At 43.1% G+C, this 272,509-nt stretch overlaps 16 protein-coding genes across 19 annotated transcripts; 8 read left to right on the top strand and 8 right to left on the bottom strand.

The window, feature by feature from the left end:
* Positions 1-26,734: 26,734 nt before the first annotated feature.
* Positions 26,735-36,632, bottom strand: rab6bb (RAB6B, member RAS oncogene family b; the record flags this gene model as incomplete). The annotated part of the gene is made up of 8 exons (XM_080777397.1): positions 26,735-26,828; positions 27,696-27,762; positions 28,708-28,801; positions 29,668-29,779; positions 31,229-31,334; positions 31,892-31,945; positions 33,004-33,062; positions 36,563-36,632. The coding sequence occupies 8 exons, from the start codon at positions 36,630-36,632 to the stop codon at positions 26,764-26,766; spliced, it is 627 nt and encodes a 208-aa protein (XP_080633523.1). The 3' UTR covers positions 26,735-26,763.
* Positions 36,633-46,037: 9,405 nt separating this feature from the next.
* On the bottom strand, positions 46,038-50,241 carry LOC308326222 (espin-like protein; the record flags this gene model as incomplete). Its single annotated transcript, XM_080779030.1, has 4 exons — positions 46,038-47,750; positions 48,512-48,691; positions 49,450-49,562; positions 50,172-50,241. The coding sequence occupies 4 exons, from the start codon at positions 50,239-50,241 to the stop codon at positions 46,038-46,040; spliced, it is 2,076 nt and encodes a 691-aa protein (XP_080635156.1).
* An 8,519-nt stretch (positions 50,242-58,760) lies between these two features.
* kif1ab (kinesin family member 1Ab) lies at positions 58,761-104,725 on the bottom strand. Its single transcript, XM_080778666.1, has 48 exons — positions 104,564-104,725; positions 102,859-103,028; positions 99,295-99,368; positions 99,009-99,188; positions 98,802-98,870; positions 98,472-98,650; positions 97,519-97,630; positions 95,988-96,065; positions 91,476-91,541; positions 91,331-91,351; positions 91,130-91,208; positions 90,762-90,840; positions 90,154-90,305; positions 88,032-88,231; positions 87,283-87,362; positions 86,268-86,343; positions 86,076-86,155; positions 85,805-85,911; positions 85,547-85,630; positions 84,485-84,665; positions 83,653-83,725; positions 83,387-83,477; positions 82,907-83,055; positions 82,363-82,541; positions 81,601-81,738; positions 77,168-77,286; positions 76,298-76,383; positions 76,015-76,144; positions 75,272-75,452; positions 74,491-74,581; positions 73,603-73,721; positions 73,451-73,506; positions 73,146-73,260; positions 72,557-72,623; positions 72,004-72,088; positions 71,694-71,799; positions 71,320-71,343; positions 71,076-71,190; positions 70,147-70,280; positions 69,316-69,377; positions 68,662-68,807; positions 68,057-68,254; positions 64,555-64,626; positions 62,740-62,837; positions 62,123-62,242; positions 61,638-61,830; positions 59,932-60,050; positions 58,761-58,949 (listed from the first exon to the last, which is right to left on the bottom strand). The coding sequence occupies exons 2-48, from the start codon at positions 102,962-102,964 to the stop codon at positions 58,901-58,903; spliced, it is 5,118 nt and encodes a 1,705-aa protein (XP_080634792.1). The 5' UTR covers positions 102,965-103,028; positions 104,564-104,725; the 3' UTR covers positions 58,761-58,900.
* A 4,939-nt stretch (positions 104,726-109,664) lies between these two features.
* On the top strand, positions 109,665-114,224 carry agxtb (alanine--glyoxylate and serine--pyruvate aminotransferase b; the record flags this gene model as incomplete). The annotated part of the gene is made up of 11 exons (XM_080777367.1): positions 109,665-109,937; positions 110,189-110,381; positions 110,523-110,587; positions 111,013-111,113; positions 111,197-111,267; positions 111,478-111,562; positions 111,697-111,795; positions 112,678-112,747; positions 113,412-113,507; positions 113,689-113,817; positions 114,046-114,224. The coding sequence occupies 11 exons, from the start codon at positions 109,665-109,667 to the stop codon at positions 114,151-114,153; spliced, it is 1,290 nt and encodes a 429-aa protein (XP_080633493.1). The 3' UTR covers positions 114,154-114,224.
* Positions 114,225-114,998: 774 nt separating this feature from the next.
* thap4 (THAP domain containing 4) lies at positions 114,999-118,419 on the top strand. The gene is made up of 5 exons (XM_080777808.1): positions 114,999-115,135; positions 116,171-116,324; positions 116,420-116,529; positions 117,895-117,998; positions 118,182-118,419. Exons 1-5 carry the CDS (start codon positions 115,111-115,113, stop codon positions 118,296-118,298), a joined length of 510 nt encoding a protein of 169 aa, XP_080633934.1. The 5' UTR covers positions 114,999-115,110; the 3' UTR covers positions 118,299-118,419.
* A 58-nt stretch (positions 118,420-118,477) lies between these two features.
* On the bottom strand, positions 118,478-129,379 carry LOC308324948 (bcl-2-related ovarian killer protein homolog B-like). Of its 2 annotated transcripts, none has more exons than XM_080777298.1 (5): positions 129,174-129,379; positions 128,170-128,527; positions 126,884-127,012; positions 121,060-121,223; positions 118,478-120,283 (listed from the first exon to the last, which is right to left on the bottom strand). In XM_080777298.1, the coding sequence occupies exons 2-5, from the start codon at positions 128,396-128,398 to the stop codon at positions 120,158-120,160; spliced, it is 648 nt and encodes a 215-aa protein (XP_080633424.1). In that variant the 5' UTR covers positions 128,399-128,527; positions 129,174-129,379; the 3' UTR covers positions 118,478-120,157. The 2 variants fall into 2 exon arrangements, with proteins under 2 accessions (XP_080633424.1, XP_080633425.1); XM_080777299.1 differs by having other exon boundaries at positions 128,170-128,549.
* A 2,011-nt stretch (positions 129,380-131,390) lies between these two features.
* stk25b (serine/threonine kinase 25b) lies at positions 131,391-138,102 on the top strand. The gene is made up of 11 exons (XM_080777476.1): positions 131,391-131,799; positions 132,917-133,147; positions 133,365-133,421; positions 133,638-133,746; positions 134,862-135,019; positions 135,339-135,524; positions 135,963-136,108; positions 136,844-136,949; positions 137,106-137,180; positions 137,632-137,768; positions 138,044-138,102. Exons 1-11 carry the CDS (start codon positions 131,770-131,772, stop codon positions 138,081-138,083), a joined length of 1,275 nt encoding a protein of 424 aa, XP_080633602.1. The 5' UTR covers positions 131,391-131,769; the 3' UTR covers positions 138,084-138,102.
* Positions 138,103-141,080: 2,978 nt separating this feature from the next.
* septin2 (septin 2) lies at positions 141,081-154,166 on the bottom strand. Of its 2 annotated transcripts, none has more exons than XM_080778022.1 (13): positions 154,012-154,166; positions 152,676-152,716; positions 151,244-151,358; positions 148,313-148,399; positions 148,004-148,127; positions 147,355-147,489; positions 146,935-147,052; positions 146,642-146,743; positions 145,923-146,068; positions 144,992-145,075; positions 143,409-143,469; positions 142,902-142,988; positions 141,081-142,635 (listed from the first exon to the last, which is right to left on the bottom strand). In XM_080778022.1, the coding sequence occupies exons 2-12, from the start codon at positions 152,697-152,699 to the stop codon at positions 142,911-142,913; spliced, it is 1,074 nt and encodes a 357-aa protein (XP_080634148.1). In that variant the 5' UTR covers positions 152,700-152,716; positions 154,012-154,166; the 3' UTR covers positions 141,081-142,635; positions 142,902-142,910. The 2 variants fall into 2 exon arrangements, with proteins under 2 accessions (XP_080634148.1, XP_080634147.1); XM_080778021.1 differs by having other exon boundaries at positions 152,661-152,716.
* A 10,314-nt stretch (positions 154,167-164,480) lies between these two features.
* LOC308325505 (transcription factor Sox-14-like) lies at positions 164,481-165,215 on the top strand (the record flags this gene model as incomplete). The annotated part of the gene is made up of 1 exon (XM_080778023.1): positions 164,481-165,215. One exon carries the CDS (start codon positions 164,481-164,483, stop codon positions 165,213-165,215), a length of 735 nt encoding a protein of 244 aa, XP_080634149.1.
* A 2,132-nt stretch (positions 165,216-167,347) lies between these two features.
* On the top strand, positions 167,348-171,623 carry cldn18 (claudin 18; the record flags this gene model as incomplete). Its single annotated transcript, XM_080779031.1, has 5 exons — positions 167,348-167,567; positions 169,203-169,367; positions 169,829-169,997; positions 170,370-170,483; positions 171,518-171,623. 5 exons carry the CDS (start codon positions 167,348-167,350, stop codon positions 171,621-171,623), a joined length of 774 nt encoding a protein of 257 aa, XP_080635157.1.
* Positions 171,624-172,582: 959 nt separating this feature from the next.
* selenof (selenoprotein F) lies at positions 172,583-180,102 on the bottom strand. Its single transcript, XM_080777289.1, has 5 exons — positions 180,021-180,102; positions 178,733-178,900; positions 174,014-174,077; positions 173,513-173,562; positions 172,583-173,323 (listed from the first exon to the last, which is right to left on the bottom strand). The coding sequence occupies exons 1-5, from the start codon at positions 180,066-180,068 to the stop codon at positions 173,192-173,194; spliced, it is 462 nt and encodes a 153-aa protein (XP_080633415.1). The 5' UTR covers positions 180,069-180,102; the 3' UTR covers positions 172,583-173,191.
* A 446-nt stretch (positions 180,103-180,548) lies between these two features.
* On the top strand, positions 180,549-216,668 carry hs2st1a (heparan sulfate 2-O-sulfotransferase 1a). Its single transcript, XM_080777962.1, has 7 exons — positions 180,549-181,033; positions 206,575-206,852; positions 207,643-207,728; positions 208,585-208,723; positions 210,047-210,144; positions 212,838-212,995; positions 213,694-216,668. Exons 1-7 carry the CDS (start codon positions 180,910-180,912, stop codon positions 213,918-213,920), a joined length of 1,110 nt encoding a protein of 369 aa, XP_080634088.1. The 5' UTR covers positions 180,549-180,909; the 3' UTR covers positions 213,921-216,668.
* On the bottom strand, positions 196,734-198,311 carry LOC308325351 (1-aminocyclopropane-1-carboxylate synthase-like protein 1; the record flags this gene model as incomplete). The annotated part of the gene is made up of 1 exon (XM_080777836.1): positions 196,734-198,311. One exon carries the CDS (start codon positions 198,309-198,311, stop codon positions 196,734-196,736), a length of 1,578 nt encoding a protein of 525 aa, XP_080633962.1.
* On the top strand, positions 198,702-202,310 carry LOC308325352 (leucine--tRNA ligase, cytoplasmic-like; the record flags this gene model as incomplete). Its single annotated transcript, XM_080777837.1, has 1 exon — positions 198,702-202,310. The coding sequence occupies one exon, from the start codon at positions 198,702-198,704 to the stop codon at positions 202,308-202,310; it is 3,609 nt and encodes a 1,202-aa protein (XP_080633963.1).
* A 1,585-nt stretch (positions 216,669-218,253) lies between the features above and the next one.
* Positions 218,254-260,697, top strand: pkn2a (protein kinase N2a). Of its 2 annotated transcripts, none has more exons than XM_080778680.1 (23): positions 218,254-218,569; positions 228,490-228,651; positions 232,777-232,912; positions 239,354-239,505; positions 243,290-243,419; positions 245,111-245,256; positions 246,362-246,578; positions 247,637-247,822; positions 248,454-248,563; positions 248,701-248,844; positions 249,715-249,790; positions 250,800-250,956; positions 251,651-251,780; positions 252,432-252,568; positions 254,360-254,435; positions 254,521-254,612; positions 254,960-255,136; positions 255,797-255,859; positions 256,015-256,091; positions 256,507-256,649; positions 257,005-257,112; positions 258,024-258,104; positions 258,380-260,697. In XM_080778680.1, the coding sequence occupies exons 1-23, from the start codon at positions 218,549-218,551 to the stop codon at positions 258,581-258,583; spliced, it is 2,925 nt and encodes a 974-aa protein (XP_080634806.1). In that variant the 5' UTR covers positions 218,254-218,548; the 3' UTR covers positions 258,584-260,697. The 2 variants fall into 2 exon arrangements, with proteins under 2 accessions (XP_080634806.1, XP_080634805.1); XM_080778679.1 differs by lacking the exon at positions 218,254-218,569 and adding an exon at positions 222,660-222,791.
* Positions 260,698-261,556: 859 nt separating this feature from the next.
* On the bottom strand, positions 261,557-268,429 carry gtf2b (general transcription factor IIB). Its single transcript, XM_080777373.1, has 7 exons — positions 268,374-268,429; positions 266,786-266,898; positions 264,423-264,556; positions 263,924-264,070; positions 263,284-263,413; positions 262,633-262,914; positions 261,557-262,245 (listed from the first exon to the last, which is right to left on the bottom strand). The coding sequence occupies exons 1-7, from the start codon at positions 268,388-268,390 to the stop codon at positions 262,112-262,114; spliced, it is 957 nt and encodes a 318-aa protein (XP_080633499.1). The 5' UTR covers positions 268,391-268,429; the 3' UTR covers positions 261,557-262,111.
* Positions 268,430-272,509: the final 4,080 nt, after the last annotated feature.

Raw genomic sequence — 272,509 nt, forward strand, 5'->3', positions numbered from 1 at the left:
GCACACGCCTATCAACACAACAATTTGTATTGAGTCAATTTGAGTGTACAGGGTTTGATGAGGTCAGATCAACATATGGAATGATGAAAACCCCTTAACTCCATTGGACCCTCAAACTGTCTGCTAAACAAAGCAGCTAACTCCACCACATCTCCCCCTCTCGTGGAAGTAATTCACAATATATAAAGTCACAACACCAACATTGATGAATTTGAGTATTGCTTTGATTTCAAAATAAAAGGTTTTCCTAATTTCCTAAAATATATATATATATTTTAATTTCCTGATAAACAAACATTTTGGAGTTAGGTGGTTTCTTCCCGACAGCAGAGAATGCCGATATGGGTGTCCATTATGTCACGTGATGTTACGAGGCATGACCATATAGGAGGTAACTAACTAACGGACAGACGGACGGGAGATACAGGTTTTCATAGTAAATGTGACCGAAGAGCTTGGTTGAACTTGAAGTGTTTTGCTGGGTCTGAGATTGGGAAGAGAACATCTTTGAAAAGGCCATATTTGCCTTGAATGACATGACATAAAAGACACCTGCAATGTCAGGAGGATGTACGCTGCCATTAAAGCCTCTTCAGTTAAGACAACTTCATCACATTCTTCTGCTTGGCTTGTTGTACCGTGCAAATCAACCCTTTGCTGACAGTGTGGTGGGGGGAAAAAATCCTTTATCTGTGGCTGATGAATTCCTACCTTGGTGTTACTACCAATGACTGATGATTCAGCCTGTGAGATATGTTAATGGTTGTAACCCAAGGCCTGGATCTGTCTGCTGACACACAAAGGATTTGTTGTGTTGACTCAAAGACGGCCATTGTTAATTTTTATACAGACCGTCTATTTTTAAGGCTGCGTGGGGGACGCAAGCCAGGGGAAAAACATCTATTCTGAGATGAATAGAATCCAAATGATGTGTGACGCTGTATGGGAGAAATTCGTTTGAGCTGCTTTTAAGACAGAGAGAGATGAACAGTCATATTGTTCATTAACCTAGATAAACGACGGAGGTCAAGTAGGCAGTGGCACAACTGTGTCTATCCAATGGAGTTTATGTTGTCAGAGAACAGACAGAACACAAATACAAAGTCAATTCAATCAATTGAATGAATTGCATATCTTTTTTCAAAAATGTCTGTCTTGGATGAGTCAGATCTTCCAATATTTCACCTTTCTGTTGTCAAGAGATATTCAGAGGTGGGATATCAATATAGCTGCCTCATCAGCCAATAGCCTATATTAGCCAAACAAAATATTTTAGTTAAAGAATAGCCTATCTTACATTTAAAGCACTCATAGGAAGGGGTTTTGTCCCAAACTGCAGTCCCTATTCCCTATTTGAATATTTTAAGAGTTGATGTCCCATTCAATTGCTCTGATCTGATTTGTCCTGTTCAAAATGTATGACAAATACAATCAACCCACTGTAGACGTGACTATAACTATTGTGGAGTCTGTCAGGTCTCACCTCAGGGGGAGGGGCGAGTTACCATGACAACCAGGCACGCCCACGGCCGTGTCATAGACTCAGTGTATTATCCCAGAGCAATTCTAAATCAGCTGCGCCTCATTCCGGCCGCCGCCCTGGTTAGCAATTAAGGACAGCCGCAGCCTGTCAGCCGCGCCCTTTATAAACAGCCTGCGCACCTAGCAGTATCAGATCCCTGCTACACACAGACGCTCGCGCAGCATATGCCGTCCACTCGGCGTTGGATGGTAAGTCCACACTCCTCTCACTTATGGACTCTCACGTATGGACTATGTTTATTGTTTGATCGTTTGTATCACCACTCAATTGCTCTCTTATATTCTCACATCACCAGGCTTGTAGGAGTGGGGCTGGAAGCACACGCAGGAGCGTGTGCCCCCCATAGACAAGTATACACGGAGAGCCGCATGCATACTGGAGACCCACCTGGCTCGTATCGGGGACGAGTGCGGAAGACGGGACCCCCGTATGGAAACGGCAGCCCCACAGCTCCATAAGGTCGCAGTAAGACAAACCGTTCACTATCTATCACCCGTGTTATTACGAAGAGGCACTCATAGTGGCAAATGAGCAGCTAAGGATAATAACGAAGATTGTGAATGAAGGAAGTCACCCTGTCGATGCTAAATGAAGACTGTGAATGAAGAGTGTCACCGTGGTGTTGTACACTGAAGATTGTTGAATGAAGATAACCCCGTAGAGACTAATGGAAGCTAGCAGGCTCTAGATAAAGTGTCACGTACACCCTGTGAAAGAAGACAGGCCCGTGTTATGTTTATTTCACCCTTGAAGAGACTTTAAGTTGGCTTGCGCCGCCAGGCCCGGTGAAAGAAGACCGTTAGAAACTAGAGCGCTTACTTTGTGTTAACCCCCTGACTGCCGTTGTCGTACCGACACGGCCACCCAGTAGATAGAGAGAAATAAGAATATAAATGCTTGTGTATCTTCCTGTTGGCCGAGCCTAAGGGGCCCTCCGTACCATCCCCGCCCGGTACCATACCAAGTACTTTTACTCTAATTACTCACCACCCCGTATCCGAGTACTTCTACTCTAAAGTACTCTTCTGTGCCTTGTGGATAGAGAAAGATACGCACCCCCTTACCTACCTCCGGGGGAGCCTCCTGGCCTCCTCTGGAACCTGGAAAAGAAGAAGGGAAAGAGTTATACAAAGGTCCAGTTGGTAGACTGCCTAGACCGGGTGTCTCAGGCCCCAACTTTGTACTTACCTTGTGCTCTGACCGTATGCTAACATCCCCTCTCATCCTCTGCAGTGACGACTCCCGCCTCGGAACCGGGACCTCATGCAAAGAATATTACTGTCTGAGTTCTGTTTGTGAAAACTGACTTTGTTTGAACCTGTTGGAGAAATAAAGCAAGGGGCGCCATCGTGTGTCTAACCCCTGAAACTGCACTCTGAGTTGTATTTCCCACCCGACCTCCCACATATGGTGGAGAATGTGGGTATTCATCTGATCTCAACCACCGCCTAAACATGGCCAGCCCCGAATTGGCCGCCCTTCTCCGAAGTCAGACTGAACTACAGAACGCTGTGCGTGAAGTTGTCCGCAGGCTAGACCGACACGGTGATGTCCCTAGGACCCCCAACGCCGTCCTCTCCAAGCAGACCCCCGAGGATGACATCGAGGCGTACCTCGAACTCTTCGAACGCACCGCCGACCGCGAGCAGTGGCCCGCCGCCGACTGGGCCGGCATACTGGCGCCCTACCTCTCGGGAGAGGCTCAACGCGCATGTCGGGACCTTCCCGCCAGAGACGCTCGAGACTACGAGACGCTGAAGGCCGCCATCTTGTCCACCCTCGGCTACAGCCTGCCCGCCCGGGCCCAGCGGTACCACATGTGGGCCTATCAGCAGGCCCAGCCCCCTCGCGCTCAGGTCGCCGACCTCTACCGCCTGACGCAGAGCTGGCTGACCACGGGCGGAGAGACCCCGTGGGTTGAGAGATTAGTCATAGACCGGTGTGTCCGTGCCCTGCCATCCGACGCCAAGAAATATGTTGCCCGAGTCAGCCCCACATCCGTGGACGCCCTGATCGCCCTCCTGGAGAACCACCACGTCTGCTCGGATATGCTCCGCCAGACCAAGAGCGACGCCGTCCCCAAGACAGACGACCGCCGAGACCGACGCCGACCAGCCCCGCCGACCCCGCCGGCCCCGGTCCGGCCCCGTGCCTCCGGCCCCCCCGACCGCAGCCCGCGGATCCGCAGGTGCTACGTCTGTAATCGGGAGGACCACCTGTCCTGGGCCTGCCCAGAGCGGCCCCCCGGCCCCGATGTCTCCATGCCCTCCGCGGACAGCATGAGAGGGCCCCGCCCCTGCCTCCACACCGGAAGTGAGAGCCGACGACAGACCACCCTCCCCGCCCGGGTTGATGGGACCGACACCCATGCCTTGCTGGACTCAGGCAGCGTGGTGACGCTGGTCCGGGGTGACCTCGCCTCCGCCACCAATGGACCCACCATCCCGGTCACGTGTGTCCACGGAGATGTCCGGCGGTACCCCGTCGCCCACGTGACCGTACAGACCCCCCGTGGCTCCGCGTTGGTCGCCGCCGGAGTGGTCCCCGAACTCCCCGTCCCCCTCTTGATCGGAACGGACTGTCCGCTGTTCGAGAAATACTGGAACCCGGGACGACGAGGGCCCCCCAGGACGCGGCGCCGCCGACGCCGCCGAAGTAGCGTACCCCTCGTCGCCTGCCCCGCCCTCCGCGAAGACGGGACCTCGTCCACCAGCAGCGGCCGAGGAAGTCCCCAGCCAGAACCCGGGCCGGAAGAAGCGGAGGCCTCCGACGCCGACGACACGCCGGCCCTCGGTGAAGACCCCTTCCTAGAGTTCCCCAGAATAGACGCGCCGCCCCCCCGGCGGCAAGGATCGTTCGCCACCGCTCAGTGGGCCGACCCCAACCTGGCTGGCGCCAGGCGGAACGTCGTGGCCGTCGACGGGAAGCTGAACCCGGGGGTGAGTGAGAAACCTTTCCCACACTTCTTCGTCCAACACGACCTGCTGTACCGCGCTTGCAAGGACCCCGCTGGGGAGGTCGTCGAACAATTACTCGTCCCCAAACCGTATGTGTCCCGAGTAATGTATCTCGCCCACTCCCACCAGTTAGGGGCCCACCTGGCCGTACAAAAGACTTACGACCGGGTCGCCGCCCGCTTCTATTGGCCAGGCGTTAAGAAGGCCATTGAGGAGTTTTGCCGCTCCTGTGCTGAGTGTCAGCTAACCGCCCCCCGCGGCGTGCCCCATAGCCCCCTAATTCCAATGCCAATTATCGATGTACCGTTCTCTCGTATCGCCATGGATATTGTCGGACCCCTCCCTAAGTCCGCCCGGGGCCACCGGTACATCCTAGTCATCATGGATTATGCGACGCGCTATCCGGAGGCCATCCCCCTCCGCACCGCCAACGCCCGGGCCATCGCCCACGAGCTGCTGATGCTATTCAGCCACGTCGGCATAGCGGACGAAATCCTGACCGACCAGGGCACGTGCTTCATGTCCAGAGTCCTAGCATCCCTGTATAAATGGCTGAAGGTCAAGCGTATACGGACCTCCGCCTACCACCCTGAGACGGATGGTTTGGTCGAACGGTTCAACCAAACTCTAAAGAAAATGTTAAAACGCGTCACGGAAGAGGACGCCAAAGACTGGGACCGCCTCATCCCGTTTGTACTCTTCGCCATTCGCGAAGTACCCCAAGCGTCAACCGGGTTTTCGCCCTTTGAGCTCCTGTACGGGAGGAAACCGCGTGGCCTCCTCGACCTGGCTAAAGAAGCCTGGGAGAGCCAGCCGTCCCCCCTCCGCAGCGTCATCGAACACGTCGACGCGCTCCAGGAGCGCGCCAAACGCATCTGGCCCATCGTAAGAGAGCACATGGCCGCAGCCCAGACGGCCCAGGCGCGCACCTACAATAAGGGTGCCAAGATCCGAGAGTTCGCCCCCGGCGATAAAGTGCTGGTGTTGGTCCCCACCAGCGAATGTAAGTTCCTGGCCCGATGGAAGGGCCCATATGAAGTCGTAGAGAGGAAAGGAGACGTGAACTACCGGGTGAGTCAGCCAGGTAGAAGACGCGGACACCAGATCTACCACGTGAACATACTGAAACGGTGGCATACGCCGGAGGAAGTGCCCCTACCCGCTTTAGTAACCTTTGTCTCCCCGCAGGCCCCGGCCGTGGCCCTTGGTGAGGATCTGACGCCCCAGCAGACACAGGACTTGCGGGAGCTACTCGATCGGAACCGCGACGTATTCTCAGAGTTACCGGGCCACACCTCCGTGCTAAAGCATGACATCGACACCCCTAACGGCCAGGTAGTGAGACTACGGCCGTACCGGATCCCGGAGGCACGAAGGAAGGCAATCAGAGAAGAGGTCCAGAAGATGCTCGAGCTGGGGGTCATCGAGGAGTCCCACAGTGCCTGGTCGAGCCCGATCGTGATTGTCCCCAAACCCGACGGCACACTCCGCTTCTGCAATGATTTCCGGAAGTTAAATGAGATCTCCGTGTTCGACGCGTATCCCATGGCCCGCGTCGATGAGCTGATTGACCGGCTGGGGCCCGCCCGGTTCATCAGTACCCTCGACCTGACGAAAGGGTACTGGCAGGTTCCCCTCACGGAGAGAGCCAAGCAGAAGACGGCCTTCATCACTCCCGATGGACTCTTCCAGTACCGAGTGATGCCCTTCGGAGTACACGGGGCCCCCGCCACGTTCCAACGGCTGATGGACCGGATACTGCGACCCCACCAGGCCTTCGCGGCGGCCTACCTGGACGATGTAATCATCCACAGCGCCACCTGGGGACAGCACCTGGAGCGGGTCGACACAGTCCTAGCCACCCTACGGGCGGCCGGCCTGACCGCCAACGCAAAGAAGTGCCGCATTGGTTGGACCGAGACGGACTACCTCGGCTACACCATCGGCCGAGGGTGCATCCGACCACAGACGAGGAAGGTGGAGAAGATCCAGACCTGGCCACGCCCGGTGACCAAGAAGCAGGTCAAGTCCTTCCTCGGCCTGATCGCCTATTACCAGAAGTTCGTCCAGAACTTCGCCACGATCGCGGCCCCCCTCCACGACTTGACCAAGAAGAACCTTCCCCACCACGTCCAGTGGACGGACGAGGCGGACGAAGCCTTCCGCACGTTGAAGACCGCCCTGTGCAGCGAGCCGGTGCTCGTGGCGCCGGACTTCACAAGGCCCTTCATCCTCGCCACGGATGCGTCCAACACCGGGGTCGGCGCTGTCCTGTCCCAGCCGCTAGACGGAGATGAGCATCCCGTACTGTACATCAGCAGGAAGCTGCTGAAGCACGAGCGTAACTACTCCACTGTCGAGAAGGAGTGCCTGGCCGTGAAATGGGCCATCCATCACCTCCGGTACTACTTATGGGGCAGACAGTTCACCCTCGTGACCGACCACACGCCACTCAAGTGGATGGCGGCGAACAAAGACCGCAACGACCGTGTCACCCGCTGGTTCGTCGAGCTCCAGAGCTACAAGTTCGAGATAGAGCACCGGCCCGGGACCAAGATGAAACACGCGGACGCGCTCTCAAGACTGTACGAAGACGAGGGAAGTAGTCAAGCTCCTTGCGGTAGCAAGAAACTTAGGGGGGGAGTGTGTGGAGTCTGTCAGGTCTCACCTCAGGGGGAGGGGCGAGTTACCATGACAACCAGGCACGCCCACGGCCGTGTCATAGACTCAGTGTATTATCCCAGAGCAATTCTAAATCAGCTGCGCCTCATTCCGGCCGCCGCCCTGGTTAGCAATTAAGGACAGCCGCAGCCTGTCAGCCGCGCCCTTTATAAACAGCCTGCGCACCTAGCAGTATCAGATCCCTGCTACACACAGACGCTCGCGCAGCATATGCCGTCCACTCGGCGTTGGATGGTAAGTCCACACTCCTCTCACTTATGGACTCTCACGTATGGACTATGTTTATTGTTTGATCGTTTGTATCACCACTCAATTGCTCTCTTATATTCTCACATCACCAGGCTTGTAGGAGTGGGGCTGGAAGCACACGCAGGAGCGTGTGCCCCCCATAGACAAGTATACACGGAGAGCCGCATGCATACTGGAGACCCACCTGGCTCGTATCGGGGACGAGTGCGGAAGACGGGACCCCCGTATGGAAACGGCAGCCCCACAGCTCCATAAGGTCGCAGTAAGACAAACCGTTCACTATCTATCACCCGTGTTATTACGAAGAGGCACTCATAGTGGCAAATGAGCAGCTAAGGATAATAACGAAGATTGTGAATGAAGGAAGTCACCCTGTCGATGCTAAATGAAGACTGTGAATGAAGAGTGTCACCGTGGTGTTGTACACTGAAGATTGTTGAATGAAGATAACCCCGTAGAGACTAATGGAAGCTAGCAGGCTCTAGATAAAGTGTCACGTACACCCTGTGAAAGAAGACAGGCCCGTGTTATGTTTATTTCACCCTTGAAGAGACTTTAAGTTGGCTTGCGCCGCCAGGCCCGGTGAAAGAAGACCGTTAGAAACTAGAGCGCTTACTTTGTGTTAACCCCCTGACTGCCGTTGTCGTACCGACACGGCCACCCAGTAGATAGAGAGAAATAAGAATATAAATGCTTGTGTATCTTCCTGTTGGCCGAGCCTAAGGGGCCCTCCGTACCATCCCCGCCCGGTACCATACCAAGTACTTTTACTCTAATTACTCACCACCCCGTATCCGAGTACTTCTACTCTAAAGTACTCTTCTGTGCCTTGTGGATAGAGAAAGATACGCACCCCCTTACCTACCTCCGGGGGAGCCTCCTGGCCTCCTCTGGAACCTGGAAAAGAAGAAGGGAAAGAGTTATACAAAGGTCCAGTTGGTAGACTGCCTAGACCGGGTGTCTCAGGCCCCAACTTTGTACTTACCTTGTGCTCTGACCGTATGCTAACATCCCCTCTCATCCTCTGCAGTGACGACTCCCGCCTCGGAACCGGGACCTCATGCAAAGAATATTACTGTCTGAGTTCTGTTTGTGAAAACTGACTTTGTTTGAACCTGTTGGAGAAATAAAGCAAGGGGCGCCATCGTGTGTCTAACCCCTGAAACTGCACTCTGAGTTGTATTTCCCACCCGACCTCCCACACTATGCTAATCAATACCAGGTCCATGAAACAGCAGCGGAATGTCATTACACGTAATTATGATGGTGTACCTTTTAAAAGGAAATAAAATGACAGGTAAAAAAAAAAAACTCATTCCCAGATTATCGATTGGCTCAGGCATACCTGCAATGCCACTGGCCAGTTCCAAAGAGGGGAGGTGAAATTCACATCATCTACTAGCCTTTCATTTACCCCTCATATAATTCTCATGGGACAAGGTAGGGATCACAGGCAGTTCCATTAGCACAGCAGTCCCAAAGAAAGAATGCAAACAGCCGAGAAGCCCTTCCAAGAATCTTCAGTTGAGGACATTTCTGGAATGTCCAAACGAGCCTCCTCTGCTCTGTTTACAGTTCCACACCGATGGCAACCCTGCAATCTGCCTTGCCAGCATATCATTATCGGGCCTCCTCGGGGGACAGAGAGAGAGAGAGGGAGAGATGGAGAGAGAGAGAGAGAGAGAGAGAGAGGGAGAGAGAGATGGAGAGAGAGAGAGAGAGAGAGAGAGAGAGAGAGAGAGAGAGAGAGAGAGAGACAGGGTCATTTTGTTCCTCCTGGTTAAAGGTTTGGACGTCTAGCTGACCATATATAATCCTCCAGAAAAACACTATACCACATGGGAAGTTTTGTGGAAGCCATCAAACGTAGCAGCCAGGCATCTGCAAAATATCAGGAAGATGTCTGCACGACGAATGCCTATATATGCATGGGTGTCGTCTTGTCAAATGAGTGTTTTCGAACTGTAGTTACATGCTGTTGACCACACTGGTCAAGAACAGTTTAGTTGAGTGTCACGGCAAACACATAGCCTACAGGAGTGGTGCTCAACCTGTGGGTCGGGACCCCCGGGAGGACACCCACGTGATTCTGTGGGGGTCCCGAGATGAAAGTGACAATTGAAGGATCTTTAAAATACCTCAAAAAAAGAAAACAGATCATTACGGCATAATACGTAACCAATAAAGCTAACAGCGCGAGGACGTTTGAGCTATATTGATCTGTGGAATCGAGTCAAACTATATGGCTCAATTCCTACATTCCAATTGCTTGTCAGGGTTGGAGGTCCCAGGGTAAAATATGGTGGGGGTCACGGCCTGAAAATGTTGAGAACCACTGGCCTACAGTACAGTATGCAAAGTCCCACAAAACGATGAAAGGGAGGTGAACTCACTTGTTTGAAGGCAGAAATGTTGTCAGGAGGAGGACAGAGAGGAAAGTGAAAGTTTTCTGGGAAAAGGAAAGGCACGCAATGTTGTACTGTAGGCCTGTGTGTGTGTGTGTGTGTGTGTGTGTGTGTGTGTGTGTGTGTGTGTGTGTGTGTGTGTGTGTGTTAGTTTACATGTGTGCGTGTATGTGTTGTTTGTGCATGTGTTCACCCTCAGCCCACAGCATGCATTGACCAACTTCAGTGAGATCAGAAATACAAATAAGAACTTCTCAGGCCTAATTGACTTTGGACCAGCTCTTACATAAACAATGCCTTGTTGGAATTGAGCCGTATATTGCTGTATCAAACAGAGAAAACAATTATAGTGGGTTTCAAAGGGATTTCAATGAAGCTGCATCAGACGACGGCTTTAGTTACATACGGTACACATGCTTGCTTTATGGATGGATTTTATGATAACAAGCACAGGCTGACAGCCAAGCCATCAAAGCAAAAAAAGGCAATGGAATGCAGCGGTGTGTCTTTCACACATAACATGGAAGTCAGATTTTCTTTTTTCCTACGGAGTTGGTTCACTGTTAGAAAATAACCAAGCAATAACTAAACAAACTCCTAACAAACAAGATAGGAGAAAAGGGGAAACCAAATATTACAAAACCACCCACCCTTGCCAAAAACCACCCTTTTTCAGTCATTCAGATGACTTCAACATGTTTGCTGGCAGCCCAGGTGGAAGCAGAGAGAGAAACCCACAGGAGCTGAGAATAACTGGCCTTATTTTATCCTCCTCCACACAGCCTGGAAACAATCACCTCCTACTGGTCACCAACTCCGATCACCACCTATTCACTCACTCACTGTCTCACTCACTGTATTAATCACTGTCTCACTCACTCACTGTCTCACTCACTCACCAGATTTCTTTTCACAGATAAGTAAGCCTGGGACCGAGGCTACTCACTCACTCACTATCACTCACTCACTCGCTCACCTGCCGCGCAACAGGAGCACAGAGGGATACATGTATAAACATTATGGCGCGCATGAAGACCCGAGGGTCTTAACGATATACACAGCCTTCCTCATTTTGCACAGGTTTGCGTTGGGTACCTGGATTTCAAAGTAGAAGCACCAATGCAAAGGTAGATGGATATTTGTTGAGATATCAAACAAAGGGTGGAAAAAATATATATATTATAAATAATGTGATCATTCACATTCACGAATATGACAGTTATAGAGCATTTAGAAGAACTTGAGAATATATTCTGCTATTATGTAAAGTCTATAACTCTATATGCTATGAGACGCACAGCATATCAATGTTACAAGAATAACACAGATTAGTATAAAGTATTACTGCAGGCTAGAAACAATTCAATAAGTTGTTCGCATTCTTTTTATTTAAGGCCTATACAATAATGAATTTAGAATATTTAGTCAGTGGAACAAGCAGCGAACTAAACAGCAGAACTGAGAAAAAGCAGTGTTGCTGCTATACCATTTCCTGTCTACAACAATAGCACAAAGGGAGAAAGGTTCCTGACTGGAAGTGCGTCCTTCAGCCCCGAAAATCCCCCCCGTTCTCCTCCCCCCCCTCCCCCCCCCCAGTGGTGGCCAAACAGGGACACATGTGAAGGCTGCCCACAAATATGATCATTTTGAATGCCAACAGCAATGAAGAGACTAAGAGAGGATGGTCAAACCGTGGGAATTTCACTTATCACTTTTTTCCAAAGAATTCCACACATCTGAGCAAGCCGATAACATTGTAACAGGATGTGTGTGTGTGTGTGTGTGTGTGTGTGTGTGTGTGTGTGTGTGTAGGTGGAAGCCCTGAGACCTTGTTTAAAAAGAGACAAAATGTGTTGTGTATATACACACACACACACACACACACACACACACACACACACACACACACACACACACACACAGTATAAACACGTATATTTATGCATCACTGCTTTTTGTTATCTCTCACATAACTAAAACATGGAACTATCATCTAAGAAACATCCCAGGCTTCCAAAATAAACTGTGCATGATGCGCCGCTGTGAAGTCTACAGGAGTCACAGCAGAGATTGAAGAGGGACTGTACATCCTTGAGGCCTTGAACCCAAATCAAAACATGCACCACCACCACGACTTGATGTATGCCGTGAGTCCGTGACCCTCTGAACCACTGCACAATCAGATATGACCATGGTTTTATAAATGTGTGAAATCATCACGCTTTACGTGTCTATATAGGGCGATGTTTTCACATTTGCATTAATTAGATTTTGAGGTACTTTGGAATCACAATTCAAAATAAAATGTTGCAAAAATGGCTACATAATGACTCTTACCATGCACCTGCCAGTTCACACACGGATAAGATCATTAGACTGACATATTGTACTACTGTATCTAGATAAAGAAATTATATTATCACATAATCATGTGAATGACTATTTGCATATCAGTGGAACGGTGTGGAGCACAAAGGAAACGATGAGCTGGTGACATGTCACTATGTATGTAAAAAGGTGGTTTGTGACCCTGTTAGCCTGAAGAACACATACTGTACAGTAAATGAACATCATTCATGGGCAACTGGCGGCCCGGGGGCCACATACAGCTCCCACCTTCACTAAATCTGGCCCTCAGGGTAATATCAGAATGCTGATATATTATTGATTTGCAAACATGACCTGCTTTAATTATACTTGAATTGCTTCAAATGTATTCAAATGTTATTGTCTTTTTTATGTCCAATTATTTGTATTTAGTTCATAAAGTTATTTAAACACTACTATAATTAAAGGCATTTGGAATGATTTCAATTCAAATAGCAAAACATATAGCTGATCTACAAGCTCAAACCGCGTAGCACTGCACGACACGTTTTAAGCTTACAGATGAGCTATTTTTGCTATGACAGTAATATGCAATGTGGCCCTCTGGAGTCAGTGGAAATACAGTGGCCCTCTCCATCGTCAAAGTTGCCCATCCCTCCAGTACATCACAGTATCCCGTTTCGTTTTCACCATAGAGAAGCATTAACCCATTTTGGGCGGGAACCCATTTTGATGTTAGCATTATGTTATGCTTTAGCTATTGAAAAATAGCAGATCTACAAGCTCGTAGCGCGCCACTTGGTGGCGCGCTATGAGCTTGTAGATCTGCTATTTTTGAAAAATCGAAGAATGACTGACATAGAAACATAGCTTTTTCAGAAAACATTTTTAGAATCTGATCTCAGTTAAGGCAATGCAAGATGCCAGAGTGAGAGGCACCAGAGATGGAGGTCTTACATAAGGAGAGAGCAGTGCCAGTATAGGTCTGGCGACTCGGGCCTTGTCGAAATGCCACGGTAAACATGAAATACATTCTGCTCATGCTGTTCATATTCAATGTTTGTTTTGGAAGTAGAGTGCCGATTTCACTCTGGTAAACTCCCCCCCCCCCCCCCCCCCCACCGCCCCTTTCCATCTTTTTTTGGTGTGTTTTCATCCTACAATCCCACTGAGAGTGCAAACAATTCAAAGCAGCTTTGTCTGCATACACAAATATTCTTCTGTGAAAGGAAACCATGTTCCTGTTATCATAATGGTACCATTTATTTGGGAATTCATCAGTGAAAGCAAGCTGTGAATGACAGCGTTCCACAACACGATCAAGCTGGGCTGTCTGATGAGTGCCACCTAGAGGTAGGTAGTTTTTATTAAAAATACTTTATTAAAGTGAGTTAGTTTTCACCAGGGTTTAAATTGTGCACTTCGACATCAGTTGTGACACAGATTTGTAAACTCTAAAATGATTCATGCACTTTTTTTTCCCCTCGTCTAATTTGGGGGATTCCAACCAAACTAAACAGCTATTTCCGAGTGAAGCAATCAAGACTATAGAGCAGTGTGAGAGTTGAAATGAAGTATAGCCTGTTTTAGCCACCACTACATTGACGTTTTGAAAACCAAAATCACTGGTGTTTGGTTCCATTTGTAAACCTTCAGAGTTAAATTAGCACTGAGAATTTTATAGATTGGGCTCTCCCCCCCCCCCCCCCCCAAACAAATGAAAAAACGGCGTCCACTTGTACCCTCTCAAGAGTTACAGATTCCCTAAGGGTCCATTTGGTGACTCCACCGGACCAGATGTTGAGAAAGGGTGAAACTTAAAAAAAAAAAACATCACATTTCTCATCCCTTGTTTTAAAGGGGTGGGCTGGAGGAGCCGGTCGCCACGGCAACCAAATAACTGTTGTCAGGAAGAAGAATGTTTGTGCTAGCCTGGCGGAGCTCCATCATCCCTCTGGCAGCAGCAGCTCTAGCGCTGTGCTAAAACCCCCTGACAAAAACAACATTCCACATCTAAGTGATAGTCTTCAAGGAATTCCTGTTAAATGGAGGCATTTTTCTCAGCGTGCATAACTCGTCCAACTGAAACCATCTGGCGCATTGTGTGTGTGAATAATGCGCATTGTTCCACAGGTTTCCCCCCCCCCCCCCTCACACGTTTTGAATTTTGAAGGACCCCCCAATTTGGCATGGATTTGGTCCACAGACAACCATAACGTTGAGATCGCTAGGGTCCATTTGGTTCCTAATTTAGCTGCATGGGGACCCCGTGGTCCAAGGATCCCCTGGGGGTCCCTGAACCTCACTTTGAGAACAAATAGAGTGAGAGACAGACAAACAGAGAGCCACAGAGACAGACAGTGAGAGAAAGCATGTGTAGGCCTACCGTACGTACAATATGTGTCATTTAGCTTTTGTGCAGTATGTCTAGTCTACTGATGTCTTGTCTTTTCTTCTCATGGGTGGTATGTCTGATTATCATTCAAGAGATTCATTCAACTTAATTTAATGCAGCTCATATACTGGTACACAAGAGTAGCATATTCTTTACGTCTGCAAGTGTGTTTTCATAATCTGTGCTGTACAGGTGTATAATGTGTGCATTTATGTATCTGCATATGTATTCATGCATGCATGCATGCAAATGAGTACACATGTTCACACAAGCATGATGTGAGCAGAAATGCTTGTTTTTATTTTTCCATCACTGGAAGTACCCCTGGGATTCAGGGAGAGGCCTGGCTATGTTGTGGAAAGCCCACTTCAAGATCCCATCTATCGCCCATGCAGTGGTGGGAAAAGTACTCATTTATTTTACTCTGTTACAAGTAAAAGTCCAGTAATTAGAATTCAAAATGTAATTAAGTAAAGGTACAAAAGTATTGGCATCAAAATGTACTTAAAGTACCAAAAGTAGAAAGTATAGTCATTGTGCAGAATGTTCCATTTCAAGTGTCATGTATAAAAATAGCAGATCTACAACGGCCATGAGCAAATGGCCGTTTTGTAATCAAAGTAACTAGTAACTAAACTTCCTTCTGAGATGTAGTGGAGTAGAAGTAAAAGTATTGGTAATTGGAAATACTCAAGTAAAGTACAAATACCTCCAAATTGTACTTAAGTACAGTAGTAAATGTACTTACTTTACACCACTGCATCTATGGAGCTCGGCTGGAATTGAAATACTTAAATTGGTGGTCTGCCTAACATGGTCGGACACATGTTGACTGAAGGCTTAACTTTGACAGTACTGTATATCAAGCACCTGCACTTCTATGAACAGTAAAGTCCTTGGTGTTGATTTAATTCTAAAGAGTGCACACATAGAACCTTAAAGTTCAACTATGTCAAAGATTTAGTGAATCAAATGAGATTTTGAGATCTGTATTGTTACAGTATACAATATAATTAACTCAACTGCGGGGGTCTCCTGTAGGGTACTACTGGGTTGCAAATGTACGGTACACCAGCCATGTTGACAATGTTTCAATTTGTCTGAACAGTCTGATTGGGGTAACTAATTAATTTGTGTGCAACACCTGTTTGGTCCCCAACATGGCTGGTGTAGGACTACATTTGCGACCCATGCTCTATTAGGTTAGTGCAAAAAGATGGCAGCACTTGCATGGGAGATGCATGCAGGCAGGTTCGAATCTCAGGTAGGACATGAGTGCAGCTTTGAATGACTCTGAAAGCTCGCTATGTTGAGATAAATACTGTAGGTGTTGAGAATAATGTAAGTAACTGGGAAGACTACTGTAGGTAACGATCGGAATACAGTAGAGTACAGGTACTGGGAGGAATATACTTTAATTACTCTGAGGAATACTGTACAGTAGATATATAGATAAATAGTTAAATACTGTAGTAGGTACTGAGACGAATATGATGCTATCCACCGGCACTCAGAAGCATTGTCCTGCTTGCCAAATTTCTTACATTACTACTGGGCAGAGAATTTAGCTAAATTCTCATATTGGACTAATGCCTTCGCTAATAAAGAGGGCCCAATTTGGCCACACACGCATTTCAATCTCAAACAAGCAGAAATGTTTCTTCCACTAACCCACAACCACCTTTTTTACCATCACAAATCGACCCGGCCTTTAAGTTCTGGCACCGAAATGGTCTCATCTTTTTTGTGGACTTATTTATAGCTAATAATTTTGTAACGTTCAATCAATCAATAACATTCCAAGGTCACATTTCTTCAGATATCTACAAGCACGCAGCTTCGCCAACAGACACTTCCCGTCCTTCCCTATTACCCCTCCAAAAGACCCATTACTCTACATCAGTACATCCTGAAATTAAATCCGCTTGACCAAGGGCTAATATCCAAAACATATTCGGCAATCCATCAGATCAACAGGACAAAAAATAAAGTGGCCTGGGAAAAGGATATTGGGGAAGGGACCAGATATGGGTAGATAGTATAGCACGCATTCATTCTTCATCATTCTGTATAAGACACTGTCTAATACAGTTTAAAGTGTTTAATTGTCTACATTTTTCTAATGCCAGGTTGACTATATAGAAGTGTCTATTTGTACGTCTCTAATTGTTTTGATGAATTGAACATGGTGGACCCTCTTGTAAACAAGTGTAATGCTTAATTGGGTCGTCCACTCACAGTTAACAGTCTTTGTATCGAGTTTGTGCTTGAAATGTACTGTAATTCTGCAAACTGTTAATAAATATTTCAATCAATCAAACAAGCTAAAATATACCCAACAGCTACTTCTATCTGTCCCAGATGTTCTCAAACTCCTGCAACCTTAGGTCATATGTTTTGGAGTAGTCAATCAAAATACGTTTTGGAAGCAGATCTTTGCAACCTTTTCAGCTATGTGTGGGGAAAACACTTGAACCTAACCCTATAACGGCAATATTTGGAGTGGTAAAGCCGGAGGAGAGACTAGCTGTACAGCAAAAGAACGCCTTTGCCTCACTGTTGGCCCGTCGTCTCATAATGGTGAATTGGAAAGCAATAAACCCACCGTCATTCAAACAATGGATCAATGAAGTGGTGAGCGCATTAAAGTTAGAAAAGATTAGATACTCCGTAACCGGAGCAAGAGAGAAGTACATGGGCTCCATTCATAAGATATGTAGAGAACCGGGCTGTCATATAATAACAATATAAACTAAGCTGCCATCATGCCGATTCTCTTCTCTCTCCTTCCCCCTTCCGATACACTGTGCAGACTGCATCCCTGTTCATTCAGGGCGGCAGGCGGCACTGTGGTGAGGATGGGGGGGGGGGGGGTTAGAAAACAGAAGACAAAAATCAGTATAGGAGACATCTAATGACTCTCTCGGAGGCCTGGCCATGCCTATTTTGTTTCTGGTCTTTTATTTTTATTTATACATTACTATCTTATATCCAGGGAACTGGTGTAATCAGGGACCTCTTTATGCATACTACAGCGATTAATACTATTACAGTATTGTTACTATCATCACTATGTCTCATGTTTATATCAACAGGTTCTATTTTTTGTCTTTTTATTTATACTCTCATACAATTGTCATCACGCAGACAATTTTTCTGTGTACTGTACATGAAACAGACCCTGGTACGGGAGGGGGGAGGGGGGGTTATATATGTATGTATACACAGGCATATAAAAAAAATGGGGAAAGAAATGGCACATGATCTACTGTAAAAAAAAAATGGAACACTGAGAGGGGAGAGTTAAATGTATAAAACAAAAGTACAATAATGCTGTAAATGTTTGTTGATCACTCTCCTCCCAGTTCTGTTGTATAATTGTTTGAATAAGTGTGCTTATCAATAAACAGAATAACAAATAAATAAAAGAAGCATTGTCCTGCTTTCAACATCTATCATTTCAAACTTGCTAAATTGGCTTCTTGAAATGTAGTAGTAGGCCTAATTTAGACAATTTTGGTGGCTATAATCGCATTAACAAAATCCTATCGATACAGGCATGCTCACTAAAGAGTTCTGTCCAACAACAAAATGCACAAGCATTTTCTTGTGCATAATAGGCTGGCTACTGCCGATAGTATCACCTTTAGGATAGCAGGCATGATAGAGGTCATTCCATTGGCAGCATCATACCATTCTGATTCTGATACAATGTCTGTTGCACTGTAAAGATCCTAAATGTTGGCCTGGGCCGTGGCTCAGCGGTCCAGGCGCCTTGGCCGGTGGCCCAGGTCTGGCAGTGTGCTGTGGGTTTGATCCCGATGGCCTTTGGTGCATGTCACCCCCCCATCTCTCTCCCCATTTCCTGTCAGACTACTGTCTGTCCCTCTGTAAAACGTGTAAAATAAAGGCGGAAGCCACAAAAAAACAATACAAAAAATCCTAAATGTAAATTTAACTCTGTGTGTGAGATGATATCAATAATAATATCTGGGATTTATATAAGTACTCAAAGACGCTTTACATGTGTGTGGGGGCCAGGGAAGATGCTCACCTCACCCAGCATAGAGTCTAGTTCATACTTGTGGAGGACAGGCTCTGGAAGCGAAACGCTCTGCTCTTGACTGAACAGTGCGCACACACAAACGCAAACACGCACGCACAAACTAGAGAGACAGAAAGAAATGCCGAGTCTGCAGACAGGTCAGAAGGAGGCGGGAGCTCATACATTCTGTCACACCCATTCATTGTAGTGTGTTGATGCATTGATTTATGACTTGCACGCATTCATGCACAACATAAACACATGCACTTACAGGCTATATAGCTTACACACGCACAAATAGAAAAAAAAGAAACACACCTGCAGGCTTCTGGTTTCAGCCTCCGTCTCTGCACAGCTGCTCCAGTGCAACAAGACTCCCACTGGAGAACACACAGGATCACTGAATTACAGCACTATTTTACATCAAAACATTTTAGAAAAGCACTTTTGCTACATACTGACTGGAGGTCTTAAAAAACATTTATGGTTTGGCCCTAAATGGAGGCACTTTGCTCTTGCCCTGGGATGGAGGCTCATTATATAGTTTCAACGAAAGGAGAGATCAAGTTGTTGCAAATGAATAGTTTTATTACATGAAAGATAACATTTTGACAATTAGACTCCAATTGCATTCAATGTATAAGATTATCTTATAGGCCGGGAGAACTGGTGGTGGCAGTGCAGATGAACCTCCTTCCTTCTCAATGCTAGAGGGACAAGGTGGAGGTGGGTTGCTTGTTGCAAACTGAAAAGGGAATGACAGAGGCCCCCCTTACCCTACCCCCTGTCTAGTGTAAGTGGAAGTAACATAAGTTTTCGAAAATAACTTTAAGTTTAATTATTGCTCTTTTTATTGTCAGCAGAGGCAATTGATTCAATTATTTGTTCTTTTTTGTTTCAACGAGAGTATTGGCTTCAGGGTGCGGTTTACATCTTAGCAAAAATAATCTATCTAGAAAATAGGTTAATTAACCCCTAACTTAATCCCTAACCTAACCAAAGAACAAAAATACAATACTAAACCCTAACTAAAATAACAGAATTACAATAAAGTAAGAACAAAAAGGGACCCCCTACAAGGTGGCAAAGGCAGGGAGTTACATTAAGTGAAAGTACAAACAGAATATAGGAATAACTAACACTGAGGGTTTACTCAAAGTTAATAAACTGAAAGACTGACGTTGGCTGGGGAAAAAACCAAAAACTAAGGCATAACTTAACTTACTAGTAGAAACAGAAGGGAATGGAATTCAAAGGCACAAATTAAGGCAAACAAAAAGGGCGGAGGACTAGAGGGACTGCATCTCTGCTGCAAACTGCTGTCGTCTCGAGGCACCAGAGCACAAGTTCAACTGAGCATTTATAGGCAACAGGATGATAGCCCAGCCAACTGGGATTAGGGTGTGGGCGAGGACACCCAATCAGGAAGGAGGGGCAGGTCCGAGCAGGGACCTGTCAATCTCACAGCCAAGTCTGCATTCAATCATTCACTTATCACTGCCAGCCATCAGCCTCTCTCACTCTCCAAAACATACTCAATTCATCTCCATTCAATACCTTACATGAAACACAAATGAAAGAAGCAAATCACAACTTACCCTGGGGGTGGTGACTCCGCCCTGAATACGCGTTGTCGTGTCAGTGTATGGTAATGCAAGTGCTGAACAGCCTTACTGAAGAAGTACCTGTTGAAATGTCCCAAAATGGTGTCACACAATATGATTTTGGTTTGGGGGACAAAATCTTTTTGATCAGAAATGACTGAAAACATTATGCTTGTACTTTGAAAAGATTAGGCTCACAAATAGACATCTATATTATATTTAACAAGGCCGGGACAGTCGCACCATATGAGTTTTGCTGTGTTTGGTTGACAATTCTGAAGAAATGAGGAATGAAATGTTTTAATCTTGAGTATGTTCACATGAAGCATAATGTCCTGCACAATATTCAGAAGGTTTTTGACAAATATATTTTGTATTTATACATGAGTGACACGTGAGGACAGCCAGGGACACCATGTCACGTCACCCACCCATATCCCAACCCGTGCATATCCACGGCTTCCCAAGCCGTGCATGCCTATTCCCACTATAGGCTGAGGAAGAAATGCCACTTGACAGTGTTCAAATCAGCCTCATGGTGGCGCTACAACAGGCCAAGTTGCGTCTCACACACAACACACACACACACACACACACACACACACACACACACACACACACACACACACACACACACACACACACACACACACACACACACACACACACACACACTTTTTCTAGTTAATTTCTGCATCTCTTAGGGCCCACTTAACCATATATTGCATCTGGATGGCAAAAATGGCAGATCTGCAAGTTCAGTGTCTTGAATGAGATGTGCTGTGAGTTTGCATATCTGCAATTTTCCAGCATAGGACCACAGTGAAGTATAAACAAGGCTTTAGGATTTATACGTCGTTTTTAGAATCCTCCTCCTCAGGAGCATATCCACGGAGAGCCGTGCATATCCAGATTACATATAGCATGTTCTGATGGTCCATTATTATTATTATCCATTATCCAGTTAACATTAGTTAGATATTGATCACTGTAAACAGATACCCTTAATGCACTCACTGTGTGCCGCATTAAGTGACAGTGGGGGCCGCATGTGGCCCCGGGCCCGCCCCCCCGGGCCGCCAGTATAGTATGGGCCTATGGGGTAAGGTATTGACACAGGGTCCAGGCCTTATGTGGGGTGACTCAACTGGTAGGCTACTATCATTGTGAAACGGTGGATCCAATGACCTCCATCATAGTGTTTGTCTCCCCTTTGTGGTGAAATGTAGTCCTAGCAGCTTCTCTAATGAGACTTTGGTGCTTTTTTTTGGCGTCCGAATGACGAATTTATTTATGCTATATAGGTATAGCACGATCCATATTGTTTTTACAGTGGTGTAAAGTAACTAAATACATTTACTCAAGTAATGTGTACTTTTACTCCACTACAATTGTTTGAAAACATTAGTTACTATAGTTACTTTGGAGATTTTAATTTTGATTAGAAAACATACATTAACCACTTCAACCCTATATTTCGGCCATTTGAAAATAGCAGACCTAGAAGCTCAATGCGTTGCATGGCGACTCAGGCAAAGCACTTCTAAGTATTCAAAAGTGCAGGTGAAAGACAAAAAGGAGATCAGGCTTTTGCTACACTTTGGAATGCCTACCCCTGGAGATCAGGCTCACTGAGTCAGTCGTCAGTCCCTTGTTATACAGTGGCCGGGTCCAGAGAGTGGCCTTGTGGTTAGAGTGTCCGCCCTTAAACTGGGAAGTCACGCTCAAGTCAGACTGAAGTTACTGAACTGCCTTCACCTGCAGCAATCCTAGCCTACAGCAATCCTGCTCTTATATAACAGGTGGGGCAAACCATCCTCTAATTAGTAAGTGGTCATTAATTAACTCACCACATGGCATAAGCCTACATCTTCCACATACCTTAAAGGAATATAATAAAAAAAGCTATGTACAGGTTGGGGAAAATGAAGATTAGCCTACTTGAAAGACGTAGGCTGGTGAGCACAGTCTGCAGCTTGGGGTATAGCTGTCCCGGTTGTAATCCCCGGGCAGACATCCCCAGAATGCCTGGATGGTGGGTCTGCTCTGCTCCAACAACACCCATGGGACAGCAGGAATTCGTACATGGCCTTATGGACTCCTTCATTGGCCTCCCTCTCCAAAGTGTCTTAGATTCATCACACATGCATGGCGAAATGGTGAAGCAATATTGTCGTTAAGTTAGTGAGTGCACAAAAAACTGTTAATAACAAAGGAGGTATAGTAAAAATCATAAGACAGGCAACAGGCGAGGTGATTTACCACAATCATGGAATATAATACATTCATCAATATGACGATGTATGGCAACTATCATCATTTAAACACTTGTGGTTGATCGTTCGTATTCTAAGTCTAGGGGGAAAGGGTCGTCTACAGCCATGGCAATGTCAGTACGCAACTCTCTGAGCTGAGGAGAAGCTGCCGTCGGGAAGAAACCACCTAACTCCAAAATGTTCATTTTTCAGGAAATGAAATAAATGTTCTTTTGAGGAAATGAAGAAAACCTTATATTTTGAAAACAAAGCAATACTGCCTCATCTAAGTTGGTGTCAATTACTTCTATGAGAGGGAGAGAGGTGGTGAAGTTAGCTGCTTTAGCAGACAGTTTGAGGGTCCACTGGAGTTAAGAGGTTTTGTGTTAGCTGGTTTCCTCCCGACAGCAACGATATGTACTGAATTGAATGGTATTGCTGTAAGCATGTGTGTGCAGTCCATGACAACTTGCTCAAAGATGCTCTCGCTTGTCATAAATGACAAAAATGACCCTCTGACCTTGTGTGGTTTAATTAAGTAGAGGATATGGCGTGCCATGGATATAAAGATATTTACAGGTATAGTGTTTCATTCACGTCTTATTCGGGCTGAACTGCAGAGGTTAAATGGTGGAGAGGCATGTGGAAAATTTAGCAAAGAAATGTGTGTTACATTCACAATCGTGCTCAACCACACCATTTCTCAAATACCTTTGTGAGACCAATGAATGGCCGTGGGAACTTAGAAAGTCTGCTGTTGAGATAAGACTGCAAGTTTCACCCTCAGGGCTGCAAGAGTCCATCCTTCAACCCGCTCAGTCTCCTCAGTGGTCATCTGTCCAGTAAAGTCTGATTTATACTCAATTACCTGATGGTGTCGCACACCAAAAATACTTTGTCTTCAAGCTCACAACGTGCCGCATGATCCATGACATGAGCTTGTAGAGCTGATATTTTCGGCACGGGACACTGACCATTGTACAATGTATCATAAATTAGGCATAACTGTCTTAACTGCCCCAGTCTTTCTGACTACCCTCAGGGCAATCAACCCTATGCTGTCTCGTCTGTCTATCTAGGATTCTAGGGGAATACCTCCTCCTTCCTGCCGCATGGGGACTGCCACAGGTAAGTGAGCTGGCATGTCACAGTGACAGTTTTCATTTTAGAAGGTCCTTTCCACTTCAACGTCCCCCCGCAAAACTATCCGGTTTGTCTGTGAGAAAGACATGCTGTGGTGGTTGGCAGGATTCCACAGTATACCGAAAATAATTCTAGTAGGCTACTGAACATTGGCATTGTAAAAGCTAAATTGTTTGCTGGTTTGAGTGAATTCATGATATATACTATATAGTCTCTCAGTTCCTTTCACTTGCTTATTTGCTTCACCCCAAATTACATCATGATGATGTTATGATGAAGTCCTCCGGTGACTCCAGTGACGTTCAGGACTAGGCCAGATCACAGCCCATATGGTGATGATCTTTACGTCATTTCCAGGACGTCTTCACAGTTGAAATAATATAGCTTATTCTGGGCCAGATCTGACTAGTTATGATATGACTTAAGTTGATCTGGCCACGATCGGACTCTTTCTGACTAATCCAGGGTCGTCCGTCATAGTGAGCAGAAATGTTGTTGGTTGAAATCAGGTGGCCAGATCTGACTAGTCTTGTTTTGACTTGATTTGGCCCCAATCGAGACGTCACTAATTCGTCCAGGTCCTGACCGTGCTTGCTGGGTAATCTTAAGGTTGGGTCTATGATGCATTTTAAACACTTTTATATTGCAATATAATGCACTTAAGGCATTATGACACTTGTTATAAATGTTTAAAATTATGCATAACAACTTATAACGGCTCCTACAAGATCTATGAAATATTATAATAATATAATTTATAAGTGCTGCTGGTCATAGTTAATGCATTATAAACTGAGAGGAACAGCACATTAGTTCTACATGTACCAGGTAACACTTTACTTAAAGGTCAGGTCTACAATCCTATAATGTGTTTGCCTTTAAGTAAAGTGTTAATGAATATCCTTATACATCATCATCATATCATATATCTTGTGAGTTATGTAAAATATAAATGTCATCCCTTTCTCCTGTGTCTCTCTTACTGTCACTCCACACCTCTTCTGCAGACTCAAAGAAAAAGCTATAGCGTTCAGAATCATTCCACATATTTACAAACAACAATCACATTGGGGCAGTAATAGTAGCCTAGGTTCCAGCCTGAATCGCTGCATTCCGTGCATTTGTTTTGTCACTCGCTGCTCAGTCTGGCCAGCAGGCAGCAGACTCTCATTTCATTACATAACGTCACCCGTTACGTAGCCACGTTGTTGCTGATCCATTAGAGTAAAACCTAAATGTAAAAAGTAAACACTAATTTGATTCAGTAGTCCACTGTCAGATTCAGTAGTATACAAAACAACGGCTATATGGGGTGACTTTAGTCAGTGAATGATGCATGCGTTGCAGGGTGCACAGTGCGCATTGATACGACGTCAAACTGGTGTTTTTTCCCCAACCCGCACCACAGAACAATCACTTCAAGCCACGGGTCGATTTCACCCGTTTACATGTCCCGCCTACCTTGGAGATAGGACCCTGTCCAGACTGAGTAGCGGAAACTCACGGATTCACGGAGCGCAGCGAAGCAGGCTGGAACCCAGGCTAGGGGCAGTAGGCCTGGGTTCGAATCCGACTCCAGGCTCTTTGCTGTATGTCATCGCCACTCTCTATCTGTTCACCATCTCTAGCAAAATGAAAGTACATGCCAAATAATAAAAAAATACGATAATCCCAAAATAATAATACTAACAATCACTGTGTACAAGTGATAACGTTTGAGAGAACTTCAACAGTGTTATAGGCCTCACTCACACCTAAGACACACCTGTGTCTTCTGTGTGTCATGGCCGCCTCAATGCATTTCCAATGGGAGTCACATGGTTGGAAGACACAACCTTGTTGCATGGCTGTCTTCTGCCCTCCCCCTCCCATGCAACAAGGTTGTGTCTTCAAACCATGTGACTCTCATTGGAAATGCATTGAGGCGGCCATGACACACAGAAGACACAGGACACAAGTGTGTCTTAGGTGTGAGTGAAACCACGTGATACTCAACAGAGGAAACTATAGTCTCACTACCAGGTGAATGTTGATGGTTAGGAGAGTGAAGCCCTTTAATCTGTAATTTATTCATCATTACACATTATTACATTATTCATACTGGTGAACAAGGACCACTTCTACAGAGGGACGTTCACAACATACATATTACATTATTTGTATATACAGTGCAGTGCATTACAGTGGATCTTTATAATGTGTATTACCTGGATGAAGGGAGGGAGGGAGGGAGGGAGAGACCTGGGGGGTGGGGGTGTGGGATGGGTTGCAGGGAATTAATCGAGTGGATATGTGGGGGTTGTGATATTCAGTTGTCTTTTTTCATTTCATCTTTTTTTTTGTTTTCTTTCTTTGATTTTTTTTTTTTTTACCACAGTACAGTTTGTTCTATAAAAGTTAAACCATAGAGAGATAGAGTGCCACGTTTTTAACAGCTACTGTCAGGTGAACCTACTGTAAATTGACTTGAATTGTGGGATTATCAAAGGAGATGTGTTTCTAAGTTTGTTTTTCTTTAGTTCATGAGATGCTATAGAGAAAGAGAGAGATAGAGCGAGAGAGAGAGAGAGAGAGAGAGAGAGAGAGAGAGAGAGAGATGCTATAAAACATTCTAAGATAGTCGACCTCCCCCCAGGGTGTATGATGACCCTGCAGGGCAGGCCGAAAAGGTCAAAGGTCAGATCAGCGTGCATGCGTGCTGCAGACATTCAGACGTGGTGTGGTCAGCCATCTTGGGGAAAAGATGACAAACCCCACTATTTCTCCTCTTATGGTTAGGCATCATTTTTGGTGCTTTCCCTTTTTATATATAAAAAATACAAAACATAACAGCGAAAAGAATTCAATTTTTACTCCAGTTTACTCCCTTTTTCATTTTCTAAAACTCTTTTTGTTGTTCTTTTTTTTTGGTTCTTTTTTGTTCATTTAGATTTAGTTGTGTCTTTTTATTTCCCTTTTATCTTCCCGGCACTTACATATTGACAAAGTATACAATATTTTACAACTGAACAAGACTGAAAGGTAACATTTGATTTATCCAATCAGATACAAGGCCCAGATCCCATATTCAATTAGAGAAGTCAACTGGAAGCTAACCAGTAGGAAGCAACACAACAAGCCTATGGTGTGAAAGGAGCTGTCCAATAGCAGCTCTGCATTAACATGAGCACCCGCCCTCAGGGACAGTAGGTTCCGCTGGTTTGTCCAGCTTGATGTCAATCACTGAAATGATAGATGTAAGGAAAACACAGATGCCTGAGGAAGAGCATGACTACCCTAATGGCCTCACTACTGTTATTCGAATCGCATTGAAAAACAAACTTGAATGGGTCTCTCTTGTCTCTCTCTCTAATTCACTCACTGTCAGTGACTGTCAAGTACTCACATGTTTTACTTGTACTAGTAAAAGTATCAATACTGCAATATAGAAATACCCTGTTACAAGTAAAAGTCCTGAATTCAAAGTGTACAACAATCGTTTGAAAAGTGGAATTCTACAAGCTCACAATGCATTGCTTTTCGTACAGCTGCAATGTTGGTGAGTTTGACATTGTTTAATACTATTAGATACTGTAGGACTTTTCTGTTTGGATGAATAGGCTGTCTATGGGAAGTTGCACCTAGTTAGCACCAATGCAGACAGAGACAGAGCATGACTACCTAATGGCCTCACTATACTATTTTCAAATCGCATTGAAAAACAAACTTGAATCGGTCTCTCTTGTCTCTCTCTCTCTCTCTCTCTCTCTCTCTCTCTCTCTCTCTCTCTCTCTCTCTCTCTCTCTCTCTCTCTAATTCACTCACTTTCAGACCACCTTGCCACCACCACAACAGCTCCACGGCACTTATTGTAAGTTCCTAGACAACCAGTAGGTGGTACCACGCAAGGCTGCTTATCGACGCCACCATTCAGACCCAATTCATGTTTTCCGTTTCGAGCACAAAAGGTCTAATGGCCACCGCCTCAGTAGACAGTGAGTCTTGATGCCAAGCCTTTGTGCTAGAGGCAACAGCCGGAACTGCCTTTTTCTCTGTTGTTTGGCAGCCGAGGCTGTCGACACAGTGAGTCATTGTGGTTGTAAAGGATACTGCCTTCTGGGTTGGCATCGTCCAGGCTCTCCATACCAGGTAGGGCCGCTGCAACACGACGAAACAACTAGAGGAGGGACAGTGAGGGAGTTAGAGGCAGATGGAAAGAGGGGGATAGAGAGAGGGAGGGAGGGAGGGAGGGAGGGAGGGAGGGAGGGAGGGAGGGAGGGAAAGGGAGGAAGTGGGGGATGGAAAGTGAAGGATGGCAGGATACAGATGAAAACAGAAAGATAGATAGACAGAGGAAAGAATGGGTTGTTGGATCATGGAACTCTGTTTACTGTATAACAGACACTGAGAACAAAAAGATGGAATGGTTTTCCAATTATAACTAGAAATGGGTGCTCTGGTGAGCGCATATCTCCGCCTGGTTGGGTTGCCTAGCCCAGGCAGTGTAAGCTGTCAGAGCAAGTTTGAGTGAAATCACTATTGGCTCTGCTTTGTTTAGCCCCTCGGTGTGTGATTCAAGTTTGGGGTCGATCGGGAAGATCTATTCATGATATTTGCAATTTTCTGTAAAATAGGCCCCTATAGAAGGCAATCTGAGCGGAATATGAAACATCTGAACTCCGGAGATAATGTTGCAATTTGCGTGAGTTTCGGACAAAATCTGTAGGAGTAGTAGCACAAAGTGTGTTTTGAAGAAATTGGAAAATGGGGTTAGGCAGCAATGTATAGGCATATTAGGAGTCGTGTCATGGTCCAAGGAATCCAGGGAAAAGTAAAGTTTGATTGTATGATAAACGGTCCAAGAGTTATAGGCCAACACGTAAAGCCTGGTACCATATATTGCCACCATGAGTCCGGTTTGAAACGCGCGCACACGCGCACACGCACACACACACACACACACACACACACACACACACACACACACACACACACACACACACACACACACACACACACACAATCAATCAATCGATAACATAATCGTCAAAGATGATACATCTTTTTAATGATGGCTGTACGGGCTGATTCAAATGAAATGTAATGATAGTGTAAGAATGACCTGTTTAACATTGCAGCCTGTCTTGGCACTGGTCTCAATGAACATGACGTTGAGTTCTTTGGCTCTCTGCTCTCCCTCCTCGATAGTGATTTGCCTTTAAGAAAATCAGACCACACTTACAAGTAATACGTATTAATTAATAATACCGGTAATTCAATACTGTATACTAATTTTATTAGAATATACTCTTTAAATGGGAATGCCACCCATATTCAACTATGTAATTAATATATCTTAGAGTTGTTGTGTGGAAATAATAATATTTAAAAAATCCCTCCGTTCTGTGTAGCCTAGAACTGCAGGTCTAGAAATTGGGGTCATGTGATTAGTGACATCACAAAAGTGTACTTTTTGGCATGCAGATTACACATTCGTGATGTCACTGATCACATGATCCCAAGTTCTAGACCTCCAGTTCTAGGCTAAGCAGAACAGAGGGATTTTGTTTTTATTATTTCCACACAATAACTCTAAGGTATATTAATGACATAGTTCAATGTTGAAAATGTGTGGTATTCCCCTTTAATTTGTTGTTTTGCAGAGATGGACCACATTGCCTGTACTTTTGGATTATTGTAAAAAGCAGCGCATATGTGTAAATTGTGTAATATACAGTACATGTACAAATATTTATTAGGATTTTAAATGTGTAAATATTGACGAACAAAATCATTATCCAGGATCCTATAGTGACGTATTGCAGAGGTCATACAACAATTGTATTAAATCAAAAGTGCCCATTTACAGAGCACATCTGTCTACATACTAACTAAACTATGTATATTGTATAGCTTATGATGTACCTCATGACAGTCGCTAACAAAGTGGGGACGAAATGGACCCTTACAGGTACAGTACACTCTCAGAGTTACTGTATGGTGGTCCTTTAAATGAAAACATTTGAGAACCACTGTCATACACCAGTCAACCACTAATTAACAATCTTTCACAGCTGCTCACCTCTTCTCCTCCAGATCTGTCTTGTTGCCCACTAGCATGATGATGACATCACTTCCTCTCTCCGTCCTGACGTCATCAATCCACTTGCAGGTCTGCTGGAATGAGTTGACATCTGTGGATGCCAGAGATGTAGATTTATTATAAAATATTGTTCTCAGGCCACATTATCTGCATTGCTATATGGGGGCTGTGTGCTGTGCTTGTGTTATTCAACAAAGCTGAATAACACTTCTTTTTACCCCTGCCAACCCTACACATGGCACTCAGTTTACACACACATTTGCACCCAAAGGATCACAATGGATGCTTTTTGTATTTATTTAATCCTGATGGATGTGTACAACTACAAATATATCTCTGCTGTCGGAAACAAGCCACCTAACTCCAAAAATGTTCAGGAAATGAAGAAAACCTTATATTTAGAAAACAAAGCAATACTGCCTCATCAAAGTTGATGCTATGACTTTAATATATTGTCAATTACTTCCATGAGACGGGGAGAGGCGATGGAGTTAGTTGCTTTAGTTGCTTTTAGTTAAAAGGTTTTGTCTGAAGGACTTTTTACTACTTTTCATTGGTTCAATATTTTCAAAACAAACAGGTGTAAAAGGTGTTCAATAGCACTGGTTTCAGTCAGATAACTCACTGGGGTGGTGGTGGTGGGGTCAAACAGTGCATAACAACCAGGAACCAGAAGGAAGGCAGGAAGAATGCATGCAGTCTAGAGCCAAGTAAGTGTGAGTGAGCGAGTGGCCGAGATTTGGGGTATTGGAATTTGGCTTATAGGTGAGCTTAAATACCCCGCCCAATTGGTCAGCTGACTGCCGCATCAGCGGCCACATGACATGTGGGTCTTGCAAACACTGTATACACCCACACATACACTTAGTAATGCAGCGCATTAACCCCTCGAATATATGTATGTGCCCTTGAGCACAGCATGAAGCCGCTCAAGTATATCTGACTGAACGAACTCCACAAGCTACGTATCATTAATATGCTAAAACAAATCTAAAACCTCACAAATGGAGTTAGGTCACGGTTTCCTCCTGACAGCAAAGATATGTTCATGTTATGCAGAAGAAAAAAACATCATTGGTTTGCTGCAATTGAGAAGATTCCTTTTTGTAATCTGTTTGAAAGTAACTATCATGCTTTATTCCATCAGTGGAATGTCAATGTATCAATCAATAAGTGCGTGCAGAGAAAACACAATGCCTTTCATAACAAGTAACACCACTTTGCTTGTGTGTCAGACATGGAAGAGGAAGTAATCAATCCATAGGGGCTGCGTGCTGTGATGTATACCGTATACTTTATCGATATGGAGATGCATTATGATATGCTAGCCATAATAATAAGAAAGGTCACCGGTTCCCCCTGCAAAGTAGATGTGGCTGTTTTATGGTTGACATTTATGCCCTATATTATGCTTTATTATATCTATGGCATCAAATAGAATGAAAGGCAGGCTAATAGACAAAACAATAAAACGACAGACAGACAGACAGACAGACAGACAGACAGACAGACAGACAGACAGACAGACAGAGGTACTAACTTGTGATATCATAGACAACCACAGCTACTGTAGAGTCTCGTATGTAGCTGGGGATGAGGCTCCTGAATCGTTCCTGACCGGCAGTGTCCCACAGCTGCAGTCTTACCTACACACAAAGCCATGTACGCACACGCACACACACACACACACACACACACACACACACACACACACACACACACACACACGCACACGCACACGCACACGCACACGCACACGCACACGCGCACACACACACACACACACACACACACACACACACACAGTACATAACAATGCAACAGGGGATTATCCATGCTCCCCAAACCCCATAAGAATACATGGATACAAACAGATCCACACAGATACATACTATTTAGGCCAAACACAACCTAAAGCTCATGATCGAAAGGTCATGACTTCTTATATCTTCTCTATATCTCTGGCATATTAACCACCCCAGGATAATCTTGGTAATCAATGAAGAGAACAGTACAGTAATTAGACACATTAAATCGAAGAGTATAGTCAAAGCAGGGGAGAAGTAGGTCACTGAAACGAAACGCACTGATGGCAGTGCCAATAAAAGCATGTGTAATATGTTCTCGTGATGAGTAATATGAGTCAGTGTGTATAATGTGCGTGTATGCAGGTGAATTTCCTAGAAAAATCAAGGTTCCATACTGTTCGGTCCTCCAGGTACATGGTTTTAGAAAGGAAGTCAATCCCAATGGTTGCCTATGGTGCAAAAAAACAACAACAACACAAGACAGAGTGATCAGCAACACACACCAGACCTCCCAAACAAAATGTCTTCCTGCACGGCTGGTCACGATAGTGGCCAGTGCGAAAGAGCAGGAGAACACAGAAAGCTTTTTTTCCCTTTTTTTTGGGGGGGGGGGGGGGGGCAATAAGTGCTGTAAATTGAATCATGGTGTAAAGATAATTTCATTTGGATTGCCCTAAGGAGTCAATCATTCAGACCTGTGCATGTACCTCGATTCAAAGAAAAGCCCTATAGCAAGAAAAAACTGAATCCTCTTTCGAAGAGCATATATCAATTGCTGCAATTTCCTTAGGTTGATTTCATACAGTTCTTGTATTGGAAATCCACTGTTGTTGCACATGCAGAACTGTATATATGAACTCTTTATCAATGGCGATCAACGCTAAATACAGAATACTTAAGTTCTCCATCTCTGCCTCATCATAACTAGTTTCTAAAACCTTAGCCTCATATAGGTACATCTCCCTGCGCTCATAGCTCCGAGATGAGGTCCCCGGATTGTGCCATTACATTTTCCAACTGACCAGGGGAGGCGCTAATGCTGCCTCCCCTGCCACAACTTCCTTGAAAAACATGGAAGCCGTTGACTAAATAAGCGATTTAAATACTCGCTGCAACCCGTCACAATTACTCTTTGGATGTGATGTGCGGTAAAAGGCTAACTTTATTGTAAAGTGGAAAACGTGCGGTGGTTATGAAACGCGGCGGAATGAGACCTCATCTCGGATCGAGGTACAGTATGAGTGGAGGGAGAGGTACATACGGGGCTATAAAAACCAGAGTAATCTAGTAAGAGAGTGGCGACACTAGCGTTGACTCCCATTGTAACAATGGAATGCGGAAGTGCTCATTCTATCTCAATGGGATAGTTCCAATGTTTGCAACTATAGCCCATAGGCGCTCGCTTTGCGGCGAGATCAAAGCGTGTCGCCACCCTCTTACTATTCCACTCTGATAAAAACCTGAACTCTGAGCTGGTTCTGGCTGTGGTTCTGGTATAGAGTCTCACCTGGTACGTGTTGTCAAAGCTGTCATACATGAACCTGGTAATTAGAGACGTCTTCCCCACTGTAAGATAAGATAAGATAAGATAAGATAAGATAAGACAAGACAAGACAAGATGAAATGTGTATAACAACATATGACTGAAGTGAGCTTGCTTTAAAGTATTGCTTTAAAGTAAAGCAAGTATTGGGATAAACAAGTGCAAATTGATTCATCATGAGGATGCTAAAACAGAGATTAATTTACATTTTAATGTGTCAAAATACAATGAAAACCAATAATAATAAAAAAAAGAATCACACCCGTGACTCTTATCATCATACATCATCTCATTCCGGCCAATCACAATTTGCGTCCTCACCTTCGTTATCAATGCTTGTGTTTACACAGACACTCAAAGCTGGCCATTCATTGTCAATGGCATTTAATGTTTGTGTTGGGACAAAACTTGGTTACATACACCAAAAGCTGGACATAGGAGGGGCCCCTCAAAAATAGTATAGCTAATCCTGCATCAACAATGAATCCTAAACGATTCCTTGTCCAGCACTTTAAACCAATATGTCAGAGCTTTTTTGAGGGGCGCTAGCCCCTCTTATGCCCAGCTTTGCCTGTGCGTGTGGATTTTAGCAATGACTTGATTGGCTGATCACCCCATAGCGATGATTTCATTGTACATATTGAGGATAAAAATCACACCCGTGTGAAGTGAAGGGCGCCCTTATCATCGTACATCATCATTGACGATGAAGGGAAACTTCACGTTATATGTAGACGAGCAAATCGGCGAACCAATCACATTAATTCAGTTGTTCATGAGATGATGTATGATGATGTATAACGATGGGAGCGCCCCTCACTTCACACGGGTGTGATTTTTGATAGATTGAATACTTTATTAACAGTTTGCAAAAAGTACAGAGGTACAGTTACAATAATGCTATAACCCCAGGGGGCTTGTTTTTTTGCGTTTCTTTAAGATTTTGTTTTGCGGCTTATGCCTTTTATTGGTTTTTTGAAGGGACAGACAGTAGGCTGACAGGAAACGGGAGAGAGATGGGGGAAGACATGCAGTAAAGGAGTCGAACCTGCGGCACACTGCGACTGGATTACCAGTCGGGTGCCCAGACGGTTACGCCACCGCCTGGGCGCCAGGGGGCTTGTTGTTTCCATTGTGATCCTATATGTAACTGTTGCAGTGCAACCTAATAGCCATAAGGCATTAACTAAATGGCATTAGAGGACACATCTATGACACAATAAGACTGAAATGTTTGACAGATATTTAAAACAAACCACATCACTTGCGCATGTATGTATGTACGTATGTATGTGTAAGAATGGTGGTCCCTTACTGGCTGTTGATGGTGACGTAACTAAGGTACGTTTCAAGGTTGGTATACGGTCAATAACGGGTCTAAAGGATTTAAAATTTGCTTGTTGTAATAGACATTAGTTAGTAGCAGTACTTGCGCTCTCTGCTTGTGCACAAGTAGGCCATGTATGGCCTACTTGTGTGCAAGGTGCAAGTTGGCACCTCGACAGAGTGCATTTCTAGTTAGTTAGGACTGAGTAAGGCCATAGATTCTGATCATCATATACACACACAGATATGTAATGACACCATTTTGTTGTGAGTTTAAGATCGTGATCTCTCCACCTGAACCTCAAGGTGAACCAATCCAGCCCCATTTTGTTGACATGCATGTCTGCTATATTTGAACTCACTATAGTCTTACACACAGACACGTCTTTACATTATATGTAGGCCTATAAATGCAGCCTTCCCAACAGGCCAACCACGGTGCCAAGCTATGCCCCCCAGTCACGCTCAGCATAAAGAACAGGGGTCATAGCCATGTTGGTGGACATTTTTGTCACAATTCACAACATGAGTACAGAAACACATAAGGAGATAGCCCTGAATGACTACAGCAGGTCTGTAACTCTGAGAGAGTACAAATGGAGCCAAATGGACCCGTACAGGTCCATTTGGCAGATACAATCTCAGAGTTAAGGGGGTCCTTGCAAATAAAACCAGTGTCATAAATATTGTGAAGAAAAACCTGTAAACTGACATTCCGTATATTGGGTCTCAAAGAACATTATAATGATGTGTAAAACAGAAAATCTAATATTTGCCATGGACAAGGGCAAGTCTTTGCCACGGACAAATATATCCGTGTACGGACATGTTGATGACCCCTAAGTAAAGAGCAATTGTTTGGAAGTGTTGCTTTGCCAAAGGGGCAGTGGCAGTGCTACACAGGCCCAGCTTCAGCACCATGGAGAGCACCATTGCATGCAGCATCCTATTGTATGACAGGCTGAAGAACTACACAAGGCCTATATACGCCAGCAAAACATAGCCTGCCCTATACCCTATTACTGTACAATAATGCTCAATCAACTATACCCCCCACACACACACACACACACACACACACACACACACACACACACACACACACACACGTCACACGTTAGTTTATTCCATAGGCCTCCAAGTTGCATTTATAGACATGCAGTGACCAGCAAAATGTTATTATTCTTTTACTATTTATGTTAACTTTGGCGTTCGTATACAGGGGGGGCTCGTATAGGAAGGAGCAGAGCCACTGAACATGTCTGATGTCTGAACACGTATTCAGGCAGAGCTTGATAGCGCTAAACCATTATCGATCAGTCCCCTTTGAATCTGTGCCATCACATCAAACCTCGCACACAGTTATTGTCACCCGAATAGATGGATTATTGAATATGAATATAATGTTATGGCACTGACACGGTGTTTTTTTTTGTTTTTTTCACTCTTTATGATAGTGAAGTGCCAAACGACGGAGGCGGGATGAGAGTATATGAGCTTTTAGGAATGCTACACACAGACAGCATCGCCAACCTAGGGTGTGTCCCGACCCGAACTGACACACGGGAGATGTTTGTTGTGCTCTCCAAAATATATGTATAAAAATGAAAATAAAACCAATAAACGCATGAAAACAATCATATATATGAAGGAAATCTTAATAAATGTTCTAGCCGAGGCAAATGTGTATATGAAACTAATCGGTTATCTCGAAACAGAGCTGATATTTTTGTCGGTCACTGCAGTATAGGACCTATATACTACATCAAAACACCCGAATTCATTTTGTCGATATAAATTATGACACGTTTCCATAAATAGATCTTGCTCTACGTAATTCAATGAAAATAAGTTTAATTCATGATATAGCTCGGTAGATGTACACTTAAAGTCGGTTGGGCTTGCATTGTATGTGCGTGCGTTTTTTTTCCACGACCTAATCACATTTTTTATAGGCACATATATAGGAGCTGCCAAGAACCGGTGAATCAACCACAAAGATCATGTAAAATATACGAAAGACAGATGGTGCCGGTGGTCCACACATAGGACCTTTACAACTTCAATATCAGCAACGACTATAAAGACATGATCGCTTCGCTTCCAAGATACGCTGTAACAACGCCTGCGATGAATGATGAATGATAACCAAACATTCACAGCTGATCACTCGCGAAGAGACGTATACGGGACTCACCGCTTTGCTCTCCTAAAAACACGAGTTTAAATTTCCTCAGAGGGTTCCCCAAATCTCCTCCGGCGGACATGGCTACGGCGATGGAGCGCTGCTGGGATTATTTCACAGTTCTTCTAAATACTCTGCTGCGGTTCTTCGGTCGTGTGTGTGCGTGTGTGTGTGCGGGGGATCCTCCTCTCGTCACAGTATGATGGGAATGCAGCTGAGCATCGTCCTGTCAATGTTTGCGCCTGCGCGACCTCACCTATTTTAATTCCCTCACCTTTGCACAATAAAGATTTCATCTCAGATTCCAGTGTCTTTATATACATTTGACTATTATTCAAAGTGAACTTGCAGGTTTATGTGGCAATAGGCTATATATTTATATATACAGTATATAGGCTATACAAAAGGTCATCATAAAATCATTTAATAATATAAATCAGACTTTGATTTGATTTGAGTACGACAATACATATATAGGCTTACCCCCCCCCCGCCCCAAATACAAAGGTGAGTTTTGTTTTCTTAAGCACTTATATGACAAAAGCAAAAATAGCCTCTAAGCTTGCAACATGCATGAGCTTGTAGGACAGGCCAAATGGTAAATGGTAAATGTTCGGACGTTTGGACCAATAAAACATTGGTCCAAACAATAATCGAAGACCCATGAATAAAAACTTTAAAAAGGCAAGTACAATACATTAAAATACAATGCAAAATCCATTTAATCATACAACAGGAGCTTTCTGATGCTCCAAAAGTGACAGGCAGGCATGTAGCATAATATGCAAAGTATCTCTGTTATAGTGCCCACAAAGAGTGAGCTCAAATCATCAAACTCATGAGTCATGGCCACACATCGTTACAAACGGATAACAAGGATTACTATGTTTACAGCATCTTTCTTTCTTCTCCTCAAAACATGATATGGGATGTTCATCCTCCATATGGATGTCATAGCCCTAAGCCAGGTGTTCTTAACAAAGACATTGTGTAAAGCCTAATTTGTGCTTCATCACAGTAAATCTATATACAGTATATGGTATTGTATTTCAATGCAGGATTTCACTTCTGGGGTCATTTTAACATCCCCAGACAGTTTTTAAGTTGCTTGATTCAATATATATTTATTACTGTACCCCCCCCCCCCCCCCCTCCCCCCCCCCTCTCCTATATAAACCTATTGTAATTTCAAACTCCATTTTAACCATGTTACGACTCCTTGAAAACACCCGCCCCTACTTCTGGTGACCGTTATTGTCCTTCCTTCTAATGCCTGAGGTGGCCGTGTTCTTTCAATTGCTTTTTTCATTTATTTCAGGATGGCAGCTTCAAGAGACAAACGAGAGGGAGAGAGAGTGGGAGTGTGACAAAGAAAGGGGTGAGGGAAAGAGAGAGAGTGGACACAGAAAGACAAATCGAATGAGAGAGAGAGAGAGAGAGAGAGAGAGACTCTTTACTTGGACTCTGTGGGGGATGTGCAGTGCAGGTCAATGGTGACATTAGAACAGTCAGAATGACATGCAGGCTGAGTTGAATTCAATTCCATTCTCTCCACACACCGGGTTGAACACTTTGCTCATGCAGGAGCAGTATATGAGTTGCACACGTCACATACTGACCTGTGGAAAAAAACAGCACAATCACATGTGGGCAGCACGGTGCCTCTTCTCTCGAGGTCAGACGTAGAGTTGCTGGCCAGCTCCACATATGCATGCAGATCTAGGTGAGGTTCCAGTCTGCTCCATGTATGGCTATCCAGGGTTTGATGAGGTCAGTGTCGTGATCTTCATATAATGATGTCACAGCGTGATGGACTGATAACCATAAATGGAGGAGTGATACGACTGACGGACGAGTTTTGCAGGTTTTCATAGTAATCTGCGACCTATATGGTCGCAACTAGAAAAATAATTACCTTACTACCGGCCTGCTTCTGCTCTCCAATAAGAAGCATTATCAATATTACCAGATATTAGCTATGAAGGATAACAGAGCCCAAGATGGAACAGCAGGCAGTCTTTAAAAAGGGCATGACGTTGGTAGAGCATCATATAGGACATGAATTATTGAGCGCAAAGGTTTGTGCCTCCACAGTATACAGAAACTGTCGCATAGACGTGACAGTATAATAGACAAGGAATTGCGAGCGCACACACACACACACACACACACACACAGGCTGTGTGTCACCATAGCTGACACTGAGAAGTAGAGAGATAACTGTGGTTGTAAACACAGTCTAATTAACACCCCACCCAGCAGCACCACAGTGGACCATTGGTCGGGGGGGTAGGACCAAGGGATTTGGGATTCGTTTATAAACATTTTGGTATTTGTTTATAAACATTTGTGATTTGTTTATAAACATTTGTGATTTGTTTATAAACATTTTGGGATTTGTTTATAAACATTTGGGATTTGTTTACAAACATTTGGGATTTGTTTATAAACATTTGGGATTTGTAAGTCTCATGGGGGGGGTAGGACCACTACCAGTTTACCTGTAGTAAGTCTCATGGTCGGGGGGGTAGGACCAAGGGATTTGGGATTTGTTTATAAACATTTTGGTATTTGTTTATAAACATTTGTGATTTGTTTATAAACATTTGTGATTTGTTTATAAACATTTGTGATTTGTTTATAAACATTTTGGGCTCTGTATAATATGTTGCCTAGGGCCTCAAAAGGCCTAGAACCGGCACTGGCACCACTGCTGCAGCCAGCGGCATCAGAATGCTCCCTAAAACACAGCCAAGTTGAGGGTCAAATGCAGAATAATGCCATGCTGCCCATTATGTGTAGACAATATGATTACGATGCATTATGTGCACACATGCGCCACTATACAACTCCATATTGGAATGCATGCCAGGCCGGTGTGCTTCTGCTCACGGTGGCCGCGGGCCACCCCTGGAGCCTGACTGACCACTCTGCGTCTGCAGGTGCCACCCCATTGCTCAGTTTTGGGATTCGGAAATACGCAAGAGTTCACACTGCCTGCTAGAGTGAAAACGGAAAATGCCTATACGTTTTCGAAGCCTCTCCCATTTGTGACAACAGATCGGATAAAGTTATTGCAATAGTCGATGGATATGGCTTTGGCTCTCTGGATGAGAGTAATCAGCACACGTGTGATAAAACAAAACTAATAGGTTAGAAGAATCATCAGAAGGGAAGAGCTGGAGCCCACTGCACGGATCATCTTAAACATTTAAATTATAAATAGATAAATGAACACTTTTTACTGTGTAAAAGCCACTGTGACTCGGATAATGCACTCAGTAAAGTATACTTCCACTGAGGCTTAAGAAGAATCTCTACCAGTTTTCTCAGTTTAAAATCTGGCCTAATAACAGACAGTGACAGTAGAGGACAGGTCCCAGCAGGGTCACCAAAATCAATGGTGAGAAGGATGGAGATTCACAACACACCTGTTACAGGCTGATGATTGACCCTTGGCCTTTCACCGTTTATACTTTTGGGGGTTGTGGCGGGGCAGGACAAAGTTTGGCCTGTTGGTGGCAGTTGAGGAAAGTCAATGGGGTTGCCAAAATCAATAGGTTTCTTCCCCATGGGAGCAGGAACGTGCAAAGCAATTTGTGTTTGTATATGTTCAGATATATGCTTATTTCAAGAATGTAAAGTTTGGCCTGATGGTGGCAGTAAAGGGCAGGTCATGGGGTCACCTCCTAAATCAATAGCTCCTTTCCTCTTGGGAGCATAAATGTGCATGTGACAATCCAGCCATTACTTTTCCAGATATGTTGGTCACACTCCCAACAAAAACAAAAACAGTCAGACTGGGGGAATGCAGAGTTCAGGCAGAGACAGTGCCCTATAGCATATCCCATTCAAATATTTAATGACATTTCACAGAAGTAAAATAATGTATTACAAATATGTGTAGATGATCTATAAAATTGTAGATGATTGTTTTGAGGTGTGGTAGAGTACAATAGTATAATATTCTAATCTACGATTTTAAAGGTGGCCTTGCGTGGCCAGACTATATCACTATAGGTGATAGGTGATATGAGGGCATTTTTATAAAAATTATTCGGCACCGGAAGATTCGTGTCTGATGTTCAAAGTCAAAGTCGTAAGATTTGTCGCACACGTTACCGCAGTGGAATTTGTTCTCCGCATTTGACCCATCTCTTGGAGCGGTGAGCCGCAGCCAAGGAGCGGTGAACTGCAGCGTTGCTGCTCCTTGGCACGTGCCGTGCTTTAAAAGGTTTAACCCATTTCGGGCAGGAACCCCTTTTGGTGTTTTAAGCACTATGTTATACTTTAGCTATTGAAAAATAGTGAAAATGTGGTGCAAATCTTTGAATATATATTCTTTCAGAGCGAACGTTTTTAACTCAAATCTTTGCTTCATTCCCAGGAACTACATATTTACAGCTTTAATACATTTGATCTCTATTGTTTTACATTGTTGACAACTTCATGTAAATTTAAAGGAAGAAAGACGGATGGATGGATGGATGGATGGATGGATAGATAAGGATAAAATAAATCTTAGCAGAACAGGGGGCAGAACTTTGCCAGAAATAATCTACCAAAGCTGTATCACACCATACCGGCGTATAGAAAGTGCTGAATTTCCTGGCTCTGCAAGGTCCACTATAAGAGATGCCACAGGACAGGATGGGCATGGTGCCCATGCCAGATAAAATCTGAATGCCTGCCAGGATCAGAAACTGGCCGTAGCTTGCCAGAGAGGAGGGCACACTATTTTAAAACCGATATTTAGAACTAATAATTTTGCTCATGTAGGCTAATCGAATAATCGATATATATCAACAAATTGACAAAAATTATTGACTAAATCAATTAGTCTGATCTTATACTTTGCTGCAAAAAAAAATGAAAATGTATATTGTGATTTTTTTAAATTATGCATGTCTAGGTTTATAATATATATATATGTAAAAAAAAAAAGAGTAAATCATACATGTTTTGTTTACGACTTAGTAGTAAAATGACAAAGATTGGTGTGTTTAAGGGGACAGTCATTTTATTTCCATGAGGGAGAAAAGGTGGGGTGGTAAGACAGACTCTTATCTGAATCTTTCGCGGTGTCTCTGTAGCTAATTTTGGGCAGTGGCCGTTGGGTGGCGCTGTACTAAACCTCAGGTAGGGAGCTGATGCTGCTGCATGGTCATGCTGTCGAAGCCGCCACTCCATGGTTGTGATGCGATGCAGCTGACGAGTTAATGATCTTAATGGAGCAGCTGGGCGAACGTGAGCACACCATGACACAGCATAAATCAGGAGGAAGCGATGAACAGAAAGAGAGCAGGATGCATGTGAATACATGTGGGAGAGAGTCAAATATAGGAGAGAGACAAATATACGGACAAAATGGGTCAGTGCAATGAAGAAAGGGGGAGAACACAATTACAAAGTGTGACAGGATAACACACACACACACACACACATTATTCCTGATTTGCCAGTTAACTTCTGAACACTGCTGCTGTTCAAACCGTGTAAAATACTGTAAAGCTACTGTGACACAGCTAAGGAAGTGTCTACACCACCCTCACATCATGTCACATAAGGTTATTAAGGTTTTATGGTCATGAATCACAGTAGCCATGGTTCATGACGCTCGTATACTCGTATCATGACAGTCATGTTTCAGGGCTAGAATCACAGGAACCTGGATGGCTTGATTCTAGGCTTAAAATAATTTGTCAATATTTTGTAAATCTCTACCACGCCCACTGGCCACTGCTATGCCGTATAACAGTGAGTGATCCTACCAAACCATTAACCATAATCTTACAGTATAATTGAGAAACCAGTAAAATCGAGAAAAACCGAACGGAGGAGCGTCTGTTTTTTCCGACGCGGGAGGCCACATCCGGGTCGGATGCCCCCAACGCAACGTTGGGGGCAGTAGGGCGTCGGTCTAATGTTCGCTGTCTTTTTTGTCCAGTCCAAGAGTCAATCAGCGCCTAGACTCAGGGGGAGAGGTGGGCACCTAGAAGAGTGGGCACTTTGGGAGTAGTAGAAGAGTGGGCACTAGAGAAGAGTAGGTACCAATCCCAATTGCCTCCCTCAAGCCCTGAGCCCTGGACCCTCATTGACTTTAATGACGTCAGCTGTAAGTGCTTGAGGGTGAGAGGCTGCAAGGGCTCCAAATTGTTGTGCATACTTAATAATTTGCATACTTAAATGATTGACGTTCGAAGGATCCCTCTCATTCCCCTGGTAACGGTGGGTAATTTCTTTGCTAAAGTCAGCCAAAGTCAGCATCGATGCTGTTTTTGGCAAAGGGCACATAAAGGGGCGGTGCTGAGCACTCACTGACTTACCGATTTCAAATGGGACATCCCTCAAGCCCTCGCAGACTTCACATGAACGCGCAGCTAAATCAGTGAGGGCTCATTGAGTCAGCAAGGGAGTGGATTTGGGATTGGGCCTATAGGTACCAGGAAGAATGGGCACTTCATGGGGAAGACTGGGCACCTTTTAGTAAAACTTTGACTAACTCCACGAAGTCCACACCCACAACACCAGAGGTAGTGCAACAAACCATGTACAACCCAGATTCGGCACAAACAAGGGACTAAATTATTTTCGCTCCTATGCCACCAAAATGTGGAACGCCCTACCAACAGTCATTAAGACATGTGAATCCCTTGACTCCTTCAAAACCGCTCTCAAAGGGCACCTACGGATGGCTGCAATTCGAAACTGGCCTCTGTAAAATCTGATTCCTCCCCCACCCCCCACCTCCCTTTTCCCCTCACTGTATATGTATCTTTTCCCTTTTTGCTTATATATGATGAATTCCTGTTCTGTTCTTTAACTACATAGAAGTGTCTATTTGTATGTCTCTATATGTTTTGATGAATTGAACAATGTGGACCCTGTTGTAAACAAGTGTAATGCTTAATTGGGTCGTCCACTAACAGTTAACAGTCTCTGTATTGAGTTTGTGCTTGAAATGTACTGTAATTCTACAAACTGTTAATAAATATTTCAATCAATCAATCAATCAAAACTCTAGCGTGATTGACTAAAAGCTGGATGGGGGGAATTAAAGCCTTCAGGGCCTACTAAAGGCTACAGCCTTAATTGGTTGTAGCCTTACCATTGCACATGACATGACGCAACATACAATCATTGAAACATGCAACCAAGTCTCTAAAAACAGTGAAAAAGGCATGTCCTCCTTCTTACAATAAACCACATAAAACAAGTTACCTTTCAACACTGACCCAGACATTACAAAATATAACAATATAAAAAATGCCAACATACCATTTAACATAATACTGTACTGTAGACTATCCCACCGATAACAATAACTGCCAACAGGATTCTAAGGAAATACAGAAAATAGATTAGCCTAAGCAGGCCAAACAAAACCTTGATAAAAACCCTACCCTTTAACGATTCCGGTAGTGTCCCAGGTCCCCCTCATAAACTGCAACACTTTCTGAACTCTGTAAAGGGAACAGAATATACCACTTGCAAGTCATTATAGTCGTTATATTGGCTAAATGAATTACAAAAGCATTTGGTTTACAAATTTCCTTGCCCGCCAGTAGGCTGAATGTGAATGACTTGCCTCCAAGTCTTTCCCCAAACACTCAAATGCAGGCTTTGGGCCAAGAACCAGAGCACCTGGCTGGTTCACAGCATCAAATTGCACCTTTCTAAACTAAATTTGCTGTATGGAACATAGCCTCAATTTCACCTTCTTAAAGGAGCTAGCATTCAGTGATTTGGGTGATTTGGAGAAAAAAAACGTCCGCCCTGGTAACAAGATGTGCACATGCGGGGACACGCAACAGGGCAATACAACGCTCCAACTGATATCTCAACTTCTCAAGGCAATTTATTTAGACAACATGAAAAACTGCAAAACAAAACAAACAAATATCCTTTTTAACACAATGAATTCTAAACATGAATGTCCTTGTTGTCAATCAATCAGTATCCACAATCCATCAATCAAAGTATCCACAATCATGAATGTCCATTGCCCATGCACAATGAAATGTCCACATTCACATAAACACAATGAAATGTGAAACGTGTCATTCACATGTTCAAACACAAATTACACAATCGATGACATGGCAATTTTCTCGCCCCCCTAGTGGCGAAAAACACAACTTCTGGGAACTCAGATTACAAACAAAATAACAACAGCTAGGTAACGTACCGTGTGCGCCTTCTGCCGATTATTTTAGGAGAGTCACGTTTTATTTTATAGTCTTTATTTAAAGGACACTCTTTTTTGACGTGGAAAGAGCTCCTTTCACCTCTGAAACTCTGTTTGTTCTGACTGAGTTTAGCTCACCCAGGTGCAATTGACTCAACACTAATCACATGAGTCTAATCACCTGGGCTTACAAGTTACAAGTTACAACAGGTCATAATTAACTGAGCAGTAGAAGGCACTACACCATACAAATACAATACCCCAAAACAAAAATACATGCACAATGTTCACATATTACACATTTTTTTAAAGGTAAGCAATAAAATAAAATATTACAAAATACCCATTGCTGGGACAGCTACACTTTATATGTTTCAAATATATAAAATCTGCATGACTGCATCAACACAAACTGAGCTTATTTGTTTGGTATTGAGTCATGAGTCAATTCTGTCATAGATTGTAGACATCTTAACATGCACAGGTTTTATAATAGGTATTCTACCACCAAAACCAACAGCTCCAGCTGTTAGAATTGGTGGAGACCGTTCCAGTTCCTTGTCATGCTTAAAATGTTTCATCTTTTACCTGCACAAATTCATACATACCTTGATGTTAAAAAGACAATGAGTTCTTGCTGCTGTATCGTCACATGTTTGGCTCCTCTGAATTTTAGACATTACTACAAAAAAATAAGCCAAGCAATAGTGTCTTAAACTTGTGTTAAGCGTGTTTGTTTCCAGACTCGACCATAAATGTATAGTAGGCCTACCTCTGAGTCATAAATGTAAAAGCAAGTATAGTACTGTACATGTGCATTCAAAATAAATATTTGACACTAGTCATTAGGGGAGAGATTAAAGTTATCTCTTTATACCACATGCATCTAAACAAAGAATACGGTTAATGTTATGTTTCATGAATTTATTTGGAATAATCTCTCTAATCAGTTTAGCTACAAACACAAATAAGCTAGCCTGGGCACCATTCCATTTCGGGTTCATGAACTGGTCGGGAGCGGATGATATCGCTACGTCATGTTGTAGTATTGTTTTGTAGTCACCAATCTTCCGGAATTAACTTCCTTTTCCCTCAAACCGATTTTTCTCAATAAAAGCTACAGGCTACGAGAGCTTTTAATGTTATTCTTCCGGTTTGAGGGAAAAGGAAGTTCCGTTTGATTGTTCCTGCCTGATGACTAGAAAACAATAAATAAGCAAAACCTACCTCTGATCAATTTCAGTTTGATGCAAAAAACATTCAAACAAAACAAAACACACATTTATACAACAGACTAATTTAATGCTCAAAATCAAACATCTCCGCCTCCTTCTCCTTCCAGAAAGCAAAGCTGCGATCAATGTATTGACAGATCTCATCATTGTTAAAAGAGGAGAAAGAGTCCGTACCGCTCCCACTGTCCTCCGGAGAAGCAGACTGAACTATGACCATGGGTACTTGTCTAGTATCAGGGGATAATGACGGAGATAACGATAGCGGGCACAGGGTTTCTCCGGCTCCACCTCTGTGGCACACCCTGGCCTTGCCGGAATTCCCAAAGAAGCACGCTTTGACTTCCTCAAAGCCATCGCTCCACTGCTGCTTTCCGGCCCGGATGTCTTGAATGACGGCCTTGTGGAAATCCCTGACGGTCTTCCAGGGGAAACTGCCCACGTGGTCAAAGACCTCGAAGCACAGGAGGTGCCTCATCTTCCTCTCCTCGGGTGACAGGTCCTGCTCCAGGATGCGGAAGTATCCCAGCATGAAGAGGTCAAGGGTCAAGGTGTCGTGGCTTGCCGCGACGCCGTCCTCACCCTCCGGCAGGAACTGCTCGGGGGAGTAGGTGGGCCGAGGGGGCGCGGCCAGTGAGTGGGTGGAGCAACGGACAGTGGGCGTGTCTCGCTGGCCCCATTTCACATTCCTCCAGGAGTGGAGCATCCTATCGACGGCGGTCCTTTGGCGGCAGAACTCAAACATGGAGGTGACTCTCTGCCGAGGCTGCGGTGACGTCGCTGTAACGACAACATCGGTTTTCCCCGATGGGGCCTCGTGTCCCTGTTTGAGCCTGGCTGCTCTCATTGTAATGGCATAGGCAGACTTCTTCCAGTGGCTGAGGAACAACACCACTATACGTTCTTTCCTCAAGCTGACGGTCTCCATCACGGGCCCAACCGGTTTAGGTTCACCGTGGTTGTTCAGTTTGCAGCCCGCATCCGTATGAGCAGTGTGGTTGTTTATTTCCGGTACTCCAACCACTATCCCAGTCTTCATTCCCTGGCCCCCGCTAGTGTCCTGTTTGTGAGAGTTGTTCACAAAACCGGCGAACGGATAAATGGCCCCAATCTGGCCTTCAAAGTTAGACCGGAGGTTTTTAACGGACACTCCAGACTGTTGAATCTCCCGCTGCACCCTCTCCCTCTGTGTCCTGCCGTAGCTGTTGCTCTCGAGCCGGTGGCTAAAGGCTGACGCCATCCCAATATGGGGTATCCTGCAGCCTGCCGCAGACGCCCCCGAGCCTAGCCCCTGGTCCTGCCACTTGACCTGGCCCGGCTGGTTGAGTCCTAAACCGCCCCTCACGCCCTGCAGCTCCCTCACCCCCTCCATCAACCCGTCCACCGTGCTCCTCTGCCCCGACGCGTCGCTGCTGCCGCCGCCGGTGAGATTGTTCAGCAGCAGCGACATGTTCCTGACGATCTCGGAGACGCGGCTGCACCATACCGGCAGGGGCAGCCGCTGTCCCTCGTCCGTGTCCGTCTGCCGCAAGATGTCCCTGTTGAGGGAGATGCTGACGATGGGATCGGGGAAGATGGCCCTCAGCTCTTCCGTCAGCCGGGTGAGCTCCAGCTCGTAGGCCTGGCAGCGCTTCTGGAGGGACACGTTCTCCATCTGTCGGTGGAGGTACGTCAGGTCGTCCTCGTTCAGCAGCTCTCCAAACGGCCCCAGGACAGCGTTGTGGACCTGCGAGTACTTCCAGCCGTCGTCCACCACCGGTATGTTGCTATTAGCCATGTCCTGGTGTGTGTGTGTGTGTGTGGGGGGGGGGGGGGGAGGTGGAGAGTAGTGAAGTTAGTAACTTAGTTAGTACCCACACATGATCCTTCTGAGGAACTCTTCTTTGGCAAGATTGTTGTCTTGGAAAATAATAATTGCTACTTAGTTAAAATCAACACTTGTAAGTGTATCTATCTTTGTTGTATGCCACACACTGAAAATAGAAAAAATACAAGCTCACAACAAATTGCAAATTTGTAGATCTGCTATTTTCCTGCGTATAAACGCTACTTTGTCATACAGCGGATATGTACAAATTAAGCGTTTATACAGACAATCTTCCAGAGTGAGATTCCACTACAATTTTACTCCACTACATTTATTTGAAAACTTAGTTAGTTACTTTGTAGATTTTGATTATTATTAAAAAACATGTATTTCGCACTTCAACCCTATATACATTTCGGCCATTTGAAAATAGCCGATCTACAAGCCCACAATCCGTCGCATTGTGACTGTGAGCTTGTATTGGCTATCTTCAAAAGATTATTATACATTTGAAAACTTGAAATGGGACATTTCTGCACAATGAGTACTTTCTACTTTAAGTATATTTTGATGTCAATACTTTGGTAGCCTACTTTTAGTCACCAGTCACGTACATTTTGAATTCTGGACATCTACTTGGTTCTATATTGCAGTATTGATACTTTTACTTGAGTAAAAAATTTGAGTAGTTTTTCCCACCACTGAGTAAACGTCACACACACACACACCAGTACCTGTCTCCTCTGCTCCTCTTCATCCTGTAGTCTGACCTGGAGTTGTCGTACCATCACCTGCCTCTTCCACTCGGCTATTGGCCGGCCGTTCTCATCGTGCGTGGGCACCAGCGAATCAATGTCAGCCATGATTATGTCCACGACGGGTACCTCGGCAAGCTTCTCCTCGTTCTCCAGTCTCTGGTGACGGCATGGAGAGAGAATACTGTCACTGCCTTAAGTTTCACCAAATGTAACCAAGCAATAAAAAAAGAAATACAAGGAACAAGGAACACTGACAAATCATACTCTGGGTAAATGCCCAGGTTGAAAACATTGAATATAAAAATGTCCCATACTGTTGGGCGGGCTGTTCATAAAACAATTCAGGTATGAAGCTACAGGCAAATTCACCCCAGGGCCACATTTGGCCTGCGGGCCGCACTTTGGTCACAGCTGGCCTATGAAAATAGTGCTGACAGAGCCACTATAATAACTGCTGCTGACGCAAAGATGCAAAGCTACACAGTGTATTTGTAGCCGTTAATTGTAGCTTTTTCGCTGGCTTCCATTGACAATGTATGGCCAGACAAATACTACATGCACTGTTGCGTCTGCCCGTGTGAATGCAACATAAAAGCAAAACTCGACCCTCATGGTGGGTTCACATGGGCAGACACAAAGACGCAAAGACGTGTTGATTTTGAGCAGCTATACATGCATCATTGCGTCTTTGCAACGTCATGCCGCTGGCGTCCATTGACAATGAATGGTAGACTGCATCTTTTACATCTGCCCGTGTGAACGCACCATAACATTTTGTTATGGTGTTTTGTTATGGATTCAAACCTGGTCTGCCAAATGGAAAACCAAACCAAGCATCTAGCACTCAGTCAAAGGGGAGTATTATATCCAGTATATGCTGTTGTAGCCAGCTATACCCAGCTACTGTAGCTCACCGACGGTCCAGTAAACACAGCAGCATGTCTCAGGGACTTCATTGACTTCATCTGAGTCAACAGGTTGTTGTGCTCCCTCTCTGGAGGCTTCAGGTGGCTGAATGACGTCACCACTGTAAACACACACATCAGCTGATAAGACTCACACGGGTAGGCCTGTCACAAATATTACATCATCGATCATCTCAATAATTGTTGAAAAAGGTTTCATACATTTTCAAAGAAATTCACAAATATTGTAGTATTTACATATTTTTTTAAACAAATGTTGAATGTAAAATGATTAAATATGGCCTATTTTGGCATAGTAGGCCTACATTATTTATTGTCAGTCATTTCTTTGTATATTTAAGTTATTTCAATTTGTCATATCCGTGCAATTTCTGTTTATTAAGCCTAACAGGCTTTTATTTATGTTCCAATGTTTAATGCCAAAATCAATAAAAAAATTCCTGAGAATGCAACAGGAACTTGTGCCTGTTGCATTCTCAGGAATGGGAATATAATGTTTTCAGCAAATAACAGAGTGAAAATTGCCCATAGCCTTAATAATACTCTCATGAGGACTGATAATGATGCATCTTTTTAAAAATATTGCCGGATGGTTAATACAAAGCATCATACTTGAATCTGTAGTGTATAATTGAAATCAACATTGAATTATTATATCCAATATATATTAATCGTACCCACTCAGTAATGTATACATTATCATGGCTCACCTGAGGAGGCCACCTGTACATGCTGAATGGAACCCACATTGTACCTCATAGAGGCAATGTTGGGGGCCATTAGTGAAGGCGCGGTCATGGGGGGAGGGGTGGTATCCCGAGGTAAGGGCTGCACTTCCTTCACTGGCTGCTGGTGGCATATATACACACACAGTACATACAACAGGACTAACGAAAAGTAGCTACGGTAACAAAATGATATGCATTTCATGTCTAATTTGTTAAAACACGGAGAGACATAAATCTTCATAGTGTCGTCATCACGGTGGAAATGCTAAGTCAGAACCTTTACTCATAATTCTTTGTTTAATTATTAGTGTAATTAGTTTAATGAAAGACAAATGTGAAACCTTGGCGTGTTTTCCTCTCTCTTAAAAAAAAAAAGTATCTATAGAGGATGAAAAAGTTTCCCAAAGGGTTATTCACTGTATTGATGGCTGGTCACCTTACTGTTCTCCATGCTGGTTGGTTGTGCTGGATCACTGCCTAATGTCTCCCACTTACTGGACAGTCAGCTCCTCTCTCTGCATGGACATCCTGAAAGCAACACACATGATACAATCACTGGTACACAACCTGTCGTGCCAATAGGGCTGAGCCCGATTGGCAGGGTTGTTTTTGCAGGTCGCATCTTGGCTGGGTGCTACACATGCATACAGTAATAAGGTACTGTAGACTAGAGTCAACAGCCTAAAAGAAGAGAAAGTTGAATGGTGAAAGCTCTGATGTCTATTTAGTGGTTTCTTCCGATTCATTGATTCATTCGTGTTTGAATCATTTAATAATTTCCTAATTTGCTCAATCACATATTCATGCTATATGCCTATTTTAAGAGAATGAAAGGAAATACAGGATTAGCAGGGAACCCAGAGAGAAATATGACACAGAATATCACCTGTGGCTCAATAAGAGGCCCCAAAGTAATCTTCTAAGAGTCTCCCGTGAAGACACATAAACATGCGTGTTCAATGTACAGTACAGAGCACCATGCTCACAGCATAGCCTATAAGGCAGATAGGATAGGAATAACAGGTGAAACAGGAGCTCGTTAGCGTACCCCCTGTGAGTTCAGGAGAAAGTGTATGGTGTGTTAGAGAGCACAGAGATGTGATATCCTGAGTCGGGTAACCATCCTGATTCACAGGATTTCTCGAGTAAGCCCATTGCCATTGTTGCAGTAAGCCTACAATAGGCATGATTGGTGCAATTATTACTAAGCCGTGCCACTCAAGTAGAAAATTGGGTTTCACCATTTTTGAGAACTGTAGCTATAGTTCTTAATCGAATAATGATTAGAATAGAAGATTGAAGTCTTAAAATGGTAGCTTATTTTATTTTTTACAAGCACGTGCACACGCATGCACGCACGCCAGTGTTGTTTTTGGCAGCACATTTCGATTTTAGTTTTAGTCATAGTCTCTTCAATAGCTTTAATTTAGTTTTAGTCACATTTTAGTCACCTGGAATGTTTTAGTGTTTAGTCTAGTTTTAGTTGACTAAATGTCATAAGATTTTAGTCGACTAAATCTGCAGTTGATTTAGTCGACTAAAATGTTCACACTTGCTGAAAATAGCCGACCTACGACCTTGTAGATCGGCTATTTCCAGCATGCAACCAAGTGTAAAATGACTTATACTGCTACTGGATCTCTTGTCCACTTGTACCTTCCTAACATTTTAGTCTAGTTTGCATTTGTTGACAATATTGTCAGTATATTTAGTCTTAGTTTTAGTCATCATAGCTTAGTTTTCATTTAGTTTTCCTCAGTGAAAAAAGGTAGTCGACAAACATTTTTTGTCATAGTTTTAGTCGACGAAAACAACACTGACGCACACATGCACGCACGCACACACGCACACGCACACGCACACGCGCACACACACACACACACACACACACACACACACACACACACACACACACACACACACACACACACACACACACACACACACACGCACACACACACACACTTAGGATAATCTAGTGTATTGACCCACTACAATTCAGGGTTGATTTAGCTTAACCTGTGGTAAAAGTCCTAGTTTGTCTCAGGCATGAATCATGAATGATGACTAATATAATTGTACACCATTATGTACGATAAACCTATTTCCCCCCCATTTGCCATATTCCAAATTGTACATTCATCCATTCCAGCCAATCCATTCTCATGAGAAATTAATACAATATCACTTACAATTCCAATCCCGAAGCTGCCAGATGTCAAATGTAAGTCTGGTGGAACGACGAGGAGATAGAAGAAGATCCCCCGTCGGTCCATACGTTTGCTTTTCGCCCCTTTGAGCAACAAATACAAGACGAAGGAAGAGCAACACATGGACCCAAACCTCAGATGGGGGTCCTTCTTAGTGTGCATAATTAACAAGAAGGATAGGGTGGCCACTGACCGGAAACATAGACCTACTGTAACATGGTATGGAATGGATGTACAGTACACTACAGTGTGTAAAGGGACCGGCCGTCACAGTCTGGTGGGTATTGGGAGTGCATACGGACACATGCATGGCCTTGTGAGTGTCAGTGTGACTTTTTTTTTGCATAGTATTACATATTTTAAAAAAAGGGCATGGTTGTCTGACTACTCTTGTAATGTCCTAGATACATATTTAAATATCATAGTGTGTGTGCGTGTCTGTGCGCGCGTGCGTGTTTCACCTTTATTTAACCTAAGGTTATACTCAAGAGAGACCTGATAGTTAGACCTGATGTCACTGATGGCTATCAGTGATACACAATAGTGTGGGGAAAGGATACAGATGTGCCATTCTAACGTCACACTTTCCTCATCTTTTCCTGAAGACTTTCTGAAAATGCATGTCTTCCCTGCATGTTTTATTCACTGATTAGCCTTGCTAACTCGCTACTGCTTTGCTACTGAAAAGTGTCCAGCGTGGGCGCCCGCTGGCCTAGCGGTCAAGGCGCATGCCACATATATATAGGCTGTGGCCTGACTGCGCGTCGCGGGTTCGAGACTTCGAGTCTCGTTCATGATCCTGCATGTCTCCCCCCGTCTCTCTCTCCCTTCCCTGTCTCTCTTCAAATATACTATCAATAAAGGCAGAAAAGCAAAAAAAAATATTTAAAAAAAAATAGAAAAGTGTCCGGAGGAACTCTATCTACACTTTGACTCCCAAACAAGACCTCTTTCCCTGCCAAACACGACTTTCCCGAGTTATGTTTTATTTGTTTTATTCGCCGATTTTGATTATTTTTAAGACATACAAGGTTTTCTTTCTGCTGACACTTTTTCTGATACGTCACACGTTTGGAACACGCGACCGCCGGGGAAAAAATGTACGCTATAGCTTTTCAGGGCTTCTGGGTAATCGAGTCTCAATGCAATCTTATGGACAATGGCGGCACGGACCGAGGCGCTATTTCTCTGTGTTGTTATTGATGGCTATCGAGGGATATTATACGACACTAGGAAAAGCGACCACGTTATTTTAAGGCAGACTTTCGTGAAATGGAGTTACCTTCATGATCGGGTGATTCTTCAAAGGTTAGTGAAAAACACGGCAGGGAAACGATGTTTGTTGTTATCAATTCCCTTGGGAGTCTTAAAATAACATATAACACCTTGGCAAATGCTCCCATTTCTCACCAACGTTCTGTTTGTGACAATGCACTGACATTGTACTGAACTGCCCAGCGGCAGGACAAGCTCTCAAACGGCACATCTGTAGGTCCGCCAAAGGAACCCATGGATGAAACAAATACTGAGAGGAAAAATGAGAACGAGAGACCGAGAGGGGGCAGCTAGGAAGGCAGACAGACATGCACAGACGCGCACTTAATGCACAGTAAAATATTCATAACGCCGCTCACATATAGCCGACCTTCTGTACAGTATCTCACCAGACAACACAATCACAAAGACACTCTAAAAGCCCTGACTTGTCTGCAGGCCAGGGACCTCCTCTGTGGCCCTCCTCACTCCATAAAGCACCTTTGTATTTGTAACAGTAACACTTTATGCCTCTCTTATAAGCGGATTAGTGTAACGGCTCCTGGGTTGAGTACATTGTGAGTGCTTTATCAATAATAGAGAGCTCACAACCACAGCAACCAATCACACACACACACACACACACACACACACACACGTATCACAATGTCCTGAAAGTGAAAGTACTGCACAAAGTGTTGTGCAACTGAGCTGTATTTGCACAGTGTTACGCAACTGAGGTGTAATTTCGTAGTGAGAGATTAATTAGTTTATCATCTGGCATGGAACTGCATGCTTGCTCTTTATACAGGCTAAAAAAAAATAGGTTATATAGAAAGGCTGGGTCAACATGTTTCATTTTGCATCGGGTGAAATGATGAGAGATGTGCAGCTGTTTATCTGTTCTGAACAGCGTTCCCTGTGAACTCAGCCAAACTTGAACTTTAAAACCACTACCACGCATTACCAAGAACCAGAGATTGTGTCATACAAAGGTCATAGGCTAAAATGGCCATAACAACCAAGCCATCAACTGCCAAAGTCAATGCAATAAACTAAAATGAACGGAAATGACCGAATGAATGAATAATGAATACAAATCCACATACGCAAAACAAAAAGAGTTCCAACATTTATTTTATTTATTTCACTTTTTTTTTCTCAACAACTTTTTATTACGTGTCCACAGACATAAGAAGACACCAGCAGAAACTCCAGAACACTCAAAGATAAACGTGAGCACTGAGATTAAGACGTCATCATCAGACTTCATGTTGTTGACCCGGTCCTTATCAAGCAGCTCAGAGAACAGGAGTGCTGACCCAAGTCCTTTTTGTCCGACTGTCTTGCTCCCGCATTTTGACATCAAAAGTGCAAAACTTGTACCCCGTGTTAGCACTATCGCTGCTTCTGAGAGGACACTTAACCAAGCACCGGGTCTGATTATATATTTTTCAATTCTTACTCATCATGGTATAAAGTGGAGGAGCGATAAAGAGAGTTAATATGATCTGTGTGTTGTGTGATAGGATCCAACACAGCAGTCTGGTTTTATATACATGACAAGAACCAAGAAGGTAATCCAGTTAGTCGATACAAGGGGTCATGGGTAGCGATAGTTTACAAGCAGCATTTAGGAGAGGAGGGGGGAGGCTGGCATCAATTAGCAAGCAGTAAGGCAAGGGACAGAGGCAAGGAGAGGAAGATAAAGGATCCACATGCTTAGATCCTGAACTATGCCACTTAAATAAGCAGCCAAATCCATGAAGTTAACAACGTATCATTTTATCTTTACAGGTTGTCTCAAGCAGCCTGCATGAAACTGCCTTAAAAGTGCCACTGATTTGCTTTCGTTTTGTTGTAGACAACGTAATCTAGACTTGAAATAATATTTATAGGATTAGATCTGATGCAATTTGATCCAGTGGTGGAGGACTGATTGATAAGAAGACAAGAACACAATTTCGATACAAAAACTGTCTTCTTCCGTCAAGCGGGGGCATGGCGAATTTAATTCCTTCTGTTTTTATCCATACATTCTTACCAATAAAAATCATAATAATTATGATTCATGCATGATTATTCATTTCATTCTACATTGGAAACCCACAAATCCATGTCCCACGTGATTTGATAAATAAAGCTTTCTACTATACTTCTCCACTGTTCCAGCAGGCAACATAAATATCTATTGGCATTCTAAGAAAAACTAAAACGGACATAAATACAAAAGGACAAAACAAATCTCTATGTCCAAAAGATGACCCAAAACATCATTCAGAATGTACAGTAAAAGGATTTAGGCCTTCCTTGAAAATCACACTCAATATTTATACTTATGTGCTGCCAAGAAAAAGTGATCCACAAGGTGGTGCAATTGTGAACTAAAATATACAGCACTACAATTCAAGATGGTTTGAATTAGTCTGTTTATCTCATCCTGTAACATCATGTGAGTCAGATCTTGCTAGAATTCTCTGAGTATTAAGTGGTGTTGCTCAACAGGTTGGCTGGCCTGAGGCATACAGAGTATACTGTACTTAATACGCTTTGTCCTTCAGTTAAGTGAGACAACGCGGCAAGACGAAGACCAAATGGCTGGCAGACCATGTGGTTCAGACTCAAAATGGAGCGTTGCAAGACAATATAGAGTGCTGACAAGATTATACACCGACACAACAGCATCATTTAAATCACACGATGGATTTGAATGGTCTCGGGGTCATTCTAAGCTTTGACAGGTTGCACGGTTATCAATTGAAATGACCTGTGGATTTGTGATGGCGATGTCCATGTAGCAAACAAACATTTGGGGTCACCTTGGTATATAGCGTGGTACCAGAGACACATGAAAGCAACTAGGAACTAATCCCTGGATGTACAATGTGTAATAACATCAAGATAATCATATACTGTATTGGTTTTTCTAATACAAGCACCAGGCTGTATAATATTTAGATACAGTACAAAAGCTCAGCACTTTTTTTTCCTTAAATGCAACATTTACAGTAAACGACTTTGAAGATATGCGCTGTGCTGTATGCATTGTTACAGGCTACCGTTACTGCATGTTCTATTATGATGTTATATTCAGTCACTGCCATAGATCAACAATAGAAAAAGATCCAGAATATCTAACAGACAGCAGATGAAGGCCTGCTCAGAATACACCGTTAATGTCAAGCAGTGGTGTACTAAAGTAACTAAACTTACTGTACTTTTACTCCACTACATTTATTTGAGAATTTTAGTTACTTGTTACTTTGGGAATTTTAAGTTTGATTAGAAAACATACATTAACCACTTCAACCCTACATTTCAGCCATTTGAAAATAGCCGATCTACAAGCTCACAATGCACATTGTGAGCTTGTAGATTTTCAAAAGATTTTGTACACACTTTGTACTGAAATATGCGTACCTTTACTTTTAGTACTTTAATTACGGTACATCTTGATACCAGTACTTTTGTTACTTTCACTCCAGTAAATTCTGAATTCTGAACTCTTAACTTGTAACGGAGTATGTCTATATTGCAGCCAGTATTGATACTTTTGCGTGAGTAAAACATTTGAGTACTTGTTCCACCACTGATGTTAAGCTAATCAATGAAACAGAATGATAATGAGGTGCAGGAGGGGACGAGACACTATGAGAGAGAAAGAACAAGGGCTAAACAATGGGAGGCACTACCTGGTGCATGAATAATGCACTTGTACACACAAACATAATATCCAAACTGTTCTGAACTTTTGGTAACATCAGGGCTCACACACAGCAAAGTCCTCATGGTTAATTTAACATTTTACAAATTCAATTATGCAACCAAATAAACTGTGTCGGTCCTTTGGTCCACATACCGAATGTCACAATAAAATATCAAGATCTCAGCTACTTCGCTGCTTCCCGTTTCATGTACCTCTAGACTGTCTATAATAGTCTTATTTAAAATATAGAACAGATTTTTAAGGGTGAGCATAACTTTGTAAGAAAATCTGTCAATAAAAAATGGTAAAAGAAAATAAGAAAAAAGAAATTAAAAAAAAGAAACCAAAAACAACTATGGGAACATGGTGGAAAGGCTTTGTAACGTTTCAGACAAGATGCTTTGGTTAAAACAACAGAGCTTAATGACACGAAACATTAACTCAAGATTTTAAAGTGCAATGCAAAAAATAGCGGTCCGTTGTCTCAACATGAACAAAATACAGTACAGGAAATGTTAATTAAGAGCAATAAATAAAAACTGTACACTAAATTATTACACAACCGCACAACAACAACAACAACAAGCCAAGGGCGCTTTCACGGGCAGTGGGCAAATTTGCATTTGTTTACTCATGTAAAAAAAATTGACTAAAAGAAAAGAAAATATGCACATTGCAATTGGAAAAACGTCCCCTTTAGTGGAATCAAATCCCTTCCCTTACTGGCCATTGCCTGTAGCAATAACCTGTTCCTCTGTATGCTTATGTGAAGCCTCGGTTACTAAAATAGTGGCGTGCGGTACTACTTTACGGGACGATAGAGCACCCGGCCATTCCATACTGAGGTAATGTAAATGCTGCTTACAGTAAGAAGAATGAGCGGCTGGCCTGTAAGAAGTGCCATTGTTCCTGCACTCAACATACACACCTACACAGGGAAACACCTCTGGCATGACAAAGACCACAAAACAGATAGTACTGTCTCACAATTATTTTCAGCCCTCGTTTGACTGTTTTAAGGAGAAATACGATGCAAGGTTGAAGACAGGGGGTGTATATGTTGTACGACGAAGATGCATGACAGAGGGATTGAGCATGACACCGTTATTTAGAGAAGCAAAACAACTTCTATCTTTCTATAGACACCTGTTTTCCTAGGTAATGACAGTGTCCTACTGTACTAGTCGCAATGCCCTGCAGAGATAAGCTCCTAAATAGGACTATGGGTCAATTCGTTAGTCTGGTCTGGTTCTTCTATCCATCAGGCGGACAAACACCATGCAGGGTTTTTTGGGGAGGGGGGGGCGCGGGGGATCTATTGAAAGAGACTGCAAAAGTGAGGAAAGATGGTCAGGGAGTTCTCAGGGTGAGCAATGTACCGTTGTGTAGGACAGGGGAAGGGTCATTGTACAGGAGTTTGTTTTATATGGACTATGTATAAGGTTGGTTTATATGGTTTATGTACATTAGAGCAGGAGGGTGGGCCGAGCATAGGTTTAGATTAAGCTTGTTTCCACCTGGCAGCTTCACTGACTTCTCACTCACATCCTCTGGGCCGACTGGGCCGACTTTCTCCTGGACAGTTTTGACCTGAAGGGAGGAGAGCCGGGACGGGGGGAAAAAAGAAGACAGGAACAAATGATCTCTTTTTCGACTATACATGAACTGAACGTGGTGCTGTGCTGTGGCCAGTGAAACATACTGGATGTCACAGGTTCTGGATTTGTTTCCCTGCGCTAACGGTTTGGTTTCAGATAAGGTTCTCAGAACCAGGGACGTGCAGAGAGTGTCAGAGAGGCGGGGGCTGAAATCCCGTGAGAGGAGTTAAAATAGCGACGCAGATCTGCGACGCGTTGAGACCTTGTAGAGCAGCTATTTTCGAGGCGCAACCCAGCACTCTTTAGCTACTGTAGATGCGGTGTACGACATGGATTTCTAAACAAATCTGTTCAACGCAAAATGCTGTGTTCAAGTTCAGGAGACTTCGGGAAAAAAAGGAATACTCCTGAATACTTCCGGCGTGGCATGGAAAGGAGTGGCATTTGCATTTCTTTCACCATAGTAAATGCTGCATTCATAGTCTGGAAAGGGCAATTGTTTTACAGACGGGTAAAAGGGCAGGGGCTGAAGCCCCCTTTGATGTCTATGTGTGCACGTCCCTGCTCAGAACCTAATTTGGACCCTGCTCAGGAGCTAGTACTAACTGCAGGTTTTGGGAACCAACTTCTAAAATAGCTAAAACAGAAGATCTGGCTGGGGTGGTTCTGGTTATAATAGAAACAAAAACAATCATCACAGATTCTGGAAAGTTTCAAGTTGTGGAAGGTTCTGGGTTTACCCTTCATAGTCGAAAAGATCCATTAGAGTCTATCTAAAGGAACAAATCTCTTAATTTTTTTTACTAACGTCTTGTTTACTAAATAGCAACTTCACTGCAAGATTCTTAAATCTACACACGCACAATGCGAATAAGCTCTAGAAAACCTGGAGAATGTCTGTTATTAGCAAACCCAGCAGAATTTCTTCCATCAACGGAAGAGTTCACAAAGAGCAGAGCGCTTCCACCACTCACCTGATGGTGCCAGCCAGCAGAGGGTTAAAAGCATACAGCCAATCGTGCATCTCTTTGTCATTGGTGGCCTGGAGCAGTATCCCACGGTGCTCGGTGCACACTGCAAACGTGTTGGGAGTCTGGAGGCACAGGGGGGGCATCGACAAGTCACTTTGATCAATCAGGTCCAAATCAGTGTATCCAAGTAGGGACATCACACCAGTTACTGTATGATTGATATGTGGCATTTGAGTATTGTGTTTATTCCAATTCAACTCGGATGAAAAAGATTTCTCATTTAATTTGATATCATAATAATGATGATAATGATGATGATAATAATAACTTAAAGGACCACTTCACCACTTTTCAACCTACTGTATCTTCATATAATAGGTCCTCACTAATAATCATGATAAAATGGCACAGTTTTTTTCTACTCTGTGTCTCATAGGAGGGCTGTGGGCAGTTCAGAAACCCGTCCACCAATGACATCATCGATGGGGAATCCAAGCTAATAGAAACTGCAGGCTTTCTAGTCCTGAAAAGTTGCAATGCGAAAATGGAAGCCATCGTTCTCACGATACAAATCTAAACATTTTTGTAAAGAAATCTTCTGCCTGGGGGCACGGTGGCACAGTTGGTAGTGCTGTCGCCTCACAGCTAGAAGGTCCTGGGTTCGATTCCCGCTCGGGGCACTGTGGGTGCTGGCGGCGTGTTTCCTCCTCCGTGTCATCAGTGCCCATACCCGAAGGCGGGGTTGGCGAAGGGGCCTTTCTGTGTGGAGTCTGCATGTTCTCCCCGTGTCGGCCTAGGGTAGGTACCCTCACAAAGACATGCAGTAATCCTGGTCTCTAAACTGCCTCCCCCTGGCCGGCCGGGGCGCCTGATGGAGGGGAAAGGAACTGGTTGGAATAACGTGTTCCTTCCACGCGCTACGTCCAACCAGGTTGTCAGGTGTAAAGGAGCAACTTGGACACTCAAGCATGAAGGAAGCATGAGTTAAGTCCGTTGCTCTCCCCAGGGTGTGGCGGAGGGTGTGTAGAGCCCAGGATCACAGTAGATGATTGACACAGGGGTGAAAAATGGGTTACAAAATCGTGGGATAAAAAATATAATTAAAAAAAAAAAAAATCTTCTGCCTAATGATGATGTCACTGCTGGACGGGTTGCTAAACTGCCCACAGCTCTCTTATGAGACACAGACTGAGTAGATAAAAATTGTGCCATTTTATCATGATTATTAGTGAGGACCTATTATATGAAGATAGGTTGAAAAGTGGTCCTTTAAATCTATATCTCTGCTGTCCGGAGGAAACCTCAAAAATGTAAATCTTTCAGGAAATTAATAAAACCTTATATTTTTTAAACAATGCAATACTGCCTCATCAAAGTTGATGTTGTGACATTAGCTATTGTCAATTACTTGCATGAGAAGGAGAGAGGTGGTGGTGAAAGGGTGTTCAATAGCACTGATTTATGGGGGGAAAAAATCTAAAACCTAAAAAATTGAGTTACTGTATGAGGTTTCCTCTGGATAGCAACGATATAGCACCTTTCATGAAACCCAATGACTCTGTCATGACATGTCATTTCATACCGTACCATGTACTGTCAAGCCATGTAAACTCATGTCATTTCATAACATGTACTGTCTCAGTCATGAAACGCATGGCAAGTCATCTCATCGCCTCGGTATCTTCAACTTAAAAAGTCAAGTCACTTACCCGCAGTAAGGTCTGTTTGTCCTCGCTATATTCCACCTGTGCAGACGACAGGTTGATGACAGCCCTCTCCACGGTGTCCCTCTCAGTGCGGTACAGGTAGACGTATGGCCGCCGCACCACCACGTAGCGCTTCAGCCAGCCGCTGGTGTGGGGCTCCAGGAAGTGCAGGTATCCCTTCTTCGACACAATGGGGCTGCATGTCAGGAAAAAAGGGTCATGTATGTCTGCTATGTCAGTGTTTGGTGCCATGGACATTTTAAAACAAATTAAAACATGTAAACAGGTGAACACAAAATAAATCAATCAATAAATGAAAGCCATTGTATACAGGTGAGTTTTTTAGCTGTGATTTAAAAGAACACAGTACGCTTATTATGTCTTAGGGCCTCTGGCAGGGCATTCCAAAGCTCAGGTGCCCGGGCCGAGAACACAAGAGCTATAATTTTTGTAACGTTTGATATAATTGAAAATTCATTGTCCCTAACCTGACACGGATCTCCTGGATGTCTGGTACAAAGGTACATCCCCTGAAGGCCTTCTTCCTGTCCACTGGGCTGTAGGGGTCCAGATCTGGTGTGGAAGCCCCTGAACTTGGCTCAGTGTGTCTACAGAAGACAGAAGAATAATTACATCAATATTATTTAAAACAAAAACAAAACACAAGCAGGATTGTGGCATAAACGTGTGTCCAAAATGCATTTGCACTTTGCACATTTTACATACCGTAATTACTGTTAAATGTTTACAGTTTGGATACAGGAAAACATGTTATACAATAATGTCAATTAAACCACAGGTCTATGCATTTTATTTTGCATTAAACACGTAACCCGTACATTATAAACTTTGTTGACCAGGGTCCCCAGGCATTCTTTTTCTCCCCTCTACATCAAACATCTTTGCCGAAAACAGCCGATCTACAAGCTCACAATAAATTGCACTGCAACGTGCTGTGAGCGTGTAGATCAGTTAATGTTCCGAGCAATTTCGGTGAATGCTCTCCTGCTGTGACATATGGACGTTAGGGTCAAATATAGACTGACATCTCTCTAATTGTGACAACTCTCGTTATTGTGACCGTGTCTTTGAGCTGTCGTCATACCTGATGTCATAGTGTCCCTCCACCAATGAGGGGCAGGTTGATGATGGAGTGAGAGTGCTCAGTCCAGAAGAGGAGAATGATGCAGACATCTCAGAAAGCTGAAACGCACGCACGCACGCACGCGCACACACACACACACACACACACACACACACACACACACACACACACACACACACACACACACACACACACACACACACGTGCAAACGCACACGCACGCACACAAAAATGTGCAGGAAAACAAACACAAAACAGAGAGAAACACAGACAGAACACACACAAGAACAATTGCAGTAAACACAAAAAAAACATACACATGCTTTGAGAAAATGCTTTAATCAGACAATTTGTAAAAGGCTAGTGGGCATGTATGTGCTGAAGACCATTTCAATGAGCCCCTTGCTGGTTAACAGACATTAACAGACATGCTGGAGTTAACATTAGGAACACACAAGCCTGCCTTTTTCTAACAAGGGGAGAGTGGGGAAGGCATCGAATCATTGAGTTATCGAACAGGGTGAAAGGAGTCGGGGCAGAACAAGATCATTTTGAAAGACAACATAAAGTGGTAGGATGAACACATGGGTTTTAATTCTTTGTTTGGAGAGATGTAAAATTAAGTAAAGCAAGTCATGTCTTGTTTGATAGGTGTGTTTTTAATTCTGAGATTCCTTGTGAATGAAAAGGGCAACACAAAAACTAAATGCATTATTTATTATAATTATTATTATTGTTATTTATCTAGGTCTGGTAAACAGTTGAACTGATGCAAATATTAGGATAGACGGACTCTGATACACGAGAATATGATGGAAATAAGAGTCAATTAAAATGGAGGGAATAGATACAAAATGTAATGAATGAACTAAGTAATGAATGAGCAAAGCATAACAAAACAGGGCTATGTCAAGAAACAGGGAGTGAAAGGTTTTCGAGGAGTTTCACTGTAAAATCTGGAGAGTAATAAATGTAGCCTTTTACAGATCCAGTTTGACCATTTGGGGGTTACATTAACACTCCAGATTTGACTGTGTGGATGGGAGAGAGTGGGGCTGAGACTAGGAGGACAGCTGGGGGGGGTTATCTAGTCCAGTGGTTCTCAAAGTGGGGGTCCGGGGACGCCCTCTGGCATCCTCGAGGGGGATCCAACGGGGTCCCCGGCTGAGTTATTGATAGGAACCAAATGGATCCTTACAGGTCTGTATAACTCTGAACACCATAATCAGTGGTGGGGGAAACGTACTCCATTTTCAACACTGCAATGTAGAAATACTCAATGTGCAGAATGTCCAATTTCACAAAAATCTTTTGAAAATAGCAAATCTACAAGCTGTACAGGGTTGATGTATAGGGCTGAAGTGGTTAATGTTTTGTAATAATAATAATAAAAATCTACAAAGTAACTAGTAGCTAAAGGGGGTGCGCACACGACACAACAAAGGTGTGTTGGTTGTGTCGTGCTTGCAGTTAGGGTTAGGTTAGTGTAGGTTGTCGGTCAGACTGACAGGTGTGTCGGAAATAAAGCCTGTACAGCTAAAGTTTTCAAATAATTGTAGTGAAGCAAAACGTATAATATTTGCCACTGAGGTGTAGTGAAATAGAAGTAAAAGTACAGAAATTTGGAGAAAAAAAAGGAGAGAAAAAAGTAGAGAAAAAAAAAGAAAAACCCTGAAAGTCTTTGAAATGAAACAGTTTGAGAAGCACTGGTCTAGTGTTTGCGGTGCGGGGCAGGGCAGGGCGGGGTGGGGCGGGGCGGGGCGGGGTGGGGCGGGGCAGGGTGGGGGGGTTAAGAGGACCTAAGCTGGGGCTCACCTTGCTCTCACTGGCACTGCTGCTCACCTGGCTGTACTCCCTGTTGAAGGTGTGCATCAGCAGGCGCAGACACTGCAGCAGCAGGACAAACACACACACGCATACACACACACACACACACACACACACACACACACACACACACACACACACACACACACACACACACACACAATGTACACAACAGTTTTACTCTGAGAGTATTTCAAACATTTATACATTCTCAGAGTTACAAACGGTAAATTATCTGGGTTTTATGGTCTACTTTAAAATATAAATAGAGTATTAGAGTACTAGAATTTCGCCGGCCTTCGGCCGGCGAATCCTAGTTACATTGCAGCGCAATATGGGAAGAAGGAAATTGCGTTGACAGAGTTGACAGACTCCACTTCATGTTTCAGCTGTGTTTTTAAACTCAGTAGTGTGCCCTGCACATGTAGTAACGGATGGGTTATAAATTATTATAATAACAGAAAGTGTTTTTTATTTCTCATAAATACGCAAACATGGTGAAACAACTACAGTCACAGAGAGCAGTGCCAAGGTAGCTGCTGCCTGCTAACGATGCAAACAACAGCCTTGCCTGTCGTGTGTGTGTGTGTGTGTGGGGGGGGGGGGGATAGCACTAATTTTCGACATTTTACTGTGTCATAAATATTTACATCTGTAGCCTATATTGTGATTACATTTGACCGTACATTTGACTCTTGTGTTATATTCTTGTGAAATATTCAGTAAAGTATTGTGGTGAAATATTCACCCCAAGTTGATAAGATATGCAGAGAATATAATACCAAGAAGCCCCAGTTTGAAATGTATTAGGCCACAGACCCCCATTTGATACCATTTGCTCTCTGGGAAAATCAGGGTCCATTTGGTTCCATTTGTATGCTCTTGGAGTATGATGACTGTGCTAACAGTATTATCATAAAATATGTCTCAGTTTGAAGATTCAAAAAAACATATTTCATATGTGTGAGCTTGGAAAGTAGAACGTTCAACCTAGAGACAGTGTTGCCAAGTCTGATCATTATAAGCTACTTTGGACTTGTTTATCTATTGGTAGTCCTTGACATGGAAATGTTTGAGTTCCACTGCTCTGAAACAACATTAGACAACAAAGTTTGACAGTCAACACTATAATTGATTATTTTAAGACTAATTTCCGGACCATTTCTGATTTACCTACTTTGAACTGGCCTATTAACATTTTTATAGACCTGGTTGCTTGTTTCACTCTCACATCCACGATATGTGGCAACCCTGGTCCCTGGTTTGTTTTGCGTGTGGATGTTTTTTTGTGTTGCTTTAGCATCTTTAGCACAGTAGCTATCAGAGGCTGCAGTCATGTGGAAGCAGGAGGGAAAAAGGAAAAAAGACGAAAACACACAGCATTGCGCGCCCGCAGATCTGCCCTCAAACGGCAGATCTGTCGTTTTATGGATCATAGAACGAACGTACGTTAGCTTGTTGCCCCCCCCCCCCCCCCCCCCCTCTCTCTCTCTCTCTCTCTCTCTCTCTCTGACGTTCTCTCTCTCTCGCTCGCGCGCGTTACTCTAACACGTCTTTCTGTCTTTCTCTCTCTCTCTCTCTCTGTCAGAAAGCGTTGTCAGTTTACTCACAGCACCGTCACTCCTGTCAGTTATTTCGTCGTGATATGCTGTTAGCTTGTTGCCCCCCCCCTCCCTCTCTCTCTCTCTCTCTCTCTCTCTCTCTCTCTCTCTGACGTTCTCTCTCTCTCGCTCGCGCGCGTTACTCTAACACGTCTTTCTCTCTCTCTCTCTCTCTCTCTCTCTCTCTCTCTCTCTCTGTCAGAAAGCGTTGTCAGTTTACTCACAGCACCGTCACTCCTGTCAGTTATTTCGTCGTGTATTGGTAGCCTATATGAGCCCAATATTGGCGTTACGCATTTCACTTGAATAATGTTGTGTGCGCACGTGCGCACGCTGAGAAAGACAGTTATTTAATGAAACTGAAAATTTTAACGTGCTGCACTGCTGTCTCGCCGCCGTATAGCCATTCCTGTGTGTGTGTGTGTGTGTGTGTGTGTGTGTGTGTGTGTGTGTGTGCAGGCGTGTGTAGTCGGCGGTGGGCTGGCAGGCGAAAATAGCAAAAGCTATACGTGTAATGTAAATTTTTCGGCACAATCCAAGTAGTGACAATGAACAATGTTGATTTAACTAAGGGATTCGCTGAGTGTTTTATTTTGTAAATACAGGGATTTAGAAGGGATAAGCAAAATAGTGAGCCAATAATTTCTCCCCTTCCTTCTGTCTGTTATCCTGCGAGGGCCCTAAAAAGCAAGATGGCTGATTGTGAGACTGAAAGAAGTAGTGTGGGGGCGGGCCTGGTGGGCCTATGAGAACACAGAGCAGTGTTGCCAGGTTTGCGAATTGTAAGCGAGTTGTAGTGTGTGCAAGTAGCCTGGTTAAAAGGCCTTGTTTCTGCCCCTGTGGGGCAACAGCAGTTTCTGTCGACCAGTTTCTGTCCACCGCTTTTGGCACGTGACCAACTTAAGAATTGTTAAATTAGATATACACTGAGCTATAGGGCATTCACTTCTAGTCATTTTTACTAGTTGATTAGTTGCCTAGTCGACTACTAAAAACGTTTTTTGTGGGGGAAATACATATTTGTACATTTAAAAACTGTGTACATTGGTGACTATAACTATAATCTACCTGATCTTGAGGCCTACAAAATCGGGGAAAAAACAAAAACAAAACCCCCCTTTTTTTTCTTATCAACTAGTCAACTAGTACCAACAAGGTCGACTAGGGGATTTACTAGTCGACTAGTTGCTTAATGCCCGGCCTACACTGAGCCTATACAAGGTACACAGTGAAATCCATTCTGGTCTGTCATGTTTAGCCCATGTCATGGACAGTGACTCACACGCAAAATAGTGTGATGGAACATGGAATACTTTCAAAGCATACTGTACATACTGTAGCATACTGTACATACTGTACTGTTGGGTTGATTTCTGAGGATGGCATTGGATTAAATTCTGTTTTAAAAAACCTGCAGACTTAAAAGTGTGGAGATACACTAAATATCATCATTGTCAAAGGTTGTCAAAGGTTATCATTCGGTTGTTCTTTTGTGTACAGATTGATTCGTAAAGTCTACTGTAGTGTACATCAGTAGTTCATGGGAAAAAGTTAGATTTACTAACTCAATTTAAATGACTTATTAACCCACGCAATGATGTTTAGCCAACATTGACTCAACTATTTAGGGAAGTTTGGTAACGTTGTTATGACTTTGGAGAAAATGTATGGGGAAATACTATAGGCCTATACTATACAGGATACACTATACATAATAAATTAACAGTATAGTCAAAATTGTGAATAAACAAAGGACACGTATCGACATGGCACGGTCTCTGAGAGAGAAAGAAATACATTTTTTGATTTCACTGTGCACCGAAACAAAAACAAACGGGACTCCAGAGTTATGAGCAGGCCTCAGCCTGAAGCCGGGGCCTGGTAGTCACCTTGGCAGCCAGCTCCCTCTGCCTCTGGTTGGGGCTGTGGAGGAGGGCGGGGCTGCCTCCTCCTCCGGGGCTGTGGCTGAGGACAGGGCTCCTGGCAAACTCACTGATGTCACTGCTCTTATAGAGAGCATCCTGCCCCGCCTGCAGGGTCGCCTCCAGCTTCTCTCTCAGCAGCAAGTAATGCCTGGTCTTCTCCACCTGAGGACGCACACACACGCACGCACACACACGCACGCACACGCACACGCACACACACACACACGCACACACACACACACACACACACACACACACACACACACACACACACACACACACAGTCACACACACGCACCTGTTATGGTCATTCAGGGCTAGCTCTTTATGTGTTTCTGCCTGGTAACTAGACTGGTGCGTGCATGTCGAATTTGAAGTCGGTGGGGCGAACGGTTTCTCGAGTTACGTACGTGCATTACAGACGTACAGACAGACAGACAGACAGACAGACAGACAGAGACATGGATATTATTGTCCACTCATTTTTGTATGTCCGCGGGCCAAAATAATAATTTTGACAACCATGGTCGATGATAGCCCTGTCCTGTCCCTGACCAATGAGCTCTCACCTCCTGCAGCAGGCTGAGTTTCTCCAGCTCCCACTGGTGGTCCAGGATGAGACTGTCGCTGCGAGGCCTCCAGCCCGCCAGGTTCTCCTCCCCTCGGACGTACGCCACCGAGGTGTCCAGGACGCGCCTGCGACGCCGCTGCATACCTGGGAGGAGGAGGAGGAGTGGGGAGGAGTGAGGAGAAACAAGTCAAATTGGTGAATTCGTGTGCACTAAAGCATAGGCGCCTGTCTTCGTCTCAGGTTAACTGTCTGCAGGTGCGGTGGTCTCAAAAACAACGAGGGAAAACTGGCAGAAAGACACTCGCTCGCTGCATGGAAAATGAAGGAAGACTCCTTGGACCGAGACTTAAGAAAATATAATTCATTTTATTTTGTATATATGCGCATGATAAAGTGCTCTGTGCTCAGTGAGTTAAAATTTGCAATTGAATGCATGTGCAATTTGTGCATACACCATAAAAGTGTTCATTCAACTCTAATGGATTGCATTTTTATAGCGCTTTTTTCTATGCACTACTTGCTTCTCAAAGTGCTTATACAATGGTCTATTCATTCATACATTGGGAAATAAATGAACACACATTTTACTGTGTATACTGCAGCTGTAGATGGACAGCAAAAATCATGTTCCGTTAATCATGTGGTTGTTTACCTGGACTCCCATTGTCTGCCACGTGGCATAGACTGACCTCGTAGACTCCCGTGACGCGGTTACTGAAGGAGCAAGAGAGACAAAAAGTTACTTTCTGCTTTAGTATACGTGTACTTTGTAATATTTACAAGCAGTACATTTCGTGGAAATGGTTTGAGTGATCTAGAAAGAATGTTTGGCAAATTCATGCTGATCGATTACATGGAAGGTTGGCAAGAACGATCGATACACACGAGTACAGACGTCCTGAGGTCACAGACTATTTCCCCATAGAAATTCCCCATAGAGAAATCTTAGATTTTGTCATAAAAGAATAGAGTTTCAAAAATAAACGTATCACCCCGGAGATTCTGTCAGGTATGTGACTCTATGTCGTTTATGATATGGTGTTACATTTGATAACGTCTGTGTTTTATTTGGATATTTTTGAGGGGCGCTAGCCCCTCCTATATTCAGATTTTCGTCTTACACAAACATTAAATTCCCACTGACATTGAATGGAGAATTTACGTCATACGTGTCTGAGCAATTAGACATGTTACGTCATGATGATGTAGGATGATAAGAGCGCCCCTCACTTCACACTGGTGTGATTTTTTTAATACCCGTACGTTTTCATCGCCCGTTGATGCTTCATATCCATATGAGTAAAATCGCCGGGGGTGATAATTATTTTCTGGAACACAGTTCTTATATGACGCAATGTACGATTTCTCTATGGGGAATTTCTGTGGGGAGAATAATCGGTGACCCAGGGGGACAGTGCCCTATAGCGGCAGTGATGTCAGACTTCGGTGCTCTATAGGCCCTTAGTTTAATGCACATGTTTACCTCTCAGAGGGCCTGAGGCAGCCCGTGCTAAACAGGTTCCTGATGGAGCGAGATGCTGGCAGCTTAGCGTCTCGGGAGTAGAACACCATACAGAAGTCTTTGGTGATCACCGTCGGCTGGGTGCAGTTCTCCATCTGAAGAACGGCAACAGGTGTTTTAAATGAGAAGAAGGTTGTATGTGCACCACCAGATGTGTTTTCACTGTCCAGGTGTGTGTCACTGTCTTCTATAAAATATTTTATTGTATATATCTATTTTATTAACCAATTTCAACCATTTCATTTTCCAGATCTACAAGCTGTGAGTCTAAAATATGGCTTAAGAAGTTCTTCTCTGATACAGTGGCATCATTTCAGGATATACAATGTTCACAACGCGCAGCGCACGTGCATGCGTCGTGCCTGTGAACGTTTTGCGGTTACGTGCGGTTATTTGCCCATTTCTTTTGGCATATATTCCCTCCATTCTTCCCTTCATTTTATTATTTTATTCTCCCCCCCCATGGAGCCAAGGTATGGCAGCTGTCTATAGCTTGCCATACCCAATTGATGCCACTGCTCTGATAATGGACTACACAGCTTTGTTATAATACAAAGTAGTGTCAGCAACGCATCTTGAGATAATAACGTACGTAAGTAAGTAGCCTTGCCGAGCCATGAGGCCCATAGGGCAAGAGCCTATCTCCTGTTTCTGTAGCGTGAGGCAGCTTGATGTACAAGTACACCCCCTGGACATGACATGCTAGTATGTCACAGGGACTAACCCCCAATCCAACCCTTGATTCTGAGTGTCAAGCAGGGAGGCATTGGGTCCAATTTTTACAGTCTTTGGTATGACCCGGCCGGGGATTGAACCCCAACCTCCCAGTCTCAGGGCGGACACTCTAACCACAAGGCCACTGAGCTGGTACAATAATAACGTATACGTACCTCCAGGTAAGCAGAGAGGGTGATGTAGATCTTCTCCCCATAGGGAGTGACTCTGTTGAGGAGGAGGGAGTTGTGCATGGAGCTGTCCCATGCTGCCTCGAAGCGGTAGAAAGTCCTGAGAGCGGAGGTTCAAAGGACATTTCATCAGACCATCCATTCACATTCATACATAACAAAGAGAAAAGCCAAGTAAAAAAGTGCTCATGAACACAAAGAAAAGACGTAAAAGTAATGATCAGAATACCTATGATCAACTCCCAGTGAGACACTGTCGTTGGAATAAGGATAAAGATAAAGACAGCAGAAGTTAGACATTCTTCATTGGTTCAAATGCAAATGCAAAAAAATGAACACATGCATAGTCTACATAACACTGTAATGAGGGAAGACATCGATATACATGAAAACAATTAAAATCTTATTACGGTAGGTGGGCACAGTTTTAAAATGCTATTGTCAGAATATCGCTGATCTCTGATCTGACAACTATGTCTAGTTAAATTACAAATAATTTAAACAAATGCAACTCTAATCCTGCACAAAGCACAAAGTGAAAAAAGCGAAGAGATAGACACCATGGCAATGTTATTTACAATCTGGTGCACAAACAGCACATACTTGTCGTCATGTTTGGGCCAGAAGTATCCTGAAGACAGAATGTTGAGAGACAGAATGTTGGGGTCGATGATGGTCTCATCAGCCTCTGGAGTGTTCCGAATACGCCCTGGAGTCAAATAGGCGAAATGTTACACGGTATCAAACAACATGGTGAAACGAACCAAAAATGAATAGCATTTGACAAGAGAGTCTATAGACTTTGTAAAGAGTGTATTCATGTTTCACTGTACCTCTTCAATATTACCACTTAATAATACCGACAAGCCGGTAGTTTGACACCCCAGTATCTAGGATGTTCCCCAGTACTCACCCACAACCAACTCCTTCACCTCCTTCCACTCTACATCATTTCCTGTTTCGTGCGCTATGGTAACGGTGATCCTCCTCTGGATGCCCTATGGGATGAAGAGAAGGCAGGCAATTCATTAAAAATGAAATGCAAAAGAAAAAAGCTACTAGTTATTTCCGTTTCGTCGTCCTCGTCTTTTACGTTTCCCTGCCAATGACGTCTTTTACGTGTTTTTAGGATTTGTATTAATTCAGAATGCTATCACTGATAGCCATAAGTGTTTTCTGGAAGGCCATGGTGTAAAAAAAATCACACCTGTGTGAACTGAGTGGTGCAACTCAGTTAAAAACTCAACTTAAAAATAACTTAACTTAAAAAAATAATAACTTAAAAAGAAATCTTAAAAAAACCCAAATATGTACGAGCTGCGTTCGCTTCCCGCGTTTGCGTGTCTTACTGGTAGTCATACTGGTGCTCATTAACGTCACATAGGTGAACCAACACATAGGTGAACACGGACATTGCTGTTCCTTGGAGTGGTTGCACCACTCAAAAAAAAGATATGGGACATTACCTGATGTAGGAGGAAGAGTCCATGGCAGGGCATGCCACCTCTGTGGTCCACCACAGCTGGGATGTAGCTAGAGATATGTAAATGACAAACGTTATCAACCTGAGTACTTAACATACGGTAATAACATCACATCTTTCTACATCTCTTACCAGAAACCATGGACGTTACACATTATGTTTTTACCTTGACTCACATGCTCGTACTGAGCTGGTTAAGCTTTCAAATACGCTGCGCCCTTTTTATGAAGTAGCTTTCAGAAGAGACTATCATTCAGAACTGATCACTTACGATACTTTTGTCTCAATTTTAAAGGACGTTAAAGGAGTTTGAAAGGCACTGTTGTTTCGTTACTACAGCCAAAATAAATATTTACTGCGGCTGTGCGCGGCAGTGGCTAAGGGGTAGAGTGACCGGATGGGAACTGCAAGGTTCCCAGTTCGAACCCGCGGGCTCCCCCAGAGTTATTGTCGAAGTGTCGTTGAACAAGACCATTTACCATTTACAGCAGAAAGATAAGCTGTCCCATGACGAACAGTATGCATGGTGTAGAACTCGCACCACAAAGCCCAGGTATAAGGTTGCCACTTACTCTCCATTGGCCTCCAGCTCGCAGATCTCAAAGAAGGACATCAGGTCGTACTTGGAGTGACACGGGCCTGGTCCTGCTGTGGAACGAGTCAGGGTGCTCAGTTTGGTGGCAGGCACTGCGACGGTACGAGAAATGAGGACATAGTTAAGGTACGGAACGGAATACGGTGATATGCAGTAATAACACAGTGTTCCTTGGGTTCCTGGAAACACACGTAAGAATAAAAATCTATCAATGTTATGAATACAAGAATATCATATGCAGTATCCACTTGCAGGTTGCGTCAAGAGTGACCGGTGGCTCACCTGGCTTGGACAAGGGCATCACCCTGGGAAACTGTCTCCTGGAAGGCCTCAACGGACTACAGGGAGACAAAAACAAAAATATATCGTAAAATATTCCTGAAATGTTATTTTGGCCATAATGAGTAATGAGAGGAGATGGGGGTGGTCCTCACCTGATGAGGTCCTTGCAGAGTGGTGGGAAAGGCTGTTTCTGATAGTGGCCAAACACCTCGAAGACAATGGGCTGGGTCTTGATATACTCCACAAACGACTTGGTCACCTCCACAGTGATCTGAAAGATATTTAAAGGTTGTTTTTTAAACAACTGTACTCTAAGGAGGACCAGTTCATATACCATATTATTGTAATGGCTGTGGTAAGAATGGCCCGACAAATACCATTATCAGATGCTTTCCCAAATTATCTGATTATTAATCATTATTGTATCACAGCCATTATAGCCTTATATATAGTCCTCAAAATAACAATACAGTCATCGGGGGGAAAACATAGTAATATAATGCAAGCGGCTAATGTATACATCATTGACCATATTCACACAGCAGCCATTTTGCTATTACTAATACACACATAGTAGTAGTACTTTAGAACATTAGTATCCCAATACTTACCATTAGTTACGCATGACTTAGTTGCCCAAGCCGTGCTACTATAGTACTAACGCACTGAGTTGATCCCGGATGAAATCAAGGACCTTGTGGTCCGAAGGCGAGTGCTCTACCGTCTGAGCTACCCAGACACATGATTACATACTCGCGAGGGAGTAAATTAAGTAGGAAGGAGCTTATAGAGTAAGACTTAACCCATTTAGACCTGACGTCAAAACAAAAAAAAACTTCTTCTGAAATATCTTTTTTTTTCAAAGATTTGTGACACATTTTCACGATTTTTCTAAAAATATTTTTCAATAGCTAAATTATAACATAATGTTTAAAACACCAAAAGGGGTTCCCGCCCCAAAATGGAAGAGCAAAATGGCCACCATGTGAACATGGTCAATTGCATGTTGACAGGACTCAAAATAAATGCATTTGTCTTACATTCTGTACGTGGTAGAAGCCGAGAGGTGGACCTCTGCCTGTGTTCTTCAAAGGTTCGGTGGAGAAAGCCTCATCATGGCGGTGGATGAAACTAAGACAAGGTAAAGCCATCACAGTCATGAATGATGTCCAACCATTTTGTCTCATTCACAACATCCGTGTCAGTGATATTATGCTACCACCTGCAGTACAACTTCCAATTGCAACTAGAAATATTTCATTCAATAGAGAGAAGGCTGTGTGCTGTATGCTTTGACATCTTTTACTCAAATGCTAATCATCTCAGACTTCTGTATCCCATCATGCCTCTACCTCTACACAGTAGTGTTAGCTCTCTTAGACACAGAATGGTGATAATACTCAGTTTAGAAATGAGTCATTTCTTTAAGTCATATCTTTTTTGGCTCATTGGTTGGTTTAAAATATTAACCGATATGGTATGTAAGAAGAAAACCCTCATTCTCATTTCTGGTTCTGGCTGCCACAATAGAACAAGGGCGATTCTCCATAACTAATTAGGAATCAAAATGTAATGCGGCTAGGTTACACACTGTTGTGTTTGCCGACTAAAATGATGCAGTTGTCTATGACTATCTATGACATACAGTATATTTGTAACTCCCAATTTGGGCATTATTTCAGCCCAAAATGTGGCTCTAATCAGTCCAATGGTTTGTGAGATTAGCTCCGGACACACAGACAGACACAGACAGACACACAGAGCCTTCTATCTAGAAGGCCTCTGAGGAACCACAGCGTAGAGAAAAAGGTGTTCACTCACTTGAACTGGCAGAAGATGTCAGCGTACTCCGCCGAGATGCTGGAAGCCTGCAGGACGGTGACTCTGAAGGTGAACGTGCTGCCGACCCTCAGGTGGGACAGAACCTTGTCCTGTGACAGGTCCAGGGGCAGGTCCAGACCCAGGCCCAGACCCAGACCCTTCAATGGGCTGTTTGGAGCCTCTGGGGTGGCTGCGTGAACCACACAGGAAGGGAAACATAAAGAAATACAAAATGAGGTGCAGATACTCTCAGGTACAGACAGACAGAGAAGAACCCATTAAGACCTGAGACCAGATTCTAGACAGTTTTCTGAAAAACTTACGTTTCTATGTCAGTGATTCTCAAAATATTTCATGTCAAGGACCCCCAAAAATTATCTGTATTTGGCCGCCTACCCCCATCTGAAAATATGTTGTTCCAGGGACTCCCCAGAACCAAAGATATGAGTTAAAAAAACGTTTGCTGTGAAAGCATATAATATTCAAAGATTTGCACACATTTTCACGATTTTTCAAAAATAGCAGATCTACAAGCTCGTATCGCGGAACTCGGGTGCCGGACTATGAGCTTGTAGATCTGCTATTTTCAGCAGCTAATAAAGTTTCAAATAATGGTTAATGTGGTCAAAAGCTAAGACGACACAAATGCGTCCTCAATCAACACACGGGGATGCTAGCCACTAGCTACTGTAGAAAGAAAGAATGCAACTTAAAACGTTCATGACTCCCCCCCCCCCCCGCACCTGCACAGTTGTTGTTGTTGACCTCATCAGCGGAGTCAGAGCTCTGTCCTTCCCCCTCCACGATACGCAATTCCTCCTGGGATGTATTGGAATGAGACATAACGGCGGCAGGACACGACTCGGTCTGAAACTGGAGCGAGCGAGAAACACATCTCAGATCATAGAGTAATAAAAGGATAGAGACTGAACCGAACCGAACCGAACATAATTGTTGGGGTCAACACGAAAGTTCAGTCCCCCAACAAATGTGGCTATCGGGACATGATGAATGGGTCAGTAGTACCTTTTCAAATTGTTGGTCTTCAAAGGAGATCTTGGCCGTGCCCGACTGCCTCACACCAGAGCCATAGTCTGGAGCCTCCTCATCAGCTGGAGTGACAGAGAGACGTGATGTTTATTTAAGGCTTAATACAAAAGAGATCAATGTTGCCCCCTTTCCAAATGCACTCTCAGCCACGCATCAACAGACCACCCTTTACAAGTACCAAATTGTTATGCACATTTTTCAGCGGAGCAGAAAAGTGTATGAACAAAAGTGAACCACTCATTCTTAAAGGCAATTATACAGGTACCAAACTTGAACATACAATAATACTGCACTCGCAAACTCGCAAGCCTTTCATGTGATGTATCACATTATTTAAAGTGTGCACTTTCATTTAATCATGCAGATTGTTGTTTGTATCTGCAGTCTGCACTTTGGAGTTGAGTGCAATGTTTATTTTATTGGGCCTGTCTTTTTAAACATTAACAAATTTTAAACATTAAACGCCAGTGCTACACACATAAACAGCCAAAGAAGCATTTATGTTTTTTTATTCTCCAGGTGACTCAACATACCGGTATGAGAATATATTACTATTTGGAAAGACGGTAGGATGTCCGCACACCGTTTCTTAAGCTCCCAGTACGTTTATTTAGAAGAAGAATCAACGTTTCTACCCTTCCGGGACTTCGTCAGGAAACTAGTAGTAAACTTACTGGGAGCTTAAGAAACGGTGTGCAGACATCCTACCTTGTTTCTGTATATGTTTTTTTCAGCACGTCCGTCAAATCCTTCGGACATGGACATGTGCGTGCTTCCCTTTTGGATTTTATCAATATATTACTATTTCCCATCAACAATTTCCAAAAGTCATGTTATGTTCTGTACCTGAGATGGCTTGTACGGCCACTCTGAGGAAGCCCTTCACCTCTCCCTTCTCACTGACGATGGCCACTCTGTGAACCAGCGGCACGGGGTACAGCAGGTTACTCAGGTACACAAACGCCCTGGAGGAAGGAAGCAGAGTTTTATTATTATTCATTAAACTTTAAAAAGCAAGGCAAGGGTGACAAAGTTGAAGAGAAATGGGCTTGCGGCTCTACTTCCCTTCACAGGTGTTACAGATGATACTAATGAAGGCTCTGTTGTTCCATTCTGGTCAAACAGAGTCAGGGTGCTGCTATTGTGCATGTTGGCTCACTGGGAAACACTCTGCTACACCAGTGGGTGTTCAAATGGCCCCGCGTACGGGTGTGTAACTCTGAGAGTGTACAAATGGAATCCATTTGTGGTTCCATTTGTACACTCTCAGAGTTATGGGGGTCCTTAAAATTAAAAGGAAGTAGGAAGAGTTCTTCTGTGTGCTTATAGCCCATTAGCGTTCACTTTTGTATTGGTTAATATTTTAAAGGCATGGCTTTATAGGCCTTGTCAGTTAAAGCGCAACCTTTTGGTTTTAACATGTTATTGCTTTTTTGAGTGGTGCAACCACTCCAAGGAACAGCAATGTCTGTGTTGTTCACCTACTGTATGTACGTGTGACGTTCACCTATGTATGAGCACGAGTATGACTACTAGTACCAGTAGGGGCGCTGTTGTGCCAAACAGAGAGAGATAATGCTGTACTGTTGCCTGCTAATGAGAGAGAGAGAGAGAGAGAGAGAGAGAGAGAGAGAGAGGAGGGGGGAGAGAGATTGGAGTTGCACCACTCAGTTCACACAGGTGTGATTTTTTATTCTATTCAATATGGTAGGGTGGAAGTAGCCTAGGATCAACTTTTGTTGCAGTTTTCCCTCAAAATGATTCCCCTCGACCAGAGTAGGATATTTCTTGGAATACTTGTTTTATTGCAACTCGAAGTGTGACTGGTGAGACGAGATTTGATTTGGCATTCATGTGGAGGAACAAAAAATAAAGCGGCGCCGACCAGAAATCACTTTCTAGAATTCTAGAGCAGGATCACACTGGTCAGTTGGGAAAGAAAACCTAGCTAGGCTATTCGTTGTGTGGAGAACCTGTTACACTTGGAATAACACATCTGAGGATTGGTGGTTTAGTCATCACTAATCTCTAAAGAGTCTAGACACATTCTGCTAACAGCCGAATCTATACTGTTGTTGTTAGTAGGAATAGAGGGAGGGTATGCGCATGCATAAAGTGAATAGCAAATCGAGTGGCAAAGTCAGTGGAAAAAGACCTGAGGCCGATTCTACAAATGTCTTCTAAATCCTGACAGTTTTCTGAAAAACCCTATGGTTGTGGTCAACCTTATTCATGGCAAAGAGCCCCAGAATTATCTGTATTTGGCAGCGGACCACAATCTCAAATTATGTTGTTCCAGGGACACCCCAGAAGCAAAGATTTTAGTTAAAAATGTTCGCTCTGAAAGGATATATATTCCAAATTCGCGCCACATGATGTCATGCGCATATCCTCTATAAACACAGTAGCACCCGGGACTAAGAAAGGGGAGGAGCCAGCCTCCAAATAAATCGAGGAGCGCTCTTATCATCATACGTCATCATACATCAGCCAATGAAATCATCATATTCCGTGCTACAAACACACAAGACACACAAAGCTGTGCATAGGAGAGGCTAGCGCCCCTCAAAACAGCACAGAAGTCTTCTAAACCTCCAGGGCTGAGCGGTGCAGGTGGTGTGAAATAAGAACATGCAGAAACTGCAATGTTCCTGCACAAATAGACATCGTTAGACAGGCATTCCAATGGTTTGTCTTGTGTTTGATGTCAGAACAGAGGTCTGGTCAGCCGATATAATATACATATACATAACGACTCCCAACTTTGTTAAGAGTGTGTTTTCTTTGAGCGTTGGGAAGTCAGCGAGAGACAGGGAATTAGCACAGGGTTTATCTTCTGGACGGAACGGTTGTCCTTTTACTCAGAAAACGTGTAGCAGAAGTGACGGTGAACCAACACTCCTGGAAGGAGTGAGGTCAAAGCCTTCCCAGACCCAGGCTTCCTGTTCCGAGTGTCCATACGCCTTCATGTGTCAGGACTTCCTCCATGAACACACGAAGACAAGCCACAACGACCTGTACTGCCCGACGAGGAACGGTGGACGGGTCACGTCGACAGCCTGTCAGCCAATAACAATGTCTGTAAACAGCCAGAAACAACAAGGAGCCACGGATGAACCCGGATCCTCCAACAACCGTCGACCGTTTACCGAGACTTCAGCTCAAACAGGAGAAATGAAGACATATCGTCCGAATTACACAAGGCCGAAACCTTACGCCTGTCAACAGTGCGATAAGACCTTCAGGGACATTAGCAGTCTGAAGAGACACCGGCCTACCCACACTGGAGAAAAACCATTCTACTGCGACCAGTGTGGCAGGACCTTCGGTCAGTCGGGTCCTCTCAGGAGACACCAGCTCGTCCACACCGGAGAAAAGGCGTTTCCCTGCAGTCACTGTGACAAGAGTTTCTATACTGCGATCGAGGCGCGTATCCATCTGCGTGTCCACTCCGGGGAACGGCCCTACCGCTGCACACAGTGTGCCAAGGCCTTCAGTCAGGTGGGCCACCTGAAGTCACACCAACGCATCCACACCGGAGAGAGACCCTTCCACTGTAAACAATGTCAAAGGGCCTTCACCGAGCTGGGGCATCTGAAGAGGCACCTGCGTGTTCACACCGGGGAGCGACCCCACTGCTGCAAACGGTGTGACAAGAGTTTCACTCGTTTCAGTCACCTGAGGAGACACCAGCGTGTCCACACTGGAGAAACACCTTCAATTCCACTGTGAATGGGTGTGACGGACGGGGGCCTTCAGTGATTCAAGGTCAGTGATTCTCGACCTGTGGTATACGTGTACGGTTTTCTGAGGTGGTACTGAGGTGGTACTTTGGTATAAAATGTTTGAGAACGACTGAGTTAGGTAATCTGAGGAGACACCAGCGTATAAGCACACTGGAGAACAACGTCCCAGTGTAACAAACTGACGATTGAGCCTACGAGAACACAGTATGGCAGCCTCCTAGTACCTCCCCCTTCACATTCAATAGATCCTACTACACACAGTATGGCAGCCTCCTAGTACTGTACCTCCCCCTTCACATTCAATAGATCCTACTACACACAGTAGATCCCGTGATATTTTGTGGCCAGTTGTTGTTCCTGGGGTCTAGTAGACCCTAATAGAAAAATAGTAAAGAAATCAGCGGAAATTTCAGTAAAACAAAATCACACCCGTGTGAAGTGAGGGGCGCTCTTATCATCACACATCATCTTACATCATCTCAATCCGTCCAATCACAATTGGACGCAATGTTTGTGTTTACACACTTTTGTCGTCAATGTTTGCGTTCACACAAACGCGGAAAGCTGGGCATAGGAGGGGCTAGCGCCCTTCAAAAAGAAGGTGGTGCTTCTTTGAGGGGTGCTGGCGCCTCCAATGCATGGCTTTCCGAAATTACGGATGTTTGTTGAGACCCAAATTATTAATTTCCCGTCCCAGCCAGTTTGTTTAGGGTAAATTACGATGTAATTCGTGACACTGAAGTCTATGGACTTTAATGTTTATTTAGGGTAACTAATCAGAAACGTCATCTCGCTGATAGAACTACATCTTGTAATAATAGATGTATCACATTTTTCACAGACTTGAGAACATTAACAACATGCCCCCAAAACCATATATGGGATGTGTGGAGCGTTGTCCCGGCGTTTTTAGTGAAGGTACTTCCAGCTACAATAGTCAAGTTTTGACATGACTGTAGTCTGGATAAGGAGTGACCCCTGGGTGAGGAACGGTCTAATTCGTCGTAATTATTAGGGGTCAAGCCCGAAGGGGCGAAGACCCCTTATTGTTTTTGTTCGGATACTACCATTTCTCACAGTTTTGGTAGTTCTGTGCAGTCGTTTTCCACGAAATTCGGCAATATGGTAGAGGGTCGTGAGAATCGCCCAAGAACTGAATTCATCAAAGGACCTCTGACCTTTAGATCTCCCAATGAATTATATGATCTGCTCTATCCACTCTTGACGTCCAAAAGCGATTTCCGTAGCCTGGTTAACCACTCGCACTCAAAATCGCATTTCCATTCATTTGTGTGGAGTCTGGACCCGGCTAATGCAACCCTTCAGCATAATTTGAGATGATTTGATTGGCCAGCTTTGTTGTGTGTACCCAATTTGAGATGATTTGGATTGGCCAAGCACGGAATGTGATGTACAGTATGATGATGTACGACCGAGTGGCGCGCTATGAGCATTTTTAGAATCTGATCTCAGGTCAGAATGGGTTCTTTTCATGGGGGTTCCCCAGATTGAGTAAGCGGCGCACTGACTGACCTCCCGACCAGGCGGAACCATGGGAAGCGGTCGTAGAAGGGGTCTCCTCCTGTCATGGCGTGGTCACAGTCCTCCACTGCACTGCTGGGGACCTCCGCTGCACGGTCGTACATCTCCCTCATCAGGTCCAGCCTCAGCCTGCAGAGGGGGGGGGGGGGGGACGACAGAATATTGAAGAGCAGTGTGTCAGGGGGATGGACATCAACATCACACACAATGTTATCAACTCCTGCCCTGTCGCCACTAAGATGGTGCTGTTAGCTCAAATCGCCACAGTTTTCAAGCCGCACCAGCGGAATTTGAGTATACTTCCGGTAACACGGAATCATTTCCCCGGGGCACACGGCAGAGGGGTCCGCATGTAATTCCGACGAAGTATTATATTAGTCCGACATGCGGGACTAATGCTCCCGTGCTTGCGGTTATGGTTAGGTTAGGGACCAGGGTTTGAGGTAGGTTGTCGTTTGACTAGTCTGAACTAAGTACTGCGCCCCACTATCAGATACTATCGTTTTCATCATAAGTGCTGAAACGTGAAACGATTTTTTCGTTGACCTCCAAAAACATGGATGCTTTGTATGGTCACCTCAATCTGAGCTCAATTCCAATACAAAAAAAACATTTGGATCGGCGCTATAGCTCTGGGCTGGATGAAGGAAAAATAATTAATGACGTCACCAACGGCGGAAGCGAAGCGTTGCCTGGCGACGATGATGCCAATTAAGAGCCGGTAAAAATGGCTAATTGCCAATTGGTTTGTACCTGAGTTTCTCCAGAGTCCAGTAATGGGTGGCTCCGTTCTTCTGGTCCTGAACCTCGACAGCGACGATGGTCCTGGGGAACGGTCGTCTCTCTCTCTCCTTGGCTACGCTGGGAGGCAGCAGGTCCGGAGGCAGCGGGGAGTACAGGGTGTCTGTTAGCAGAACAAACTGGAACTGGACCTGTAGAAATGACATGAGAAGAACATAGTGGGAATTAGTGGATAGCGAGAGAACCCTTGGTAACATTTCTGGCATCACTAATGTGATGTCTAGAGTAGACCAAATGGTTTCATGAAGATTTAGCTGACTCAGACACTCAATGCAAGAGCTGCGATGTCCTTGACCCAGTACTTAATACTGACTGGCCATTTCACAATCATCTTGGATGGAAAACAACTTTACAGTGTGCCGGCAGTGATGCAATGAGAAAACCTGGATATGCCAATATTGCAAGCATGCGAATAGAAGCATCATTTACAGCCCAGAACGATTCTGTACATAAAAGAAAAATAAAATGAAGTGAAACCAAAGAAAGAAAGTCTTGCCTTCTTCTTGAGTTCTACGCTAATAGCATTTGCTTCCTTAAGGAATATTGCGTTGCCCCACAGCAGGTCTCTGAGGGAGGTGAACTGGTAGAAACGCCATTTCCTGAACGCCCACAGAGCTAGCTCAGTCTCGCGCTTGGTCCACGGCACTGGGGGTGAAAACAATGTATGGTTTAATCCAAATCCAAATCAAACGTTTAGGAACGTACAAAAGTAGGAATAACTTGTAAATTAATAAATAAAGCCGATCACAACGTGTTGATGCAGCACGCTGTGAGCTTCTAGTTAAACTATTCTTGCTGACACAGCGGTACAGGAAACATATCCAGAGCAGCTTAAGAGCAGCAGTACTCTTAAGCTTCAACATCCACACTCACAGTATTCAAACACAAACTCAGCAATAGACAAACGCTGTAAACGACTGTTGAATATAATAGCTGTGCCATGTACTGTACATTATACAGGTCAGCTCAGTCTCACCTTCCTCCTCAGGCTCCTCCTCTTCCTCGGGGGACTCAAGGTAGCGAGAGTCCACTTGTTTCTGAAGGGCCTCCAGCTTACTCTCATAGTCCTGGATGAGAACAGGGAACCATGCAATTAGTCAACAGACAACAGTACGTCTATCGCTGTCATGGTTTGCTCTTGTTTACATAAAGTATAGAGACATGTAGCCAGAACACGCATGCACGCATGCACGCACACTATATACTGTATGCACAGTATAACATGCACAAAATGAATCTCACCAGTCTCTGTTGCTCGAGCAGATTGCTGGCCTCTTCCCTCTCTTTGCGGTACTGATCCTCCAGCTCCTGAAGCCTGCAAGGAATTCAAATGCTTTAAATAATTAATTTGACTCCGGTCGATAATGAGCTGAGCTGCATAATCTCTGCAGTGAGTGATTAACTATTTACACATTAAATACAAGGATCAATCAATCGACAAACCTACTGTAACTAACTAACTAACTGTCTGTTTCACAGGTTTATAACCTATCAATGTACAGTACTACTATAAGCTTGTTCTATTCTATATCCATTCAATGTGTGCTTGCCAGTTCATTGTGTATCTGTCCTCGTCAGGTCATCGCCATGTTGTTTTGCGGTGGACATTTTTGTGAACATTCCATTTTTGCCGCGGACATACAAAATGAGTGGACAATAATATCACCAGAAACACATGACCATAACCGGTCTGTAACACGTCTGTAACTCTGAGAGCGTACAAATGGAACCAAATAGACCCTGACGGCTCCATTTGGTTTCATTTGAGAATCACCAGTACTAGCTGGACTGTGTCGTAGTAAATCAGTGTCATATATATTCTGGAGAAAACCTGGAGACTTGGCATTCAGTAATTGAATCTTATGATTAAAACAAATCACACGCGTGTGAAGTGAGGGTCGCTCTTATCATCGTACATCGTCATACATCATCTCATTCCGGCCAATCAGAATTTGCGTCTTCGATGTTTGTGTTAAGACAATGTTTGTGTTTGCACAAACCCTCAAAGCTGGACATAGGCGCCCCTCAATAAGAACATTATAGTGGTGTGTAAAAAAAACACTGGTCCTCGTACCTCTGTTCCATCTCCTGTTTCATGTCGATACCCTGTTTCTCCAGCAGCTCTCTTTGGGCGAAGGCCCAGTCCACCGGCTCCATGGGGGTCTCGGCACACGGCGTCCTCTCCCGCTCCAGGCGGGCCTGCTCTGGGTCCGTGAAGCGGAACACGTGGCTCTTGCCCATGATAATGCGGTTCCCTGGGAAGAGGCAAGAGAGGCAGGGGCGTGCAGAGGACATGAACTCTCATGCTCACACCATACATACATTAGCATGTCATGGCTTATGGCTTGTGTGGGTGGGTGGGTGTGTGTATATATATGCATACTCATACTTTATACTTCATTGCTTATTTTTCTATTTATTTTCTATTTATTATATACTACTGTACATACTGTACATTCTGTACATTCAACAACAAGTGTATTTATTCCCATTACTGCATTACTGTATTGCACTCTGGCTAGACGCCACTATTAATTTCATTGTCAAAGTATTTGTATACTATGTGCAGTGACAATAAATTGAATCTAATCTAATCAAATCTAATCTAGAGAGGCAGGGGCTTTCATAATGCGGTGGCATGTCAGATGGCGGATCGACTGATATTCATATAGCTTTTACCAGTAGTTTATTATAATTCTGGGTGCCTGCCATGCAATGGCAGAAACACAGGTTGAAATCCACAACACATACTTTAATTTGGAAACTAAATGGAAATGGAATTAGTTTCCATTTAGTTTCCAAATTAGTTTCCATTTAGTTTCCAAATTAGTTTCCATTTAGTTTCCAAATTAGTTTTTTTGTTTTTTTGTATTTCTTTCACACTACATTCATGGACTGGAGGGGGCAGTTTTTTTTACAGGCGGGTAAAAGGGCAGGGGCTGAAGCCCCCTTTGGTGTCTATGTGTGCATGTGCCTGGCGAGAGGGAGAAGGGGGAAAGATCAATCTTCTTTTTTGGAAACAGAAGCCCATGAGACCATATTAGATTAGAGAGGAATAGATATAGATTACACATGGGTGAGATTGCACATTGTTTGTTTTCTGATTCTTTCCATTTATTTCGATAATAAAACTTACCAGAGCGTAGAACAGTGGGTGTAGTCACTCGCTTTCCATTGACGTAAATCTCAGCTCCCTCACAGGGATCCAGAATAACATTTCCTATTGGAGAAATGGAGAGGTGGCAGCATTAGAAGTGACATGGTAATGATGTCTAAAAAAAAAGTAAACATATACTGTACCGTATATATATGACTTAAATCTTATAAAATGTTTAGCTTTACAGTGTTTGTGGAACAGACTAAAAGATACATTTATTTTCATGCAAGCCTTTACCTTCTCCCAGGGGGCCTGTAGTGCTGCTGAAGGTGCAGTGTTCATCTTCGATAAAATGGCCACTTAGGACAATGTCCTGTCTTGACTTAGCGTCGTCACGGCCAACTCTGGGGGGAAATAAATTAACCACTGTATCAGGTTAAGCCTATAAAAGATATCTTCATATAAAACTTCAAATACTGTTTGCCTAATAAACAAACTATTCAAATATAATGCACTTTTTACACATTATGTACAGAGAGAGAGAGAGAGAGAGTATAGTAAGTCTTACTTGGTGATGCCTTCTTTTATGTAGTATAGAAGACACTCAGACATCAGTGGGTCTTCATTTAGATTCACTAGATGAGGGGTCTAAGACAGACAACAGAAACCTTCACTTTGCTACTTTGTGTGAGACAGCAATAACTACAGTATTTCAGTAACATTCCAGTGTTACCAGGGTGTACAGTACAGTGTATCTGACCTTTTTGGGAGAGAAAACGCCTACAGTGCCTCCATCTTCTCTCATGGCCACGCCCATCTCTGCCAGAAGAGCCTCTCTGCAGTGAGCAGAGAACAACTGTCAGTGGAACTAATAATAATAATAATAATAATAACTAGAACTGCACTCTGTCCAGTGCCTACTTGCGCGCGCATTCCGCGCAAGTACTGTCGACTGTCAACTGCCTGTCAATGGTGACGTAATTAGTAATTACGATACGCAGTTCTAGTTAAATACTAAAGTCGGGTTATAACTGACGTGATGTGACGTAATTACAAAATGTTTCAATATTGGTTAGCTAACAGGTAACGTATGTCATGTATATGTAAGTTGTATGAATAATGTAAGTTGTAAGTTGAAAAGTAGTATATTGTGGTCACACTTGGGTTGTTTTAAATGCGTATGCCGTGGTATATAGACTGGTTTTGAGTGTGTGACGTAATTGTTGCCACGGATACGGGAAGCTGCGGGGCGTCACCCCATTGATGTCGCAGCGATGTCACCATAGGAGTAGAACTATAGGAAGAAGGCGCCTAGAAGGATACAACGCAGATTAAGATCGATACTGGTGATACTACTAACCCCGTTACTAAGATCATTCTTCAAGAGCTTGCTATTTCTACTGAACCCACGTAACCAGGCCCCAGATTCTACTGCGAACCTTGGTCATAGTAATGAAGCTATGTATGACGGGATATAACTGGCTTTCGATGGTGACGTAATAAAAGGTAGTTTTCAGATTACATACATGTATACATAGAGGCATTACCTTTAATCCACCCGGCCGACACTGAAACATATCTTTATCCCCCAGATGTCTTGACTGTCTGAACTAATTTGGAAAGCCCTACCTAGTTAAATAAAAATTCAATGAAGAAAAGTAACTACTATCACCATCTATGTGCACTGGCAAGTGGGTACAACAATGAACGATTCGGGTAGAAGAGCTTGCTGCACCTTAAGGTATGTGCCTGGTGTGTTGACATTTCAGACCTACCTCTCCATGCGAATGGACTCAGTACGTCTCAGCTTCTCTTCCCAGGTCTCGTTAAGTTCAGCAATGATTTTCTCTGTTTCCTGTTGGCGAGGCGAAGACAGTTTAAGTTGAAACTTGAAAGCATGCACGCCAATCTGCTTTCTCTCTTCTGCGATGCAGGGAATCCAACAATCCAATGCCTGCGCACAGTGCATACTGCGCTGGAAACGTCACACACTAGTGCAACCGAGTTTAACCAATTAAGCCCATGTACTTAGCTGTCCAGAGTCCCCCAGGGGTCTATAGTACGCTCTTTTTTCCATCTATACTGAATATCATGTCAAGGTGCAACAACTTCTGAGCTGGTAGATCTGCTATTTTTGCTGAATGCTTGCCTATTATGACTTCCTGTCGCTAAGTTTTATGTGGTTAAATAAGAATGAAAATTGAATTTTTCTGTTCGACCCAGCTGCATCTGATTTGTATTAAACACTCCTCATGTTAGTCTTGTTCCCTAGTCAGTCCTCCTTGTCAAGTCATTGTTTGGCATCACTTCGTGTGAGTTTGTGGTTTCTGTACACCAATTTCAAAACACCAAACCATGGGGTTTGATCACTACCTGCCCGGCTGTCCTGCTTTTGGGTCCTCATCTCACTAGAATGTGAAACTTACTTGTTCTCTGGTCTACTCTACCCATCGTCTTCACCCACCTCTCCTTCTTTGGGCCTCTCCAACCAAAACCAGTGTTTTTATCCTACCGTCCTGCCTACCTTGAGCCTCTCGATGGCCTCCTCGCTGGCCGGGCTGAAGATGCGGTCGTGCAGGTTGCTGATGGAGCCGGCCCGGCTGGACAGTGCCGAGAGAGAGGGGGAGGGACTCATCCCTGTCATGGCATTGGTCACTGTGGAGAGATCACCACCTTGAATGGCAGCGTGGCGATTATTCACAAAGTTCTTGTAATCGCACAGGTCTGCCAGAGAAGAGAGGCGATGCATGGACGAGGATGAAAAGAGAAGGGAGGACGCACAGACAAACGAACGGAAGGAAGGAAGGAGAGAGCAAAAAAGGCCAGGAAAGTAAGGAGAAACATTTGGTAGGGGGTGCAGAGAAGAACACGCGGAGAGACGAATAAAAGGGGGACAAAGGAGGGTGGGGAGGAGTACAAAAAGAAGAAGAAAACAGCTCAAATAATGGATCATAGAAGCGCAGGTAGATTGCTTACCAAAGCCAATGCAGAGAGAGAGAGAATAGAGCAATTGAGCAAATCAAATTGGTGGGGCAAACAATGCAATGTAGACTAAAGAAATTAAATCAAAAAATGTCCTTTGACATCGAAATGCAATGTACAATTACATACACATACATTCATCAAGCATTGTTACACCTGATCACAAGCAGAAACAAACAAACCAAAATAATTTACATGAATCTGTTACACACGGAGAGAATTTAGTTTAGTATATATTCATTTTAAAGAATGTGACCCCGGATGGGAGTCACATCAATGCATTGGAAGGGAGGGGAGCACCAAGCTATTGGCAGTAGAGTTGCATTTGAAAAAGCCTGACTCATGGCTGCTTCTACAGGACTAGTGGAGCGCTATGGACTTCCAATTAGCTACCCTACACACAGAACCAGAGCACAGGAGAGAAGAGAGCTTCAGGGAGATCTAAAATGGCGTCCTCCTGTTGAAACTTGAAATAAACATATTTCTCCAGGCACGTGAAACTGGACTGAACACCACTGCTGCCTTGCTTATAGTAGACTTAACCTTTTTGCTATTCCGACAATTGACTGGAATATTAAGAATTAGGTGTTACAGATTTGGTACAGAAGTATGATCAGGAAGATTAAGATTATAAATTCCCAGCTTGTTGGATTTGTGTTTACTGTACACAGTACTATAGCAATAATAATCAAATCATTTTAACATGACTGACTATAAAACATAAAATGACATAAATTAGTATTACCATGATAACTAGAACAGTAATTTTAGCACATTGTGATTTTCAAAAATGTAAAGTGCGTTATAAATCAAATGCATTACCGTATTATCATTATTATTATTATTCCAATCATGGAATACAGCATACAGTTTGATCGTGATCGATCAGATTTGACGTAGCCCTACATGTTTAGGAATGGATTTATATTTTGTTTGTTCATTGTTTGCTCTGCAGCCCAGTGGTTCTGGGTGTGGGTTGTTAGTTAGGCAGGTCTCTGTGGTGTGGTGCAAGCTGGCTGCAGATTCATTTTTACAGTATTATAGTTGCAAAGCGCAGGCTTGCCCGGCTTATACACACATTTCAAACCAGTGATGACAGGGCCGGTGCCTCGATATGCTGATAGGATAGAGGAGAGATAATAAGAATGGGTGTGAGATTCACTCACACAAATAAACCTCATCCTCTCGTTTGTGTCTTTAGGGGACGCGTTCACACATCGGACACAGCTGTCTCCTCAGTGTGTCCTGTGTCTTCTGTGTGTCGCAAGCTCGCAATTCATTTTCAATGGGAGTCACATGGTTTGATGACACAACCGTGTTGTGTCATTGCGAGCTTGCGACACACAGAAGACACAGGACACACTGAGGAGACAGCTGTGTCTCAGGTGGGAACGGCCCCTATAAGCAAAGGTGTGTGTGTGTGTGTGTGTGTGTGTGTGTGTGTGTGTGTGTGTGTGTGTGTGTGTGTGTGTGTGTGTGTGTGTGTGTGTGTGTGTGTGTGTGTGTGTGTGTGCGTGCATGCGTGCGTGCAGTGCTTCCATGTGCGTACAGTGCCTGTGTGGCATGCATATATACACGTATCTGTAGTCTGTACGTGTGTATGTGTGCACAAATGTGTGTTCACATATGCCTGTGGGTGTACAGAACAATGTATGCGTTAGTACAGCGCTTACTCTCTATGATGTCACCCAGGCCTTGAGCGTACAGCAGGTCTCTGAGTCGAGACACCTCCTCCTTCAGTTCGCGCACCAGACGGTTGTTAGGGTCTTCATTGATCACTGCATTACAGCGGATCTGCTTGGCACGGTCAGCATACCTGCACAGCAATCAACATTTAACAGACCGCAGATGCCGAGGAGCTTAACATGGCTGCTTTCAATTTACAATTTAGGCATTTAGCAGACGCTCTTAATCCAGAGCGATTTATTTATCTTTATTGGGCAAGAACAAAAATCATCCTTCATCATATTATATTATATAAAGTCACAACACCAAATTTGATGAGGCTTTTTTTTTTTAAATATAAGGTTTTCTTAATTTCCTGAAAAATATATATTTTTAATTTCCTGAACAATGAACATTTTGGAGTTACGTGCAGGTTTCTTCCCGAGAGAAGAGCTACAGTATACTTTATTTTAGTAATAAGAAAGTACGTTAATGTTGCTGGATTAAATACAATTAAAAAAATACACGTTTTTGGTTGACAGCAAACGAAATGTGGTTTTCCAGAGAAAAGCTGGAAGTTGAGAGAGTTAAAGAGGTGTTTTCTCACCTCAGGGTACTGAGGGTCTCGTCGTAGTTGATGTCAGCAGGGCTGAGGGCAGCTATCATAGCTGTACGAGAGTTCCCTCCTAGCACACAGGAAGTAAGACCACAAATTATTATTAGAACTATTATAACAAATATAAAAATTTATTAAGAAAAATATATATTACTAATTTAGAAAGAACATCTGATTCCAACAAAAGACAATATTGAGCTTAGAATGAAGAGGAGACAAGACTCCAGTGATAAAGAAAATGTCATTGTTGAGCTATTATCCACAGTGAGAGAAGAGGAATAAACAGAATGGACCCTTATGGGTTTTTGTCTCTGACTTAAATGAACACTCCGGTTTTACTGCGTGCACGACGTGCGTACCTAGGTTCTCCCTCAGCAGCCAGGTCAGAACTGAGTCTCTGTAGGGAACGAAAGTTTCCACCTTCTTTTTCTTCTTGTTCTGAACACATTAACACAATCATTTCACAAAGAATGAATTACCGGTAGTTCAAAATGAGGTACAATTCTGTCTGTCTGAATTGAGTGGTTATACTGTACACAGTACTATGTAGTATAGCTTACCTTGTTCGGCGGAGCAGAGTCCTGCATATGTGTTGGTGGGAATAAAGGTTGTAAAATGAAGCTTGTTACTTGAACCAAAGCAAGTATAGGCCTACCAATGTAAAGGAAGAATGTTTTGAAAAAGACTGTAAGGGACGTCTCTCACCACTTCAGCCAAAGCAGAGATTACTTTCCCAAGCGTAGTCAGAGATTTGTTAATATTTGCTCCTTCCTGGAAATTAGAAGGGGAAAAAAAGATTTAGAGGACAATGAAACCAGCTAGACTGATTGCGACCGCATTTACTATGAAAACCTGCATCTCCCGTCACTTAGTCACACCTCCATATATGGTCATGCCTCGTGACACCATGCCTCCATATATAGTCACGCCTCGTGACATCACGCCTCCATATATGGTCACGCCTCGTGACATCACGTCTCGTGACACGTCGCACCACCATATATGGCCGTCTCCATATATGAAGACATACGACACTGACCATCATCATCATTATCCCTTTCATGCCCATATATGGAGATTCCTGATGCCATGATGACACATTGAGGTTAGACAGCACACTCTATGTTGCATTGGAAACTCCTTATGTTATGGCTGAGTCATGGTGACATGAGTGTGATATCAGAGGCCTCCCTTTGGAAGATGTGTGCGCGGATATGAATGGCTGCGCAAATCGGCGTCGTTAGGCAACACTAATAATTGTGTTGTGTGTGATGTTACACCGTGGCTTATATAAGGCGCAGATAAATTGAAAAGTTAGTTAAGGACGGAACGAGACTTCGTGGCCCCTCACTGCCAGAGAAGAGACAAGAGAAGAGAGATGTTGCATTGGACGGTGACCAAAGTCAAAAGCCCAAATGGTCTTTCTGCCGCTGTAGCGGTAGGAGACATCATGTACTGCTTTGGGGGAAAGGGTGTCCATGGCCAATGCAGTGATCATCACATTGACGTGAATGTCTTCAACATGTTGTCTTTAATCTGGACGAGGTTGACCCCAGTGACACCTGGAAAAGGAGACCATCCCCTTGAAGTTCCCTCCCGGCGCTCTGGCCATACTGCTGTGCTGGTAGGAGGTATCGTCTACATCTGGGGAGGATATGACTACACACGCGGCCAGTACTGCAACAAGCTTTACGCGTTTGATGTCGAAGGCCACAGGTGGTTGAAGCCCGAGGTTTCCGGGACCGTTCCAATGGGGAGGTTACACCACTCAGCCTGTGTCTTGGGGGGAGGTTACACCACTCAGCCTGTGTCTTGGGGACCGTTCCAATGGGGAGGTTACACCACTCAGCCTGTGTCTTGGGGGGAGGTTACACCACTCAGCCTGTGTCTTGGGGACCGTTCCAATGGGGAGGTTACACCACTCAGCCTGTGTCTTGGACCGTTCCAATGGGGAGGTTACACCACTCAGCCTGTGTCTTGGACCGTTCCAATGGGGAGGTTACACCACTCAGCCTGTGTCTTGGGGACCGTTCCAATGGGGAGGTTACACCACTCAGCCTGTGTCTTGGGGGGAGGTTACACCACTCAGCCTGTGTCTTGGACCGTTCCAATGGGGAGGTTACACCACTCAGCCTGTGTCTTGGACCGTTCCAATGGGGAGGTTACACCACTCAGCCTGTGTCTTGGGGACCGTTCCAATGGGGAGGTTACACCACTCAGCCTGTGTCTTGGGGGGAGGTTACACCACTCAGCCTGTGTCTTGGACCGTTCCAATGGGGAGGTTACACCACTCAGCCTGTGTCTTGGGGGGAGGTTACACCACTCAGCCTGTGTCTTGGACCGTTCCAATGGGGAGGTTACACCACTCAGCCTGTGTCTTGGACCGTTCCAATGGGGAGGTTACACCACTCAGCCTGTGTCTTGGGGACCGTTCCAATGGGGAGGTTACACCACTCAGCCTGTGTCTTGGGGGGAGGTTACACCACTCAGCCTGTGTCTTGGACCGTTCCAATGGGGAGGTTACACCACTCAGCCTGTGTCTTGGGGGGAGGTTACACCACTCAGCCTGTGTCTTGGACCGTTCCAATGGGGAGGTTACACCACTCAGCCTGTGTCTTGGACCGTTCCAATGGGGAGGTTACACCACTCAGCCTGTGTCTTGGACCGTTCCAATGGGGAGGTTACACCACTCAGCCTGTGTCTTGGGGACCGTTCCAATGGGGAGGTTACACCACTCAGCCTGTGTCTTGGGGGGAGGTTACACCACTCAGCCTGTGTCTTGGACCGTTCCAATGGGGAGGTTACACCACTCAGCCTGTGTCTTGGGGGGAGGTTACACCACTCAGCCTGTGTCTTGGACCGTTCCAATGGGGAGGTTACACCACTCAGCCTGTGTCTTGGACCGTTCCAATGGGGAGGTTACACCACTCAGCCTGTGTCTTGGGGACCGTTCCAATGGGGAGGTTACACCACTCAGCCTGTGTCTTGGGGGGAGGTTACACCACTCAGCCTGTGTCTTGGACCGTTCCAATGGGGAGGTTACACCACTCAGCCTGTGTCTTGGACCGTTCCAATGGGGAGGTTACACCACTCAGCCTGTGTCTTGGGGACCGTTCCAATGGGGAGGTTACACCACTCAGCCTGTGTCTTGGGGACCGTTCCAATGGGGAGGTTACACCACTCAGCCTGTGTCTTGGGGGGAGGTTACACCACTCAGCCTGTGTCTTGGACCGTTCCAATGGGGAGGTTACACCACTCAGCCTGTGTCTTGGACCGTTCCAATGGGGAGGTTACACCACTCAGCCTGTGTCTTGGGGACCGTTCCAATGGGGAGGTTACACCACTCAGCCTGTGTCTTGGGGAGGTTACACCACTCAGCCTGTGTCTTGGGGAAGGTCATGTATGTCCACGGAGGATTGAACCAGCTGACTACTAGTCTCACTAATGACATCCACACGTTGGACACCACCACAATGGTCTGGTCTTCGATAAACACCCACGGCACCCCACCACCTGATTCGTACTGTCACTCTGCCTCCATCATCGGGACCAAGATGTTTGTATTTGGGGGCATGGGTGATCACGGCCACTACAGCGCCATCAGAGTGTTTGATACAGAGACCAACTCCTGGCTGAGTAGCGCACCTTCTGCACAGGTTCTTCCGGAAGCACGCTGTGATCATTCATCCTTTACTTACAACGGAGAGCTGTACATCTATGGTGGCAAGGCCTCTTCTTGGCAGGCCTTCGATGATCTGTGGAAATTCAAACCTGAGACCTTCTCATGGAAGTTGGTTGAGCTCAAAGAGAGATGTCCAATGTGCTGTAGCGTGGTGGAAGATCGTATCACGGGCTTTGGACACATGGCACCCGAACACGTGTACATGTTGGATTTGTCCTCGTCAGAGGATGTTTGCGAGCCATTGGATTTGTCCTCGTCAGAGGATGTTTGCGAGCCATTGGATTTGTCCTCGTCAGAGGATGTTATGGAGCCAGTCGTCAGAGAGAGGCCCAAGGGGGAGGTGGTAGAGCCGTCTGGGAGCCGGTGTGTGTTGAGTTAATTCAAAAGATTCAAAGAAAATTACAAAAGAATCACAACTTTGTCTATGTGAACACAATTGGCTCGTGTTCGGGGGAGGGAAGCCGGGCGGGGGAGGGTGATGTTGGTCATTGCACATCCTACGGGCTGGGGGGGGGTGAGAGTGTTGGGCGGGAGGAGTAGGATGACAGCAGTGACAACACAGAAATGTGTGTGGGGAATAACGACTAAAATGGGGAGAAAAGGGGGGAGGGGTACAATTGATTGCCCTACTCTAAATAAAAAAATAAAAAATCACATTGAAAACAATTCCAATATATATATTATTGTGACCGAAGGTTGCGTTTACTATATGAAAACCAGCATCTCCCGTCCGTTAGTTAGTTGGTTACCCATGTTTCCATTATGGTATCGCGCCTCGTGACATCTCGTGACATCATGGAGACCCTTGGATCTCCTGCTGGGTCACAACGTACCTCAGAGACACTGATGGGGCTGCGTTCGAAAGCGTCTTTCAAAAGGTAACCTCTACCAGTCATGTCTTTATAAACAGAGAGACACAACGGTAACGATCAAGTGGACACCACAGCAATGGAAATCCGACCCGTGTCTAACAGTGACGGCGAAGAATAGAGTTCTCAACAGGGCCGACAATTAAGGTCTGGCCCTACCTGGGCCCGAACTGGGGTGGCCCGAAGCCCCATCTGGCCACACATTTTACGCCCTACCCGGCCCGAAAACGTGAAAAATAATCCATATATGTGAACACGTGAATTAAAAAAAGACAAGAAAAGAAGAAAAACATAAATATGGGATGCCCTAATACAACACCTGTTATGCCCATATATGGAGGTCCCTGATGTCATCAATATTTTGCCCATACATGGGAATGTTAATATATGACCATATACGTCAATTAAAAAAGAGAAAAAAGGGTCTGGGCCGTGGCTCAGAGGTCCAGACGGTCAGCGGTCCATAGTCAGCTGATAGTCATGCCAAAGCGCCAGAGCTTGCCCAGCACTCTGCCGTCACCCAGGCAGATACGTGCACGCGACCTCGCCCTCAGGGCGTCTTACTGGTTATTATTATTATTGCTATAGAAAGATTCAGATGTTCTATGACCCAAAACTGCAGAAATACAATACACATATATATCTTTAAAATGAGAATTCTCTCACCTTGAGTCTGGTTCCTTTGGCTCCTGTTGAGTCAGCTCTCTCACTGCCAGCGAGGTCCACGAGACTGATTTTACTGACCTGTGATCCAACATAACAGCAGGAGAATTCATTAACTTGTAAAAACAATCAATATAACAACTGGCCTCGAGACAGTACTACAAGACATAATGTGATTATGCATTCATTTAAAAACACCCTCATGCATGCAGGTAACAACACACAGATGGCCTCAAACAGCTTATTAAAAGTGATAAAAACCATCATAGCAATCTGCGTCAGAGACGCTATAGTTAATCAGATTTTATGCAATAGTATTTAGTTGCTATTCAGACCTCCACTGATTCATGACAGGAATATAAATGGATCAGTTATATCATTTCGACTTCATTTTTCTGTACAAAGCAGACTGCGGCACTGCACTAGTTTATTTTGTTTTTATTTATTTTTATGTGATAGGGAGCAATGCTACAGTACAATTATCTCATAGGCTTCTGGTTTCAGAGCTTTCTGCTGTTTATGGAGCTATCTCTGTGTATTTCCAGGTTTCTGGGTAGAAAATAAATACGATATTTGGCGTTTACTCATTACATTATTATTAGCTCAATGTGTTCGACTTCTGCGACGTGAGGTAGCCATGTCTAATTAATATTTATGTTTGTTTCATATTTGTATTAGTGAGACGTGGTTTCCTCAGCTGTTCTTTCATTGCTGACGAGTAGAGAGACAGGCTCCACCGCTTCCGTGTTTTCCTCGGTTTTACTGGTTCTCTTCGTCTCGAAACAGACATTTCTCCGCCAAAAGCAACGTGCATGTGAGCGTGTGTGTGTATGTGACCGTGTGTGTCCATGTGTGTGTATACACCGCACACACCACACACACACACTCCGGACAGGCGGACACACACACACACACACACACACACACACACAGACACACACAGCTGATAGCTCCCAGCGCCGTGTGTCCCCAGCAGATCAAACACAGCAGTCTTTGATCTGCTGGGGGACACACGGCGCTGTGGGAACCTCTTGAAATACTCTCTAAAACCTTGAAATGTTTTTTACTTCAGCTCTCTGTGGCGTTGACTCAGAATATAATGATATGCGCGCTGCACTCTGCCCCCTCCCACAACAACGGATAACCACGCCTACTACGGTACATTTTATGTTTCTTTTCATTTCTCAATTCTGATCAAATAAATGATGAGGGGGGGGGGTCCATTTGAGGTGTGACACAGTTTTGCTTACGCCGTATTTTATACTTCGTCGAATATTAACGGCGTCACTCCAAAAACGTGAAAATAGCTAACCTAAAATCTCACAGTGCATCCCAAAGCAACACCCTGTGAGCTGATACTGATCTTTTTTTGCTATTTGTGAAAATAATGTTTGACTATAGTGGCAAAATAGGGACTCTGAAAGTGGTTACTGCCATCTTTGCCACTGAGAATCACAAGTGAAAAACACATTTCAATGTTTTAGACTAGAGAGTATTTTAAGAAGCTCCCATTGGACTTGCAGTCTCACTGTACCTTTTCTGAAGTGTTGTCACTATCCATGTCATGTTTCTTTTGGGTGAAGATAATGTTGAAGACGGCATGGGATCTGCTGCTTGTCTCGTTCATGTTGGTGGCTGCCACCGTCCTGGGGGAGAGCGGAAACGTATTGCGTTGTACACATTGCACGAAATCTGTTTCACTAACGGTTAGCAGCCAGGGGTGCCCAAAAGGTAGATTGCTGTGCAGGTAGGCTGTGCAGGTAGATCACATGGCATGGTCCTAAAATTTTATTTAAATGTTTTTGCATCTGCCACTTGAATTAAGGTGACTTGATTGATTGACATCTAAAAGGGCCTGTCAGCTCAAACACGCAATGCAATACTTTGTTTTCAAGAGTGTTGTACACAAACATCAGCATACAAAAAAACGTACCAATTAATTTTTTCCCTCTATTTCCAAAGCCCCCTCATGTACATTTTTAAACAAATATCAGCGATGGGATCATCATTTCTTTGGTGGTAGATCTCGCTGAGCCTGTCATTTTGAAAGTGGCTCTCAAGTCAAAAAAGTGTGGTCATCCCTCTATCCATTCATTTAAAACCCATCTTTTGTCATCCACCCATCCCAGCAATGATCAATCAATCAATCAATCAATCAACCAATCAATCAATCAGCAATTTCATATAATCATGCCACTATTACTGTAAATCACACAACTTTCCCTAAACACAGCTTATCAGACCAATTATGACATCATGGCTTTGATTTCTGCTCATGATGTACAACTGAGTATACCAGATCTCTCTTGGTGGTGTCCACTGGTATTAATATAAAAGAATATATATGATATTAAACAATTCAATGGAAAAACAACTCTCTATCCCTTTCTCTGTACTAGGTATTAACAACGGTCTCCCTTTTCCTTTTTTCCATAATGTTATATAATGGTCAAAAACAGTTAAAGAGATGCAGCCATCCACTGTTACCTGGCCTTGTTTCCTGACTCCATCAGGTACTGGATGTCAACGTAGGATGTGACGGCTAGCTTGGACAAATCCTCTACGTACGGTCCCATCAGGGGATGTTCTCTCACACGTAGGTTCCCTTTGTTTTTGGGGTTCAGCAGGTCCCGCACACGCTCACAATAGATCTCCATGTAGCTCACCTAGTGGGTGAAAGAGTCATTAGGAACATGGACGACTACTCACAGGAAGAAATAGGCATTATGTCCTAGTCGGTGACTTAGAAACCCCACCAGAAGTATGAAGCAAAATGCACACAATGTGAATATGGATGAAGAGGTTGACACCACTCACCTCCACAGAATAGGACTTGGAGTTGTCATTGCAGCTATTATTAATCTTGGTAAAAAGGTCCTCGCACAGCTGAAAAACAAGTGAACATTATGGTGCTGTAGCTATTTCCATCTTGTTTTGTTTTTTATCCTTTTCATTTGCACAATTATCAGATATAATCTTCAGTGACATAAGGTGATTATAAAAAGAATATGCTTTGTGTTATACCAGAGGGATGATTCCTTCCTGGTCCTTTTCCTGTCGTCCCATCATAGTGTAGCTCTTTCCAGATCCGGTCTGGCCGTAAGCAAAAATACACACATTGTATCCTTCAAAGGCATGGAGAAGCATCTCTTCTCCGATGTCCTTGTACACCTGCACCTGGGATGCATAATTGATGTCCTCAGGCTGCAGGGAGAGAAAATAGATACAAGATTAAAGATGTTAGGTACAGTCTGAAAAAAAGATCAATGCAAACCAAAAAGCATTACAAGAACACCTAAATTCAACTCACCGTTGTGTGTGACCAGTAGGAGTAATCAAAGTTGAAACTCTTGTTCTCTTTTGGCTGTTTGGGGTTCAGGATTGCTAAAATGACACAAAGAAAGGCAAGCACATATTAGAGGCATCAGCAAAATGATTGCCTTTCATGGCTATAATTTAAACAACACTAGGTTTATGGCTAATTTAATATGATGAGGTGAGGTAGCCTACTATATGCATTTATTAGCCTTTTATGTGGGGTCCACATAAAACACAATATTCTCTGCAGAATATTGTGACATCTTGGCACCCACTTTTGGGTCCTGACCCACTAGTTGAGAAACACAATTAAAGAGCCTAGTTAATTTGCTGGTGGCCAGAAATATGCTGTTATACAGCCTGTAAATTCTTCATTAAATATTAAGAACCCAGTAAAGTCAAATTACACATTTCTAACTCAGAGAGTGATTGATATAGGCACAAATGGACCCTTATGGGTGTACCTGACTACATCATTACATTCTCATAGTTATATGAACACTGTTTGTGGTAGCAGAGAAAGCAAACTACCGCTAACAGCATAACAGCATGAATCCTCCAATCTCATTTCGACAAACAATCTTTCTTTTATGCCAGAGGTGAAGGTAGGAATGAATAGGGCCACTACAGAGGTTCACACACACATACAGTATGCACACACACACACACACACACACACACACGCACACACACACACACACACACACACACACACACACACACACACACACACACACACACACACACACACACACACACACACACACACACACACACACACACACACACACAGCCTCAGGGTAGAAGCTCATTTGGGTTCAAGCTGACTGCAATGCAATGCATCATCATGTGGAAAATTAAAGTACAGTAGTGGTGGGCTGGATCATTTCAGACAAGATTGATAAACTCTGTACACTGCTGGGAAAGATATAGTTTGAACACAACGCAGCAAGAAGAATGAAGATGAATTGTTAACCACTGGAAATTATGCACCTTGTCCTTATGTTGATCAAGTCACAAGATGAAACAATTGAAGCCTTAACTACAAGAACCCTATTATCAATCCTAGCGTCCCCACTGTGAGATTGTGAGCTTGGTATTTTTGCATTTACATGGTTAAATTGCAGCTTCTTCGACACAAGAATGAGGTCATCAAAACACAGGCTCAGAGCTTCCGGAGTGGCACAAGAAATATGCCATGAGTCTTTATCTCTCCCCCTCATTTCTCACACATGCATGCATACTCCCGTCAGCTGACCCGTGTCTGGGCGCATCAGGCAGAAACAAGGAGGCCTTTTGCTCGCTGCAGCTTGAGAGATGAGAGGCAAACGCTTAGAGGTCACTACATCACGCACGCACGCACACACGCACACTGACAGGCTACAGAAGCCAGCCCTGACAGAAGCCCTTGTTTGTTTTCTCTGGCTGACTGATACATGGTGGCTGCATGCCCCACTGTCTGTTTCTGTGAGGCAAGCTTCCCAACACAAGTAAGACAAGACAAGTAAATGTGGTGGAACATTGAAGGGGCTTCAATATAAATCAGTGATATGTACAAAATTGAACATGACTGTGAACTTGTCAACGATTTGATTTTACCTTCGTAATGCTCTCATCTCTCACACTAATGGCTGCTTTATCAAATTCTATCAATAATTAAGATGAACCTGCGTGAAGGGTGGTACAGGTTAGCATACTGGAGTCTTACATGTACAGTAAATGCTCCCACCACGACAAGGAGTCATCAATATAGATGTTGTTGTTTGTGGTATATTTACGTCCCATCAAATCCAATGCTTCCCTGTATATTTACATCTTTAGGTCTTTATAGTGGTTTATGATACATCGTGGCTGTAATGCAACATGCATTATAGGTTGCTAGCAGTAAACAGGCCCTGTTGCCTTGACCAAGATGGCTGCTCCATAAACTTCTGTGTAAACAGCGATCGTAAAACGCTTTTTTCTCTGAATCCTTTTAACTTGTTTAACTTAATTTGTTTAACTTGTTTAAGTAGAATTGACTGACTGCATATTGACTACAATAATGTCAATAAATTAAAACAAATGAAAACAAATCTCCACAGTTAAATAGCTAGGTACATTTACAGTTATATAATCTAATATTAACTGTATGTATGGTGCTTGACTTCAGCAAAAGGATAAATAATAATAGACATTATGATAGTTTCTTTCCTGCAACAAAAGTGAATGTTTATGCTATTGATTTGTGATTTAGTTTTCTGCAGTTGGCCCACTTTTATTTTGTTGTTATTGGCGTGAATGACGAAGCCCTTTGACCATAAATGCAAAGTTAACTATAAAAAGTGCCCTTCTGGGCACAAGTCTCCACCAGGAGGATAGGAGTGTGTGTGATGTTTGGCAAAATGCGTCTCGATTACAGACATCATATGACTTATATAAACAATGTGTTTTGCAGAAATTGGCCTCATGGTGGCGCTATAACTGGCAGATGTGGCGTGATGCAGGGAAGGGATGTTTTTTCCATGGCCTCTAGCCTCTAGGGAGTGTGCATGCAAAGTTGTATACACAGATCGATGCAGTTATAGGTAAAAACAGGAATTGCCCTGTTATAGTGCCACCGTGAGGCTGATTTGGGGGAAAAATGAGTGGCATGTCATCCTCTGCCTTGTGGAAATGTGCGTATAATTTCACGGAAATTACACACTGTGTTTGTGATTTGTGGCATTTTGTTCAAAATGGACCAATCATGTGAGCTTTGGAAGCCAATCTTAGCCAATCAGGATGGAAGATGGGAAATGGTGCAGATCCGTGTTGATCATATGACTATGGAGATAGTGTATACCGAATTTTGTGATGTATGGATAAAATGTGTATGAGTAATCTACAGAAATGTGTCTTGCCAAAATCTGCCTCATGGTGGCGCTATAACAGGCCGTTGGGGAATATTTGGGGCAGAGGTTCGTCGTTGGCATCCAGGGAGTGTGTGTGCACAGTTTGGCATGGATCGGGCCAACGGTGCCGGAGATTAGCTGGGAACGGACGGACGGACGGACGGACGGACGGACGGACGGACGGACGGAAGGACGGACGGAGTGCAAAACATACTCTCTCCTCATGCCTTCGTCCTGGTGGAGACAATAAAGGCTCATACATACTCCAGTTTTTGGTGATAGGTTATCACCGTTTTACGTGATAGCTTATCACCTAAAACGGTGATAAGAGTTTGGGGCCATCATACTCGCGGTGATGTCATTAAGGATTGACACCGCCTCCCTGTGGTTTACCCAACTTCTAGACCAATCAGTGAACGGGGAGTGAAAAGACTTACTCTGATAGTAAAAACAGAGAGATGGGTCTGTGTCCGCGGTGATAGCTAATCATCACCGCGACTGACGTAATGGTGTAGTTTTCCAACCCTTTAAAAACTACACCGCGGTGGTGATAAGCGATCACCAAAAACTGGAGTATGTATAGCCTTTAATTGTGCCAATAATTCACACAAAGCCTCTGGCTAGGGGCCCCTAAGGGCCTTCTAGGTCTGTGTAGTAATCTATCCCCTGATCATCATACTTACTTGTTGTGTTCCCTGTCATCTGAATGATGCACTTGCTGTCCTTGCCCGTCTCTCTGGAGTTGAAGGGCCTGACCCTCACCGCCACCTTGACCGAAGCCCCCGACATACTGCTGCTGGGAGGGGGACGCTGTCACTAACAATGGGGAGCTGCTTTACTCTGGCACACACACCTGGAGAAATATAGACACATGGAATGTTAGACTGGTGGTCAACTGTCCACCGGTCTAATCTCATACCGTCACCAGTAATGGACTATTGGTATTGGGTCATATAGCCTATAGACTGATATACAGTATATATAAGAGAAGAGACATGCTTTGTATTGCACTATAGCCATACATAATTCATCATTCTGTGCTACTCTTATTATGCACAAAACTGAAGGTGGTAGTCTTTACTGTAGGTCTAATCAGTTTCACAATAGGCCTATAGTTTTTTTAGCTGGTAGGCCTATAAATCTGCATTGTGTTTTAGCCCAGCAGTCTATAGGCTACTTGTCTTTCAGTTTATTCTCAGCCTCCACGGGCACAGACCACAGTTTTGCTGCGACAGAAATAGGCAAATATTTTTGTTTATAGACCTGATTATTTCAAACGAGTATAGCCTACCTCAACTGTTGGATTCACCAGCTTTAATCTCCATTATTATCTTTTTTTAAAACATAATATAATTGAGCTAAAACAGAAGAGCCGAAAGATGCGGTGTTGTTGCTATTAGCCTTATATATAACTACTGAAATGGCCGCTTATTCTAGTATTCGCACGGTCCCTTTCCTCATATGGCGGCGGATGGATGAGGCTATGCGATGTAATGCAATCTCTGCTGCACCTTCACGGAGGCTGCGAGTCTGTGACGTCGCTACTCCTCTTTTCATAAACAACGATTTGTGTGCGTTTGTCGTGACTCGTGACAAATGAATAACGTCGACTTTCAACGCCGTACAGCTTTATAGATAAGGTGCGAAAAGCTAAATTTTACAGCCGGTGAAAAACAAACGCTAAATCAAAACCACTATCACTGTATGCGATACTGGATTTGTTACCATGCACTGTAAATGCGATGGTGTTTGGCAAACAAAAACATGGTGGATTCGTTTGACTCCTATAATTCTCTTGCACATACTAGCACTAGGCTAGGCTATGCTAGTGACCAGCTGGCTTCCCCGAAAAAGAAAGGGTAAAAGACAAGACACACTGACTGCATGGCGAAAGTAAATATTGTCACCTCCATCTTGTGTTGCCTGCCGCACCTCAAAGAGGCAGCAACGCAGCAGCAGCAGCAGCAGCTGAACAGGCCACTAGTAGTGTTTAACCATTCTCACTAGCCTGAACATAAATGCCACTTATTAACCAAGTCAGTTACATCAACACTGCAACAGAAAGGAAGCTACAGCTGCATGGCAAACCTGGATTGTATTTGCATAGAGTACAAGCAATTTAAAGAGAATACCACAACCATTCTCATGTTGTTGATAAATAATGATGAACCTGGACATTAGATAAGGTACAACTTAAGAACCCTGTGTAATCAACATCCATGTCGCAGTGCCCTTATTCTCATGTTGTTTATCTGAGGGCCTCAAAATGGCCAACAACATACACACTGTCCATCCCAAAGAGTACCACCCCATTGCTGCCTCTGTTGCTGCGCCATGCCATGAAAAAACAACAGCATCATCAGAATGGAAACAAGGTGCTGGTCTTACCTCACACTCGACAACAGCAGAGGCTGAGTCCTCTGCCCGAGCTTAGCCCAAACGTTCCTGTGTCTTGCTTCCTCCCGTCTATTGTGTTCCCTGATATGTTTGTTGTTTCGCTCGCTCCTTGATCAGCTAACAGCATCCCTTAGTTCATCCATGCATGTAGAATGCACCCCTGGCAAGAGAGAGGGGACAGAATGAGAGAGAGAGATAGAGAGAGACAGTGAGAGAAATAGAGAGAGAGAGAGAGAGAAAGAGAGAAAGAGAGAGAGAGAAGGGTGGGCCAGAGCCTGGCACACAGTGGTGCGTCAGTCACAGAAAAAGAGAGAGGGAGGTAGGGTAGGGAGGAGCAAGGTTTGGATGAATAAATACAGTATAATAGATGGATGGATGGATGCAGGAGGTGCTGAGCTTTTGAGAGAGGCCTCAGTCAGTGTGACGGGAAAATGGCCGCACAGGCCGAGTCAGGGATGCTATCGTAGGCAGCGATGACATCAGCAGCAGCATCATCATCATCATGTGGGGAGGCAGCCAGACAGCGATGCAGCACCCTGAGATGAAGCAGGGAGTGATGGAGGACATGGAGGGAGGGAGAGAGACAGGCAGAGGGGGGGGGGACCAGGATGAGAATGCAGGCTATAGTAGACAGTATCAGGAAAGGAGGGAGGGATGGAAAGAAAACAAGAGGAGAAAAAAAGGATGGTGAGGGCAGGAAAGAAAAGGTGTGTGCTGCTGAATGCAGAGAGGGTGGAAGAGGCTGGGGGAGAAATGGAGAGAATGGAAAGGAGACCGCCAGGCACCCGAGGGAGCCCCATCATGGTGAACAAACAACCCGAGAGGGGCCGAGAGTCCAAGACACATCAGATTAGCTGCAGTTAGCCTGTGTCTTTTGTTTCATATAGTAAGCAGTCCACCTCCCTAGGTGTTTTCTGTGTAGAGGCAGGCGGCTGAATAGCTGAGAGGAAGCCATACAGGAGGCGCAGAATTAGAGACGATTTCAGCAGGATTTTATGTACTTGTACTTGCACTTGTGGTTTGAGAAACAAGGGTCTGAGCAAAAACACTGTCGTCCACACATTCACCCACTTTATAACCAACTCACTGTTTCAATGAAAGATTGTCCCTTGCACTGATAATTGATAATATAATATAATCATTTAGGTCTGCAAACCAAATGTCACCCATGACATTTTATCGAATAAGCATTTAGTATTTAGTACAGAGCATTCAAGGCCTATACGGCTGTTGCAGGGAATGAGACTGGGTACGTTTGCATTGTGGGATGTCACTAACTAGTAACTAACCACCCTGCCACCTCCACATGATATGGAAGGTATACATTTAAGTTAAGAAAATAGGGCAACACGTTTTAGTTCAACTCAAGGATGATATGTATCAATAATGTGCAGGGTAATAGAAAAGTGAAACATAAAAGTCTTCCCAGACTCCTGCAGTGGGTTCTTCAAGGGATACAGAGCACAATGAGAAGGATCGAGGAAGAGAGAATGGAAAGGAGTCTATTCATTTTCCTTTGAGGCTGCTCCCAAACAAGGCAAACTACAGTGATTCCAACCATAAGTCTCCCTGCAATAAGACTGATAGGTGATTGGTCAATTGATTAATGGCTCATAATTGGGACTATAGCACTACAAACAGCACTTCCTATAACTCTAGAATCCTTTCAACCACATGCATGAACCATAATGCAATTTGGTTCCAGGGACCAGGCCCACCAAGGGCAAAGTTCATGGTTCAAACTATGGTTCTAGAGCTGTGAGATGGAGACAGCAGTACTTAAAATCACTAGCTGCAAGCACAAGTTTATTTAGTCTCACTTGATGAGTCAGTACAGCAGCTTGTAGGCTACCTATACCAAAAAGGTCTCTGTCCATGGTGCTGAATAGCCCTGCTGCCTCACATACTGTATTGCACAATGGAATGCATGGAATAATTAGGAATCCCCATAATACTTGGAAATAATGCACCATAACAATCGAACATGTGCCCACTTACAATCTAATCTAAAGCATTTTACTGTTGCTTTCGCCTTTCGGAATCGAGAAAACCACCTAACTCCATTTTTGAGGTTTTTGATATTTTTGCAAAAATCAGTGCTATTGAACACCCTTTACATCTGTGTGTTGTTTCGAAAATATTGAACCTAAAAATATTGAAGCTAACTCCACCACCTCTCCCCCTCATGCAAGTAATCAACAATATATAAAGTCACAACACCAACTTTGATGAGGCAGTATTGCTTTGTTTTCCAAATATACGGTTTTCTTCATTTGGAAAAATATTCTTTTTTCATTTTCAGACAAATGAACATTTTGGAGTTATGTGGTTTCTTCCCGACAGCAGAGATATATATATATTATGTTATTTATTATGCATAAGCAGTACATATATTCTGAATGATCAACTTCTACCGGTTTTTATTATCAGAAAAACACCATTGCACTGAAAAAGGGATGACGATGATGTCAGTATGAGATGATGTTATTCTATCAAGTGTTGTGTAAAAGAACCAACCTCCAATAAGCAAAAGACAGTTTTGATCACCATCTGCTGGACAGCCTGCACACATGCAGTGAGCATTACAATGCATGTCAATCCCTACAGTGGCACTTCTCAGTGATAGTGCCAGTATTTACAGTTTTTCACTATTGTTGTTAACACACAAAAAGTGAAAATTCGGCACAATTTGCATAAACTCAACTTCATGTATTTAATCGTTTGACACAATTTGCACTACTTCACACTCCCTTATCTGCATTAGACTCTGACTTCCCTTCTTTACACTCATCAATTACACATCACCTTGTTGTCCAAAGACTACACTTCTCCTGTGAAATCTCAAAGAATAAACCTACAACACACAACTATTCAAATCTCTACAGTATACTGTAACAAAATATATATACTTTTTTGGCTGCATATATTTTTGTATGCATATGTTTTATGTCAAATGGGGGAATGGCTTCACTTCAGTGTGCTTGGTAGAGTTCAGCAAATGCTTAGTTGTGTGTACTAAATGAATGGTACGTGTGTGTAATTTGAAAATATGGCTGTGTGTAACAAATGAAAACACGAATTCCATTTTGAGAACAGTTAAAAGATGGCAAAGAGTCATCTTGCAAAAGGAGTGTCAGGGTTTAGCCTTTTGTGTGTGAGGTTTTCAGTTTTGTGTGTGCAGTAACCCTGGCCTGGTAAACCTGGCATGGCGAACATTTTCAAAGAAATTCAAAAAGAACTAAAAAGAAAGTTCATAATATATTTCCGTTATCCATCAAGTAGCCATATAGAGTTTACTGTAGATTGATGGAGGTGGCCACATAGTACCCCGAGTTAATGTTAATTACAGTAAGACTCTCCCTGAGCTATATAGGAATAACCTATTTTAAAGCTGACATTCAAGCATCACACACTGGCACACTTGCTAGCAAATGTTACACATCACCACATTCACCAGACATAACAGGTGTCCTATAATTACAAACGTCAACTAGGTAAATGTTAGTATGTACACCCCCCCCCTCTCTCTCTCTCTCTCTTCCACCCCAATCCTCTCTACTCTCGTTGGTGAAATTTGAATGTTCCTCTCTGTAGTACAAAGGCCAATGTGAAGTAAACAGCACTGGGTCTCATTTATTTAGCCAGTGTAATTATTGACTATATTGGACAGGGAGAGAGCATTCTCTACTCATAATCTTCTTGTGGCATAATAGCTGAAGAAAAACCAGACAAAGCAAGCTGTGAAACTAACAACACTAGATGTTCAATTACTCCACTAAACAAATAATTAATCCTAATTCATACTTGGTTGTAGTGACACGGTCATACTTGAAAAGATGCCATCATGACTAAATAACTTTCCACTGCCAATAAATATATATTTAGATTTAATTGAAATCAAATCCAATTTAATTCAAGATAAATTAATCCAAATAAGTATATAATTCAGGATGTTTTACATTAATTTGTCCACATTCTGCATGGGAAGGAGTAGTGTTTTGAGGAACAATATTTCTAATCTAGGTCAAACAGCTTTGTAGAACTAAGAGGGGCCTCTTAGTTATAGGTGTATATACTGACCACCTGACTAGGAGGAAAAACAACATGTCTTATGGACATTGAGAGAGACAGGAAACTGTTGCAGAGAGGGGAAAGGACATGCAATACCATGTGTTGCATGTCCTTTCCCCTCTCTGCATCTCCAGTTGGAATCGAACTGCAGAATGTTTGATTTGGCAATTTTGGCTTGATGGTCAACACACTAGGCCTATCGGTCATTAACTGGCACATTCCCTGGATCAATAAAACATTAAAAAGGTATTCTGTTCTAGTGTGTAAAAAAGAGAGAGCCATTGTGCTTATAGAGAGATGTGTACGTGTGTGTTTGTGCACGTCTGTTTGCCTGCATGTCCTCTCAGCCAATCTGCTCTCTCGGAGAGGGAAGACTCCTCTTTGATATCCTGAACTGCACTGGCTCATGGGGTGGGAAAAAATTAACAAACCATGTCCCATGTCTCTCACTAGACTACAACCCCAAACTAACCAGAACTGGTTCTGAGTTGTCAATAAAAGTCACTTAAGGGGTGAGAGTGTGATATGCATGCCATTGCCAGTGTGTTTTTAATAATCGCTACAGACAAGTCAATGAAGAGTATAGCATCCATTAATAGGTTGAAGAATAACAGCATTCATTAATAAATGGGTTGAGGCAAGACATGTGCCCAATGTTGCTATATACTCAAACCCTTACACCTGCCCTCATCATCATCATCATCATGATAGAACTATTAGTCCCAAAAGTTTTCTTCTTCTTTTTTTTTCTAATTCTATTTTAGTTTAGGATTAAAACACATTGCTTGTGACAAAATATCCTGACGGAGTGATGGGCCTCATATTATACACATGCAGCCTTTAGTTAAATGAGTGACGTATACGGTAGCCTGGCTTCAACGCCCCATGGCCAAGAGGTCAAAGACCTGTTTGTCTTAAAATCTCCTCTAAAAACTCAGTCAAATTCAGTCCCCTCTTCTGCTCGGTGACAATCGAGAATCGACAATCACTCAACGGTTTCGCAGGAGCGAGGACCCCAGCTATGATGCAGCGGACTTTGTTTAGTAGGGGCGCACTGCTCGCGCAACAGGCAACGACCCTGGAGGGTTCGCTGGCCTCCAAGAGTGCGCCTCTGCTGCAGCGCCTAGACCGCTCCATGTCCTCCTTGCCGGTCCCGCCGCCGGCCTGCATGCTCCGGCCGCTAGAAGCACCGTACCGCTACCTTTTTGGACCTGGACCTTCGAACGTACCGCCACGAATCCAAGCCGCAGGTGGAAGGCCTATAATCGGCCACCTACACCCAGAAATGTATGAGGTAAATAATGTTAACAGCTCTTCTGTTGCCGGGAAGTTGACTGGCATCTTATAAGTCAATGCAGAGAGGTGGCCTTGGCTTTTACGCATGCGGTTGTTTCTTTGCGGTGCTGTTGAGCAAGGATCAACTGATATGATTGAAGACTTTTTCAACACCTTAGTCTGCGTCATCATAGTGAAATTCCGCAAAACCAAGTGAATTGATACACTGCCCAAAATGTATGTATTCAATTTGCTATATGTGCTTCCTAGATAATGAACGACATTAAAAAGGGGATCCAGTACGCCTTTCAGACGGAGAACAACATGACGATATCAATGAGCGGTTCCGGACACGCTGCTATGGAGTGCGCGGTGTTCAACACCGTGGAGCCCGGAGAGAGCGTGCTCGTGGGCGTCAATGGCATCTGGGGAGAGCGCGTGGCAGAGATCGCGGAAAGAATGGGTGCGTATTTACGCACGCGCTCCTTGGCTCTCCAAAGAAGACTACATGTGTCCAAATTATACTTTCCATTACATTGTCATTGGCTGCATGTGGTCCTCCTGTACGATATTACAATTTGATTGTATTATGATTTTTCTTTAGGTGCTAATGTAACTCGAATGGTCAAATCACCTGGTGGATGTTTCAGCCTTCAGGAAATTGAACAGGTAGGCCTATTATGTCTGCTACTACTGAAATGGAAACCCTGTATCCATACACCCTCAAGCTTTTTAAGTCTCAATCTACTTTTACCATACTTCTATCCCTATTTTGCATGTAATTGTAGAATATTTAAGATAAGAGATTCTACATTTTCAAACGTCATAATATTATTGAAATAATAATAACAATTATTATTATTATTAGCCTATAGGCCTAATAATAATATTAATAATAATAAAGTAAAAATCTTTCAAAAATGGTGGGCCTGTAAAGCTCACACCATGCATGATGCTTGTGAACATCCATTTTAAGTATAAAATAGGGCTTAAGTGATTAATTGATGCCTGAAAAACAATATGCATAGATTTCTTCATTTTCTTTTTGCATTATATAATGTATGTCTAATGCAATCTCTCTCGTGCATCTGTAGGCCATGGCTAAACACAAGCCTGTTCTGTTTTTCCTCACACACGGAGAGTCGTCTGCCGGCCTCTGCCACCCAGTAGATGGCATTGGAGACATATGCCTGAAGTGAGCCCACGTGTACGTTTGTCAAGCATGACTGCTGATGTGTTCATGATATAACTCTCTAATCCTCTGGCTCTCTGCTCCAGACACAATTGCCTCTTCCTGGTTGACACAGTTGCATCACTGGGGGCAGCACCTATCTTCATGGACAGGCAAAGTAAGGGGCAGGCAAATGATTAATTTGTGCGTGTGTGCGTGTGTGTGTGTGTGTGTGTGTGCGTGTGTGCGTGCGTGCGTGCGTGCGTGCGTGCGTGCGTGCGTGCGTGCGTGCGTGCGTGCGTGTGTGTGTGTGTGTGTGTGTGTGTGTGTGCATGCATGTGTGTGCATGCATGTGTGTTTGAGATCTAATCTGTAAGCGTTTTCACAGAAATTGACATCCTGTACACTGGTTCCCAGAAGGCTCTGAATGCACCCCCTGGCACAGCGCCCATCTCCTTCAATGAAAGAGCATGGTGTGTGAGTGTGTGTACACACTTGTGTTCGACTGTGCATATGTTATTATATTTCAAAATGATGTGAGAGGGGGAAGAAATGAAACCTGAAGCAAACATTCATTTCTCTTTCTGTATATTATGACCTTCCACAGCCAGAAGATGTTTAACAGGAAAGTAAAACCAGTATCCTACCTCTTTGACATGACTCACCTGTCAAACTACTGGGGCAATGACGGACAACCAGCCAGACTGTAAGTCCACTGAACACAGACTGGACAGAGACTTTTAACCTTTTCAATTTCAGCGACCTCCGGTTTGACATGCATTAGAGATACTTGAGAGATACGTGCATTTTATTTTTTCTCTGGGCTAAGCAGTTAGGATGGATACCACATGGGCTCTAATTTGCTGCATGTCACTCCCCTACTGTGTTTCCTGTCTCTCTCTCTCTCCTGTAACAGTCAAATAAAGGCTCAGAAAAGACTCCCCAAATCTACTGAATCTTCAGAGTGCATTTGGTTCCATTTCGTACAATCGCAAACTTACAGACAAGTAAACGGTCCATTTTGTTCAGGGAAGCCTCCCCAAAGTCCTGACGTTGAGAACCACTGATCTAAGCCACCATAACATATCCACAATATAGCTCTGCGGTCGGGAAGAAACCACCTAACTCCAAAATGTTCATTTTTCAGAAAATGAGAGATAATAACAAATTGCAGGAAATGAAGAAAACCGTATAATTTTGAAAACAAAGCAATATTGCCTCATCGAAGTTGGTGTTGTGACTTTATATATTGTCAATTACTAGCAGGAGAAATGTGGTGGATAGTTTGAGGGTCCAATGGAGTTAAGAGGTTTTGTCCAAAGAACTTTTTACTGAATTATTGTTTTAAAAAAACATACAGACGTTAAAGGTGTCCAATATAGCACTGATTCATGCAAAACAATCAAAAACATAAAAAAATGTAGTTTCAGCAACGATATGCAAAATTCTACTACAAATTGGTTCTTGCAAAAGAAGTAATTTAACAAGAATGAAAAAAAAAGTAGGCTATTTCATATATTGTGCATTTGTAAAGATTATTGAAGATGACAGGTGAAGTGACAGGTTGTTTGTGTGTCCTGTTTGTTAGATATCATCATACAGGCCCTGTTTCTGGATTCTTTGCCCTAAGAGAGAGCCTGGCCATTCTTGCAGAAAAGGTAACGGTTCCCTGTTACTATTTTGAGAATGATTGACTTTTCCTCCGTGAGGCAAGGCATGCTGGTTATTCTGATGTCAGATTGCCTTACATATTTTACACATACTGCATATATTATGGCAGATGAGCCACAGCAGGCCTACATGACACGTCAGCAGCAGCAGCAGAGCATAAACAGAAGAGTTACTTGGGCCAATACGCCTGGAGTGTCTTCTCTCACTATCACTTCTATCTTCAGACAAATCCAAATATTCAGAGTGACCTGTTCATGTTTTGTCTGGTCTCACGTTCAACCTAACACCTCTGCCCCCACATGAGGTCATATTGAGCAACTGATCATTATATGATCAATGACAACTATGACAAAGTCTGCTAAATTCAAACTTGTTTTGGAGTTGTCCCTGTATTTACGCATGTTGTTGTTGTGGTTATCGACTAGCAAAAATGATAACCGAAATAGATCAAGCTTTGATATCTAGCCTCGCTGGCTAGCATAAATCATATTTCTATTAATTCACATAATTTGGTCTCCTCCCTGTTCCTTTACTTTAGTGGACATCAATCTCACTGGGTTTTTCCTTGTTTCCCTGTTTGCTCGGGCCTCATGTCTTGCTCATGGTCATTATGGTGGCACAGGTATTGATGTGGTCTCTGTACCCCTCTAGGGACTGGAAGAGTCTTGGAGGCAACACAAGGAGGTAGCAGCCTACCTCTACAAGGGACTGGAGGACCTGGGTCTCAAACTTTTCATTCAAGACAGGGTGAGGCTCAGAAACACACCAATACAGGACATTTTAACATGCATAGTGCTTAGAGTTCCTCTATAGTCTATATCTGATCTGTCAGGCAATACTGTTTGTGTTGCTCTGCACCAGAACAAGTCTATGGTGGGGTTCTCCCTAGATATCAAGTAATCACCAGCAGCTAATTTCCAACTCCTAGGAATTGCGGCTGCCCTCCGTCACCACCATCTCCATCCCTGAAGGCTATAACTGGAGGGAAATACTGGCATATGTCATGAAGCACCATAATATGGAGTTCACTGGGGGCCTGGGCCCCTCTATGGGCATGGTGAGAACCTTTGTTTTTTATATACAGGTATATCAATCTGCCACACTGCCAGCTGTGAGCTGAATAGCACAACTGAATCTTCCGATATTCCTTCAAAGAAGTATGGATACTGCTGACTTTTACAACTAGCTCAATCAAGGTCACATCACTCAGTTGGAATGATTTGTGTTAGCTACTAAACAAAATGTCCACATAATTCTAATGAGTGTTGTATTATGTTTTCATAAGGTGATACGAATTGGATTGATGGGGTACAACTGCAAGACGACAAATGCTGACATGGCACTGGCAGCCATGGCAGATGCTCTCAAGAACTGCAAAAAGAGTAAAGCATAGAGGAAAGGACTCTCATTCCATGATCCCTTTTATTGTCATTCATTAAGGGAAAGAAAATATGCTGTGTTCTACAAAAGGTCAACTGTACTACAGTATGAGAGGTTCAGGTTCACACCATGACAAATATTAGGCTACTGGATTCAAAAATACAATTTCAATTTAGGCATTTAGCAGCCGCTGTTATCCAGACTGACTTACAAGTGCAAGGTCGGAGTATGTTCCATTAATAAATAATACATATCATAACATAACATTTATGAAATGTCATATGTTTATGAAATAACATATGTGAAAATGCCAACATGGCTTTCCTCGTTAGTAATTTAAAAATATACTGAACATTATATATGCCACTATACACAGAATGTCGAAACTATTGAGGATGTCAATAAAGTGTGCATTATTTTCCTGTTCTCTGGCTTCATTGTGTATATAGGGACTGTTTCAATCCTCAGGCCCTCTGTCCCTGACTACTCTGTCCCCAATGCATATACTCTCTCTCTCTCTCTCTCTCTCTCACACACACACACACACACACACACACACACACACACACACACACACACACTGTGCAGTGTGCACTGAATATTAGCATAACTTTGAATAAGACAGCTGAAAGGCTGCTCATTCCTTGGAATCACAATAAAGTGCAAACAAAAACAACTTCCTACAAAAATATTTAACACACACACACACACACACACACACACACACACACACACACATATATATATATGCGTGCATGTTGTTGAGTGTGACCAAATAAATGGGGTACGACTACGAACCCCTAGGATACTACATTTCCCATGATCCCTTAGTACAAAGTGGGATGGTATCAAATTGTCGCAGAATGGTGTACGTTTTAAGTTGTCCTTAATTCACCGCTACTTGATCTTGCTCTCTGTAGACTTACTACAACAGTGTTAAAAATCGTGATTGATCGAACAGCCTTTATCAATGTCCTGCCCGTTTCATCAGACAGGTAAATATTTTATTTCAAATTGGAACGGAACTGTACTTTATTATAGCCAGCGGCCAGCCCCAGCGGGTAGGCTACTTATTGTCAGTGATGAGTATGACCTGATTTCAACCTGAAGTGCCTCAGTGCCTGATGTGCAGTCATGATCTAAATCAGTGGTTTTCAACCCTTTTCATGTATGCTGTATTGCTTGATGTTGGTACCATTAGGAGAGATAACAGGCAAATGTTGATCAAAATAAATAACAATCCTTCTACATTGAGTACATTCTCTAATTGTGTATACTTCTTGTAAATTAAGTAATGCAGATGTTTAACAACTCTTGAGAGTGTAAAATGAATCCAAATTTACCCATAAGGCTCCACTTGGTTTAATTTTACAATCTCAAGAGTTAAATGCGGAGCAAGTGGCCATGGTAAGAAAAATAATTTATCTCGACCGGTCGAATAATTAATTTGACTGCCTGGCAAAAGAAAGATATATAAGGGTTAGCCGCAATTTGCAACTCTAGATTTTTTTACAATGGGCTGAATCTAGAGTTGCAATACCCTCCATCAACTTCCTATTCATGTTTTTTGGTTTGTGATCTCCTGGTCTTAAATGACATTAAACTCACCAACATTGCAGCTGCAGTCCAAGCTTGAATTATCCTCTTTCAATCTGCTGTCGCTTGTTTTTCATAAAAATCCCCCGTAGAGATGTTATGAGCTACTTTCTGTCCAAAATATTCCAAGAGTGACAATATCCCGCCATTTAGATTTTTGCAACGTGCCGTAAAACAAGACGTGAGGGGGAGCGCTTGTTTAATAGAATCTTACCTGCGCAGGTAAGACACCCAAAGAAGAGGCCGACGCCCTAGGGAGGGAGGGACGCTATTAAACAAGCGCTCCCCCTATATATGGGAGTAGAACATTTCAGATATAGCCTGCCCTATATATTATATTGCATGCATAGAATGCACACACACACAAAAACAAACAAACAAATATGTGTACCGGACCGGTATATATCTTAATAATTTTGTGTTGTCCTCCTCAGCCGAGCTGAACCCTGCCCTCCAGCCTCTTGACTGGCTGCTGGGTAAATGGCAGTCAGATGAACCAGGAGAGGGCTCCTTTTCCAACATTCCTCATTTCCGCTACACAGAAGCCCTATGCTTCAGTCATGTCGGCCAGCCTGTCATCAACTTTATGTGAGTTTGATTTGAAGGGAGGAGTAGTTATCCCGTCTGTACGGCTGTTAAACCCTTGGAGTCCTTGGTTAATTTCTGCTTCATATGGTTGGCAGGTTTAATGCATGCGATGCCGATACCAAAAAGCCCATGCACAGGGAGTGCGGCTTCATCAGAATGCAGCCAGGCACCAACAGAGTGGCATTCATCATTGCACAGAACTCGGGTATATACACGCACGCACACAACTATTTATATACACAGGTCTTCAGTTACGTGTGAAAATTATTCTTATACATGTAGGTAATTTTCTTTATAAAATAAAGTTTAAAAATTGATATCCGGCTGGCATAAAGGTAAAACAATCCCCCCCCCCCCCCCCCTGGCTCCATCTTGTCCAACCTTTTTCACAGCAGCCATTTTGACATGCAGGTAAACACAGGTGTTGTCACTTGTCAGTGATATATGTAAGGATGTGTTCCATTCAGCTGAAACAGAGTAAATAGTAGTACTGCACTTCCAGAAGGTGGCATGTCCGTTTCCTTTTTTTTCCATAGCTTCGTTTGATCAAAGACGATGGGATGAAGACCTCCAACTTAGACTGAATTCCTGTATGTTTCACATAGGCTTAGGAGAGGATAGGATATGAGTCTCTTAACTGGCTTATGGCCAGTGACGTGCCTGACGTAGTGAAAGCATTAATTGCAATGGAATCATGAGCATAGATTATGACTGACTACTTTGCCCCATATAATGAATGCATGAATGAAAGAAATATTTGACCCATTCTTCACAAGCCTCCATCACTGATCCTCACCACCAGCTCACCCGGACTATAATGTGAGGAAGGCAGTAGGCCCTGATAACAACAACCTTACAGTACTTATTCTGTAAGGCAGCAGATTGTGCTTCCCCTGCGGGAAGCATAATCTGCTGCCGAGCCAGTCAAATGAAGCTATGGGAAACTGAATAGGAAACGGCTATGCCACTTTCTGGAAACATGGGAGTACATTTATGCATGGACTACAGAGTCCATTTTGCATGTTGGCACACTGGAAAGGCTCTGCAACACTAAACTGTATACCAGTGATTTCATTCATGTCAATATGAAAAAGTCTCTTGGCCGTGATTGCTGGTGGGAAGCGAGCAAAGGTTCAGCCTGTTCAGTGGAGAGGGGATCTGGCAGACATACTGTAGTATGCATTACATGCTCCCAGTGAACCTCCTTGCTGTCGGGTGGAACATGGTGACTCCATGTGTATCGGAAGAGGCAAGGCACGTAGTAGTCTACACTAGAGGGTAGCACAGGTCCAAGGACCGAAACGGGACACCCTCCCCAGGCCAGCAGTGGCAGTTTGACAGTGACCGTAGTACCCATGGAGGGAAATGGCAATAACTAAAGTGTGGGAAATGGTTCGGAAGGAAGGTTTTTCATAAAAGCTCACGCGCGCTATAGATTTTTCCGGTGTGTGAAACAACTGCAACCAAGTATATATCAGGCATAAGACTTCTATAAGCGTGAGAGTGATATAGACACACACACAGACACACACACACACACTTTTGAGTGCCAGTTTCTCTTGTGGTACAGGCCTGGTGGAGATCGAGGAAGGGGAGATCACAGGACAGCAAGTGAACCTCCAGTCTCAGGCTCTGGCAAGAACATCTTTTGCCAAGGAACCACATGTAAAGGAGGTCAGACTATGTTTCTGTGATCCAACTGAGTTATCAATTACCTGTACATGAAGATAGATTGAAAAGTGGTGAAGTGGTCCTTTAATCATGCACTCAACTGTCATACAAGCTAGCGTTATATTTTGCATTTAGCAAGTATGCCAATGTTGTCACGGACACCCGCTATTCTTCCCCTTCTCTCAGGTCACCAGAGTGTTCCAACTAAGACCAGACGGGAAGCTGGAGCAGACGGTTTCCATGGCAACAGAGACACAGCCGCTGATGCAGCATTTGCACATCACCTACCAACGAGCACCGTGACTCATCAGTCAGTCCATGGATACATGCAGAATGCAGATATCTTTGCTTTAATACTCTACTGCGAAAAATCAGTATCTGTAGTCTGATCATGTTAACATTTCACTTGGCAAACAGAAATAAAGTGCACAGTCATTGTTTAGGTAATGCATTCTACACACATTTTATTGAGTTATGGGGAAAACAAATGCTGCATACCGGTACTTATAACTGGACAGCATTCAATTGTTACGTCAATCTTCTGAATGAATCATGCTTTTACATGTATTCCAGATATGCACTGGATGTGGTTGTGTTTAGTCTTCTAGATTTAAAGTTTATAAAGCACTAATGAAACAGACATTTATGCATTGTGAGATGGAATGCTTACGGTTCTACCTGTGGAGTGAGTCAATGCATTGCCGATTGTATGTTTCAAGGCCATGGCAAACGGTACTTGATTCTCTGCGTCAGCTGTTACTATGCTGTGCTTCAATAGTGTTCTCTCAACTTGTCATCTCATCAAAATTACCGTATATGAATTACAGCTCTGTCTGTATCAGATAAGCTTCCCCCCCCCCTCCTAAGTAAAATGCCTTTATAATATTACACTCTACAGAGGTTGTGGGATATTTAATCAGGTCAGAATAAAGAAATAAACCATTGTTTGGTGAACTCAACTTTTGAGTGAATTCGGTTAAAAGTTTATTTGGGGGATTAAAAAATGTGGTTCACATATAATTTAACACTGAAAGTGCCAACCAACAGGCATATACATTCAATCATGGTGTTTTGACCCAGAGTAGTGGCTCTGTCTGTAGGCTACAATGGTTCTGATTACTAAAATAATAAATAACCTATTTACAGCTTTAAATATGCAAAATCATGAAATGTTTGACAGTCGTTCACCCAACAGGGTGTTTGGCCAAATGCATAATCTCTGAATGGCAGTGTTTGACCAACACTGGGGCAATGGCCACAAACCAAGCGTGCAGTGAGATGCACCAAAATGTACATATTTCTTAAAGTTGGGCTATCTTCCAATATTTTGACTCATGTTTGGAATGAAGCTATATTTACTGTATAGCAGATCTCAACCATGTACCTCAAACATGACCCATTATGTAGAAGGTTGACACAGAAACATATCGCTGTATGGCAGTTGAAATTCCTCCGCCTAGACAAGCGAGATAAACCATTATTATAAAGTGATAAGACATGACATACTTAACCCTTGTTGGGATGGCTAACAAGGCTCAGCAGTTGGAGTGACACTCTCTGCAAATGTTAAACACAAAGTGCCTACCAGTAACATTCTGTTACATAAGCAAATTAAGCATGTAACTGAATGTTGTCTGGGCCTGTTCAGGCCAAGACCACAGTCAACCACACTATTAGATTACTCAAATATGGCATTTATCTCTACTTGAAATAGTTGAGACTTGAGAATCAAACTGATCGCCATCAGTCTTCTTTTTATCAGAAAACTCTTAGCCACTGGAAAGCTAAATCCCATAGTGCATTACAATAATAACGCTGGAGTTGTTTACAGCATTTATCTAAGCAGTTAAGAGTGCTACTTCATTGCTGTGACAGAGAAACCTCCAATAAAAACAAAAGTCAATCATATGCAAAGTCAAACATGTTTATACATGTTTCTGTGGCTAAACTTTGGATGAAGAGTAGTCACTGATATTGACATATTTGACACCAATATGAAACAAGCTTGATGCTGATGGAACAATCATTGATGGCCACCCAGCAACAAGTTGACATTCACCAGTTGCCTCAGTCGAGCCACTCCCATCCCAACCCTTTCCATTGTCTTTGAGCCTGAGATGTGAGCATCTTGTTAATAGTCCCTGTGCGGTCTGTCCATTTGTTCATGGTTCTTTCATGACATAGACATACACTGTTGTTAGGAAGTACTTGAAGGACTCCATGGTAGAGGACAGCCAGTGGTGTTCAGGGACAAACTCCTTTTTCACCACACATTTTGTGATCTCTCCCTGGAAAAGAAAGTACAAAGACATTTCACATTTTATTGGTATGCAGTCAAGTACCGGTATTAAAACAATATATACAATTTAAACATTTCATTGCTAATGCAGTTACAGTGTACGTGGATTACATTGAATATAAATTAGACAGATCTTCAGCCCAGAACATCCCCGCCATCTGAATATTACATTCATTTATTATATGTGCTGCCTCTGAACATTGTGTAGTTTAAATGTTAGACAGCAGAGGGCAGTATTCACAAGCAATTCCAGGGGTGAAATTCCCTGTGAGTTGTAGGAGTTACCATGGTGACAGGACAATCCAAAGAGCGTTGGCAAGGGAGGGACAAAACTATGTACAGAACAACTCTATAATCCCAAAGGAACAGGTTATGAAACTGAACCAGACTCTACTCCAAATGATGACAAAACATCTAGCTAGAGTATGAGATTAAAGAGTGTGACTAACTGGAAGAAGGAGCATTTTATTCAATATACAGTATGGCCCAAATAGGTTTTGACGATACAATACAATAAAATGATCAATGATAATACATTCTTAAAATAGTTCTAATGCTGGGGTAAAAGACTGGCCTCAGACACAAACTCATGGATAGATTGGCAAATGTTTTAATCAATGTGAATTGCTATGAGGAACCAGGTACAATTTAAAACATCAGTCATATTTCTTTAAAATAGTTCCACAGTTCCTCAAAATGTTGCCTGCAAATGACCCTGAACGCTGGATGGTTTATTGTTTAGTTTTTTTATGATCTTATTCTTACCCATCCTCCACGTCGCTTCAGCCAGGACACCAGGAATTTACGGACAAACTGGCCCAGGCTATCCACCACGGTGTGCACTGTGGCTGGCTGGCCATCTCTCACACAGTCTACTGCAAGAGCCCCGGCAACTGCATACATGGCCACAATCTTCCCCCATGTGATACCTACAAACAGGAACAACTGCCATCAGTTGGGGGTGGTTATGGGTTATATCAGGTGTCAACAGAGGTGCAGGTGTCATTATTAACCATGTGGCACTATTTTCAAACATTTCCACACAATATTGAAAATAGCTAATGTATATGCTCACAACGATTTCTCATATATTTTTAAATGTTCGCCTATAATGGCATGCGCAAAGTAGGGACTCCAGGGACTCCATGTAGGGATGTTAAAAGTTAATCGCCGGTAAGAAATTAGTCGGTAGTCGTTAACAGTTCATAACTAATCGTAATTAATTGAAAATGATGCGGTTCTATCATTGTGGCCGAGGAACGCACATACAAAGATGCCATTGCCTGGCCCTGTATCGTCAATGATCAAATAAATATTTGATTAAGGAATATAATAGAGTGTCGCAGTCCCGCCCCCTTTCAGAACGGTGAGTGGCCCAGGAAATTATTCTCCATTAATTTTCTCCATAGGCTTTTCAAAAAGTATTTATTTAAAGACGGTTACGCCACGGACAAAGCCAACTCGGATCGTGACAAATCATGACAATGAACACAATATTTTGGGCCGGTCAAATCATTAGAAAGAAGAAAATAAAGGCAGGAGACAACACTATTTGTTTTGTTTTTCTTCTTATAAATTATTTGATATTTGTAACCTTCTTTAAATAAATATTTTGAAAAGCCTATGGAGAAAATTAATGGAGAATCATTTCCTGGGCCACTCGCCGTTCTGAAAGGGGGCGGCGGGACTGCGATGCTCTATTATGCCTTTTGTATTATTTCTGTATATCAGCAAAATGTAGATTTGTATGTTAGAGAAATTAAGATTCTCAGATATTTTACAAAAATGCTGCTTATCAACTAACCGATTAATCGATCGATAAGCTTATCAAAACGTATCAATTAACTATTAATGCATTAATCGTTAATTCGCATCGCTAACTCCATGGTTAGTGATTCATCGTGTCTAGATTTGGCATGAAGAGTAGTCACTGTTAGACATATTTTATGCTATTATTAGCAATGCTTGATGCTGATGAAGTATTTGTTGATGGCAGATTTATTAACGGAGGTTCACAGAACATGCCAGGGCTGAGTTTGGTCAAGTAAGCATTATCTGACTTGTAATCACTTAAAAAACAAGTACGAGTTTGAATTCAAGGTCATGGCATGTTCCAATAACGGTTTCTCTACTCAGCTTTTTGTTTTAAAAACTTCACCTTCACCTCAGACTGTGATTTGATAAGAGATACGCGTGGATTCCTGGAAAGAGGGGGCGGCTTCTCCTTCTGCATACTCAAGGTACAGCATGTATTCCGGTCAATGGACCTTGTTCTGAAATAATTGGTCAACACCCAATTTGACTCAACAAGCTGGTATTTGTATTATTGTAGCTGATAAGATGCATTTCCCATATTACATGACCATAGTAAACTGAACAGGGCAAAACAATGGTTGCCATGTCTTTGTCATGAAGAATGTCAAAATTTGAACAATACTTCAAAATGCTTTTATCCATCTAAGCTTTATCTTTTGACATGATTTGTTATATTTTTTAGGTGACCGACCCCCCCCCCCCCCCCCCCAAAACAAATTTTCTTTAATTCAATTGTGTTTTTCTTTACTAGAGATACAATTTAGTTATTTTCACCATTTTTTAAATAAGATTCAAGTGTGCTAAAAATTTGATTTTTGTGTCACAAAAGAGATATTTTAGGCGACAATTCAATTTTAAATGAAGTATACATTGATTACATTCATGAGGAGTTCCGTTCTGGTAAACCAGGATGACCATTTCTGAGCACTGTTTCCAGGCCAGCAAGGATAACTGTCCATGATGCAACATACAGGTCCTAATGGCATTAACCTCCTTTGGGACAATCTGTACCCTGATTTTTGCTTGCTAGTGCTGAACCCGTTCTTGCTTGTCCTGTAGAGGTTAATGAGACTCTGGGTAAAGCTTATTGACTGTAGCCCCAGAGGCAGCCAGGTCACGTAACTCCCTACTGAGAAGCAAGACCAGGAATAGATACAAGATTGTCTGGGATAAGGCAGGAGAAAGGAGGGAGGGATTAAAAAGCACGAGAGGTAGGAAGCACACTGAGGTTCATGAATGGTTCAGACATACTTAGTAAACACTGCCGCATCACATTTAAATGATTCTATTTAACTATCATCATCAATATTTAATATCAACGGCCTTTTGTCAGATATGTGCTGTGAACGAAAAGTGTAACTCAGCCTTATGTCACATTACCAAATGTAACCAGACAAGGTAATCTTTTTTTACAAGGAACAAGGAACACTGACAAATTATACTCGAGGAAATGCCCAGGTTATAAAACTTGTTGGGTGGGACCGTATAAAACTCATCCCAGGGCCGCATTTGGCCCACAGGCTGCACTTTGAACACCCCTGTGCTAGAGTGACCAACAGAACCACGTTGGATGACTTGCAACAAATCCTGGTCGAGGAATGGGATGCCATCCCACAGCATGAGGAGGAGGTGCCAAGCTGTAGCTGTGTATATGGCTTAGTATGAAGCTTCCACACGCTACAAGGTTCCCTGTCACCGAGTGTAAAATTAATAACGTGAGTTAAGACTAGACAGAGTCAAAGGTCGTCATCATCATCATTTGTCAACTGTCTCTCCAGTGCTTTAATAAAAAGAAAATGCCTTTTCAGGTAGGTGACAAAATGTCAGCCAATCAAGAGAGAGTATGCATTTATCATCTTCATTTTTTTTTTGTATTCCAATTTTGTCTGTTCATTTCGTTCTGTCATCACTTCCAATTGCACATGTTTAATCTGTATCCTGACCGAGTACTCTATCCTGTTTGAATCAAATTAGTATGCCGGAAAAAAAATCGGGAGACATATGGATACACTAAACAAACACTATCAATGGGTAGTGAGTACTATCAAAATAGAGCCATTTAACACTTAACCAATCTCTTACCTACCTATAATGTTACTACAAAGCACTTAAGAGGCACTATAATGGATCATAAAGCACAGTAATGCTACATGCTACATTTGAACGGGACGGAAAACTAGCACTGATGAATACAGTTCTATTTATAGACAGTTTTGTAGCTGTTGAGTCCCGTGAGATCAAGTGGTTGTTATTCTTTAGAAGGAATCCCAGGCTGCTCTAAAAATTACCCCCCTTTGTGATGTCAGAACAGTCACAAATTGAGCCAGAACCCTATAAAGTTCTAAAAAACGAGTCCCGTTTATTTTTGATCTTTCCAGGCATGGTGACAAGTTTTTTTTCTTGTTCTCTTAGTAAAACCCAGAGAGTGAACTTAACTCTCTGCATTAAATTAACAGGAATGTGCAAGCAGACCAGGAAGTTAGGAACACCCAGTCCATCATAAAAACTCATATAGAATACAGCTATTCATGTGGCTCTTGGTTACGTCAAAAAGCCCACTAGTGGAGTTGGTGCGGAAATTCCAAAGGTCATTCTGTGTCAGACAGACAGTAAATGACAAAGATCTACTCCAAATAAGGACACGCCTCTCTTATTGCAAAGACAATTGAATGAGGGCTGTACAGTAGTCATTGTTAACACGGCATGCTCAGCAGATTTCCTAGTGTTTGGAAAAGGGCCCATGACATTCCTTTGCAAAAAAGGGTAGTGATTGAGACTTTAAATAATTACCGCCATATCTCCAAACTACACACAATTCTGGAATCCAGTGCAAGTATTTTCTATCAAAGTAGATTTTACGTCTGCACTTTGCACCCGTCTTCTGCGGGTGCAAAGTGATTAGCTCAGGATTAGCTCAGGATTCTGAGCTAATCACAACACTATCTCAACTATCACACTGTTTTACAAATAACAGTATCTTCAGACAAAAAGAAACAGTGCTTTTTTAAAATCTTCTACTATGTAATGTTGGCTTAGAGATGGACTGCATTTTTAAAACAGTATATAGCGCCTTTCTCCAAAGCACTTAATGTATTTCACATTTCACACAAATTCTCACACCAAACGTCAGCGGAAACCAACCGAAACCAACGAAAGGTCATTGTTCTGTATTCTGACGACAAAACCCTGCCTACAATTCAACTGAGAGACATGAGCAAGCTGTGATTCCTAACATTCCTCACCTAGCAACTCAATCGCCTCATTTGGCCCTGCTCCAATCCGATCTGTTCAGCTCATTGACCATAACTGTTTAAAAGGAGTCCTCCACTATCTCTGTCTCACTTGTGCTATCTGTTCTAATTGGGAAAAACCTGATATTATTCTCCTCCTGCAATATGGGGCCCACGCCCAAGTGTTTACTCAGCCATGACAAATATCTGAGTATTCATATCAATACCATCTGTATTAATTTCAATAAATATTACTATGTTCATCGCATGATGGTCTTTGATAGTCTTTGTTAAGTTGAACTCATTTGTTGTAATTGTACTCTCTCATCGGTCGGTTGCAAAAGAGGACTTGCAAGTTGCACCGAACTGGATATTCACGATAAACTAAACTCATTCTTTCAATGAGGATCAGACAGACAACCTGACCTAATATGCAGTCATTTCTCTTCTCATTATTCTACTGTATGAAGAGTACATTACACTGGAAGTACATTCACTAAAAATGCTGGGACAACGCTCCACACGTCCCAAACTCCTTTCTGGCTCCAAAACTATGGAATGCACTTCTCATTGCAAACAGAGCTGCAGAATCACTCCCAAACTTCTGCTGTAGTCTGAAAACCCACCTCTTCAGACTCCATCTTAGCCCGTAGCACTTGCCCTAGCCTCGACGACTTTCTTACTGGCGTATGTTGCAAAGGCTCAATTTATGTAACTTGGATAGCATTTTATGTAGACATAGCATTCTATAGTGTATACGCATAGTTTCATTATATAGATATTCGACTGTTAGGCCCGTTAGTTTGATGTATCACCATGTTTTGTTCTTGCTTACTGTAAATCGCTCTGGATTAAGAGCGTCTGCTAAATGCCTAAATTGTAAATTGGCCATCACACAATAAGAAGTAATTTGACTGATGATGTTAAGACCATAAATATGCAACACACAATATACATATATTTTTTTCAAAATCAAAAGATAATGTCATTATAATCATATGAACCCAAGAAATTTGAATGCTTGTATTTTAGTGCAAGTGCAACCACAAACTTGGATAACCCTCAAAACTACTGCCAAGTAATTGATGCAATCTGGTCAAGCTATAAGTGGGTGCATCTAAGCACCATGTCATTAATTTCTTCAGTATTATGCAAAGCACTTTGTAACTTTGTTTTGATACGTGCTCCATAAATTACGTTTATAAGCCACGCATTGAACAAAGAGCCAGGCTTCGTCTTTCAGAAGAAGGATTCCCTCTTATACAAGATCAACAGCTCATCTGTTTGAATCACACCCACAGTGCTTTTTTGAAGAAGCATGCCCCACGGCACGCCAATATTGTTTTCGCCGATAATATTAGCCCACGGCACATAGGTCTGAAGGAGAAACTCTGACGCAAACCCTGTGCAAACAGAATCACTGACGCTGCGATCGTCACCGACTTGCGCCACCATTCATCAGTGTGATGGCCATGTCTGAGACTTTGTCATAATTCTGTTCCTTCGCTGGGTGTGTTTGTGTGTGTTTACAACAGCTGCCATACCTGTGGAGAAGATTTCTGTTGCCACAGCAATGAAGGCATCCGACACCATGCTCTCCATAGCGACAGAAATGTTGAGCTGTCGTGCCACGTTCCTGTACAAACTCGGCCGAATGGACTCCAGCTCGTCACCTAGGTAACAGTTGGGAGAATATTCAAAAAACGTTAATGCAGAAAGGACAAACCTAAAAAATGGCTTTAGACTTGCTAGGCAAGTCATGTCGGGGTATGTTACCCCAAACAATGTTTTCAATTTTATTTTTTACATTTACTAAAAGCAACTTTGCATACAGATTTATGGTACTCCTCCTACAATGGAAGTCACACAATACTCAGGTAGATTCTTCCCCCTTGCTCAATGTAGCGCAAGCACGCACGTGCACAGTGCACACACGCACACAGCTTCAGCCTGTATTTGCCACTCAAATCTACTGTCTATGACCTAGAGTCTAGGTCAATCAACTGTCTAGGTCCTAGACAGTTGATTGACCTAGACTCTAGGTCAATCAACTGTTTAGGTCAAACCCTCTTTAAACAAGATCCCAGGTGTAATGACTAGAAACCTTCTCATAATCCTCTGCTTTTATTTTACACACCGACATGGAAGATAGCTTGTGCCCAGTAATGAGATACAGACAGCAAGTTCACAGAAGAAAGGATTTCACTGTGTAGAGTACTCGAATACTTGCCACAGTTCACTTGTAAAGTAGCGTGTAAATGAAATGTAACCATTCTTGTCAAGATTTCTCAAAATGGACCTAGGACATCTACCTAGGACATCTACGGCAATTTTGTCAACAGAAATTGAGTGTTTAAATCAAGTCATAAATGTAATGTTTTATGTGGTGTGTGTGTGTGTGTGTGTGTGTGTTATTTTTCTTTCTTTTTAAAGGAACAAAGTATGGTTACATTGCTTAGTCACTGCACTCTCCCCAAAGGTTACATAAAGGAACAGTAAATGCAGGCCAGGGACAACTTCATCTTACTTGAGCCCTCCAAGACAAACATGAGGGACAACTATATGGCAAATAAATCATGGATAGGCAGGTGTAAAACATTCAGTATAGATCCACCTCACCCCAAACAATAACTTAAGGTCATGTTTGAGGAGTGAATTTTTTGAATTTCCAGAACAACAAAAGAATACAGTGTTGTGTTCTTCAAATGTCAACCCGCCTGTCTTTTGGAGTTTTAACGGACACCCAGGAACAGACGCCATTTGTTCTATATCGACCCTCCCTCGCCTCTAGACTGATTGTGTCAATCCAATCCTGGATTTGTAAACTTACCAAGACAGAGTAGCACCCCTGACAACTCAGCGACTGCTGCGTTCGAGGCAGGAAGGCCAAGGTGCAGTTCAGTTTTGCACCAGCCTAACCCGTTCTGAGTCAGCCTGGAGTGGATGTAGTCTCTACACAGCACTTTTGACTGGGAAACCAGTTCCTTCTCAGTCACAGAGCGGTCAAATACGTCCAGGACGTCTGCGGCAAACTCTGAAGACCTCCGGAACACATCCATTGGTCCTACTGGGTGGGTGGGTGGTGGTGGGTGTTGGGTCTGGGCCAGGGAAGTCCTGGCCACCTCTGAACAGTACCCCTCCTACTCTCAGTAGGATGAGCGTCAACACCGGCGATGACAGTCTCCTGACTGCAAGGAAGAGGAATAGAAACTCTTCATTTTGTAAACAGAGAGAAGGAAACGGTGTTACACACAAGACAAATGTTAAATTACATTTTGTTCACTATGCACAGTGCACACATATTTCGTATGTTACTGAAAGTTTTCATTTCCTAAAGGATGAATGCATAAATAGGCTACACATGTTTAACAAACACTAAATATGTACAAATAAATAAATGAAAGGGTTAATTCAATGTCATGTTATATGTAAATATAAACATACTTATTGCATAGAATAGAATATTCTCACACCTGCAGCTACCACAGGTCCCCCCCCCCCAAAACAAAGGTGAGTGGGTGGCAAGGAAAGGACAGTAAAGCCAAACCAGAACTGAAACTTATATAAGAACAATGCTGGGGGCGTTATAGGCGTTATAGTGACTCAGACTCACATGCTGTTGTTAACAACAAGATAATGCAACAGATTTCGATTATGCAAACAACATTAAGTACATATTACATAAATAATCATCAAAGTGTTGGATGATCTTGCTCTTGTGCAGCAATATGTAACAGCGTAGACTACAGTGTATGAAATATGAGAAAGAGCATCATTCACAAGATAACTATACATTTATGCTACGGGTCAATGGGAAGGACAAGTCGCACTTACCTTGCACATTTTGTCAGAATTCAAACGTCCACTCTTCCGATATTAATGATTTAAGAGAAGACAATCCAACTCGGTCCCACAACAAACTGTCCGCGCGAATGGGAATTGGGAAATGCACTCATACACTACATTCAGACAATTTTATCCCATTCGATCAAAGTTAGGAGTGTCGCATTCCACAGAGAGAAACGTGTCGTGGTCCTCTCTGTTACCTTGGTAAAGCAAACGCGTGGGATAATCATGGGGATAATGAGTTTCGATCTGAAGACACGGAACGCCTTCCTGTTGCTCCACCTTCCTGATCATTATCAATATGGAACCAGCAGAAGACCACTAGGTGGCGCTCTGGCCTTCCACAATCAAGCTCTACAACAGTACAGCTGGCCTCTTTCGAAATATAAAATAAAATAATTGTTTTACATTATGTATTCGTAAACTGAATATGGTTTTGAAAAACATAGATCATTATTATTATTATGTCCCGCAGTCCCCGACTCACCTGTTGCTTTCATGCTGGTCCATTGCTCTAATGCAGGGGTGCCCACACTTTTTTGACTTGAGAACTACTTTAAAAATGGCAAGCTCAACATGTTCTACCCACAACCCCAAAAATGTACCTGAGGCGGCTAATAGCGGCACTGGCGTTGCGTATAAGACAAACAATGGGAAATAGTCGGGGGAAAGTCTTCATCCGATTCTGGGTGAGTTTTTGGGTTCTTTGTAATTCTACTGACTCTTGAACACAAAGCATTTCACCTTGACGCAGGCCCTGTTGTCAATCAATCAAGTCACCTATTAATGACAGATGCCAAAAAGAGGCGTTTTGTGAATTTTGATGATTAATATATGCTTTTTATAATTGTAATTATACCTTTTTGAGGGCCATGTCATGTGATCTACCTGCACAGCCTTTGTGATCTACCTTTTGGGCACCCCTGCTCTAATGCCTTAAATAATGCAACGGCAGCAAGAGCAGTAAGGCTATGAACCAGAGCTACTTTCATGCCAATATCATCTTGAATGATATTACACTAATGACAGTCATGTTTCAGGGGTATCATTACAAATCTAATGGCACCTTTTAATCTCATAATGTGCGTTGTGTGACATGCATGTGGTGGGATTGGGATGATTGGCAAGTAACGATTCCGTTTATTTTGTCATGTGTTCGTGGAAAGGGCTGCCGGTTCCAGTAGTGTAGTGGTTATCACGTTCGCCTAACACGCGAAAGGTCCACAGTTCGAAACTGGGCGGGAACACTTTATTTTCCTTCAAACCAAACGATAAGCATGGCGAGCTTTGGTGTACTGGTAGAACATCAGTTGATTGCAAATTGCATTGTGCGTGCGTACCGATATTTGACTCGGCCTCTAAGAACTAGCCTAATGTGTTTGTTTGATCGATGACATTTTCACTCGAGTCCAAGACTCCAAGTCCACTTCCCCCTGTGGTGTTGGACAGACCCCGCTGAGCCCCTGCAACTGCGAACATGTACAAATGCAAATTATAAAAGGTACTTACCCTCTTACCCCAAATGTTACACAGGCTGCCGGCGTGCCTATGTAATGTACTAGTCGCCTAGTCCGTCGTATTCAATAAATAAGTCCCGTTTGTGACCGAGCGCCATTACCCCCTCATTTACTTCCTGTTTACATTGAGCGCAATAACAGCTTTCGTCGGAGGCGCCCCCTCACTACCGCCATCTATGGCCATTGCGAACCTCCGACATTATCGGCCACAAACCGAATTAAACACTTCTTATTAAAATTACGGACTAATACATTGCACAAGCACGCCGACAGCCTCTTTAACATTCGGGGCAAAAGGGTAAGCTACCTTTATATTTTGCATGTGTACACTTGAAAGGGCTCTACGGTGTCTGTCTGTCCAACAAACACGTGACCACAAACGGGGATGTCAAAATCGATCAAATACATCTACGAGAGTCTACTCTAAATCTTAGGCTAAAGAAGAACTATGCGGTGTTGTTTTTTTCCACATTCTTTCTAGCGTAAAATGAAAGAACAGCCAGGATACCCATGTCCTGAAAACACCACATATTAACCGACAGCTAATTGACGGAGCTAGTAAAGAGTTGAGACTATCATCATGTAACCAACCTGTACAAAGGAAATACAACTCCCACAAACCTAGTCTCGCAAATGCCTCATTGCGCAGGCGCCCAGTGTGTCTGGGCCATTATTTTGTCCTCCTGAAGCCACAAATGAAGAACAGACGGAGCGATCGCTCCTTGATATGAATTAAATATTGACATTTCTCCCCTCTGCTTATCGCGGCTCATATACATGGAGTCCCACGACACATAGCTGGCGTTCCTGTCGGGCTGCTGAGGCCGCTGTTGGGGGACTTCGAGGCCGAAAACACTACGCGGAGTGACATCCCTGTTGAAGCCAAAAGCCTGGGTGTTTATCTATATCTCACTAGCTTGCTGGCTAGCCACCTAGCTTCCTAGACAGCTACTGGGGGAGTTGGGGAAGAGGAGGAGGGCGGAAAAAGAAGAATTTAAAGACTTTAAACCTCATAACACAGGCGGAGAGGGGGCGACTGCCCCTTTCCTGTCAAACCCGCCGAGGGGATGGCGCACCTTCGAGACATGCAAAACCAGGTACAGTAATGTTACATTCGGCATGAGATCGGGACCTGTCACCTCCCTCATTTCCCAGACAAGACGAATCCCCATGGATCATGCAAGGCTTTCAATGAATACGTGTGTGTGGGTCTGTGGGCGTGGGTGGCATCATGGAATCATTAGATCACATCATCACCATCCAGAGATTGGCGACGCTAGTGATCAGATTTGGTACACGCCCATCCCCAGATCCATTCAGTTTAATCTTCCTCTAGTCAACAACAATGGTGTGATTGGATATTATGACAAATGTGATCTCATAATTTCAGATTGTCTGCAGCATTAATTTTCCAATAATTGTGCATTTAAAAATGGTAATTGTTATTCCAGAACAGTTAATTGTTAACCCCATATAATAAGTATGCTTGTTACCCAGAGTGGAAACACTGTTACCACTCAATTTAGAAATGTCGTGCATCTTAAATTATATATTGGCACAGTGTCAGAGTAGTGAACTAATTGTGCTGTGAGTATGAAAGTGTCAGTACTGGTAGCAGATAAAGATAAACTAGTCACCCGTTTTCCTTTTTATTATGAGCATTGGATTAGTTTATTGAAGTATAAAAGATATACAGTATTGAACTTTCCCATGGACCAGGCTGTGATCAGAGTCCAATGACTAACGCGTTACGACCTTTTTACAGTCTATGGTTACGACACAGATCCAGGTGGATGACCTGTGACAACTTGACAATACCACTGATGGGAAATTATCTTTTTTCGCTTTCATCACATTCATTCCACTTGGGCTAAAGCCCTAACCACACCAAAGGGTCAAGACGGTTTTAGCGTTGTCCCTGCGGTGTGATATGTCTTGTTGCACGTTGACCCACATTGACCCTAGTGATGGAATTCAATGGCCAAACCACACCAATGGGTCTAGGCGGTTTTAGCGTTAACTCCTTGCAACCGTTTGGACCCAAGGAGTTGCATGGTGATCCTTTTGGTGTGGTTAGGGCTTAACACACACACACACACACACACACACACACACACACACACACAGTGACAACACACTACACTACTCAAACAAAACATAATGCACTGCACTGCACTCATAATGCCACTGTCCCTCTTTTCGCCGGCGGCCCAGAATTCCCGGCTGGACCCGGAGGAGTACTTCACCAAGCAGGAGCGTATTGGGAAGGGCTCCTTCGGCGAGGTCTACAAAGGCATCAACAATCGCACTAAAGAGGTGGTGGCCATTAAAATCATAGACCTGGAGGAGGCCGAGGATGAGATTGAGGACATTCAACAGGAGATCACAGTGTTGAGCCAGTGTGACAGTCCCTTTGTCACAAAGTACTACGGATCATACCTGAAGGTGAGGAAAGATCTACCTACACACACACAGAGATGGAACTATCGATCATAGCTGAATAATGAGGAAAGACCCACTGTCAAATAAAACTGATAATGTGTGACACGCATACATTACTAATGTCATAGTGAATGTGCTTGTCATGCATGCCTATGTAAAACTGGTTTGACTCTCAGATCTGTATTTTTTTGTCTAGTAACTTGCTTTTCTATTTTCTCAGGGGACCAAGTTATGGATTATCATGGAGTATTTAGGAGGAGGTTCTGCTCTAGATCTGGTAGGTCAATATTAATTTAGTGTCGTTCTGTCTGTCTTTATAATCTTAATAGTTAAAGTCAATGGGGCTCTGATCGGACTGAAATCTAGACCAAATTTGAAGCCATATGTCATATAGATCTGTCATAGATGACTAATGACTAACTTTTCTGTCTCCATCCTAACATCAGTTTCTCTTTTATCTGGGTCATATTCTAACCACTCCTGTTTGTCTCAGCTGCGTCCAGGGCCTCTTGAAGAGACTTACATTGCCACCATACTGAGGGAAATACTGAAGGGACTGGAATACTTGCACTCCGAAAGGAAGATACACAGAGATATCAAAGGTAACGTATTACCATAATGTAGAAGCAACACCTGGAGAGAATAGATGCACTCATTCAGGTACTTCCCGAGTACTGTGTTGTATTTTCTTCAGCTAAAAGGGTTGGCATTATAATGTATCATATCTCATCTAACATGCTTTAGTGCACACATGGTTGGGCAACATACGTAGACCATCTAAATCCGGCCCTCTGAGTCCTCAAAGAAAAATAAAATATCCCCCCCAAAACAAAATCTACAATCTAATAGGCTACCATATGTTAGTGGTTTTGAGACAAATTAATTTAACTCTACTCCAATTTATAGTAATAAATATTTAGCATTTGAGTACATCTGCATTCCATATTCCATCCGTATGTACTCTGTTTTATGTTTTAACGTAACAGTGAAACAGTGCCTTGAGTCCATATTTATAACATAATGCCAATGCGTCTTATCAGTGACCTATGGAGAGGTGCATATCATATAAGATACTGTATATACATTTATAGGCTCATGATTTAGAAGTTGATATCGCATTGACCTAGATTGTTTTATGTACACCAGAGTGATACAGTACAGTACAGCATTCTACCAAATTCATGCAGTTTTAACATAAATCAGCACTATGTGTTTCTTCAATTGCATACAATGTGTGGCCGTTCACTCACTTTATTGAAGTCAGTATGGCCCTCAGTTTAGTGTGATGTTTTTCATAGACAGAAATGTCAAAATACACTTAACATCCTTTAAAATTACACTTTTGTTAACCACTTGCATCCCAGTATTCATATTCTTAGGGGAACATTAGCCAAAAAATAAAGCTGAGCTTGTAGATCTATTTTTGGCTAATGTTATTTTTGACGAAGAGATTTGATGTATAGTAGACTGCGGACGAGTACTTTTGTACACAAGTACAAAAGTCTTTGTTTTTTCAAGAAATGATAACGATTATTATCCCATCCCTAGGCGGAATATTAGTCATTTATAATGGACAGCCATTCTAGAACGATAAATTGTTAACATTAATAATATAGACTGAATGCTTGCTTTCAGTTGTCTTGCTGACGTGCCTTGGCCGTTAGCACTTACGTCTTTCTTTCTTTACCTCTTTATTTCTTTCTACCCTACCTTCCAGCTGCCAATGTGCTACTGTCAGAGCAGGGAGACGTGAAGCTGGCAGACTTTGGTGTGGCCGGTCAGCTGACAGACACTCAGATAAAGAGAAACACATTTGTGGGCACGCCCTTCTGGATGGCTCCAGAGGTCATCAAACAGTCGGCGTATGACTTCAAGGTGAGACCAGAGTCGACGCATTAAACCACAGATAACTTGTTTATTTGACTTCAGTTCAGTTGCAGTCTTGTCTGCTTCAATATTCGGGTCTATTATAAACGTGCTTGGAAGGTTCAGTGTTGTTCATTTGGTAAAAGATACGTTTTATTTTGTTAAAATATTCCTCCTGAATAAAAATCTAAATTTAGCTTAGCCCCCGTCCCCAACCCTTATAGTAATTACAAATGGACAATGACACAGTAGTTCTTGAAATCATTTATTGGCATAAATAAAAATCAATATCTCTCTCTCTCTCTCTCTCTCCCCCTCCCCCCATCAGGCAGATATCTGGTCCTTGGGAATCACTGCCATTGAACTGGCCAAAGGGGAGCCGCCCAATTCAGACCTGCATCCCATGCGGGTTTTGTTCCTCATCCCTAAGAACACCCCTCCCACTCTGGAGGGCTCCTACAGCAAACCTTTCAAAGACTTTGTGGAGGCCTGTCTCAATAAAGACCCCCGCTTTGTGAGTCCGTCAAGTATCACTTTTTTTAGGCATCCATCTGGTACCATCTCAAAGGTACTATGGATGGAAGTGTTGAGCACAATACATGCTCCTTCGGAGGTTTTCGGAAAGGGAGGCGATATAACTACAGATTTACGTCATTCAGAACTTCTAATGTCTCAGAACCTTTTTTCAGAAACCCAGACATTTCTGGCCTTGACAGACCATACATCCACACAGAAAAGTCCTTTCTGATTGCATGAAACAATGTTAAACTCACTTTGCATGTTACTTTGCCACTCGATGTGCCATTCACTTTAAGCATGCGCATACCCTCTATAGGAAGTGTGGTTTGCATTGTATTGTCTCTAATGTTCGGACTTAGCCCAATGCCCTGAGCAAAAAGGCTCAGTGCAAAAAAATAACTTTTGTCTGTCTGCTCTCCTTCTCTTCACGCAGAGGCCGACGGCCAAGGAGTTGGTAAAGCACAAGTTCATCACACGCTACACCAAGAAGACAGCCTACCTATCAGAGCTCATCGACCGCTACCGGCGCTGGAAGTCAGAGGGCCATGGAGACGAGTCCAGCTCAGACGACTCAGACATGCAAGTAGTCCCCAGTGCACCGCTCTACATCTCCCACAGACTTCCAGTGAAAACGTTTAATTCAAACATGTCAAACAATGTTAGCCACTTAAGCTCTATATACAGTACTTAATTGTACGACAAATCGTAAATCTACAAGCTCACAACGAAACCAGGGTGCGAGTCGTGCGACACATAGTGGGCTTGTAAATATGCTATTTGTTTATATATTAACATGCCCAAAATAGGGCCAGGTTGAAAGTGATTTATGGCGAGAGTTTTCAACTTTTGTTTCGGTCATACTGTTTTAGATTGGTCTGTACCACTAACGGCACAAATTATCGGGATCATCAGCTTACCAGCACATACCTCTAATACTGTAGGCCCTATATATGCAGCTAAAGGCTGGTATGTGGTTGTTGTTGTTTGTTTCAGAGCTTATCTGAATGCCAAGTCAATAATACAGCGAGGAACGTGCACATACGTATACAAATCATCTAATGCTTTAACTATGGTAGGGCAGTTAAAGTGCTGTTACTGGAATTTGCTGTTTTACTTGCTTTCTGTTGTTCATCGTATTCTCATTGCCAAGTTATGTTGTGACTGAAGCACAATACACACACACACACACACACACACACACACACACACACACACACACACACACACACACACATATAGGTACCTGTTTTCTACATAAGCATTCCCCTTAAATGTGTTATTCCACACATGATACAGGCTTCTCTCTTGTTTTAGGGATGCTGATGGTGATGACCCCCAGTGCCCCATATGGACCTTCCCCACAGTTCGACCCACAACCCTGCACCATTTGCAGCAGGGATACACACACACAGATTCCGATGTATGTGCACGTGCACACTTACACATGCATGCTCTGTACACAATCCATTAAGCTCTGGTACTGTACATACCTATGTCATCAAATGGACCCATACATTTGTACAGTCTCAGAGATTCTGTATTAACAAATCTAATACCCTTCTAATGTTGTTTCCAGTCAGCGGATTTGGTGAAACCAAGGCAACCGAAGTCACAATGTTTGTCTGCCTTGGTCACGCCCATCTTCAGAGAGGTACGCCACATTTACAGTCAATTACTGTATTTGTACTGTATGAAGTTCCTAGAACAAAGGAATACCATTTTGTGTTTCTGTCCTAAATTAGATTGCTATAGGATATACTGTATATATATTCTAGCAATATACCCATGCCTGTTAGTTTAGAGAAAATAAAAGTCTACTTCATCAGCAATGTCTAATTAGCAGAAAGCATCCTACTACTAAAGTTTATCTTTGCTCCTTTATTCCCTTTAATACAAGACTGCTTTTGTCCAGCTGATTAGTAGAAATAGAAGAAATCAACTAGCATCATGTGTACAGTAAGTCCGGCTTGCTAGCTGAGGAAACTCGGTTGCGAGGGTCACCAAACCTGGCACCATGTGACGAGAACAGTGGCTGTAACCACCCATGTTGTATTATGTTGTATGCCTATGAAGTATTTAATGTAAATATACTATTTGTTCAGCTGAAGGAGAAGCGACGAGCGAATGGTGGCGGTGTAGGAGCCATTGAGGAACTGGAGAACGCCTTTAACCTTGCTGAGGAGTCCTGTCCTGGCATCTCTGACCGCTTGGTCACACACATGATGGAGAGAGTGCGCAGGTTAACATTTAACTGTGATATAGTAGTATATATCGTCACTGTTTGACAGTATATATGTCAAGTTACCAATGTAGGATTCAATGCAGATTTTAGTCGCCAGCTCTTGTTTCATTCATTTGTGTGTATGTGTGCGTGCGTGCAATACCCACTGACAGACCATTTTCAACCTGCCCTGTTATTATAGGCGGAAAATAGAAGATCTAGGTGTTTTATGTGGAGAGATTAAGTGTTGATGTTGTAGTCTTTCTAACTCTACTTTTTCTTTGTCCCTCCAGGTATTCTTTAAACGGTAACACCACCCCTTCCTCGCGGTGAAACCCCCAGCTGGATGTAACCCCCCCTCACCCGTCTTTATGGACCCCCAAGAACTGCCCAAGGAATAACATAAGGACCACAGACAAATACCCTCTTTGATTCCTCTGTCCTGTTCCCTTAAGAGATCTTTTAATTAGTTATAAGTAAATATTTTTACAGTTTTTCTTTATAGAATGGAGAGAGTATTTAAGACAAAAAAAGCCATGACATTGAGAGCGCTGTGTATAACAGTTAGGTTGAGAAGGAGGGGAAAAAATCCTATAATAAAGTATAAAAAAGGTAACATTTTGTTTGGCGTGTTTTTGTTGGTAGTGTGAATGCCTGATGGCCATTTATGAAGACAAGATTACATTGCATTACATACATGCAAGAATCTAGAAAAGTGGCCAGAGTGACTTCAGCCTAGCTGGTTGATACAGTACTTCACACAACGCTGTTGCTCAGATTTGCAGTGATGTTACACTTCATATGATGTCGTTGCTGTCGGGAGTAAACCACCTAGGTCAGAGTACTAACGTATAATTTGTTTTTCTCTTCAAAATAATATATATTTTTAAACCTAAAATGAGACAGGCTTGTTTTTCGTTATTCTGAATGTCTGTAAACATTGGAAATCAGCAGGAAAAATAATTCGTACCCTGAACCCGGACCCACCTAACTCCCATTTTTTGTTTGACTTTTTCAGAAATAAGTGCTATTGAACACCCTTATGTCCACATCAACCGATAATCACCAGTAGGTTACTTATGAGGACGATCTTATCGACCTACTGCATAGAGCAGTGATACTCAACCTCAGGCCCGCGGGCCACATCAGGCCCGCGGGGCCATTATGACTGGCCCACCAATGAAAATCTAAAAAAAAGAAATCTGGAAAATGAAATAAAAATAAATAAATCTGAATGAAGTTATCTTTAATTACCTTATAAGTAATACTATTAGAGTTGTACTATTACTCGAACGAAAATAAAAGCTTGGGGGGGGGGGGGATGCAATGCAAATGAAAGACATATACTGTGTATCCCTATTCCCTGACATAATTTTATAGCTAAACGGACAGAATTCTATTTTATTTGAATGATGAAACCCAGCTGCCATTAATAGTTGGAAATGGAAATGGTGGAAATGGAAATTGCGGAAATGGTAATTGCGGAAATGGTGGAAATGAAAATTGCAGAAATTGCTCTTCACTTATAGCTATCTATTTTCAGGTAGATTGTTTTATTTTACTCAGTCAGCCATATCACTACTCATTTTTTTTCATGAAAAAGGTCATAGCTGGGTAATCTATTTTCAGGCAAATTGTGTTTATTGTATTTTATTTTACTCAGCCATAACAATTTTTCTGTTAACCAACTTGCTGGCTGGCAGGCAGGCAGACAGCTACTCATAGACAGGCAGACAGACAGAGCCTCATGGAGAATTGGACAGGCAGGCAGTCAGACAGCTACTCATAGACAGGCAGACAGCTACTCATAGACAATTGGGCAGGCAGGCAGACAGCTACTCATAGACAGACAGACAGCTACTCATGGACAATTGGACAGGCAGGAAGGCAGACAGCTACTCATAGACAGGCAGACAGACAGCTACTCATGGACAATTAGGCAGGCAGGCAGACAGCTACTCATAGACAGGCAGACAGACAGCTACTCATGGACAATTAGGCAGACAGCTACTCAGACAGGCAGACAGACAGCTACTCATGGACAATTGGACAGGCAGGCAGACAGACAGCTACTCATAGACAGGCAGGCAGACAGCTACTCATAGACAGGCAGACAGTAAGACAGCTACTCATTGACAGACAAATAACTACTCATGGACAGACAGGCAGGCAGGCAAAGAGCTACTCATGTTATGTTATTATGTTATTATAACAGCTACTCATGTTATGTGCAATAATTTGTGCAGTTATGGAAACAGCTCTTTGTGTTTATGCACAATATTTACATATTGTGTGCATGCACATTGTATTTTGATACATTTTGCGAAAATAAAGCAATTGAAAGAGAGAAGTTATCAAGTATCATTAATGTCGTAATTTTATCTACTGGCCCCTGGACCCTTGCCATTTTTGTAATGTGGCCCACAGGTAAATCTATTTGAGTATCCCTGGCATAGAGTCTGGGGAGCCTACTGGCTGCGATTAGGAAACACAGGAAGTGACTGCTACTACGTGCTTAGGTGTTAGGGTATGAGGTGGCTTGTCGTTCTCAGGCTCCCAGCATGTGCGGTAGATTGATAAGATCGGCTTGATAAGTAACCTCCTGGTGATTATCGGTTGATTTTCACTCTAATCCGCTATTAGGTCTGTGTTGGTTAAAAAAACAACTGTCTGCTAAAACATCTCCACCACCTCTCCCTCTCATGCAAGTAATTGATATATAAAGTCACAATACCACCTTTGAGGCAGTATTGCTTTGTTTAAAAATAAGGTTTTCTTCATTTCCAGTAAAATGTGTATTTTTCATTTCCTGAAATTTACATTCGAGTTGGGTGGTTTCTGACAGAGGTATTATACTTAGCATCATTACATGTGGTCTAATTATTTTGTTCTTTGTATTACAGAACCCTGGTGACGGTACAGTTTGTTTATGCCAAATTATCTCACCCATGCTTCACCTCACTTGCTAAGCCTATGCTTTCTCTTGCTGCTAGTAGAGCAGCAGGCGTCAGCTGATCTGTGGTTACGTTTGGCACACTGCTACTAGACTGACAGACATCTTAATCTCCGTTGAGTGGCAGAGCGTGACAATACATTGTAACCACTTACACCCTACATACTCCATTGACTGGACTGGAGTACCAGGGGTCTATACTTTGACCCCCTATTATGACATGCTCAGAATGGGGAGGCTAGGGTTCAAGTGGTTAAATCAAACGGTAACCCTGTAATAAGAAAACTAGGGGTGGACTGGCCAATATATTATGATGCTACGGTTAAATTAAAAGGTATCTAGTGAAACAAGATTGTAAAAATGGCCCTAGAATTAAGTAGATTTAATAAAAACGTTTTTATTATTACAAGATATGCAACATGAACATCGGTAGTTTATTGGATAAAACCGCATAAACTGGAATGTTAAGAACTCTGATCTTGGCTGTGAGGGACACGTTGGCTATACTGTCCCCACCAAATGACCTTTAATATTTATGTAACTATGGCAACAACAATTCATTCAGCAGTTTGAACAATTAAAAGATTACATGGTTGAATGAAGAAGCTACATCACGAATATACGAAAGCACAAAATATCTCCTGGTTCCTGGAATTCTATAGATAGAATGTAAAAAAAAAAAAAAAAAAAAAAGAAAAGCCGATGTTGCCTGGCAACAAATATGGTTCCAGAACTAGGTAATTTGACCTCAGAGATGTAATGCCTCCATTAATTTGGCTTTGTTCTTGCCTACATGTTTTTAGCTATCAAGGGAACAATTCATTACAGTATTGGCTAGACAGCATGAAATGATTCACTTATGTAACTTCACAAAGGAAATCATAGGGGAGCAATATATCTACTCGTAGGCATGTCTGTTATACTCTATCAGCTCATTTCCACATTTGTCGTCAGTATTAATGAATTTGACGACATAATGGGGGAAATGAACGGAATCCATCAGGCACATTACAGTAAGAAGAAGGGAAAAAATACATTTTGTTTCCTTCATCCGTCAGGTTTACAGGAAGACTGGAGGATATCATCAGTCAGTGTATTTTAGTCACAACATACCGGAGTCCACAAGAAGTAGGGTGAAATTGCCAACAAACAGCAACCTGGGATACCTATTCACTGGTTGACATTACAAAAATACCTATTGATCCCAATTCAGGGGGACTTTCACTTGGAATTATTCCAATCAAATAATGCCAGTTCAGAGAGGGTCCATAGTTACACGCAGGGCCCTGGGATAATATTAACATGAAAGTGGATGAGCCCTGACATCGATAAGAGAAACCTGATTTTTGGCTGCTTACCAGAGTGAATCTGAAAACATGTTCTCTTTTAACAAAGAAAATGTTCAAATTGGCATCATAGCTTAATCATAGGGAAAAAAATGGTTCTTTTGGGGGTAGTTGCCATTTTTGCTCCTGAAAAAAGCAAGAGCTGCTATTCTTTCACAGTAGTTGGCTCTCCCATTTGGAACGCTAAACAACAGATAGCATATGATCTGCTAGTGGCTTCACAGGACCAGAAGGCCCAGCACTGGGGAGTAGCAGCAAGACTTGGGCTTTCTCAACAGCAAAAAAAAAGAGATATTCCTCAATTTTAAAAGAAAGCTCCTATTATTTCATTTGAATAATTATAATTAATCCAATACAATGAAACAATATGAATTAAAAATAGGAATATTTGAAACCAAAGCATGTAGAAACTGTATAAAACATAATACTGTTGTGTGTATATATATTTAGATATTTAAAAAACATCCCAAGAAGTGAAATACACAAAGATAGTGGCAAGCAGATATTGACCAGTTAATCTTTCTCGTTTAGTTGCTCCTTCCTTCATCTGCCGTCTCTGGTCAAACTCAAGCAACAGCTCCAAATCCTACAAGAAAAGACAGGATAAAGAACATTGTGTGTCACAATTCAAGTATTCAAGCATTCCTGGCACTCAGTTTGGCTTTGTGTGCTTGGAAGATTTGCGTAACTCAAGCGGCATTCGAAAAAGTCTCAGTGGTTTATCCAGTGGTCATATCAAGGCAGAGTTAGATGGGACACTGTTCAGATTTACGTAAATGTGGCAGTACGGGTGAGTGTGCTTTGGCGTTTGTGTCTGGTGTGTGTAAGCAAATGCTTGTGTCCTGCTCTCACCATGTGGTTTCAAACGCCTTCTCCCTCTTCTCCATGCTTTTGCATCTGGGCTTGCATCTTTGTAATCATCTCCTGCATTCGCCTCAACTGAAACATAAAAAACATTGGACTTAAAAAACCAGAGCATGGAATCACTTCACTGCTATGACGACTTAGTAACGTTTGGCATTTTGTTCCCCACCCCCAACAGCATTTTTATCATCATACCATTTCCCCATTAGACTTCCTTCTAGGCAAAAAGTTCTAACTTCTAACATACATTTTTCTCAAATCGTATCAATTCCCATCTGTATGAAATCTAAAATTACCTCATCATCTTATCACATAACAGCTTAACAAAATGAGACAAATGTTTTCCTAACAAGAGCTTTAAAATGTACGTCATTGGGTTCTGACTCGACATGGAGAAATCCTATAACCAAAAAACAAATTTAACGGTCAATTCATACTTGGGACAACTGTGTGACTCAGAATAAATTAGGCAAAACATTTTATGGAGTATCTCACCTCAGCTTCCTTCTCCTGCAGAATCATGTCTTTGTCCATTTCCTCCGGCTCCGGTCCTTTCCTGAAATAACGTGCAAGGAAATGGTTTGTAAGTGAGATTGTCTGAGAAGTGCACTCAATATCCAATATTTGCATGAGATCTTACCTTAACTTGCATAAAAATAGCCCACACACACACACACACACACACACACACACACAAAATTATTTGTTTGCATAGAATATGCATTAGCTATGCTTGCGAGCATTTTAGAATCAGCAGAGAAGCAGGATGCACAGTAAAGGTCTACTGTTTATCCGGACCCTTGGTGTGGTTGTGCGTGTGAGAGCATGTGAGGTCATTTCAAGTGGCATCAGGCAGATGTGATACAAGCGACATAAAGAAAGTGAAAAGGCGGGGGGGGGTCAGTGGGTTAGTGACAGTTTTCTCCGACAGAAGTCAGAACACATGGATATTAACTCTACTATTACTACTACTATTACTATAAAGAACTACAAATAATTGAAAGATGCAAGCCACAGAAGCAAGATTCAAGAGTAAAAGCAGCAAGTGCAGGGGTCAGGGAACAGCCATAACCTCCTCCAATAAAAAGAAAGTACCTCCAGCATTCCACTTACGGGATTGGACAACTCAGGCCAGACAGCCATCATTGGACAGATGGTGGGCCAATGGGACAACAGTGAAACCACTGCCGTTTCCTGGGTTGGTCTCAAAGAATCTTTTTGGTTTACGTTCAAGGATACTTTGATTTAGGTTCACGATACTCATGGTAGATATGACTAAGATCTACATATATTATTTACCCAAACTATACAGTACATGCCTACTACAAACTATCCATAACTAACCCATAACTACATCCCAAAGTATTATGTTCAAATGTCAATCACTACTATGGCCAAGTTGATGTCAACATGCAAATGTTAAAACTACTGTACTACAGAAAGGCCATACCAACAATAAGAAATAAGGAAAATGTCAGTTGCTTCATGACAGAGGGATACTATCCCTTTAGAACTGAATAAATCTTGGCCAAAGTTAGATCTTTTCCTTTGACTGACTCTTAAAACTCATTCACTGCAATTGACAAATATATTTGTCATGCCTCTCGGGCGTCTCCCTAGGGAAGGAGACCCCGGGGCAGACCAAGGCGCAGTTGGAGGAAACACATCGACTCACTGGCCTTGGATCGTCTCGGGATCCCCCAGGAGGAAGTCACTAATCTTGCTCTGGGGAGGGAAGTCTGGAACACTCTGGTGGAGCTCTTGCCCCCACGACCCGGCTACGAATAAGTGGTTGACGATGGATGGATGGATGGATGGATTTCAATCCAAGACGCTGCCTGCCATTGACATGTTATGACATTCGTCTTTTTTATAATTTGTTGACGATCTATGTGTGCCAGCCCTATGACTCCTCTTGTGTATGTATTCATCTACCTGGCTATACTGTACTACCGTCATATACAGTATATGGGAGGTTTGCTCTTTGATGAGGGGAGGGTGGGGAGGTGCAGAAAGGCAAGCTGACAGACAGTACGTACGCAGGAGACAGAGGCAGAATGTAACCATGGGAGGACAACCTGCCGCCCCGTTTGAGGCGCTCCGAGCGGAAGTTCTCGTAGTGCAGGTCCTGGGTCACCTCCTGCAGGTCCTGCATGTGGGTACTGCAGAGAATGTGCACACAAAACGACAATGGACGTAATGCCAAATTATAAATTAATCTAATCAATCAAGTAAGTGGGTATCCGTTGAGTGTGTGATGAAAACTGCAGTTCATTAAATACAGCAATTTGAATGGCATTGATATCATACACGTGCAAACATAAATCTCCCCATATGTATACATACATATTTAATCTATGGCACAGCCCACTATTTAACTACTTAACCAAGGCACCCATATTATGGAATCGTCAGTAATCGAAATCTTTCAAAAACTGTATTTTGGTTTTGTTTTTGTTTCCAACCAAAGTTATACTTGTTTAATTGTAATGCATCTTTATGAATGTTTAGATTACTTTTATGCAAGGGGTCATTTATGGAAGTACTTATTTATAAGTATTTATTGAGAAGAAATGTTGGTAATTGTTCTGTGTCCTGTCATTTAAGGGAGGCTGCAGGGACAGATGAGTTAGTTGTGGGCTTTAACACGGGTAACAGTCCTGAGGGAGAGCTACAGGTCCTTGTGTGACCAAGGTTTAACCTGAAGAGAGTTCTCATCCTGTTTGGTCTTGTTCAGTTCTGTATGCCGAAGTATGTATTTCTCTATCCATGTAGTCTATTTTTGGCCAGTATGTAGTTTTGAACATTTGATGTGAATTATTGTCTTTGCACTGAAGAAAACCGTTTGGAGGTTGGTGGAAGAGTTTGGGGAGAATAAAAACCCTTAACCTACATTTTCTGACTGTTCTTGGAGCCTTGGCCGTTCGGGCAACTTTACAGTCTCCTTCTCAAAAAGAAGAAGCCACAACAACAGAGGGGAGTTGAGTCAACCCTCCCGAAGACACTCACATTAGCATGGTGCGCAGCTTGAGGAAGTCGTTGTGCTCTGGGTTCTCCACCTCCACCACTCCCCAGGGGTACAGACGACCTCTCACCTTCTTCCCCTTGGCTTCGATCTGCTGGTTGGATCCAACCACAGCAAAGGGAATGCTAGCCTGGAGCAGAGAATAATAGAGAATACAATGGTAAACTGGTGCATTTATATAGTGCTTTTATCCAAGGCGCTTTACATAGATTGTGAATTACAATTCACACACCCAGTCTACACCGATGGCAGAGGAAACCATGCAAGGCACCAACCTGCTCATCGGGAGCAATTAGGGGTTCAGAGTCTTGCTCATCGAACTGGGAACGTCGCACTTCTCATACGGCTGCTCAACCGGCCACTCTACCCCTGAGCCACTGCAGTGCAGACCCCGGCAAGGTTCAGTCCCCTGCCATTTAATAAAGCTGCATTTACATGACAGAACGGATGGAGCTTCCTTCCCGAATGGAAGAGTCTCAGAGGTTATCTAAGTATGCATCTGGTGTCAAATATTGGTTGCCGAATTTGGCCGCTATACTGTTAACTTCACATGAATTTCATCTTTCATGATCCGTTATATCCAAGATAAATCTTTAGTACTATCCCTGACAGAATCACCTCTCCTTGGAGGGTAAGAAAGATCAATTCAACCTGACTCCAATCAGCAGGAACTCAGTGGGCTCAGGGAGATGGGGCCTTTTACCTTGAGGATCCTGGTCTGCTCCTTGAAGTCCTCGTCCTCATCAGACTCAGCGTCGGGGAGATGGTAGATCTTGATGCCGTGCTCATCGATCTCATCCAGAACCTACACAAGAAAATAAAAAAGGAACAGAAGTTTTACCGTATATTGTTGTGGTTTGTCCCAACTCTTCATATTTATATACGTAATTACGTATATTTTGCAATTAAAAAAAACAAAGGACCATAGATGGCCAACATGAATAACTTGCTGCTTCAGGCAGATGATAGAACAATGGCCTGCTGTGAAGTCCTTACCCTGCGCTTAAGCCTTTCCCTCTCCCTAAGGGTCAGCGTGTCTGCCTTAGCAATGACAGGAACCACGTTGACCTTGTTGTGGATGGCTTTCATGAACTGGACATCCAACGGCTTCAGACTGGGAGGAAAGGAAGCACAGAGAGACAGAGATATCAAGCGATAGATATTGAGAGAAAGACCCACAGAGGAAGAAAGAGTCCGACAATGAAAGACAAGATGTTGAGTAAGAGCGGTCTCTCCAGCTTTTTAAAGTAAACTAAAAGAGGTTAGGATACCAATTTCATCCAATCAGGAGAGACAACTCATACTCATACAGGATACACATACAGAGAAACAACAAAATTAGCAGACAAAAGTGTGTGTGTGTGTGTGTGTGTGTGTGTGTGTGTGTGTGTGTTTGTGTTTTGTCTGGGAACTCACCCGTGGCCCAGTGGAGAGATGAAATAAAAGCAGCAGTGAACTCTGTTGTCTACAATATGTCTGCGGTTTAGTCCACTCTCATCATGGAGGTAGCGTTCGAACTGATCATCAATGTAGCTGATGATGGTACTGAAGCTAGCAGAAGAAGTAGAAACCACACAGGTGATCAGTTTCCTCGTCAATGCCACTCACCCACAATCTTGCATATTCTAACCTTTGTGAGCAAACTTTGGACGGCATTTCAATGTTCATGTTCACACAAATCTATTGTAAAAAAGCAGTTTCAACCAGTGTAGATTTCATCGACTAATACTATGAAAAAAAACAGTTCGTCGAATACCTATTTTACAAAATATATTGACAATTTCATCCAACAAATAAAAACTAGACTAAAATGTTAGGAAGGGACTAGTGGACAAGAGATCCAGTCTAAGTCATTTTACACATGGTTGCATGCTGAAAATATACACGCTCACAAGCTTGTAGCTTGGCTAGTGTAAAATCAGCCCTTACGACGGCATCAAGGTGTCGACTAAAACTAGACCAACACTAAAACATTACAGATGACTAAATCTAAATGAAAACCATTCAAGAGACCATGACTAAAACTTCCTGTCAAAATCAACACGGGTTTCAACGGAGCCCTTACCAGTCCTGACTGTTGATAGCATCTCCGTATCCTGGCGTGTCAACCACGGTCAGGCGAAGCTTCACTCCTCGCTCTTCAATCTCCACCGTGGAAGCCTCGATCTGAACCGTCCGTTCGATCTTCTCTGTCGTCAGAGAAGGAAAACGAGCCAATAGAAACAGTAGGAGAAAGCAAGACGGATATGACGAGTTAGGCTTTTAGATCACTCAGGTACCGTTACTCAGGTAGGAGTAACGGGGAAGAAATAATAATGAATGAAACGCTCAGCTGAGGGTGAACTGGGAACGGTGTATCAATCTGTGCATTAACCTGCAGCTCCAGGAATGATTCTCTCAGGGTAGAGGTCAGTAAGGAAGAGACTGTTGATCAGAGTAGATTTCCCCAATCCAGATTCACCTACAGAGGATCGTAAATAAAGACCATGCATTACAGATCAGCAGGACTCGCACAATGAAGTGCAGAGTAATGTAGTGGAGAGAAATAATAAATATTGCCTCTGTCGGCAGAACCCTTCACATTTCATGTTTTTATGTTGTTGTTGCCCCCTTTCCCATAAATGAATGCCCTGTGTCATACATCATATAATCTCTCAAAACAGATTACGGGCTCACGAGTCACAACCCACCCATTCAGCTATAGCCACCCCTGGCCCCAGACCAATTACCATCAGAAAAACAATAGGGCTCATCAGAATACATTGGCATTTTGAATGGCTTTGAATTGTACCCTTTTTTAATCTCAAAAGTCCAACCTAAAACATACTAATAGGAAACACAACCACCCACCCACCAGAAAGTCATGCAAGGGTTTACAGTTTCAATCAAATCTCCATCAAAACATATTCAGGTTCCAGACAAAACAGATTCAAGAACCACACTGAGCAGCAGGAAACCTCACATATCCTTGTGACAGACATCGGACCTCACGCTATAAGGAAAATACATTAACCCAGTCTTCCCCCAGAGCCATCCTATCCTGCGATAGTTAAAAAAAAACATTCCTGGTGCAAGTGTTACTGATCCTTCAAGCTCAAAATATTTAGAGAAGCCCTTCTGGATCATTTCATTCCTGAAAACCAAGTCAATGCCATTGACTTGTAGGGATTATAACGGCAGGAAGTAAGCTCCGGAGTGTTCTCTTCTAGTCTCACATTACAGTCCCATTAGAGAGAATGCCAAGCCTCTGGAAAGTTACACGAAGCATCAATCTATCTGTTGCCAAATAAATAAAGAATAGGAATTTCAAACCAATAATTATCCTATTTTCTACTGGCAAAATATTCTGTGCTGCGACTGCGAGTAGCAACAGCTGTTCCTCTTGACTTCTCGACTTACAGCAACGCTATAAGCTCGTTCCATGTAATGTAAATCTGTCTGACATCATAAACACACTGTACGTGTGAGTCTGTGAGATTATGATGATCTTTATGGGAAAGCATGAGGCCTATATAGGCAGGGGAAAGTGTGAGAAAGTTTGTCCAGTATATGGTGAGAAAAACAGAGAGACCAACATCGAAGTCTCAATCTCTTAACCCATTTTGGGCGGGAACCCCTTTTGGCATTTAACATCATGTTATAATTTAGCTATTAAAAAATAGCAGATCTACAAGCTCATAGCCACCAAGTGGCGTGCTACGAGCGTGTAGGTCTGCTATTTTTGAAAAATCGTGAAAATGTGTCACAAGATTTTAATATATATTTTTTCAAACAAACGTTTTTAACTCAAATATTTGCTTCTGGGGAGGTCCCTGAAACAACATATTTTCAGATGGGGGTCGGCGACAATTTTTGGGGTCCTTGACATGAAAAAGGTTGAGAACCACCGACACAAACGTTGGTCAACAGAGTCTAGAACGAGAAAAGTTTTCATCGTCACTATATCTCTAAAAGATTTCAAAAGCTTGGAAGAGAAAGTGATCCTCGGAGGTCAGCCCAGGTAGGTTATTGTGGGCCAGCAACGTTCGGAATTCATATAAAATGTGACTGCAAAAATTGGTCCCCGGGTGGCGCTATAACAGGCCGATCTGAGGAATTTGGGCCAGAGGTTCTGCTCTGGCATCCAGGGAGTGTGGAATCACAGTTTCATGTCAATCGGGCCAACGGTGGCGGAGACTAGCCGTTCACAGACATACAGATATTACACATGGGGTGTAAAACATAGTCTCGGCCATGTCTTCGGCCTGGTGGAGACAATAACCCACACTGGTTGTGTTATAAATCACGTTAATCATCTCTCATGACATGCATGCTGTGTGACGCTATCTGCATTAAGTGCATTTGTATTCACCCAGTTCATCCGATTCCATGATATGCCATGCCAATTAAAAAAGGATCAAAATGTCCCTTGCCTGATCATTACGCTTTCCCAGATTTCAAGAGCTTCATAGATTTCAATTCTGATTACAGCAAACCAGTCTCATTTAGGTTACAGGTTCAAAAAGTCTAACCAAGCATGCACTCCCAGTTCTAGAAGTATTAGGAGAGGCAGGCCATGTCCAGTGTGAATTTGCTTCCCGGAGTCGCTAGGGCCACATTCCTCTGGTTTATTTTAAGGCAAAGGGGGATGATGAGTGTACAATACACTCCCTCCCCTCTATCTCCCAACCCCCGCAAAGAGGGCCTTTTTCACACAATCAGACAAATCACACTAAGTGTTTACATAGTAACCGACACTAGCTGTACAACTTGTATAAATCTGGCTGGAACTACTCATACTCCCACGCAAGGGAATATACACCTGTACATTCATGCATGCAGGCTCAAAGACAAGACACAGCATTACTGTGACTTTGTACCGAGAACAAAAATTTAGGCATTTAAGAACCAGGAAGCATATGACCGTCACAACTGACCATTGCCCAATCCTCGGAACCACAAATCTATCACCATCACAAGAAATATCATCAATTTGAACATGAAGTGTACTAGCATTCATTTAGTCTGTGTGCATATCGTGCACACAGGCAGACAATGCGTCATTTCCTCTTCCTCAATAAAAAAAAAGAAGAAAAACCATAATGTCCCTCCAAAGAGACAAAAAAGGAAATGCATCACTCCAATGGCAAGCGCTGTCTGTAGCCATCACATTCCTAAAGTGCTAACAGTTATTACAAAAAAAGGGAACTCTTGAAAACGGTCATCATTGAAAGACACATTCTGTTTCAATGCTTAACGCCCCAAAGTGACAAGGAGAAAAACATAAAAACTTAAAATGCCCGGCAGACGGCGACAGCACACTTACCGACCACCATGAGGGTGAACTCAAAGCCCTTCTTGACAGACTTGCGGTGAACCTGGTTAGGCAAGTTGGCAAATCCAACATACCCTGGTGTCTCTGGGTTAGAGAACTGGCCTTGCTATAGACGTAATGGGAGAAAGGAAAATGCAGCTGTTCATAAAAAAATATATATTATAATGTACGTTTGTTCTCACATCATGTTTAAAATGTCAGCACTCACTTGAGAACATCCTCAATATCACACCATGAAGTTAAATTTAGTCATGCTTGTTTGTGTTGGTTCTCATAATCAGTATATCATGACATTATTACCCCCGGGGGAGAAACCCCAGGAAGAGACAAGCTGTTCACTCAGAACAGAAGAGGCACTATGGCTCTCTGCCATTCTACAGTATTAAAGGGATAGTTCAGATTTTTTGAACTTAAGTTGTATGAAATACTTGCCATTAATATAGTGGTTGCAACTGTATTAATTGATTGCCTGAGTCCCGTGGTGGGAGTTCTGCTCTGGTTTTGGTGAAATATCAAGTAGTTCCGGTCATTTTCTGGGGGGCACAGGGTGCCATGCAGTAAAGGTAAATGAATCCACAAAACTAACGTTATTTGTATTGTTGACCTATTTCTATTTCTCCCACCACGGGACTCGGGCAATCAATTAATACAGTTGCAACCACTATATTAAAGGCAAGTATTTCATACAACTTAAGTTCAAAAAATCTGAACTATCCCTTTAAAGACCTTCCTTCCAGTGTTACTTACAAAGAGAAGAGTGTGCAGATGACGGTCACTGTGTATAGGCCAGTAGGATAATGGCCATACAGTACCTGTAACTACCACTGTACCCAAAAGAAAAATCGTGCACACACAGCTGCTTAGTTAGCCAGTGGTTCACTGGTTTTGTGTGTCATGTAAAAACCTCCCCTCCCCCATTCTTTTACAAAAGGTGGGTGACTGAGTAGCCTGACTGATGTATGTTCTCATCATTTGTGCCTCTGGGCCCTTGGGTTGACTTGACACAAAACAGTGAGTCATCATGGGGCATGAGTCTCTGGGGAACAGCTTGGGAGCATCTGCCTGAGTGGCCAGGCGGCGAGGCCTTCAGAGTAGAATTACGTTGCAACTTGCAGACAGTAGTTAGTTATTAGGGAGTGTCAGGGTCATAAAGTGGAGAAAGGGGGTGGGGGGACATGAAACGTGATGTTAAAATATGTTTAAATAATTATAATTCTAATATGAGATTAAATAGACAAGGAAAACCATTTCCAAGATACCAGACAGTTGCATGCCAGTGATAATTGTGTGGCGAAATGCATTCTCATCATTGTTATTGCCAAGTCACTAAACTAGAAAGATCACTGAAATGTAAAATTCTGGTATTACGGCATTGTACTAGCTCAAGTGGAAAACAGCATTTGAATACCTCTGTGGGACGTACCTTCATCTTGTCTGCCTGAGACATATTTCCACTCTGTCAACCTGCCATAAGAAAGAAAGATTTAATTACTCGATCACTGGCAAGAAAAAAATCAGTCAGTGTGAACTGAGTGGTGCAACTCCCCCCACTAATAGTCATACTGGTGCTCATTAACGTCACCTAACCAACACATAGGCGGACACATAGACACGGACATTGCTGTTCCTTGGAGTGGTTGCACCACTCAAAAACATGCGTTAACCAGTGATGCAAATAGCTTGCATGCTCATTAAATCGAGAAAGGACGCAATCATGTCACACGCCGGGGGTTCTGGGATACAGAGCCCAATACTGTACTCAGTACTGTACTGTACTGTACTGTACTGTACTAACTTTGTTGAAGTAGGACTCATAAAATGTCCCTGGGTACCCATCTAAAAGACCACCCCTGGGTTCCGGGACCCATTACATTGAAAAACTATTTACATCACTGGTTAACAATTGCAAGTTAAACTATGGTCTCCATGAAATAGGCCTGCAAAGACTAAAATGGAGGTTACTACTAGACTGCTGATTTGTGTGTGACACAGACAGGAAGTCTGTTTCATATGCACAATAGTGGTGAGTTCCTTCTCACCACAGAATAATTTAGGCCCCCTTTTCCTGCTGCTTGATTGGACAAGCTTGATCTCTAAGTAGTCTACATAATGTGTTACTTGATGATCATAAGAGATGGCTCGAGGTCTCCATCAACAAGTGTCCTCAGATGTGGTTGAAATTTACTGTCTAATATGAAGAAGATGTCTTATCATGGGATAAAACCAATCATATTACCTAATCTAATCAGCTGGGAAAAGGCAACTAGATGACTACAAATCAACTAGGTGACTAGGTCTAACATCTGGAAGACACTTGAGTAGACAAAAACCAAATCCAGCTTGAATCCTGCTTCAGAAGGGCTAACATGACATCGACTCAGAGCTACGTTGACTGTGTACCTCCATTCGAATGATGGGACTCAGATGAGAGTTAACTGCTAACTTAGTTCTACTTCTACGTCAGTTGTTTACGTGTGAATCGCACATTATTTTACAACCCGTATCACTGTACATCCATATTTTGACACGAGGTGTGTGAGCTGCCTAAACATAAAAAGCAGCAAGTCAAAAGCACCATTCCATTTTTAGCTAGCAGTTACTTACATAAAGCTAAAGGCTACAGAGCTAGCAGAACTACTGAACAACTCGTACAGGATGCTAGTTGGCTGCGTTAGCCAAGCTGCTCTGCGGGTGTCGCTTTTCCAGTGAGTAGACGAGACACAATTTAAACTCCTTAACAATTAAACATTGAACGTTACCTTGCAGGTTGTCGTCAACAAATGTCTAGAGGAGTGTAGAGACTGGGCTGGACTCGGATCTTGTGGCAGCCGACGGACACCTCAAATTCTTCAGATTCCGCTGCAGCAGCTTCCTTTGCAGTTTGCACGGACCAGAATGCATTGGGCGTGAACGACTACAGTACACCAGTACAGCCACAGCTCTCTCCAGTGCAGCCACAGGATCTCTCAACTCAAGTAGCCTACAGCAACAGGATCCCCCAGTACAGTACAGATCTGTCCACTAGTACAGTCACAGCTCTTGAGAGCTCTCTCTCTCTAGTAACTGGTTCCTTTTTTTATACAGTCAATAGCACCTATACAGTCTATGACTGAAACACCCTATACATTTTAAAGGTCATTAGAAATAAGGCTTACAGAGAGGGCATATGAAACATTTTTTTTTTTTAGATATTAGTGGTTTCAAAGTGGCAGGGATCCCAATTGTGAGGTTTCCTCCAACAATATTGATGTATCCATTTGAATGTATGCTAACTCACCAATATGATGTCATAGACTAGCCTAGACTACATATTTGGGCATGCCTGACACAGACCTCTATATATGGCTAACCTCGCATCACCAGGCTTTCCACCGCCTCGGAGGAAAGCCTGGTCTCTGTTCCAAAAGTCCGGGACCGGATGATATGCCTACGTCACGTTGTAGGTAGCTTCCCAAACAGGATGTACCCAAAATAATCCCCCCTCCCCCGCGATCAAAATGTTAGTTCCTACCAATTAATATGCTTCTGATGCGGCGTACTTTAGTTTCGTTGAATTTTAAAATACATAGCGTAGCGAGAGTGCGGCACAATGGCAACTGGCGAGTAAAGTCGGGGGGGAACCAATACTCTATGGGGGGAACTAACATTTTGATCGCGGGGGAGGGGGGATTATTTTGGGTACATCCTGTTTGGGAAGCTGCATACAACGTGACGTAGCATATCATCCGGCTCATACCGAAATGAAATGGTGCCCAGGCTAATATATGGCTATGAAAGCCAGACTGAGACAAGATATAGAAATCTCCATAGCCTTAGTCTAATCTATAATTATATATGGGGATAAAAGGGTTGCACAACCCAGGTGGGGCATCAAGGAAGTCTTACATAATCTATCTTATTAATTACAATGGAATTGTGTATGAAATGTGTGGTTTTTGAAATTCCTAGAAGTAAGCCTTTTTTTTTTAAACCAAGCACCACAAGAGGGCCTCTAAACCTAATGGTCTCCATCAGCGCTCCCTGGCCCTGCCACATGCAGAGGAGGCGTGGTGACTCGTGAGTGGTGACTGTGTACGACGTGTTAAACTTGTTTTTGTTTTGTTTTGTTTTTACAGGGAAACTGTCTTTTGGGGGTTATGACATAAAAAAAACGTAATTGTACATTTGCCTGGTTAGTTTGTTTTGGTAGGCCTATAATTATGCCATATTATACCTGCCTGGGTGAAAACCAAAACACATGGAGCCAGCAAAGGAAGGTATTTCAGTTGACAAAACAACGTTTTAATAAGAATTCAATGTTTTAATAAGAATTACAAGAAATAGGAATACACTTATTTACACACTATTAGTCCAGTCAGTGTAGTACTAGTCATTCATTCATTGAAGTAGACTTTTTGGAAGGATTATCAGTTCCGAGTCAGTGATTTATATTCTCATCCAGTAGAGGGCAACGCATGCGGCTCGTTGGTCTAGGGGTATGATTCTCGCTTTGGGTGCGAGAGGTCCCGGGTTCAAATCCCGGACGAGCCCGACTTTTTTTGTTTTTTATAATACGTTCATTATGACGAAACAAATTTCCAAGTGTTATTGTAGCCTACTACGCTACAACCATGTGACTATACTATGAAATCTACTATTTATCTGCAATGAAATAGTGCTATAATGTAGGCTATGCAAGTATGCATGCATCTTTGCATCAATGCCTGTGCATGGGCTATAGTGATCTCTTACATGCTCTGCCTCAGTTTCTGTAAAATTACAATTCTTCTAATACACATCCTTCCATTAGTTGTCGAATTGCTGGATTATTGAACATATGGACAAAAACAACATAATAAAAATACATTCTTGATTATAATTCACCAATTACATACTTACTGTAAATGACAAAAGCCTGATAGAGTTAAAGTGTCAAGTGATAGGCCTATGTTTTGTTAAAATAAGTCTCACAGTAACCATGGGACAGGAATAATAGGAAATACATTTTCAGGTCAGGCCACCAATTCAGCATAGGCCTGCAGGATACAGGATAAATACATGAAGTGGTTAACAAAGAAATGAACATACAAAATTGGAATTGGATTGATGAATAGTTTATGGTCAGTTATCGTCTTTTCTAAAGTCCTACTGAAAGTCTACAATCACAGCATCACTACACAGGTTCTCCCTCGTGAGGGTCACAATGCAAATCATCATCTTTGAGCTCTGGAAATGTACTTAATACAAATATATAAACATTGCTGTTCTGGGTCTAACATATCCACCTGCCTTCACATGATTCAACTCATAATCTCCCGCAATTGGTTCAGGAGGAGCGTCTAGAAGACTGTTAAAAAATGTGCTCCTTTTAGCCTGTCTGTCCTTTCCCAGCAGGGGCTTATCTAAAGCATGCTGTTGTTAACTGTATCTCTGGTTCCTTCTCTCCTGTCTAGCCCGGGACAGCCACTGTGCTACTTACCACGAGTCCAGCCAATCTCTCAGTAAGTACCAATCTCTCCTCCTTTTCTGTCACTGCTAGCGTATCATCTCCACGGGAGGAACACTGTTTTCATTATACCGTAAGCCTCTTAGTGGCGCCATGCACTGTCATTTTTAGAGGGACCTCGTATTATGAACTGTACCAATATGACACATAGTTGAAGTGCCTCTCCTACATGCCTGCTCTCTTAACATGGCACGAGGATCACAGTTCTGCTATGAATAAGAATGGAAGAGCAATGATAATTCCCGGCTTTTTAAAGGGCCACTGGGATGTAATCCCTTACTTCAGAGAGGAGCAAGCAAGGCAAAGCGAGAAAGCTAGGTGTGTTTAGAAGATAGAGAACATTATTCATGTATTATCTTACGACTTGCCGTATTATATTTTGGTTAGTGCCGCTGAGGTCAAGAGAGTATATTTTCCCACAGAGGCTGGGCCAATTCTGTCAGTATAACTTTGGCGCAGGCACAAAACACAGTTCATTATAAGTAACGTGCCAACCTAAAAATAAAGAAAGAGTGAAAGAGAGAGGTTGGTCCTACCGAAATTATCTTCATCACTTTCCAACAATGTGACATCTTATAGTCATCAAGATCTCCTTAGCATTCTACCCCTACCAAAATAGGCTTAACCTTTTCCCTTTTCTTGTCTTTTACCTCTCTCCCTCCCTTTCCCCCTACATCGTTCTCTCCTTCCTCCTCTCTCTCTTCCTTTCTCTGCCTCTTGAGGACACACACACAGACACCTTTCCTCTAAGGCTAAGCCTTTGCATCAAGGCATGCAGCGCTTAATCAGCCAAAAAGACATGGTTTATTATCCTTGCGATTAAAACCTGGACACTGGACACTTTCCCAAAGATGACTCGTTTGCATTTAGTAACAGCCAAACCTTTTAATCAAGTTGTCGTCTTAAAACGTAAATGTATTAATGGCCTTTCCTCGTCGTCAGAGCAAATCATCCTCCACTGATCATCTTGGATTAAAGAGTGTTTTATTCTCTGGTCAATAAATATTGGCAGAATTATGAACCGCAAGCAGACTAATCTAATGAGCTAAATAATCCCACGAAAGATATGACCAATGTTCTATTCCTTCCTTCTCAATGTTATAGACATGACTGTGAAAGTGCATCGCTTGACTGTCTCCCAGATAATTATCCCAATTCCAGTCACTGGGATTGGAATTGATAAACAGGCCAGTGAATGACGTCTTATGATGAATGATGTCTTATGATCTGTCTTCATAATAATTATGTTGTGCAATTCACAATTTACAGTGTGAATGCTGTGTACGTTATTGTTGTGTACAGTATTCTCTGCCCTTGTTGATCACCACATAATTACAATAATTCTGACCATATACCGTTTGTATAAATCTCAATCTGAATTTACACTTTGGTTGGGTTAGCAACACGATTAACAGTTGATAGTTGTGTTGGTTCCAGGATCATGACTTAAGGTCAAGAGAGATTTCCATTTTACTCTTGCCTATTAGGGACATGCAGAGGGAGGAGCCTCGCTCAGAACGAGCTACTTCCAGTCGCCATTTCCGTGCGTGCGTGTGTGTGTGTGTGGCTGAGCCACGGTCAACTTTGCTCTGTCAGACTCGGCCTGACCATGTGTTTTTGAGTAGTGCCAACCGCCTCCATTATGTGACTTTGTATGTATGTCTCTATGTACAGTATGTATGAGCACCATCCATTGACATTAAGTGAGCCAGTGTTTATGTCTGTATGTATGTATGAGTTTTTATTGACCCCTGCAGCTGATACTGATTGGGGTCATTGACCCTGCTGTTTAGAGAGCACGACCTATTGACCCTGCTCGTCAAGTAAAGTTGTAAACCACCAGAACAGCGAATAATAGCACCGTCGACCCATAGCTAAATTAGAGCGACGGACACACAAAGTCAAAGATAGTAGAGAGATGGAAAACACAACAGTGTCACCGACAAGAAAATGTAAGAACTACAGACTGGCGTTATACTCGTAGGCTGGAAAATGGCACCCAAAGTGGGTGGAGTTAACCCCTGAATCTTACCTGACGCGTCGCTATGCCTGTCCCTAATACAGCTTCAAGCAAATATTCCATGAAGATGGGGGGAGGGGTGATAGTGTGCAAAGGAATAAAAAAAGGCTTATATCTAAGCTTAGCATGTCCCCCTCCTCCTCCTCCTCCTCCTCCACCCTTTAACCAGTCTGCCATTTAAAGTAAGCAGTGGCCTGCTTAGTTGGCACCTTTCACTTTTCAAGTAGCACTTAATTTACTGCAGGACATTTTAAATCTCCAGCCTGTATGGCACTGAGTCGCTGACAAATGCCTGGTTGCAAATGTATCTCATTGACTGCTGACTCTGTGGTATTACAAGCTGACTGATAGAGCCAGCCACCGTAATATTATGGCCCTCAGGTTTATCCTCAGATGTTGGAAGCTGTGTATTAATTTATCCAAGATGGGGCCTTATGAGAGTGTACCAGTCCAGCAGGCATGGATGAGTAGATGTCTCGCTCTCCTTCTTGCTCTCTCTCTCTCTCTCTCTCTCTCTCTCTCTCTCTCTCTCTCTCTCTCTCTCTCTCTCTCTCTCTGTCTGTCTCTCTCACTCTGTCTCTCTCTCTCTCTCTCTCTGTGTGTGTGTGTGTGTGTGTGTGTGTGTGTGTGTGTGTGTGTGTGTGTGTGTGTGTGTGTGTGTGTGTGTGTGTGTGTGTGTGTGTGTGTGTGTGGGTGGGTGTCTCTCTCTCTCTCTATCTCTCTCTCTCTCTCTCTCTCTCTCTCTCTCTCTCTCTCTCTCTCTCTCTCTCTCTCTCTCTCTCTCTCTCTCTCTCTCTCTCTCTCTCTCTCTCTCTCTCTCTCTCTCTCTCTCTCTCTCGCTCCTCAGGATTTAAAATATCAGCCTACAGAGCCAAAGCATATTCCACCATAAATGTGTCAGGGGAAAGCTATTAAAACCGCTTTACTTTTCCTAAGTATCATGAGAATAAGCACAAGATTGAGAGAATCCCCCTTGGAGCTTGGAAAATCTGTTGGATTTCCCCCCTGAAATGTTTCCTAATGGACCGCTCAGAAGTGTCACAAACTCTTGTTGCACTTGAAAGGTTTTCTTTTTTTTCTCCAAGGAGTTTTGCACTGCTGAGGATTTTGAATAGGCTACTGTATTTATGTGGAGCTGAAATGACAAAATATGAAGTACTGTACTGTATGTGTGCTTCTGAACTTTTCATACTCAAGATAGGACATTTCTATTGAATGGCTAAATGGACTACCAACACATTCACCAGAACAACAATAAAGCTCAACTGCGAGATTTTCTTTTTTTTTCTCTCTTTTTTTCCCTCCCTTCAACTGTGACTTTAACATTCTGGGGTGTAGTACAATTGACTATTCAGGAAAAAGGCACTGGCAAGGTCCCTGGTCTATATAGAAGGTCCTTCTTTAAGCACACTTCTCTTGGTTTATCAGAAATTTTGTTTATTACAAGGTGCACCAAATCACAACAAATTCATTTTTCAACCGATAGATGAACCAACCTTTACCATGTGGCTTTAGATAAGAGTAGGTTTTATTGAAAACAGTGGCAGATGAGCAGTAGGCCAGAACTGGCTGTCCTTTCATCAAGTCTGCCTTGCACTAGCCTTATCTGTGTCTTTGAGGAAGGTCTGGGAGTTTGTATTTGCTTGTCAATAATTCATTTTCTCCCTATCCCCTGCTGTCTGCTGGGATGTGGATAATCCAACAGCACAGAACGGAGATAACACGAGAAGAATTCACGCTCTCATCACTGGTACACATCATACAAATATGACTGATCTGACAGGCATCCAGCAAAGGCCTATGTGACATGCACAAGACATTGAATACATGCAGGCTAAACACACAGCATTTACATACACATCGTATGGCCTAGCCCCAGATAAACATTATTAGTTATTTAAATTATTATTATTATTAAAAAAATTATCCCACAATTTTGAAACCCATTTTTTTCACCCAGTGTCAATTATCTAATCCTGGGCGCTACACTTCCTCTGCCTTTTCACCTGTCCAGGTGGAGGTAGTTTAGAGACCAGGATTACTGCATGTTTTTGTGAGGGTACCTACCCTGGGGGACACGGGGAGAACATAGAAAGGCCCTTTCGCCAACCCCGCCTCGGGTATGGGCACTGATGACACGGAGGAGAGAACACGCCCCCAGCACCCACAGCGTCCCCAGCGGGAATCGAACTGCAGGACCTTCTAGCTGTGAGGCGACAGCTATTTAAATTATTATTAATATTTTGAACAGGTTGAGAAAATAAATCAATTCCATTGTTGAATGGATGCTGGACATTTCATGTACAGTAGATGTACAACAGAAGCTATACACAGATACTTTATCCACTAAATTTATTTTTACAGGTCCTGGCAGTGAAGCTGCAGGTACCTATTGTTTTTGTTTTCAGTATTATTTTTCTCTCCTAAAGTACAATCCCCCCCCCCCCCTCCCCTCAATTCACAAGACATGATCCATGGTCATACTCATTTCCCAGTCAGCAGGTGCAATTTAGCTTTGACTGATCCAAGTATGTGGGGTAAGCTAAGTTAAAAAAATATATTTTACTACTCAGGAAACCTCATGTGAAAAAACTGTTACTTTTCCGGATTCAAGTTGGAAAAAATAGCAAAAAATAGCTGTTACAATACAAATCTCACTAGAAATCCCTGTGCCAATTATCTCAAAACAGTCAGGATTCTCTACAAACTTTGTTGTAAGAGTAATTTTGATGCGTCAATCTATTTCAATTATACACGCCAAAACATTTGTATCATTGCAACAAAGTTCATAAGCTACTGTACACCATTTTCTTTCTGAAAGTAGATTTGTAGTTTTGCTTCCTGTTTAGCATCCAAATCTGCCTCGGAATATGCCGGGCCAGGCTTATACGTATTAATTTACTCAATAAGGTGAATAGGTATTAAAAACTGCCAGTGCATTTTGTTCACCACATGGAGTTCAGCTGACAGGCTTCTTGTCTTTTGTGTCAGGAGTTGGCATGCTCCCTGGCCTGGGCTCCCAACCCGTCCCTTTCTCTTCCGTGTCATCTTTCGTTTCCTTTTCACCCCCAGGTCTTTCTGTACCTGTCAATTTCTTTCTCCAGCGTGACTCCTTAATCCACCTGAGTGCATGGAGGACAGTTTTGACATAAGAAGAAAAGATAGACTCCCGAGGAGAGGACCAGTATCTTTAGAGCCTGAGGGGATAACCGGATTATGACCACCATTTTGTGCAGCTGGCAGTTTTTCTTATTACCCATTTTTTCACCCCTTCATCTTTCCACCCCGCCTTTACCACAGAACAAAGTCACACCAAACAACTAATACACAAACACTCTATAGAACACTTTTGCCTTCATTTTCTTTTTCCTCTCATAACTTAAACGCCGGAGGGCTTTGCGGCAGGATTAGAACAAACTTGACTGGAGGGAGATAAATTTACGGATTAACGGATATCTAGCACTAGCAGTTACAAGAGTAAGAGTAAGCCTACATTTTAATCACATCATTTGTTTATACTTCTCCTTTATGTAAGGCACCTTGTTCATTTTGACCCTTCAGTGTCATTCTTGTCAGTAGTAAAAAAAAAAGTCGCAGAGATATTTGGTCCAAGTAATCAGTGTCTCTGTGTGGTGGTAGGGGCCTCCTGGGTCTGGGGCCTAAGCCTACAGCAGCGTAGATAACAACACAGCTATAGGGAGAGAGAGAGAGAGAAAGAGATCAACCCGACAGGCCCCCGCTGTCAATCACCTTATCCTCCCAACTCGTCTACCTCCAAAGCATCCCAGCTTGATGCCCAAAAGATGCTATGTGGAAGAAATGCCTTATCATATCTGCCACTGCTGTGGTGCACACTACCTGATCTTTTATGTCCATTTATTTGGCCTTTAAAGAGGCTTGCTGGGCCATTTATTGGGAGAATTCAACAAAATGAATGCGTCCTCCTCTCCTGGTATCCTCACATCTGGACCAACTCCATCACTACCACTAAAATCACCACCACCAGTTTTGATTAAGCACTATTGGCTTATCTGCGAAAAAAAAAAAAAAAAAAAAAACGCATGACACATTTGTCATGGAAATAGTCCCTTTAGAATTGCGGTTGCACGGAAGCTTCCATTTGATTTAACACAACTGCACCTAAAGAAGGAATTATTCTCAGCCTGACAAAATTATCTTACTATGTTATTCCATAGCAATCAATCCCCCAAATAATTGTATGTACAAATACTGATGTCTTTAAGACAAGTAGGCCAATGCACAGCACACATCTTCGTTCTAGAAACATTGTTGCTTTGTGGCAATGCCTTTCAGACATCTCTATCAATGTCATTTCAATAACAGCGAAGATAGCTAAAGTATACAAAAGTATATTTGATCTGATAAGAAATAGTAATTACGAGCAGCGCAACAATCAATGCAGTCACCGAGGACCAGTGAATTATGTGTATGATTAGTATTGATTACGAAGGCTATGAAGTGGTGGAGAGGAGACAGGCAAGAAATTCGTCCACATATTAAGTAAATTGCTCCTTGGTCTGGCAAATACTTTCTGAGTCCTTCTGTTTAACCTGACAACTTTGAGGCCATTATTGGTAGAGTAAAACTTTTGCATTATTATTATTAGCCGATCACTATGATGATAGCAACTTGCTGTCAGCACAATATTGCATTATTTATGGTATTCATGATCCATTTAATATTTTAAGGGTGTTTGCATGCTGCAAATCAATCACAACATGTGGGAAGAATAGCTTGAGCATACATGAGTGTTTTTACATGCCAAAGTCACTAATATTTGGATGTTGATTGGGTGTGATTGAAGTTAATAATCATTCATTGTTGTTGTTAAGAGAAAATCTAATACAAGAATTAGAAGTAGATATATCATGCTCAGAAAGCATGAGTGCAGAGGGCAGCCTGCAATGGACGGTGAGCTGCAAATAGAATCCTATTGCACCACAATATATGTAGTTATATAGCCCAGTCCAGTCATCTACTCATTCTACTGGAAACACTAAAGTTTAGACTATATAACCTCACAGTTCTATTCACAGATGTGTTAATACATTCACTCAGTGACATCCACAATTCATCAATTAAATTAGTGCCTAGTCATTTCAGCACCAAGGACAGCGACCCCACAAAGTGGTTGTCAGCAGAATTATAATATTAAAGAGCGTGTTTGTGTTCTGTGTTTGAATATCATGCTTGATTCCATTTGCCCCCATAGAATTTGGCAGAAACGAATTATGGGTGAGCAGGAGAAAAAAAGAGAAGGGCATCCCTCAAAATTGTTGCACAGTATACTTTTGTTAACGGATTACAGTAGTTTCTCTTGCTCCCATTGGCTTGGCGCGACGTGACAGCTCTGTGGTGATGTCTGGACATACTCAGCACCATCCATAACAAGCAGTGCAACCATAGATCTCTAAGACCAACTTGGTTTTATTTGACTCCATTGATGATGCGCCTTCACTTTACACTTTCTTAGTTTTCTTTTCCAAATGCTTCAACTTTGCCCCTGGAAATATATAGGGGTTTCAAGTTTTGCAAAAATTAACATAGCTTCTTTTTCTTTACTTTGACATTCTTAGAACCATCACCGTCCACCCGACCCGTGCTTTTAATGCGTTTACCGGGACATGCATTTTTGGAGAGCTGAAGACTATTATAAAATCTACTACTTGATTTGATAAAATTGTGTTCAGTCCGTTTTCGAAATGGCAAAACCTTTAGATCACATCAAGAGACCCATGAATGCTTTCATGGTGTGGTCCAGAGGCCAAAGGCGGAAGATGGCCCAAGAAAACCCAAAGATGCACAACTCTGAAATCAGCAAGAGACTCGGCGCAGAGTGGAAGTTGCTTTCCGATTCCGAGAAACGTCCGTACATCGACGAGGCCAAGAGACTGCGCGCACAGCACATGCAAGAGCACCCCGACTACAAGTACCGACCCCGGCGCAAGCCCAAGAGTTTGTTACGGAGGGACCGGTTCGTGTTCCCCATGCCTTTCCTCGGGGAAGCGGCGGAGCACTTGAAGGGATTTTCTACGGATTTTCTGGCCCCTCATGGGGACAAATCCAGAGCTCTACTTTCACCGACTCCGTCGTCCCACTACTCGTTCCTGGACGCGGCAGCAGCAGCGGGACAATTCGGCACCGGAGCTGTTCAGCGGATTTCGGACTCTCTTTCGCACTCTCTTCCTGCAACCGGCACGGCGTTGCCCTACGCGCACTCTCTGGGATATCAGACTGGAGCGTTTGCGAGTTTGGGTCACCACCACCACACGCACGCGCACCCGTCGTCCACCGGCCCATACGTGGTGCCGTGCAGCTGCAGCGCCTGGTCTGCAACGAGGCTGCAGCCTCCTCAGGTAGCTTACATCCTCTTCCCAGGTGGGATGACCAACAAGGCTGGAATAGACTCGTACACTTCACCGAATTCAAGTGTGTGACCCAGACGCAGTACAGATGTATTTAGTAGAACACGTTTGGGCACACGGCATTTGGAAGGGGAAAAAGTAGGCTAACTTCAAAAAGGGGTCTGTAGGGGGGTTGTATCATACTTGTGAGAGACAGTTTGAGTGCAAGGGGGCTTGTGCCCAAAGTACATTATAGTAAAATATGAAATGTTATGTAGGCTATTTTCTGTAAATATACTGCACATTAAAAACGTGTTTTGGTTCTATATGGATTGTTATTCTCTCACTATTTCACCTTTGAATACAAAATCTATTATGCCTATAGCTACTATATAGCCTAAGAATCAGAGTCAATAATTAATTATAATATTTCCATAAATGAGTGATAATCAATCATCAATCAGTTGATAATTGGCAGACCAAATGCCAATAGCTTTATAACAGCCAATATAATAAGAGGGTATATCTACAGGGAACCCAAACATGTACCCAGCTGAAAGTGTAATCAGCTTGCATGTGAATCTTCACATTGCAAGGTGTAAGTCACATTTGTAATGTGACAAAGCATGTTTATTTTCAGCTCAAATTGGGAACTATACATTTGCCAAATGAAGGGCTCTCTTCTCTCTGCCTTAAAATGAATAAGGTATACAATAATGCTGAACTCTTTAAGCAGTTAAACCAATTTTCCTGTGTGTGTGTGTGTGTGTGTGTGTGTGTGTGTGTGTGTGTGTGTGTGTGTGTGTGTGTGTGTGTGTGTGTGTGTACAGTACGTACATAGTTGGCATGAGGTGTGTAAGTATGTATCAATTCATCCAATAGGCTATATATGCCATAGCTTATAAACAAAAACATCACTGTATTCATGGAGACTGAATTGTCCAACACTGATCCAGTATATAGAAATTTAGGAAGTTTGTCTTTTCATCCCAACTTCCCCATTAGCTTGATTTAGATTCCTATTTACAAGAAGATTACGACAAAATCAATGTAATTATAAGTCTACAGAAAGGAACTTATAGTTGCCATGCATTTGGGTTTAAAAAAAAGTTTGGCATTTTCATGCTTTGTTGTAGTATACCTCTTTATAATGCATTGTGTTTGTGCGTTGATAAATACACCTGTTTGTGACTGGGAGGTATAGGGAAAGAGAGAGAAACCAGTGATAAGAGAAGAATAGCAACTTCTCTCCTTACCAACTGTTGACAGAATGATAAGCTGGTTTGAATCATGTAGATTAAATAATGCAACCAACTGTCGCTGTGATAGTAAGCGGCAATGAGTCACTGACTCAACCATGTCACAGTTTCGGTGTACTGTACTGTACTGTACTGTACTGTACTGTACTGTACACTGTAATGTCTGAATAGTTTTTTATAGATATTTATGAAAGTCACACAAGAGTGTTAGTCTAATTTAACTCGGAATATGCAAATGTATCAATTTGGTTACATTTGTATACTCTCAGAGTTACAAATGGATAAATTACCATTGGGGATTTTACGGTTTCTGAAGCATTGGTGAAGATTACATGCTCAAAAAACGACAGAACCCTTTTCACCTGTGTGTAAGTTTAGTCTATAGGATTTGCTCTGAGAGGCTAGCACTGTAGCTGCTGTCCATATGTATATTGGCACACAACAAAATCACCAATGTTAATTTAATTCTGAGAGTGGTTAAAGTATTCTCTGCGTGTCACCATGCAGCAACTCTCGGTTTAGCCCTGTGGAGTCTGTGATTCAGTTTCAGTCCCCTTTTTATTTGCACTGGTTCTCCACGGTTTAGTTTTGAAGTAAAGTACCAGGTGTGCCAGTCACCTCTGTGTCCACACCTTTCACTGCAACCTGCCCATAGTAGCGTGTGAGCATGTTGTGTGCACGGTACACTAGGTGGGCCAGCCCATGGCTATGATGCCATATTGTCCACGGGGTGAAACAGCAGTCCACACCCAGTAACACCATCGATGCTCCACACGCCACTTCACTCCAGTTCCTTTCTTTGCCCGCACACTTCCTCCTCCTTGGTGCTTTGATTCATCCTGCTCACTAACAAACGAAACTTTGGTCCCTTGGTTATTTTAAAACGAGCACAGCCCATTGGCAAAGGAACACATCCACACAACCCCATTCACACTTGCAAAACACCCTGACAAGGTTGTTGAAGACATGGCGCCTTCGGTTCTCCAGACGGCTGGATTCGTCTTGGGTGTGATCGGCTCAGCTGCCCTCATTGCGGCCACCGCCATGAACCAATGGAGCGTAGCGGACCGGCAGTCGGACGTGATAACCTCCACGTACACATTCAAAGGACTCTGGAAGGACTGTGAGACGACCGCCGCTGGGATGACAGAGTGCCGGCCATACTACGGCCTTATGGGCTACTCAGGTATGGTGAAGGTGAAGAGGACTTTACTGTTATCTAATAAAGTGAAAGTTCTACCAAGAGGTCACATAGTGACACATACACATGGATTATTTGTAAATATAAACAAATTCTAATTGAATTAATTTGGACAAATATGACATTTTGTTGGGCTATCATGAACCTGAGAATGGCTCCGTCCTCTGGGGTCCTCTCACAGACAATTTGCTTTGGCAGTTTTGCTTCTCTTTTCCTATAAGTCGTTAGTAAATGTATAGAATAAACTCAGCAGTGTATCTTATAAGTATGGAATTGGACATGTATTACTGCTGGGAATCCAACCTGCTTCACTCCTGCTGAAATTTGTTTTCAGGGTGCACGCGTGGTCTTGAGTACATGGCCTGTGTTAGCCACATCACTGAGTCACCACCTTCCTCCCTTTGGCATGTTCTCCTGCATAATATAGTCTTGTCAAATAGAGTTTCTGAGAAATTCTGTCTCACACCCTGATGGCACTATCAATTAAACCTGTTGATCTTAGTCTGAAACAGAATAAGGTTACATGGGTTTAACTGCAGACTTTGTCTTCCTGGTTCTAACAAAGAGAAGAATCGAGGGCATTAAATTATTGTTAAATTATGTTATTGCTAAATTCACTTAAGGATGAAAACATGCCCTATAAGCATTTACCGGTAACCACATTAATTAAGCTCGGCATATCATGAAAAATGAAAACATGCGAAGAATTTCACTTTTCACAAATTTCCCCAAAATTCCACAATTAAGAATAACACAATTTGCAGATTAAAAAGCTCACATTGCTATACGTTGTAAGATGATCTTCTATTTTCAGTATTTGTCGTACGACTAAATATATCATTAATTTGCATAGCATTAGGGGCAGATTGCCAAGTGGTTAAGGCTCTGATGCCTGACATGTCCATGGGTTTGATTCTCGAGCCTGGCAGAACTTTGCTACATGTCACTCCCCGACTGTCTCTCTTCACTGTGTATAAAATATCTATCAAAACAGAGGTATCTATATAAAGAGGGATGTTTCTTGTACTGGTGAGTCCGTTAGGGTTGAGAGTAAAACTCACAAGGTAAAATCCAAGCAGCACTTACTAGAATAAAGATGATCAACTTGAAAATGAAAGTGTAATGAATGGTTCTCTCTGCCATTTGCGATTCGATTTTATTCCTCTATCCTCAAGTGAACTTGTGACCACTTCTCTGGCCTGTTCCTATCAGTATTTACACTAGCACTGAGTGCATTATGGTCAGTCACCATTATGGACAGCCAGGCCTAGGCTCAGTCAACAGCGCTATCAGAAGCAAAACAAAGAACAGGCAAAGGGCAGGTTCAAATAGTGAACCACTAGAGAATACTCTGTGTCAAATACATTTGATGAACATTTAATAGAGGAATTAATACGTACAAGAGAAAATGAGTGCAAGTAGTACTGAAATACTATACATATTACTCATTATTGTACTTTGACAACACTTCTCCAGTACACCCTAACAAGATTCTTTACTCTTTTCCATGATCCAAATATTATGTATAACCTTATCCCTGATCCAGAATAGAACCATTCTGGCTAAAACGCAATATTTGGAAGTGCTGACCCAATGCCATGTCTCATGTCTGTGGTGCAGGTTCCTTCCAGGCAGTGCGAGCCCTTATGATAGTGGGTGTGGTGCTGAGTGTCCTTGGAGCGGTCATATCAGTTTTCTCGTTGAAGTGCCTCACAATGAACAGCATGTCAGAGACCTCCAAGGCCAAGATGAGCTTGACCGCCGGCATCATGTTCATCATCGGAGGTAAGGAATCAGATGTCTCCACATTCCCACCAGTAAGTTTCCTTGTCAGGTCATTGGAACAAAGTGGGACAAACTGGAAAAACCCAACATGAATTTGACTGTCAGTACAAACAGAAGTCTTTAAAAGTTGCAATTTTAGATCCGTTGATCAGATGATTTAATTGAATCTGTCTAATATAACCTTATCCATTTTACCTGCGGCTAATTCTAAAAACGCCTTCTAAATCCTGACCTAAGTATTCTGAAAATATGTTACAGCTAATGTTACAAAAATGGGTTTCCTGGATTGAAAGATATAACCACGAATTGGTGTTCCAGGTCTAAATAGGTTCGATATAACGTTCGCTTCATTTTTCCTTGCATGAGCCAGCAGTAATTAGATGAGATAAAACGGCCACTCACTCACTTCCTCCATATCTCTCTCTCTCTCTCGTTCTCTCGCCCTTCATTCCTTCCCTCAGGTATTTGCGGCATTGCAGCAGCTTCTCTCTATGCCAATCAGATTGTGGCCAGTTTCAGGATGGCAACCATGAGTCAAAACAACTATGGTGGTGGCGGTTACGGAGGAGGGGGTTACGGAGGGGGGTTTGGCGGCGGACAGGGGATGGGAATGGGTAGTATGGTGCCCAGGTAGGATACTTTTTATGCTTGTATTGTTTTGCATTGTGTTGCATATATGTTGTATTGCTATCATCCATCCATCCATCCATCCATACTGTGAGGTGGACAGACAAACTCAATTAATCTGTTTCTTCGCCTCTTAAGAACAGAAACTGGTCAAATTATTGTAACTTAACGGCATAATAAACCCTATAGTTGTTGACCGGGGTCCACTCCTTTTTAACCTTTCCAACAAATCTCTTGTTTTGAGCCTGTTTTCACAGAACACATGCTTGTTATGACATGCCCACAATTGTGACGCTATAGGGTTCATGTGTTTAATACAAACTGAAAAAAAGTAAAGTGAAGTAAAGTGCTGCTTATTCTCTCTCTCTCTACCAGATACACGTTTGGCGCAGCACTATTCGTTGCTTGGATAGCAGGTGGGATCCTGCTGGTGGGGGGCATTCTGAAATCTCTGGCCTTCAAGGGCATGGTGGAAGATGACAAGACACGGTCAGTCCCTTTGAGGCCCCTTTTCCACCGGGGTTGAATCGGTTCCGTTCTTTTGTGCTGCCTAAACTAAAGTTGGTTTGGAACGGGGACCAAAAATACTTCTTCTTGCCCCGAAGTGGGAACCAAACAGAGGTGGACAGAGTACAAAATATGACCTGGTCAGATTTACTCCATTACAAGTAAAAGTAGCTCAGTCAAAATGTTAAGTAAGAGTAAAAAAAAAACTTGCTAAATGTACTTAAGTACATGCAACATCATGCAAAATACTTGAGTAAAAGCACATTTCAGATTTTTCACAATTGCTGTAATTTTTCCCCAGTTAATTTATAGGACCTTGTAACTCTTGTTTCAGAGAAGTAACTCTGAAACCACCTGCACTGCATGCACTGATGTGCTTGATTGTAGAACCACTACATTATACATCTTAGTATAACAGGATTATACTTTTTTATACAATACAAAAGAACTTCTGAAAGCCAGACGTTGGAGGGGTAGCGCCCCTCAAAATACAGCCAGCATGTTCTCGTATATAGAAGGAAGCATGAGGTCAGTCCGCTGCAAAATCGTGGGATGTATCTGGCCGCGGATCTACATCTGAGAAGAAATTGTGCCAGGGACCTCCCCTCGAGTTTTGTGTTGTTAAAATGTTATCCCAGATATTTCAAGCTTTTGGGAATGTAGCAGTTCTACAAGCTCACAAGGCATTGAGGCGCATTTGTGACCTTTCTACAGTCTATGATTGTGACATTGTAGTTCAAGGTGATTTTGATCTGTGGAACCCCCTTAAGGACCCCTGGGGGTCCGTGGACCCCACTTTGAGATTGAGAACCACTGCTGTAAACCATACCACATGGGCAAGAACTTCATATTTTCATTGATATAAAATAATTAATCTGAATGTTTGATTAATCGAAAAAGTCATCGATATAATAATTGCTAACTAAATACTCAATAATTGCAGGCCTATTATGTACAAAACATAACTAAAATGTGTTTGGAGAAATCATGCAGCAAACCGCCTCTTGTCTGAACAGGTACCCAGGGGTGGCCTACGTCAAGTCCCACGCCAACAGCAAGCCTGACCATGATGTCCACCTTCCCGATGACACAAGGACCAGACCAGACCATAAATATGTTTAACTTCTGTCACAGTTGGAGTTGGACAGGCTTTATTGCTTTCCCCCGAAAAATGCTTTTGCGGTAGGCTAGTGCTAAAAGCTGTTTATCCTAGAGACTACTAGCCCATACGAGGTGGCTAATATACAGATACTGTAACTTGATATGAGACTATACATAATAATGGGACATTTAATTTTGTGATATTAAAGTTCTCTTCCTGGTCTTAAATGCTGCATAAAGGATGTAAAAAAAGAGAGAACATAGACATATTCGTTCAAGCTGAGTGAAATGAACAACTTCATAATAACCAATGACAATTATTAATCACATCAATATTAAAGTATGGGTTCACAACAGTAAGATTTAATTTTGCCAATATTCCCCAGCTCTTAATAATTTATACGATACCACAACAATAATCTACAAGATCTACACCTGCCATTTCGGGGTTCCAAATCGGGCTTAATCTTCCCTGCTGACTCAATGAAGGCTTATTCAACAGATAAGGCTAAAACAGTGATTGTGAAACGCTTTCATTTCAAGGACCCCCATAGCTGAGTTACAGGCCTGTAAGGGTCCATCTTAAATCCCCTCATGGAACCCAGAGGGTCCCTGGGTCCCACTTTGAGAACCACAAGGGTTACAGGTAACTAGATGTAAATGTGCTACTGTGTAAAATTGTTTACTTCATGGACGTTATTTTTGTTAATTCATTCTTTTTACACTGTTCTACAATAAACAGATATCACATGTCAAATGAGTGTAGGAAAATGATCATTGATTACTAGAATTACCGGTCAACTGAACTGTGCACTTAAATTGTAAAAGAGCCAACTTGCAATACCCTTTAAATCCAGCAGATGTCAGGGATGATACATTTGAGTTCCATATTAACAGCACCTACAGTGGCACTGCCTTGCCATATACACTAAACTCCATGTTTCTAATAGTCCTCCATGGAATAAAGGGCACATAATGAGAACATTCATGAAATACTTTTATTGATGCATATTTTATCCAAGCAAAAAAAGTACAACCAGTTTCTGTTCGAACCAAACATCCATAAAGACACAAAGGTACATCAGAAAACTCATACCAAGATTGGTTTACTGAGAGTTCTTCACTAAAGTGTGCCTCAGCAAGACACCTGGATTTGAAGAGCAACTAGAATCCACTCACATTACAAAGCCCATTACAGACATTGATGAGCATTATAAAAAATATATCGTTAGATAAAGAAGTCAGACAAAGGGGGGAAATAATCTTACGGACATAATAATCAGTCTTGACCGTATCACTCGAATGAAACCCAACCACAAAATGATTGATCAACTATTCAGGTATTTAACTGTGAGGTCCCTCACAGTTAATGTCATTGCACAGCTATTATTTGGTACAATTTAAAACAAGGTTCATGTTTTCCAGTACAAAACCAGTCGTATAGCGCAGTCATTCAACAACCAATGATCGAGTTTGGGCCATGTACAAATCTGTAAACTAAAGAATAAAAAAAATGAAAGGGGCCAAAAATAAACTTGTGTTTTGGGTGAACGAAAAAAAAAACAAAAAAAACAAAAAAACATGGACATTTATATCCGATCCAGCTTCTCACTCAAGAATTCCTCCACACTGTCTGTGTTCCATTTGAGGATGCTGAGTTCCTCAGCGATGTTCCCGTTATCGTCCAGAAGCTTTAGTACAGGGTCTGATCCTCTTACATACTGGAAACAAAGACAATAGAGAGGAGGAACAGAAGGGAGTTGTGTAGATAGAGGGAACAAGACAGAAATAGATCATGAGACCATTCAGTCGATATAAAAAAACATGCTAGAATGTATCAAATGTCTAATTAACCAGACAATTATGTGGCATCATGCAATTACACTACCAATTCAGTGTGCCATTGTTACCTTAATTTGAAGACCCTTGAACATCTTGGGCTTGTCACTCCTGACAAAAGCTGCAGAGATGAAGAATATTAAGACATTTGCAGATGCATGTCAGTCAAGGATTCCTAAGCCTGTAATTAGTGACCATTGCTGATGCTCCTAGTATGCAGTGTTAACAGTTAACAGGAGAGAAGAGACAGTATTGAACACACAAGACAGTTACAGGTGAAGAAATTAACCCACAAGTCACGACCATATGGTCAGACACACCTACAGACGACCCCAACCTATTTGAGAACTCATAACATTACAACAGAAATGCGTGGTCTACTACAGTGGTTCTAAAACATTTATGTCAAGGACCTCCAAATTCATGTTATTTGGCGACAGACCCTTTTGTACCCAGCACTAAAGAAAGATTTGTTTAAATATTTTAAGAATTCTTGAATAAAAACGTGAATAAATAACACAACCAAATTGTTCTACTTTGTTAAAACATTGAAATGCAGGACACCTAATTACCTTGGACTTGAGGGAACCTCCCCAATTTTCATCCACAGACCTCTAGAATGGCCCCAGGGTAGAGCTGCAGAGAGGACAAAACAGTCAAGACAAGAAAGACATCAAGTCTGTTACCATGGCATGCTTGCTTATGTATTATGATGTACTAACAAAGGAGTTCCTAAATTTTTTCATACCAAAGACCACCTATTGCGAAATGGCTTAAAAAAAAAAAGAAGGGAAAAGCAAAATAGCTGATTTACTAATGCATTTTCCACCCAAACCTACTTGGCTCCAGAAACCTATCATTGCAGATAGGTTTCTGGAGCCTGCGGTCACTATACCCATTGTGCCAATAGTCCCAAAACAAATACATTTATTGATGTGTTCACCGATCATGTATATAAAAACCACTTTGCAAATTTCTCAACACATCTCTCATTGTTTATCACCTCGAATGTCCCTGTGGGTGTTTATGTGGGGAGAACCAAACTTATATTTAAGGACAGACTGGGAGAACACAAAACGGCTATTCGCACTCACAATCCCAACTGCCCGATGGCTGTCCACCATCATGAAAAAGGGGCACCGGGAGCCCCTCCTCTCTGAAAGCTACAGCCATTGAAGCTATCCTCAGTGACATCAGAGGTGGCGATAGACTTAAGAAACTTTTTGGATAGTAACCTAAATGATGAGGTCGATTATCTGCCTTTTCTCTGATAGTTCTGCATTTTCTTTGTGATTTGGGTTACCGTTTAAATGTGTCAATATAAATATTTACTTCCTTCTTTTCCTTTGTTTTCCCAATATTAGATTTTTACTGTTCACTTGGTGCTTGTCACTTCGGGTGTCACTTCGGATTTATTTGAACATCTTATGTGTAATCAAAATGAAATAATTTATGTGCCAATGAAATAATAATAATGTAATGACATGATTGGATCACACCCACCACCTGGCTGTATTTAAGGGGGACTAATTAGCCAAGATGTTAGATGGACCCTGACGAAGACCTTTTGGTCGAAACGCGTAGGTCCTGTTTTTTAATTGCCTTGCTCATCAATAAATTATATAAAATCTTTTTTCACCAAAGACAGAGTTCCTTGGAAATTTACACCTTTGGGAATTAAGCAGTACAATACCTTTTTTGTCAGCTGATTTACAAGCTCACAATGTCCCATTGCAAGCTTATTAATCAGCTATTTTTGAAAAGAACGAAATGGACAAATAATTGACAATAATGACGAGCCCAAATAAAGTGGAACACAGACAGAGTTATGGGGACCAGATGCTCAAATGATACATACAATTAAAAACCTCCGGTCCTCCAGGCATTTCAACAATAGTCTACTAGGGAAAGTAATTGGTCATGAAATCAGCTTGGCTGGCCTATTGTGTCTAATACTGTACGGAGTGTACGCCTTCCCATGACCAAGGATATTCGAAACAAGCTGAGCCATCCCCGACTCCCTTTGGGAGTATAGAACCAATCATCTTCCTTCCTTCCACCTCTGCTATCAATTTATTTTCTCTTCTGTACACACATACAGTGTTGGTGCCGCGGCCCGTCTTGGTGGTGGGAAGGCTAGTCTGGAGAGTAATTTGATTCTGGCAGCCTGACTCATAAACGCGTCTGGGCGGGTCCTAGGGGCCATTAAACTGGGAGTTTGTGCATATGGGGCAGAATGTGTGCGTGTGTGTGTGTGATGGATGACAGTTTATGCAGGCTCACTTGTAATCAAACCTCCACTACCAATATACAATAAGTTAGAGGAAATTGGAGTGCCAGGGCAGTATTTCACGTCCATACTCAACTCTCCGTTACTGGGGGGTGAAGTCTGGAGTGTGGCAAAAGGGGACCGCTTGGCTGGCTCACACGGCAAATTAAATTACACATGCAAAGCTAACCTTGCTTTCTTCCTGTCCAGGCCACAAATGACATTTTCTCCAGTTTCATTTCACCACATACGACAGACCAGTCACAGCTTTTGCCGATTATGGGCACAGTGGAGAGATGGTACTGCTTGGACTGGCTAGTAAGCAGCATCATGGTCAAAGAAATCTCTCTGACAACTCCAGCTTTTCATGCACACAAAAATCATCAATTTACACTGTTCAGACTTCATTACAATTGTGTGTGGCATCTATTGCTAAGATTTGTGTAACACACACACACACACACACACACACACACACACACACACACACACGTTTGTCATCAATAATGAATGAATCTTAATAAAGAATCAACTTCTACGTCTTGAGGGCAAAAAAAGAAAAGAAAAGGTGAATAATTTGTTCCCAAAGAGATGAAAAGTTTGTGTGGCCTTTTCGGCTGGCGTAGTGACTAGTGATCCAGATCACTATAGCCTGACAGCACTCAATATAGCCCGACAGCACGTTGTGGGTTCAAGTCCCGATCCCGACGGCCTTAGCTGCATGTCACTCTCCTTCTCTCTCTCGCCATTTCCTGTCAAACTACTGTCCCATCAATACAAGGCATAAAATAAATAAAAGATTCACTCAAGTGCATCAACTCAAGTGCACTTCATAACCCTGTGAATCTCCCTTCACACCTCTAAACAGGTTACCCCGTCAAGTTCAACATTTCCAGAATGCTTGAGGTATAAATTTACTTCAGTATGTTACAGTATGGCTTAAAAGCCCTCAGAGGAAGTGAGCGTGTTATAGTCACAGGCTCACAGTGCACTCATTAATGTCCCCAGAGAGTCCGGTTAAGATTTATCCAGCCTTTCAGAGACGCAGCCCCCGCAAAGCTCACTGTGGTACAAGAAATGACTAATCTAAAAGCATAATTTATAAATCAATATATACACACACTCAGATTATTTTATAGCGACGCCGTCGTGCGACGGAGTACATTAGGCTTAAGTCTAAGTAAATGTCCTCCGTGCTAACTGACTGAATCTCAATAATCGACTAGGCTACGCTTAAAGTCATTTCTCAGAGGTTTAATGACACTGCAATGATGTAAATTGCATTGCCTGATAAAAAATTAAAACTCTTAAGACAGATAATTGCAGCTGTCGACTGAGGAGAATGTGCTTAATGCTGCTGCAGTATAGTACAGCCGGAGACAAGTCATTGTTATTCTCAATGACATTTTCAGTCGAACGGTGGGAGTGCAGAGGTACTCTGCTTTAAATGAAAACCAAGGTCTGTCGAAGACAGAAAGAGTTATAATCAAGAAATGAAATGAGGTGTGCTCTATTTGGCGAGGTGCTGTTGCTAGGATACCACACACTCTAGGGGCTTAGCTTAATCAAGAGAAAATTACTTTGTTTTTTTCCCCCCACTTCGACCATAAGAGACATTTGCTTGTCACAGACAGCACAGCAGGGAACTGTGTTGAAATTGCTTTAATGACTGGTGCTTTAGCATACAATAACAGCACTGTTACTGAAAAATGTGGATAACATCTCACAGCTGTAGAATTGGAGTAACAAAGTCTCATCGCTGACAGTAGGCATTGCTAGGCAGTCAATCACGTAGTGAAGGAGCGAGAGAGAAGTAAAAAGAAGAGATAGGCATTCCAGTGTACAAAAGCAAAAGCCTGCTTAACTGTAGCTAAGAGACTGGCATGCTTTAGTTTGTTTTACCGTGTGCAGTACACTCCCCCACTCAAACGCCATTCGGTGACATCAAAAGGCACTTCCTTAACATTGTGAGTTCACCTGGTTAACATTTTTCATCCAACTCTATTCTTGTTACCATTGATGATTATCATGGTTTCTGTCTTCTGACTGCCTAATGCCAGGCTTGGAGCCTGTTCCATCGTGTTGAATGTCTCCATCTGGACTTGCTGGCCAAAGTGACAGAATTTAAGCTTGTAATTATAAATTATGTCATATCTGAAGAGTGCCAAGGTTATTTCTATTGAAAATAATTATGTTCTGGCTTAGAAGCTTCTTCCAACTCTCATATTTTGTGCCTTAATTTGTCGCACCAATTACACCAGCACTAGCCTCATGAATTAAGTTTAGAACACCGATTGTTATCCAAGCTAGAAAGATCAGGTCACACACACACCTTTACATGCGAGATTGCAATTTATATCTTAAAAGAAATATCTGAGGACATCATCTTTTGCAGGAGAGCATGCCCAATATGTAGTACCAAGATATGAGACAAACTGAATGTTTAATACCAACCAATGAATCTTGAGAAAAGGTTTGATAATTTAGGAGAAATTAATGATGGACCTGGTTGAGTACTGTAGTGCTATAAATTAATGAATAAAAGCCAGTGCTGAGTCAGTCTTGGGGTGCATGTGTTTGGTCCGACGTACTAACAGTCCGACACTGCCGACAGGCATTAGTCCGACTCCCTAACCAAAACTAAACCTAACCTCACAGGAAGCCACAGATTAGTTTTAACCTGTCACCTCACGGTCACAGGTTAGTTTTAACCTCCCACGCATGTCGGGAGCCATGGGTGAGTTGTAACCGGCCATGCATGTTGGGAGCGTCAGACGGTGTGAGTCTGACTAAATGCCTGTCGGACTGTTAGTATGTCTAACGAACGTATGCACCCAAACGTGGGTTACATCAATACAGTGAAGGATATGGAATTTAGCATGAATATGTCTTTGTTTTTCAAGAGACCAGCATTGATTTTCCTTCATCGGGAAAGATTGGTTTTGTTTCTTCGCACCTACTAACAAGTACAACCAGTCTGTACCCTGGACTGCCATTCTGTGAGCTTGGCCATTCGTCCTACCTTGCGTGCTTCCATCTGGACCTCCTGCTGGCAGCACTGCCGGCAGACAGGCTGGAGCTGGCCGAGGCTGAACTCCCCCAGCAGGTCACATGAGCTGCAGAGCAGGTTGCTGGAGAAGCCTAGCTCCCTGCACGCCTCCGAGGACAGATCAGCGCCATACGCAGACAGCTGGGGAGAGGACGAAGGAATAAGAAATGTATAGAAGATGCGATTTTTTATATATATATATATATATATATATATATATATATATATATATATATATATATACACACACACACACACACTGTCCTCAGTTTTAATATCAAAGAACGATGCCAGCTGTCGCTACAGTCTCTAGTTCGTGGTGGTAGAGAATCCAATGTGTTATAGTCATGATTCGCCACCAGGAGCCTGGATGGCTTGATTCTAGGCTTAAAATATTTTTTGTAAATCTCTATGGGAAAGAAAATGAGTGGCTGATTTTTTCAGTGGAACCAGAAAACCACGCCCACTCCTATGCCCTATTAACTCCAAAGACAATTTTACAGCTTTGAGGAGGATGTGTGTGATGTTAATGTGCAGAAATAAATTAACTACGTTTTAGATTAAATCGCTTCAACATTGCGCAGTAGGAAATGGCAGCATCTTTTAAGAGAATTACCAACAGCCATGGAAATTTATGTACGTGTGTATTTTACTTACACACACACACAGACACAAAGACACACACACACACACACACTCTCTCTCAGCTGCTGTCTGTCTCCTGCCAGGAAATTAACGTAACCACCTGGCACCTGACAACATTTTGACATGATGCAAAGCGCCAATTTGACGTCTTGTTTTGGCACGCGGCACTGCCGTTGTACTGAGTTTAGTTAAACTACCATTGTATTTCTCACTTCTGTCGTCGGGAGAAGTGAGAAATAAAAATTCAGGACTCGGGAGCTGTGATTTTATCATTTCGTTATTCATTCTGGTCTTACGACATTGATACGGCCAAAAGCATATTTTGCTTGATTCTTTTCTTATATCAGGCAAACACTTTCCAGATATGATTTTAACTGAACTTTTAACAAACCGACATAAAATAACATGAGACCGAGTTAAGCCACGTCATTGCAGCTCGCGCACAGGGAAGCAGGATGCTGCTTGACTGTGAGGACCAGTTTTTACACTCGTAACCGCAGCATACAGGCACAGCTGATTACATCTACTCCAATCACTGAATAATAACATGTTTGTGGAAAGAACCAGACCACCGCGTTTGTTAGTCGTCAACGTCGTCTATAAAGTATAAACTTACCGTTTGTATTAGCGACAGAAGCCACAGGAGATACACCTCTCCCGACATTTTGGAGAGTGCTTTGTTGGGGGAGGAAGTATCAGGACCCGTTTATTAGCCTGAAGTGACGCTGCGGCGCGCCTGACACGCAAACATGGACCGCTTTGACTTTTAATAAATTCCATTATCTTCAAAGCATACCGTCCACATTTTACAGTAAGTATCCGGCTTGCTTGTTTACATGTGTGAAGTCAAAAGGGGGGTTTGTGGAACGTTGCGTTGGTGTTTGTGTACCGGCTGAGTGAAGGGCAGCTTCGTTTTATCGGCTGTTAAATGTTGGACATGACTCAACAGCGCCACCCTCCGTCGGCTTTTCATCACAGTCGGTCAATTAGACGGTCCAATCCCGTTTGAACAGACAGCAGCGGCGGACCAATGAACAGGCTCGTCTGCTTGGTGGACTGGTGAGCCAACCAATGGCCTGGAGGCTACTAATAACTTCTTCGCCGTGTGGAGGAGGAGGAGGTAGGAGGAGAACACTGTCTGAGGACTGCACGGGACAGCAGCGCGACAAGAGAGGGACACACGCGACGCCACAGCGATTTACAACAGCATGCAGACGAACCTTCACCCAGACTAAATTCACAGGATCTCTGATAGGTCGGAGGACATTCGCCTCTCGCGTCGAGTAACAATTAACTAGACCATGAGCGAGTTGCGTCAGCATTAATCGATTCGTGGTCGCAACAGTGGTGGAACATCTCCACAGTGTGATCACACAGACAGAGAGGAGAGGGCCATGCACACGCACCGCTTCGCTTTGTGATTTATCGACGCTGCGTTGTGCTTTCAACAGAAACTGCCTTCCCCCAAAGAACATGGAGTGACTTAATTCCCGCTGGATTGTTTGATGGGGCTGCTAAGAGTCATGATGCCACCCAAGTTTCAGCTTCTGGCACTGCTGGCGTTCGCAGTGGCCATGTTCTTCTTGGAGAACCAAATCCAGAAGCTGGAGGAGTCCCGGGGAAAGCTTGGTAAGAGAGAGGGGCTGCAGCTAGTGTCTTCAAAACAACACACACTGCATGCTATTACACATCAACAACACACACTGCATGCTATTACACATCCACAACAACACAATCTCACACACGCACACTTCATGCTATTATTACACATCAACAAAACACACACACACACACACACACACACACACACACACACACACACAGCATGCTATTTCACAACAACAACAACACACACACACACACACACACACACACACACACACACACACACACAGCATGCTATATTACACACAGCACGCTATTACACATCAACAACACACACTGCATGCTATTACACACACACACACACACACACACACTGCACGTTATTATTACACGTCAACACAACAACAACACACTATTACACACCGACAACACTGCAAGCTACACACCAACAACACATTGCATACGCATCAGAATCAGGCTGATTGCACAGCACAGTTTTACAGGTGTAAACTAAAGAAGTGAGTGATTTAAAAAAAAAAAAGTTCAGCACAGTTACACATAACACATACTACAAGACTACACGTACAGCATGTTACACACATGGCATGGTGCACAGACTGCACACACCATCAAGAGACTGCAATGCATGTCTCCTCTCCAGGGGTGGTAAGAAAACAAAGGCAGTGTGATGTATGTTTTTCTCTTGGTTGAGTGTGTGTGTGTGTGTGTGTGTGTGACGTGTGTGTGTGTGTGTGTGTGTGTGTGTGTGTGTGGACTGGAGCATTGTGGTGGTGGTCCATCCATGGTTGGTGTCAGTGTGACTGTAGCTGCATGCATCCCTGTGCATTCAGGTCAGTAGGACGTTGTATGGGAGAGCAGCTTTCCACTCGTTCTTTCACCCCAAGAGGTCTCATTTTGTCAAAATGGTAAAGACTGACACGAAATGTTGTGCATGCTGCAGGTGGTCATGAAATGTTGATAAACTATGGCGATTGAAACTAATCATAATCATGTCATAAAGTCACGTCAAGTCACCTTTATTCATATAGCACATTTAAAAACAGAAGTTGAAGGGGAAAGTGGAGGGAGACCTTTGTTATTCCCATTTTCCCATTTTCAGCTTCACCAAGCAGATGGCTGCTCAGGGGCAGGCAAGAAGTTAGGGATAATATAATATTATATAACATAACGTATTATTATATGTTGCCCAGTGACACTTTCGACACATAGCCGAGTCTATAGGACATGAACCGGGGACCTTCTGTTCTCAGTACTTGGCTAACCATTCAGCCAACCATATCACCCAACAGATGGAGATATAGGTTTTCTTGACTGTGACTTGAATGACTATCCTTATTCCTTATAGAGTTCATGTGACTTTACTATAGTATGGAATGCATTGGTATCTTCTTGGCAAATGCTTCTGCGGAAGTACGAGAAGGAAATCCCTGCATTACACACTTAAGCCATCAACATTGTGTTAGAGGATGCAGCTGCCACCCTGTGCCAAACAGCCCCAGATGTTGTGCTGTAAAGAATTACATATGATTAGTGTAATGCAAATGCGAAAGGGCCTGGTACTTGATTTTGAGAGAGATGCATGGGAATCAGAGAGATGTGTTCTCCACTGGCCAGAGTGGGTATCTAGTCTAAAGTCAGGCCAGAGATGGGACTGTGAGTTATGTTTTCATAGTAAAAGTGGAATGTCTTTGCTGAAAACAGGTCTTTTCGATATATAACGTAATGTATGAGAATGCTACCCTGCAGCACGTCATTTCTCGCCTGTATCCTGACTATTTCTTCCTATTGAAAAGTGCACTGCGCTGTGTTAAAGTCTCAGTGGCAGGCCAGCTATCAAGAAGTGCACACTCCCAATAAAGATCTGGGACATTGCAGGATTATCTATCCTCCTCTCGGCCTGTTTTTTTCTCTCCTGTTGTTGTTGTTGTTGTTGTTGTTGTTGTAAGGAACAGCACACATCCTCGGGGTATAGGGAGAAATCTTTGCACCACCAACCATCGTGTCATGGGAGCAAACATTGAAGAGTGATGACCCAGGGCAGGGCAGTAGCTTGGGAAGGGGGTGTGAGTAATCTGGCTGTCAGACCCTTGGCTGGCACTCACTACTTGACTGGGCTGGGCGGGCAAGGCGTGAAGCTTCAGAGAATTTGACGCAATGGAAAAACTCAAAAGAGATCCGTTGAAAACTCTGAATGAGGAACGTAGTTATATTTAAGTTGCGGACTTTGCGCGTATCACGTCTTAGTTTATCCAGACTTCTACTGCTACTTAATTTCTTCCAAAAAAAAGCAGTTATATGATATCCATACTGTGTGCATGCTGTGAGAATTGAGTATTGGTTCATGATGAGACTATCTGGTGGTTAAAAAGCGAGAGAGACTGCCTAATCAAATAATGTGCCACAGTTGAGTTCGTTCTATCAAGCGTCCTATGTGGGCGCCCAGATTGCTATATGACATTGGTTACTGCTGCTCTAAAAGGGTTAGGCTATAGGCTACATTACACTCACTGAGTGAAAATCTAAACTCTCCTGGGCTGCTGAACACATAGATACACACATACTGTACATGCACGCGCACTCTCACGCTCACACACATTGCTGAAACGGAACCTGAGGGCCCTGTGCCTGCCTTTCCCCTGACTGGCCACCACACAGAGAATCTGTTGACTTGGCAAAAATGCTCTGATGGATGGCTCGACCAACAGCATATGTGTATACCGGAGCCTTGAATTATGTGCTGCATAGTCAAATAGTTCTGACTGAGGCTTTCAGAACCCTGATCTTGATATGCAGCCACATAATGGGCAAATTACCAGGTGCCCCCACTTAGGCTAATTTACAGTAACTATATGTTGACAATGGTGTCATCTGTGGGAAAATTACAGATACAAAAATTTAAAATAAATTCTCTGGAACAAAAACAATGGTGTGACATTAAGGATCAGGTCACAAAGTTCTGTGGTGTGGGACTCTATTTTGATAATAATAATCAGTTTTAAGCAACGCCAAAACTAGTTTTTATTGTGGTTTATGATATTTACAGTACCCATAGGAAAACGCGTGTCCCTCATTTGACTTCCCTGATGATGGGTTATAAATGCTTCAGCGAGCTAAGTACATGTCATATATACATTTTACACCTGCTTGTGATTAACTGTATGCAGGCTGAAATGACACTCTCTTACAGTCTCTACACGCTCCTCACAGTGTGGGATTCTATTGCCTGACACATAGGTTGAATCACTTCCCCCTCTTAGATGTCTCTCCTGCAGGGCAGACAAGCTGTGATTTGCTTCCAAGCTGATCGTCGTGCCCAGGGTTTTGGAGAGGAGAGCTCTCCTGCATTACAATCACGCAGCCAGTGACTCAATTCTGTATCCTCCTGCCAGAGGCCTAATCTGTTGTTCTGGTTGGTGACAATTCTCTCTCTCTCTTTGCTGCTCATCTGCAAATATCGCTGGACAGGACAAACTGTAGAGCAAGCAGAAGAGGGATGGATGAATCCCATTTTAGGCGGGAACCCCTTTTGGTGTTAGCATTATGTTGTGCTTTAGCTATTGAAAAATAGCAGATCTACAAGATCATAGTGCGCCACCGAGTGGCACGCTACGAGCTTGTAGGTCTGCTATTTTTGAAAAATCGAAGAACGACTGACATAGAAACATAGCTTTTTCAGAAAACTGTCAGGATGTAGAAGACATTTTTAGAATCTGATCTCAGGTCAGAATGGGTTAAGAGCAAGAGCTTCTTCAATATAGAAGTTCAAATGGAGGTCATAGCCCTTTTTTCTCTGTCAAGTTTGGGGTCAAACATCGAGGAATTTCAGGAAGTTGTACAATGCTGCTTGCCTACGTTGTTGTTGTTTCAAATGTTGTTTATTATGAGGCACTGGATTGCAATCATATATGATATGCAACTAAACATGCTTCCTTTCTCTTTTCTTTTTCAAACAAAAGGCAATACTGTACATCAGGGGTAGGCAATCTTAGGCTTGGGTGCCAACATTGGCACACTGGCATAAGTGTGAGAGAGGACATTTCTTCTAAAATAAAATAAGATTACTCACATCAGTATGCACATTACATCCTGCACATAGTTCTACATTCATTCAAACTCTCACTCTGACTTGGGAGGGAGTCTGGGAGATAAGTGGGTTATTCCTCTACGTCTAATCATCAGTACAATGGCTTAGTGTTAAGAAAATATTTAAAAAAAAGAAGGTTGTCGGGGATATGGGAATCAATATCTTTTGGAAATATTGGTATTTTGATGTGGTGTAATAAAATGTAATGTTGATATGTCACACTGATTATCGAGAAAATAAAAGCATGGCACTTCATGTGAAACATTTTGCTGACCCCTGCTGTACATGTCCCTGTAGTACTTAGGTGCTTACATTGAATTGGTAGTTTGAGGCTTAATTATGTCTGAGGTGTCCAGGTGGCTCAACCATGATGAATATTTCCAAAGTTGGCATTTCTCAATTATTTAGCGAATTCAAATTGATTAGGGAGTATAGAGGCTAGTGTGTGTTTGGTGAGGCTTCAAGACATCTGTAAGAAGTAAGAACAAATATGATAGTATAAGATAATTCTAAAGTATTTGAAAAATTAGGAATTCGATAGTAGTCAGTACAGTTACCATTGTAAGTATGTTGCTTGCACAGCACAGCAAGTGAAATATTGTAAGTGGCCGAAGACTCGGGTCAATGCTGTCCACTGGCATGACATCTCATTTCCAGGCCTATATGGCTCGAGGCGAAGAAGTGTGGAGAGGATAATGGCTCAGTGTGTTTGCCCTGCTGGTGGTAGGGTAATTTGAGAGGAAAGTTATGGTATATAGCTGCGTAAATAGAAACGTTGTTTATTAAAGTGTCACCTTTTGGCCCATGCAACTTGAGCGCTGCTCTGCCCTATACACGGATGTCTCGCAGGCACATATTATTGAGTTGGTTTGGCCACTCAAGAAGAGCTCTGTGCGTGAGCTGTGTCAGATGGTTTGGCTCGCTAGCGGTCTGCCTGACCCATGGAATTCAGTTTTAATTCCCATCAGTGATATTTGGCTCCATCAATTCCCCTGTAAACCTTGCAGCCCATAGGGGGGCGGGGGGGGGGGAAACAGAGGGAACAAACATCCTGTTGAATGCAGAGAAAAGGAACGATGCATGAACTCATTGTGCATCCGTGTTTGGAGAGCCGACACGAGAATGTCTTTTTAAGCATTCATTCATTCATTGTCACAGCCCACTGCTCGTGGGGTTCGGATTTGAATTTGATTTCACTTGTCATGCTAGGCACTTGCAACCTCAAGCCCACCCTCACTCTCTCCACTGCCAGGGGATCTGTTCAGGAATTTGCTCTTGAAAGGACGTTCGGTCGGTGGGCATTCCTGGCTGGTCCTTGTGGGCCCGCCACCGCATGGACTTTCATTGGATGACTCTATAGCCGCTGGGCTACCCGGGGCCTGTTCAGATCACTGCTGCATACCGTATCTCTCATGCTGTGTCACTACACTAGCCGACCTTGTTCAGCATGCGTCTTTGAAATTATTACATTTTAATGCTGAATCTACATTTCTCAGGTTGGCCTATTTCTCAAGAGTGAAGCAGAACTATGACTGTGACTGAAAGTTAATTAGATTCTTCACTGAATTTAAGAGTGTGTAACTAGTAAATAGGTTCAACAGCGAAAGAAAAAGAGAGGAATCTTTTAGACTGTCGGCTCTGCAAGTTTCTTCTCAAGCCTAATTGGTTGACAGGACATCCTGATGACATAACCTTGTTACAGCTTTCACTTACATCTCTGAAAAGTGAAACCTCCACTGTTCTTTTTTTTGGGTTATTCTTTTTTTGCCATTATCTGGACAGAGCACTCGGATTCCCTTTGAACTCTCCCCGACAGTCCAAGGCCATTTTTAGCCCTGCCCGAGGGGGCAAGCAAAGGAGGGCATGAGTCATTTGCTGTCAGTCTGTCGACTGGCATCTGCTACTGTAACTAGCCTGTGGGCAGCACCTTAGGGCTGCAGGACCGAGTGGGCCCTGTGCTCGCTCGCTCACTCAGCACCGCTCCAGAAACACGCCATTTGAGTGGCTAATGGAGGGAAGCCCAGCGTGGAAACAAACGTAGGTGTCACAGGCACGGATTTGTTGCGAGAGGCTGGAAGCACAGTACAGTGCTAATAGTCGTATACTGGGTGCTGGCTGCATTGTGAGAGGCAGCCCTTGATTGGGTTGTGTATTTATGGCCCTGGCCATAAAGTGTTCCCAGTGAAGTGTTGTGTGTTAGCAACTGTATAGCCAGCGAAGAGTACGTTGCCGAGGCTAGATGACAGACTGGCTAATCGGGGTGTTATGGACTGTTTCACACCCTGGATGTAATTGGAACCCGTGCTGAGGAAAGACTTCCTCTGCTCGACCCCCTCCCTCCCTCCCTCCATCTCACTATCTGTCTCTCTCACATAATTCTTCACGCACACAATTTACCGTGCTGCCGCTATTCTCTCTTTCTCCTCAGTAGATCTTTATCACTCTGGGGAATTTTTGACAAATGATATACAAAGCAGGTGTCAATTTCTATGGGTCTTTTATTTTTTTTCCTGTCAGAGTAAGCGTAATTTGTACTTTGTCTAAGGACCCAAGAACATTGCATTGCAGTTGTACAACCATTCCTGTTGCTTTATAACGACACATCAGCATGATCGATCACATTGAAAGTGATGTACCTCTGTCTGTCATAACAACCCATAATACCTTTGCAACCACTATATTAATGGCAAGTAGTCCAAAAATCTGAACTAACTCTTTAAGTCCTGTAGGATGGTGTCCGAGAACACGTATAATGAAATGGTCAAAATTGGAACACCAGGTTGAACGTGGTTAATAATATTCTAATGCCTCTGTGATTTATCACCCTCGTAGAATGGGTGCCTGTAACCGAATCTGCTCCCAGGCAGCTTCAGAGCTAAGGTGGGCATCACAAAGAGAGAGATTAAGACAGAGTAATAGAATGGAAGATGAGAAGAGAATTTCGAAAAGATTCTTTTAATTTAATTTTCTTCCCTGACCCAGAAATATTTAAACCTGTGGCTTTTGAGCCTGCACAAAGAAAAAACGACCCGAAGCATTTTTTACAACCAATTTCATCAGAGCATTGAGGGATAAGAAAAGGACGGAAGACAAATCTAGCCTAGTCTGCCTACTCCTCGGCTCACATTTCTTTCGTCCTATTACTGTCCTGGATTTGGCTTTGAGCTGCCTTTTTTATCTGGTTTTGGCCATGACACATCTACACAACAAAATCCTAAATGTTAATTTTTAAGTCGGAAAGTGCACAAGTTTTTTTTACTATGTGTGCTGTGCAGTGCTGGGCTGTTGAGCTCGAGCCATTTTGTTTATTTGCCATGGCATTCAATCCTGTCCTCTAACTGTAAAACCTGATTTTCACTTGGTTGCATCACTGAAAATAGCAGATCTGTGAACTTGTAGAATTGCAAGTATAAATCACAAATAAGTAAGACATCCCTTTCTCTGTCCTTCCTTCTCTCTGTCTCTCTCTGTCTGTGGGCTGGGGCGGTGGAGGTGGTTTGCTCTTCACCGCGGCTCGTGACGTCATGTTGTAATTCAGTGGTCACCTCACCACCGAAAACCCAGACTATGAATAACGCTTTAGTCGACGAAATCAACACTGCTCTGGACTTGTGAGGGACAGTTGTTGCTTTAGTGTATAGTCAGTCACTCACCTTACATGAGGACATGTTGATGACGTGCTGGAACTTGCACCCCCACTCCATCACTTGATTGCTCCAGGGGGTCGCGCTCGCTGCTTCAATTATTATAATGCTATCAATTATTACTGATGTGATTGATGTACTAATATACCGTAGCTGTTTCTACATAGTCTCCCTCCGAGCACAACAGTCTGCACGGTAGCCCTGATAGATGGATAGCCTGGAGGAATCATGCTAAATGTAATGAGATGAAAAACGACATCGATACCCGAGCTGGAGAGATGGGCTGATATAACAGCTAAACAGTAGATATGTTGGTGTCCTCCACCTCCATTATCATGCTGAACGATAGTGGAACAGATAGATCTGTGTAGCACTCTCATGTGGCCCTAACCTGCTCATCTGAGTCTCACTCATCATTAAACCTATGAATAGCTGTCCTCTCCTTTGCCTAATAGAGTGTGAGTTTTCCCTGGACTCCTATTTTATGAATTATTAATTGTCTGGCATGATGGTGAACAAGAGAGGGAGATGAAGAGAAATCACAGTTGTAGCCAGAAAGCAACTAGATCTGCTTTGTTTTGTAAACAGTTTATGCAATATTGTTTTACTATAGTGGCTATGGGTAATGTGTCATTTTGAATCATTAAACCAGCTTTGTCTGCCTGGATGCCAGAATTAGTTTTTTTTGTGTGCATTTCTGCTTGTGACAGTGAATTGAAAAGCAGGAGAGTAAAGGCCTATAGTATATACTCCAGTATATGAGATGATAGCTTATCACCGCGGTGTAGTTTTCTAAAGGTTATAAAGCTACAACATTACGTCACTCGCGTGTCTGACCCCGACACATCTTTCTGTTCTTACTGTCAGACAAGTCCTTTCACTCTGGGGCTAGCCTCGGGTACCCAGGCTTTTATTTTCGTTCGCGTCGGCTCAAAGAATCTGGGGCTATCACCTCGACCTCGTTCACTGATTGGTCTAGAAGTTGGTTGAGCGGTCCCCTTGGTTTTGCAGGCATGGGGGTTTCAAATCTGAACCAGAGGGAGGCGGCGTCAATGCTAAGGACATCACCGCAAATATGATGGCCTCGACTCTACTGTATCTTTTGTTAATGGTACGAGAGTGGCTCTTTTGGAGCGGGAATACCGGTACTCGTTTTTTATTCTCTATTTGACCCATATGTGATTTGAAAATGTTAATAAAGAAACTTTGAACAAAAACAAAACTCGGGCCAGCTTCAGGAATGACTATAGCCTTATTTTTCTGACTGGTATGCACCAGTTGGGTGCCAAAGAATATTTTGCGGTTAATCTTCCTCACAGTTTCTAGCAAAGGAGCACCAGAATACTACTCGAGATAGAACTGGAAATTCATGCTTTGACTAAAAGCTTTACTGGCCACTAGTGACGTACAGCTGCTGTTGATGAGTCTTTGCAGCATCGTTTAACACAGGAGCACAAGTGAATCTTCAAGAGTTAGCTGCACGTTTTCCCCCTCCCTAACGTACCCTCCAAAGAGGAAATGCCTCAGAAAAAGTTGCATAATTCCCACTGCTTTAGTCAATGACAATCCAGTGCCAAGATGAGATCTTCTATCCAATCAATTCCCCCACCCCCTCTTCAGCAACTTGTCCGAGCCGCCTTAACGCTAAACAAGGCAGGGAATGATGGGTTCCGATTCCGCTATCTGTATAAATTGCTCCATAATTTCATCTGACAGGCCGTTTCTGATGAATGAAACAAACAGAATGCCCCCCCCCCCCCCCTTTTCCGTTTGTCCTCGACGATATCGGCGCACCTGTCAGGCAGCAGTGCTGCAAGGCTTCGATCTCCGATAGAAATATTAGGGGGGGGGGAAATGGCAGGTTGAACCGCGATGATTAGCGTCTCCCTCTATGCAGGGCTGTTATCATTAATGTAGACACACGGCATGCATTTAGACTGAGAATTATTGATGGGGCCACAACAACATGCGGCTGCATTTTTTATTTGGTCTGCTCTGGAGTTTAGATGGAACAGCTTGTATTTCATCTGTTTCATGGATTTGTGGCAGTCGAGGTCTCTCTGTGTGGGCTCGCGAGTTGCTTTTCCTGTACTATCGCAAAGAGGTCAATTCTGAGGTGGTGTGGTGTGGTGTTAACTTTGTCCTCTGCGATGACACTCAGTGGAGTAATTATGGTCATGAGACCCATGCCCTCAACCACTTAACCTTTTAAAAGTGTCCGCCGTCCTGTTGTCTGTCGGTGACCACAAGGGCATGTTTTGTCTCTCTTCTCCCGTGCCGGAGGATCACATTGTCAGGATTCACTGACAAAGCGGCCTTGTTTTTGACCTCCTTCTTGGGGGGGCTTCAGTAACCTCATCATGGGCTACTTTGTGCAGACTTGACCTCATACTAGGCCCAGCAGCTTTCGGACAGTTCTGCGGGTCTGCTTTGTGCTCACAATGCTACGACGGATGGGTTACAATCTGAATCACAACTATAGCTACACATGTTTATTTTTCAGGGGCGATAGCCCCTCCTATGTCCAGCTTTTGGCGTATGTACTGTATGTATGTAACCCAATTGTCCTACACAAACATTAAATGCCATTGACAATGAATGGACAATTGTGAGTGTTTGTGTACACAAACATTGTGTAAACACAAACATTGATGACGAAGGTGAGGACACAAATTGTGATTGGCAGGAATGAGACGATGATGTATGATGATGTACGATGATAAGAGTGCCTCTCACTTCACATGGGTGTGATTTTTATTACGCACAAAGCTGGGCATAGGAAGCGAAGGGCTAGCGCCCCTCAATAACAGAATAAGAGGATTCTGTTGTCCCCCTAGCCGTGGAGAAATGTCAAACTATCTGCAGTGTCGCGAGCATTTTGAGTAAGGACACACTGAGCCTGTGATTGGCCAGTGGACGTGTGCAAGGATGAACTGTGATTGGCCAGTAGCCACTTTGAGTGGCAGTCAGGGGACAAAGAACGTGATTTACTATTCTGTCCGCATCAGGTCGCAACTCGAACGGAGCTGAGTCAGCTAAGTGAAACGTTCGACACGGCAACACGCACACTTTAGCGCGCTCAGGGGTGTCTCTCGTTCGCTTGAGACACACCCCTCCTTCGCGGTCTAAAACTACTAGTGGGAGGGGTTTACTCAAACCCGAAGAAGAGTCCATGCTAGAGCCTAAGACTGCCTTCTGTGTCAGTCAGGGTTTGGTATGTATAAATAAAGATGTGACGTCACGCTGGTGTGTTGTGCCAGATTAGCTGGTGATCTCGTGCTATATGTCATATCCCTTTGTAACGGTATCAAATGGGCGTTCGTGGCCTAATGCACATCAAACTGGTTGGTTCAGAATAGGGGGACTGTGGACACTCTTGAGTGGGTACAGGCTTTAGTTTAGACATAATATTGGTCCGACTGTCGACAACCTACCTCAAGCCCTAACCTAACCCTAACCCGCAAGCACGGGAGCAGCGCGCGTTCGACCGCATGTCCGACCGACCGTTTCCACGTCCGTTGGTGTGTCCACTCTGAGTGCCTCAGGTTACTGTTTTTCACCAGCATCTGTCCGGTATATGGAGGAAGAGGAAGCTCAGCTATAGTGCATCTTTCCCTGACAGTTATGAAGCATGAATAGTCTGTCGACTCCCATTTTTCTACACACCTCTCATACAGCCCTGTCCCCCTGGTGCGCCTGCATGTCCTGTCTTCTCATCTGCCTTGGCATGTATCTCGCTCCTGACTCTTCTCCTGGCTTCGGTTTTCTTGTCCTCGCTTCCCTCTCTCTCCTCTCCTCTCCTCCAGCTGTCTGGAGCTGTACTGTGGAGGACATACCAGTGAATGAGATCTTTCATGGAGCATCAATAGCAGTTGTGTGTCAAAGCCAGGGGAAGAAATTCCCCAAGCTTTAGTAATTAGTACTAAACGGAACACTTAAAAAAAAAAAAACTTACATGTTTAACTCATGGTGTTTCTGTCAGATTCTATGCCAAAATACAGAGAAAGTGTTCTCTGTCTCTACTTTCTATTGCCCCCTCTGTCATCACAGACGTACTGAAAAAAAAGCACAATGAGCAAAGCATTTGTGCATTGTATCGTGACACATTTCAGTATGCGCTTTTGCATTGCCTTGATGTGTGTGCTTGTGCTTGAGCGCCTGCATTTCTTCACGTTGGTTTTTTTTCTTTTTTGTATACAGTCACTTTATCCCATTCTTGGCGGGAACCCATTTTGGTGTTAGCATTATGTTATGCTTTAGCTATTGAAAAATAGCAGATCTACAAGCTCGTAGCGCGCCACTCTGTGGCGCGCTATGAGCTTGTAGATCTGCTATTTTTTTTAAATCGAAGAGCGACTGACATAGAAGACATTTTTTTTCAGGTCAGGTCAGGTCAGAATGAAAACGGTCAGGACGTAGAAGACATTTTTAGAATCTGATCTCAGGTCAGAATGGGTTATTGAAAGCGCTCTAGTAGTTCATCTGGCATTTTGTTACTCATCCACACAGCTGCCATAGCAGCAGGCAGCGCCGAAAAGCTGAACAATAGATTGCACAGTATACGATTCAAATGCCTTGTCATCACTTAAATAACAATGGCAATACCGCTACTCTACTGCAGGGGTTCCCAACCCTTTCTATTGCCACGGACCGGCTGACGGTTCATAAAATGAGTGCGTCGTGGCCGTCGCGCATCATCGTACCAAAACACGGAAGACGGTTGTCTGACCTCAACAACCTACCCACCACTGCTATATTATTACATCACAACATGATGTTATATCATTGTCATTGACCATATCATTGATCCTGGTGACGCACGGTTATATAGATTCACGGTCTGGAAAACTCGGGATTCCCTTCTCGCGTACCAGTGGGACATGTCCCGCGTACCAGCAGCACAGGTACACGTACAGTACCAGTGGTTGGGAAACCTCTGCTCTACTGTAGGTTCAGGCCCAAATCTCTCCCATGAGGTAGCCGAAGTGCCGAACAGCAGCAAATGTGTGACCGTTTGCTGTTGTTTTGCAGTTTTGTCAGTGTTAATTCACTCACGGCCTCAGACTAAATTAGAATAATTAGATCTCGAATTGAATGCATAGTGCTTGTTTATCCATTCCACATGTTCAGGTAGGTGATCTGATAATTGTGTGCTGCAGTTGGTGACATAACTGTCCCTCTGGAAACGGCGACGACAGCAGCCCTGCATCCAAAGTCTAGATGGAGAGAGAAAAGCACAGCGGCAGCAGCAATAACCGCAGAACTAACTCGATTTTTATATAGCGGCACAGCAACCTAGATCTCCTCCTTGTCATCCTCCATTGATTTTGCAATCCGCCGTCGTCGCCCAAGCAGAACCATACAAGCCGTACACCTCAGTCTGCCTGCCGATAGCCAATCTCTATTACCCAGCCCGATGCTATAGGCTGTAGGTTCGTGGGGGCTATACGGCGAGGCAGAGAAGAAAGCTTTGTCTGCTGAATTGGATTGATGATGGATTTATGAGCTGCTTTAAGAAAGGATCATCTTCTTCCACCGCTTTTTATTATCCCATCAGATCTGACGAGGTAGCCATAATACATGACGGCCTGTCACATTTCGCAGATCTGCGGTGCGAAATATGAATGATGATTTGGGAGTGTTCGTGTCTAATCAGCCGCGAAATTGCTTCGGTAAATATGTTCTAGCAAACCTCAACCATTGGCCCATTCTGTTTTTTCTTTTCTTTTTTCTTCTTCTTTTTTTCTTTTTTAACTCTTCTGAATGAAATTCAGAGTAATAGGCTTGTACTTGTCACAATGTTTAAGACCTGTGTTGCCTCCACGGTTCATAATTAGCTTTTAATGCATGGAGACGGGCAGGGGAGAACCGACGGAAATGTGGAATGAAAGGAAGGCCTGCTGAGCGGCCATAGTAATTCAAACCTTTGTTCTCTAATTAAATGACCTCAGAGGGGAGCACTAAGCTTAAGTGAGTGTGGCGCCCTCTGATACAGCAGTTTGTGCCAAGCGCGCTCAGTTGCGCCTTATGAATGGGGCAACTATAACAAAGAAGGAAGCCCTCTCCTGGCCCGCCTCCCTCCCCTCCTTGTAAGTTGTTGGAAATTTGGCACAGAAAACCGTGTCTTTAACAAGTGGTTTCTGGGCCTCTTTGCATAGCTGAACTCATTGTTGTTGCAGACTAGGGTATCCTGGTCTGTTCAATTGCCCTCCCACCACTGGGAAAAGAAGGGAAAAAAAGTCTGATAAGCCGCAAACCCTACGGAAAGAAAGTTCAACAGTATGTTTTCACCGCAGAGTTTACATTCATGGCCACGGGAAGATATTTACAGTAGGAGGTGCTGAACGTTCAGTAGGGGGGTGCGCTCACGGCAGCGTGCGCCTCAAAATGTGCGAGCACGCACCTCGTGCGTGCTCCAGCACCCCCTAGCACCCCTACTTCCCTCAGCCATGTTTACATGGCCTCTTCCCCAGGCCGCGGTGGAAGTGAGTTTTTCTCCTGGCTATAGGGACAGTGACAGTAAGCTGACAGTTGAAATTATAGCCCAATATAGTTCCAGTCACTGGCCTTTGCAGTCAGCATTGGGCCGGGGACACCGGCTAGAGTTGTGCACTATACAAGATCTCAGACTTCAGAAGTGGTGGGTCGGATTATTATCTCACTCCCCTCCTCTTTTCTTCACGCCTAGGGCGCCTAGAAGAACACTGTTTCCCAAACAGTGGACCGGGACTCATTTGTGGGTCGCGGACACATTTCTATGGGTTGTCCCTTTATTTTTCCAACATTTCAAAAAAACCTTTTTCATGAAATAAAAAAACTAAAATCAATTAATTTTGTTTAGTAATTTCATCAATAAATACAAAGAAATTCCATAAATTATAAAACAAATGTTTAAGAAGTAGAGAAAATAAGATGATCTACAAGCTCACAATGCATCTCGAAGTGTCAGGAACAACATATTTTCAGATGGGGGGTCGGCGGCTAATTTCATATAATTTCTGGGGTCCTTGACGTGAAATAGTTTGAGAACCACTGATATAGAAAAACATGTTTTTCAGAAAGCTGTCATGATTTAGAAGACATTTTGTAGGATCGGCTTCAGGTCTAAATGGGCAAGAAGACTCACACGCACGTCTGTGTGTCTTTCTGTGTTTTCCGTGGCTAATCTTGCAAGCCATGGACCAATCAGCAGCAAATGTCGTGTGCATGCTGGGATGCTGCCAGTAAGAAGCATTTATCACAGTGTGAATATTTGTTTAGCGTGAATATTTTTTCACATATCTATAAAATGCATGGAATGTCTCTGTGTCTTTCGAGTGTGCGAGTGAGTGTCCACCAACATATCTCGAGAACAGTCTAACTGATCGACATATTTGGCGTGTGCGTCACAGAAGACGACGGAGGGCGTGCAGTGCTGAGTGACAAGTCTGTCCAGTAATCTTATATCTATCTATACTATCACGGTGTGTGTGTGTGTGTGTGTGTGTGTGTGTGTGTGTGTGTGTGTGTGTGTGTGTGTGTGTGTGTGTGTGTGTGTGTGTGTGTGTGTGTGTGTGTGTGTGTGTGTGTGTGTGTGTGTGTGTCAATTCAATCCTTATTAGCGGACTCAGGTCCATAATACAAGGTACAAAGGAATAGACAAAAGAAACACGACAAGGCAATAAGTAATACAAAATACTGGAAAAAGATGTTAATTTTAAAAAAATGAACAAGATTTATACATGTAATGAATTCTTCTTACACAAAAAAATGTAGTGGTTTAGCACTAGGATAAATTTAATACTGATATTTAAGCAGTTATTTTGCTCAGCAATTCTGATTTGTAATGTTACGCTGTCATTGAGAGGGGAAAAAAGCCAAAAGCCATGTCACAATATGCTGCAGCACGTCATCGTTCAGAGGTACAGCCAATCATATTGTGTGACGTCAGTCTCAGGTGCAGGACCACTCGCCGATCGTCCAACGAGGCAGTGTCTTAGCCAGGGCTGTGCCGCTCCTTACACTGGTCACATGACTTGCTCTGGGGCGGCGACATGGAATTGACAATCGCAGCATTGACCAGGATGGCGCTGTCCTTCACTGACGCTTTTGTGTCTTCACTGGTGTCACTGATGTTCTTTTCGTCGGTTTCCTTCAAAGCCTCCTTAACTCTCATCATGCCGAGCTGTAGGTGATGCAGTTGAACCGTGAACACGAATCGGAACCAGCCCGGCGTGGAGCAGCAGAAAGCCTGGCCACAGCGCAGCACCACCTTGTGTCGGACGAAACGCCTCCACAGAGACAGCTCCTCCGCGAATGACCCCTCCTTGAGGTACTTCCTAAGATCAGCCCACACATACAAGCCTGCAGGCCTGTTTAGGTAGGGAATATCCAGGCTCTGCAGCTCTGCTGTCAGGTAGCTGTGAGCTACTTGCATTCTGCGTCGGTTCCGAGGCAAGAATTCCTTGCTGATCCAGTCTCTGTCCCGAAGCAGTTGTGCCACCTGGTACTGTATGGGCCCAGGGACACCGTGGAAAATGGCCAGTGATTCAAAGGAGTCTATGAGGTCTCTGTTGTCAGTGTACAAAGTGCCCACTCTCATGCCTCCCATAGCAAAATCCTTGCTGATTCCCCACATGACGTGTGTTCTCAGTGGATCAGGCAAACTGTCGATGCCGAGGACGCTGTGAAACGAAATGGACTCGTCAAAGACCGTCAGCATGTACACCTCGTCTACGATGGCGTGGAGCTCGTGTCTTTTGGCAAACTCCAAGAAGCTAACCATCTCCTCTTGGGTGTAGACGTCAGCCAGAGGGTTGTGGGGATTCACCAGGATAACACCTCGGATAGTCACCCCCTCTTGCTTTGCCTTTCCTAAAGCGTCTTCCAGTTTGGCCACGGTGAGGTGGAAGGGTCGACTGTCCTTGACGTTGGCCTCACAGTCAAGAGGAACGTGAAAGAGATTCACATCACTGTACAGACGCAAATCCTCTGTGATCCCGCCGTAGAATGGAGTAGGAATTAGGATGGACTCTTGAGGGTCGCAAATGACTGCAGCAATAGCTGAGAAGATGGAGCTGCATCCATTCATCACCACCACATTGTCAGCTTTCAGTGGGCTCGGAGAAGAACAGTAGTGAGAAAGGAAACTTGCAACCTCTTTTCTCAGAAAGCCGTGTCCTTTCGTATCTGCGTACTCCAACAGGGATGGATCATTATGCACCATGTCAGGCTGGGTCAGCCGCTTGTGGAGAAGATCATAGCAGAGCTTGTTTTCACTGGTGCCCATGTTGATAATACCATAGGGGTTATCCGTGTCATGGTGCTTGTCCGCACGGTACTGGGCGAAGCCCGCCTGAAGGATTCCTTGCTTCTGCCGGATGGCGTTTCCACGGCTGGACAGGTAGGCGCTGTGGCCCGGTGTCTCTGCGACCCGGAGAGTCGCCAGGACACTCTCAGCAGTGTCACAGGCCTTGCGAGTCGGAGCCGATGGTGACTTGGGGGTGTCAGCGGTGGACGTGGCCTGAATGGTGGCACCCATCCTACCGGGCCTGTTGAGGGTCTCCTGCTGCATTGCACCGCTGTCAGCCTTGGTTATTATAGATTAACAGGCTTACACCCTTCTATGAAGGGCCCCAGCCGCTCTCTTCCTCAGCTGCTCGGTTTGCCTAGACCAAACTGAACTGTGTGTGTGTGTGTGTGTGTGTGTGTGTGTGTGTGTGTGTGTGTGTGTGTGTATGCGTCTATCGGTCTGTCTGACATTTGTCCTTACTCATGTAACTACATATATGGAGATGTCATCATTATGACATCAGAAAGTGCTATGATGATGAATACTGCACTAGGTAGGTTATTCCATTAAGAAATGTAGTGAATTAAGAATTCACTGCAACTGTTACAACTTCGTGTGTGTTTGTGTGAGACTTACAACGACAGCAAAGCAACTCCATCTTTCAGGATCAAAATGACGGAGCGCAAGAGTACTGCGAAGTTGGACTTTTTGAGGAAGATCGAGGTGGAGATCCAGCAGAAATGGGAACAGGAGAAGACTTTTGAGTGTGATGCACCAACCACTAATGGAGAAAGTGCGAACAAAAATAAGTACCTTGTCACTTTCCCCTACCCATACATGAATGGAAAACTGCATCTAGGCCACACATTCAGTATGTCCAAGTGCGAGTTTGCTGTTGGATACCAGCGTATGAAAGGGAAGCAATGTCTCTTTCCATTTGGGCTGCATTGCACAGGGATGCCCATCAAAGCCTGTGCAGACAAGCTGAAGAGAGAGATGGAGGTGTATGGAAACCCTCCACAGTTCCCAGAGGAGGAGGAGGAGGAGGAGAAGCCCAAGCTTGCTGATGAAATCATAATAAAGGACAAGTTCAAGGGCAAGAAGAGTAAAGCAGCAGCCAAGGCTGGCGGCTTCAAGTTCCAGTGGGACATCATGAAATCCCTGGGGCTGTCGGACAAAGACATTGTCAAGTTTGCCAACGCGGAACACTGGCTGGACTACTTTCCTCCTCTGGCCATCAAAGACCTCAAAGACATGGGGGTCAAGGTGGATTGGAGGCGTTCGTTCATCACCACAGATGTCAACCCCTTCTATGATTCCTTCGTCAGATGGCAGTTCATCACTCTAAAGGAGAGGGGGAAGATCAAGTTTGGCAAAAGGTACACCATCTACTCGCCCAAGGATGGACAGCCGTGCATGGACCATGACAGGCAGACTGGAGAGGGAGTTGGACCACAAGAGTACACTCTCATCAAGATGAAGGTCGTCGAGCCCTACCCAGCCAAATTATTCTGTAGCAGCACTCTGAAAGGAAAGAACGTCTACCTGGTGGCAGCCACCATGAGGCCAGAGACCATGTTCGGCCAGACCAACTGCTGGGTGAGACCGGACATGAAGTACGTCGCCTTCGAGACGACCAACGGAGACGTGTTCATCAGCACCATGAGGTCTGCCAACAACATGTGCTACCAGGGTTTCACCAAGGAGGACGGGGTGGTTCCAGTGGTTATGGAGATGATGGGACAGGACATTTTGGGCTGTGCCCTGAGTGCCCCTCTGACCTCTTACAGGGTCATCTATGCTCTTCCCATGCTCACCATCAATGAGGACAAAGGTACCGGGGTGGTGACTAGCGTTCCATCTGATGCTCCCGATGACATCGCCGCTCTTAGAGACATCAAAAAGAAGCAGGCCCTGAGGGAGAAGTATGGAATTGAAGACAAGATGGTATTGCCTTTTGAGCCAGTTCCCATAATTGAAATCCCAGGCTATGGGAACCTGTCTGCTCCTCTGGTGTGTGACGAGCTGAAGATTCAGAGCCAGAATGACAGAGAGAAGTTGGCCGAAGCAAAGGAGAAGGTCTACCTTAAAGGATTCTATGAAGGCATCATGCTGGTTGACGGCTACAAGGGCCAGAAGGTCCAGGATGTCAAGAAACCCATCCAGAAGATGTTGATAGACAGGGGAGAGGCCTTGATCTACATGGAGCCTGAAAAGCAGGTCATGTCTCGGTCAGCCGACCAGTGCGTGGTGGCCCTCTGTGACCAGTGGTACCTGGACTATGGCAACGCAGAGTGGAAGCAGCAGGCCAATGAAGCCCTCAAGTCTTTGGATACGTTCTGTGAGGAGACAAGGAAGAACGTTGAAGCAACACTGGCCTGGCTCCAGGAGCACGCCTGCTCTCGCACATATGGCCTCGGAACACGTCTGCCATGGGACCAGAAGTGGTTGATCGAGTCTCTGTCGGACTCCACCATCTACATGGCGTACTACACAGTGGCTCACCTCCTGCAGGGCGGTGTGCTCAACGGACAGGGGCCGTCCCCGCTGGGCATCAGGCCAGAGCAGATGACCAGAGAGGTGTGGGACTTTGTCTTCTTCAAGGCGTCGCCGTTCCCTAAGACGGACATCCCTAACGAGCACCTGCAGAAGCTCCGGAGAGAGTTTGAGTACTGGTATCCCGTGGACGTGCGCGTGTCGGGCAAAGACCTTGTGCCAAACCACCTCTCTTACTACCTGTACAACCACGTGGCCATGTGGCCGAAGGACGGCGGGAAGTGGCCACGGGCGGTACGCGCCAACGGACACCTGCTCCTCAACTCTGAGAAGATGTCCAAGTCTACAGGAAACTTCCTCACCCTCCGACAAGCTATTGAGAAGTTCTCAGCGGACGGCATGCGCCTGGCCCTGGCCGACGCCGGAGACACGGTGGAGGACGCCAACTTTGTGGAGACCATGGCGGACGCGGGCATCCTGCGCCTCTACACCTGGGCGGAGTGGGTGAAGGAGACCATCGCCAACCAGAACGGCCTGAGGACCGGCCCCGCGGACACCTTCAACGACCAAGTGTTCTCCAGTGAGATGAACGCGGGCATCCTGAAGACGGAGCAACACTACGACAGGATGATGTACAAGGAGGCGCTGAAGAGTGGCTTCTTCGAATTCCAGTCAGCCAAGGACAAGTATCGTGAGCTGGCCATCGAGGGTATGCACAGAGACCTCGTCTACCAGTTCATTGAGAGACAAACTCTACTGTTGGCACCCATCTGCCCACACCTCTGCGAGTACACCTGGGGCCTCCTCGGCAAGCCCACCTCTCTGATGAAGGCGTCGTGGCCCACGGCAGGTCCCGTCGACGAGATTCTGATCCGTTCCTCTCAGTATCTGATGGAGACCGCCCACGACCTCCGACTGCGCTTGAAGGCCTACATGCAACCGCCCAAGAACAAAAAAGGGGATTCCAAGCCCCCAGCCAGGCCCTCCCACGCTACCATCTACGTGGCCAAGTGTTACCCTCCGTGGCAGCACAGCGCCTTGACACTACTGGGCAAATACTACAAGAGCAACAGCGGAGTCCTTCCGGACAACAAGGCGATCGCCGGTGAGCTGGGAGCCCTGCCGGAGCTCAAGAAACGCATGAAAAGACTCATGCCCTTCGTGGCCATGATCAAGGAGAACCTGGAGAAGAACGGCGCCAGGGTCCTGGACCTGCAGCTGGAATTTGACGAGGCTGACGTGCTGGAGAGGAACCTGGTGTATCTCACCAACTCCCTGGAGCTGGATCAGATTGACGTGCGGCCTGCGTCCGAGGCTGATGACAAGGTGAAGGAGGACTGTTGCCCAGGGAAACCCTTCAGCGTGTTCAGGTCAGAGCCCGCCGTGTCCGTGTCCATCATCAACCCCCAGCCGTTCAGCGGCTTGTTTTCCACCAGGGTTGACATTCGACAAGGGGACGACGGAGCTAGCGTTGTCCGCCGACTAGCCAAAGAGAACAGACTCATAAAAGACCTGTCCAGGGTGAAGTTGATGCGTTACGAGGACCCGGTCTTGGGTCCCCGACGGGTTCCTATTCTGGATTGCGAGGAAGAGGGCAAGATGCCCATCTCAGACAAGTGCGTGTTCAGCATCGACCTGGAGGACAAGCGGGTCACCGTGGCTGATAACGGCCTCACCGTGGACATCGGAGACTCCCTGGTTTACCTGCTTGCTCCTCCCGTAGAACAGCACGACGCTGTGTGCCACCCAGCAGAACAAGAAAATGAGAACAAGAACAGAAAATAAAATACAAAAGTCACATAAAGGGTACTGACTTTATCCACACCGGTATTGTCTACACATGACATACATTTTGCCTTCATTGTCAATGGCATTTAATGTTTGTGTTGCCACAAAATATTTGAGGCACATATGACCTAATTTCTCCTTTCAATGGCAAATATGAGACGTGTGGGGACAAAAGCTATACTGTATATAGGAGGTGCTAGTTTCCATCAAAAATGCATATTCGGTATTCAGTTCGGTTGATTTTAGGGCCGAAACCGAATAGTCAAAGAATCCTTTCGTAACCTACTGTTTTGATGTGATGACGTGATCAAAATGTAATCATGTCTTTTGCCATTACCATGTAGCTCTACAACAAAGGTTAACGGATTTAAAAAATATATATATATATAATATTAATCATATTCGGCTTTTCGGTTTTCTGTCCAACTGTTTCCTATATTCTGTATTCGGTTTCGGACAAGAATTTCCCATTCGGTGCATCCCTAGGAAATGTGGTTGCACCAGACGAAATTGCAAGTGTGTCCACGGAGGTCCGTTCAATGTTTTCGTGTAGTTCACAGTCGACCAGATGTTTCCGTGTAGTTCACAGTACTCCAGTTGACCAGATGTTTTTTTGTGGATCTCAAAACACATTGTTGTTAAAGCAATCCTCCCATTTGTTTTAACCTTATTGTTCTGATGTGAATTATTGTGTGTGAAACTGATGGAGGGGAAAGGAACTGGTCGGAATATCGTGTTCCTGGCTTCCAAGTGAAAAGAAGCAATGGACTCATGCATAGAAGGAAGCACAAGGTCAGTCCGCTGCCCCCCCAGGTTGGCAGAGGAAGGGTAGCACCTGGATTACATTAGATAATTGACACTGGGTGAAAAAATTGGTTGCAAAATCGTGGGATAAAAAATATTAAAAGAATAATCATGACACGATGGCATCCCTCCTGTGTAGTCTTTGAGTATTGATGTTAAGTAAGTAAGTGAAGTTACAGTACGTGTGTAGTTTGTGAATGAATCTGCACAAATCACAAGGCCAGCAGCGGGCTGAATGATAAGGTTACATAATTATACTTGTAGTCTGTTGGCAGTAAAGATCAAGCAGAACTATAATTTACTGCTGTTGCTCTTGGCTAATGTCTATTTTGGATGGACGTGTGGAAGGTTGTCTCCATTACAACAGGCCTCTGTCATGACAACGTGTCCACCAGTTACTAGCACGTGGACTCAGGTATTGACAGTGGTTGAAAAAAGTACTCACATGTTTTACTTAAGTAAAAGTATCAATACCAGGGCTTGACATTAACTTTCTGAGGCACAGAACATTTCCCATTCACTTGTCAGGGCACAAAAGTCACTTGTCCAGTGCACGAGCACACAAATAGGCCATTTTAAATAAACTAACTGCAAGTTGGTTTTACTTGGTGAATACATTTGCAAGTTAATAGCCCTAGATTAGAATGTCTATGATCTTGCATATATTTCATGTATTCCAAATACACAGTTTCATATTCATTTGAAAGTTCTGGCAGAAAATGTGTATTTAGTCAAATATCTCCACTTTTCCACGAGCTGCACATGAACGACATTCTAGTCTCTGGCGAGGGGCCCGGAATGAGTGCAGGACTGAACATATCAAAACTTTAGGAAGCACAAATGTATGGGGCACACAAAATAGGTTGTATGATAAATTACCCAACGCAAAACACTCCTGTCAATTGTACTTAAGTAAATGTACTTAGCCACTGTCCATCACTGGGTATTGACTTTGTTAGCACCTCGGCCCATACGCCCAGCTTTGATCAGTGGCCCTACATTAACAGCTGCTTGAGAGGAGGGAGGGTTCGCTCTGGATTAAAAGAGCGTCTACTAAATGCCTAAATTGTAAATTGCGAGGGGTCTGTGACGTTTGCGGGGATGTTGAAATGGGTAGCGGGATTGCAGATGACAACTTAATTACCCCCACAGTGGCCAGCTGCCAGACCTTCAGCCAGCCAGTAAAGCAGCCTTAACCCTGCCTGCCAGTCAGCCTGCCAGTCAGACAGTCAGACAGACAGTAGATCAGCTAGCCTTTTCAGCCAGGCAGGCTGTAACTGTGTGTTCGTTCGTAGCCAGCAGGGCTTTAGACGCCGGCTGGCTCCTCTCTGCCTGGGCTCCCACGGGTATTAGGTACTCCAGTGTTTGCCCCACCCACCCACCCACCCTTCCTTCCCATGGAGGGATTGGAGGCATTGTTGCCATCAGTCAACTTGAGACTGTTGGTAAAAACAGAGGAAAGCAGCCTTTAGGCTCTTTTTTGTTGTTGTAGACAGTCTAGTATTTATTGATGGGATTCACGGCTGTGGTTTCGTGGAAGCCAACAGTTTATTCATCCTCTTAAAATTCAATTCACTAACCCTGAGTCTGTATTTGTAACTGTTGGCCTCGGACGCTTTCAAAAGCGGAACACATCATGACATGTATTTTTGTTTCCACGACCTCTGCACAATAGAACGATTTCAGTTTAAAGTCCTTTCATACCTTGTGTAGTCGAAGAACTTGTAGGATCACACTTGTCACTTGTGTATCCTGTCTACACTGTTTTTATTTTATTTTTATCAAATGCTGAATGTGGGTGGTGTCCTGGTGAGTCTGCCTGGCTGTCAGGCTGCTTACAGTCGTGACTATAAGCACAGATTTAGTCATGAATCATATGTCATGAGTTCAGATACATCTCATCTGTGTTGTTTAGTCATGTCCACTCTATTCTCTCGCTGCCTCTCTTTTACTGAAAGCTCTTATCAAACTGTCTTATCGAACACATCAATCAGCTCCATATATGGGCACAAAAGGGGCCGACCGAACCTCTAGTACACTAAACTCACAAGAAGAACATGGTAGTTTCACAACATATAAACAATACAGACTTAAGGATAACTTTGCCGCCAGCTGATTCAAACGCAACCCAGGTTCTCTGTGTGCTGCTCTTGGCACCGCTTGTGCATTGTGGATTGCAGGTCGATTTACATTTAGAAAACACCCACAGGCCCACGCAAACATTGATTTGTTCTGTGTTCTGAGTCTCATGATTAAAGTGATACTATACAGGTTTGGCACAGGAGCAGCCTTGTTGGCCACAAGCATCACTTGCTTGCTTAAAATGCTTTTGGTCCATTTGGTCCATTGATCTCTTTCCTATGTGTGAGTGTGAGAAAGTGTGAGAAACCAAACTCAGTTAGTCCATCTCGATCTTTGAAATTAACAAACACCTAACCATTTGGTTGGTGAAGCTTGTTTGGAGGATGGCACACAGCCTGCGAGTAAACTGCCTGAGAATATAACTTTAGGGCAAGAAAGTAACACAGTTTTATCATATCATAAGTAACATATCACCTTCTAGCAGTGAAACTACTTGGCATACTGAAACCCCAGTGGGTGCATTTTGTTCTGTACAAGCTCTTAATGTAAGGTAATTGAGGACAAATCTGTATAATGCAGCTTTAAGACAGATTTAAACATCTACAGGCTCACAGCACATTGTGTTGTGAGCTTGTAAATCTGCTATTTTTTGCAGAATCTTCGCTTTACAATTTCCTTTTTAGCAGACACTCTTAATCCCGAGTGGTTTACATTAAGCAAGAACAACACATGGTTATACATCAGATACATAAAAAATTGTCATCAAGAATCATACGTGAGCTAAGAACAGTGGAATATCTATATAATGAAACTATGCGTATACACTATAGAGTGCTAGGTCTATATTAAATGCTATCTAAATTACATAATAAGTTGAGCCTTTGCATACGCCTTAAGGCAGCGACGCTAGGGCAAGTGTAGTCTCGCATTGTCAGACGGTCATAATTTTCAAATGCTTCCGTCATACAGTCTGGAGCTCTATCATGAGTAGAATATAAAGCGGAAGTGGAGCCTCCTCCCAACTTTACAGTCGCACAAATGTATCCTAATATAAATATAAATCATCTAAGCACACATAGCTCGCTGCTTAGCAGAAATGAAACAAAATAAGCTTTTAAGATATTTCCGTGAACGGGAATGGCAGCTTCCTTACTCGGATTTCGGGAGGTGTAGATCCACTAGGTAACTAGACTATAATATAGCATAATTTCGGAGATTGTGGAATAGTTGTCTGGCTTTACGCAAGACTAGGGCAAGTGCTACGACGTTCGCCTATTACGACATGCCCAGATTTGAGGTCGCCGCCCGGGGTAACATGTGGTTATTAACTCTTCCTGTTTTCCTTCTTTCCTCTGTCTGTCCCTTGCTTCCTCAGAGCGGGCCATTGCCAGGCACGAGGTGCGGGAGATTGAACAGCGGCACACGCAGGACGGGCTTCTGCTGCTGCGGGGGGAGCGGGGGGGCGACGCCGCCCTGGCGTCGGCGTCGGCGCTGTCCGACGCGGAGGACGTCGTCATCATCTACAACCGCGTGCCCAAGACGGCCAGCACGTCCTTCACCAACATCGCGTACGACCTGTGCGGGAAGAATCACTACCACGTCCTGCACATCAACACCACCAAGAACAACCCCGTCATGTCCATGCAGGACCAGGTGAGAGTCAATGGACGACACCAGGGCCACCACCCTCCATCACCGCCTCTATACGCCATTAGTTCTCAAAACCTTTTCGCGTCAAGGACCCCCAAATTGACATTTATTAGCCTGCGGGCCCCCATTTGTACGGCTCTAGCAGTCATTTTCAACCGTTTTTTATTTCTCAAGGACCCCCAGTCTAACATGCATTAAGTTTAACGCCCATTTTAACGGCATTTCTATCTCTGGGACCCCAATTTATATTGTGAAGTCAATGTTAATTTAACTCTGAGTGTGTACAAATGTGGTCCATTTGGTTCCATTTGTACAGTCTCAGAGTTATAGTCCCACAAGGGTCCATTTGGTCCCTCAGTATAATTTAGCTGGGGACCCCCTGGAACTCCCTCAAGGACCCCTGGACCACTTTGAGTGGACCACATTGTGTTTTACAGCGTTGTGACTGTGTTGGCTAATTAATTTGAACACATCTAGTTCATAATTATTTAATTATGTACTGTATACATGCTGAAACAGATTGCAGTAGCCTATGCTAAAAGGCTGGAACTGAGGTGCACAGTTAAAAAAAATGCAGTTAATCTGTCATATTAGAACAGCAAAGAAAGGAGATACGAGCTGTGTCATTACGAGTCGGCCGGCCGCTGCTCTGTGAAAGGAATGGCATCCTGTTTTTCGATGGGGGCTGAAAAACTGCCTGAATGGACTCCAGCCAACATGAATCTGTTAAGAGATTAATTATGTTCTCTCTCTCTCTCTCTCTCTCTCTCTCTCTCTCTCTCTCTCTGTTCAGGTGCGGTTTGTGAAGAACGTGACAGAATGGAGGGAGATGAAACCAGCCTTTTATCACGGCCATGTCTCCTTTCTCGATTTCACCAAGTAAGACGTGTGGTCACCATGTTCAACAGCTACAGCACTGTTGTGGTGACTCCACCTTGTGGTCATCTTTAACCCATTTAGACCTGAGACCAGATTATACAAAAATTCAAAGATTTGCGCCACATTTTCACGATTTTTCTTTTTTTTTTCTGATCTACAAGCTCGTAGATCTGCTATTTTTCAACAGCTAAAGTTAATATTGGTTAAAGTGGTTGAAAGATGCGTCCTCAGGTCTAAATGGGTTAAATTGTGTAGTTGAACAATACAGTATACCTCTGGTAAAAAACAGAAGCATGCATGGACAATTGGACATCAAACCAAAATGGATAAATTGATATGGATCTGAATGTAATGTTATGTTTTCAAATTACTTGGAAAAATGTGTGTTATTTGAGGCTATGCGCGTGACATCATCGTACCCGGAATTTATGCGAGAACAACTAGTAGCAAAAATAAAAGTTCTGGCTTTGACAGCCTATACATCCAAACAGATCTGATTGCATTAAACGACGTTAAACATTGCAACAGTATGGAAAGCTTGAATTATCCTCTTTCTATCTGCAAGTGTTTCTGTTTCATAGAAATCCACCGTAGACATGTTATGAACTACTTTATGTCAAGAAATTCTGTGCAGGTGATAAATATTTAATAATAACAATAATAATAGTGAGCAACAGGTCCATTGGTAGGACCATTGAGGGATTTCCAAAGAGCGCTTCCAAACTCCATGCTGCTCAATGTCTCGGTGGAAAAGTGATGCATGTGCATACCCTCTATAGTTTATACTGTATATGTGTATCATTATACATTTTTCTGTATTCATTTGGTAACCCAGGTGTTTGTCTCTCCTGCCCAGGTTTGGAGTGAAGAGGAAACCCATCTATATCAATGTGATCCGCGACCCCATTGAGAGGCTGGTGTCCTATTATTACTTTCTGCGCTTTGGGGATGATTACCGACCGGGCCTGAGACGCAGGAAACAAGGAGACAAAAAGGTGCAATGTCTTAAACTCCTTCACAATCTTAGATTTCATGGCTTTAAAGGAGAATTCCATACTAAAAGGCTTTCTTACCTTTATTTGTAGTTGTTATATGTCCCCACCAAAGAGGTCCAGGTGTTATTTTGTGCAAAAGCGCATTATTGGCTATTTCCCCTACCATAAGCCCTCAATGAATTGCATTGAATTGCAATTAATGTAATGGGGCTATGGGGTGTTGTGCTAATTCGCTTATTTCCAACGCTCAAAAATCTTTTTTTTAATATACTCTCTTCATAATGTAAATAGTATCCCAAGCGGCACACTTTACTACTTATTTCGATGGAAATAAGCGAATTAGGACAAAAACCCAACCCCCATTGAGGGCTTATGCTAGGGGAAATGGCCCCCCATAAAATAACACCTGGACCTCTTTGGTGGGGACGTAACAACTACAAATAAAGGTAAGAAAGCCTTCTAGTATGGAATTCTCCTTTAATATGTCCATGTTTACTTTAGTGCTGAGTTTACTTGATTAATTTTCACAATGACAAAACAAAAGCATTATGCTGCATCAGGCATAAATATATTTTGGAATTTCCTGGGATGGGGGGGGGGGGGGGGGATCCATTAGCTGAGTGGTTTGTGGCGTATACCACATGGGATTTAATACCTGACAGCGAGTCCCCGGGTCGATTCCCGGAACCATTTACTTCATGTCACTCTTCTACTTTCTCTCTGTGTTCCCTGTCAATCTCCACTATATATCTATCAAATCAATGCTCCAAAAGCCTCCAAAAAACTAAAGCTATAAGTCAAAATGCACCATGGGTGATTTACACCGCTAATCTCCACAACTTTTCCCCTGTGCTACCCGGGACACCCCATCAACCAAAATCTAATCCCATAATGCCATATATCTGTTTGGCAGGCAATGGTAGACTTCACTTCCTGTTTTTGCTTAAAAGGAAAATACTGCAAAGCTTGCACAGAATTAAACTATCATCAAATCTAACACAAGACTTATGTGCTTAAGTACATAAATGTAGTTTCTCAGAACAGGCATGCCAGATTTGAAAATAACATGTTTTGGGTGATTTCCATCTTTTGGAATGGTGTATTTATTTGCCACACTACAATGCTTTGTAGGTTACCAAGTACTATGGTGGTAATCGTCAGCACCGTAAAGCATTTCATTAGATTTTGTACAGAGAAAATCGCAATGGTTGGAAAATATATTATATGGGAATTAATCTTGGTCAAATTTGACCAGAATTCCCCTTTTAATGTTGAGAATTGACTAAACACAGATTTTTGTGCATGCGTGTGTTTGTGTTTCAGACATTTGATGAATGTGTGTCGGCAGGCGGCTCAGACTGTGCTCCTGAGAAACTTTGGCTACAGATTCCTTTTTTCTGTGGTCACTACTCTGAATGCTGGTATGTCCTTGCACACTTGGCCCCATATGTAATAGTCACATTTGCTTATCCAAACGTATTGCTTATCCAAACCTTTTAATTAAAACACAACAAATATTAACGCCATGTGTATGCCGCTGAAATATCTACACTATACAGTAGTTGAATAGAAGCTTTAATATAAGAGAGTTTGATCTCATGTTCAAAGTGACATTTTCATTTCTGTGATGGTATTGTTAGTGTGTTTAAGTAGTAAGTCGATTCAAGCATAACTCTAGTTCAAAGTCATGAAGCCCAGCTGCCCAGCTCAGACTTTCAAGTAAGAACGCTACATTAAGCTGTCACTTCTCATACTCCTGTTCTCAAGGTCTCTTTGATAGCTCTGCCGGCCTTGATGTGTTCTAGATGCACGATTATTTGTATATCAATCTCTATCAATCTCCCTCTTATTTCACATTTTCTCACTCCACTTAATCTTTCTTTTACTCACTCGCTTGCCTTGACCTGTTAAGTCGCTTTGCACTCTTACTGAAACACTCCACCTTTATGACAAGCTGGTTCATCAGCCTGGCATTGTGCAACATGGATATCTACAGAAACTGAATTTCTTCTGTGCCCAGTATTTGTTATACTGCTGCTACAGTAGCATGTTTGAGACTATGTTAAATTACCTTGTACTGTTTGCTTCCCATGAAATGCATGCTAAGGCATTAACCAATCAAGGCCTATTTTATGTTTTGTGATACGATGGCGTGATCAGATGGCGTCGCAGTGCGGAAATAGCTTGAGATACAAGTGCAAAACGCATCGCATGATGATGCTTTGTGAGCTTGTAGATTTTCACCTCTTTTTTTCCCTTTCTTTCCCCCCACCAATACCCACAATAGGAATGGCAGGGTTAATGTGGTTAATATGCAATTGGTGAACCAAATAAATACTGGCCTTAAGGAAGTGTAGCTATTTTTGTCATACATACATTGGGAAGTTGTTAAAAACTTATTTACAAAATAATTACATATTCTACTAAACAGCCTTTGTCCAACTTTACTTCCTCTTAGTGGTGGGTTCAGTTAATCGATATGGCAATATATGGATATACTCCAGACAATATGTGAATCGATACAGAGGCTGCTATATCGATTGTGTGGGCGATGCAGTTTTGACACAAACACGTCATGGTATACGTGCAATGCACAATAAAGCCACGAGGTGGCTTTATTGTTTTAATTTAAAGATATCTGTGGGCCTTGTATTCGTCTTTGCTACAGAATAATGAGGTCTTGTAGTAAATTCATGGCCATTATTTGGAATGAAATAATCGTGTATATATCGTATCGTAGCCTCTGTATCGTCATGCGTATCTATCGAGAGGTTGCGGGCAACACCCACCACTACTCCCTCTTATCCTTATGCATGTCCTTATCATTTAATTTAATTTCATATTTCTTTATTTCGTTTCATTTATGGTTTTACATGATTATCATTTACTACTTTCATTTTTTCATTTTCCATAAAGGAAAGAGAAGGAGCAGAAAGAAGATAAATTCTATTAACACCTGCCCCTATCTATCATTAAAATAAATCACATAATTGATGCACTGCTACCAGCTGTTACCTGACTTCACCACGATTACATCGAAATAATGAGAGAGGACAAACAACAAGATCTATGTAAGAGCTTTGAAACAAGAGAACAAAAAATAAATTAAAAAATGAGAGAACAAAAGAAAAAATGAAATTCAGCCCTCCAATTCATAATTTCAATTTTTTTTAAAACACTTTCTTAATCTGAAACACTGTTGTACAACTCTTCAACTCCTGACTTTGTGATAATAATAGTTTTTATTTGCAACGCACTTTACATTTGAAACAAATCTCAAAGTGCTACATCAAGAGGAAAAGCAGAAATGGTTAAAAGGACTAAGCTAAAGAAAAACTGCATGCATGCATTCTAATCAGTGGTTAAATATACACAGCTAAAAAGGTTATAAAAGCACACCGTATGCCTCTTTATCATTTAATTTCCTTCCCATAGCAATTCCTGCCGCCTATAGTACCATCATCATAGATTCATACTCTTTATCTATACCCGCCTCAACATTTTCTCAGTGCCCTCCAGCCTCTCTACTATGCTTCTGTCATCTCAGCCTCGTCTGCGCAGTCCCCCCAACTTTCTCCTCTCACTTAATCGTATCCCTCCCTCCCTCCCTCGTTCCCCATACCTCCTACCCCCCTGCTGTTGTGTCTCAAACCTTCTCCTCCGTCCCACTCTCTCCGTTATTCTCTCTCTCTCATTATCTTTCTTTCCCTCACAAGGTCACTCCATATCGTCACTCTCAGGCAGAAACCTTGTATCTCAATTATGTTTCCGTTTTTATGCTTTCTCATACAATTGTTTTGTGGGTTTCATAAATATTTAACCAAAGAAAATGAAGAACAGCTTTTGACTAATATTAACCACATTTCCGATCCATTTTGAACACGTTTGATTCTTTTTCTCCAAACGTAGTGGTTGTGGACATACAAGGTTTTGGCCCGACAGCGACAATTATGTCTTTATTCCACCAGAACCTGCCTGCTTCCCCCCCACCCCCCATTTGCCTCGTGTTCTGCGTTAAGTGTTTTGAACAATTCAACTTAGTGAAAAGGTGAAATATAACAACAGGGAGGGGGAAGTGCTGGCAATTTGCAAAACACAACGTTTGTCTCTGCAGGAATGTAGGTAGCCACTGGGCCCTGGAACAGGCCAAATATAACCTGGTCAACGAGTACTTGCTGGTCGGGGTAACTGAGGAGCTGGAGGACTTTGTCATGATGCTGGAGGCTGCACTGCCACGCTTCTTCAGGGGAGCCACCGAGCTTTACAAAACAGGTACTGTACCTCGTCTGGAGTGACTATAGTGGTTGTCTTGTGTCGTTTGGCTTCCAGTGTTCCGAATTAGATTTTTTTATGTATTCATTTGTTTACATTTTTGACTAATAATAATGAATATGAAAATATTTCTTGCGGCGCACTCACCAAGATAATTGTGTGTTGCTGTGTTTGTTAATTTGCCGTCTTTAGGTGCGTGCATCCAGAGGGGTTTGAAACGATTTACAATTTAGGCATTTAGAAGACGCTCTTAATCCAGAGCGATTTACAATAAGCAAGAACAACATAATGGTAATCATAAGCAAGCTAAGAACCTAATATCTGTCTAACAGTAGATTATCTGTACAGTGAAGCTATGAGTATACATTATAGAGTACTACGTTTACATTAAATGCTAAATTATAAATCTAATAAAATGCTAAATTATTAATCTAAATTAGACGATACACTCATCCCTCTCATCTTTCTCAGATTTGCATATTGGCAATCATGTGAACTAACCTGGAAACTAAATTGGCCACTTGTAGTAAACACATTACCATAATATTTAAAACACTCTGCCCTGTGAAGTGTAATAGCCTCCATAAAGTATATACTTATTCCCTCGTGTGGGGCCTGTGACCACACACATACGCAACTTATTTTAACTGCAGTTGTTTCCCGTCTCTAAATCTCCCCTCTCTCCCTCCACCCTGCAGGGAAGAAATCACACCTGAGAAAGACGACGGAGAAGAAGCCACCCACCAAAGAGTCCATCGCGAAGCTGCAGCAGTCGGCCATCTGGAAGATGGAGAACGACTTCTACGAGTTTGCCCTGGAGCAGTTTCAGTTCGTCAGGGCCCACGCCGTCAGAGAGAAGGACGGAGAGCTCTACCTGCTGGCGCAGAACTTTTTCTACGAGAAGATCTACCCCAAAACCAATTAAACGGACCCCACGTGGAGAAGGGATCAGAGAGTGTGTGCCCAAGGCTTTGTACAGACTTAGTCACGCACACCGAGGAGATGGAAACAAGAGGGAGCCAGAGACGTGAGACTTAAGGGATGTAAACTGCCACTGACTGTAACGTATACTTCCTTCACGGAGCTGTCTCGTTGAGTACACGAGGCGTGTCTGTGTAAATGTCTGCAAGGCTGACAGACGCAGTGGGGTGTTTTCTTTTGCGTGTGTTTTTAAGTATGGCCGAGGAAGCTCATGTCTCTGTTATCAAGCTAAACCACCCGAACCACGAGGTTCCATTTCTTCCTCATCTTCCTCTTCCTCACCCTTCCGTCCAATAAAGAGGGTCAGAGGTCCTGGCCCACAGGCAATGACTCCCTTTCACTTCCATGTGAAAGGCCATCCGTTCAGAGGGGTCTTACAGACACACGGCTGGAGATGACCCTGGGCTGACAACTGGCCAAGTCCGTAACTCTGATCTGTCATGTGACTACTGCAGTCCAGCCAGAGTGAATGTTTTCATTGGCAGTGATTGGTTGTGTTTTGTTGTATTTTTAATGTTGCTATCATTGTCTAAGTGGAGGGAGGGGCGCATCTTCCCACTTTTTTTAATCTACGAATGAAGACGGTGACATTTTCATGCTGAAAAGACGCCCCTTTCCTCACCACTACTACTAACGTAAAGGAATGGACGTGTGAGAAACTTGACTACTGTGTTATAATTATTGGACTTTAGTTCAACTCTTGAGGTTTTTATGAAATCGAAAATCCTGTGACCATGGACTATTTACCAGGGCAAGTGTATGTTTTTTTTATACTGTATTCAGTGTATTTGTTTTATGAATCTTGTAAATGTGCAGCCTTGCCTGGGGCCGAGGAGTTCATGGTTATGATGCAGGAAGTGTTTACACACGATGTAATTAAACTGTGGAAGACCACAACGGCAACAAAACTGCTGCTGTAAATATGTACTAATTTCATTTAATTTCCCAGCAAGCTGGTTAAACAACTAACTTATTTACACTGTGGTGACAATTTTTTTCTACATTAACAGTTGTGCATTTAATAGTTTGTGTTTGTTTCAGCTTTTGTTGTTTTTCAGTGAACTGCCTTTTATTTTTGTCGGGTACAATATTTCTTTGCTGTTTGAGCCCCTGTTAAACATGGGTGCCCGCTAACATTATTCTGCTGCTACAAACTGCTGTTCTCAGCATTATCTACACAAAATCCTTATGAAACTGATGAAGAATTCTGCTAATTTATCTGTATACTGTATATTTTTACGTCCTTGTTCTTGGTTTAATTTTGCTATGGCCTATAGTGATGGCAATTCAAAATTCCAGTTGCACCCCTTGATGCTTACAAAAGCCTAATTAACACTTCATCGCATGGCAGTGTCACCCGCTGAAAGTAACAGATTTTCAAGTGAAAAACAATCCGTTATTTAACACATACTCAGTCAGAGTGGCTCAAGTAGGCCACTCAACAAATCACGCCTGTTTGTTACAGGCAAGATTTCTAATGTGAATGCAAAGTAGGCTGCTTCACTGAGAATAATTGTTATTACAAACATATCGGTCAAATGCCAGTTCACTCAAGAGTGCATTACATTTAAACAAAAACTAAGGCACAAGGTTTTGCGTGCCTTCTTCCCAACCAGGTCTCTTAATTTCTGTTGCAGATTTGTCTGCTGGAATGTCTACATTTTGTCATAGATTTTTCATCTTTTGATTGCCAAAAATATAAATAAATTGAAGGAAAAAAAAACTATTGACTGTATCATGTGCTATGTCTCACATTTGTAGTTAGGGCAGATCTGAGCATAGTGAAAATCAAAGCTGGGGTATTTTCACTGCAGGTGACCTGTAGAGGGAGCTAAAGAGCTGGGGTGTGTGTATCCCATCCATGTGGGTCGGCTTTCATTGCCTTGTCCTGTCCTAGACTTCAAACATTTCTATCAAAACGCTTTATTGAAGGGAAGGCCTTGATCTAGGAAAGTATTTCCCCTGTAACATTTTGTAGTAGTGGTGGCCGGGTGGTTTTATTACCACATGCTCTATTTTTGTCCCAAGGATTCTGAAACCTGTACTTGAGATGTGTCATGATACAAGCACTATCTGCACTTTGGTCAGCCAATTTCTTTGGAATAGGCTATGACTAAATGATTGTTCACTTTTGTGTGGAAGTTCTTGGCTGCTTTCTTACTATATGGTGGCCTGGTCTGTTGGAATAATATTAAGGGGAGAACTACTTTATTAGGACCTGGGAAAGTAGCCTGTAGACCGAGTATTCAGTTGGTTTATGTGACTCAGAGGTGCTAAACATTGCCCAGGCCTGCTCAAATAATCTCATGCTGGTCGTCAGTATACTACAGAACGTATCTTCATTCATCTTAGATCACTCTACCACAACCCACAGCTTCCCCTGCACATGCACCACTGGCCCTGATTAAAAGGGCTTCCCTCAACCCTTGGCCTCATGATGTCATTGAGGAATTCCCACCCTAGCCTGGAGCATTCTGATTTGGTTTTAGCAGGACTGTGTTACTGGGCCATATACTGTATATGAAGCCATCATAGGTAGGTAGGTATTTCTAACTAACATACTGTACCTACTGTACAGTACAAAAATATTGTGATTTCTTGGGTTTTAATTTTATTTTACAATATGTTGCATGACATCTCTCTGCCCTTCTGTTGAATTTCACTTGGGCAGTAGTTTGACTCCCTAGTTATAAATGTTTTTGCTGTCTGTCTGTATTTATTTTCTCATGTTAAGTCATGACAAACATGTAACACGAATTACAGATATATATTTTTGAATAAATAAAAATAGAGGTGATGCCTTAAATCCATCCTTTCATCAGCCTATACAAAAAAGGTTAATTGTGGGTAAAACAGGTCCATTATTAATTCACATAAAATACTAAATCAGTGGACATAACAAAGAGTCCCGAGCCTTTCAAGTTGTTAAACGGAGCAATTAATATAGTCTCTACCTAAAAGACAGCAATAGTTTTAATATCTGGCATCTGTAAATGAAAGCCAGTGTTGTTACCCCATCCCAGGTGAGTGCATCTCAAGAATATATATGCACCAAGTCTTTGTGTGTACGTATGTCTGTAATCCACCGTTCGCCCCACCGACACACACGTTCCACACCCCCACAGGGAGTGCAGTGCCCGGTGTCGAGGCTGTCGGATTGCCCGTTGTCCAGAACCAGCACAAAAGCATCTGCCCGGGCTCTGGACCTGATCACCCCTATATCTCCATATATGGAGCTGGCTTGTTCTGACATCACACTGTTTGTTCTGACATCACAATGATGTTTTGACATCTCCATAGACTCCATATTTGGGCATGCCGCACAAATAACTCCATATATGGGCATAAAAGGGACACAGACAATAACTGGGTGCATGCATTTCCAACTTGCATCATTACAAGTAGGCCAGTGCCCAATGAGCACCGCTCTAGTACATTACCCGTATAATATATCAGACATGATACTGCACTAGCTCTGGTCCATATAGCTCTAATGCGTTTCATTTAAATGCAACGCATTAGAGCTATGGACCAGAGCTAATACTGCACTAACACACTTTTTACTTATTTTAATTCTATGCATGGCTGCATGCATGACATTAACTTTATCCAGGTGTCTTGATTTTTACTACTGTTAAATATATTCTAAATAAGCATTGCCACAAATAAAAATAATCTTAGCATTTATTTTGGCCTATTCATATGTATTAAAGTTTGGCCCATCCCCATGGCTCTCCTTTACCACACAAGGTCAGTGGTTCTCAAGGCGGTGTCCGGGGGCCCCCGGGGGTCGTTCCAGGGGTCCACAGCAAAATGTATTAATATATCATCAAAATTTAAAATTTAACAACATTTAATAATTAATCCTATACATCACCTATGAAAATAGCCGAGGCTCACAGCGTGTCATGATTGTATAGATTTGAAACATTTTAACAACACTAATCTGCTCTCTTATCTGTCACAAGTTAACCCTTTTTCTGTTGGACTCCGTGGCCAAATACATGTGTAGGCTATATTAATTTGAAATTGGGGGTCCTTGACGTGAGAATATTTGAGAACCACTACCACTGAATGGTAATCTGTGACCAATGACGACATTAATCATCACCCCTTTGTTTACTCCAGCAAGTAGTGACTGATGATGATGATAAAATGAAGTTCTATGAACCCCAGCAGAAGTGTACATGATCACGTCACGTGTGTGTGGATAGGTTGGGTTTAGTGTGTGCAATGCAGACGGATAGGGAGAGGGAGAGAGTCAGAGAGAGCGCCTATGGGCGGACACTGGAACCACCGCCTCTCTCTCTCCTGAAGCACTGGGACACATTTATGCTCCAGTATCATTTATGAGGACTTAAAACAACTCCCGTGCGCTTTCCGACAGTGCAAGAACGACCAAAGTGTCCAAAGAAGACATGGGACGTCCCGTATTTCCGAGATGACCGATGGTTTGGGTCAAAGAAGAAGTTCTCCATTGAGTTCGAGAGGGAAACTTGAACACAAGGGCTGTTTTTGGATTTCCACCTCCCCTCTCTCTCCGTAGGATTTGATTCAAACAAGAAAACCAAGATGGCCGCCGATTCCGTGCAGGTAGGAAAAGTTGACAACTGTTGCGAAAAGTGCGCAAACTTGTTTTTATGGAGCCCACCAAATCGCATTAAACATCCTCATTTCGCGTTCGTTGCCCCGGTGCATTACGACCAATAGACGATTATGGATTTTGCGACGAAATTCTGACAGATCCCAAAAGTATTGTCTGGGAATTATCCATGGATCGAGGCCTGGGAAACAATTATCCAAATATCCCCGTTTGTAATATTGTATCTGAGTGCGGTAACTGTTGTGGTAAACACATTGTGTCGAGACGTTACTTTGCGTTGTACATTTAAAAAACAACTCGCAGTCATACGAGTCAAAATACGGTTGTTCTGGGTGGAAACGTTACTTTGAAAGCAAAACAATCTCCACAACCACGTAACAAAGTTTTCCCACTTCTTTCTTAATGACACTTTGTGTTGTAAAAGAAGTGAAACATATGTTCCATGTCACTCCTCTTTAGTAAACAATTCACTTGCTTGAAGTGCTAGCACTGTTTACCTGTTGTAGTAAACGGGGTTTCTATTCAACACTCTCCATGGGAATCAAAGTTTTACATCTGTAATGTCATTACGTTATATAAAAGCAATTTGTATCATAAGGAGTAAATGTGTTGTGTTTACATGACAATATTCTATCATGTGAACAGTTATGACTCGGGGAGTAATGTGGTTTCATGACGTCAGTTGATCGCTCAGGCACAAACAAAAGTAAAACTATTTAATGACAAACTCATACAAACAAGTTATTTGTACAGTAGCATCCTCAACACATGTCTCCCAAAAGTAAATTTAATGTCAGTGAGAAATCTATGCTGTTATTTACATGTTATTTACATTTATTGTGGGAGTGATATAAGTTTAAAGACTGAATTATTATTTCACAATATATGTCAATGTCTTTGTTTCACATCACTTGACAGTGAAACTAAAAACTCATGCTTGAGCCATCTGATAACTGTAGACAGATACCTAATTGGTCCAGAAGGAATTTCCAGTTTTCAGCTACAGTAACTCACTGCTTGCATGGGGATCTCCTGTGTCCATTCAGGCTGTGAGTTACCTGAGACTAACACAAGTTGTGGAGGTACAACCGTACAGCAACGCAAATTAAGTTGAATCAATAAACAAAATATAATATGACTACAGAATAAAGGAAAATAAAAACTAAGAACAATTCAAATTTCTGTAGAAAGTAAGTTTTGTCTAAAAAGAATACATGTTTATACACTAATACGCTTGTTTGTGGTGTCACAATATCAGGACAAAGGTTTTGGTCTTCAATGGGAATGATTGTGGCTGAATTACTTGTTTCATGTTGAATGTTAAAATTCAAAAGCATAATGGTGGTGTGTGAGATGAAAACTAGTATTGATTTGTATCTCTTTCAGAAGTATTTATTTAGTGTTATATCTAGCTTACGTATGGTGATTTGTGATAGATTATGACTGTATTAGCTGTATGTTGTATATGTTATACTCAACTGTCCCATAGCTGTGGTTGACACACTTGACATAGAGTGGAACAAGTCCTATGCAGCAAAGCAACAGGTGTTTCTTTGCTGCACTAACTATCTAGTTTATCACTGATTATCCTTTTTAACATTGTGCATTCTTGAACCTGGTAGTCTAATATGTGAAGGACAAACACATGACTAGCTTGTAGCGATGAATAGCTGTACAGTACATGAAACTCTCCATTAATATTGTGCTTGGAAGCCATTCACTGGATCTAGGTTTATTGGCATGTGATGCTATTTCTGGTCACACAGCAAGCATTGACCAATAGTGCAGAGGCAGCTGTGAGGTAAGGAGCGTGGGTGTCAGGTTGTAGGTTGAGATGGGCTTGGTGGAGAAATGGCAAAGGCTTGGCCTTAAAGCTTGAGCCTGGCCAGTGGCTTCAACTTTTCCATTGTCTTTTTGTCTGAATGGAGCTCTTGTTGTGAGTCTTGGGAGCTTTCTGGCTTAAAGAATGAGTTAACCTGCTTACTCTTGGGGTTCATGGCCTAATGTTTACTTTGATTTTCATGTACATTAGGCTCTAAAAATGGGCTCTTAAACAACTATTTCAGTAGTGCACATCGCAATAAGTTATAGTTTAACTTTGTAATAAAACATTGACTTTGAGCTAGTAAGTTCTGCCAAAGTTTCTAATGACGTTGAATGCATTCTGCATTTGCTCTTTGCATCTATATAGACTAATGTTGTTTTCAGCGAAGATGTCATCATTTTAGCCCTTTCAGCTAGCGTGAATGTTATATTTTGCTCAAGTTTTACACAGTGGAGTAACGTGTATAGCAACACTTAGTTTAACAAGTTTCATCCATTATGAAACATGCGGAGTGTGAGTGTGGACATTTACCTACAATTCCTGCTTTACTTGTCTTTGAGGGCTTACGTTCCATGTATGATGTCATTTCCCTTAGTAGGCTCCATCTTTGAGTAACAACAAATGTAAAGCTCTACAGTTCTTTAGTTTACAGTCTTATATTACGTAGGAAAAGTGGCCCTAAAGGGCCCTTTTTCTGCACAAGTGGCCAGTAAAGCTAAAAGACGCACTACTGTAAGTGCTCAGACTCTTCCTCAAGGTTTATGCTTCTGTCGTTTGATCTCAAATTAAACTACACAGGCCTTCAAGGGTATACGCTGATTTATTTCCACCTTATCTGATTGGCCTTTCTTGGATTTCCTTGCATTGTTGGCAGTAAAAATGGCCCTGTTTTGTGTCCTCGTGCTATCTTAACGCAGCGCTGGTCAAACACGTCTGCAGTGCAAACAGGTTTTGTAGGGCAGCGACCGAGGGGAACCTAAGGGAGCTGCCCCTCCTCACTTCACAAGTTGTGACCTCCATTTTACCTATGAGTCATCACAGACCCTTTGGACGGGGAGATGTACAGTATGTGTGCAAAGTATAATTTCTTCTGAGAGGAGCACCTATAGAGCCGAGGGAGGGTTTTGGTAGGTAGAGGACCGTCACACACAGGCTATAGGACAGGGGTACGGCAGTGTACTCAAGGCCTATGCAAAGCTTCCCGCACACGCCTTTATTGATTGTGTTTTCTTTACCATAGAATAGATCTATCGGCTCTCAGAGGCATAGTCTATATAAGGTCTGTGGAACACAAGTTGAAGTTTATTGTAATTTGTTGTTTATTGTAGAATAGTTTCTTTTATGAATGTAGAATTGTTTTTTATGAATGCATGATGAATCCCTCTTGACAATGAGACTGTGGCCTCAATGGGACTTTGACTGCTGGTGTTTATCTGATTTAAATAAAAGTTAATAAATAATAAGACTCTTATGAGACTGCTATTAACGGCGCACGTTTCTGAAAGGACGCCTTTTAGGTGAAAAAAAATACTTTGTGGATGGATGGTAAGTCAACTTGATTCTACACTACAGTGACCACATGGTTGATTGTGGACTTATTCTAGGCTAGAACAAAAGGCAGCTCTGACTGGTCAACAAGTGCTGCCAATTTAAGCCAACTGAAAATAGAGTCTGAACACTTTAGAAGTAAGTAGCCTAGGTACTAGGTAGGTCGTTGTTTTGTTTGGTTGCCAATGCCATATTAGGCAAATACACTGCCCCACCCACTCTTTTCCGCCACACGATTCGCTCTTTGTGTGTGTGTGTGTGTGTGTGTGTGTGTGTGTGTGTGTGTGTGTGTGTGTGTGTGTGTGTGTGTGTGTGTGTGTGTGTGTGTGTGTGTGTGTGTGTGTGTGTGTGTGTGTGTGTGTGTGTGTGTGTGTGTGTGTGTGTGTGTGGGGACGACGACTGGACTGGACGACTGGTGTTATGTTTTTAACGTGGGTTAATTTTAGACGCCACTCTCTCCCTGGAGTGAGATTATGTCCCATTCTGGGCTGCTGTGACCTCACAGAGTTGAGAAGCTAAGAGGGATTTGGCTGCCCCCCCCAGACAGTTTATCTTCCCTGCTGATGTCAATGGCTCGTGTGCTTCTGCAATGTGTGTGTCTGGCAGAGAGAGAGAGGAATTACGAGAGCGAGAGAGAAACAGACGCACTGATAGACTTCTGACATTGGAGATTCTCTTGTCAGCCGATGCTGATGCATAGAGATTGTGTTGAAGGAAGACACGTTTAATATCTCAAGTATGAGAAGAAGTAGACTTTAGTTGGCCACAGAAACATGCATGGATTTGTTCGTTCGACAGATGTCGTAGAAATGGAGATGGATAATGGTGGTGAAGTTATGGTAAGGTACCGGACTCTGCCTATAGCTAAGCATATCTTAACACTGGTTGACAACTGTATCTAATTCTATTTTACTCTTGTGTTTCATTCAGTGCTGCAAAAACAATTTTCAGAAATTAGAATCCATTTGTTAAACTTCATATGTTTACCCAGCAATCAATTAACCATTGGCGTTGCTAGATATTTTATGTTAAACTCATTTGAGTTGGAATTTAAGTAACATTCAGTAGTAGTAATTGTATGGTTGAAAAGGTTATTAGACTCTTGATATTGTCTTTTCTATGAATGGAGTTGGATTCATTCAGCAGTGTTGAGCTTGTTATGGTGCTACCACTGCATGGTACTGATTCCACTCTACTCATTGTGTACTTCATTTTCCAGTGCTACTTTGGCCGGCTGCCTTGCTCCACGATATTATTAATATTATTAGTACAATTATTACATTACTATTATAAATAATTACAATTATTATTCATAATAACGCTAGACGTGAGTCTAGTTCACAATACCACAACAATTAAAATCATATTTAAATGTTTTTATGAGAAAACATTGACTGGTGAATCATCAGTGTTTTTTTTCTTTCTTCCAACAGCCAGCTGCCAACCACGCAGCTCCTCGCATTAAACACAACACACAGACACACACAGAGACACAGGGCCTGTTGACTGATGTACTGTTTGCTTCGTTGTACCATGGTGTGTAGCGGCTAACAGAGCCGATCTACAAGCTCACAACAATTAGAGTTGTCCGGATACCAATTCTTTCAGACAGAGTACAAGTACTTCATTTTTAGTACTCGCCGATACCAAGTACCGATACGAGTACTTTATTTTTGTTGAGTAACTACTTATTTGAGCCCTTTTTCCCCTCCGATCTACACTTGTCAGTTGTCATTTATGCTTGTAGATCAGCTGTTTTTGGCGATTTGCTGCAGTGTTGGGTGAGACTTCCTTCCGTTGCATTCGTTCAGCCTAGTGTCAATTGGATGTTTTGGTACTCGGGTCAAAGTATCGGGGGCCGGTTCCGAGTACGAGCATTTGAGGGTGGTATCGGCCCGAGTAACAGATCCCAGTATCTGTATCGGAACAACTCTACTCATAATGCGTCACATGATCCGCGCCAATTGTGGGCTTATCTTATCGCATATGCTCTGTGCGATACCACCGTGTATATTCTTTATGGAAGTATAAACCATGCATTAGCTGGCTGCACTGCACAGTGGCATCTGGCGTGGCACAGACTGTCCTTGCAACTTTGTGCAAAATGAATGGAGTTGTGAGACCACACATAAAGGTGGAGCATTGATAATAAATATGGCAGTGCTACAATGGACACAGCCTTTCAATTCAAATTCAAAGGAGCTTTATTGGCTTGAGAAAACATTTACCAAACCAAGTGTCAAAATATAATAAAAACAGTTGAAAATGGGGAAAGTATATACAGTGTACAGCATTTTGTAAACGGAGCTATGTCACATTGCATCGTTATGTACATGTTATAGGTATAAATCTTTTTTGAAACATTTATTTTCTCAAGTTTTCAAATAGTATACAAAAAAGCCCTCAGATTGAAAGGAGAATTCCATGCTAGAAGGCTTTCTTACCTTTTATTTGTAGTTGTTACGTCCCCACCAAAGAGGTCAAGGTGTTATTTTGTGCAAAAGCGCATTATTGGCTATTTCCCCTACCATAAGCCCTCAATGAATTTAATTGAATTGCATTGAATGGAGCATTGGGGTGTTGTGCTAATTTGCTTATTTCCATCTCTCAAAAATATATTCTTTGTATATATCCTCTCTTCATAATGTAAATACTAGTACACGTTACTACTTATTTTGATAGAAATAAGCAAATTAGCACAAAAACCCAACCCCCATTCAGGTCTTATATTAGGGGAAATAGCCAATAATGCACTTTTGCACAAAATAACACCTGGACCTCTTTGGTGGGGACGTAACGACTACAAATAAAGTTAAGAAAGCCTTCTAGCATGGAATTCTCCTTTTTTAAGATGTGTTTAAAGGTAGCAGCTCTGTTTACACATGCAGTTGGTCTAGCGGTCTACAGATAGTAGTCCTTAGGGTGGTTGTTTTCCATTGGCTAACCTTCTTTTGTCGCAACAGTTCACAAATCTTGCTGCTGTGTTTGCACATTGTTGTAGTTCTCCCAATAGGTATGGGAGTTTTTTGTCGTGGAAACGGAATCCAAAGGAAAGTACGCACATCTCTAAAAAGCTTTCAGGTGCTGAACAAAAAGATACGTACAGGAGAAGGAGAGAATGTCCGCACACTGTTGAGTAGCTCCCACTGGACATTTCATTTGATAAAGGATGACAACGTTTCGACCCCTTATGGGTCAGCGACAGAATAGGCGTGTTATATACATACAGATAGGGGCAAGTTTTAACAATGAACAAGCCGCTGTTTGCAATGATGATAATTACAATGATACACCCACCACATCTATGAAGTCAGGCTAGTAGTAGTGTCAAGCCAAGAACACAGAGTAAATACAACATACTAGAGACACATACTGTACATCTGTGTTTATTTCAATTAATTTGAACTGACGTCTCATGAAAATGTGCAAGGCTCTGTGATATATGCACAAGACAAGACGCTATTGTATTGATTGTCATTAAATAATTCTCTATTTCTCTGTCTGTCTGTCTGTCTGTCTCTGTCTATCTCTCTCAATGAAACAAACAATTCAACCAACTTATTTAGTGCGCAATGCAATTTAGAAGCATTTCCTTGGTCGATCACTGTGATAAATATCATGTATTCCAGTCATGATGTGGACGAACCTGAATGTGTATACATGTAGGCCTACAGTAGGTGACAAAGGAATTATATCCCCTGATTCCCCTCATACCTGTAACCTTAATAAAAATGGATGGCTGCAACAGAGAAGGAGCGCACGTGCTCCAAAATGTCTGGACTTTCCTGGTCCATCCTGATGCTGATTCAAGCGATTATTTTATAGCGTGGCTATAACTATATTTACCGGTAATACTGTAATATCAACATTGCTTTACCAATATTTGTAACACCCAAATTTTCCCATGAAGATCAAAAGGTCTATATTCGTCTGTCTGTAAAAAACACACAAAAGTCAATGTTTGGCCAATTCTGACACACACACACACACACACACACACACACACACACACACACAGCTCTCTCTCTGTTTACCTCTACCTCTTTCCCCCTCTGTAGTGTGTGTTCCACATGTGCACAGCTCGCCCCCGGCTGTGCACCTTCGCTCACTCTCTTCTGTTTTGCGATGTGGTTGTGCCCCTCTTCGCACCCATTGGTTGCCGTTTCTTGGTTGGACAAAAATCCTTTCTCTCCATTTTTCACTAGCATTGAAAGAACAGATTTTTCAGTTGCTTCATATTGCTAAATGTGTATTACATTCTTATTTTAAACATCTCAGGTGCAGTACAGTGACTGGGCATGAAATATGTTTTTAAATGTTTTAGCAAATTCAACATAAACGAACTTAAGGCATAACCAGGGAGGAACAAGGCTGAAAGAGCCTGCTGGTTGGTCAGTCAAAGTGGCAAAGTGAGTTTAACGTTGTTTAATGCAATCAGATAGGACTTTTCTATAGAGCGCCGCAGTCCCGCCCCTTTCAGAACGACGATTGGCCATAAAAGGAACAAACACCCTCACACTGTCTTCAAATGCAGTGAAAAAAACTTTCACTGCCTATATGCAGCTTTCATCAGGCTATCTTTATAAACAAAAAAAACATAAAGATAGCCTGATTAAGGCCGAAACGTTGCCTTTCCCTATTAACGGTTTTTCACTGCATTTGAAGACAGTGTGTGGGTGTTTGTTCAGTGTGTGGGTGTTTGTTCTACGCACCTGTCGCCGATAGGTGTGCAAAAGCCTTGCTTTCCATAGATGTTTCAAAAAGTATTTATTTAACGACCGAACAAATAATTAGAAGAAAATAAAAAGTGTTGTACCCTGCCCTTTTTGAGCAATACGCAGCTATGTATGCATGTCCCCGTGTATGTACCGGTATGTTCATTTCAGCATGGCATTGTTAGGTGGCTAGTGCTGTGTGACCTGGGGTTTGCACTAGAGTTCAGTACAGTACCTATAGCAATAACAACATAGTTGCAGCGTTCAGTTCACACAGCTGTGATTCACTTTTTTCTTCTTTCTAATTATTTGTTCGGCCCAAATAATTGTGTTTATTGTCATGATTTGTCAGCAGCCGAGTTGGCTTTGTCCGAGGCTTTCATGGTCTTAATAAATACTTTCTGAAACGTCTATGGGGAAAAATGAATAGGAAATTCTCTTTTCCGGTCCGCTCGTCGGGGGCGGGACTCCAACGCTCTATATAGGTAAAAGTAAATAATACCAGGTACTACTGCTAATGGAAACCTGCTGCCACCTAGCTGCGTATGTTTCCGTTCCGTCCCCAGTGTAGCCCCCCCACCCGTAAGGGTACTGGCCCTCTGGTGGGACATCACATCACCACTGTGTTTTAATGACCTTTTAGGTCACTTCTTTTATCTCCTACGTTCAGATGCCTGCTGTGAGGATGCAGGTTAAGCAATAGTTCAAACACCAAGTCAGATAGCCTCTCTTAAATTTGGATCACTTCAACTTTGTTAGAAATGATACATTGTAGGAAATAGACTATCTTAAAAGTGAGGTTTGATCTAGTATTTAAATCATCAGAGCACATATCTATGACATTTTGCTGTGATTAGGCCTACATCTTATTCTAATAACAGTAATTGGCAATGCTTGCTTTAGTGTAGGGGTGACCAAAAGGTAGATTGTGATGTACCAGTAGGCGCAGTGGGGCGGCGGTGGCTCAGGAGTAGCTGGATGGTAACCGAAACGTTGCCAGTTCGAACCCGGGCTCCCCCAGAGTCAGTGTCGAAGTGTCCTTGAGCAAGACTTCAATTGATTGAAGCCCTAATTGCTCGTGATGTGCTGGTTGGTGCCTTGTATGGTTTCCGCCGTCATCAGTGTATGAATGTGTATTGTGTGGGTGAATGTAATGCACAATCTATGTAAAGCGCCTTGGATAAATGCGCTATTATAAATGCACCATTTACCAGTAGATCACAAAGGCTGTGCAGGTAGACCACATGGCATGGCTATCGTTACGATAATGTCGCTGAATAATCCCTCGCGTTCATATTTTGAACGAGAGGCAGGCCGGAAGTCAGAAATGAAGAGCTTAGTATATCCATCTGGTCAAAACCACAGAGATCCCCCTAGCGAAGAGAATGGTGCAGTAGGAGAGGCCAACTCTAGAATAAAGTTCAGAATAACCAATGAACCAATGACCCAATATCAGTGTCCAGTCCACAGCTGCATATCGTCTGATATATTATATTGCCACTGCTTTGGTTATAGTGTCCACTGTGTCGAATAGTTATTTTGAGAGTCGAATATTAGATTATCCTGTGAAATTGCTAGACGTGATCATGAAACCAAGGGCATAGAGAGGCGAGACATGACGCGAGTTGTATTTATTTGGGTCCTTTTCATCTGTGTACTAACTGTCTGAGCTACCGGGATCCCAGTACCTGGAACCTCAACGGTGCATGTTCTGCAATGCAGCGCGGTGCATTGATCATCTTGCACTGACCTGCTAAATCTCCAGGTGTATCCCCAAAAAAGCCCTGTTTTTGACTCCTCCTCGTCCTTTTTATTTCCTCAGGGGGATGCCAGTATGCTGGTATCGGAACGGCTAGGTCTGGGAAACAACCTGGATCTGTCGGACACCATGGTGCAGCAGAAGCTGGACGAGATCAAGGAGCAGATCCGTCGTGAGATCCGCAAGGAGCTGAAGATCAAAGAAGGGGCAGAGAACCTGCGGAAGGTAACAACTTTGTGCATTTTATCTCATGTTGCTTTTACAACAGTAAAGGACCAAGGATTGCCAGCATAGGATGAACATGGGAATGCATAGTAGCTCTCACTAGCATCGTAGTCTGAGTTAAGGAGCTTGTAGATAGTGTTTTTTTTAATCTTGCAGAACAAAACGAGCCATCATCAAGCAGTGACGGGTTTGCTATGAGCAAGAAGAGTTTCACCTGCCGATCAGAGCTTTCATAGTTGTAAAAAAAAAAGAAGAAGAAGATATCTGACAGCTTACAACGCGTCACGTTTTAAACATGTTACGAGATCAATGTATTTTCAGGCTATCGACCAATATTTCACATTTGGATATTCCCTCGAATATTACAAATAAAAGAACATTCGACTATAAAAATGTATGTTTGGATTAAAATAATCTGCCACGCAACTCTGGGCTCTCTAAACGGCAGCGGATCACAGAGCCTTTTAGTCTGAGAGTCTGACACTAGTCTGCCCGCCATCGTATCGTATGACAGTGTCGTGGTTGAACGCAAACCGATCCACAAGTCCAAAACAGAGCAAGAAAGATACTTTTGCTGTGTTTGAATTAAAGTGATGTATCACTTGTGACTTGCAAATAAAGTATATTAAATATAAATGAAATAAGTTAAAGAAAAAAACACGGCCCCCGGCCCTCACCAGCCTCGCGTAGCGAAACTAATATCACTGCATGGATATTAGCCCATTTTGGGCGGGAACCCCTTTTGGTGTTGGCATTATGTTATGCTTTAGCTATTGAAAAATATCATTTTACCTATAATAAATTGTAGGTCTTCTATTTTTGAAAAAAGAACGACTGACAATAGAAACATTTTCAGAAAACTGTCCGGATGTAGAAGACATTTTTAGAATCTGATCTCAGGTCAAAATGGGTTAGTCTCGTCCCTCTCGGTATTAGATTTATTTTTCTCGCAATGTCCTGCCCCATATTACCACATACTGGGCCCTGGTTGGTTATAGCCTGGTTCCAGACGAATCTGGTTGCCTCGCCACCACTTCGGCCGTGAGAGGGGCCAGACTTAATCTGCCTGGGGCAATATATGCATGGCAAAGGCAGACGATGACTGGCACACACACACACACACACACACACACACACACACACACACACACACACACTGTCAAATACATATTAGAGATGTACCGATACAATTTGGTCCTTCCCAATACCAATTCCGATACCCATAACGGTGCGTATCGGTTGATACCGAGTACCGATCCGATACCGGCGGAGTGTAATTTAAACAAATCTAGGACATTGGTTCTCAAAGTGGGGTTCAGGGACCATCTGGATTCCCTGAGGGGGTTCAACATGGTCAGTTTCACGTCTGTAACTATGAGAGTGCACAATAACATTTTGTACAGTCACCGTTATGGGAGCAGGGCTTGACATTAACTTCTTGAGGCACCTGTCCTTCGGACAATTAAACTTCCCATTCACTTGTCTGAGCACAAAGTCACTTGTCCGAAGCACAGGCACACACACATACATTATAATAAATCAACCAACTGTAAGTTGGTTTTGGTGAATAGTTGAATACATGTTTGACTATTAGATGAATATTCTCAGTTAATTCTCAGTTAATAGCCCTATCTTACATTACATGTATTCCAAATACACAGCCATAGATTGGTCCTATACCGTGTACAGTTAGCAGACTGACCTCGCTGGCATTTAAACTTGTAGCACTGCAATGTGTACTCACCCAATATTTGATTTCTAAGACTTGGAGTGAGGTATAATAATGTCCTCTAATTTCATATCCATTTGAAAGTTCTGGCAGAAAATGTGTGTCAAGTACAATATCTCCACTTTTCCACGAGTTTCACATGAACAACATTCTCTGTCAGCGAGGAAATTACCTGAAATGACTGCTGGACTGAAAATATGAAAACTTCCTTTGGGAACTGGGCATACAATTGACAGGTGCGTTGCGATTGGTGTGGGGTAATTGATCACACCACCTGCCAATTGTGTGCTGTGCCCCATACATTTGTGTTTCCCTGAGTTCTACACTCATTCCGGGCTCCTCGGTGTAGATAATGTCGTCCGTGTGCAGCTCGTGGAAATGTGGAGATATTTTTTACTAAATACACGTTTTCTGCCAGAGCTTTCAAATGGATATGAAACTATTCTCCAAAATTAATTATTGGGTCAGTACACACGCAGTTTAAATGCCTATGAGGTCAGTCTGCTCAGTGTGCTGGATAGGACAGATCTATATGGCGGAGTAAGAAACTAAGAATAAGATCACAGGCATTCATGTTGAAAGGAATGAAAATACACCCGCACACTGTGTATCTGCTCGGTACACGAGTATTTTCTTTTAATAATGCAACGTTTCGGTCCCTCCGGACCTTCTTCAGGCAACATGTTAACAGAAGTCCATCGATCAGCATGGAGACTTTCTCAATAGACCGGGGCTGTCTATTTGCTGAATTGCATATCATTTTTTATTCATATTCTAGACTTGATTTTAAAACATGTTTTAAATGTTTCATGTAATCATCGAGCCATAAAAGATTGTCTGATCCCTTGTTTAGCACAAAGAAAGACGTGATGATGGCCAGTAGCTGTTTAAAATAAATAAATAACTTTACATAGGGTAGAAATACAGAATAACACATTTGGTTCACCTGAAATGGAATGGCGGGCCACAGTATTTGAAAGGTTTATTATTCGGAAAGCCAGACAATTAATGATTAAACCAAGAATCACTTGTCCAACGTACAATTTGAATGCACTTTCTTTTGTCCGGAAAGATTTATTAGTATTATTACTTGTCCCGGACAAGCCTTAATGTCAAGCCCTGGGCGGTCTTTGAAATTAAAGATTTGAGAATCACTGATCGAGGAATAAATACAATTTACATAATTGTTATGTGCAGCTACAAGTTAGCAAAATTATAATGTAAATTGTAAAGTAAGAGTATAAAACAGTCGTTAACATCAACTGAAGCAATGAAAATATGACTGTAAAAATGAATTTTCATCATGTGATAGATAGGTGGTATTGGAAATTTCATAGACTGGATTACTCGCCGATACCAGCATTTTAGCTAGTATCGACACCGACAGCTTGTCCGATGCTGGTGTCCGTATCGGAAAACAATTCTCACACACACACACACACACACACACACACACACACACACACACACACACACACACACACACACACACACACACACACACACACTTGGGAAGTGTATATTTGTTCCATTGGAAACATGCTTGCAAGGCAATGCACTTACATTTTCTCAATCCACAGGTTTCATTCTTCAGGGTAGGCTACAGCATCATTACCAATGCAACAAACAGACAAGATGGAAAACATTTAACCAGGTCCAAAATAAAGTGGAAATAATGAATTTTGCACAATGAAATGTCACTGTAATATCTTAAAACAAAAGCATACATAGTTGGCCTTTTATAGCTGTGATTCCTGCAGATTTGTAAGCCTATCTTATCAATGAAATGAATGAATAATATTGTAGCACCACAGCTCCAAAACACTGCTGCGACTGCAGTTTGACTAAAAATGCAGATTGACTTATTTACTTTGCTCGCACATACAACAGATACAATGTATATGCAGGACCCCTTTAGAGTCAATTTCCCACTTAATTTGACTACGAGAGGCTTTTTTATTTACACACTTGGGAGTAGCAAAAACTCTGTTAGAGTTCAAGGAGTCAAGTGGCCGTCTTGGTGTCGGTCTCACCCCCCTCCCTGTTTCTTTATGTTAAAAATAACCTTGCTGTTTTTCAGAAAGGTGGGGGGCCTTTCCATAGTTTGAGAACCGCTGGTCTATTGTAAAGGAACTGACCATGGTCACAGTATATCGACACCAGTTAACTGGAATTGTTCTGTTGTTGGCTGGCTCTGTTGCGACATATTCCCAACCTAGAGAAAACTGCAACCGACATCACCTGAAAACACTAGGGTCAGACGGTCAGTGCAGAAGGGAGATGCTGAAGAGAGACAATTTTAATAACATAGTTCTCTAATGTATTCTTTTCTACAACTGTGAAAACCTGCTCACCCTTTTGCTCTCTTAACTCTATATTGTTTTCTACTCTTTAAGGTGACCACGGACAAGAAGAGCCTAGCCTATGTTGACAACATGTTGAAGAAATCGAGCAAGAAGGTTGAGGAGCTGCACCAAGAGCTGCAAGAACTCAATGCTCACATTGTGGTCAAAGACCCAGAGGAACTACTAGGTAATAACTACTAACTATACAGTACAAACTCTTGAGTTAACTGAACTCTGAAATGATAAACATTGACCATCGAGGGCGGTTGTTGGAGAGGACACGACACTATAGTCCCCAGATTAGTAAATGAAGTATACAATGGCCATATGATGTACTACTGACTGTAGAAACATAGGGTTTGTGTAATGAAATCTAAAACGCGGAGCTGATCTAAAAATACATACATTAGATGCTTTTTTTTTCCCTCCTCCATTTTCTTTGGCAATGTCTCGTGACTTCTGTCAGAAGACTTAACAATCCAAACAAACACCTTTATGACCATGAGCACACACAAACACGGAGAATCGGTGAGAGAGCCATATATTCACAGTCTTCTGAGGTGACTCATTCTCCAGAGGCTAAACATTGTTGCATTCCACATTCCACCAACTGTTACAATGGGAGCTGATGATTGTTCCACTCGGAGGCTGTTGAAAGCTCGCTCCTGTGAATTCCTGTCAACAGCAAAGCAATTTTTTGGAGAGAGAGAGAGAGAGCGCGCTACTCCGGTAGGCAAAGACAGGGATTGTGTGAATGATTGCTTTTCTGTCTGCTCCACAGCTAAATCTGGAGTGTTTAAACTTTGTAAGGGCCACTCTGGGATTTTTACTATGCACTGTACTGTTGCATTCCCTGTTCAGTTGACATTAGGAAGCCGAGCTGGGGAAGTTAGGTGTGTGTGTGTGTGTTTGGGTGGGTGGCGGGGTGGGGGGGGGGGTCCTCTGTCTTGGCGAATGGTTGTCTTAAGTGGGAACAAATTTAGCCTGACTCAGTGACCTCTTATCTGATGAGAGAGGGCTTTTGTTCACTGACGCAGCGCCTGCGGAATGTCGCCGGCCGCCGCAAGGACCATACAGAGGGACTGACCAGGGTTCAGTGCCAAAGTCATGAGACGGGCTGTTGAGGAGATGTACCGTTGGTTCTCGAGACAGACACACAGAGAGAGAGAGAAGGAGTTAGTTGTCATTGTAGAGTGAGCAGGGAGGGGTTCCTTTTGGCTCTGTGAGTAGCCGGAGTGTGTTCTCGTGTTCATGCAAGAACACAGGCATGGCTCTGGTTATTCTCCACCTCTCAGCTGATGCCAGAATAGGACTCGCTTGTCTTCAGGTTGTGTGTCCGTATAGTGGGAGGTGTTGAATGAAGGCCTCTAGTTCCAGAGGTTCTCAAACTTTTTTTTAATTTCAAGGACCCCCAGTTTCATCTGTACTGGGTCACAGACCCCATACAGTTTCATATGGGTCACAGACCCCATAACTCTTGACTGGGTTACTTACAGACCTGTATGGGTTCATTTGTTTCCCGACTATCAATAAATTAGCTGGGGACCTCACACACTTCCAAGGACCCTTCGGGGTTCCCGCCGGAGCTCACTTTGAAAACTAGTGCATACCAAGACATGGCCGCCGTTGTTCACTCATACGTATGTTATAAAAGAAGGGAAAAAAGGTGGTTAAACTGACCCCCCTGATCATCACTTAGCGTAGCATGGCATATTTCCTGCAGGGCAGTCTCTGACTGTGATGTAATTGTTTGGAGAGTATCGTCATCGTCGCACATCCTCCTGATTTGATCGGATCAGCTCAGGGTAGTCGTCTGAAGGGGAGGGTTCCCCTTGTTGGCTGTCCAGCAGTGACATCAGCCTGTGTGTGTGTGTGTGTGTGTGTGTGTGTGTGTGTGGGGGCCGTCCAGTGGCTCCGAAACTTGTCCTCTGGCCCAGCGTGGGCCGAGAGAAGCGGAAGGGAGGCCGTTGAATGCTTGACTTGCTGCCTGTGACCTCTACACCGACCCCCCCCACCCCCCAACCCTCCCACAGGGAAGGGAATCCCAGTGCATGTGTGTTGCTGTTCTACACGTGTGCACCTGGAGCAGAGGCAACACACATTAACTACTGCACTGTGTCTGTCTGCCACTGAATAGTGCACGAGGCTCAAGAGAGAAAGGCCCGGCACACGCATGGGGATGAGAACGCATATACACAGATATATTATGTTATATTAAAGAAATCACATCCCTATGAAGTGAGGGGCGCTCTTATCTTAAAATGTCACAACGTAACATGTCCACATATGACGTGCATTCTCCATTCATTGTCGATGGGAATTAAATGTTTGTGTAGGACAAAAATAGACTATTTGCTCGTCCACAATTCTCCATTCATTGTCAATGGTCTAAAGGTCAGCCTGCAAAGCATTGCCCCGAGCAAGGCATCGCTTGCCATCATGGCCGACTGATGGCCGACTCATGCCATGCTTCAGCCCCTCAAAAATAGTAGAGCAGACCAAGTTGTCTTTCTGCAGAAGTCAAAACAGTATTACCAACCATTTATCATGTCACTGGTTTGGACTCAATTCATATGATATCATTATTGTCTTGTTTATACCTTCTCATGATAATGTTTTTCAAAGTTTTTGAAAGTTGCAGAAGGAATTCACAGATGCACTGAACTAAGTAACCGTACCGCCCATCTGTCTGTTAGCATGACAAGGTGTTCTGTTAAGAAGAGCATGTCCAGTTGTATGAGGTTGTATGTCTGGAGGCCAATGTTTATTTTCCTTTTTTAGCCCCTCCTTTCTATTTGTAACCCTTTGAGAGGGGGGTTGCCCTAGGGGGAATGGATATCCTCCCCTCCTGCCCACTCACAGAAACTACAGCAGAGATGCTCTCGTGTAATTACAGCTATTAGAGATGAATCACTTAGACTTAATTTAGGTCCAGTGCTGTGAATCACAAGCTTCCATTCCCTCATATCCTGCAGGTGCTCAAAGGTACCATGCCCTTTAGATGAATCAGACCACCTGATGAATCAGGCAACGGAGACCAGAAAATGGTTGTTTATCAATCCTTTATGCACTCCCCTGTCCTGCTAGCGTATGTTACAGTATCTCCGTAGTAATGTCCGTTATCAACACCATTCAATGCAGCCAGTATGGACATTTCCACATACCGACGTTGTTGCCAGACGTGGTGTTGGTCGTGTTGTCTGACTGTTACTAACTGTAACGGCTAAATGTAACCCTAACTCTAATCCTAACCTCAGTTTTAACCGCCCACGTAATTCCCTTAACCTCATATCAGTCTTAACCGGCAACGTAATTCCCTTAACCTCGTATCAGTCTTAACCGGCCACGTAATTCCCTTAACCTCGTATCGGTCTTAACTGGCCACGTAATTCCCTTAACCTCGTATCAGTCTTAACCGGCCACGTAAGGGAGTTTCGCAATGTTTTCGCTTCGGCGGCACTCATTTCACTTCCGCATGTCCTAGTCGCCTACTGTACGGTACGCAGTACAGTATGTGCTTACTGTATGTCCATACTGGCTGCATTGAATGGTCTTGATAAGAACATACGGGTGATTTATATGTCGATAACATTTGAAGCGGGTGGTTCTGCGAGCATCGGGACCTTCATCCATTTTGACTGGATACGGATTTTTCCTTTCCATGGTCTATTGTGATATATCGTGTAATATGCCAGCTTTGGGATCGTGGGGTGGCAAATAAATTTAGATCCAGCTTGCTTAATATAAGGATCGCTCTGCACCACCGAGAGAGCCTGGGCTCCTGAACTGAACTGGTGCTGCGAGCTAGTAGACGTCGAGCAGGTTTTTTTAAGAGCCCACCTCACCTGTGTGTGAAGAAGCCAGTCAGTTTGCACCATGCTGCTGCTGCTGCAGTTGGCTTGGGGAGGGGAGGGGAGGGGTTTGCTGTGTGCCGTTTCGAGCCCAGACATGAAAAAGCCAGTGAGCTCATCCCTCAGTACTGTGGTCCAGCTCAGGTGAGAGAAGAAGATGCAATTTGCTCTTTGAAGTGTGTGTGTGTGTGTGTGTGTGTGTGTGTGTGCGTGTGCGTGTGTGCGTGGACCCTAAATCCCTTAGGTAACCTTCACTCACAATTTGTTCAATCTGATTAAAAATTATGCTTAAACAATAATTGAGTTTGAACTCATTTGTGCACACACACACACACACACACACACACACACACACACACACACACACACACACACACACAGCATAATACAGTACACTATACCTGCCTACTCGAGTCGGGGACCACACCACCTAAGTTGCATTACCATTCTGTAATGCAATACTCGTTGTACCTGTTGTCCGAGTACTCGCTGTACCCCATTGCGATACCCTTTACAAGTTTACCACAGTACTAATAAATAATGTTGGATATAATAATATTCAACAGTCTGTTGTACCGTTTTCAGAGTACCCAGTGTGGTATGTGCACTGCCATGCAATCAACCAACCAACCGACTAAACATACGGGAGGACCTCCATATTTTGGAGTTCTAATTGTTGCACAAACGTTAAGCAAAGCTAAACCAATCTGTGAAGCTGACAGTGTTCCTAACCACCACGCTCCCCTCCAAACACACACATTCGGGGCGTCCTCCGTCCGCAGACCCGTGGAAGACACGCACAGACATTCTGACTCCCCCATTCTTCCAGTCAAGACATTCTCGTTGTCTCGTTTCTCAGAAACTGTTGGTCTGACCAAATTGTCACTCGGCACGGCACACCTCCCGGTCACATGGCATGGCGCGCACACGGCAAGTTTGAGGCCGTCAGTTGAGTTTTGCCCGACACACACACACACACACATACACTTATACACATTGAGAAGTAAAAACAAGCATGCCGTCTTGTACAGTAACGTGACAGGTGGTTGGTTGACTGCAAGTTCACACTTGTATTGTTTTTTTCCCCTCAGAATAGAGAAAGCCCCAGGGTTTCCCTCTGTACTGTTACAGTTGGAGTCGACGTCCCTGCTCCTGTAGGGGGCTTACGAGTTATACTTGGTTCCATGCCAGTATTGTGCATGAAAATAGCGCTACGACATGTAAGCTTTGTAGATCTGCTATTTTTTGTCTTGAGACACCAGCGTGCACCTCTGCATGAACCAGGCTTTAGTCATTTACAGGAAAGCACCCAGGAGTACAAAAGACAAAAAATGGAAGGAAAAAAAAGCTATTGATGAAGGGTCATCAATAGCTTTTTTTCCATTTTTTGCAAAGAAAGCTACTTAACATTATTCATTGCAGAGCACCAGGTGCTATTCCTTGAAGATAATTCCAGAGTGCTTTATCATTGTCAATTTGTCAGCTTGCACTTTCTTGCTGCTTTGTTTTCTGTATAATGTAATGTTATTGTGCACACTTGGCATAATACTTGCACTATAATGCAGACTGTCCTACCCCTCTATAAACCTCTCAAAAGTTTTAACACTTTGTGGTCATTGCTTTTAAGTGCTAACTTTGGAAGTTATTAGCCTCACATTCTGTGGTGAACCTGAGTGTTGGCACATTATCATGTGTAACTTAAGTTTTGGAAGTAGTGCATATTCTTGAGTGCTCAGTCTTCTGTGAATCTAGGGTAGGGCTAGTCAAAATAATGCCCAATTTATGCTACAATGGTCACAAACCTGTGAGCTTGTAGATCTGCTAGCTTGGACGACAAAGTATAAATCAGGCTTTGAGAGAAACCGTGATCTCTAATGGAATCTTCTGCTAACAAACCTGATCAAAATATAAACGGCAGACATCTCGGCATACATTAACTATAAGTGCTGAATTTGGGGCGACCTGATAGCTGAATGTTCAGGGCACACATCACGAAATGCCTTCTTCAGCAGGACTGTATACTGTGTCATTCCCTTGCTCTCTGTCTGCCTAGTGCCTTTCCTCTCGCTCGCTCTCTCTCTCTCTCTCTCTCTCTCTCTCTCTCTCTCTCTCTCTCTCTCTCTCTCGCGCTATCAAAATAAAGCAGAAATGCAGAAAATAATCTTAAAACAAACCTAAAGCTCATCCTGTCAGGCAAGAGGCAAACTGTCCATCTTTGCAAAAAAATAACACATGCATGTCAAGTTGTTTTCCAACCATATTTAACACCAACTCTGACCCAACGTAATCTGCATTTCGGACTGAAGTACAACATAAACACTTTTCCAGTTGCATTTTTGAGATATTTGCTTCTCATTTAGCTAATTTAGACTCCACACAAACTACCGCTCGCTCCCCGACAAATAATGGTGCTCTGGCTCACTGCTCCTAGTAGTTGGATGGGTGAATGCAGAAGTCAAAAGTTTCTCTCAATTTGCTGTTGCGTTGCGTTCTTAAAATTGATTCCAAGAGAGAGTAATCGCTAATTGTACTTTTAAGGCCTATTCTTCTTAGTCCCGTTTTCCGTGAAGAGGTGACCACCGAAAACTACAACAGCGGTGGTCACCGCTCGCACAACACATCTCTCTGTTTTTACTAACCACCGCGGTGGTCACCTCTTCACTGAAAACTGGACTAAGAACAGGCCTTTATTAGCACATTGGGAGATGTCCTCCTGTATCAATCGTGACATTTCTTCACCAGTAGCTGACCTCTTTGCCTTTTCTGTCTCTTCCCAGAGTGCCCTCTGACACCAGACACCCCTAACAGCGAGGTCAGAATGTGCAACAACAGCCGCCTGGCGGCCCTGAAAAAGCAGAACGACATCGAGTTGAAGGTCAAACAGGGAGCGGAGAACATGATTCAGATGTACTCCAACGGATCCTCTAAGGTACGTCGGGGTCTATCGCTCCCTTCTGAAGAAGGTGGTCTCGTGTAGCCAGATGATCGGAGCCTACCGATATAACATCTGTTGATGATTTTAGGGACTGCAACTGCTGGAAACAATATGGATATTAAAAATCACACCCGTGTGAGGGACGCTCTTATCATCGTACATATTTGCGTACACTATGACGTAAAATTCCCCATTCATTGTCAATGGGAATTTAATGTTTGTCTAGGACAAAGTTTGTGGACAGACACCAAAAGCTGGATATAGGAGGAGGCACGAAACGAGCACTGCCGCTGAAATAAACGCACGCCTCTCATTGAAAATGTATTGCTAGGCGCGTCAGTCGCTGCCCGTCTGAAAGGACATTAAGAGGAAGGTAGTCTACAAGCCATGTGAATAATCTTTCATACGCAGTTTGTCATTCCTGAACACGGTCAATGGTCGTAACACTAAAACTTTGTGCGTTTACTTTCAATGATATGTTCTGATTGCATAATGATACTAAAACAGGGTGAGACTGTTGCTCGACATATTGCCATCCAGTGTCCTCTGTCACAGACACAGACCTCTGAAGAACATCAGTAAATTACACAAGCAATAACCTATTCTAGATGAAGTTTAACTCAAATGTGACCTAATCCCATGTCCCATGGAGGCCGTTCACCTGGCAGCATTTCTTTGTTAATGTGGCTAGTTTACCTTCTGAAACAAATGTTCATGGGGGGGGACGGGGGGGACAAGCATAGCAACTTTTTTACGTCCGTATAAGTGAAAGTGTATGTGTTTTTTTTGTTTTGTTTCTTTGCATTTTAGATGGCAGAGCTAAACAGGAAACTGAGGGGGAAAGAAAGATATACAAACGGCGACGTTGCGATGATGTTGTTGATAATGATTGATTACCGTTCCAGTCAGACACCCACACTCTTTATTTCTCTAGAAATGAATCCTCCAGTCTTGTTACATAAGTCAGCCCTTCAGACCACGCTGCTCTGTGGTGTTTACAGTCGTCAGACATGACTTAATTCATCCAGTATTCTAACTGGACACTATACCGTGTCTTGTACCGTCCGCCCGCTCGTAAGGGATTTCCAGACCGTTAATCAAATCGCCGGCATGTACTGTACCCTACGCGGCCCACGTAATACCGCTGTCAGGCAACACCACAGATTATTGGAAATGAAATGGAGTCGAGATTGTGGTAGGGAATGTGGAAAGTTATGGCTTAAGCCCAAAGTTTGGCCTGTATTCACCATTGGGGTTTTATAGAATCTTTTTTTTGTGATGCGGCAAAGGTCGTCTGGATCGGGAGTCGAACCCGCGACATGCCATCAGGTTGTTGTTCTTTTCCGACGTCAGGCCTAAACCTGGGTTACTAAACTGACCTAGTGTTCTCTGTGTCTGTCTTGAGTGTAGAGACCATCCACATTTGGCTGCCATTTAAAACATCTTTTCCACAGCGGAGCAAGAGGATTTTGCAGCGACACATTATGTTGCGTGCCATGGCTGCCTGCAACATGCTTGTTTGTTCCACAAAGCTCCTTTGGTTCCTTGTGGCTGCCATAATCCTCGGTGCTACGAAAACTATCATTTGGTGCTACTGCTGCTGTGTGTAAGCCGCCATCGCTAATAACAGCTGTGGCACTAGAGGCTCTGCTACTCCATGTCGGATCTTATGTCGGTCAGGGCTAATTCAAGCAGCCGAGTAGTAAACACAGTGCTTTATGTAAGTAACCGTGTAGAATATCAGTCACGTTAATGTTGCGCAGTGGCGGTCGTGTAGAGTTGTCCTCTGTTGTACGTCACTCCGAAGGCCAAATGTAATTGGATATACTGTAGTTTGGTTTACCCACAATCTAGACTATTTCGTACCTGTAGAGCCCTGCCCCAGCAGACTGAATCCTAATGAACCCATTTGGACCTGGGAACGATTCTACAAATGCCTTCTAAATCATGGCGGTTTTCTGAAATACCTGTGTTTCTGTCAGTGGTGCTCAATATTTCATGTCAAGGACCCCGGCCAAACATGACATGTAATTGGCCACCGACCACCAACCTTGAAAATAGGTTATTCCAGGAACCCCCCCCAGAAGCAAAGATTTGAGTTAAAAACGTCCACTCTGAAAGAATATATATTCAAAGATTGGCAGTTGGCACATCATTTTCACGGTATTTCAAAAATAGCAGACCTACAAGCTCGTAACGCGGCACTCGGGTGTAGATCTGCTATTTTTCAACAGCCAAAGCATAACATAATGCTTTTAAACACCAAAAGGGGTTCCCGCCCAGTATGGGTTAAAACAAGACAAGATGAAGGTCAGTTCAGCACGATATTTAAGTTCTTCTAGAAAGTCTCGCAGACCAAAAAAAACCCAGTTACCGTACAGTTGTACTGCAGTCATAAAACCCCCATAATAATGCATAATTCAGCAACGGTATGCCATGTTGAGTGACCGCCTGGACCCTAGAGCGAGATTAAGTGAGGCAGAGAGAGAGACACGGACGCAGCGAGTGGTGGCACCTTGCAGCTGGAAATAAATAGCGCCTTCCTGATGATGTCACGGAGGAAATGCCTGTCAGACGGATGTCTTTCCAGCGCTGCTGCTGCCGCTGCCGTCGTAACCCAACCAGGGTCGGAACTTCTGAGGAATTCTGGGTGGTGTCTGCTTACTCCGCTGTGTGTGCACATGCGTGTGTGTACATGTGCGTCGTATTTGTGCACGTTAGGACTGTGTGTTGTCAAGGTATTGGTGCAGTGGTGTGTTCCACTTAGACTTTTTTTCTTGGTGAATAATATTTTCCGATGCGGTGATTTCATGCTCTCATCTCCAATTAAGGGCATGAATTAACCCATTTTGGGCGGGAACCCCTGTTGGTGTTGGCATTATGTTATGCTTTAGCTATTTGAAAAATAGCAGATCTACAAGCTCATAGGTCTAGAGCTCGTAGGTCTGCTGTTTTTGAAAGATCGAAGAAACGACTGACATAGAAACATAGCTTTTTCAGAAAACTGTAATTTTTAGAATCTGACCTCAGGTCAAAATGGGTTAATGTCCCGGGCAATTTGCGTTCCCTCTTCATAACAAGTCTCTCTCATTGTATGAATGACATGGATTTAGGTGTGTTTCACTGTGTCTAGGTTTCATTCATGCATGGTTCAACTCGGGGTTTAATGAAGGTTAAATGAAATTAACAATATACTTTGTCATGCAACCAATTCCGAAGATGGCTGAGCTTACAGCGCTTGTATAGATCAGCGTGGCGGTGTTTGGCATCACAGTGTGACGTGTTGGGAGCTTGTAGATCGGCTATTTTTGAAAAAGAAAGTTAATAAAACATTTAAACATTTTTTGGGGAAAAATATGGATGCCCAAGCTCATGTGGTTAAAGGTTGTTTCTATAAGAAAGGAGTCGATCCGCACACCGTTTCATAAGCTCCCAAAACAATGTATTGATTACAACAATCCATTGTATTGTTTTCCGCTCTGTCAATAAATAGTTTTGGGTGCCACCGAGTGGCGCGCTGACGAGCTTGTAGGTCTGCTATTTTTGAAAAATCTAAGAACCACTGACATAGAAACGTAACTTTTTCAGAAAACTGTCAGGATGTAGAAGAAGACATTTTTAGAATCTGATCTCAGGTCAAAATGGTTTAACGGTTGTAACCCTGCGTTTGCCAACTTTGGCACCACCTTGCTGCCTTCTCCGCCAACGTAACCGTGATTACAGTTGTTTTTGAATAACTACAGTGGTGTCCTTTTTTATCCGCTGTCTTTGTTAACAGGATCGCAAGTTACTAGCAGCAGCACAGCAGATGCTCCAGGACAGCAAGACGAAGATCGAGTTCATCAGGATGCAAATCCTCAAGTCCAGCCAGGCCTGCGAGTTGAACTTCGATAACAGTGATGTGATCGGTGAGCCCATAACCCTCATTTACGTCCATAGATAGACGTTACCTGGCCTCACCATCACATAAAAGGTGGCCAGCATCTACCCTCAGCTGGTTTAGGATCAGATAACTTCAAGTTCACCCTGTGCCAGCCGCAATTTGCAACACTAGATTGTTTTTTTTTTAATAATGGGATGAATCTAGAGTTGCAATAACCCTCCATTGACAGCCCATTGATCAAATTGCATTTCCGATCTGCTTGTATTAAACCACGTTAAACTTCACCAACATTGCAGCTGTAGGGCATGCTTGAATTTCCTCTTTCAAACTGCAAAGTGTTTGTTTCATAAAAATCCACCGTAGATATGTTTATGAGCTACTTTCTGCCAAGAAATTCTGTGCCGTGATATTTTGTTGTGTTGGAGTTTGGAAGCACTCGTTTTTATTCACAGGTCCCTAGGGCCGTTCCGTGACTTCCTCGAGCACTTCCAAACTCCAACACTTAATAATCACCTGCACATGTCTACGGTGGATTTTTATGAAACAAACGCCTTGCAGTTTGAAAGAGGATCATGTAAGCTTTCCCTACAGCTGCAATGTTGGTGAGTTTAACGTTGTTTAATACAAGCAGATCGGAAAGGTTGCAAATTGTGGCTATCCCGAAATGATTTGTGCACCCCTAGTCAAGAACCACACCGGTAGGGACTCCTTGGGACAAAACCGTTTTAAGGTAAACCACACCAAGAAGAGGAAGAGGAATCAGTATGACTAGGAAGTGTTCTGCTTTCATCACTCCCTCTATAATGAAATCTGTTATTGATTATTTGGTTTTGTCTCATTTAGAATACTGCCCTGTTATCTGGTCATCAGCTACAAAATCTGATTTGAAAAAGTTACAGATTGCTCAGAATAAAGAGGCTCGTCTGGCACTAGGCTGTTCATACCGTACAAGTATTAGTTATATGCACGAACATCTGGCATGGCTAATGGTTGAAAAGAAATTAGCAGTGAGTCTTCTAATGCTACTGCGGAACATTATTTCCACTGGTAAGCCGTATAGCTTGGCTCACCAGTTAAAAATGACTTCTGAACATGGTTACAACACCAGAGGAGCAGCTTCTGGTAACATAAGAATAAAAACAACACCAAAATCAAACTGTCTTAAACACACTGGTATATATAGGTCAATAACTCTCTGTAATGCACTGCCCAAAAACATCTTATCTACGTACAATACATAACAAAATTACTTTAAAAAAGAATATCAAGATATACCTTGCCAATTTGCCAAGTACATAACTGTGATTTGCAAATTTGTTCTTTTGTTTTATAATGTGAATTTGTTCTTTGTATTTGTTTTTATCTTGTTCTGTTTTTTATTTTAAATTGTATTTTTAGTTGTACATTTGTATTGTATTTGTTTTATTCAGGACCCCCAGGAAGACTAGAGGCTCAGTCATGTGTCTCTAATGGGGATCCTTCAATAAACATAAACCAATGCAACTCATTGAGTTGCATTGGTGTGGTTGACCTTAAAAACCGATTTGTCCCGACCTGACGCTTTGTTGTGGTTTGGGCTTTAAGGCTGCGCACAGGCTCTTCTAAAACGGTCAAACAAGTTAAAACAGTAGCAATATGTTCTTTTCTCCTTGCCATCCTTGCCACACACATGGTCGATGCCATTATTCACTCTTGCCCACTTTCCCTGTTTTTTAGCCAAGCCCATCATCAGCCCACTAGACCTGCGGGTAGAGGAGCTCTGTCACCACGCCAGGATAGAGTCTGCCGTGGCTGAAGGTGCCAAGAATGTCATGAAACTCCTGGGGACGGGCAAAGTCACAGAAAAGAGAGCACATTCAGAGGTGTGTGTGTGGGTGTGTTTGGGATCTGTTGTCACCAACTGCAGTTGTCACCAACTGCAGTCTTTGGGTTTAGTCCAAAGGATGCTGGTTTCTCATCCAAGAAGACCCTATTATAACACCACTGTTTGCACTTTACACACACCGTACTGACAACTGCAGTTGAATTTATTAGAAATTCATTGTTACACGGCCTTGTTGAATAGGCCGAGGTCTGTTATTTGCTGATTGAGTGGACTGAATGTTCTGCCCGTCTACGTTGCTATGCAAAAGACAAAGGACGGTTGAATCAGTATTTTGGGTCACATTATTATAGCTATGTAATATAAGCAGGGTAATGTGCAAGTCGGGCCTCACTCTTCATTATCCTAATTATTACATAGTCGTACAGCTTTAGTGAATTGGAACTACCGACTACTATATTTCAGCAGTTTCTCAGTAAATGGAGTGTGTAATTGATTTGTAATTGATTGGTTTCCCCCAAAACCCTCACTCAGATCTCCTTTTCTTCCTGCTTTCCTGCACCTCGTCCCTTTCTCTCCTTCCTTTATGCTGTCTGCATGGATTAAAGTTCTCAGTCGCCACAACTGATTCTAGACATTTGGATTCCATAGAAGCTACAGCTTCTATTGAAGTGTGTTGCGCAGGCGAAAATAGCAGATCTGCAAGCTCACCACACGTCGCAGCACGACGTGGTGTGAGCTTGTAGATCGGCTATTTTCTGTCATTCGTTATTTTAAGATGAAATGGTATTTGTTTGAAGTTGTTAAACTAGCAATAGAATACATCTTCCATAAACACAAATGTGACATTTCCGACACAATGGTGTCAGAAATGTCATAAAAGCAATGGTTAAACTCAGCAGGGGTGCCCAAAAGATCTTATTGAGCTGGTCATTTTGAAAGTGACTCTCGTGCCAAAATAATGTGGGCACCCCTGGGTTAAAGCCTCAAACTGTAATGTCTTTCAACTGGTCGAGTGGCTCTATGTAAAAACAGACGGTTTAGAACGATAATACACTAAACATCATCATTTTTAAACACTTTCGAGTCACAAGATTCTTTCTTTAGCTTGATTCCATGCCCGTCTGCCTATACACACTACACAGGCCCAGGCCCGGTTCAACGAGTCCAGCCAGAAGCTGGACCTCCTACGGTATTCCCTGGAGCAGCGTCTCAGCGAGCTGCCCAAGAACCACCCGCGCAGCAGCAGCATCGTGGAGGAGCTCTCGCTCCTGTCGGCGCCGGCCGTCACCAGCCCCAGGTCCAGCCTCATCTCCACCCAGAACCAATACAGCACTGTGGCCAAGCCTGCCGCACTCACAGGTACGCTATACGCTACAGTACCTGGACTGACCAATGCCATGACGATGACATTGGGGGTCGTGAAACATGATTGTCTTCATTCTGACCTGAAATCAGATTCTAAAAATGTCTTCTACATCCTGACAGTTTTCCATTCTGACCTGAGATCAGATTCTAAAAATGTCTTCTATGTCAGTCGCTCTTCGATTTTTCAAAAATAGCAGACCTACAAGTTCGTAGTGCGCCATTCGGTGGTGCGCTATGAGCTATTTTTCAATAGCTAAACATAGTGCTAACACCAAAATGGGTTCCCGCCCAGAATGGGTTAACTTCTTCGGCATCTGGAAACCCAGCAGAGGGGGACTGTAATGGTAAAGTTATGACGATTGTAATTTTAACCCATTTAGACCTGAGACCAGATTTTTTATTTTACAAATGTCTTTTAAATCCCGACTGTTTTCTGAAAATGTGTGCTGCAGTATTCTCAAACCTTTTCATGTCAATGACCCCCAAAATGATATGTATTTGGCCGCCGACCCCCATCTGTAAATGTTTGTACCAGGGACACCCGAGAGGCAAAGATTTGACTTAAAAACGTTCGCTTTGCGCCACATTTTCAAGATTTCTATTTAGAAAATAGCAGACAAGCTTGTGGCGCGGTGCCGTGCTATGAGCTTGTACATCTGCTATTTTTCAACAGCTAAAGTTAAAAAAAATGGTTAAAGTGGTTAAAGGCATTCCAGCTTCCGCTCTTAAAGGGTTAACACTGGCATCACTGCCCAATTTCGTTGACTTTTCATAAGTAGTGGTGGTTTTGAGTGTAGCATGAGATGCAGGACACTGCATGAGTAGAAAACCCAGCTTTCTGGAGTTCCCTGTGGTTGCATAGGACTCCTCAGTAACACAGTAACTAGCTAGCCGGATGCATCTCTGTTCCTGTATCACCAGTATCTGTTCTCGTAGAATAGCAATTTCCATTCAAAGCAATGCTGTGCCTCTGTGTAAGAGGCACAGCTGAGACGGCAGCTGTTTTTTGTTCACGGTGCCCACTGACGGAACACCCTCTTCTAATCCTCCAGGCACACTAGACGTCAGGCTCATGGGCTGTCAGGACCTCCTGGAGAACGTTCCGGGCCGCTCCAAAGCCGGCTCGGTCCCGCTGCCGGGCTGGAGCCCCAGCGAGACACGCTCCTCCTTCATCAGCCGAGCCAACCGGAATCGGGGAGCCAGCGCGCGCAACCTGACCAAGAGCGAGGAGCTCTCAAGTGAGTGAATCTCTTTCCTCTACGACCTCGATGTCCTGTCTCTACACTTGGCTATCAAATAGAAAGCTACTGTTTCCTCCCCAGAATATCGTAAAAAAGAAAAGGTAAAAAAAAAAGACAAAAAAGGTTTCCTTTTTTTTCCATGCTCAAACTGAAAAAATGGTTAAAGGGACACTTCACCCTTTTTGCAAAAAGATATATGTTAATGACGTTTAGAAGCTTTAGATCACTTTCCTGGGGGTATTTATGTGTGTAATATGTGGTTTTAGATATTTTAGATTGTAGCAGTGAGCCTGTTGTCTCTGATGTCATGGACACTGGTCTCACTACCTTCCTGGACTACAATTCCCATAATTCTTTGGTGCACTGCTCCTCCTTGTTGATAGGGGGGAGAGCTGTCTTACTGAGACAACATGTAGTCCAGGAAGGAAGTGAGCCCAGTGTCCATGACATCAGAGACAACAGGCTCACTGCTACAATCTAAAATATCTAAAACCACATATTACATACATAAAGACCCCCAGGAAAGTGTTCTAAAGCTCCTAAACGTCATTAACATATATTTTTTAGCAAAAAGGGTGAAGTGTCCCTTTAATAGTATTTAATGTACAATGTGTTTCTGTTTCCTCAGATGAAATAAGTGCAGTGTTGAAGCTGGACAACACAGTAGTAGGCCAGACTAGCTGGAGGCCGGTCAGCAACCAGGCCTGGGACCAGAAGTTTACACTGGAGCTTGACCGGGTAACATGTCAAACACACGCACGCACAACACATACACTGTCCTTGACTGAGATTGGTGCTTTTGAATGAATGTTTTTCTGCTTAACGTACACATGTACATGTTTGTTGACGTGTGTGTGTGTGTGTTTACCCTCTAGTCCCGTGAGCTGGAGATCTCAGTGTACTGGCGTGACTGGCGTTCCCTCTGCGCTGTGAAGTTCCTGCGCTTGGAGGACTTCCTGGACAACCAGCGTCATGGGATGTGTTTGTACCTTGAGCCACAGGGGATGCTGTTTGCTGAGGTACACACACGCACACACACACACACACACACACTCTCTCTCTAAAACGCGCACACTGCTTACCCCAACCTTAACTATTCAAATACACACACATACATACTCAACCTTTGCCATTAACCTTTAATCCATCCATAATTCGGAAGCTAAATTTGTACTTCAGTCCTAAAGTAGAGCTTTTGCATAAAGAGCATTTGGTTAAATGTCCTCACTTTAGCCACTATAAAAATAGAAGTACTAAAACACACACACACACACACACACACACACACACACACAGAGAGAGAGAGAGAGAGACAGAGGTCTCTGAGGGTACGCTCGACTTTACAGCATGCGGTCAAAATACAACCTTGGTAAATTGGTAAATGGTGCATTTATATAGCGCCTTTATCCAAGGCGATTGACATAGATTGTGCTTTACTTTCACCCATTCACACACGCATTCATACACCGATGGCGTCGGAAACCATGCAAGGCACCACCAACCAGCACATCGGGAGCAATTAGGGGGTTCAGTGTCTTGCTCAAGGACACTTCGACACTAACTCTGGGGGAGCCCGGGTTCGAACTGGCCACCTTTGCGGTTACCGTCCGGCCACTCTACCTCTGAGCCACCGCCGCCACAACCTTGTGTCCATTCTACTCATCCTGGTGGTTTACAATGACGCTGACATGCTTAGCCCATTTTGACCTGAGATCAGATTCTAAAAATGTCTTCTACATCCTGAGAGTTTTCTGAAAAAGCTATGTTTCTATGTCAGTCGTTCTTCGATTTTTCAAAAATACATAGCATAATGCTAACACCAAAAGGTGTTCCCGCCCAAAATCGTAATTCAACTTTTCTCTCCTTTTTTTCTTTTTTTTTTTTTACAGGTGACATTTTTCAACCCTGTCATTGAGCGACGGCCAAAGCTGCAAAGACAAAAGAAGATTTTCTCCAAACAGCAAGGTGAGGAGGAATTCCTTTCTGAGTTCTGACCCCGAAACAGACCAAACGGTCTGGATATTCCTCTGAAAGCACGCCTGGGGAGCGCCTAAAGCCATATTTTTTTTGGGCCATATTCACAGCCATTTTGCTTCATCATCATCAATTGTTGGATTGGATAAATGAATACGAACCTGTGGCAGCTTTTTTTTCTTAAACTGTCCTTGGCGGTTCAAGGAGAGAGGAAGAACTCGTATAAACTATTCAAAAGGTGTGTCACATAACTCCCTAGTTTGCGACATGTGTCTCCATGGTAACCTGTAGCCCTTAGGCTGTGACCTCAGAGTTGTTTGAGGAGAACCGAAAATATGGTGTCTGCGGTCTCTGTCTCTGTCCATTTTCCTCCCTTCCTCAGTGTCCCCTAATCCTCTTCTCCCTCTGCAACACTCTCCCCACCGCACAACAACTACTCCCAGTATTCTATCATGTCATTTATTGCCCACTATGCTCCACCTCAGGGGTGGGCAACTTTGACGATGGCGAGGGCCAATATATTTCCACACTCACTCCAGAGGGCCACAGTGCATATTACTGGCGTAGCAAAAATAGCTAATAGTTTTTGCTATATTTGAATTGGAAACCTGAAATTTATTTTGCTATTTTTGAATTGGAATCCTGAAAAGTAACCTAGTTTTTATTGAATTTCAAATGCATTTAGTTATAGTTATAGTTAACTTTATGAACTGTTAACATAACTACATTGGACACAAAAAGACAATAACATGTTAATACTAGTCATTAAGTACTAGTCATTTAATACTAGTCATGAAGTAATTAAAAGCGGGTTTGGAATTGTAAACAGCTGAAATCAATACTATATCAGTGTTCTGATATTAACATGAGGGCCGCATTAAGTGAAGGTGGGGGACGCATGTGGCCCCCGAGCCGCCAGTTGCCCACCCCTGCTCCACCTCAACCCTCTTGCAGTCCTCCATATCAAACTCTTTCCACCCTCTATGCCCCGTCCCTTCAGGTAAGACCTTCCTGCGGGCGCCTCAGATGAACATCAACATTGCCACCTGGGGCCGGCTGGTACGGAGAGCCATACCCACAGTCAGCACCAACTCCTTCAGCCCACAGGCAGCGGAGACTGTTCCCAGCAGTCTGCCTGGCTCCCCCACACCAAGCAGGTGGAGAGCAGCATTCACACTCCAAATGCCTCATTCACACACACACACACACACACCCTAGCAGTTGGAGAGCAGACAGATGTTTCCACGCAACATGCACACACACACACACACACACACCTAGACTCCTCAAACTCGCCACTTCTCACAGACTGGCACTGACGTACATAATAGAAATGCATTAAAAAAAACAAATGTCCTGTTGGTTCTAAGACGTTCTTAAAATGAATGACTACAATTACAGAGAATTACTATTATCTCTGCTGTCGGAGAAGAAACCACCTAACTCCAAAATGTTCATTTTTCAGAAAATGAAAGAAATATATTTTTCAGGAAATGAAGAAAACCTTATATTTTGAAAATAATGCAAATACTGCCTCATCAAAGTTGTTGTTGTGACTTAATAATAATTATATATTGTCAATGACTTGCATGAGAGGGGGGGAGGTGGTAGAGTTAGCTGTTTTAGCAGACAGTTTGAAGGGGTTTTGTCCGAAGCACCTTTTCATACTTTCCCTTGGTTCAATATTTATTTAACCAACACACAAGACATAAAGGGTGTTTATTGATTTTCCTCCTCAGCAACGAATTGAGCACAATTGTTTCAAATGCCTTTCTCCAACGATTTATAATGCACATATTTCCATAGATATCGATCCCACCATTAAGCTGTTTCTCCTTCTCCTTAACCTAGTGACCCCCTGGTGACCAAACTGGACTTTGACAAAGAGCCCACCCCAGGACCCAAGCACTACCCTGTTGACTCTGTTGACAACAGAGAGCCACTTCCACAGGACAAGTTGCCAGACAAGGAGGAAGTGCAGGTATGGTGGTCTAAAATAAATGACGTCTTTGCTTTTTGCCCCTTCTGGGGTCTTTGTAGTAGTTTCATTTGTTTTTCTCTGCTGTTTTAATGCCATTGTTGGTGGGGTTTTTTATTTTATTTTTTAAAGCTGTAGCACTTGTGAGATTTGTGAAAATGTAAAGTGTGTTACGAATAAATGGTATAGCTGGCAAGACTGTCCAACGTTTCCACAACTGCTGCACTGCAGCACTCTGATAGCAACCAACAATATTTCATTTAATTTCATACATCCATGGTGTTGGATGTGCAGATGTTCACGACAGTTATTTGTCATTGCTTGTCGGTGCCCTCATACAAGCCACCGAACCAAGTCACACTTCTTCTAATAGCCGTTTCTGCTTTGCCTCTGCATAGAAGTGACTGAATCCCATAATAATTCATTCACACTCTTCAATTCAGGCCAGATTCAGGAAACTAAACGTTCTACCAGGGGCTGGCCCAGTGCTTGCAAAGGTTAATCTTTAAGGTTAATCGTTAACTCTCAAATTCTCACCCAAAGAGTAGTAGCCCATAAATGGTTTCTGTGCATTTTGCCGTCCAAAATAAATAAAAAAGCACACCCTACTGGGTGCATTATCACTTTTATCTGATTTTGCTTTTGTCTCTCCAGGATGCCCTGGCGTCATTTGACTTCCTCAACAAGAGGAACAGCATAGCGGTGAAGTCGGAACTGGATGGCGTGGCGGAACAGGAGATCCAGCCTCCAGACCTGGAGCTCACTGCTATCCAGAAGGATAATGAGATAAGGTAAGGACAGTGACTGGAAGGCTTATTTTCCTTTTATTCAAAGAAAACGCACAGAGGGAGGAAAGGGGGATTCAAGAGGATTTGTGCTGTTCTGCTGAAGGCACAACAGGCTATAAAAGAATGGTTAAAGTGAGGCTAAAACCCACGTGCACTTCACCGCATGGTGCTGAACTCTCTCCTTATATCTGGACACCGTGGTGATGCGCGGTTCATCCACGGTTCAACTTTTAATAAAGGGTGCTTTGCTCAAGAAGTTTGAGAAGTGCTGATTTCATGCACTAGTCAAACGAAGGGAAACACTGCCCCCTGGCTCTGTCCCGGTATCATTTCACTAATGTTGATGCAGAGCAGTGTGCGTTGCAGAATCCAGTCTTGTATGACTCTGCACGGTGGCACAGCACAGTCTGTAGCGCTGTTGCCTCACAGTTAGAAGGTCCTGGGTTCGATTCCCGCTGAGGGCGTCCTCCGCGTCATCAGTGCACATACCCTGGGTGGGGTTGGCAAAAGAAGGGCCTTTCTGTGTGGAGTTTGTATGTTCTCCCCGTGTCCCCTAGGGCAGAGGTTCCCGACCACTGGTACGCGGACCGGTGGTGGTACGCGGGACATGTCCCACTGGTACGCGATGAAGGGAATCCCAAGTTTTCACGACTGTGCGTCGCCAGGATTTTCTAAACAGCGGTGTAAAGTCAACTCGTTCGAATGAAGATACCAAGGAGCGATGCGTCACTGACTGTGGCTTATAAACAGCTTTGAGTCTGTCTTCTGTGTTGCATAGCATAATAGTGTAATCACTGTCAAATCCTTGGTATCTTTACCGTTCACGTGTGTTCAGCGAGCAGCAGCATAACGACAAGCTGTAGCCTATTGTCACGCTTGCGCTAATGAGACAAAACACTGCACGATACGGGTTTATTATTTCATGTCAAAACATTCAAGTATCAGAAGATGATGTAACCCAGGTAAAATAATGCATCACTGTCTGCATGTTTAACTAAAGTTTTGCAAATCTGTCCAAATTAATTTCTGAAAAAAATGGGCATAACCTTTTCTTTTTGTTCATATATCATTGGCCATTTAGGTCAATTAAATAATAATAGCTCAAATTTATATAGCGCTTTTCTAAATACCCAAAGCGCTTTACATAGGAACACTAGGAACAGACTTTATTAAGAAGAAAAACAAAGCATAACATAACAGACAACAACAGTACAGGGTTAAAAAGATAAAAGGATAAACGAGGGAAGGGGGGGGGGACATCCTAACCAGACCTCAGCTGGGGAATTATGTTGTGATATAATAATATAGCAGTGGGTAGGCTACTTGAGGCCAGTAAACTGTGTTCCGTGTTCCGGTACGATGATGCGCGACCGCAACACCCGCCCCAACCATGCCGGCCTGCGAACATTTTATGAACTGTTAGCCGGTCTGTGGTAATAGAAAGCTTAATGGGAACCCCTGTCCCAGGATAGGTACAATCACAAAAAACATGCAGTGATTCTGGTCTCTAAACTGCCTCCCTCTGGTCAGCCATGGCGCCTATTGGAGGGGAAAGGATAACGTATTCCTTTCACGCGCTACGCCCAACTGGGGAACCCCCCCCCCCCCTGTCAGGTGAAAATAAGCGACTTGGACCCAGGTTGGCAGAGAGAGTCTAGCACCCAGCAGGATTACATTAGATAATTGACACTGGGTGAAAAAAATGGGTTGCAAAATCGTGGGATAAAAATTCCAAAAAAGAAAACATGGAGGACAGGCTGTAGTTAACGACTGTTAACGATGCTCTCCCTGCAGGGAAGAAGAACAGTTCCACTTCAGCCTTCAGGACTTCAAATGTGTAGCAGTCCTGGGACGTGGACACTTTGGAAAGGTACGTTTTGCATTGTAGTGAGGCGATCGAGTGATGTGACAATTAGAAGGGACTCTTTTTAAATGATCTGCCTTGCATTTCCCAGGTGTTGTTAGCAGAGTATAAAAGCACGGGGGAGATGTTCGCCATCAAAGCTCTGAAGAAAGGCGACATTGTGGCTCGTGATGAGGTTGACAGGTAAGCCCTGGGGCTCCCAGACAAATCTTTATGTCAACATCAGAGGCAGTATATATCGTGCTCGTGTAACCCAAAGTATCTTTGAGTTCTAAACTAAAATGATTTGGAATCTAAATGTGTACAACTTGTTTTTGCTCTGTGGATTTATTAATTGTTGATGGTCGCTTGAAAGATTGTTTATGACTTAATATGTACAGTCGCCAAGAGCCTTTGTGCTGATGCAACTATGTACGGTGTACGCATATGTCTGTGTGTCTGCATATGTTTTCACTGCCTGTGTATAAATGCCATGTTTTTTTCCCCATGCTCCTAAGACTAACAATGCCATCACCCGCTTCTCTTCCCAGCCTGATGTGTGAGAAGAGGATCTTTGAGACGGTGAACAGCGTGCGTCACCCGTTCCTGGTCAACCTGTTTGCATGCTTCCAGACGCAGGAGCACGTGTGCTTTGTCATGGAATACGCGGCGGGGGGTGACCTGATGATGCACATCCATGCTGACGTCTTCTCAGAGCCAAGGGCCATGTGAGTCACTGGGAGTTTAATAATAACCGAATAAATACATCTCATCTCGGTGTTCTTTGAGAACCACTGATGTAGGCGAATGGCAACCGAGATTCTTTATCGAGATAAATGCCTTCCCCTCTGTCAGTGTTGTTTTCCTCGACTAAAACACTGACGACGACTAAATGAAAACTAAGCCACGATGACTAAGACTAAATATATCGACAATCACTTTTGGCAATAAATAAAAAACTAGACTAAAATGCTAGGAAGGGACTAGTGGACAAGAGATCCAGTATAAGTCATTTTACACTTGGTTGCATGCAGATCTACAAGCTCACAACGTGTCGCGCTGAGACGTGTTGTGAGCTTGTAGATCGGCTATTTTCAGCAAGCGTAAAATCAGCCATTATGACGGCATCAAGGCCCGCCTAAATACATTTTAGTCGACTAAATCAACCGTAGATTTAGTCTACTAAAATCCCATGACATTTAGTCGACTAAAAGTAGACTAACACTAAAGCATTCCAGGTGACTAAAATGTGACTAAAACTAAATGAAAACTATTCAAGAGACTATGGCTAAAACTAAAAACTGCCAAAAACAACACTGCCCTCTATATCATGCGGTTCCGCTGATTCCTTACTGAATTATCTTCTTGTTTATCCGTCCCTTGTGCAGATTTTATGCAGCTTGTGTTGTATTGGGACTACAGTTCTTACATGACCATAAGATTGTGTACAGGTAAGATGCCAACCCAGTGGATGCATCCATTCCCTTCTCCCCTACATGCATAAAGGACAAGTTGAGAAATAAGTTAAGACATTCATATACGTTGAGAAATTAATCTCGCTGTTTGACGTTGATCTGTTTTTATGTTTCATATTTGCAACTTGCAGAGATCTGAAGCTGGATAACTTGCTCTTAGACACAGAGGGCTATGTGAAGATAGCGGACTTTGGGCTCTGCAAAGAGGGTAAGGTGGCAATGTGCATTCGTCTAAAGGCCAAAGACCTGTATTCGCTAAAGCAATCTGTATTCTGGGCAATTGTTTTAAAACTGTAACCATGAATGTAACTTGTACACTTGTACAGTTTCTAGAAAGAATACTTTTGAGTTAAAAACAATAATGGGCCCTTTTAGTAAAGTATGGGTGCGTTCGGATATGTGCACCGGGAGTGCACATATCATATATATATATATCCATTTGTATTACACACTGCACTATATCTGAAAACACCCTATTATGTTCAGGCCACCTTTACACATAGATTTCTACACCAGTTTCCATATGGACTCCAGATATGACCGAACACAAACACTGTGTCCCCGTTAAGTTAACATTGAAATGCGAAACATTTAATGTGGGATATTTCCCTCATTCCCGTCAGGAATGGGATTCAGGGACCGCACCAGTACATTTTGTGGCACGCCAGAGTTCCTGGCCCCAGAGGTTTTGACCGAGACATCGTACACGCGTGCTGTGGATTGGTGGGGGCTGGGCGTTTTGATCTTTGAGATGCTGGTTGGGGAGGTAAGTGGATGACAGCTTCATGAGTTATCCCATTTTGGTGTTTCATTATGTTATACTTCAGCTATTGAAAAATAGCAGATCTACAAGCTCATAGTGTGGCGCTATGAGCTTGTAGGTCTGCTATTTTTGATAAATCGTGAAAATGTAGTGCAAATCTATTGAATATATATGGCATGCTTTCAGAAAATGTATGAGAACGACTGACATAGAAACATTTATAGAATCGACCTGAATGGATTATACGGCTCTGAACCGTTATACACAACGGTTACGTATTACAGCAAATACACAAAACGTAAGATCAGATCTTCTGCACGGTATAATGTCATTTGACTCTTGTGTCTCTCTCTCTCAGTCTCCTTTCCCCGGCGATGACGAGGAGGAGGTGTTTGACAGTATTGTCAACGATGAAGTGCGCTACCCACGTTTCCTATCCACCGAGGCCATCTCCATCATGAGGAGGGTGAGTTTAGTCCACTGAAAATTAGAGGTGCATCAGTTAAACAAACCAATTGATTTAATCCGTGATCAAGAATAATGGATTTTAATAAAATGATTGATTTTCAAATGTACTGAAAGTTATTTTTGCACTATTGTATGTATAAAATCTCAATGTTGTCGATTAGAGTTTTGTTTCAACTGTAGCGCGGGTATCCAACCTAGCGGCTTTTATTGGAAGGAGGCATTATTATAAGGAGGCCTATATTTTAACCCAGTAAAAATGTACTGGGTTCATTTATTGAAAGCAAATAGTAGGTCTACTACAGTATGAAATATACAGTGCAGTTTTAGGTGGACATTCACTGTTCATTTCCAGCAGAACCTCCAGGGTGGTTCTGCTGACGCTCCGTTCCGGAGCGGTGGCCGTTTTTAGCCGAAAAGTGCAGATCTACAAGCCCGAAAAAACACTTTTAGCTGCGCGGTAGTACGCACGGGACGTTATCAATTTGTTCCATATATGGAAACGGAAGTATAAAGACGGCGTATCATAGTAAACACCGTCCTCGTGACTTAAAAAAGAAAAAAGAGTCGTGTTTCAGTATTTTTGGCATTATATTTTCCTTATTTGTCTCTGCTGATGTTTATTGTGGGATCTATACAAAGGTGTATGCACTAGTTCTCTGCATCGTATGTCAGCATGTTGAGATGCACTTGCATCGTGGTCAGACTAGACTGCTTCATTCCATTACCATCAATGTAATCTACTTCAAGGAGACCGGGGTGGAGCTTGAGGGGGAGGTGGGACCAGTTGGATTGGACCATAACTCATAGTGCGCTCCAAGCAGACTAAAGCCAGTTCTCAGTTTGCATAAGAGGATTTTACCGTGTGTGGTAAATGTTTACTGTTCTTCATCATCCTGTCTTTTTCCACAGCTTCTGAGGAGGAGCCCAGAGCGGCGTCTGGGGGCAGGAGAGAGGGACGCGGAGGAGGTGAAGAAACATCTCTTCTTCAGGGTGAGTTTCTATACAAACGATCTACAATCTCACAATGCGTCGCGATGCGACACATTGTGCGCTTGTAGCTCGGCTATTTTCAAAGGATTTTTATACATTTGAAAACATGAAATGGGACATAATGACTACTTTCTACTTTTGGTACTTTTTTGATGCCAATACTTTAGTACTTTTACTCAAGGTACATTTCCGGACTTTTAATTGCAACAACAGTAGTTCTACATTGCAGTATTAGCGGTATGTAAAACATGCAAGCACTTTTTTTCCCCCACCAGAACATGGATTGGAACGGACTGTTGGCCAAGAAGGTGAAACCGCCGTTCGTGCCGACCATCCAGGGAGCCAGCGACGTCAGCAACTTTGACGACGAATTTACCTCAGAGGCGCCGATTCTCACCCCGCCCAGGGAGCCGCGAGTACTCAACACGGACGAGCAGCACATGTTCAATGACTTTGACTACATCGCTGACTGGTGTTAGCTCTCCTGACCGCTCGCTCACTCACTCACGCACGCACACATACATACATGATAATCAAATACATGAATACACAGGCATACACACACACACACACACTGTGAACCAATCAGAGCAGCGAAGACTGTAGCTCCCCCCCCCCCCCCTTTTTTTCCTCTTCCTTGCTCAAAATGTCGGGAGGTGGGGTGAGGTGTGCAGGGCAGTGAACATCCACCCTTCAAGGCCTCTGGGGTACTGCTCTGTGCCATTACAACGGACAAGCCATCCCACCTAGCCCTACGGACAACACACCATGTTTGTTTGTTTTTTAAATCGACATGAAGAACCTTTTTTTCCCCCTTTTTTTTTCTTTTTTTTTTTACAAAAAATAAAATAAAACACAAAGCAAAAAGTTGCTTCTCGGAGGAACTTGGCAGTGAAAGAGGAGGCAGAGTTCTTCTGCAAGTGTTGTCTGACCACTGAGAATGTTTTCATATGAACTCCTTTAGTTCGAGGAGACAACAACACAATCATTATTATTATTATTCGTCACTGTTCATTGTATTTTAAAATAGTTCTTTTTTTTTTCTTTTTTTTTGTCTGTACAGATTATATTCATTCATATATTTTATTGATTTCTTTTTTTGTGTGTGTGTGTCTTTGGCAAAGCCCTCGCCATAGCTAAAGGACTTTAATATCTCACTGTATGGTTGATTTGTCTGCCATGGTCATGAATGAAATGATTCGATGAATTTGAAGTGCTCAAAGCATTAATGTCACTGAACTGGCACAACGGTCAACTGCAGCGAACATCTTGACTACTACTACTGCTTCTTAACTTGAAATCCAAACGGAAAGAAAAAAATAACACTACAGTTTGTTTCGTGTACTAGTCCAGTCTAAAATGCCTATTCCATGCTCCGACCTTTCAATGCTGTTCCAAATGCTGTCATCTTGTTCACATGAATATTACAGCAACTGTACGTGTGAATACAAGGACCCTTATTATTATTATAGTGCTATAATAGTATAAAACAATCCAGTGTTACATGTTGGTTAAAGATATTGCTATACTAAACCGCATCATCCTGCAATCGGATTCGCTTTATTTCATACAGTACCAATTATAATTGAATCTGTCCAACATGAGTAATCCCTGACAAGTGTTTTAGAGAAGGTAAAGTGAAACTTCTCCCATTACAATTTACTCTCCAATTTACTCTCCGATGCCACCTAGTGGCTAGTTGCCGAATGCAGTAACTGCACAGAGAACAAACCCTTATTGAACAACAAATGAAGCAGTGTGCTCTCGTCTTCTATCCTCAGCTTCTCTTTCAACGGAATGTCGTTTTAAATTTCCTCTTGATACCTCAGTTTACTTACGCCACACAGTTACAGCTTTACTACCAAAACCCAGTCATTTGGTCCTCATTGGAGGACATGGGAAATGGTGCTAATAACAAATATCAGCTGGTCTGTGAACCCAGTGCTGGGTTTCCCAAAAGCATCTTAGTGCCACGTTCCTTTGTAAACTAAAGTGCTAAGATGATTTATTTCTTTAAAAAAAAATTAGGAAACCAGGCTAAACTCAGTGCCAGTGAGTGCATTCTATATGTTGGTCAATTTGAAAATTACAATATTTTAAGTACTTATTTGGTTGAATTGTCCACACTGGCACAATAGAACCAATTGTATTGCCTGCCACAAGTGCAGACCCTGCCAAACTGGTTCTTTGAGGCATTACGATCTTTCAGTAAATGGATGTATTTTACTATTTTTAATTAGAAATTGATCCAGAAATTGTGCAGACCTGTTGATATGAATCACTACAGGGGGCGGGGCAGGGTATATATGTATACGTACACACAATTAAGCTGAAAGCACTAATTTTATCAATAGTTTTTTTTATATATATATATATCTATGTTTAGCATAATGATGAAAATAGATTGTACAAAGTTTTTGTTGTCCTCCCCATTGCTTATGAATGGCTGCGTGTGCATGTTGGAACAAGAACAAACGAGATCTTTTTGGATGGTACACCAATAATGAAGTCACAAAACTTGCTGTTTCACCCTGGTGTAATAAAAGAAGCAGTCATTTGTTGCCTATCATGAATGCACAAATTAAACACTTAAATAGTGGTGGCACTGGTGGGTGGCTTTTGTATGCATCCTTTGAATTGAAAAGAGTGGTTTTATCAACTGCTTTGCAAATGTATAGTGTTTTGGTCCCACCCTTAATGTTAGGGTTACTTTTATTTTTCACATCGAGGACTTAGGTTGGAGCACAAAGTATAGATTGCTTAAATATGTTTAGATTAAATTACAAGGAATTGTTTTTTGCGCTCTTGTAAAATTCTGAAATTGTCACACGAAGCCCTCAAAATATATTTGTTGCCATCGTGAAAGCTTTAATCTAGAACGATTCTAAATCGGCTACCTGTCTCATAACTTTAATTTTTTTTTAAGAATTTGAAGGTTTGGGAAAGCTCACAAAGTGATCCGCTGTGAGTATCAATTTTCTTATTTACCTTTCTAAATCCCAAGCAATCCTCACTGATGGCATCCCCATTCTGGACATGCAATAGGTGGACCAATGTCCATTAAATAACCCATCTTCAACTATACAGCTTAAGTGGTTTATTGTGACCACCTGTACACTAGACACTGCCCCCCTTAGATCTCCATATATGGAGTTGATCTGACCTCAAACCCTGTACACTCAAGACTCATATATGGCCAGTACAGAATTAATTCCATATGTTTGATCTGCCCAGCAGTCTGTCACCCAGGCAGATATGTTGATCTGACACCCCCGCGCCAGCGCTCGCCCAGCAGTCTGCGGTCACCCAGGCGGATATGTTGATCCGACCCACCATGCCAGGTGGATGCGTGCACTCTCAGGTAGTATGCATGCTTTTAATACCACATCAAAGCAAGAGCCTTTTCAAGCAAGAGTTAAACTGCAGTAAAGATCAAATGAATAACGCCAGTATGTTTTCATTAAACAAAGTTTAATATTATTCAAACAGGGAAATGTTAACCATTAATTTAGCTATAATGCAAACAAAATGGAACCTGGTCATTTTCCTACAAAAAAAAAAAAATGTATGTAAAAGTATGAATCCAGCGGCAGCCTAAAATTGCAAACACCAATTACACTTCCTCACTTGGACATATATACAAGATATATACACTCAAATGAAAATACTGTAAGTACAGTCTGCAATCTGTATTTTGAAGCAATTGGAATGTGTGTCCTCTGTATTCCTGCAAAAAATTGCCTCGACAAAGTCGAAAGTCTTAAGAAAGGAGGGAAGAGGGATGCCTGGTGGCTCAGTTAGTGCACAGACCATTATGCTCCATGTGAGCGTGAGGATCCAAGGTCGAGTCCGACCCCATCTTTTCTTGCATGGCTGTCTCCTCTCTGCCCTTGGTTTATCATTTGTCTACACTGACCTATCTTAAACAAAGCTTGAAAATGCCAAAAACAAAGGGAGGGAAGGATAAACCCCCTCAAATCCACAATTTTCTCAAAATCTTCCAGTTTTCACAGTTGGGGCAGTTTGTCCACAGGCGTGTCAAATTTGAAGTCTGTAGGGAAGAGGTCTGCGGCGCGGGGGTAAATGAGCCGATAGGACTGTCTGATTGTGACGTCCGCCACACCGGCAATGTCTCCAATCTCTGTAAAGATATCGGAAACAAATCACACCTTAATGCAACAGAAGCTCTGCTTACGGTACATGATTTTGATAAAAGATATACTAGTGTGTATATCGTTGCTGTCGAGAGGAAACCAGCTAACTCTATTTAGCCTTTCGGACAAAACCTCTCAACTCCATTGGACCCGCAAACTGTCTGCTAAAGCAGCTAGCTCCACCACCTCGCTCCCTCTCATGGAGGTAATTGACAATATATAAAGTCACAACACCAACTTTGAGGCAGTATTCATTTGCTTTCAAAATATACGATTTTCTTAATTTCCTAAAAATGTTATATTTTTAGCTGGTTTCTTCTGGACAGGCGACAGCAGAGATATACAGTACAGTAGTATACAGTATATATACCCACCTTTTTGAGTCTTCTTCTCAGCCGAGGCCTGGGAGGCCATGTAGATGGCGGCTGCAGCTACAGAGATGGGGCTCCTGCCGGGCACCAAGTCCAACTCCACGGCCTTCCTGGCGATGAAGGTGGCGGCCATCTGCACCTGCTTGGGCAGGCCCAGGTTGGAGCAGAAGCGTGACATGAAGTCTCCTGTGGTGATGAGGTCCACGCTGGTCTCCAGCGCCTTGAGGATGAGCTTAAAGCACCGGCCAATCTCCTTCTTCGAGATCCGGGACACGGCACAGATCTCTGGAGAGGGACAGAGTAGCGATTGTGACTCGTCGTTTAGATGAAAGGTAAGCATAGACAATTAAGTATTCCACAAATCCATTTTGTGTGCGGAAAATGATCATTGTGCCTCAAAACATTTACACTGTCAAACACAAATAATTTCAAAAGCAGTGACTTGGTTGATTGTTTTTGCCACAGTAGGCGACCCAAATGGCTTATATAAACAATTCTGAGATGCACCTTCAAAGCTAATTTACTGGAAAATAGAACAGCTTGCCGACTTCATACACAATGAAAAAATAAATTTGCTTGGTTTTATGGCCAATCTAAAACAACCACAGCTTAAGTGCTCCTTCAACTGATGTTCTTCAAAAAGATTGGTCTGACCTTTAAACGTTCTTGGAACTCCCTCCTGTCTGCAGGCTATGTAGAGGCAGGCTGAGGCAATGGCATCATTACTCCGCCCCTTCAGGCTCTTCTGTTCATAAACTTGCTTGAATAAATTATTTGTCCGGTCCTGTGGAGGGAAACATATCAGTTAAACATTATTATAAACATCTTCTAAAACCTAACCTAAGTTTTCTGAAAAAAAGAATGATGTTGCTACATGTGGAACATTGGAAGATTAGCCGAATCAAACATGTATAGCTCAGCTCAGAGGCCTTGTGGTTAGAGTGTCTGCCCTGAGACTGGGAGGTTGGGGTTCAATCCCCGGCAGGGACCCAGTGCCTCCCTGCTTGACACTTGGATTGGGGGTAAATCCCTGCGCCATACTAGCATGTCATGTCCAGGGGGTGTACTTGTACATCAAGCTGCCTCATGCTACAAAAACAGGAGATAGGCTCCTGCCCTATGGGCCTCATGGCTACTTACTTTACTTACTTGCATGTATAGCATTAACTAATGAGACAGAGGTAACATCCACTCTCAATACTGAGAAACGATGTGGGCCGTACACAACTGGTTCATATAATATAGTAGAAAATAATCTTGTTACAGGTCAGACTCAGTACGCTTAATATCTTACTATAATATTCCTTGGTAGGTTGATGCGGTCTGCCATGGTGGTAATCTCTTTGAAGGCATTCAGCATGGCCCTGTCTGAGCTGCTCATTGTGCGACGATTCTGATACTTTGAGTTGCCAAACTCGTCAAAGCTGGCTGCACCGGTTCCCTGCAATGAAAATACACAAATTCACAATACAATAATTGTCCATCTACATTTTTTTTATCACACCCGTGTGAAGTGAGGGACGCCCTTATTATACATCATCTCATGAACTGAATTTATGTGATTGGTTCGCAGATTTGTTCGTCTACATATGACATACATTTTCCCGTAATTGTCAATGGCCCATAAATATTGAGACGTGTGGGGACAAAAGCCGCCCCTCAAAAACAAATTTATTTCTGTGCTGTGCAGAATCCACATTGGATTGTGCAGGTTTTCCATTTCCAAGAAGTGAATGTGATGTTTATTTACGACAAGACACGGAAAAAAATGTATTCATTCATTCGCCCTTCACCTTGCTGATCATGGTGGTTAGGTCACCCCCATTGAGCAACGGGTTCTGGGCGTCTCCCACTCTGGATGGGTCTTTGGTGGCTTTCTCGTTGGTGAAGGTCCGCCATTCTGAACCCACATCGATTACACGATCGCCTATGGAGAACCATCCAATAAACCAAATTATTAATCCACTGCCAAAGTTTTTTCAATACAAACTCAATATTATGTTGGAGAACTGAACCTAGAACTGCTGCAGCTTCCTTGAAAATATTACAGGTAGTACTGTACCACCATGGCACCATGTAGACCACACAGCATAAAACCTGTACACTTCCACATCTTCCATCAATTAATTCACTAAAGTGAAAACTTCTAATCTACACCCAAGGAACATCATGTTGGATCGGAATGCTATTAAAACACTTTGTGTGCCCACGCAAAACTTTCAAAAAAATCACTTTCACCTAGAAACTAATTCAGCCGACTGTGGAGACACATGCTGGAACTTTTTACTTTGAAATGTTTTATAGTTTCTGAGTTATTTAACTTAAACGCCCAATGCATTATCAATGGCAATAACACAAACTTTGGCACCAAGTAACAGTATTCTGGCATGTCCATGAAACATCCATAATCTGCATTACAGCACATCACCCCATCCACGTCAGTAGACCTACAAAACAACATTCCAGCAGACCTCACCATATCCTCACTCAGTTTCTGGATGAACTGAAAGAATGGACCCCATATCCTCCCAAATCTATCGGAAGAACTATTTAAAGAGAATCAAATCATCTCCAATTTTAGACGATACAAGATGTCCCTTATCCAGCGAGTGTGGGAAAAGATTAGTCTCCTAGCTAATAGAGTGACACAAGCCAAAACATTCTTCTCTGGTTTAGAGAGTGAGGGTATTGACGAGAAAACCCTAAACAGATCGTTGCACAAACTTCTTCAGAAATTACCCACAAATGTCGATCCGTCACAAGTCACAACTAAAAATGTAGTATTGATTCATATGATAATTTAATTGATTTATTTCTTTATAGCACATTTCAGGAGATTTCTCAGTTGAGATTTCTCTGTCTTCTCTGTGGAAGTTCCAACTCAGTGAAGTGAATCAGTTTCAGTTTTGCCTTTCCAGCCAAAGCCCATTTTATAGTTCCATTTTCTATTTTGGAATGTCTTTGAGTACCTAGAAAAGTACACGTCTGAAAGGCTTATATATTATTATTTATAGACTCTAAAATAATTTTAAAACGGGAAGAAAGTGGGAGATATGGAGTTAATTTGCATTATATTTATGTTAACTGTATATTGTTGGTCCTCCAACTAGCTGGGTGTGGTTTAAGCTTTACACCTTGGTATGAAGGCCTGTCTTAATCAACTATTTTGCACATCAATGGCTTTTGTTCTGACCAGGGTGTCAAGAACTGTGAGACTGTTCCCAGCTGGGCAGCGTCTGTATCGCTTTCATTGTTGTGGTCATGTTTATCTGTGCTCCTCCTTGAAGGGAACCTTCTACAAGCTTCTACAACCTTCTACAAGCTCATAGGGCGCCACCGAGTGGCCTGTAGGTCTGCTATTTTTGAAAAATCGAAGAACCACTGACATAGAAACATAGCTTTTTCAGAAAACTGTCAGGATGTAGAAGACATTTTTAGAATCCGATCTCAGGTCAGAATGGGTTAAGAGATGCAACAGGGACTCTGGGAGCTTGAGGATACACGGGCAGAGAGGTGAGCTGAGTGAGAACCGGACACGAGAGAGGCAGGCCAAGCCTAATACACATCATGTGAGATGCTGTTGCTCGTTGCTCTTCTTCCAAATAAAACTTCTAAAATATGATATGCATTCACCTTCCAAATCTGGACAATATATTATTTCCACAACAGGGTCATACATTATCCGTAATTAATTATAAATTGTCAGAATTCTTTGAATTAGACCCATTATTGCACCTGTTTTTACTCCCCAACAATGGTCAAGTTATGGCCACGGTCATAACAAAATGACCATGACCTTTGACAGTCAAAATGGTCATAAGGATATCAGAAATGAAATCCACACATAAAATAAGCCAAAATGGAGGTATTACACACAAAAACAAAAAGTTGCCGATGGCAGCCATATTTGATTGTGCCAGTTGTGCCACTATGGCGGACAAGCACCTCTGATTTGTCATGTCTAGGGAGTGGGAGAGTCAAACAAGTCACAGGTGTCAGGTGAGAGAGTCAGAATGAGATGCTACATTCACACATGCAACTACAAAAGACTAGATGACGGGAGTTGGAGGGTTGTTTTGTTTGCAGGCAAATAAAACAGGGGAACATTTTTGAGAGAGATTGAAAGAGATGTTAATGGGGATAAACCATCTCTTACCCACTACAAGGCCACACTCCGGGCAAATCATGTCGCCTGCTCTGTAATCCTCCACCAGCAGCGCATCAGGGTGGTTGGGGCACTGGACCTTTGGAAGGGGCATAGCATCTCCGCTACACAGAAAAGAAAAAATAGGCATTATTAACCACTTAAAACCCTCTTATCAATCTGGCCGCAACACTGCCCTAAACATGTAGTGTTGTTAGTAGGAATAAATACAAACATAAGTGGACTAAGAAAGGGGAGGAGCCAAACAAAGTTACAGTTCTACACAAATAGGAGCTGGTGACCCAGAGGCAAAAACTACAGAGAAGATTGCTGTGTCTCGTCAACAATCTATTAGTATTACAGGGCAAAATGTATGTAAAAAGCATACTAGTGCAAAGGGAGACTAATCTTAGTTCGTTCTCATTCAGAAAGGGAACGTTCTTTTGTAAGATCTACAGGAAGTCAGTATTTCACGTCGACCTAGCTGAGGCCCAAGCCCCAAGGTGAGTTGTTAAAGTTGGCTTGAGCACTGTGTCAAACCCCGAGATTGTCTCCTTGTAAAGAGAGAAAAGCAAGCATTGTTAAAGCCCACCACATCCGTTCAATGCGTCCATCATTGACTGAGCCCTCCACACGCACACTTTCAATTCAAAGGGCTTTATTGGCGTGAGAAAACATAAGTTTACATTGCCAAAGCAAAACGTGGAACGACACAATCAAAACAAAATGTATGTACAATTGAAAGTCAGAATCTCTAGTAAATCTATTTCAATCTCTCTCACTCACACAAATGAACGCTACTAAATGCATTTTGGTCTGTTGTCATGTCTGTATTCTGTAAAAGCTAACAGACGAAAACAAAACCCGTGATGATGTGGCGAAAGCGAAAGGCGTCTTGCATCCATTTTGGCCAAGATTAATAAACTGAACTGGTTTGTGTCAATACTCTACTGGACTACGTTAACTAATATAGAATTGCAATTTGTACTGAAGCTATTGATTGTAGTCAAGTGAATCTACGTCTGACGTCGTAAACGCTACAACAACACAAATTACCACATACAAAATGCTACAGATTACAGAATCCTAGTAAGGTGCCGGGTCTTTCTCGTAATGTTGCCTTCAAATATTTGATCTTTAAAGGATCTAAAAGTATGATCGCAAGTTAAACCAAGTAAATGTGCTGTAACCGACCAGAACAAACATCCGCCCTGTAAAATATGTTAGCTAAAGGGCTACACATAGCATCACGAAGCTATAGATCATATACAATAGTTTACATTAATGTCAGTGACAACCTAGATCTGACAAGTTATTACATTTATGAAAAATGGACGAGACGTGAAGTAAACAGACGACCATAAGTCAACGTAGCAGTTGATCCTAGAAGATAATAGTCACTTCTGCTCACAAAAGCTTGATAGCATCTAAAGTGCTCCGACCGTAACGTTCTGGTTTTAGACCAAAACGGGACGACATGTTGGCCGTTAGCACTGGTCTCTTTTTGTAGTCTAGAATTAGAGCTTCACAAACACTAGTACACTACAAACAAACAATGTCAATGTGTTAGAAAAATAAGAGTTGCTGCGATCATACACACCGGCTTGTCGACGCCATGTCTACTCCTTTTCTTTTCTGCAAATTTAACACACAATGGTTCCTTCTACCTCTATTTATAGCTTTTGTCAACCACGTGACTGCAGAAAGGACCAATGGGGCTTCTCTAAAGGACGGCGCGACGCGATGAGCCTGCTACGTCCGTAACCATGGTTTCTTCGACTACCGGTATATCACTGACTGCATGCACCAGGCTCTTAATTGTTTGTCTTGTTTTGTATTATAATATATTGTTGTACCCAGACAGCAGAGACTCCTCTAGGACTCAGAGCACTGAGAGCAGCAGTTATACCCGGACAGAGAGCTCTAGTCTATAGGGACTAGCTCACTGACATTTTCAGTGAGGACCACCCTGAGTCCCACTCCCAACCCAGAGGTTGAGAACCACTGGTTTATATTACATGGGGCACGTAGTGGCTGGTTGTCACCTAAGCCACCCCGAGGGAAATGACAAAAAAAATATGTTTTTTTGTAGTGGTTACCATCTCTTACACTAAGTTCTTGCGTGGTTTGCATTTGATTGCTGATATACCTCGTCATCCCTCACGATTATGATGTCAATATGATGTCATCAGCCATGCCCAAATTTCATGTGTGGAAAGCCTAGTGACATGAGGTTATGCCCAAATATGAACAGGGGTGGATTACATGAACAGGTCTACTGGGCCCTTGGCCCAAGAGCTCAGGGGTCCCCTAAACTCGAGGGGCGCTAGCAGCTCCAATACATTGCTTTTGAAGATTACGTCATATGGCAGCTATTGGCACGTTATTGTAGTATTTGATTGGATGAAGGGACAGGGAGGAACTCCTTATATGGTCAGTACACTAGTCTATAGTAGGGAGGATTATCACAAATCTAATATTTGAATTAAGTGAAATCACCGAAGATACATTTAAGTGGGGTTACAATTGAAACATCTAAACAATCTATTCAAATTGAAACATAGGTAAGATCGGCAAGTTAAACCAAAGCAATATTTTTTTAACAGTGATTTCACTGTTTCTCTGTGTCAGCCAGTGCCATGCATCTGTGCCAGTCTGTGACTGCTTACCCCCCTAGTTTTCCCCTTTCACTATGACTCTTCCATTGATGTTGCCTTGATGGATGAATTCAAGTTTGTAGCCTACTACATACAAAAAAAATCACACCTGTGTGAATTAGTGAGTGTCGCTAATATATTAAAGTCTAACTCATGTTGCTATGATTAGGTGATGTAATGGTGATGTAAAACAAACATGGACAAAACAAACATTAAACTTTCTTTATTGTTAATGACATTTAAAATATGTGTTAGGGACAAGATGACGTAAATTTCCCTTCATTGTCAATGCGTTGGTTTAACTAGAAACAAACATTAAACCATAGGAGGGGCTAGCGCCCCTCAAAAATATATATAGAAGAATAAAAATCACACACGGGTGTGATTTTTATCATTATACATAATTATAATACATATATATACATTATACATCATCATCATTATGACACACGCACGCATGCGCACATGCACGCACGCACACACACCAACCAACATGTCACTGCTTGTACTTGTATGACCCTTGGACGAGGAGACGGTCACCTTGAGGTTCCCTCCAAGCTTGAAGGCCAAACAGCTGTGCTATTGTCTACTTCTGGGGAGGGAGAGAGTACTGCAAGCTTCTTTGTGCATGTGATGTCGACGCCCACAGATGGTTCAAACCCAGAGTTACCGGGCACTCAGCCTGTGTCTTGGGCAAGGTCATGTTTATTCATGGCGGATTGACCAAGATATGGACTAATGACATGTATGTGCAAATTGGACACCAGCACAATGGTCTGGTCTTTGATTAACAGTCACCAGAGGAACTCCTCCACCTACTACAGCAGGTCACTCTGCCACCATCATTGGGACACAGATGTTTTTATTACAACACCATCAGAGTGTTTGACCCAGAGACCAACTATACTGTCTGAACACACGGTACACACCTTCTGCACAGATCCTTCCAGAAGAACGTCAGGATCATTCAGCCTTTACCTACAATGGAGAGCTGTACATATTTGGTGGCCGCCACTGGAACCACCAGAGCTTCAAGTCCAGAGACCTTAATTCTCCTGGAAGAGGATTGAGCCCAAGGGGAAGGGCCTGTCTCTGACGTCTAACATGTGCTGTTGCAACAGTTGCATGATTCAGTCCAGAGAGTAGAGACCTTCTCCTGGAAGAGGGTTGACCCCAAGGGGAAGGGCCTGTCTCCGACGTCTAACATGTGCTGTTGCATGATGGGAGATCGTATCATCCTCGTTGGAGGAGTAAACACGCCTTATGACCTAGACTTCAGTCCTAGCCTCAAGACATGTAAGCTAGCAGTTATTCAGTGCGGTCTGGATCAGTCTGAACTCTCACACAACATCAGGTGGGAACTGGCAGCCATGACTACCAAAAAACAACTGAAAAATCACACTTTTGATGATAGCCCCTTCTATGCCCAGCTTTGTGTGTCTGTGTGTACCCCATAGATGCATGATGATGTATGGCGATAAGAGCGCCCCTCACTTCATACAAGTGAGGCACCTAATTTCTCCTTTCACTGTCAATGGCAAATATGAGACATGTGGGGACAAAAGCTGTTTATAGGAGGGGCTAGTGGCCAATGTTGTGGGAAATATGAAGACTCAAATCTATATAGTATGTTCCATGCTATAGTCTGTCTTGTCGTGTCTGTGAGCAACGACACCTTGGCCTGAAAGCCTGTCTTAATCCAATCAAGTTGTATGTAAAAGACCATGTCACACCTATTGTTTGTTATGAGACCCTGCTGGGCCTGAATATATATATATTTATATATATTTACATATATATTATTTCCATAACACCCTCAAAAATCATGACGTAAAATAGACACTAAGCCTATTTGCTACACTATATGACATAAAATTCTCCATTCATTGTCAATGGGAATTTAATGTTTGTGTAGGACAAAAATAGACACTATGCCGATTTGCTCAGACACTATGACGTAAAATTCTCCATTAATTGTCAATGGGAATTTAATGTTTGTGTAGGACGAGAATCTACACTAATAGCTGAATAAATAGAATAGAAGTCTGTGGTATAGGCTATATTCTACATTTCATAGCTAGGTAGATTAAGGATCTACTAGTTTAATCGGTGGCTATGTAATTTTATAACCTCCATTAATTAATGTAGGCTAATTATTAATATAGTGTTGTTGCAAAAAATAATGTCACAAAAAATGTGATATCAAGACAACAGCAGGTGGAGCTAAAATAACATCCTGGCTAAATGGCTACAATATAACCTCTTTTATAGACAGTTTCGAAATATATAACTTGACACACAATTACTCAATAACCGGTTAATTCTTATTCTGAAAGCATAGCCATTTTTGAGGGGCAGCTTTTGTCCCCTCACGTCTCATATTTGCCATTGACAATGAAAGGAGAAATGAGGTGCCTCAAATATGACATAAACAAACATTAAATGCCATTGACAATGATGAGAACATTTACGTCATAATAGTTTGTAGACGAGCAAATCGGCTAACCAATCACATAAATTCAGTTGTTCATGAGAGGATGTATGATGATGTATAATGATAAGAGCGCCCCTCACTTCACACGTGTGTGATTGTTTTTGTAACCTACCTGGCACAAACCTACCTCAAATACTTTCCCACTCAGGTTGGAGACGCATCCTGAATTAATCCCCCATCAATCATGGTGCGAATTAATCTGGGAACCCATGGTGTAATGAAAATCGGCACCTGTTTGTATCACATTTCCACTGCAAATAATGAACACAATTAAGTAATTAAGCAATACAACAATAAATAAGAACAGAACATACATAAATAAGCCAGGCATACTGGGAAATCTCCCCCCCAGCTGTCAAACTATGTAAATCTATCAATAAAGGCAAAAAGCCCCCGCAAAAAAGACCTCTGACCTTTAGTTAGACAATTTAATGATTCGAATTTCGTGGCCTTGGTAACCACTCAGCGTTGACACTTGACAGACAACCAGGATAACAAAAAAAGCTGACGTCATCCCTAGTCTCCAATCAGTGAACAGCTCTAGCTCGGAACACGGAACCTGATTGGGATTGCAGCTTTCAGCAA

Source organism: Protomyctophum bolini, assembly GCF_963924005.1.
Source record: "Protomyctophum bolini genome assembly, chromosome: 12".
Taxonomy (NCBI): domain Eukaryota; kingdom Metazoa; phylum Chordata; class Actinopteri; order Myctophiformes; family Myctophidae; genus Protomyctophum; species Protomyctophum bolini.

Coding starts and splice junctions, on each gene's coding strand:
- kif1ab (XM_080778666.1), bottom strand. CDS start 102,964: ATGTCGGGGGCTTCGGTCAAGGTGGCGGTGAGGGTCAGGCCCTTCAAC. Junction 90,841..91,129: donor GCTGCTGAGGGAGAACCTAG/GTACGCACGTCG, acceptor CCTGTGTGCTAG/GAGGGAACTCTCGTACAGCT. Junction 83,056..83,386: donor GGAGGAGCCTGAGGAGGAAG/GTGAGACTGAGC, acceptor TTTCACCCCCAG/TGCCGTGGACCAAGCGCGAG.
- thap4 (XM_080777808.1), top strand. CDS start 115,111: ATGTCCTGCCCGTTTCATCAGACAG. Junction 115,136..116,170: donor CTGCCCGTTTCATCAGACAG/GTAAATATTTTA, acceptor TGTCCTCCTCAG/CCGAGCTGAACCCTGCCCTC. Junction 116,325..116,419: donor CAGCCTGTCATCAACTTTAT/GTGAGTTTGATT, acceptor TATGGTTGGCAG/GTTTAATGCATGCGATGCCG.
- LOC308324948 (XM_080777298.1), bottom strand. CDS start 128,398: ATGGATGTGTTCCGGAGGTCTTCAGAGTTTGCCGCAGACGTCCTGGAC. Junction 127,013..128,169: donor AGGGGTGCTACTCTGTCTTG/GTAAGTTTACAA, acceptor ACTGTTACCTAG/GTGACGAGCTGGAGTCCATT. Junction 120,284..121,059: donor TGAAGCGACGTGGAGGATGG/GTAAGAATAAGA, acceptor TTTCTTTTCCAG/GGAGAGATCACAAAATGTGT.
- stk25b (XM_080777476.1), top strand. CDS start 131,770: ATGGCGCACCTTCGAGACATGCAAAACCAG. Junction 136,109..136,843: donor AGCTCAGACGACTCAGACAT/GCAAGTAGTCCC, acceptor CTCTTGTTTTAG/GGATGCTGATGGTGATGACC. Junction 137,181..137,631: donor TCACGCCCATCTTCAGAGAG/GTACGCCACATT, acceptor CTATTTGTTCAG/CTGAAGGAGAAGCGACGAGC.
- septin2 (XM_080778021.1), bottom strand. CDS start 152,699: ATGTCTCAGGCAGACAAGATGAAGGTACGTCCCACAGAG. Junction 148,400..151,243: donor GTTCACCCTCATGGTGGTCG/GTAAGTGTGCTG, acceptor GATCCTCTGTAG/GTGAATCTGGATTGGGGAAA. Junction 145,076..145,922: donor AAGCTGCGCACCATGCTAAT/GTGAGTGTCTTC, acceptor CATTCTCTGCAG/TACCCACATGCAGGACCTGC.
- hs2st1a (XM_080777962.1), top strand. CDS start 180,910: ATGGGGCTGCTAAGAGTCATGATGCCACCCAAGTTTCAGCTTCTGGCA. Junction 181,034..206,574: donor GGAGTCCCGGGGAAAGCTTG/GTAAGAGAGAGG, acceptor TTGCTTCCTCAG/AGCGGGCCATTGCCAGGCAC. Junction 207,729..208,584: donor TCCTTTCTCGATTTCACCAA/GTAAGACGTGTG, acceptor TCTCCTGCCCAG/GTTTGGAGTGAAGAGGAAAC.
- pkn2a (XM_080778679.1), top strand. CDS start 222,726: ATGCATGGATTTGTTCGTTCGACAGATGTCGTAGAAATGGAGATGGAT. Junction 254,436..254,520: donor GACGTGGACACTTTGGAAAG/GTACGTTTTGCA, acceptor TGCATTTCCCAG/GTGTTGTTAGCAGAGTATAA. Junction 255,137..255,796: donor TTCTCAGAGCCAAGGGCCAT/GTGAGTCACTGG, acceptor TCCCTTGTGCAG/ATTTTATGCAGCTTGTGTTG.
- gtf2b (XM_080777373.1), bottom strand. Junction 264,071..264,422: donor TAACCACCATGATCAGCAAG/GTGAAGGGCGAA, acceptor TTTTCATTGCAG/GGAACCGGTGCAGCCAGCTT. Junction 262,246..262,632: donor TGAGAAGAAGACTCAAAAAG/GTGGGTATATAT, acceptor ATATCTTTACAG/AGATTGGAGACATTGCCGGT.